This window comes from Rhinopithecus roxellana, chromosome 21 (assembly GCF_007565055.1).
Source record: "Rhinopithecus roxellana isolate Shanxi Qingling chromosome 21, ASM756505v1, whole genome shotgun sequence".
Lineage (NCBI taxonomy): Eukaryota > Metazoa > Chordata > Mammalia > Primates > Cercopithecidae > Rhinopithecus > Rhinopithecus roxellana.
In genome coordinates this window covers 62,581,405-62,869,762 of record NC_044569.1, presented here as the reverse complement: position 1 = coordinate 62,869,762, position 288,358 = coordinate 62,581,405, and the positions used below count along the sequence as shown (strand labels likewise).

At 42.9% G+C, this 288,358-nt stretch overlaps 2 protein-coding genes, 1 long non-coding RNA gene and 1 pseudogene across 10 annotated transcripts; 1 reads left to right on the top strand and 3 right to left on the bottom strand.

Moving 5' to 3' along the window:
- Nucleotides 1-10,309: 10,309 nt before the first annotated feature.
- MALT1 (MALT1 paracaspase) lies at nucleotides 10,310-98,007 on the bottom strand. 6 transcript variants are annotated; one of them, XM_030925847.1, is made up of 18 exons: nucleotides 97,547-97,985; nucleotides 87,246-87,412; nucleotides 72,123-72,244; nucleotides 67,776-67,926; nucleotides 67,390-67,458; nucleotides 59,029-59,207; nucleotides 58,516-58,612; nucleotides 57,643-57,675; nucleotides 54,169-54,195; nucleotides 51,713-51,745; nucleotides 43,605-43,808; nucleotides 32,723-32,900; nucleotides 31,923-31,997; nucleotides 30,964-31,091; nucleotides 17,282-17,431; nucleotides 14,804-14,961; nucleotides 13,512-13,637; nucleotides 10,310-11,522 (listed from the first exon to the last, which is right to left on the bottom strand). In XM_030925847.1, exons 1-18 carry the CDS (start codon nucleotides 97,753-97,755, stop codon nucleotides 11,085-11,087), a joined length of 2,544 nt encoding a protein of 847 aa, XP_030781707.1. In that variant the 5' UTR covers nucleotides 97,756-97,985; the 3' UTR covers nucleotides 10,310-11,084. The 6 variants fall into 6 exon arrangements, with proteins under 6 accessions (XP_030781707.1, XP_030781712.1, XP_030781708.1 ...); XM_030925852.1 differs by lacking the exon at nucleotides 43,605-43,808; XM_030925848.1 differs by lacking the exon at nucleotides 57,643-57,675.
- Nucleotides 75,659-78,926, bottom strand: LOC104671244 (annotated as a pseudogene).
- Nucleotides 98,008-98,251: 244 nt separating the features above from the next.
- LOC115895479 lies at nucleotides 98,252-107,118 on the bottom strand. The gene is made up of 3 exons (XR_004055666.1): nucleotides 107,000-107,118; nucleotides 99,853-99,906; nucleotides 98,252-98,403 (listed from the first exon to the last, which is right to left on the bottom strand). It is a non-coding gene; the product is annotated as an uncharacterized LOC115895479 (long non-coding RNA).
- Nucleotides 107,119-139,424: 32,306 nt separating this feature from the next.
- ALPK2 (alpha kinase 2) lies at nucleotides 139,425-284,977 on the top strand. Of its 3 annotated transcripts, XM_010374672.2 has the most exons (14): nucleotides 139,425-139,451; nucleotides 139,797-140,022; nucleotides 156,238-156,365; nucleotides 160,555-160,672; nucleotides 187,688-189,398; nucleotides 229,799-233,186; nucleotides 238,824-238,971; nucleotides 244,270-244,397; nucleotides 244,498-244,533; nucleotides 250,385-250,659; nucleotides 252,471-252,559; nucleotides 261,411-261,628; nucleotides 267,244-267,292; nucleotides 284,187-284,977. In XM_010374672.2, the coding sequence occupies exons 3-14, from the start codon at nucleotides 156,242-156,244 to the stop codon at nucleotides 284,401-284,403; spliced, it is 6,501 nt and encodes a 2,166-aa protein (XP_010372974.2). In that variant the 5' UTR covers nucleotides 139,425-139,451; nucleotides 139,797-140,022; nucleotides 156,238-156,241; the 3' UTR covers nucleotides 284,404-284,977. The 3 variants fall into 3 exon arrangements, with proteins under 3 accessions (XP_010372974.2, XP_010372976.2, XP_010372975.2); XM_010374673.2 differs by lacking the exons at nucleotides 139,425-139,451; nucleotides 156,238-156,365 and having other exon boundaries at nucleotides 139,726-140,022; XM_010374674.2 differs by lacking the exons at nucleotides 139,425-139,451; nucleotides 250,385-250,659; nucleotides 252,471-252,559; ... (1 more) ...; nucleotides 267,244-267,292; nucleotides 284,187-284,977 and adding an exon at nucleotides 250,108-250,372 and having other exon boundaries at nucleotides 139,723-140,022.
- The last annotated feature ends 3,381 nt before the right edge of the window (nucleotides 284,978-288,358 follow it).

The window sequence follows — 288,358 nt, the reverse complement described above, 5'->3', positions numbered from 1 at the left end:
AGCAGTAAGGTTTTCTGAAGGATGTGTCACTTAATTAAGGTATGATCTGAAGAAAGAAGAGGGGTGAGCCTGGCAAAACTGTTACTGGAAAGAGGTCTTGATCCAGACCCCAAGAGAGTGTTCTTGGATCTTGTGCACAAAATAATTCAGGGTGAGTCCATAAAGTTTATCAAACAAGTTTATTAAGAAAATAAAGGAATGAGAGTAGTTATTCCATAGACAGGAGTGGCGTGGGCTGCTGGATGGAGTATATTCGTGGTTACTTATTGATCCTATGCAAAACCAGGGGTGGGTTGTTCATGAGTTTTCTGAGAAAGTGATTTCCTGGAACTGAGGGTCCCTCCCCTTTTTAGACTACATAGGGTAACTTCTGGACACTGCATGGCATTTGTAAACGGTCAATTGGCAAATAAGTAGCAGTGAGGATGATCAGAGGTCACTTTCATCACCATCTTGGTCTTGGTGGGTTTTGGCTGGCGTCTTTACTGCATCCTGTTTTCCCGGCACAGTCTGTGTGACCTGTGTCCTGTGATACCAGTCCCGCCGACCTCCTGTCTCATCCTGTGACTGAGGATGCCTAACCTCCTGAATGCAGCCCCTATTCAAGATCGAGTCACTCGTTCAAATCCCTCTGACAAAGTGAGGAAGGCGTTCCAGGCAGCCAGCAGCAGGCACAATACTCCAGAGTGAGACAGCCTCAAGTGTCCTGGGGTGCGGCCATGATTAACCTTGACCAAGGAAAGGTTTGGCCCTTATCCCCGGCTCCCAGGAGGCCACCTCTAAGCCCTTGGAATTGCCTCCCTGATAAGAGTGCGTTTATTTACCTGGGGGCCTTGGGCCCCAAGAGATAGTCTCTGCTGACAATGTGACCTATGGGGGTCCCTTGAGCCAAGTGGTATCAGCTTGACCTCTGCAGGGGCTGGAAACCAGGATCAGCCAACAGGATCAGCCATGTCTGGGTGACCAGCCCCCAGTAGAAATCTTGGACACCAAGGCTCAGGTGAGCGGCCCTAGCTGGCAGCGCTTTGTGTTTCGGCACATCGTTGTTGGGAGGAGTAAGCACTGGCCGTGCAACTCCACCAGAGGAGGATGATGGAGGGGGCGTGGTCTCTCCTGGCCTCTGTCCACATGGCTCTTCCCTTGCTGATTGATTGGAATCTATACCCTTTCACTGTGATAAACCATGACCATGAGTGTTACAGCTTCTCTGAGTTCTGTGTTGTTCTCGTGAATTAATGGACCCGATCTTCCAGTGGAATGGGGTGGGCGGGAACCAGATTGGCCCGTGATGGCCTGTGATGTCCTAGAATAGCCAGGTCACAGGTGGGCCTTCCCATCCGGGGAAGGTGATGAGCCCAGCCTGGCTGGTGCAATCCGGGGTCATTGTCAGGAGTCATTCATGCCAAGACATGGTTTAGTTTCCATTCTGTGTGCGTTTTTGGGTGAAATGCACACAGAAAGCACTACTCTTTGTCTCTACATGGCTTCCTGTTGAGGGGACCAGGGAGGATGCAGTAAGAGAGATGGCCTTTGAGCTAGTCTCTGAGGTCCCCTTTAGGAATTGGTAAGTAACACAACCCCGAAAGGAGAGGGACTTGGAGAAACCCAATGCTGGCTGGGTTGGCAGATTTGCCCCTGAAGCCTTTGGGTTGGACCCAGCTCTGTGGCAGCTCCCCCGCCTATCTCCCCAGGCTTAGCTCCCATGTGCCCTCAGCCCTCTAGTCTCATCTATTGCTCTGCCCCCAGTGCTGGCCCCAGACGTCCCCGGCCTTCCTGCTGAAGTGCCTGGGCTCCTGAGGAACAGAGTCCAAGCTTCCTCACGCTCAGCCAGCAGCACTGGCCTGGGGCATGGATCACATGCCCTTTGGGGAGCAGGTGAGTCCTCCAGGAGTAGGTCCTGCACTGCCCTTCTGGCCTCTCACAGCCCCACTCGGATTATGTATTTGGAGACGGGCTCAGGGAGCCTCAGCTCTAGGCTTGCTGGTGACCCCAGGCCCTGTGGCATCTGGCCAGGAAGCTCCTGTGCAGTGTAGGCCAATAGCCAGCCTCCCTTTTAAGTGGCATTTTGAAAGCCAGCTGCTCCCATTGGCCCACCTGAAGACATCCCTTCTCCTGCCTCTCCTCAGTGGGGGCCTGCCTCCTGGTCTGCTCAGCTGAGCAGGGCATCACAGAATGGTCTTCCTTATCCTTCTTCTCGACATTATTTGGTGACATTCTTTTCAGTCTACTGGCAGAATGAATCCCACCTAATAACGGTTGTGGTTTCCACAGCCCTCAGCCCTCCGCCCTCCACACTCTGTTGGCCAGTCTAGCTTGGGCCTTGGTGGCCAGTATTGGTCACATGCTGCCAACAAGGGGCCAGGACACAAAAATGCCGGAAAAGGTAAATTTGCGAGTCACACCATGGGTCAGGCCTGAGATGTGAAGTCAGCTTACATGGCTAGAAGGGCTCCAAGGCAAGTCTGCAAGCTGAACCAATGAATTACTGTAGCTCAAGCAAACTGGTCAGAAAGCACCTCGGGCGGCAGACACTGGCAGGGTCCTGTAGGTGCTGTCCAGGACAGGGAGACTCTTAGCTTGGAAGCATTCAGCCTCACTGGCAAGGTTGGCCAACGAGAGGGACATTTGGCTCATCTTAGCCTGCTGTCATTAACTGTCAGGTTAATCTAGATGACCCCCACCCAGCCCCGTGCCATGTTCCTTTCGTGCTCATAAAGCCTTGGACTATGATGTGGCTTTCTGCACGTACACTTCCAGGAAGAGTGTGTCCCAGCATGCCATCCCCTGTGCGCCCCCTATCTGGCCTTCCCCCAACAAGCACACTTCTGCCTTGCAGGTGAGAGTGTCACAGCACACCTCGAAACTGTATCCCTCCCAAAGCTATATAACTGGACTAGCTGACGTCAAAGTGTCAAATCAGGTTTTCAGACACTTCATACCTAGTTAGCAATAACAACTGATTCCAACGGGAAGATACCAGACGGTGCTTCGCCTTGTTAGTAGTACCTGCTAGCAAGCCACATCTTGAATAACAAAGCTGATCTGGGGGCCAAGTTTGGTGTCATTTGTTTCAGGGCCCGAACTGCAGGTCAGGACCTGTTCACATGGCCTTTCCCTGTCACCAGCAGCTCACACTGGCTGACACTCACACTGGCTGACAGGACTCCCTCCAGGCCAGACGCCTCCAGCCCTCACTGTGCAGTCAGGAAGCTTTTCTTCCCCTTTTCTAAGGGCTGTGGTCTCAAAGAGGCGCCAAGCTGGTGTGGCGTATGGCTGTGTTGGGGGAGAATCTCAAAGCAAAAGCGGGGTTTAGCGCAGACCAAAGCTTACCTGGAAAGGCAATGTGAAAAACAGTGGGGAACCCCAACCCTGCCCCTCCAACAAGGGGCTACTGTGACGTTTGAAAACCACTAGACATAGACATGAGGTCAACTGTCTGACCAGGAGATTGGGAAGGAAACAAAGCCGCTTATCCAAGTTGGAGCATAACATAAAGGATGCTGAGGTCAGATGGCAATGTGACCCACATCTGGCAAGAATAGATGTATATGTTACAAACAGATGATAAAAACTGTCAGCCTTTGAGGGAGACACTGTCTTTGTAATGTAGAAATAACCAGTCTGTACAGACTTGGAAGTGGTAAAACCAAAGCTTATGAAAATATATATATATATATATTTTTTTTTTTTTTGAGACGGAGTCTTGCTCTGTCTCCCAGGCTGGAGTGCAGTGGCCGGATCTCAGCTCACTGCAAGCTCCGCCTCCCGGGTTTACGCCATTCTCTCGCCTCAGCCTCCCGAGTAGCTGGGACTACAGGCGCCCGCCACATTGCCCGGCTAAGTTTTTGTATTTCTTTAGTAGAGACGGGGTTTCACCGTGTTAGCCAGGATGGTCTCGATCTCCTGACCTCATGATCCGCCCGTCTCGGCCTCCCAAAGTGCTGGGATTACAGGCTTGAGCCACCGCGCCCGGCCGAAAATATTTTTTAAAATACTAAAAATTTCTCTAGCAGAACAGCCTATTGTGTGGAGCATAATACAGCAACATTAATTTTAGGTCAAATCCTTTGGACATAATGTGACCTCAAAGTACATCACATTTAGAGATGCACTTTTGCTTCTATAATGTTTCAATATTTTAAGTGTTTTTCATGTAAGAATGAAACATTAAGACACTGTTGTGTACTTTTCCCGTTATGGCATAAGCAGCAGCAGTACTGTGGACAAAATACCCAGCTCCGGTCTGGGTCTGAATCATCCTGGCTCTGCCCTTACTAGCTGGGTTATCCTGGAGGGCATATTAATATCTCCGGTTAGCCTAACAATCAATTCATCTATAAACTGCAAGGCTGTTGAGGGTTAAATAAGACCTCATGTAAAATATTTAAACCTAGCACAAAGAAAGGGCTTCTATCTGCTACCCTGGTGCTTAGCAACTTATTAATGTAGAAATACTCATCCAATCATTTTTAGTACTTAAAATGCTATTTATCAACTAAACTCAAGCATGATGAAAAAAAAGCTGGAATTACTTCAGATTTTGAGGTAGAATGAGCTTTACTAATTTTGTAACAGAATAATACTCTGTAATATGACATTGTACTTTTAAACTGAAGACTCCTTATGGAAAGTTAAAAATGTGTTCTTAAATTTATTGAAGCTGAGCATATTTACATTATACAATTGTGCATATCTGTATTTTAAAATTATACAATCGTTCACTGTGGAAAATCTGCAAGGTACAGGTAAGCAAGCAAAGAAAAATTATCCCACCAGAGATAAATGCTGTTAATCTTTTAGTAGAACACCTTTAGAGCTGTTTTGCAGGGTAGATACATAACACAAACAACTGGTGGCATTAAATCTGCATGATTTTTGAAAAGCGATTCTGGAGTGAATAAAACGCAATTGCAACTTTAGAAGATAAGCACTGCCAGCCGGGCGTGGTGGCTCCTGGCTGTAATCCCAGCACTTTGGGAGGCCAAGGTGGGTGGATCACTTGAGTTCATGAGACCAGCCTGGCCAACATGGTGAAACCCTGTATCTACTAAAAATACAAAAATTAGCTGGGCGTGGTGGTATACACCTGTAATGCCCGCTACTCAGGGGGCTGAGGCACGAGAATTGCTTGAACCCAGGAGGTGGAGGTTGCAGCGAACTAAGACATGCCACTGCACTACAGCCTGGGAGACAAGAGACTCAAAAAAAAAAAAAAAAAAAAAAAAAAAAAAAAGATATACACTGCCAATATATGAAAGTACTTTGTAGGAAGTACCTGAACAATGAATACACTCTATACTGCCTACAGGTATAGCTTTAAGAATGCCACATTTAAAGCACGAGGTTGATGGGTTGATGCTTTTCAAAAATGCCAGCACTTTAGAGGGATAGTCTTATTTAGTACTGCCAGCTCTGTAAAGTATTATAAGCCGTTTGATGTTACAGCATCATCCCCATTTTACAGATAAGGAAACAGAAGCACAGGCAAGTAACACACTTTGAACCATGCTATTAGTAAGGGCTGAAACCTGAGGTGTCTCAGATGACTCCTCCGTCATAAAGCTAAACTTTGATGCTCAATATTTTTAATGCTACCAAATTAGAAAAAAGAGAACATGGACACTTATACATTTTCACACTGAGTGTACTCTTCCTAATATTTTATTTTTGAGATAGTGGCTTGCTCTGTTGTCGGGGCTGGAGTGCAGTGGCACAATCTCCACTCACCGTAATCTCTGCCTTCTGGGCTTGAGTGATCTTCCCACTTCAGCCTCCTGAGTCACTGGGACTAACAGGTGTGTGCAACTATGACCAGTTAATTTTTGTTTTTTCTTTTTTTTGGTAGAGATGGGGGTTCACCACATTGCCCAGGCTAGTCTCGAACTCCTGGGTTCAAATGATCTGCTTACTGAAGCCTCCCAAAGTGCTGGGATTACAGGTGTGAAGCCACCATGCCCAGGGTTTCAGTGTCAAACTCTGAATTTGAATGTGAATGTCAAACTGAGAAACAGGATGGAATGCACAAAAGTAGTGTGTAAATTGAGTAGCTGACATCAGTTGACAGTTAAAAGTAATGACAGTATATAAGTATCAGGTGAATGTTCAAGGAATAGAAACAACTTTGTTAGGATGTCTGTTAGGAAAAAAAAAACCCTTAAAAGTAAAATTACATACATCAGATTTTATCCAGATATTAAACTGATGCTGCTAAGGCAGGAGGATCACTTGAAGGATGGGTGTTTGAGACCAGAATGGGCAACAAAATTGAGATCCCACTTCTAATAAAATTAAAAGCAAACTTAAAAAGCTTATGCCAATATACATGTCAAGGATCGAAGCTTTGGGTACATAATTGAGTTTCTTGAATTTGACAAGCCAAAAAATTGCGATTACTGAACAGGCCACCTCACTGTTACTTCATGTGCAAGTCAGAGATTTGAAAAGTAAGAGGTATTAGAGACACAGGAAGAAGGAAATGTCTAAATGGACCTTTTCTGTGGCAGGCTTCTTCTTTAAAGACTTTCTTTTCTGAAACGTGTTGACTTGCTCATCTCTGAATGAGGAAGTGTTTTATATTCAGTGTTTTATATTCAAATTATATATTTGAATTATATATTATAAATTATATATTATATTTTATATATATTATATATAATTCATAATTGTGACTTCAATTTTTAAAAATTATCTTCCAGAAAATATCCCCTGTCAGCATTAAGTACTGGCTTTGAATTTGGGTGAGCCTTGAATTGCTCAAACCTCCACTATCCTAATTTCTTTATTATGTTCTAATTGGTATTGATAGATTTGATAGATAATCTTTTCTAAATTCCACTTGTGTAAATCCTACTTTAATATTACAAAGCAATTGCCATGAGAGGTTCAAGTAAAATAAAAACATGGTTGATAAAAAAAAGACCAAAACTGTATCATTCTTTTTTAAGCCAGTTTTAAAATTACAAATACATGTTTAGAATTTTTAAAAAAATTCATGCGATTCTCCTGCCTCAGCCTCCCTAGTAGCTGGGATTACAGGCGTGTGCCACCATGCCCAGCTAATTTATTTTTGTATTTTTAGTAGAGACAGGGTTTTGCCATCTTGGCCAAGCTGGTCTCAAACTCCTGGGCTCAAGAGATCCACCTGCCTTGGCCTCCCAAAGTAGTGAGATTATAGGCATGAGCTACTGCACCTGGCCTAAAACTAAAATTTTAAATTCAGTTCCTCACACTAGCTATTATTTCAATTGCTCAACAACCCCATGCAGCTAAAAGCTATCACACTGGGAGTGCAGACACCAAGCATCCTATCATCACAGCAAGTTCACTGGACAGTGCTGCTCTGTGGTAACCACAGCTGGGCACCTGCATGTATTTTTTTTTTTTTAATTATTACATACATGATTTTTCTATTTTTTTTTTTTTGAGGCGGAGTCTCGCTCTGTTGCCCGGTCTGGAGTGCAGTGGCCAGATCTCAGCTCACTGCAAGCTCCGCCTCCCGGGTTTACGGCATTCTCCTGCCTCAGCCTCTGGAGTAGCTGGGACTACAGGCGCCCGCCACCTCGCCCGGCTAGTTTTTGTATTTTTAGTAGAGACGGGGGTTTCACCATGTTAGCCAGGATGGTCTCGATCTCCTGACCTCGTGATCCGCCCGTCTTGGCCTCCCAAAGTGCTGGGATTACAGGCTTGAGCCACCGCGCCCGGCGATTTTTCGATTTTTTTCCTCCCATTCTGAGGGTTAACTTCACTTTCTTAATGGTATCCTTTAATGTGCTAAAGTTAATTTTGATGAAGCCCCATTTATGTATTGTTTTCCTTTGTTGCTTGTGCTTTTAGTATTGTATCTAAGAAACCATTCCTAAGCCCAACACCACAAAGATTTACTTGTTTTCTTCTAGGAGTTTAAACTCTTATATTTAGGTCTATGATCCATTTTGAGTTAGAATTTGTAATGTGGTAGGAAGTAGGGATCCTCTTGCTGGGCATGTAGCTACCAGTTGTCCCAGCACCGTTTGGTGAAAAGACCACTCCTCCTCTACTGAATGGTATTAGCAACCTTGTTGAAAATAAGTTGATCAGAAATGTATGGGTTTATTTCTAGATGTTCAGTTCCATTCCTCTCATCAATATGTCTATTCATATGCCTACACTATCATAGCACATTTTGAAATTGGTAAAAGTGTCTTCCAACTTTGTTCTTTTCCAAGATTTTTTGGCTATTCTGGGTCCCCTGCATTTCCGCATCAATTTTATCATCATTTTGTCAACTTCTGCAAAAAATACAGCTAGGTTTTTGATAGGAATTGTGTTGAATATGTAGACTAATTTGGGCAACATTGCCATCTTACCAATATTAAGTCTTCTAATCCATGAACATGGATGTCTTTCCATTTATCTGGATCTTGATTTCTTTAAACAACGTGTTGTAATTTTATTCTTGATGCTACTGTATGTAGGATTTCTTTATTCTCATTTTCAGAATGTTTGTTGTTAGTACAGAAATAAAACTGATTTTTGTATAATGTTTGATCTTGTATCCTGCAACCTGTTGAACTCATTACTTTTTAGGGATTCTTTAGCATTTTCTATATACAAGTATATTATCAACTGTGAATACATATAGTTTCACTATTTTTGCAGTATAAATGGCTTTTCTTTATTAGCTTATTTGATTTTTTAGATGTTGAACAAACCTTGAATTCCTAACCTAACTGCTCTGGCTAGAACTTCAAGTACAATGCTGAATAGAAGTAGTGTGAGTGAACATCCTTGTCCTTCTTCCCAATCTTAAGGGGAAAACATTCAGCCTACAGTCTATCACCATGAAGTATAATGTCATGTGTGGGCTTTTCACAGATGTTATATTTATCATGTCTAGGAAGATTCCTTTTGTTCCTAAGTTTGTTGAGTGTTTTTATCATGAAAGGTTTTGGATTTTATCAAATGCTATTTCTGTCTCTAATAAGACAATCTATGTGGGTTTTGTGCTTTATTAAATATGGTACAGTTGATCCTCATTATTCACAATTATGTATTTGTGAATGTACCAACTTGCTAAAATTTATAACCCTCAAATTGGTATCTGTGGCACTTTTGTGGTCATTTGTGGATGTGTGTAAATGGATGAAAAATTTGAGTCACCCAATACACATGGTCCCAGCTGAGGCTGAACATGATGATGCTCTGCTTTCCTGTTTCAGCCTCATAGAGAAATGACTGGAGGATGGAAATGGCAGGGGAAATTCAGTGTAGTACAAGAAGCTCTGGCTCCAGGGCCAGGTGGATGGGGTTTGAATTTCAGCTCTGACATGTGTTAGTGGGCATGTCACTTAACACTTGATACCTCAGTTTCACTTCTGTAAAATAAAGTAGAATTTGCTAGGATGAATTAAGAATTCAAGCTCATAATGTGCATGAGATAAACATATGTATACACACATATACACAAACATTCTCCTAAAAGCAGTTGTTCCATATTTAATTCAGTGTTTGTGGGAGAATATTCTGTAGAACATAATTAGTCAATAATGAGAACTGACTGTATATTAGTTTGATTTTTAGATGTTGAACCAACCTTGAATTCCTGGGATAAATTCTACTTGGTCATGATGTAGAATCCTTTTTATACATTGCTGGATTCAGTTTGCTAATATTTTTGTTAACGATTTTTGTGTATTAATAAGGAATATTGGCTTATAGTTTTCTTGTGATATCTAGTCTAGTATCAGGATAATACCTCCTAGAATAAGTTGGGAAGTATTCTTTTCTCTCCTACTTTTAGAAACAGTTTGCAAAAAATTAGTGCTAATTTTAATGTTTGGTAGAATTCAGCAGTGAAGCCATCTAGGCCTGGGATTTTCTTTGTGAGACTTTTTAAATTATTATTATTATTATTTTTTTTTTTTTTTTTTTTTTTTGAGACGGAGTCTCGCTCTGTCGCCCAGGCTGGAGTGCAGTGGCCGGTTCTCAGCTCACTGCAAGCTCCGCCTCCCAGGTTCACGCCATTCTCCTGCCTCAGCCTCCGAGTAGCTGGGACTACAGGCGCCCGCCACCTCGCCCGGCTAGTTTTTTGTATTTTTTAGTAGAGACGGGGTTTCACCGTGTTAGCCAGGATGGTCTCGATCTCCTGACCTCGTGATCCGCCCGTCTCGGCCTCCCAAAGTGCTGGGATTACAGGCTTGAGCCACCGCGCCCGGCCTGAGACTTTTTAAATTATTAATTCAGTATTTTTCCTTGTTAGTGCCAATTGCATTTTTAACCAACTTTTAGGTAGAACCAAAGATAAGAATATTATCTCATTAGGCCAGTGAAATTCAAGAAGAAAATACATATTATCAAGGAAGATGCTAAGTATTTGGAAAATTCAGATAGGCAGCTATGAAAATTATCCATTGTATCTTGATTCTTAACCTCTATCTAGTTAATTTCAGCCTGTTCTACATCAGATTTATATACAAACCTCTTAACTAAAACTTGCAGCAAAGTCCTTATAATCAAAAACTAAAGTCTGTACATTTCTTGAGACAATACACAGCTATGTATCTCTATATATTTATACATATAAATATATTTCACTCTATCTACAAAAATAACACTTAGCTCAGAACCTGTCAGGAAGGCAGTGTGTAGTGGAAAAAATACTGGAATAGATTTCTGGAGGTCTCAGTTCTGGTGCCAGCTCTAACTTAGATGCCTTTATGTGTTTCTTCCATTGATAAAATGAGGTTATGCCTGGTGATCAGCAAGGTTCTTTCTGGTGTTAAAAATACAATGACTTATTCTGCAATAATGCCATTCCCATTGCTCTTACTTCAGAGTGGTCACCATGAAAATATTTTGTTATATACATATAAACATACACACCTCCATACTTCATTTGTACAGAACTAATCAACCAATTCACAAAATCTTAGGAAGTCTGTGATTAAATAATGTAATTCCAACATCTCAAAGTTCTGAAGTTTGTTATGAAACAGTTACTACTATTCTTTCTCTACATGTACAAATTTGCCTTTTCACTTTATGTAAGTGTAGTACTATCTCACATGAGGCATCTATAATTATGCTAACTTTCAAAAACAAGGCAGTCATTTTTCAGAAATTCTAAGCCTGTCAGAGAAACTAAACGGTATTTCATCAGTTGTCTCTACTGGCACATTACTTCGACTAAAATGACATGAAGAATGGTGAGCAAAACTTGAAATAAATGCATCTGGAGTCCGGCTGCAATGACAGCTATCTGCTGGTGTAACACTACTTGGATTACCAGGATGTGAATGGTAAACACCATGGAATGGGTCTTGCAATGAGTGATAATGCCCTGCTCCTCCTGAGGTGGCTGCAGAACTCTGGTAAGGACCATTAGACATAAGACAAGTTTGAAAGCAAGTCTTCCTTCCCAAACCTCGATGCATGTCTAATTTAGCAATGAGAGGTTTCCCAACATTCACTTCCTGCTTGTCCTCTACAGTATCTTCCAATCCTGAGTACTGATATGATAAACATACTGTGAAGACTAGATGTTCCTGGAAAGGAAAAAAATCTGGTTTATTATTGGCATCAACAGTGAATATATAGCAATCTGAAAATATTATTCACACATACACACCCACATACCCCGCCCCCTCGCCACCAAAAATCCACTAACTCTCCTTTTCCAGGTTCGAAATCCTCAAGGCATCCTTTATATCTCCCCAAAACTGAGAAATGCCAGCTATCATCATCTTACCTTTCTTTCATGCAATACTTACAACACATTTAGAATTTCTAGTTCTTACTACTGTTAGTAGTCAAAGTCAGAGATCTTATATTCTAGATGAACAGGGAAAACATTTTCCAAGCAGTGCAGCTTAGGAAACTTATCCTTCCTTATTACTAGAGATGGGGAATTATCTTTTAAAAAATGATCTGGGCCGGGCATGGTGGCTCATGCCTATAATCCCGCTTATGCCTATAATCCCAGCACTTTGGGAGGATGAGGCAGATGGATTACTTGAAGTTAGGAGTTCAAGACCAGCCTGGCCAACTTGGTGAAACCCATCTCTACTAAAAATACAAAAAATTAACTGGGCATGGTGGCGTGTGCCTGTAGTCCCAGCTACTAGGGAGGCTGAGGCACAAGAATCACTTGAGTCCAGGACGTGGAGGTTGCAGTTAGCTGAGATTGTGCCATTGCACTCCAGCCTAGGTGACAGACACCATCTCAAAAACAACAACAACAACAACAAAAAAAAACAAAAAAAAACTGGTTTTATATTAGTTTTATAAAAAAAGCTAAAGTTGTTTTTAAAATAGAGTAATCCATAATCGTAGATGGAAAACATAACTGAATCAGATAATGGGCTAACTTTTTTTTTTTTTTTTTGAGACGGAGTCTGGCTCTGTTGCCCAGGCTGGAGTGCAATGGCACCATCTTGGCTCACCGCAACCTCCGCCTCCTGGGTTCTAGCGATTCTCCTGCCTCAGCCTCCCTAGTAGCTGGGACTACAGGCGCCCGCCACCTCACCCGGCTAGTTTTTTGTATTTTTTTTAGTAGAGACGGGGTTTCACCGTGTTAGTCAGGATGGTCTCGATCTCCTGACCTTGTGATCCGCCCATCTCGGCCTCCCAAAGTGCTGGGACTACAGGCTTGAGCCACCGCGCCCGGCCAATGGGCTAACTTTTTAAGAGAAGAAAGGACTTTAAGTAGATGAGCTCCGAACAGGATGACAACAGGTTTACGTGTGTAATTCTCAATTGTGCCCATTCCATTCCCTGAGTTTTAGCTGATACATTCTATGGTCATGTACTTGTGAACAAATTAAAATCTCAATTTTTGCAAAGAAAGCTTTCATTAGAACACTCAACATGCAGAACTAGCTTCTCATTTGTAAGTCAACTAGAAATAAAAAATGGAAAAGAAATTCCAATTCTAATTTGCTATATGTTTAGTTACAGAACTAGGAAATGATTACTTGAAAATCTGAACATATTTAAAAGTAGAATATGGAGCTGGGAGTGGTAGCTCACACCTGTAATCTGACTGCTTTGGGAGGCCAAGAAGGGAGGATTCTTGAGGCCAGGAGTTCAAGATTGGCGTGGGCAATATAGTGAGATCCCTTCTCTACAAAATGTTTAAAAAAAAATTAGCTGGGTGTGGTGGCATGTGCCTGCAGACTCAGCTACTTGGGAAGCTGAGGTGGCAGGATCATTTGCACTCAGGAGTTTGAGGTTATAGTAAGCTATGTTCATACCACTGCACTGCAGCCTGGGTGACAGAGTTAAGACTCTGTCTCTACAAAAAGAAAAAATAATATGCTCTATGTTACTAATTTTTCAGCATTATGGAAGGTAAGCACACAAAGTCCTGTGGCCACCAGCGGAAACAGAATATAAGAAGGGTCACTGATAGGACCTTCTGTAGATTGGTTATCTCTAGTTTAATAATAAGGCAGCATATCTATGGTCCATGCCAAAGTAAATTTCCAGTTTCATGAAGTTTTCCATTAGTAGCTATAAACAGAAAAGGTAGTAACCTTTAATTTTTGCAGTGAACTGAGTCTGGTATAGAGGCAATGCTTGGGAAGATCCTTTGATACCAAGTAGCTGCCAGTTTCTTCAGGTGTGCCTTTATTTGCATCTTTTGGATCAATATCTAGGTCCTGTAAACAAAAAAAAAATATTAGTGACTGTTAATAATGAAATCAATGAAAGTCACAATATAATCTAGTACATAAGAGGTCTTAACTGATATTGTTCTCGTGAATTTTGGCCTTTTGTAAATTTTGATAATCCCAACATTATCCAGGGCTAAACAATGAAAACAACAATCTAATAGGAATTCTCAATTCTGTATTAAGCCATTTAAAAAGTAAAGTGAGCTCTGAAAGAGTTTCCTTTCAAATGATTCCTAGAACTGCTTTTTGAGCTACTCAAGTTTCCTCTTAAGCAGAGAGAGCCCTATTAATTAGTGTTTGACTCCTGGATTCTCTTCTCTTAATCATCACTTTTGGGAAGGTGCAGGGAAATTTATATGATTAGAATATTTAAGAAAGATAAATAAACAGCCTTTTCCTTTTTCTTCTTTTAGACCCAACCCAATGGCCAATAGTAAGAGGGTTCTGCTCCTCCAGTGAGAAGCCCACAGGCCCCTGGCTTGCTCAGCACCCCAGGAAGCCTATCTGGGCTCCACAGTGCTGAAACTGGAGGTGTGGGGTGGCCACTGAATTCTGGGGTTTGGTGCTAGACCGTTTACTCTGACATGAAGCAATATCCTCCACAAAGCCTCTATCAGTAATAAAAGTGATATTTTGGGTTTCTGCTTGTCTTACTCCTTGCTTGCTTCTCAGTTTGTCACACTCATGTAGGAAAGAGGGGTACTATTTACTGGCTTCTTTAAACCAACATAAAATGACTACCATACCTAAATGTTTGAAAAGAGCAGAACTAGATTTCTATTATTCCAGTATGTGACCATACCTTAACAAGACTTAAAAACTACTGTTTCCAATATAAGTTATAACTGTTTAAAAGGAAATTATTCTTGACATATTTATAGCACATTTTATTCCTTCACATTGGCTCTCCTGTTTAGGATACAAGAAATTAAAGGCATCCCTCCTGAGTGAACTTTAGACATTTCTAAATCTCATAAACTTAAGGTATTTTGGCAATTAGTAAATATTATGACCAGTGTTACTAAACTATAAATATATACACTTATATATAAATATATATTTCCTTTATATTTACCATCAACTTTAAGTTAAAAAATTTAGTCTTTAATACGTGAGAATATATCACTATTTTAAATAAAAGAGAAACTCACAAGTGGAAAATCGGTAACGTAGGCATCACACATTATTATCTCGGGTGGTTTGTAAACTATACTTGTATAGATTATCATGACATTGGAAAACTCAGCTGCAAATCCTAATTGAATCTGAACACCACAGTCAAACTTAAGACACATACTTTCTGGAAGTTCTGAAAAAGAACAGTAAGAACAACTTTGGTAGGTTTCCTGATAAAAGGCAAATATTTATGGAGGAGTATATAGTTAGTATTTCTTTTGCTTAAAAACATGATTTACATTGTTTAAACACATACAATTAAAAAAATAAAGCTCAATATTCTGCTGGCCAAACAAAATCTTTCATTTACCATTTGCTTATAGTTCTTATCCAACTGTATATATAATTTTTACTGTGGCAATAAAAAATATGCATACAACTGTAGATAAATTTTCGCTGTTGCCACAATTTATATGACCAGAATTTTTAATAAAGCACAGTGTCACTGAATGGTCATACTATAGTTTGTTACCTTTAACCATTCTGTTAACTCTTGAATATAATACTTCTGGGTTTTATTGCTTTTCTATCATAGTTCATAATGCTTTAAGATTGTTAGATATAGCTATGTGATTGTTCCTTTACATATGGGACAAATTATTTTCAATTTACACGGAATATAAAGTTTCAGCATAACATGTCCAAAACAGAGTATTTTTAAAACATTCGTCTACTTGATGGTATTAAAAAGTAGAAAGATACCATCATAGTTTTAACTATTCCTTAATTACTTAAATTAGCCATTAAAATTTTTTTTCTCTACACTTCCAGCAGTGTGGATTATTGAATTTGCATCATTTGCTTGTTTACTGAGGAGGGTCTAAATGTTTTTTTCTCTTACCATTTTGTATGAGCTCTTTATTATTAAAAAACTACCTACTTATTAAATTTGTTACAAATACTTTCTATACGAACTTTTAGTTTTGTTTTATTGTTTCATTGATTGTTGACCTTTACCACTGTAATTTTGTTGTTTGTTTAGATCTTTTTTAGAGAAGACATTCAATTTCAATTACTTATCCAGTTATCTGGAATGGTGAGATATTTATAGCATTTTACATTTTAATGTGCTTTAGTATGTTAATTTACTAAAAATATACATTAGAGAACACATTTTTTTTGAGACTGAGTTTTGCTCTTGTTGCCCAGGCTGGAGTACAATGGCATGACCTCGGCTCACTGCAACCTCCGACTCCCATGTTCAAGTGATTCTCCTGGCTCAGCCTCCAAAGTTACAGGCGCCTGCCACCATGACCAGCTAATGTTTTGTATTTTTAGTAGAGATGGAGTTTCACCATGTTGGCCAGGCTGGTCTTGAACTCCTGACCCCAGGTGATTCACCCATCTCGGCCTCCCAAAGTGCTGGGATTACAGGTGTGAGCCACCATACCTGGCCAAGAACAAAATTTATAGAAGTTCAATAAATACAATTATTTTTCAATTATCTGTAAGAGACTCACAGAATAGATACTTGGACTCAGAAAATCCAAAATTATTTCAATTGGTAAACTTTTCATTAAACTATACATAATTAGCAAAAGGTAATTAAGGTACCGATTGATTTTCACCTTGTCTTCTCTGCTGATCAATTTACTGATCAAGCGTCCAAGAGAGGATGCTCAGTTATATATGAATAATCGCAAGTACAGACGACTTGCTGAGTGCTCTGTACCTGCTCATTTCCACCTGCGCACTCATTCAATCCCAATAACCTATGAGGCAGGTACTGTTTTTTTTTCTTTTCAAGACAGAGTCTCGCTCTGTCGCCCAGACTGGAGTGCAGTGGGACAATCTCTGCTCACTGCACTGCGACCTCCACCTCAGGTTCAAGAGATTCTCTTGCCTCAGCTGCCCTAGTAGTTGGGATTACAGGCATGCGCCATCACACTCTGCTAACTTTTTGTATTTTTAGTAGAGATGAGGTTTTGCCATGTTGCCCAGGCTGGTCTCTAACTCCTGACCTCAGGTGATCCACCTGCCTTGGCCTCCCAAAGTGCTAGGATTACAGGTGTGAGCCACCACAACTGGCCTGAGGCAGGTACTATTTCTTATTTACATGTTATAGATAACATGTTCATATAGTGGTAGAGACTGGATCAGAACCCAATCCATGATTTTCGACAGCTGCACACTTTAACAGTTCACAATACAGGAGAATCTAAGGACTGTGTATTAGACGAATGGAAAATTAACCTATCTTAAAAATAGAAAAATTTTTAAATGGTCATTTTAATTTTACCAATAGTGACAATAATGGGCTAAATAATTTGATATCTCTAACATCAAATACACCAGTGTAATATCCATAGTTGAAATATATGTTTGGTTTGAGATTTGCCTAGAAGGCCAAAATATTTTCACTGTAAAACTGGCAGGAAAGTTATTCATTCAGAAGAAACTTTATGATTTAACATAAGTATATTATAGATCTAAAAAAAAAGGCTTTACCATACCATGAGCCTTGGCCCACTGTAGATTCCGCACAAGAGATTCTGCAGAATACTCTGTTCCCTGTATTGGATCAGTAAGTGCTCTCTTCTCAGATAAACTACTTCGAATCTCTAGAGCCTGTTTGCCTTTGGTAAGGTGACACTTACCCATATCTAAAAGATATGAAAATAAATATTATTTTTAAGACCACCAATTCTTATGTTTTAAATATTTAGGATAAGAACTATCCTACATTATCAGGTTATATTCTCAGCATCATTTATTCACTCAACAAGTATTTCCAGAGCACCTATTATGTGCCAGACATAGCAAGCATGTTTTAATTTTTACTCATGTGTAGGTATTCATAAATGGTATATGCCAATGTTTTAGGTTTTCGAATTCAACAAAAATGTTATATGTATGTCTTTGTAATGTGCCATTTTCATTCAACATGTTTTAGATACACAGACTAATGTATATGGATACACATCAATTTAAATTTAGAAGTATATTCTTTAAGTTATAGTTTATCGTACTTCTGTCTACTACGTTATAAATTAACAATAGTAAAGTTTCTTTTTTTTAAAAAAGAGACAAAAATATATGTGATCCAGAACTAAGTCTAAGTTAAATCAACATATTGGGGGTTAAAAGGAGACACCAAGTATTGTAGGAGTACATTAAAATTATTATTTGTTAGAGAAGAAAAGATATAAATACAATTTTTTTAAAAAAGGAGAAAATGAGTCAAATCAAAAAATTAGATGGTTAAAACAAGTACAAAAAATAACAAATGTAAATTAACTAAATTTTCTCATTAAAAGACCAAGATTATTAGATTGGATTTTAAACAATCTGTTATATGGTGCCTCCAAAAGCTACAGCAAAGCAGAATGACATGAAATGTTTGAAAGTAAAAGTATAGAGAAGCAGGCTAGCCTAGGGGTTAAGAGTAGGAAAGTAACAGTGTAAAAAATAGCATATTAGGTCAACAAAAAGGAAGTTGGTGTGGCTCTATTAATATGATACAGAAAGACAAAAAAGCATTTGAAATGGAGGCATCACTACATAATGATAAAGGTTCAATTCAATAAGAAAATATAAACATTTAAAACAAAAATAGTCACTATGAAGTAAAAAGTGCTAGAATTACAAGAAAATCTGGTAACCTGAGAGATTTCAACATCTCAATTATTGATCAAAGAGACTCAGCAGAAATATAGAACTGAAAAAACAATAAAAAAATAGGCCAAACCTAATGGGCACACATAGGGTTCTGCAACCAGTTACTATAAAAATACCCATTTTTTCTCAAGTACACATGCAAAATCTACAAAATTTCATCTTTTACTTGGCCATAATGAAAACCTCCACAAATTTCAAAGCATAGCAACTAGACAGACGATATTCGATCACAAAGCAATTAAGGTAGAAATAAAAAGTGAAAATTCCTGCCATATTTGAAAATTAAAGACAGTATTATATAATTTAAAGGTCAAAGAAAAAAAAACTAAAGAAGTCCCTAAACTTGTAGGATGTGATGAAAGTGAAGTTTTAAGACAAATGTAAAGCCTTAGAAACTTAAATTGGAAAAAATAGGCTAAAAGTGAATGAACTATCATGATGTTAGAAAAAGAAAGAATAAATCAAATGCAAGGCAAGACATAAATAAACAGCAGAAGTTAGTGATGTAGAAAACAATGAACAAGTAGAAGAAATCAATGGAGCCAAAGATCGGTTCTTCAAAACGAAATAGCACAACTCACAAAAGCTGGCAATAAAGAAAAGAGGAAAGTAGGTATAAGTAATACTGATTGAAAATGGATACATAATTACAGATAAAGCAGAGATCAAAGAATACTATTAGAAATATGAGCAACTAGGCCAGGCGCCGTGGCTCATGCCTGTAATCCCAGCACTTTGGGAGGCCGAGGTGGGCAGATCACAAGGTCGGGAGATCAAGACCACCCTGGCTAACATGGTGAAACCCCGTCTCTACTAAAAATACAAAAAGTTGGGCGTGGTGGCAGGCACCTGTAGTCCCAGCTACTGTGGAGGCCGAGGCAGGAGAATGGCGTGAACCCAGGAGGCGGAGGTTGCGGTGAGCTGAGATCACACCACTGCACTCCAGCCTGGGAGACAGAGCAAGACTCTGCCTCAAAAAAAAAAAAAAAAAAAAAAAAGAAATATGAACATGAGCAACTAAATGCCAACAAATATGAAAACTGCCCAAATTCCTACAAAAATATTACAATATTACTTATCAAAATGACTCAAGAAATGATAAGCCTACATGGTACAATAAATATTCAAGATATTGAAGCAGTAGTATTTCTACCAAAAAAACACCAATCCCAGGTCGGTTTATAGGCAAGTTCTACCATAAATAGATCACAATTTATATAGAATTCCCCAGTAAACAACAGGGTGTACTTCTGTATCAGAGTTCTCCAGAGAAGCAGTACAAACAAGAGGTGTGCATGCGTACGCGTACACGTGTGTATGTGTGTGTGTACCCAGAGGTAGAGTGAGAAGAAGGGATTGACTTAAGGTATTGGTTTATGAATTGTGGCGGTGCAAGTCTGAAATCTGCAGGCAGGCAGGCAGGCAGGCAGGCAGGCAGGCAGGCAGGCTGGGGATGCAGAGGAGAGCTGTAGTTTGAGCCCCAAAGGCAGGCTGCTGGCAAACTCATTGCTTGTGGGAGGTCAGTCTTTGCTCCGTTAAGGCCTTTAGCTAACTGGATGAGGACCATTCACACTATGGAGAGCAGATTGCTGCAGATGGACTGAAAGTCCATCAATTTAAACTTTAATCTCATCCAGAATAATGCTCGATCCATCACCTAGAGACATCTTGAATAATGTTGGACTAAATATCTTGGCACTGAGGCCTGGCAAAAGTTGCCGTAAAATCAACCGTCACAACCTCCATCTCATTCTACAAGGCCTATGCTACATAACACTGATACCACTAAATACTAATTTTATTTTCTCATAAAATTAAACCAAATACTAAAAGAAAGTAAAATTACAGGCCCATTTCCCATATGAATATAGATATGAAAATTCTAAGCAAAATGATAGCAAATTAAATCTAGTAGTAAATTAAAAATATAACACATCTCAATGAAAATGATTTATCTCAAGTTGGTTTAATGTTAGACTATAAATTTAACTCACCATATTAAGAAACTGAAAGAAAAGAAACATTCTATTATTTTCTTCATAGCTGCAGAAAAACCATTTAATCTTGTTCAACATTTATTCATAAAAAAATTTTCAGGGGGGCAGAGCAAGATGGCCGAATAGGAACAGCTCCAGTCTCCAACTCCCAGCGTGAGCGACACAGAACACCAGTGATTTCTGCATTTTCAACTGAGGTACTGGGGTCATCTCACTGGGGAGTGCCAGACAATCGGTGCTGGTCAGCTGCTGCAGCCCGACCAGCGAGAGCTAAAGCAGGGCAAGGCATTGCCTCACCTGGGAAGCGCAAGGGGGAAGGGAATCCCTTTTCCTAGCCAGGGGAACTGAGACACACAACACCTGGAAAATCGGGTAATTCCCACCCCAATACTATGCTTTAAGCAAACGGGCACACCAGTAGATTATACCCACACCTGGCCGGGAGGGTCCCACGGCCACGGAGCCTCCCTCATTGCTAACACAGCAGTCTACGATCTAACCGAAACGGCAGCAGCGAGGCTGGGGGAGGGCCGCCCGCCATTGCTGAGGCTTAAGTAGGTAAACAAAGCCGCTGGGAAGCTCGAACTGGGTGGAGCTCACAGCAGCTCAAGGAAACCTTCCTGTCTCTGTAGACTCCACCTCTGGGGACAGGGCACAGCTAAATACCAACAACAACAAAAAAGCAGCAGCAACCTGTGCAGACGCAAACGACTCTGTCTGACAGCTTTGAAGAGAGCAGTGGATCTCCCAACACGGAGGTTGAGATCTGAGAACGGACAGACTGCCTGCTCAGTGGGTCCCTGACCCCTGAGTAGCCTAACTGGGAGACATCCCCCACTAGGGGCAGTCTGACACCCCACACCTCACAGAGTAGAGTACACCCCTGAGAGGAAGCTTCCAAAATAAGAATCAGACAGGTAAACTCGCTGTTCAGCAATATTCTATCTTCTGCAACCTCTGCTGCTGATACCCAGGCAAACAGGATCTGGAGTGGACCTCAAGCAATCTCTAACAGACCTACAGCTGAGGGTCCTGACTATTAGAAGGAAAACTATCAAACAGGAAGAACACCTATACCAAAACCCCATCAGTACATCACCATCATCAAAGACCAGAGGCAGATAAAACCACGAAGATGGGGAAGAAGCAGGGCAGAAAAGCTGGAAATTCAAGAAATAAGAGCACATCTCCCCCTGCAAAGGAGCGCAGCTCATCACCAGCAACTGATCAAAGCTGGTCAGAGAATGACTTTGACAAAATGAGTGAAGGCTTCAGTCCATCAAACTTCTCAGAGCTAAAGGAGAAATTACGTACCCAGCACAAAGAAACTAAAAATCTTCTTTTTTTTTTTGAGACGGAGTCTCGCTCTGCCGCCCAGGCTGGAGTGCAGTGGCCGGGTCTCAGCTCACTGCAAGCTCCGCCTCCTGGGTTTACGCCATTCTCCTGCCTCAGCCTCCCAAGCAGCTGGGACTACAGGCGCCCGCCACGTCGCCCGGCTAGTTTTTTGTATTTTTTAGTAGAGACGGGGTTTCACCATGTTAGCCAGGATGGTCTCGATCTCCTGACCTCGTGATCCGCCCGTCTCGGCCTCCCAAAGTGCTGGGATTACAGGCTTGAGCCACCACGCCCGGCCTAAAAATCTTGAAAAAAGAGTGGAAGAATTGATAGCTAGAATAATTAATGCAGAGAAGGTCATAAATGAAATGACAGATGAAAACCATGACACGAGAAATAGGTGACAAATCCACAAGCTTCAGTAACCGACTCGATCAACTAGAAGAAAGAGTATCAGAGATTGAGGATCAAATGAATGAAATGAAGCAAGAAGAGAAACCAGAAGAAAAAAGAAGAAAAAGAAATGAACAAAGCCTGCAAGAAGTATGGGATTATGTAAAAAGACCAAATCTACGTCTGATTGGGGTGCCTGAAAGTGAGGGGGAAAATGGAACCAAGTTGGAAAACACTCTTCAGGATATCATCCAGGAGAACTTCCCCAACCTAGTAGGGCAGGCCAACATTCAAATTCAGGAAATACAGAGAACACCACAAAAATACTTCTCGAGAAGAGCAACTCCAAGACACATAATTGCCAGATTCACCAAAGTTGAAATGAAGGAAAAAATCTTAAGGGCAGCCAGAGAGAAAGGTCGGGTTACCCACAAAGGGAAGCCCATCAGACTAACAGCAGACCTCTCGGCAGAAACTCTACAAGCCAGAAGAGAGTGGGGGCCAATATTCAACGTTCTTAAAGAAAAGAATTTTCAACCCAGAATTTCATATCCAGCCAAACTAAGTTTCATCAGTGAAGGAGAAATAAAATCCTTTACAGATAAGCAAATGCTTAGAGATTTTGTCACCACCAGGCCTGCCTTACAAGAGACCCTGAAGGAAGCCCTAAACATAGAAAGGAACAACCGGTACCAGCCATTGCAAAAACATGCCAAAATGTAAAGACCATCCAGGCTAGGAAGAAACTGCATCAACTAACGAGCAAAATAACCAGTTAATATCATAATGGCAGGATCAAGTTCACACATAACAATATTAACCTTAAATGTACATGGACTAAATGCTCCAATTAAAAGACACAGACTGGCAAACTGGATAAAGAGTCAAGACCCATCAGTCTGCTGTATTCAGGAGATCCATCTCACATGCAGAGACATACATAGGCTCAAAATAAAGGGATGGAGGAAGATCTACCAAGCAAATGGAGAACAGAAAAAAGCAGGGGTTGCAATCCTAGTCTCTGATAAAATAGACTTTAAACCATCAAAGATCAAAAGAGACAAAGAAGGCCATTACATAATGGTAAAGGGATCAATTCAACAGGAAGAGCTAACTATCCTAAATATATATGCACCCAATACAGGAGCACCCAAATTCATAAAGCAAGTCCTTAGAGACTTACAAAGAGACTTAGACTCCCATACAATAATAATGGGAGACTTCAACACTCCACTGTCAACATTAGACAGATCAACGAGACAAAGTTAACAAGGATATCCAGGAATTGAACTCATCTCTGCACCAAGCAGACCTAATAGACATCTATAGAACTCTCCACCCCAAATCAACAGAATATACATTCTTCTCAGCACCACATCTCACTTATTCCAAAATTGACCACATAATTGGAAGTAAGGCACTCCTCAGCAAATGTAAAAGAACAGAAATTATAACAAACTGTCTCTCAGACCACAGTGCAATCAAACTAGAACTCAGGACTAAGAAACTCAATCAAAACCGCTTAACTACATGGAAACTGAACAACCTGCTCCTGAATGACTACTGGGTACATAACGAAATGAAGGCAGAAATAAAGATGTTCTTTGAAACCAATGAGAACAAAGATACAACATACCAGAATCTCTGGGACACATTAACAACAGTGTGTAGAGGGAAATTTATAGCACTAAATGCCCACAAGAGAAAGCTGGAAAGATCTAAAATTGACACTCTAACATCACAATTAAAAGAACTAGAGAAGCAAGAGCAAACACATTCAAAAGCTAGCAGAAGGCAAGAAATAACTAAGATCAGAGCAGAACTGAAGGAGATAGAGACACAAAAAACCCTCCAAAAAATCAATGAATCCAGGAGTTGGTTTTTTGAAAAAATCAACAAAATTGACAGACCGCTAGCAAGACTAATAAAGAAGAAAAGAGAGAAGAATCAAATAGACGCAATAAAAAAATGATAAAGGGGATATCACCACTGACCCCACAGAAATACAAACTACCATCAGAGAATACTATAAACACCTCTACGCAAATCAACTAGAAAATCTAGAAGAAATGGATAATTTCCTGGACACTTACACTCTTCCAAGACTAAACCAGGAAGAAGTTGAATCCCTGAATAGACCAATAGCAGGCTCTGAAATTGAGGCAATTATTAATAGCCTACCAACCAAAAAAAGTCCAGGACCAGATGGATTCACAGCTGAATTCTACCAGAGGTACAAGGAGGAGCTGGTACCATTCCTTCTGAAACTATTCCAATCAATTGAAAAAGAGGGAATCCTCCCTAACTCATTTTATGAGGCCAACATCATCCTGATACCAAAGCCTGGCAGAGACACAACAAAAAAAGAAAATTTTAGACCAATATCCCTGATGAACATCGATGCAAAAATCCTCAATAAAATACTGGCAAACCGGATTCAGCAGCACATCAAAAAGCTTATCCACCATGATCAAGTGGGCTTCATCCCTGGGATGCAAGGCTGGTTCAACATTCGCAAATCAATAAACGTAATCCAGCATATAAACAGAACCAAAGTCAAGAACCACATGATTATCTCAATAGATGCAGAAAAGGCTTTTGACAAAATTCAACAGCCCTTCATGCTAAAAACGCTCAATAAATTCGGTATTGATGGAACGTACCTCAAAATAATAAGAGCTATTTATGACAAACCCACAGCCAATATCATACTGAATGGGCAAAAACTGGAAAAATTCCCTTTGAAAACTGGCACAAGACAGGGATGTCCTCTCTCAGCACTCCTATTCAACATAGTGTTGGAAGTTCTGGCTAGGGCAATCAGGCAAGAGAAAGAAATCAAGGGTATCCAGTTAGGAAAAGAAGAAGTCAAATTGTCCCTGTTTGCAGATGACATGATTGTATATTTAGAAAACCCCATTGTCTCAGCCCAAAATCTCCTTAAGCTGATAAGCAACTTCAGCAAAGTCTCAGGATACAAAATTAATGTGCAAAAATCACAAGCATTCTTATATACCAGTAACAGACAAACAGAGAGCCAAATCATGAATGAACTTCCATTCACAATTGCTTCAAAGAGAATAAAATACCTAGGAATCCAACTTACAAGGGATGTCAAGGACCTCTTCAAGGAGAACTACAAACCATTGCTCAGTGAAATAAAAGAGGACACTAACAAATGGAAGAACATACCATGCTCATGGATAGGAAGAATCAATATCGTGAAAATGGCCATACTGCCCAAGGTCATTTATAGATTCAATGCCATCCCCATCAAGCTACCAATGAGTTTCTTCACAGAATTGGAAAAAACTGCTTTAAAGTTCATATGGAACCAAAAAAGAGCCCGCATTGCCAAGACAATCCTAAGTCAAAAGGACAAAGCTGGAGGCGTCACGCTACCTGACTTCAAACTATATACTACAAGGCTACAGTAACCAAAACAGCATGGTACTGGTACCAAAACAGAGCTATAGACCAATGGAACAGAACAGAGTCCTCAGAAATAATACCACACATCTACAGCCATCTGATCTTTGACAAACCTGAGAGAAACAAGAAATGGGGAAAGGATTCCCTATTTAATAAATGGTGCTGGGAAAATTGGCTAGCCATAAGTAGAAAGCTGAAACTGGATCCTTTCCTTACTCCTTATACGAAAATTAATTCAAGATGGATTAGAGACTTAAATGTTAGACCTAATACCATAAAAACCCTAGAAGAAAACCTAGGTAGTACCATTCAGGACATAGGCATGGGCAAAGACTTCATGTCTAAAACACCAAAAGCAACGGCAGCAAAAGCCAAAATTGACAAATGGGATTCAATTAAACTAAAGAGCTTCTGCACAGCAAAAGAAACTACCATCAGAGTGAACAGGCAACCTACAGAATGGGAGAAAATTTTTGCAACCTACTCACCTGACAAAGGATCCAGATCTACAGATTCTGGATCTGTAGATCCAGAATCTACAAAGAACTCAAACAAATTTACAAGAAAAAAACAAACAACCCCATCAAAAAGTGGGCAAAGGATATGAACAGACATTTCTCAAAAGAAGACATTCATACAGCCAACAGACACATGAAAAAATGCTCATCATCACTGGCCAACAGAGAGATGCAAATCAAAACCACAATGAGATACCATCTCACACCAGTTAGAATGGCAATCATTAAAAAGTCAGGAAACAACAGGTGCTGGAGAGGATGTGGAGAAATAGGAACACTTTTACACTGTTGGTGGGATTGTAAACTAGTTCAACCATTGTGGAAAACAGTGTGGCGATTCCTCAAGGATCTAGAACTAGATGTACCACATGACCCAGCCATCCCACTACTGGGTATATGCCCAAAGGATTATACACCATGGAATACTATGCAGCCATAAAAAAGGATGAGTTTGCATCTTTTGTAGGGACATGGATGCAGCTGGAAACCATCATTCTTAGCAAACTATCACAAGAACAGAAAACCAAACACCGCATGTTCTCACTCATAGGTGGGAACTGAACAATGACATCACTTGGACTCGGGAAGGGGAACATCACACATCAGGGCCTATCATGGGGAGGGGGGAGGGATTGCATTGGGAGTTATACCTGATATAAATGACAAATTGATGGGTGCTGACGAGTTGATGGGTGCAGCATACCAACATGGCACAAGTATACATATGTAACAAACCTGCACGTTATGCACATGTACCCTAGAACTTAAAGTATAATAATAAAAAATAAAAATAAATAAAAAAAATTTTTTCAAAAAAACAATGTAAAGAGAACTTCCTTAACTTGCTAAGGAGTGTTAATAAAAAACTTACAATATTATTCTAAATGTGAAAACATTAGCAATATTCCCTTTGAAGTCAGAAACGAGACAAGGATGCCCATAACTACCTATTCTATTCAACAGCGTCTTAGCAGTCCTTGCTAGTATTATATCAAGAACACATACAACATTTCTCTAAATCAATAAACTGAAAAAAAACCCACACACACAGTAGAAAAATGGACAAATGACATGAATAGATGTTTCACACAACATACACATATAGCTATTAAAAATAAGAACAATGTTCAATATCACTAATGGTTAGGGAAAATCAAATCAAGACCACATGAGATACTATTTAACATCTGATTGGCAAAAATAAAAAAGTCTGACTATCAAGTGATGGAGAGAGTACAGATTCACATTATCCCTTGCTGGCTGCGGGGAGCAGGGTAAGTGTAGACTCAGCAACCACTTTAGAAAACTGTCTGGCATTCTCTCGTAAAATGGAATACTGTCACACCCTATGACACAGCAATTCCAAGCCCTAGAATCACACTGCAAAGAAATTCATGCATATATATTCCAGGAGACATATACAAGACTGTTAACCACAACTAACTCAAATGCTCACCAACACAGGAGAGTAGTTGAAAAAAACTGTAGTATGTTTGCATAATAGAATATTACATAGCAGTTAAAATGAAAAACTACAGTCATGCAAAAATATGGATCAATCTTAGCAATATAATATTAGATAAAAAAATTCTAGTCCCAAAAGAGTACAGAGAGCATATCTTTTTATTAAGTTAAAAACAAAACTATGCATACTTTTTTGGGTATATACAAAATAAAACTATGTAAAAAGAAAAAGGAATAAGTTTAGAATGGTAGTTATCATGGAGCGGGGGGAAGGGAAAAGAGAGGTCCTATAATTAGGTGTAGGTTACTGTCAAGGTCCTATATTCATATCGAACATCTACTCACAATAAAAACCCTCAGTAGTATGTTCAATACTTCTAATAATAATGCTGTTCTGAATAGTACAAAAATAAAAGTCGGGTTACAGACTGATGGCTGTAGCTTTATAACAACCAATTTACCTCATATTGTATTTTCCTTGCACACAGTTGGAATTCGTAAGGTGGGCTGGGAGCGGTGGCTCACACCTGTAATCCCAGCACTTTGGGAGGCAGAGGCCGGTGGATCACTTGAGGCCAGGAGTTCAAGACGGGCCTTGCCAACATGATGAAAGCCTATCTCTACCAAAAATACAAAAATTAGCCGGACATGGTGGTGCGTGCCTATAGTCCTAAGCTACTCGGGAGGCTGCAGCAAGAGAATCACTTGAACGTGGAAGGTGGAGGTTGCAGTGAGCCAAGATCATGCCACCGCACTCCAGCCTGAGCAACAGAGACTGTCTCACACAAGGAAACCAAAAACTTAAAAAAGAAATTGGTAACATGTTTATTTTCCCCTTGAACTGCTTGGCTTATAATCTCTGAATACTTTTCCCCCTCTGGAATTTTTTTTTTTTGAGACAGGACTCGCTCTGTCACATATGCTGGAGAGTGGTGGTGTGATCACACTTACTATAGTTTCAAACTCCCAGGCTCAAGCAGTCCTCCCACCTAAGCCTTGCGAGTAGCTGGCAATAGAGGTACACACCATAATGCCTGGCTAATTTTTAAAATTTTTATAGAGATGGGGGTCTGACAATGTTGCCTAGGTTGGTCTCAAACTTCTGTGCTCAAGTGATTCTCCTGCCTCAGCCTCCCCAAATGCTGGGATTACAGGCATGAGCCACTGTACCTGGCCCCAAATATATATATATATATATTTAAATTGAGATGGAATCTTGCTGTGTTGCCCAGGCTGGTCTTGAATTCCTGGGCTCAAGCAATCCTCCTACCTCAGCCTCCCAAAATGCTAGGATTACAGGTGTGAGCCACCATGCCCAGCCATGGAATAATTTTTTTTTTTTTTTTTTTTTTTTTGAGGCAGAGTCTGCGGCCCAGGCTGGAGTGCAGTGGCCAGATCTCAGCTCACTGCAAGCTCCGCCTCCCGGGTTCACACCATTCTCCTGCCTCAGCCTCCGGAGTAGCTGGGACTACAGGCGCACGCCACGTCGCCCGGCTAGTTTTTTTTCTATTTTTAGTAGAGACGGGGTTTCACCATGTTAGCCAGGATGGTCTCGATCTCCTGACCTCGTGATCCGCCCGTCTCGGCCTCCCAAAGTGCTGGGATTACAGGCTTGAGCCACCGCGCCCAGCCATGGAATAATTTTTAATTAAGTAATCCGGAAGATCCAAAGGGAGAAGCAGCAAAGTTCTGTTTCAAAATTGGACGATTTGTGAAAAATTTCATACAACTGCTTTTGCTTTTCACTACTAAGACAGGGGTCAGACACAAAGCACCCAAAACTCAAAGTAAGTGCCAGATTTAACTGTATTATTTATCATGATACTATTAGGCCTTTACTTATTTTGTACAATGAGTGGGCCGTTACCCACGAAGGGCACAATGTACATGGCACTGAGCTGAGCGTGCTCCACGTACACTGCAGGGTCTTCCTGCCTGGGCACTTCTAGGTAAGCAGACATGGTAGGACTGAAAAAGACCAGTGAAAAGCGAAACTTTCTAAGACGTTTATAAAAAGTTCAAATATCCTCACAGCACATACTGGGATGCCATTCATTGCTATGACAATTTGGTACACATCATATGTGGGTGAGCATGGTGCTTTTTATTAAGTTTTAAAACAGTTAAAATGTACTTAAAAACGAAATTGAAATAAAACACTGTAGAGTTTCTGGAGCACTTTACTGGATCTCAGTTTGAATACAACTGACGTAATCCAAAGGTTTTCTTTTTCTTTTTTTTTTTTTTTTAAAAAGCAGAGACTTTCCTTCAAATGTGAGCTTCAGAAGAAGCCTAATGTAGAAAACAAACAAAAGTGGAATTTCTCTGGTTGAAGCGGGAGGGTGGCAGGAAGTCCAAAGCCCTGGCTGGTTACGTTAAATGGAAAAGTGGCTAAGTCAAGTGATTTAACTAAAATAGCTACACAGATAAAAACATGAAAATAAATACGGCTGACAGTTGGCCAAACACCTTATACCCAAACTGCCATCACTGGAACATCCATGAAACTCCATTTTCTAGTGGTGCTAGTTTGTAAGAATTACTTTCTTCCTTTTTGTTTGTTTATTTTTTATTTTGAAGACAGGGTCTCGCTATGTTGCCCAGGCTGGTCTTGAACTCCTGGCCTTAAGTGATCCTCCTGCCTCAGCTTCCCAAAGTGCTGGGATTACAGGTTTGAGCCACCATGCCTGACCAAGTTACCGTGTTTTTGCTATGGCTTATAAAATGTTTTTTCAAAAAACACAGTGCAATCTACCAAAATAATAGGTACTTACTCAGCATCTGACATATGCATAACATTATACCAGCAGGCAAGGAAAGAACAGATAGAAATGGAAGATGTGGCATTAGACCCCCTAGGATCACATCCTTAAATTAGGATTTTAAATCTACTAAGTTCATTAAGGAAAAAAAATGAACTCAGTTTTTCCCAGCAGTGTCTAAAAATTTCTGTAAAGTTTTCTCTCTCCCATCCTGGGAGAGACTGCTCACTGGACAACTCCCCCCCACCCCTCCACACCCCCCACCCACCCCCAAATAGGGAGATTTGCCAGCACCAAGGCACTGGGCACAGAAGCAAGGCAGAGCTCTGAGGATTCAACTTTACTTATTTAATGACTGTGCCTAGGCTTAGCCTTGTAGTCTAAGTAATGCTGCACAGATGGTGAAGAGCTATGTCAAAAAGGAAGGAAAGATGACATTAAATAGCAGAAGTGTTGCTGAATGTTATATTAATATAAAAATTGTTTTACAAAGTAGATACTAATTCCAAACCCACATAATAAGAATAAGAATAAAACAATCACTAGACAGGGAACCCTGAATAGGTGGTGTCCCCCCTGCTCTCCTTTTTCCGAGTAGTTTCTCTTTATTTTTTACCTTCTGCAACTTCATCCAGTAACACAGTGATTTTCTTATCTTCTAATAATCTATCTTTTAAAAATTTCATAAAGATTCCATTTGCCAATCCAGAATGCTGGATTTCAAAAGCTTCTGCTCCTTGACACCTTAAAAATAGAAAAAGAAGTTAAACCAGGCACAGAAAGGCAAATACTGTATGTTCTCACTTATATGTGGATGCTAATAAAAATGAACTCAGAGAAGCAGCCAGCAGAATGGTGGTTACCAGAGGCTGGGAGGTGGGCATGGCATAGGAACTGTTAGTCACAGGGTACAATGTTTCAGTTAGGAGGAAAACAATGGTAAGTATTTGAGGTGATATGTGAATTAACTTGATTCAATCATTCCACATTGAATAGCATATCTTTGTATATCATCATAGCATATCTTTGTATCCTATAAATACATATAAGTTGTCAATATCCAATAAAAATAACTTTTTAAAAAGAAAATGTTAGAAAAGCAAACACTTGCCACATGGGACTTCTGTATACACTGATGAGCCTCATTTTCTCTTCTGCCTCTCACATGACATCAATAATTAAAGAGTTAATCTTTAAGCAGAAACTACATGCCCAATTTGGGCTTAATAATAAGATACCATGATATGGAATGCTAAAGTTGACCATTTAAAATTTTCTACCAAGAACATCAAGGAGGTAAATTTATGCCTACATGTCTATAGGTATTTTCTAGGCCTCCAATCTAGAATCAAAAAGACCTCAGGAGCCAGGCACAGTGGCACATGCCTGTAATCCCAGCGACTCAGAAGGCTGAGGCAGGAGGATTGCTTGAGCCCAGGAGCAGTGAGCTATGATGTTGCCTCTGCACTCCAGCCTGGGCGACAGAGTTAAGACCCCTGCTCCTAAAAAGCAAAAGCAAGCAAAAAGACATCAAAGAATAAAGGAAATTTAAACGTAAACATAAAATTTTCTTACGTGGCATATCCAAACACAATATTGGCAGTGACTTTTAGTGCATCCAAGATTGGAATGGTATCGTCGTAGTCATTTCTATTCAATGGAGGCAGAGAAGGGCAGACAGAAATATGAAAAGTTAAAGATCATCCTTAAAAGAGTATAAATAATGAGATAATACAACAGTATTTTAGAATACATAATTTAAAATTATAGATTCAAAATTTTTCATCTAGGTAGCTACATATCTACCCAAAATAACCCACTAACTCCTTGTTAGCTTTAAAACCGGAGTTGCATTTGAACTCGGGCATTGGATTTTGATTCGTAAATGCTGAGCAAGCAAAAAATAGTAAATCTAGAGGAACTGGTTCTATTTCTTAGAAAGGCAATGGCAGATAAATGGGATCCAAACCTCCAAACATCTGCTTCGGCTACTCATTCTGTGTCTGGAAGACCAGGACTGACTACTGACCAGAAATCCCAACTCCATGGGTGTTGGTTTTGTTAATTCCTGAGGGAATAACTACAATGAGTATTAAAGTCATCTAAAGGCATTCTGGAGAGTTGAATCCCCTGTAGTATGAGTAAATGCCCATGCCCTTTAGTTCTTTGTTTGTGTTCTACAGCAAATATGAAGAGTTAAAATAATTAGATATACATGGAGTAAATATATTTTTCTCTAGTTTTGTTCTTCCAGTTTCAATGTATAAACTAAAATTCACACACGCAAATGGCTGTTGGCATTTCACAGGTTTCTCTAGTTTGTCAAGGTTGATATTTAACTCCAACAATTGTTTAATAAAGATTAGAAAATTTACCTTTTCCTACACATATCCAATAAGAATACATTAAGTCCAGTTTCTTTTTCTTGCATCAATTTCAGTATATTTTGTACACACAGACAATTTTCAGACCTATATGGATTTGGAGCATCAACAGGGACCATGAAGCTGTTCCCAAAATTTTCATAACCATGTCCTGCATAATATAATAACCCTTTGAAAAGAGGAAAAATAAGAGAGAGGTAGATGTCAATTCTAAATGCACTGTGAACATACAGACTGCATAACTTTTTGTAAAAAAAACATGACTTTGCCGGGCGCGGTGGCTCAAGCCTGTAATCCCAGCACTTTGGGAGGCCGAGGCGGGTGGATCACGAGGTCAGGAAATCAAGACCATCCTGGCTAACATGGTGAAACCTCGTCTCTACTAAAAATACAAAAAAATTAGCCGCACGTGGTGGCGGGCGCCTGTAGTCCCAGCTACTCGGAGGCTGAGGCGGGAGAATGGCGTGAACCCGGGAGGCGGAGCTTGCAGTGAGCTGAGATCCGGCCACTGCACTCCAGCCTGGGCGACACAGCGAGACTCCATCTCAAAACAAACAAACAAACAAACAAACAAACAAACAAACAAACATGACTTTAATTTTTTTCAAGGTGATGTGAGCATATGTAAGAAATACCCAATTATAAATATAGACAATGGTAATTTGCATTTAAAATTATTGGCAACAGGTCAGGCATGATGGCTCACACCTATAATCCCAGCACTTTGGGAGGCCAAGGCAGGGAGATCACTTGAGGTCAGGGGTTTGAAACCAGCCTGGCCAATGTGGTGAAACCCTGTCTCTCCTAAAAATACAGAAATTGGCTTGGCGTTGTGTTGGGCACCTATAATCCCAGCTACTTGGGAGGCTGAGGCAGGAGAATCACTTGAACCTGGGAGGTGGAGGTTGCTATGAGCCGAGATCATGCCACTGCACTCCAGCCTGGGCGACAGAGCAAAACTCCGTCTCAAAAAAATAATAAATAAAAAAATTATTACCAATAGTCTGTACTTAAAATTTGCATTTTAAGACAGTATCAAAATGCTGTCTGAAGTATATCCTAACTTATTAAAGTAATATATTTGTAACCAATAGTATAATATAAAATACAATTTTATTTTATGATATATAAAAAAGAATGCAGCTCCTGACTCATTTGTCTCCTCCATGAAGCTAGGAGTTCTGTTAGGGCAGAGATAGTCTTACATTTATTTATTTGTGTATTCCTGGCATACAGCAGGAGCTTAGTAAGTATTTAACAGATGAACAAACACAATTCAGATGAACAGCACCTGCAATATGAAGTTAAGAAACTCTGCAGGTATTACCATAAACATTAGTTAAGGTAGTTTTATAATCAGAGACGGGAAATCTGATTTCACAGATTACTATTTTTTTCTTTTTGCTATGAGATACGAGTATCAATCTTCCATCTAGAGTCTTTTGAATTAATAATCTAAAATTTGCAATAGTTTTAGGACTCAATAGATGAATCATATTTCCTTACTGAGAAATGACACTATAAAAACTAACACAACCAACTCAATGTTTTCTTGAAAAGAATTTTGTTTTGGCTGTAAAAAACAACAAAAATATCAGTCTGAACTTCTTCATAAAAATACTGGACAAAACACTTTTGAAGATATCCTCCCCTCTGCTTGCAATTTCTGGAGCCCACTAATTTTGCTCTCTCAATATTCTGGATTTAATTATTTCTTTACACGGTATTTTAAAGCAAACAGTAAAAGCCGTTTAGACAGGGAACCCAAAATAGCTAATCCATTGTAATTATGGCCCCGACTCCTAGCAGAGAATGTGGCTTTGAGAGTTAAAGACAATTTGCTGCATGTGGTCCTACAGGACAAAATCCACGTCGTCTGTTTTTTTTTGAATTTCTATTAAAATGAGAAAAATGGTTCTTTCAAATACAACATTTCAGCTAAAATGAGAAAATAGATACAGCCATTTATCAAGTGTGGGTTCCAGCTGATGTGTGCACTGGAAGTTATCACATAGGCACTGAGAGATGAAAAAGAAGGACGAAGACAAAGTTCCTAACCTCTTAAGCAGGAGACCGGGAGATTCATGCATGGAGATTCACACGTTTATGTTATCAAGCAACAATGAAAGTCATCATATAATTAAATGCCATAAATCATGTTAGTGGGACAACCACCGTGTATGTATAAAATGAATAAAGTACAGAGAGGAATATCATCAGTATGCAGTGAAACAACAGGGGATGGCCTTAAGAGAGGGAATGGCTAGAAATTTGGAAAGGCAGAGAGAGAGCAAGGATAGAAATAAACACGGATAGGACCTGGAATGAAAGCTAACAGAAAAGAGACTAGCCTGGCAAAAAACTAAATTACTGTTGTGAATGAAAATAAGAGAGCACACACATAGGGAATTTTAAAAAGGAGTGCACAGATAGGGTTTTAAAAATAATGACCAAAAGAATGGATTTAATTCAATAAACGACAAAGATCAGGTAAGTGAAAAGACAACCCACACAACAGGAGAAAATATTTGCAAATCATTTTATCTGATAAGGACAGCTTGTGTGCAGAATAAAGAACTCTTCCACTCATCAGTAAGAAGACTAATGACGGCCGGGCGCGGTGGCTCACGCCTGTAATCCCTGCACTTTGGGAGGCCAAGGCAGGTGGATCACTTGAGGTCATGAGTTCAAGACCAGCCTGGCCAACATGGTAAAACCCCATTTCTACTAAAAATACAAAAACCCAGCCAAGTGTGGTGATGGGAGCCTGTAATCCCAGCTACTCAGGAGGCTAAGGCAGGAGAATTGCTTGAACCCAGGAGGCGGAGGATGCACTGAGCCAAGATCCCGCCACTGTACTCCAGCCTGGGCAACAGAGAAAGACTCTTATCTCAAAAAAAAAAAAAAAAAAAAAAAAAAAGACTAACGACTTGATGTAAAAATAGGCAAAGATCTGATGCTTCTCCAAAGAGGATGTATGAGTGGCAAATATGCACATGAAAAGATGCTCAACATCATTAGCCACTAGTGAAATGCAAATCCAAGTCATTTCACACTCACCAGGATGGCTACAATAAAAAAGACAGACAAGAACAAGTGTTGGCAAGGATGCAGAGAAACTGGAACCGTCATTCATTTCTGGTGGCACAAATGTAAAATGGTGTAAGAACTTTGGAAACAGTTTCGCAGTTCCTCAAAAAGTTAAATATAGATTACCATATGACCCAGGAATTTCGCTCCCAGGTACATACCGAAGAGAAATGGAGACTATGTTCACATAAGAATGTGTACACAGGCCAGGCGCAGTGGCTCAAGCCTGTAATCCCAGCACTTTGGGAGGCCGAGACGGGCCTCCCACGAGGTCAGGAGATTGAGACCATCCTGGCTAACACGGCGAAACCCCGTCTCTACTAAAAAATACAAAAAAACTAGCCGGGCGAGGTGGCGAGCGCCTGTAGTCCAAGCTACTCGGGAGGCTGAGGCAGGAGAATGGCGTGAACCCGGGGGGCGGAGCTTGCAGTGAGCTGAGATCCGGCCACTGCACTCCAGCCTGGGCAACAAAGCAAGACTCCACTCCGTCTCAAAAAAAAAAAAAAAAAAAAAATGTGTACACAAATGCTCATAGCAGTATTATTCATAACGTCCAAAAATGTCCATGAGATGTTAAATGATAAACAAAATATAGTATATAATGGAATATTATCTACCCCTAAAATAATGAAGTTCTAGTACATGCTGCAATATGAATGAACTTTGAAAACATTATACGAAGTGAAAGAAGGCAGACATAAAACGCCACATATTAGGTGATTCCATTTATATGAAATGTCCAGAACAGGCAAATCCAGAGAAACAGAAAATAGATTTGTGGTTGCCAGGGGCTGGGGTAAGGAGGAATGGGAGTGACTGTTGATGGATACAGGGTTTCTTTTTGGGATGATGGAAATGTTCTGAAGTTAGGTAGTGGTGACTGATGCCCCACCTTTGTGAAGATACTGAAATCACTGAATTATACACTTTAAAAAGAGTACAACTTATACTCCTCTATCAAGTATTCAAAACATAACTCTATTTTCCATCAGTCTCGTTACAGCTTCAAGAGCAAGACAAACTTATTTTTAACCTCCACAACTTTGCTCAAGTTACTCTATCTCCTTTCTATCTACCCAAACCATAACCAGTCCTCAAGGGTTATTTCCAAAGTTCAGAATCCTTCGCAAGTTACTACCTGGTAACTACTACCTGGTAACTGGTTTGTGGCTTTCTAACACACTTCAAATTCTCCCTACCTTGAAATGCTGTAGCAGCACTTTCTGACAATCACATACAGGCTTTTCCTGACATTGTATAGTCCTATGTCTACTTAGTTTTTCTGATAAGAAATCATAATGACACTAATCTTTTACATTTGCACACTCTGAGTAGCTCTTATCTGAAATGTTTGGGACCAGGAGTGTTTTGGATTTGGGGTTTTCAGATTAGAGATACTCAACCTGTATAATATTTTCTTGGTTTTCAAAGGACTTTCATACACACAATCTAATTTTAATCCATATAACAACTTTAAATGATTTATATCCTTATTTTATAGATAAGAAAATTAAATTACAAAGATTAAATGATTTGCTTAAAATCACAGAGTTGATGTATGTTTTGACTCCGTAGATAGTGTTTTTTCTCATTGTATTAAAGGACAATAATTTTCTTTTTTTGAGATGGAGTTTCACTCTTGTTGCCCAGGCTGGAGTGCAATGGTGCGATTGCACCTCCAGGTTCAAGTGATTCTCCTGCCTCAGTCTCCCGAGTAGCTGGGATTACAGGCATACACCACCACGCCTGGCTAATTTTATATTTTTAATAGAGACAGGGTTTCTCCATGTTGGTCAGGCTGGTCTCAAATTCCAGACCTCAGGTGATCTGCCTGCCTCGGCCTCTCAAAGTGTTGGGATTACAGGCATGAGCCACTGTGCCTGGCCTGGGACTATAATTTTCTTAAGAGGACAGATCATGATCTGTATTCACTATTACTTCCCTTAGCACATAGCATACTCCTTCATCTGGACTGTGGACGTAACGAAAATAACTCAGCAAATACTTACTGAATTGCATTAAATTAACAATGCAAACCAATCAAGACAGTGTCAGATCTGGAGTTCTCTTTTCAAGGGTCTTTTAGTAGAAATGGTACCATTTCAACAACTGGTATTACTTAGAGACAACTGACAGCAGGCCTAGGTGCTGCCTCTCTCATGTCAAGTAATATGTCTGGCTCCAGCAAGACTTGACTGGGGTGAAGATACAACTCTGAGGGAAGGCTTAGCTTCACTCATACAGGGAAAAGCTGAATGTTGTTCTGTTACATTAATGCCACATGCCCAGCCCTGCAACTGCTGAATGAAATTAAGGCACTTAACACCAACATATTTTTTTTCTTTCCCAAAATGTCTTATGAAAAGTGTAACTATTCTGTATCAAAGTCTGCAACCAAATTATATTGAGGGGAACTAAGCACTTTTGTGTAAAATGAACTAGTCCAAATCATTTTTTAAAAAATTTTATTTATTTATTTATTTGAGACAGGGTCTTGCCCTGTTGCCCATACTGGAGTGCAGCAGTGCGATCATGGCTCACTGTAGCTTCGACCTCACAGGCTCCAGCTATCCTCCTACCTCAGCCTCCCAAGTAGCTGGGACCACAGGCATGTGCCATCATGCCTGGCTAATTTTTAAATTTTTTGTAGAGATGAGGTCTCACTATATTGTCCAGGCTGGTCTCGAACCCCTGGGCTCAAACAACCCTCCCACCTTCGCTTCCCAGACTGTTAGGATTATAGGTGTGAGCCACTGTGCGTGGCCCAAATCACTGTTGTTGTTGTTTTAAATTCCATCTCTAGTACTGCTTATTTATTTAATTAACTATCCTATTACTCAAGGATAGAGAAGAAAATATGTGTTTTTTTTTTTTACAAATGTCAAAAAACTTACTATACTTAGAAATATAGTTCTGTAAATTAGATCTTTAGGGAATTTTATTTCTTGGGAGGATGATTCAAGAACACAGTCATGGATATTTATTTTTGCCTACAGAGAAAATAATCATTTAAACGAAAAACTTTTCCACTCAACTGAATATGCACTCCACGTAGCACGTGAGTGGCCGACAAGCACAACAACCGCCACCCCAGCAGGCTTACACGGCACTTACTATGTGCCAGGCACGGTTCCAAGAAAGGTCACTACTTATATTGCCTCACACAGTCCTCATAACAAGGTAGGTAATATTAACATCCCTCTTTCACAGATGGGAAAACTGAGACATGAAGAGGTTTAAAAGCTCACCCAAACTGAAATGCCTAGTAAGTGGCAGAACCAAAATACGGATGCTGGCCAGCCTCGCTACTGTCCTATATAATACTGTCTATAACCTACTGCTGGCTTTTTAGTGAACTTGACTCTCAGACAATGTAAAATGTCAGTGCACTGGTTTTTCACTGTTTTACTACAATATAGCTTCAAACCCTCCGACTTCTTTTTCTCAAAAAAAACCTTAGGCAGGCCGGGGCACGGTGGCTCATGCCCGTAATCCCAGCATTTTGGGAGGCCAAGGTGGGTGGATCCTGAGGTCAGGAGATGGAGCGAGACCATCCTGGCTAACACAGTGAAAGCCCGTCTCTACTACAAATACAAAAAATTAGGCAGGTGTTGGTGGCACGTGCCTGTAATTACAGCCACTCGGGGGGCTGAGCCAGGAGAATCGCTTGAACCCAGGAGGCGGAGCTTGCAGTGAGCCGAGATCGCGCCACAGCAAGCCTGGGTGACAGAGCGAGACTCTGTACCAGAAAACTAAACAAACAAAAAAACCACAAAAAACCTTAAAAACCTAAAAAAAAGAACCCCCCAAAGACCCTTAATACACAGAAACTGATTAAAGCTGGGTTTCTCTCATTGAAGCCTGAAGTAGAATGCTACCTAGTCCAAATCACCCATCTAAAGATGAAAAAGTGCTTGAATGTCTTTAATCAATTGACAGGAAATGACAATAATAATGGGTACAATATTTTGAGCACTTTTAGTGTGCCAGGCACAGGGATAATTATTTTGTCTTATCCTGTGAACCTCATTAATTTAGTTCTATGCATTTTGTAGATTCCTTTTGGCTTAGAAAAGTTAAAGAAGCACAGTCACACAGCTAGTTAGCAGAAAGTCAAAGCTTCGAACCTAGGCTAACTAACTAAGGCCCACTGCTTAACCACTGAGCTACGTGAACTGAACAGCTGCTCTGCTGCAGGCCAAATAACACTTTTGCACCATATTCTGACTAGACTCGTTTACCGTTCTTCTACACGAAAGCACAGCTAAGCTGCAGCAAGCGATGAAAACAGAAAGGCTATGTGGGGATAGATCTCAGGCCAAGGGGTTACTTTTTATCCTGGCCATCTATACAACATAACTAGAAATCTTTCTCCTTATTTATACTTAAGGACATGTAGTGTAAGTCAGTGATTTCTGATTTGGGTTCCTGTTTTTTATGTTTATATATGTTTAAAATGGAATTATCGTCTGTTCTGTTGTAACATTTATTTCTTCTACAAACCTGCACGCAATATAATATATAATGTAAAAGGGCATGAACTTGAGTTCCTCTGTTCTCCGTATCTAGCTGTTCATGCTGAAATTCCGGTGACTCTGCCTTCCATCTTCTCCCACAGCCCTCAAGCACTGAGTCCCTGGTAATATCAACTAGCAGTAAAGGCACAGTCCACAAGAAAAACTAAAGGTTTCTTTATGACATGCCCTAAACCCTCAAGCCTCTACCACACTTACATTTAGTGTAGATGTGTCTGATGTTTGGAATATTCACAATACTTCAAAATATAATGCAGCCACCCTGTTAAGACACGAATCAGTAGGATTTAAAAGTTTTCTAGCTTTCTTAAGCTGACATTCTGCTTTAACATGCCTCTTTATTTTGTACTCCAAGATGATGTTTTCATATTGGGGCAAAGCTTCAGCCTAAACTGCAATCTTGTCACAATTTTTAATATTTCTGATTCTCTACTTCACAGGGGCAACTAAAGGATTTGTTTTTGTTATTTTGAGATGGAGTCTCGCTTTGTTGCCCAAGCTGGAGTGCAGTGGCATGATCTTGGCTCAGTGCAACCTGCCCCTACCGGGTTCAAGCGATTCTCCTGCCTCAGTTTCCCAAGTAGCTGGGATTACAGGTGCCCACCATCACGCCTGGCTAATTTTTGTACTTTTAGTAGAGATGGGATTTCACCATGTTGGTCAGGCTGGTCTCAAACTCCTGACCTCAGGTGATCTGCTGCCCGCCTTGGCCTTCCAAAGTGCTGGGATTACAGGGGTGAGCCACCATGCCCTGGCCACAGGATTTGTTTTTAAAAGTCAAAAAAAGGGCCTAAAAGCCAAAGTGAAAATATCAATAAGAAATGAGAATAAACAACCTAGGTAGTAATTCTTCATATAATTCCCTCAATCTTTAAATACTTCACCAATACAGAAACCTAAACTGGTTAATTTTTTTTCCTTACATCTCATCACTTCTAGTGAAGCTTGGGAAGCCTTTTCCTTTTTACGCCACGTAGGCACCTTAAAAGCTGAGATCAACTGTATACTATAAAAACAAACAACACCCCTGATGCCAGATTGAAAATACAGGTTAAGTATCCTTTATCTGAAAGACTTGGGACCAGAAATGTTTCAGATTTTGGAATATTTACATACACATAATGAGGTTATCTTGGGGATGCCACCCAAGTCTAAACACTAAACTCATTTATGTTTTTCTTTTCTTTTATTTTTTGAGACCAAGATTCCAAGTCTCATTCTGTCGCCTAGGCTGGAGTACAGTCGTGTGATCTTGGTTCACTGCAACCTCGGCCTCCTGGGTTCAAGCAATTCTTGTGTCTCAGCCTCTTGAGTGGCTGGGATTACAGGCATGTACCACCATGCCCAGCTAATTTTTGTGTTTTTATTTTATGTTTTTGAGACGGAGTCTCGCTCTATCACCCAGGCTGAAGTGCAGTGGTGTGATCTCGGCTTACTACAACCTCCACCTCCCGGGTTTAAACCATTCTCCTGTCTCAACCTCCCGAGTAGCTGGGATTATAGGTGATCGCCACCATACATTTTTAGTAGAGACAGGGTTTCACCATGTTGGACAGGCTGCTCTTGAACTCCTGACCTCAGGTGATCTGCCCACCTTGGCCTCCCAAAGTGCTGGGATTATGGGCGTAAGCCACTGCGTCTGGCCGAATTTTTGTTTCAATAGAGACGGGGTTTCGCCATGTTGCCCAGGCTGGTCTCCAACTCCTGGGCTCAAGTGATCCACCCACCTCAGCCTCCCAAAGTGCTGAGATTGCAGGCATAAGCCACCTCGCCCAGCCTCATTTATGTTTCATATACATCTTATACACATAGCCTGAAGGTAATTTTATACAATATTTTAAATAATTTTGTGCATGATACAATGTTTTAACTTTGACACCTCATGACGTAAGGTGTAAAATTTTCCACTTGTGGCATCATGTTGGCACTCAAAAAGTTTTAGATTTCGGATTTTCAGATGAGGAATGCTCAGCCTGTATAAGCCAATTACCAAGGTGGCATATTTGCACTGTATATTCTTTCAGATTTTCATGAGAAAAAACGGATGGATTCGCCCATTAGTCATCACTCCATAAGACTTAGAAGTAAAGCTGTATTAACACATCAGCATAATAGCTGAAATCTCACATTTGAGGTGTTTACCTTGTTAACTTCATTTGTCTTTCTCTAAATCCTCATTATTTAGAGAAAGAAACTCATTTAAGTAAGATTTTAAGACTTTCCCCATCCCTTATACAATAGTGTGGTAAATCTTGAAAAAAAAAAAAAAAAAAAAAGACAGCTTTTGTTTCATTAAAAATTCTACTTTGAGAACCATTAAAAATTCTAACCAAACTTGCCTTATCAATCTAATTACAAATAATAAGAGTAAATTCAGAAATTATTAAAATAAAATAACTGGAAAGATACAGGAGCCAAACCAGTCCTTTTTGTTTATCATTGTATGCCTAACAACAGGCCTGGAAATGTCACTTCCCTGGCAATCTGATGTTATTGCACAATGTCATAGAAGCACAATCCTGCAAAACACGGTTCAGATGAGCTCAACAGCTGGCCTTCCCATATTGAAAGAAATAAATCACCAAATAAATGATTTGCTACTGATAGCACATTCTGTCTCTTTTGAAATTCTTTACCATATATGCAGTGTTAACATATTTAGGTGAAAGAATGGGAAAAAAAAATTAAACATTTACTGTTAGAATTTTTGTAGAGGTACATTTCTAAGCATATCTGTATAGAACTTTAATTTACAAATTGCTTTTATAGGCCCCATCCACCAACATTTCCTTGTTAAAATCTAGTTCCCACTAAAAGACTAGAAAATACCATGCAATAGTTAGGAAAAGGAAACATACAAAATATACATTCTACTAGAACCTTTTATGCTATCCCCCCAAAGAAAACCCCACATACTGTAGTATTTTACACATATGAATGTGAATTTTGCTGTGTGGTCATCAAGTTTTACTATACTGTGGCTCTATCAATTAAAAAAAAAAATCACAAAAGACAGGTAAGAATTCTAATAAGAACAGTATGTTCTGACAAAACAAGAAACATGAAAGTAAAGACATGAAGCTAATTATTCAGATGGAATGAAGATCAAATGCATCATCTTAATAAGAAAAATAAAACTCTTCCATTCAACAACATGCTTACCTTATCTGATTTTCAACTCTTAACCTAACTGGTATAATGAAAAGAATAATGGATAATTGTAAAAACAAACATTATAAATACCTTACCATATACTCCCTTGTCTAAAAGGAGTAAAAACTCATCCACAGCATTACGCATCTCATATTCAGTAAGATCCAACAGTGAAACAACTTTGAAGTCCAGCTGTCTCAGTAAGTTAGTCAATTCGTACACATCCACCAAAGGAGCTTTGAGCTTGGGGTGCTCACGGTAATTCATATTTCCTATCAAAAGAGCAACCTTGTCCTTTGCTTTGAAAAAAAAATAAAGGGGGTGTTTAAAAGAAGATATAAAGATTAAAACGAAACCTATGGAAATGGTATTATAATAAAAAAGTATGCTTTAAGACTGCATTATTTCATTTCAAATAAGATTTCATTATTATTTAATTTCATTTTAGAACTATTTATATATCAGATCAACATTCTCTGAGGAACACAGATGCTAAAAACATCAAACTGAAATTAAACATGTTCACACTTTTGAGGGCCAGGCAAAGGATATTTATTAGCTGCATATGAAGCATAATAGTAATTAATATTAAAGTTTACTTTTATTAAATTATAACAAAAGGCATATAATATTCAACTAGACTTTTGGAGCAAATTTAAACAAGGAATATTTGAAATTGGGTTCCCATCAAATTACGTTCTGTTTTGCTGAGAATGGAAGAGGCTAAAATCAAGATAAATAACTAAAAAAGGGACAGGAAGAATTCACATTAGAGTGAACGAAGAGAAATACCAAAGAGAGAGAGAACTTCATGAGTACCGTATTCTCGGTTTCTGCAGTAGCCATGTGAATGTACTACTGCCTCTTTTTAGCATCTTTTAAAAATACTCCTCATTTGACTCAAATTCAGGGGTATGTGAAGATTTTGTGTATGAGTACCTTAAAAGTTCATTTTTTGAAATTAGTGCACTGAGACTTTGCTCAAAGATAATATATTCTGATAGAAACAGTTTTTTTGTTCGTAAAAGAATGTATATCTGCCTATAAGTAGCAGCTAGCTTAACCAGGTGTGCAGCCCACCTAAAACAGTATAGAAGGCTGGCCAGTGCTTATGAGGTCTTCAACACGGTACCTTTCTTTGATAGCCTGGAATGGGGTCAATGGTTAAAAACTCAAGACCCGCTGGTATCAAAGGGAGGAAAAAAATTAAAATAAAAAAAAACAACAAACCAAAACCTCAAGACCATCCCGTGACAATAAGAGCCTGTGATGGCTCTTTCTTGAGGGCTGACAGTGGGGTGTGTGCAGCACCTGTCATGGTAGCAGCAGTGATAGAAATGCCAGGGAGCAGAGAGACAAGGTGACAAGAGTACCTGCAGCACGAGCCAACTGGCTGAAGAGCCGCCTGGGCAGAACTGCAGGCCACCCGCCTCTGACAGAGGCCAGGACTTGGTAACCAACCCTGTTTATTTGTAAGTTATTATGAATACTACTCTTATGAAGTTGAAACAGGCATGAATAATCACATTGCTGACTTGATGGCTACAATATGTAATTTCAGATGTTTCAAATCATTGAGATGATTATTTCACCAAAAATCTGCTGAAATTGCTTTTCTTTCCATAGAACACTTAAACCTAGTGTTAAAACTGGCATCAACTTAAAATAATGTGACTCTCTCAAAGGATAAAAAACTCTACTTTGTGAAAAGCCTCCGTAACTTTACATCATGTCATCTTTATTCTGTATGTACATGTTCAGAGATTTCTAGCAAACTGCCCAATCTTATGAATATATGTAACAGTGAAAAATGATACTTAAGCCACACTATTAATTCAATGAAAAAGCTGAGAACACTCAGCATGGATTTCAATAGGAGGCAGCATAAAACTTAACATCACTTGTATTTCCTTTTGTTTTTGAGATGGAGTTTCGCTCCTGTTGCCCAGGCTGGAGTGCAATGGCATGATCTCGGCTCACTGCAACCTTCTGCCTCCCGGGTTCAAGCAATTCTCCTGGCTCAGCCTCCCGAGTAGCTGGGATTATAGGCATGTGCCACCGTGCCTGGCTAATTTTGTATTTTTAGTAGAGATGGGGTTTCTCCACGTTGGTCAGGGTGGTCTCAAACTCCTGACCTCAGGTGATCTGCCCACCTCGGCCTTCCAAAGTGCTGGGATGACAGGTGTGAGCCACCACACCTGGCCTTGTATTTCCTTTTCAAAATTTATTTTAAAATAAGCTAGTATTCTTACACTAAAGTACCCACTATAGCAAGACTGTTAGCTGGCTAATCCACAGCACATTTTTTGTGAGTCCATCAATGCTATTAGAATCCAGATCCAACCTCAACACAGTGACAGACTTAGATTAATCTTCTTCTAAAGTGAGGGGAAATGCGAGAATGCATTGTCTCTGGTTTACATCATTATAGCCCAAATCATAGGTTTACAGCAAGAGGTTAAAAAGTTACTGGGGTAGTAAAATGCTTGTAAATCATTCCATTTTTCCATGGAATACCATCATTTAATTATATACATCATAGATTTTTATTGGTAGAAAACAACTGTAAGTATATAATAAAAAGAAATCACTGGGTCTTTAGGGAAATACAATTAACTGTCAAACGAAGCATCACGGGATGTTTTTGCTGCTATCAAATCTTTATTCACTGGTTTTGTTATCTCTTTGGGAAAGAAACACTTGGTACAGTTTACAGAATGCACAGGCTCAACAGTGTGAGAACTACAGGTCTTAAAATGTATGTATTGATAATTGTCTATAACACTTCTAAAATTTTTCCCCAATGATAATTTTTAGTATCTAGTTTCTAAGATGTCTTAGAGCATTTCCTTGACTTTAATGGTGAAAAAGATGGTGGGTAAGTAAATCTTACCTGTCCAATCTACTTGTAAAACAGTTCCTGGGTGACAGGTGAACTGGGGTGATCGGAAGATGGAGAAGCAGTAGAAAGGGAGAGGAAAAAAGACACGACAGAGAAACGAACAATAAAACTTGAATTTGAGGAGGTAAGACTGAGGAATAAAGAAAACTTCAAGATGGCAAATATAAAGCAATTTATAATGGTCTTCAAGTGATAACATAAATGAAGGAGTTTTTCTGTAGAAAAACATTTACTGTAAGAGCTATCCACAACTTCTTGAACACAAACCATTTATTGGAAAAGTGAAACAAAAATGCCACTGGATTCAGCAAAAGAATAATGAAGCCACTTCAGAAAGACATTTTAACTCATGATTCTAAACAGCTTCCAAAGTTTAATGTAATATATTCTTCAAAAACTGGTGTTATATCGTTAGTCCCATGTCTAATAATTTTAATTATTATGTTACTTATCTAAAATGAGTTAATATTCAGAAGCACCTAGAAAAGGAGCTGGCATATAGTAAACGCTATTAAGTATTTGTCTAAAAATCTCATGTATTAAATCTTTTAGTGACTCTCCATGTCCTACAAAATAAAGTCCCAGTTTGCTCGTGTGGGTGAGGAACAGGCAGCTCAGTATTGCTGGAAGGTAGAGGACTAGGGAAGGAGTGGCTGGGGATTAGACTGGTCATGTAGTTTGGCATTCAAGGCCATTTGCATTCTAGTCCATGCCTATCTTTCCAGCTGTGGTAGCAGGTGGCCCCCAGCAAACCACAGTATCCTTGCCCTTGTGTAGTACAGTCACCCCACCTGTGAATCTGGGCTGTATGGTGACTTTCTTTGAGCAACATGATATGTGACTCTGCCAGTTCAGGGTCTAAGCCTTAAGAAGCTCTGACAGTTTCCACTTTGGAGATCCAGCCACGACATAAAGAAAACAGCTACATGGAGAGACCACTCAGGGAGGGAGAAGGAACCGAGGGAAAGAGGGAGAGGGAAAGGAAGAGAAAGAAGTTGGGGGCGGGAAGAGGAGGGGAAGACAGAGAGAGACAGACAAGGAGAGGGAGAGACAGACAAGGAGAGGGAGAGACAGAGTGAGAGGAAGAGAAAGAGAGAGAGAGAGGGAGGGAGATTTTTCAGTCTTCACAGTCTTTTAGCAACCCCCATTAAGGTGCCAGGTATGTAAGCGAAGCCATCTTGAATGTTGCAGTCCCAGCCTCATCTGACTGCAACTGCATGAGAGACCCCAAGAAAGACCAGCAGAACCACCTGCTAAACCCAGTCCAACCCAGAGAACCATGAGAGATAATAAAACTGATGCAGTTCTTAATCTAGTAAATTTTGCAATGTTATTCAGCAATAAATAACTATATTACCAGTATAGCCTCCAGTCACTCCTTCCCTGGTTTCCTACCTTCCAACAATACTGAACTACTTGTTCCTCACCCACACCATTTACTTCATGCCTCCATCCTCACCATGTCTTCACCCTTTTTTCCCTCTCCTTCATTTCTGAATGAACTCTCATCCCATATATTTTCATTTTATCCCCTTGAGAGCTCCCAATTCATCCTTGAAAATTCTCACCTTGGCTTTGCCTCTTAGGATAAAGCCTTCTCTAACTCTCCTAAACTAATCTGATCACCATCTTCTATGAACAATTTCTAGATTCTTTACATATTTCTACTAGGCATGTATCATGTACTATATTATTCATTTAATGTCTGTCTCCTATTAGTATCCCAAAGCCTTGAATTCACAAACCAAGGCTTGTTCTCTTGTTTCATTAAGCAGCAGTTCCCAACCTTTCTGGCACCAGGGACCAGTTCTGTGGAAGATAATTTTTCCATGGACGGTGTCAGCGGAGGGGTGGTTTTGAGATGAAATTGTTCCATCTCAGATCATCAGGCATTAGATTCTCCTAAGGAGTGCGCAATAGAGTTCACACTCCTATGAGAATCAAATGCCGCTGCTGATCTGACAGGAGGCAGAGCTCAGACTGTAATGCTTGCTCACTTGCCTCCTGTTGTTGTCTCAGTTCCTAACAGGCCACGGACCGGTTCTGGTCCACAGCCTGGGGGTGGGGGACGCCTGTCATAAAGCACAGATGAAACATTAGATAAATGTTTGGTGAACTTCCATGATAGAGGTTGACTTGATATTCCATTCATCTTATTTTTATTTTTTTGAGACGGAGTCTGGCTCTGTTGCCCAGGCTGGAGTGCAGTGGCTGGTTCTCAGCTCACTGCAAGCTCCGCCTCCCGGGTTTACGCCATTCTCCTGCCTCAGCCTCCCAAGTAGCTGGGACTACAGGCACCCGCCACCTCGCCCGGCTAGTTTTTTGTATTTTTTAGTAGAGACGGGGTTTTCACCGTGTTAGCCAGGATGGTCTTGATCTCCTGACCTCGTGATCCACCTGTCTCGGCCTCCCAAAGTGCTGGGATTACAGGCTTGAGCCACTGCGCCCGGCCCATCTTATTCTTTCAATTGGGACACGTTTGAGAAAGAATACCTGGCATAATGGAGCTAAGAGAGGCTATGGAATGAGAGACAGCTGGGTTTCAATCCTGTCTCAATCACTAAATTGTATAATCCTGAGCAAGTTTTACTAAACACAGTTTTAAATTTTCATCTACTAAAAATGAGGAAAAATACCTACATCTCAGGGTTAAATTATACATTTCACTAGGTGAAAACACTTAGTTTGTTAGGATTACTATTAAATGCATACTTGTGATTAAACGATCTTCAACAACTAAGCCAGTTACATTTGGATCTTGTCATTTTGTGTACCTAAGACATATGTATGCTCCTCACTATGGAATATGATGGCTATGCCTTCGTTCAGAACACTATTTTAATAGGTATTTCTTAATCCGCGAGGTCTGTCTGGAGATCTAAAGACCATGGAGCTGGAATACATGAAAACTTACCACTATGAATGAAACATAGCAGGTTTTTTTTTTTTTTTTTTTGAGACAGTCTCACTCTGTCGCCCAGGCTGGAGTGCAGTGGCATGATCTCCACTCACTGCAACCTCTGCCTCCCAAGTTCAAGCGATTCTCCTGCCTCAGCTTCCCAAGTAGCTGGAACTACGGGCATGTGCCACCACATCCGGCTAATTTTTTTTTTCTATTTTTAGTAAAGTCGGGGTTTCACCATGTTGGTCAGGCTGGTCTGGAGCTCCTGACCTCAGGTGGTCCCCCTGCCTTGGTCTCCCAAAATGCTGGGATTACAGGCGTGAGCCACTGCGACTGGCCCTCATAGCAGGTTTTCTTAAGGTGGTAATTCACAGTCCCTTATCCTTATCAACATCAAACACCTTCACCTTCACTGCCTCCTGATTCCATGATCATGGCTTGGACTTTGCGTCAACCTAAGCTGCTCCACCTCTGAAATCTAAAATAATCTATTTCCTCTCTGTAATCAAAACAACTTCCTATTCTTTTAACAGTTTTGCCATCTACTACTTATTCTACTTCTCTTCTAAGTTGGTGAACTTTAAAAATCTCCTGACTCCTTCATTTTCTCCCAGTTTAGTAACTTTTGGAAGGCTTTTTTTTTTTTGAGACAGCGTCTCACTCTGTCACCCAGGCTGGAGTGTAGTGGCGTGATTTCAGCTCATCGCAACCTCCGCCTCCTGGGTTCAAGTGATTCTCATGACTCAGCCTCCCGAGTAGCTGGGATTACAGGTATGTACCACCATGCCCAGATCACCTTCTCTATTTTAAAGCTGAGTTCTGCTACTGAAAAATCACACAACCGATATGAACCATTATAAATTCTTAATTTTTAAAAGTCTCAGTTGGACTCTCAATACACATTCACTTGTAGATCAGACTTACCAGACCTTGCTTCCATATTCTTTAGCCTCTAAGCCTCTGCCACAGTGTAAGATCTATATTCAGCCTTACTTTACTCTTTTTCCCTCAATCTTTTTTTTTTTTTTTTTTTTCTGAGACAGTTTCACTCTTGTTGCCCAGGCTGGAGTGCAATTGTGTGATCTTAGCTTACCACAACCTCTGCCTCCTAGATTCAAGAGATTCTCCTGCCTCAGCCTCCCACATAGCTGGGATTATAGGCATGTGCCACCACGCCCAGCATCTGTATTTTTAATGGAGACAGGGTTTCTCCATGTTGGTTAGGCTGATCTCGATCTCCTGACCCTCAGGTGATCCTGCTGCCTTGGCCTCCCAAAGTGCCGGGACTACAGGCGTGAGCCACCATGCCCGGCCTTTTCCTCAATCTTTTAAGCATATGACTATGCCTAACTACCTAGAAACAAAAAACTAACTAAAAATGTCCTCAACTTCCCAATAAATCTATCTGTTCACCAATCTCTCCTTCTTTTTAATCTCAAAAGAGGTTTCAACATTCTGATTAAAGCCAATTTCTCTTGTTTTCACCTGGGACCAAATCCCTATCATCTCTTCTAGGAACTTGCTCTATAAATTGTCCTCTCTTTGATGGATCACTCTAATCTACACAGTCTCAACAGATACTTCCTTTCCAAATGTAAATATCCTCACTTTTCCCCTCCTACCAAAACACTCTGAATATATGCCCTATCTAGTTAATTTCAAATCACCCTTTCTTTCCAACAAATTAATATGTACTGTCTTCATTTGTACACTTCTGAATATTTTTCCACTATTTTCTACATTGTATCCATGTTTAAATTCCCAGCATAACTCAGTAACTGACACATATTAGGCACTTTCAACATTCCACTCAAAGCCACCAATCACATCTTCAGTAGCTGAATCTAATGGACAAATTTTAGACATATTTTATCTGGCTTCTGCCAGAATCAAGATGTTACCTATTTTTATCATCTTTAAATGTTAATCTGCTAAACTTTTCTCCCTTACATTTTCTTGTCCCAGGCATTCTTTAAATGCAACTGTTCATTTACATGTTATCCTACATTATTTTCTCTTCCCATTGGAGTAGACGGGCAAACGCTAAAGCTACTGCAGCCCTTGTGATTTCTATCCCTTACCAAGAGACAGCACTAACCACTTCCTCCCCTATGCTAACTATGCAGCATGTACATGTTTCTTTTTGTACGCACGTCTGTTTGCATGTTGTGAGAAACACACAAATCACTCCACAGAAGGTGACTTGACCCTAGACACCGAATTTGTAATCATTTTTAAGCCTCCTCTTCTAAACCTTCTTTTACAGATACAAAAAATAAAACGTCGTCCCAATGTTATTCAAGTATTTCTTTAAAAAAGCAAATTAAAATGTCTTAAATTCCTTCTGGAGTTATACACAATAATTATACTTTGATCATGCATTTTAAAGCTCTACTCACCCAAAGGTTGGTCAGTTGTTTGTTCTTCATTATCTATACAAAGATAAAAAAGTAAAACATGTAAGATGCTGTTGTCCATGGTATATTTCCAGAGTTAAAGATACAGGAAAAGTATAAAACATCAGCAGCATCATTTACAGAATATAGTTTCTAATCTCCAGATTTTTAATAAAAACACTCTTGAATGGAAAAACTGATGGTGGTGTTCACAATAAGAAGTAGCAGTAGTTACCATTTCCTGATGCCACAGCTGGCACCGTTCTACATGCTTTATATATAATAGATCTAATGAAACCTCACTCTACCCTATCTATATTAAACCCATTATATAGATAACGAAATTAAGGCAGAGAGAGATTAAAGCCACTCGTCCAAAGTGATTAAGCTAGTAAGTAGCAAATCTGGATACTAACTGATGGAGTCTCCTTCTGGATTCTATGCTTTCACTCTCTACTATACGTAAACTAAATCCCTCCCTGTACCTGGAGCACCATGTAGGGAAACATGTAGTTGATCAACTGTGTGTCCACTACTGTCAAGAGATAAATTTACTGTTGGTAACATAAATGCCACTGAAGCCTATTAAAAGTTTTCCCTGTACAACATTCTTCTTTTAAACCTAAATTTTTTTTTTTTTTTTTGAGACGGAGTCTTGCTCTGCCGCCCAGGCTGGAGTGCAGTGGCCGGCTCTCAGCTCACTGCAAGCTCCGCCTCCCGGGTTGACGCCATTCTCCTGTCTCAGCCTCCCGAGTAGCTGGGACTACAGGCGCCCGCCTCGTCGCCCGGCTGGTTTTTTTGTATTTTTTAGTAGAGACGGGGTTTCACCGTATTAGCCAGGATGGTCTCGATCTCCTGACCTCGTGATCCGCCCGTCTCGGCCTCCCAAAGTGCTGGGATTACAGGCTTGAGCCACCGCGCCCGGCCTTAAACCTAAATTTTTGGTACTCCCTGAATTGTGGGAAATAAGAAAAAACCCAAAGGGTCAGGAAAATTTTAGAATCTTAGTCGTGGCTATTTACAAAAGTTTTTCTGAAATAGTTTTTCTTTTTTTTTTTTGAGACGGAGTCTGGCTCTGTCGCCCAGGCTGGAGTGCAGTGGCCGGATCTCAGCTCACTGCAAGCTCCGCCTCCCGGGTTTACGCCATTCTCCTGCCTCAGTCTCCAGAGTAGCTGGGACTACAGGCGCCTGCCACCACACCCGGCTAATTTTTTGTATTTTTCTTTTTAGTAGAGACAGGGTTTCACCGTGTTCGCCAGGATGGTCTCGATCTCCTGACATCGTGATCCGCCCGTCTCGGCCTCCCAAAGTGCTGGGATTACAGGCTTGAGCCACCGCGCCCAGCCTGAAATAGTTTTTCATAACGATCATTAAGAAAAGCAAGAACTAACAGACTAATTTAGGAAAGGGGATTCTATTCAGACCAAGAGAAACAATTACTAGGATGGTTTTTGACAGTTCAAGACCTACTTGAAGCAGGTCTCACTGAGGCTTTGTGTGAATTTGAGGTTACTACAGCAAGGAGAATGATGCACACATAATGGGGACTTTCTGCTGTGTCTAATTTGCTTATATACAGTCAGCACAGCCCAATGGCATTCACAATAATAGATGTTTGCTAATGCAATATGAATATGACACTAAGCAAACTAGTAATGATGCTAAAATAGTAAGAAATAAGTAGAGAAGTAATAGTGCTTTCTACAAATATTAAATGACATAACCACCTTCTTAATCTACTCCTGAAAGGTTTTATTTTCAGATCTATTCACAGGTTCCACCATTGTCTTTCAGAAAGCCTACACTGTGTTGATATCCTGTGTCTTCATGTAGTTCTCACTGTTGATATGCCTTTTATCTCAGTTGAAGGCTTGTTAGAAATCTGTTCTAATTAAAATTAGCCTACAGGGTTCTGCATACTCTTGACAACTGTCACTCATTAAGAAATGGTCACTGACCAACCCACCTGTACGGTGCCAATGATCCCCATAAACACACTTCTTACTCCAGATATAGGCACCCACCCAACTAGTTCAAATAAACTGTATGACTGAGGAACCGAAAAGAAGGTCCCAGGGGTCTGATCAGTTCAGAAATGTTACCCCTGTCACTCTGTCAAACACTGCTTCCTGCTTTCAGATTAAAGATCATGTACTTCCCCCATTAACTTCCTTGTTATGATATAAGGAGTAACACACAATGATAAAAAATACATTGAGGTTTTATGTTACCTCAAACACTTTTTTTCTACCCTTACAGTTTTATAACCTAAAATATTTTTAATGTATCACTTGCATAAAATTGTACTTCATGTAGTTAATTTCAACCTTAAATTATATTATTTAAATAAAGAGAAAAAAGTTACTAGTATTACTATAGCAAAAGAGTACCTATGGTATCTTTACTGCATTCAACAATTTAAAAATCTAAAACTAAAGTTTTATGTTTATATTACTCACCAGGATGACCAAGATTATTTAATTCATCTAAAACAAAATAAGAGAAAACAGACTAAGTAATCTAAATGCCAGTTTAGCATAAATAGTAAGACTAATCAAAGTAGCTTTGAGCCAGTGAATCATGCAATAGTGTTTTATCAGTTTACAACTTTTCAAATTAAATGAAGAAGCCATGCAAATACTGAATAGCAAAGAATAGTGAATATTGCTGTGCTTATCATTTAGGACTTCGAAGCTATCAATGTTTTCATTAAGTGACAAAAACTAGGCTCTTTCATAATTTATTCATAGTTTTAGATATTCTGGCCAATTAAAACCAGTAATCTCAAATGATTTTTTTTTAAGTCAACTTTTAATTTTAGAACATTTTAAGGTTTACAGTACTGTGAAGGTAGTGCAGAGAGTTCCTATATACCCCATACCTAATTTCTCTATTATTAACATCTTTTTTTTTTTTTTGAGAAGGAGTCTTGCTCTGTCGCCCAGGCTGGAGTGCAGTGGCGCGATCTCGGCTCACTGCAGGCTCCGCCTCCCAGGTTCACGCCATTCTCCTGGCTCAGCCTCCGAAGTAGCTGGGACTACAGGCGCCCGCCACCACACCCGGCTAATTTTTTGTATTTTTTTTTTTTAGTAGAGACGGGGTTTCACCGTGTTAGCCAGGATGGTCTCGATCTCCTGACCTCGTGATCTGCCCATCTCGGCCTCCCAAAGTGCTGGGATTACAGGCGTGAGCCACCGCGCCCGGCCTATTATTAACATCTTATGTTAGCATAGTGTATTTGTCACGTCTTATGCTAGAATAGTATATTTGTCACAACTAATGAATCATTAATGGTCTTTTTTGCTCAGGGACTCCATTCAGGATCTCACATTACAACTGCTTGTGTCTCCTTAGGCTTGTATCTTCTTGGTTGTGACACTTGCTCAGGTGTTCCTTGTTTGTGATTACAGTGACAGTTTTGAGGAGTAACTGTCAGGTATTTTGCAGAATGTCACTCAACTGAGATTTGATGTTTTTCTCATGGTTAGATTCATAGTTTCTCAAGGTGTACGGTGTTTTTGGGGAGAAACAGTGGTTTCAGAAGTAACCTGTACCCCCATGGGACATCTTATCATGGCCAATGGATAGGTAAAATAAGCATTGACATTACAGCCATCTATTTTTTCAAGTTTTATGAAGATAAAAATTAACATTAACAATAAATTACAAATGTTATATACTATTCATACTTTTTAAATGTAGAAACTTTATTCTTATATGTTACATAAAATCAATTGAAGAAGGTCTGAGTTAGCACATGGGTTATGTGCAATTTTTTTTGCCTTCAGTATTAGGCTCAACTCATTCCCAGTTACTTAGTTACTTAGGTAGGCAGCACAATACTCTTTCACCCCTCTTCAGTGAGGCTGTATCATACATTTGCAATACAGTTAGGTTCTTTTCTCATAGTCTCCATTCCATCTTAGGACTCCCCTCCTCTGACCTCTTAAATTATTAAAATTTGTATAAATGTATTCATCATTAATCATATAGAATAGTTGCACTGCCCTAAAAAAATCCACCTATTCAACCCGCACCCCTCATCCTGATCAAGTACCTTCTTCTCATTTAAACATAATAATTGTACATATTTATGGGATACATATGATATTTTGACACATGCATATAATGTATAATGATCAAATCAGGGTATTTAGGATATCCATCATCTCAGACACTTATTTCTTTGTGTGGGGAACATTTCACTTCTAGCTATTTTGAAAGACATGGTAAATAGTTGTTACCTATTGTCACCCTACTGTGCTATCAAACACTAGAACTTATTCCCTCTAACTGCAGGTCTGTACCTATTAACCAACCTCTCTTCATCCACCTCCAAGCCTCTTCCCAGTCTTAATCTACTCTCTACCTTCATGAGATCGACTTTTTTAGCTCCCATATATAAGTAAGAACGTATGCTATTTGTCTTTCTGTGCCTGGCTTATTTCACTCAACATAATGACTGTTTCAACCATGTGGCTGCAAATGACATAATTTCATTCCTTTTTTATGGCTGAATAGTCTGATCAAGTATCTTGAACAAAATACACAAAATGCAACAGACGACACCATGCTCTATAGGTAAAATATATATATATATATAATAAAGGACACTGTTCATATGCAATTCTCAACTTTGTGAACTTTCACTGAAAAATAATTTGGATCTAATTTTTTCATCTGAGACTTCTGGAGAAACTTCATAACTGGATTTTCATCTTTATGTGTTCTAAATAGAGTTATCTGAAAATTATTATTTAATAGTGTGCTTGCTACTGCAAAAATTATAGAGAATATTGCAGGTATAGAAGCAGCACAGCAAGGTGGTAATTCACATGCATCATCCTGGAGCCAAACAGCAGTGCTAGCTTATATTTATTCTTAGAGGTTACCAACTTTAGGAAGTCTTAAAAACCATGCAATTAGGCAAAAAGGATTGAGAGAGGAAGAGGAGTTCGATTAGGATTTCTTCACATGGCTTCCCTCAAACAGAGTTAACAGATCATCGAATTATAACTCCCTTACAAGAGAGAATTCTTGTTCGCAACTATACATTAGGATGAAAACAGTAATTATAGTATTTCAAAGTGATACTACAGAGACACAAAGGACAGGAAAATCAGAAAATGTAAATTTAACATTATTTCCTTACTTTACCCAAATAGAGCCTAAGCTTATGGACTAAAGAGGCAGAAATTGAAAAAAATACTTTGCCATCCACAAATCTCATTTTGCAAAACAATGTGACATCACACCAAGGAAAGATGATCCACGTTTTAATATTTACTCATTATAATTTACGTACAATGCTTCGGCTAATTAAAAAAAATTAGAAGTTTATGTTGAAACAGATTTTCAGTTCCCTTTACATATTATGATAAAGGTGACATGGTAGATTATCTAAAGTCTTGTAGCTTCAAAAAATCCTGATCAATTTTATATTCATACAGAATATTTAATATTTCATAAAACATATGTTAAACAAATTTCCTCTCCTAAAACTTTTATAAAAACTAAATTTCATTTGAGAGCATCTAATCATGGCTAAAGGACAGACAAAATAATCTAGAACAAATATCCATGATCATATAGCCACTTATCTTTTTAATAAATTTTATGTAGATAAAAATTAACATTAAAAATTAGTTGCAAATTTTCACTACTCAAAAGATACAAATGCAGGAACTTTGTTCTTATATGTAATATTAATAGAAAGTCAACTGAAGATTAGTTATTGTAATAGTGTGTCAATTTAATCGTGTCTGTCCATTTATAAAACTTCGAAGATTAAAATACAATATTCTTCAATCAAAATCATTTCTTACAGCTAGTATTTTTTCCATCACTGCACTCAGTAAGCTAAGAGCACTCCACCAATCCCAAGAGTAACTAGCATGCAGGAGATTTGGTTTCAAACCAAAGACTTACACTACCTTCAGTGCACTCCACTGCCTCATCTGTTCTTCCTTGTTTCAGAAAAAACAAATTTGAATATATTGTAATTCATGATCTTAAGAAGGGTGGCCGTCAAGCAAACAGAGATAAATATCATAGAGATATGTTGGCAAACCAACACATGCATCAATACCTCCTACTATGAACAATATAACTTTAAATATATTAAGCTGAAATATAACAAATTCCCAAATTATGAGGTTAATAATGGGATTGTTGATTAATACCTTTCTTTCCTTTATATGTGTATGTTTGTTTTTAAAAATGTTTTATTAAAAAATCTTTTTATTATTATTATTTTTAATTCAACCTCCCAGCCTGAAGCAATCCTCCCATCTTAGCCTCCCAAACACTGGTACCAGGTGCATGCTACCATGCCTAGCTAATTTATTTATCTATTGGTATTAGGGATGGAGTCGCACTATGTTGCCCAGGCTGGTCTCAAACTCCTGGGCTCAAATGAACCACCAACCTTTGGCCTCCAAAAGTGATGGGATTTTACAGGTGTGAGCTACTGCACCTGGCCAAAAATCTTTTTCCACTGAATCAAGTTTTTTGTAGCTAAAGCTTTAAAGAATACATATTTTATCATAAATGTTGAAAATAAACTATAACTAAGATAATCTAAATAAAATGGCCTTTTTCCCTGATTCTTTTTGCTTTCTGTGAACCTAGATTATGATTTCAGTATGCATTCTTTCAAATTTCAATATAAATAATATAACTTCTAATACTTAACACATCATTAAATAGTATGGGGTAAAAAGTATAATTTCCTTTGCTTAAACGTTGCAGTTTATATAGCTTATATTATAGTCCACTTGTCAGAACACTGGGGAAATACTTCTTACCTATGATGATTTCTGCCTTCTTGCTATCTTGACTGTCTCGATCATTATATACATGACACCAGTAGGTTCCTTGGTGTTCCAAATCCACATAAGGCACCTATATCAATATTAGAACATGTCAGTACTTCCTCTTCAATTTTAATGGCTTGGAGAAAAAGTCATTGTGTTTTAAAAATACCCTGCAAAACATAACATCTCAGAAGGCTTTAGACATTGTTACATTAGCTCCATTCATCAGGTTAAATACCAGTAAGTAAATGTTGTAATGATTCCAACAGTGCTGAGTTTCATGCAATACTATTTGACGTTTTACATATAAGCCTGAGTTGAATTCTAGCACTTTAGCAAATATAAGAGTTAGTTAATATGAAATCATAAGGGACTTTAAATAAAAATATTGAAAACATTAAAACATCTGAAAGGATATGAGTTTTAATGTTTACCTTATATTTCAATTGTACCATTTGTTTTACATGTTAACTCCCCCAAATGCCCCCAAAATCAACTTCCTACCATGTATAGCTTTTTGGTCTCATGTGTTAACGGTAATTCATTTTTGAACCACTGGTAGTGAGGAATAGGGCTTCCAACAGCAACACACTGTAAAACCAATGTGCTGCCTGGCATCAGCTTTTGGGAAGTTGGTTCAACACAGATTTGCAACTTGGATTCAGAGACGTCATCAACACTTCCTTAAATTAAAAGAAAAAAATAAAATCTCTAGGTTAAAAATAAAAATAAAATTTTCCTATAATTAAAAAAAAAAGATGTGTCAAATTCCCCCTTCATTTGTTACAATCTTTAATAACATTTCCCAAACTGTTTCAAAAAACTGTAGCACTCATAGAAATGTTAAGAGATATTCTGTGGCCAAAAGAATGCTGTGGACAAATAACTTTACAAAATTCTGGGTTAAACAAGATTAAACACATTTCTCAACTGCAGGACTTCTCAAAGTTTTCAAAGTGCTAGTATGCATTGTTAGTTAAGGAGAGGAATATAGTTCAAGTGCCTTCCAAATGTGTTTGCCTGCAGAATCTTTTTGATGGAGGCAAACAACTTATAAACATCTTGAGTGATATTGGCATTCAACATGGAAAGCTCTATGTTCCTTCCATTCTTTGACATACTGAAATAAGTTTTGTAACCCACACTGAATAAATACAGATGAGTTATCACTAACATTTCTACCCCAGGCAGATATTAGAAATCATTTATTTAACACTCATTTAACACTCTTTTTTTTTTTTTTTTTTTGAGAGAGAGTCTCGCTCTGTCACCCAGGCTGGAGTGCAGTGGCCGGATCTCAGCTCACTGCAAGCTCCACCTCCCGGGTTTACGCCATTCTCCTGCCTCAGCCTCCTGAGTAGCTGGGACTACAGGCGCCCGCCACCTCACCTGGCTAGTTTTTTGTATTTTTTAGTAGAGACGGGGTTTCACCGTGTTCGCCAGGATGGTCTCGGCCTCCCAAAGTGCTGGGATTACAGGCTTGAGCCACCGCGCCTGGCTCATTTAATACTCTTTAAGTTCCCAGAAGGCAAAGAGCTTGTCAATTTTATGCAACAAGTTTCCATTATGTAACTCAGTGTCTAACACATTACAGGTGATCAATAATATTCATTGAATGAATATGATTCCATTTATAAATATATTATTACATGCACAGAAATAGTCTAGAAAGATATACATTGCTCTCTTAATTCATCAGGATTATTTCTGGAAACTGCTCCACTCCCACACGGACACCTTACCTGGGCTTTGATATCCTGCTCTGGGTCATCCCAGTCCATCCCAGTTCCTCCCACCCCCTCCCACCCCACACAAATGTCTACCATGTTTGGCCCCACCTAATGCCTTTAGAACTGAGCTGACAAGGAAGGGTAAAACTCAATGTTTTACAAAATTTTAAAAGCAGTGTGTGAGCTGGCATTAGGGTAACCAGTGGTCTCAGTTTGCCTAGGACAGAAAGGTTTCCCAGAATGCAGCACTTAAAAGTGCGAAGAGTAGGAAAGTCCTGGGCAAACCAGATGGCTGGTCACCCCTTGCAGGCATGACCAATTAGATCCTCAAGGAACCCCACCTGCAAAGATTCTGCCTTCCTCACCAACTCCTTCTCTTGGGCCCTTCTCAAGTGCTCTTGCAGAAGGCTAAGGAGGAGAGGAGAGCTAAAAGATCACCTGTGAAGTGCAGGTCCACAGGGCCTGTTTAAGGCTGAGGGAAACCCTTGGAGGCCCATGAGGTCCTCAGTGAGTGCAATGCCTTTGCTTTCCAAGGCTGGCTGGGGGCAGGGCAGCTAGGCAGGGTGTCTCAGACCCCCCTGAGACATAGAAGAGACAAGGGTAGAGTTGGAGAACAAAAATGCTTCAGTGGTTCAATAAGCTGAGACTCTGGATGTAAAGTGAAGAGAGATCTCTTGCAGTTTGGCACTAGAGCTGTAAAACAGATTCTTGAAGTCTTCTCGATATGTCAATCTCAGTCCTGCCAAAGGGAAATCCTCATTCCACCCTCAATTCCATCAGTAGTAAATTGAATATATCTAAAGCCCAGACATAACAACTACAAATAGGATGGACTCATACCCCTATTCTAGTAGCCATTACAAGGGGTGTGCCTAGTTCCTGGGCATAAAAATATTAATTTCAATCTCTGTTATATGTTAATGTGTAATATGTTAATCTCATATGTTAATGCTATTTTTCTTTTATACTCAATGTTCACCATTGAATAATGATAAGACTTATGAAGAAGAAAGAAAATGTAACCCTGTCGGCGGGTGGGAAGCTAGGGGAGGGATAGCATTAGGAGAAATACCTAATGTAGATGGCAGGTTGATGGGTGCAGCAAACCACCATGGCATGTGTATGCCTATGTAATAAACCTGCATGTTCTGTACATGTATCCCAGAACTTAAAAGTATAATTTAAAAAATTTTCCTAATGTTGAAATAGTCTCAGATTTCTAAAATAAACCATGTTTACTTGACAAAAAAAAAAAAAAAAAAGGCCAGGCGCGGTGGCTCAAGCCTGTAATCCCAGCACTTTGGGAGGCCGAGATGGGCGGATCCCGAGGTCAGGAGATCGAGACTATCCTGGCTAACACGGTGAAACCCTGTCTCTAATAAAAAATACAAAAAAAACTAGGTGGGCGAGGTGGCGGGCGCCTGTAGTCCCAGCTACTCGGGAGGCTGAGGCAGGAGAATGGCGTCAACCTGGGAGGCGGAGCTTGCAGTGAGCTGAGATCCGGCCACTGCACTCCAGCCTGGGTGACAGTGCGAGACTCCGTCTCAAAAAAAAAAAAAAAAAGAAGAAGAAGAAGAAAAAGAAAAGAAAAAGAAAGAAAAGCACGGCTGGCCTACATTCTGGAATTATCAGATTAACTCACATTAACTCAAAGACAAACATCTTAAAGGATCTGGTGAGAAAGGCAGTTAATCAACTTGCACAGAAGATGGTGGCCAACTTACAATTTCAGCAGTGAGAAATTGAAGAAAAAAAAAGAGCCAAATGGAAATAACAGAAATTTCAAATATCAAGATTTTCACTCATCAGTGCATTTGATGGGCTTACCAGCAGACTGGTCACACCAGAGAAAAGGATCAGTAATCCTGAAAACAGGTTAAAAGAAATCCAACTGGAAATAGAGATAAAGTGAAGGAAAGAAAGAAAAAAAGACAGGGCTTACAAGACCTGTGGGACAATATCAAATAGTCTAACATACATTAATAATTAGAGTCCCATAAAGAAAGCAGAAGAAAAATATTTGGAGATTATGGCTAAAAATGATTCAAAATTGATGAAAGATAACAACTTACAGGTCCAAGAATCAGAGAACTCCAAGCAGGAAAAATTCAAGGGAGCAATTATAAAAGGAATAAATAAATTTCCATGATAAACAATGGAGGCCGAGGCCAAAAGACAATGGAATAGTCTCTTTAAAGTGGTGAAAACAAACCAACACACCTCTAAAATTCTATACACAATGAAAATATCCTTCAAAAATGAAGACAAAGAGATTAACAGAATTCAAATGCTGAGCAAATTTGCTTACAAATTATTTCACAAATAATTTTTACAAATTATTACAGAAAAACAGCAGACCTGAACCATAAGAAGTGTTAAAAGGAATTCTTCAGCCAGAAGGGAAATTTTACTTGATAGCAACCTGGGTCAGAAGGAAAGACTCAAGAGTGCCACAATAGGTAACTATGTCAGTGAATATTTTAAACAAAATCTTTAAAAATTACACACACGTGCGCTGGGCGCAGTGGCTCATGCCTGAAATCCCAGCAGCTTGGGAGGCCGAGGCCAATGGATCACGAGGTCAGGAGTTCAAGACCAGTCCAGCCAAGATGGTGAAACGCCGTTTCTACTAAAAATACAAAAATGTACCCGGGCGCGGTGGCAGGCACCTTTTATCCCAGCTACTTGGGAGGCTGAGGCAGGAGAATCAGTTGAACCTGGGCGGCAGAGGTTGCAGTGAGCCAAGATCGCGGCACTGCACTTCAGTCTGGGTGATAGAGTGAGACTCTGTCTCCACAACAACAAAAAATTATATACACATATGTATCTTTATAAGATTGGTTAAAAGTAAATGTAGAAGTAAAACATATGACAACAAATGTACAATGGGGGGCACAATGAAAGTATGCTATATAAGGTTCTTATATTTTAAGGTTGAATATGTAAAGGTTTACCACAATAAGCTAAAGAGGCATACTGTAATCTCTCAAACAGCCACTAAAAATAACACTAAGGCATAGCTAAAGTCAATAAAGGAGATACAATGGAATATTAAAAAATGCTCTTTTGGCCGGGTGCGGTGGCTCACACCTGTAATCCCAGTCCAAAAGAGGGCAGGAAAGGAGGATCAAAAGAGAACAAATGAAACTAACTGAAAACAAACACCAAAATGTCAGACTTAAACATAATCACATTATATGTAAATGGTCTAAACACCTTAAAAGCAACTTTTTTCTAGACTAGAGCAAAAAGCAACACTTATCTGTATTCTGTCATCTAAAATGAAACTTTAAAAAAAGACATTCCAAATTAAAATAATGAAAAATATATACCATACAAAAAAGCTCAAGAAAGCTACCATGGTGCTGGCCAGGCATGGTGGCTCACGCCAGTAATCCCAGCACTTTGGGAGGCCGAGGCGGGCTCAAAGGTCGAGACCAGCCTGGGCAACATGATGAAATCCCGTCTCTACCAAAAATACAAACAATTAGCCAGGTATGGTGGTACATGTGTGTGGTCCCCGTTACTCGGGAGGCTGAGATAGGAGGATCATTTGAGCCTGGGAGGCAGAGGTTGCAGTGAGCCAAGATCATGCCACTGCACTCCAACCTTGGTGACAGAGTGAGACCCCCTCTCAAAACAAAACAAAAAAGAAAGCTTCCATGGCTACATTAGTATCACACAAAGTAAACTTCAAGACAAAGAGGATTACCAGAGATAAAGGAGCATTTCATAATGACCAAAAGCTTAATTCATCAATAAGAGCTAACAACCAATGTTGGCCAATATATGGGGCGAGTAGCCTGAATTCTCATACCCTGTTGGTGGTAATGCAAAACGGTAAACTATTTTGGAAGCTTTGGCAGTTAAGAAAAATTAAACATATATCCACGCTATGATTCAGCAATTCCACTTCTATGCAACTATCCAGGAGAAATAAAATGTATGTCCAGAAAAGGCCTTGTATGAGAATGTTCATCGTAGCTTTATTCATAATATTCCAAAACTGGACACAAACTAAATGTCTATCAACAGGAGAATGAACAAACAAACCTAGTCAATTCATACAATGGAATATTACTCAGTAAAAAGACAGGACTGCCTAATGATACACTGAACAACATGAGTAAATCTTAAAAACATTATGCTGAGTGGAAGAAGCTGAATATAAAATATCTAGTCAATGACTATACATATGTTAAATAGATACATATACCAATGTTATATATACATGTTAAAACTCACTGGACTGTACACGTAGTATCTATACATTGTATTGTATATAAATTACCCCTTAATAAAAATGGGATAAAAAAGTTAAATAAAATTGAGAAATGTTGATATGGGTTGGCTGTGTCCCCAACCAAATTTCATCTAGAATTGTAATCCCCACATGTTGAGGGAGGGACGAGGTGGGAAGCGACTGGATCATGGCGGCAGTTTCTCCCATGCTGTTCTCGTGACGGTGAGTTCTCACAGATCTGGTTATTTACATGTCTGGCATTTCCCGTTTGCTCTCTCTCCCTCCTGCCACCATGTAAGACATGCCTTGCTTTCTTTTCACCTTCCACCATGATTGTAAGTTTCCTGAGGCCTCCCAGCCATGTGGAACTGTGAGTCAATTTAAACTCTTCTGTTTATAAATTACCCAGTCGCAGGTAGTATCTCTACAGCAGTGTGAGAATGGGCTAATACAGAGGTGCATGAGGTATTTTTTCTTTAAAGAAAATGGTGATATTTCCTCTTTTTGCTTTTGAGATGGAGTCTCGCTCTGTTACCCAGGCTGGAGTGCCATGACGTGATCTTGGCTCACCGCAACTTCCGCCCTCTGGGTTCAAGCAATTCTACAGCCTCAGCATCCTGAGTAGCTGGGATTATAGGCACACGCCACCATGCCCAGCTAATTTTTGTATTTTTAGTAAAGACAGGGTTTCACCATGTTGGTCAGGTTGGTCTCAAACTCCTGACCTTGTGATCCACCCACCTCAGCCTCCCAAAGTGCTGGGATTACAGGTGTGAGGCACTGCGCCCAGCTGATATTTTATTTCTCAATAACTTTATTGCTATTTGAGTTTAAGAAAGGCTAAAGTGAAAGAATGAAAGCAGCATTTTAACTCTTTTAACAAAAAGTGTGTTTCCCTCCCTACTCTTCTTTTTGTCCAGCAAATACAACAAAGAACATGGTTCTTGATTGTGCACCGAATAAAATAATACCTGACAACGACTCTTGAGTATACTGTTTTTTTTGCCTTGATCAATGCTAGTTATTGAAATAAAAAGATGAAGTAGAGGGAGTAGCAAAGCAGTCTGATGAATGTTTCCTTGCAGTGAATGATACACTACACGGCCTTTAGTGCTGACATCAATGCTAGCGTTTTTTTTTCCACAACATAATTTTTTAGGAACAATACAATAGTTTGGAGAGAAAAATATGCAGTATGGAAAAGAATTGAAAAGTGAGCAGCAAGACTACCACATGAGAGTTTTTTCTCCTACAAAACTGGAGACCACAACATTCAAATCCATAACAAACTGACCTCTTCTTGATTCACATCCGAATTATAGAACTCAAGACTGTCAGGTCTTAAATGCTATGTGTTTATCTACTGATCTACTTTTTATAACGATCACATTTAGTATTTGTGAGTAACTTCAGGAAACAGCATTTTTCCATGATGTTAGTTTCACAATGTGTTTCTTTTTCTTATTTTTTGAGACAGGGTCTTGCTATGCCACCCAGGCTAGAGTGCACTGGTGTGATCTCAGCTCACTGCAACCTCTGCCTCCTGGGCTTGAGTGATCCTCGAACCTCAGCCTCCCAAGTAGCTGGGACTACAGGTGTGCACCGTCAGGCCCGACTAATTTTTTTTGCAGAGATAGGGTTTTGCCATGTTGCCCAGCGTGGTCTTGAACCCCTGGCCTCAAGTGATTCACCCGCCCCAGAACCCCAGCCTCCCAAAGTACTGGGATTACAGGTGTGAGCTACCATGCCAGGTCCACAATCTGTTTCTTAAATAAGGAAAAGTAAGTTTTAGATATCAAGAACCCTTCAGAGATTTTTAGATAGCTTTGAATTTGTGCTTTAAATGTAAGAATATTAAATGTTATTGACGGAAATATATCTGTCTCTGCTTTGTTAAACAGAATTCACCCTGGTTCTTCATTCTGTCAATAAACACCTACCGAGTGCTATTGGTTATTAAGTGTTTGGTTTTACGAAAGATTATTAAGAACCAGACTTTCCCTTCAGGAGTTCCGTTAAATAGGGAGACAAGCCTGACAATATAAACAATCAAAATATAGAAATATGTTCAAAAGATTAATTTTTGGGAGAAAGAGGTGGTAGCAAGAAAGTCTTCCTGCTTTCTATTGCAACAGATAATCTTTTCTGATAGTTGTGTAAGTAATCTGGAGTCAGGGGCTCTCTCTTATGCTTAGTTTAAAACAGCTTTAACACCAAAGCCCAAGGCTGTGCCTCATGAGGGTGGTCACTGAACTGCATAACTGATGAGCGACTACTACCTGCCAGGCTTTGTTCTAAGAACTAGAAAGAGAAAAGAAAACTCCTTATCCCTATACTGCTCAGACAGCTAGCTAACAAATAATTTCAAAAGCAATGCAATGAGTTCTATAATAGAGGTAAAATCAGAATGCCAAGGGAGTAGAGGGAGCCAAGGCTTGAAAGAGTCATAAGAGTATGCCAGGCAGAAAAGGTATTCAAGATGGAAGGAAGAACTGATGCAAAGATGTGGAGTGTGAATATGCAAGGCATTTTCGAGACAATGGAAGCAGCAGGGAGAAACTAAGTTGAGTATAGGTGCCGTGTGTGAGAGCAGAGTAATGGACCATGAAGGAAGGCAAACTTGAAGAGGTCCATGGCAGAGACCAGACAAAGGCCTGTCTATGTCTATATCATCCTAAGGTATCTGCACACACGTATACGTGTGTGTGTGTGCGCGTACACGCACACCCGCACACACACAGAGAAAGACAAATTAGGCCGGGCATGTTGGCTCATACCTGTAATCCCAGCACTTTGGGAGGCCGAGGCAGGTGGATCACCTGAGGTCAGGAGTTTGAGACCAGCCTGGCCAACATGGTGAAACCCCACTTCTACTAAAAATACAAAAATTACCTGGGTGTGATAGCACGTGCCCGTAATCCCAGCTACTCCGGAGGCTGAGGGAGGAGGAATCACATGAACCTGGAAGGCAGAGGTTGCAGTGAGCTGAGATCAGATGGCACCACTGCACTCTAGCCTGGGCAACAAAGTAAGACTTTGTCTTAAAAAACAAACAAACAAACAAACAAACAAACAAACAAACAAAACCAATAACTAAATTAAAAAAAAAAGACAAAGCACACGGATCAAATCTTAACAATGGTTGACATTATAATGAAGTACCTATTGAAATTTTGCTATGATTTTTGATACTTTAAAATTATTTAAAAGTAAACATTTAAAATAAAATAAAATATGGGAAATCCCCATGCTAACATTCAGTTTCTTTCATTACTTACTCTGGAAGCTCTCTGGGACATCGCAAACATCCAGCTGTGACCACTGGCTGAATTCAAAGGTGAAATTGTTATTAACTCGACAGACATAAAAGCCTGCATCTTTTACATGCACTGCATTAAAAATAAGCTCTGATGTATTTCCATTTGGAATCTGTGAAAGAATCAATAAGAGGATAGAAGTGGATGACTCATCAAAAACACACCTTATAAAATATGCTGTACAAAATCTATGATTTCAGTATGGAGCTTTGAAAGTGCAACATTTTCCCCCCAAGTTCTAAAACATTTCTGAGTTAAAAACAGTAACACTTTGAGTTATTTAGGACTCAAGTATTAAAAATTCAGTCTTTCACAAATCCATTAACTAGAGAGTTAAGCTGGTCCCAAATATCTTCCAAAGGCTCACTAACTATTTGCTCTGTCATTTAAGAGATCAATCACTGAGTTCTGAAAGAATCTACAACTGCAACATTTACGAGTTTAGCAGCCATACAAACACCACGGTGGCATAGAGAAAACACAGAGAATTAGGCTTGGCTATTGTTTTCAGCTCTAACCACATTAGCTGGGAAGACATTGGCAAGTTATTTGACCTTGAGACCCCACCTTCTGATCTGCAAAATTCTGTAAGAGGATAAACTCCTCAACCAAACAATATCCAATCTCCTTCAAGGTCTAGACAAAGAAGGGCTATGGAAAGCGTATCAGTGAGACAGTGAGAGGGGGTGGCCATCCACAGGCCCCACCTCCAACAGTAACGTTTCTTTTATTAATGCTTTTTCTGCTTCCAGCAATTGATCAGCTACACCCAACTTTGGCACATTGCCAAGGGGCTAACTCAAGTGCCTCATTACAATGACTCTCTTGCAAAGAACAGGTTAATATGACGATTTAAAATCTGAAATACTCCCAAATTCAAGACTCTTTCAGCACCTCCATGATGCTCACTGGAACATTTCAGATTTGAGATGCTGAACTTTTAAGTACACAATGCAAATATTTCAGCACCTAAAAAAAATCCAAAATCTGAAATACTTCTGGTCCCAAGCATTTCAGACAAGGGATATTCAACCTGTACTTTAACAAGCTCACCTCCTCCCTCTCCAAACCCCAAGTAACTGAACTCTACTCTCTCCCCTTTCAGTACCTACACCAAAGCAAGAGTATTTTGCTGAGAATGTGACAACTGGGACAACAGGCTGCACTTTGAACTGCCTGACAATCCTACTATATGGTCCTAAGTGTGTTCTCCTTCTAGACTATTGATGTATACTCTCTCCTCAAACCTCCTGTAATCCTAGTTCTCTCAGGCACTGACTTCAGATAGAAATTATCTCCTTTTTCTGCCAACAAATCACAAACCTATCCATGTCTGTACCTATTTATAACTCCTCTGTTCCCTCCTGTTACAATGCAAGATGCATCTTCTGAACAAAGCTACTTGGGCTGAAGATCTGCGGAGACCCACTCAGAACCCCAGAGATGGTACGAAGATTATATTAAACTGAAGACATCTGGGATTCAACAGATGGAGATAGAAGTCTTCTCAGGCTTCCTTTATCTGACCCAAAGCAAAAAGTTCTGGGAAATGAGGCTGCTATAAATTCCCTATTGGGGCAACTTTTACTCCCCTTGGTAGACCAAGAGTAAAACTACCATAAATCTCTCTTTGGGGACTTTATGGTCACAATGAAGGGAGATACCATCGGTGCCTGAATGAACAAACATTACCACAAACTTTGCTATCTTCCCTTGTTCTTCTCCCCTTTGTCTTTCCTGAACAAACCCATCCATTATGCTCACAGGGCCCCTGCCTTTCCCTACTAAATTAGTTACATAACCAGTTAGCAAGCTACTCCTTCTGAAAGCTCTAGCATGCACACAAATAAGCTTTTTCTCCATTAATCTGTCTTGTGTCAGTTAATTTTCCAATCTTCAACACCTCAGTACATAACACATCTCAGAGGCTCATATGGAAAGCCTAGGGGTCATCCTTGATTTCTCTTCCTTCTCCCTATACTCTATATCTAATCTGTCAGCTTAGTTGACTGTTTCTAAAATACACACTGAATTATGCACTGTGAGCCACCTTCTCTGCTCCACACTACTGCTACTTCCAGTCAAGCACAGATATTAGACAACTGCTCATCTTGCTGTTCTCTGCTTCCTTTAAGCAGCAAGTTCATGTTTTAAAAGCATGAATCCTGGTTGGGCACAGTAGCTCACGCCTGTAATCCTAGCACTTTGGGAGGCCGAGGCAGGCGGATCAAGAGATCAGGAGATCGAGACCATCCTGGCCAACATGGTGAAACCCTGTCTCTACTAAAATACAAAAAATTAGCTGGGCGTGGTGATGCACGCCTGTAGTCCCAGCTACTCAGAAGGCTGAGGCATGGGAATCACTTGAACTGGGGAGGCAGAGGTTGCAGTGAGCCAAGATCGTGCCACTGCACTCCAGCATGGCGACAGAGCAAGCCTCCATCTCAAACAAACACACAAAAAACAAAAAACATGAATCCTACCATGTTACTTCCCTTGCTTAAAACCTTTAGTAGCTTCTCACATTATGTTGCCACTCTGTTGATTTTCCTCATAGCTCTTAACTCACAGGAATTAACAGTGCTTGCTCTGTCCCCACTGGTGTGTAAGCTCTTTGAGGGAAGAGACCTTCTGTTCACTGCTGTATCATCAAGCCTAGAACATGGTCTGGCACAAAACAGGTGCTCAACAAGCACTTGTTAAGTAAACATCTCCTACAATACACCTATGATCATAAGAGTGGTTTCACAAAACTTGACTTGTTAAGAGTTTTAAAATCCATTACAACTCTTTAACTCTAAGATGCATTTTCCATCCCCTGTATTTCTACCTTTCTCCAATCAGGACATAGTTTACAAATGATACACTTAATGTAGTAGGTTTTTTCCACTATTTCTCCTCAAAGGGCATTTATTAAAATGAAAGTAACTTTGCAATTGAGAAAATATGATTAAAAAAATACCCTTAGGTACCATCTTTCAAAAGCCTAGGCATGTAAAACATCCTGTCTACTTAATTCTCACAACCTCTGATGATAGGAATTCACATGGCTAATAATGGCAGTCAGGGTTCCAACACAGACCTATCTAGTGCCAAAGCTACATGCAATCTTTTTACTACATTCCACAGTTGCTCTGTCTTACCGCTGTGTAACAGACAGAAATAAAAGATTGTATAAAACCACAGAATTCTCTTACAGTATGAGGCAATCCAATTAAAGGAAAAGTCATTCTCAGAACAGCTTTTATTTAGTTTCAGATTTGCAAAGGGAGACATGGCATCAAGTTTGGAAGAAAGGTGAATTACTGGGACTAACAGAGTGAAAAGAATATGGACTTTCTGGGCACTGTGGAAGTGGGAGCAGAGTAGAGAGGGATGAAGGAATGGAAGAGAAAAGCCCACAGAAGTGGGACACAATGCAGGCAGCCAGACCACTGAGAAACTCCCAGTGCAGGATGGCTCAAGGAACTCTGAAGAAAAAAGAATTCTAAGATGTGATTCTAAGATCTGCAGGGATCCAATCATTTCACAAAAGGAATAAATGGCCCATTCTGCCAATCTGAATTTTACTTCAGATTTTACTAAATCTTCTCATACAGATAAAACAGTGATGTGGAATTCTTTTTTTTTTTTTTTCTTTCTTCATTTTATTTTTTATTTTTTATTTTTATTTTATTTATTTATTTTTTTAAATTATACTTTAAGTTCTAGGGTACATGTGCATAACGTGCAGGTTTGTTACATATGTATACTTATGCCATGTTGGTGTGCTGCACCCATCAACTCGTCAGCACCCATCAATTCATCATTTATATCATGTATAACTCCCCAATGTAATCCCTCCCTCCTCCCCCCTCCCCATGATAGGCCCCAGTGTGTGATTTTCCCCTTCCCGAGTCCAAGTGATCTGGAATTCTTAAAAAGAATAGCACATTAACTTTCCATATAGCCTTGAAAATCTTCTAAAGATTTTGGTTGGAACATAATCTGTTGTAAAGAGTTTTGTATATACAAGAATGTACTGGTGATGTTTTATACTTGCTAACACTGTTGCCCTAAGTAATCCCTATTTTCCACAATTTTTAGAGTAGAGAACTATTTCATTATTGTTTACAATGTTTCTATACAACAATTCTGGAACTGTCTTACCAAAATAATGATTATTGACTACTTCATAATAACCTAGCAATGTCTGTCAGACTTTTACCAAACTGTTAAAACTACATTTAGGACAATAATGTTAATTAATTCTCTATCATTCTCTCTCCTTATAACAGAAGAATTAAAAGGTATGTTTTTAAAAATTACCTCTTTATTCATTTTGAACCACTGATATTGAACAAAAGGATGTCCAGTTGCCCGGCAACACAGTTTCACAAACTGTCCAGCCAAGACTGCCTTTGATTCTGGGTTTATAGTAATCTTTATTCCTAAAGAAAAAAAAAAAAAAATAAAGTCACAAAAGAGGGATTTTCCTTGTTTATACATCTGAAACCAAAAACTGAAACATTTTAGAAATAACCTGCATATTTATCTTTCTCATAAATCACTCATTCACATCGCCTTCTCAATCAATTTACACTTTGTGAGTTGCAGGCTTTGTAAAATCAGAGGAAAGAAACTTATTTGCAGAAGACTTTGATCTATTGTACTTCCCCATGACTGGGTGGGGGAGAAAATTATTTACCATATTTCTTCAATTTTTAGAAGCTTTTCCCCCCGTATTCTAACACTTCTGAAATCAGGATGCACCTTGTAACAGATGCCTGTCAGGCAGAGCCATAGGGTAGTTCTCAGTGTCAGCTCATGGAAATGTTTGGTCACAAATGCTCATATAGCTGCCACTTCAGTTGAGTTACATGCACTGCTAGGAACTCAAGTGTTAAGCTGCAATGTCTGCTATGGTCTGAATGTATGCCTCCAAATTCATGAGCTGGAAACTGAATCCCCAGTGTAACAATGTTGGGAGATAGAGCCTAGCGGGAGGCCCTACCCTCACGAATGAATTAATGACACTGTGATAAGGGCGTTTGCAGGAGTGGGTTCTCTCTCTTTTCTGCCATGTGAGGACAAATTGTTCTTCCCTGCTTGCCCTTCTGCCTTGTGCCGTGTGAGGACACAGCAAGAAAGCCTTCATCAGAAGCTAATTCTTTGATCATGGACTTCCCGGGCTCTGTAACTGTGCAAAATAAATGTCTGTTCTTTAAAAACTACCCAGACTGTGGTACTCTACTATGGAAGCATGCAATGGACAAAGACAACACCATTGAAAATGTCTTCAAATTACTGCATTATTATTTAGCATTGAAAAGAAAACGATTTTGGAAGAGAAGGACACAGGAACAGAGCAGTGGGATATATATTTGATATACCCGTGACACAAACATTCCTCATTTGAGGAATAACTGCCAACATCGAAGCTTGGAAGACTTTTGACAGGAATTTGGAAGAAAATCCTAGTCAATAATGGAACACCCCCACTCCTTCTCTTGCCTCGCTCTCACTCACTCACCCCAGGGAAGCACATGACTATGGCAGGAGGCCATTCAGGTAGCCCTGCAGACAGGCCCAAGTGGTAAGAGTATTAGTCCATTTTCACGCTGCTGATAAAGGCATATCCACAACTGGGCAATTTACAAAAGAAAGAAGTTTAATAGACGTACAGTTCTACGTGACTAGGGAGGACTCACAATCATGGTGGAAGGTGAAAGGCATGTCTCACGCGGCGGCAGACAAGAAAACAAAGTTTGTGCAGGGAAACTCCCCCTTATAAAACCATCAGATCTCATGAGACTTATTCACTATCACAAGAACAGCAGGGAAAGACCTGCCCCCATGATTCCATTACCTCCCACTGAATCCCTCCCACAACACATGGGAATTCAAGATGAGATTTGGGTGGGAATATAGGCAAACCATATCACTGTGGAAAGAAACAGACCTCCTGCCACAGCCAGTGAGGAAATGAGGTCTCCTGACAACACCTGTGAGCGAGCCATCTGAGAAGAGGATCCTCCAACCCTGGGGAAACCTTCGGACGACTGCAGACCTGGCTCAGAGTCTGACTGCTGCCTCATGAGAGACCCTCAGCCAGGACTGCCCGGCTAAGCCACTCCTGGACTGCTATCCTCAGAAACTGTGTGAGATAATACACCGTTGTTGTTTTTCATTTCTGACTTGGGGGTAATTGATTATGCAGCAAGAGATAACTGACATAAAAGAAACCAACGTAGAAAAGTTTACATTTGCAAAAGTTTTAATAAATAAAACTGGGTTAGCTGGCTTTTAGAAAGGAAAGAAAAATTAAAACTTATAAAACTTAATTTCCTGCACCTACTTTTATTTTCTTTGCTTGTCTATACGGAATGTGACCTCATAACAGTGTCTTTTTCTTCTACCACCCACCAATGCAAAGAAACAAAACAAGACTACCAGTAAAAAGGAAACAGTGTAAATAACAGTAATCTTAATACCTCAAAGGTGCTAAACTTTCTAGGAAAAAAAAAATGTTCACGAAAGTCATAGCACAAAGATACTAAATAAAACCAAAATTAAAAACGAGTAAATATTTATTGTATACCTAGCACATTAGAGGGTCTCGAGAAACCCTAGAAAATCTTTAGTAAATATAGTAGAGCCTCTCAGAATTTTAAACTCTTGCCAAGGGAGGACATTGATTCACTAATCCTTTATGTAGAGGCCAAGTTAGTACAGGATAGAAGTTCAAAATCTTTCTGAAATCTGTGATACATGTTGGTAGGAAAGGTGGAAAATGGGATAAGCACTCTTGCTGAAGCCAGCAAATTTATAACACTGTATTTGAATGTCCCCATATTTACCATTCATCTGCCAGGAGTTTTACATCACAACTTTGAAATACAAAGATTCTAATTTCCCAAGTTTCGATGTGACAGAAAAAAAGTTGCAACAATGACAAAAGAGAATAAGTAATAAACCTAAAAAATATAGGAGTTTTGGCTACCCTACCTTTAAATTTGAATGTCCTATAGCCACTACAAATTTCATATACCCAAATCCCTTCTGACACAAAATCTACTCCTCTGCCAGTCCCCACAGTTTCCCCATCTCAAAGATGGTAAACCAGTCTTACAGTCTACCACCATCCATCCAGTTATTTAGGACAAAAACTTTGCAGTTTTTAGCATCATTCTTAAGGGCCCTAGGATTTTCAGAATAGTAAATGAGCACTGGCTTCAACTTTAAAGTTGTCAGCTGCATTAGCCCCTAACAAGAGAGTCAGCCAGGCACTGACTTCTCTCTAGCTATCAAAGTTCTAGATGGCATCTTCTTCCAACAGAAGGCAGTTTCATCTATGCTGAAAAATCTGTTTATTATAGCCATTTTCTTTAAAGAGCTGGATCTTTTTTTGCTTTTTTGTTTTGAGACAAGGTCTCACTGTCACCTAGGCTGGAGTGCAGTGGCATGATCTCGCTCACTGCAACCTCTGCCTTCCAGGTGTAAGCAATTCTCCCACCTCAGCCTCCTGAGTGGCTGGGACCACAGGGAGGTACCACCGTGCCTGGCTAATTTTTTGTATTTTTGCGAAGACGGCGTTTCACCATGTTGTCCAGGCTGGTATTGAACTCCTAAGCTCAAGCAATCCTCCTGACTTGGCCTCCCAGAGTGCTGGTACTACAGATACCATGATCAATTGTGAGCCACCATGCCTGGCATTAGCCAGGTCTTCTGGATGACTTGCTGCAGCTTCTCCACCAGTACCTGCTGCTTCACTTTGCACTTTTATGTTACGGAGACAGCTTATTTCCTTAAACCTCATGAACCAACTTTTCTTCCGCAGCTTCCTCATCTCTCTCAGCCTTCACAGAAATGAGGAGAGTTAGGGCCTCACTCTGGATTAGGCTTTGGTTTAGGGGCATGCTGTGGCTGGTTTGATCTATCCAGACTACTACAACTTTCTCCATCTCAGCAATAAGGATGTTTTGCCTTCTTATCATTCGTGTGTTCACTGAAGTAGCATTTTTAGTTACCTTCAAGAACTTTTCTTTTGCATTCGCAGCTTGGTTAACGGGCACAAGAGGCCTAGCTTTCAGCCTATCTCAGCTTTTGATATGCTTTCCTCATTAACTATAAATCAATTCTAGCTTTTGATGTGAAGTGAGAGACATGTGACTCTTCCTTTCACCTGAACACTTAAGAGATCAATGTAGGGTTATTAATCAGCCGAACTTCAATATTGTTGTGTCTCAGGGAATAGGGAGGCCCAAAGAGGGAGGGGGGAGATGGGAGAGGAAGAGGGACAGGGAGGGAGAGGGAGAGGAAGAAAGAGAGAGCACACGAGAGAGGGGAATGGCCAGTTGGCGGAGCAGTCGGAATACACGTGACATTTATCAATTAAGCTCACCTTCTTATAGGGGCATAATTTGTGGCACCCCAAAACAATTATAGTTTTTTTTTTTTTTTCTTTGCAATGCAAGGGCTCTTTATTGTCAGTGAGACCACCAGGCTAGATAAGCACTGAGGCTCCAGGGGGACTCCAGACCCTCTTCAGTGGGAGAAGGCAAAGGCGGGTTTCAGGCCTCAGAATGGTCCTTGGCTCACACAACACCATGTAAATACAGAGCTAAAAACTTCCTGGATGTCTTCTACTGGAAACCAGTCAGTCCAACACATTCCACAACCACCTTTTTTTTTTTTTTTTTTTGAGACAGAGTCTCGCTCTGTCACCCAGACTGGAGTGTAGTGGCGCGATCTTGGCTCACTGCAACCTCTGCCTCCCAGGTTCAAGCAATTCTCCTGCCTCAGTCTCCTGAGTAGCTGGGATTACAGGCACGTGTCACCACAACTGGCTAATTTTTTTTTTTTTTTTTTTTTTTTTTACTAGAGATGGGGTTTTACTGTTAGCCAGGCTGGTTTCAATCTCCTGACCTTGTGATCCACCTGCCTCAGCCTCCTAAAGTGCTGGGATTATAGGCGGGAGCCACTGGGCCCGGCCCCACCTTCTTTTTGATCACTGGGAGACACCAAAAATGCTGAGAGTAGCTGGTATGATTCCATCCAGACCAAACTCTTGCCACACTTGTTAGAGGCCAGGTCTGTGGTGTTCAACTGTAATACCAGGAAATGGAATGCACGTCTGTCTGTGCATATACTCTGCACAACCACGGACTGCTCCAAGATCTTGGTGTCGTTCCCACAGAGGAGCTGGGCCTGAGCCAGGGCAATGCCAAAAGCAAACAGGATCATCTTGGCCCACAGCTGATCTGGTTGAAGGCTATGTGGTTGTAAACTGGCTTTCTCCAGGAAGTACAGGATATGGAGATAGGGGTAAGGACAGCCCTCCCAGAATCCTGTGCCATCTTTCACATCATAAACATTGCATTCCTGAAGATCAGTGTGGGGGGGGGGGGTTGGTGATAGAAGGTCTCAAGAACATAATTTTTAGTAGCTTCAACCTCTTCTCTGGAGGAGATGAGGGGGACAGAGGATCCTTGGCACTCAGCGGGCTCCACTACAACCATGACCCTGAAGAAGAGACTCAATTCCAGGTGGTGGATAACGTGGAGTTTTGGGCACAAATTTGCCTGGCCAGAGAAGGATGCCTGAGAATCTGAGACTTACACAACTGTATCAGACTGTCTACAATGACCAGACAGCAGGCCTCTCTCCTGAGGATGTCCTCAGTACAGTGCCAGAGACAGGCATGAGAGATCAAATTCAGAAGACACTCATCTTGGTTCTCTATGTGGTTCCCTGTATCATCAACAAGGCTAAGTACTTTCTCAGGAAGGCGTTCTATTAACTTGGCCTTGGTAAGCCAGAGGGCCTGTTTGACACCCCTGAGAAGGAGGCAACGCTGGTGAAATTAGCACGCCTCGTCTTTGTATAGTGGCTGCTTGTGAATGGAGCTTGAGCAGAACTTTGGGGGCTTCGAGTCAGGGTCCCAGGGTCATGAACAGGGGGTGAGCAGAACTTTGGGTGTTTCTAGCCAGGGTCCCAGGGCAGGAAGATCAGCGGTGGCAGCCCGGGCATGAAGTACATCTTTCCCACGGACGGACGGATGGGCTCCAGTCCAGGGATCTCGTACACTCCATCCAGGGGAGAAGGCTCTGGCTTCCACATGGAGTGCATGCCCCACTTACAGGGGCCCCACTCCACGTCTCGGAGTTGAGTGTCCAAGGTTGAGCTGCCTGGAGCTAGCCAGTGCCTGCCTAGCAGTCCCCAATGCCAACACCATACTGATCTGGTCTTCTTAAGACTGCCACCTGGATGCCACCATCTTTCCACGCACCAACAATCACAGTAGTAACATCAAAGATCACCGATCACAGATCACCATGACAGATATAATGAAAAAGTTCGAAATACTGTAAGAATTACCAAAGTGTGACACAGAGATACGAAGTAAGTACATGCTGTTGGAAAAATGGCACTGACAGTTGCTAGATACAGGGTTGCCACAAGCTGTCGACTTGTAAAAAACGAAGTATCTGCAAAGTGCAATAAAGTGAAGCATAATAAAACAAAGTGTGCCTGTACTTAGAATAAAAAATCCAAATTCCTTACCAGGGCTACAAAGTCCTCCACGAATTGCTCCCTCCTTTGGCCCCTCCCGCTCTCCTCCAGGCTCACCAAGCTCCAGCCGTACTGGGCCTCCTTCCTTCCACAAGCCAAGCTCTTTTCTGCCTTCCACTTACCAGTCCTCTGCTGGGTTCCCCCCGACAAGCTCCGCTCTGCCATCCCCTACAACCGCCACCCCACTGGCTTCCACTATTCTGTTTCATGGCAGGCCCTTTCCTCATCATCCAGGTTTCTTACTAAATTATCACCAGCTTCTCTGGGAAATGTCTCTAAATTAGGTACCTTCCCACCCCCACAGTTATCTATTACATTCACCCAGTTCAGTGTCCTTCACTTTCTAAAATCCCTGTTTCTTACTGTTCGTCTTAGGTACTAAAATAGAAGCTCCATGAGAGCAAGGACCTTGATGGTCTTAGTCACCAGTTCATTCAGCAACTAGAATTGTGCCCAGCATATGGCAGTGCAGTGGGTGTTAGTGGGTGTTCAACATGTGTTTGTTGAATATACATAATAATACTAGAAATTACTACAGCACCAAGTTACTGCTTTACATGTACCAGGCATTTTTATCACTAACCTTTGAAATAACCACACAAGGTAGATACTACTTACAACTATGTTACAATAAAAATAAGGTACATAATTTGCAGAAGGTCACCCAGATTACCTGGGCTAAATTAAACTGAGACCTTTTTTTTTTTTTAACATTGTAAAATGGCAGAACCAGGACGCAAACCTAGGTTTTCCTGCCTTTTAAAGGTTTTAAACCCTTATGCTTTGCTTTCTCAGTGATTCTGATTCTTTTTTTTTGTTTTTTTGAGATAGGGTCTTGCTCTGTCACCCAGGCTGGAGTGCAGTGGCATGATCAGGGTTCATTGCAGCCTCAACCTCCTGGGCTCAAGCTATCCTCCCACCTCAGCCCCCCAGTAGCTGGGTCTAAGGGTGTGTATCACCATGCCTGGCTACTTTTTGCATTTTTTGTAGAGGCAGGGTTTGGCCATGTTGCCCAGGCTCGTCTTGAACTCCTAGGCTCAAGCAATCCACCCCATTTCAGCCTCCCAAAGCACTGGGATTATTGGAGTGAACCACCATGCCTGGCCTCTTGGTGATTCTCAATGTATCTCCCATGGTAATCCGCTTTCTGCCACAGTGAGCCTATCTTTCTGAGAAAGTGTATCACACAAAGAGCAATCCCACACCAGGACACTGCTCATGAATATATACCATGGCAAATATTCTCTGCCACTCTACAAGGAGATAAGAGACAAGAATGATGGAAAGTGTTTTTCCTCTTGAGTATTTTACAAAGAAGTAGGTGACTACTGGAAAGGGACCACATGGCCAGGTTCTAAAAGTTATCCTTCCTTTGTGTGGGACACAAGACTAAGTGATTTTTAAAATTAGTACTATTTTAATTTTTTTGTAGAAACAGGGTCTCACTGCATTGTCCAGGCTGGCCTCATACGTTGCCCAGAACTCCTGGCCTCAAGAGATCCACCTACCTTAGCCTCCCAAAGTGTTGGGATTACAGGTGTGAGCCACCATGCTGGGCCAAGACAAAGTGGCTTTTAATGTACATCTAAATTCACAGTTTATAAGCCTGTCCTGCACCAACAACTTTATGAATAAGCAAGTGTGTGTGTGTATAAAATATATATACAATTTATTGCTTCAAAGACTGAGAATTGAAAGGCAAAATGTGATTTGGAAACCACCCCTGGTGAATAGTCAAGAAAATTAGTTGCAATACCTCCCATGTTTTAACCACACAAATTTCCTTCCTCCCACAAAGCCTTGTGCGACAGGGACCCATGGTCAACCCTTAGCCACCCCAATGCAGCACCCACTAGTGAGAAGGTGCTGAACAAAGGTAAAAAAAGAATATGGTATAGTGCTATGTAGGCTGTATGAAGGCACACAAATGAAAGTTCTATTTTAAACGGTGAACACACAGCTTCCTGGCAAACAAGCATATTTTTCAGATAACATCTACAAAGAAGTCAGAGAAGTTACTTGATTTCCTGTAACCCTGGGAGAATGTGACTAGGTACGATGGAACCAAGGATCGTGCTTTCAACTACACACACATATGCTGATAAACAAGTACATGCTACTAAGCAATAAAACAAAAATTTAAAACCCTGCTGGAATAAGAAAGACAAAGTAGGGTAATTTTTGACAAAAGGACACATCATAGCTTCCCTTGAAGTTATTGTCTCTCACAACACATTTAAATGTTGATGCAGTTTATCAATAAATACTTTTTCCAGAAACAGATCTATTCCATATACTGAAGTTCATCTACTTTCAGAGGCCATGAAACAAAAAAAAAAAAAGATTTTCATCAACTTCCATCTAAAACTCATCCTCAAAGTTACTCTGCAATCTTCTATGCTATCACAGAAGAGTATCTACATGCCCCACAGGGTGCCCAGATAAATATTCCTCTTCCTCTAACAATTTCCCCCACTGTATAACCAAAGTAGGTCCATGTGTGTCCCTCCCACGGCATTATACAAAGTATGTCTACATGTTTCTCTTACATGTCAACTGAAATTTGTATAGATTGTAGCTAAACCTAGTCTCCCACATCACATGCCTTATCCTGTTACATTGCCTGAGACTCCCCTCAACACTCCACACCCAGAAAGATATTCCTTCACGCCTTGTTCACCAGCCCTTTCTCTCCCTCTACTTCTTCCTTATATTCATGCCCATCCATACCATCTTTTTCTCTCTTCACTTCTTGATATTTTTCTTTGAGGAATAATTGCCAATTTCCTGATGTTCACGAAATAAGAAAAGTCCCTTACAAACAAGATCCAGTCTCTGAGCACTTTTGAAGTTGGCAAGAAGAAAAAAATTGAAGTCCATGGGTCAAAGAGGCAACTGAGGTAATAATACAAAACTAAGTTTCTTAATTCAGAAATTTCCTAGCATAATGGAAATGGCATGGAGTTCAGGTCAGGGTCAGCAGACCTGGTTTTTAATCCCATCTTTGTTAACAACTGTGACTTTGGCCAAATGATAACTTTTGGAAATCTCATTTTCCATATAAATGTTTGTTGGTTAAAATTTAAATGTTCACAATAGTATTGTTCCGTCGCTTCACAGAACTGTCAAGATAAAATGTGAAGTAAAGGCATTTTAGAAACTAAAGAATAATGGCCGGGCGCGGTGGCTCAAGCCTGTAATCCCAGCACTTTGGGAGGCCGAGACGGGCGGATCACGAGGTCAGGAGATCGAGACCATCCTGGCTAACATGGTGAAACCCCGTCTCTACTAAAAAAAAAAATACAAAAAACTAGCCGGGCGAGGTGGCAGGCACCTGTGGTCCCAGCTGCTCGGGAGGCTGAGGCAGGAGAATGGCGTAAAACCCGGGAGGCGGAGCTTGCAGGGAGCTGAGATCCGGCCACTGCACTCCAGCCCGGGCGACAGAGCGAGACTCCGTCTCAATAAAGAAAAAAAAAAAAGAAACTAAAGAATAATATTAAACAATCTTTGCACTTATTTTAGAAATAAAAAATAAAAATTAATAGCCAAAACATAACAATGCATGTGTTACAACGGATCTAAGAAAAAATGATACGAAATAAAAAGAGTAGAGGCAAACGGAAAAGATGCTACTGAAAAGATGGCACATGACCCTGCCACAGACATCTCATAGGTACCCTCAGTGAGGCACCTTTCATATGAAGAGTGATATAAAACAGCAATATCGCAACACTTGAGCTGAAAAGCAACTTGGGATTCATCTTAATGAGACCCACATCAAGAATGTTCTCTCTGAACAGCTCCCATTGTTCAGCCTCTGGTCTGCCCATTCCAGGTTAAGGGCATCACTTCTCCAGGCAACCATTTCGTGGTGTACGTAACTAGGACTGATGAAGCCTATAATTCTACACTCACAATGTTTTCACTTAAAACAAAAGAAACAAATAGGCTGGGTGTGGTGGCTCACGCCTGCAATCCCAGCACTTTGGGAGGCCAAGGTGGACGGATTACCTGAGGTCAGGAGTTTGAGACCAGCCTGGCCAACAAGGTGAAACCTCATCGCTACTAAAAATACAAAAATTAGCCAGGTGTGGTGGCGCGCATTTGTAATCCCAGCTACTCAGGAGGCTGTGGCAGAAGAATCACTTGAACCTGGGAGACGAGGTTGCAGTGAGCCAAGATCACACCATTGCACTCCAGCCTGGGTGACAGAGTGAGACTCAAAAAGCAAGCAAGCAAACAACAACAAAAGAAACAAAAGCACCTTGAACTACACATCTAAGTCTATCTGCATTTGCCAATAACACAAATGTCAATATTGGTTGCTTTGGAATCAGTCTTTGAAACTTAAATAAGATCTAAAAAAAAAATCATTACAGACCTTTGGTTCAAAACCATTTCAACACATTCATTTAACCCCCTTCTCCAGTTCCCACTGAGATGAGCAAAGGAATAAAAGTAGGGAAACAATTTACTAGCACTGGAAAATGGGATGAACACCATCCACACATAAAAACTAGAAGCGATTTCTCTATCATATAATTCAAGTAAGAGCAGACTGAGGGGCAAGAGAGAAAGCAACAGAGAGTAAACCTCGATCCTCTGAGGCTCCTTCAGAAAATAGATAAGATTACAATTCCAGAGGGAGTTTACACTCAGACTTCATGCTGAGTGGCTGCTGAAGCTGGCTCCTCATCACAGAAACTGTTCTACTTAGAGATGCATGGATACTGCCCTAGCTATTTCTGGGCACCAAAACAAATCCAGAAAAGAAACTTGGTCAGTTTCTCAAAAGACAGAGAAACTCCACATGATAGTTACCTCTCAGAGCTACCTCTGACTGTAGTTGGAACCATCACTTGGAACAGACTATGGCAACGTAAGACTATAGTTTCTCATTTAATCAAAAGAAATCTAAAGTTTCCCCTTCTCCCTGCATTTAGACCTCAAAGGCCAGTTCACAGGACAACCCAAACCAGGCTTCTCTCTGTAAGGACCGAGAAAAATCATCAGACTTCCTGCGGAATAAGAAGTAATGTCCTTCTATGAAATAGTATTAATGCAAAAAAGAGAAAACATTAGTATATTTCTATTTTGTATTTTCACTAAGACTCAAGAATATAGCAAAGAGGGAAAACTGGAGATCATATAAACTTACCATATATGTATTTTTTACAACTGTCTTGGATATGATCTTTTACATGTTTGTCTCCCCTACTAAACTATGACCTATCAGCAGGTGGAAACTATTGCTTTATTCATCTCTGAACTCACAGTGCCTAGCATAATGCCTAGCACAGCAAAGGCACTGCAATACAGCAAACTTCACTGAATGCATGAGGCAAACCACCAATTAAGTTGATTCTATCAGAGCTTATCTTCTTAATATAATTACAGTAGCTTTTATTCTCAATATCTTCATTAAAATATTAAAATTCTTCTCTATAATTCTTATATTTCTTTATTCTACTATGTATAAATAGAATAAGTCGGCTGGGTGCAGTGGCTCACGCCTGTAATCCCAGCACTTTGGGAGGCCGAGGCGGGTGGATCACCTGAGGTCGGAAGTTCGAGACCAGCCTGATCAACATGGAGAAACCCCATCTCTACTAAGAATACAAAATTAGCCGAGCGTGGTGGCATATGCCTGTAATCCCAGCTACTCGGGAGGCTGAGGCAGGAGAACTGCTTGAACCCAGGAGGCAGAGGTTGCGGTGAGCCAAAATCACGCCACTGCACTCCAGCCTGGGCAAGAAGAGTGAAAATCCATCTCAAAAAAAAAAAAAAAAAAAAAAAAAAGAGTAAAGCTTAGATTATTCATACTAGATGCAGATAGTAAGCTAACAAATTAATTACTTCTTCCTAAAATTACTGAGCTTTATTAGATCCCAAAATATTTGCTGTTAAATCAACAACTAACATTCAAGCAACAACCAATTCCTAAGGATATTATATGGCTAACATGACAGAAAACCTCACAGAAAAAGTGCACAAGTGGTAACATAGAAACAGGGTGGTGGCTCCTGCCTGTAACCCCAGCACTCTGGGAGGCCAGGGCAGGTGGATTGCTTGAGCCCAGGAGTTCAAGACCAGCCTGGGCAACATGGCGAAACTCCATATCTACCAAAAATAAAAAAAATTAGCTGGGTGGTGTGTGCTTGTAGTCCCAGCTACTCAGGAGGCTGAGGTGGGAGGATTGCTTGAGCCTCAGGAGGTAGAGGCTGCAGTGAACCGAGATCATATCACTGCATTCCAGCCTGGGAGACAGAGCAAGACATTTCTCACAAAAAACTTAAAAAACAAAACAAATAATATTTCCTTACAGCTCATAAATGGACTGAAGAGAAAATTAAAAACAAAAAGAGAAAAAGAAACTGCTTTTCTTTTCCTATTCTCTCCTTAAATGCAAAAAAGCCCTATAAGATAATCTTGAGAAAGCCTGTAAGCCAAATATCAGGATAATCTGCACTGGGGAACATTGATAGAAAAGTGCTAATCCTATTTGGAAAAAACCACAATGAGCAAAAATGGATTTTTCAAAGGAAGATTACTAATATTTATTAGGGTGGCACTTTATTAGTTGCTGGCCTGTCAAAAATAAAAATATAGTGTTATTTTAAAAATTCAGGCAAATTATTATACCTAAATAAATATACGACTCAATTTCAGTCAAGCCTGGTTTCACATATGGGAACCTTAAAAAAATTCCAAAACCCTAGATCTCAGGCCAGTGATCACAACACAAATCAAAAGAGATACGAGGCCCCTGTCATTGTATAGATGAAATTCAACACAGCATCATCTCACGTAGCTCCTATAACTCCGCGAGGTAGAGAATACTTATGTTCATTTTATAGCCTTGGCAAACAATGGTTAGGGTAATTAAGCACAATTATTGAAAAAGAGAATGAAATACATGTTATATTTACTTCCCAGAAAGGTTTCCTAAGCTTTCAGAGGCCCTAGTATTCCATAAAGTATGAGAACTTACTAAAGTAAGTAAAAGCAGACTTTACTAAGTATGAGACTTTACTAAGTATGAGAACTCGGACTTTACCAGCATGAAACCTAGACTAGTAGATTTCAAATGTCACAACTCCTGGGTGCTGCTTCAGGTACCAGCAATATAATAATTAGTAAATACCACTTTAGGAAGTCTACTGTTTCTATCAGTAATGGGCCAGGTTTAAAAAAGAAAGTTTACTATTTGGTGCCAGTCAACGGCTGCATTTGGGAGGGTGGCATTAGCAGCTACTTATTCCCACCCCAGCCCTGTTGGTACGAAGAGGCGCTGGGAAACAGAAGGCAAGCATCCAATACAGTGTGTATCACATTCATAGGGCATTTATCAGAGGCCTATTTCGCCACCTACAGCGGGCCTTGTAAAGCAGGGATGACTGGGAGTCCAAGTCTCCTTATTTATAATCCAGGGCCCTTTCCATTTGCAGTAAACTACAAATAGAAAACTAGTTACCTCCCCAGTATCTGCTGCTTCCTTTTTCCTTCTAATAGTTCCAGTTTTGTTTGGTGATCCATGTGGTTCCAGGAAAGCTGACTCAACCCAACTCCCCTCCCGGCTTCAAGCCAGGGAGTCAGCACATTCCATCTCCTTGGCACAGTGACAGGTTTAGAGTTAGGCACGTGACCAAAGCTAGTTAACCAGATGAACTCTCTGGGTTTTGCTGGGACAAGAATGAAGAGCCCAGAAACAGCCAGCAAACATCTTGGGTTATGTGGAAAGTCAGTCATGGAAGGAAGCCAATGCCAAGAAAGGAAGAGCAAAGACAAAAACCAACCAACTCCTTGAGAACAGGATTGTTCCTTGATTCTCTTGAAGCCAAACCAGCTCTACGCTTTTCAATTAGAAGGAGAAATGTATTCTCTTTATTAGGTCTATTTGAGTTGGGGTTTCTGGTACATGTAACTGACAGCATAGCACTATACCATGTGTTCCTAATTCCCTATCCCACAACTAACAATAAAAAAGTAACTTTAACTTAAAAATACATCATAACCAAGCTGGTTATATAATGAAATGGTATATATCAAAACCACGTAAAATAGAGTGCATCAGGTCCTTTGTCCACTGCCCTTCCAAGCTCAACTAGCCTCTCTGCTTCCGGTGGGACAAATAATGGCCACTGGACCCCTGGGTAAGGAAGGAGGCCTGCAGTGCTGCCACAACCAGGCAACTTCGATGGCATGTCCCTCCTGCCTCCCACCACTGCTGCAGACCAACTCTATCTGCAGCTGAGAAGAGAGGAGCTGAATGGAGAAGATGGACTGTTTCCTAAGCCTCACCTGATGTGGGAAGTGCAAAGCCTCACCCAATATTGGTAATTCAGGAAAAACTCATAAGGTTATAAGGTTGAGTTATATGTGGTTTTGATGTATACCATTTCAACATTCAAAAGCCTCACTGCAGCAAAAAAAACTTAAACATCTGTCATACTTGCTTTACCTCATCTATACAGATATATAGGATTAAATATATGTTCATTTTTTTGGCTGCACTATTCCAATGCACATTATAGGAATCTTCTCCCTAAATACTTTAAAATGCATCTCCTTTTAAAAAAAAAAGGACATTCTCCTATAGCATCATTATCATATGATAATTACTTAATATGTCAAATATGTAGTTATATTCAGATTTTTCCAACTATCTCAAAAATGTCTCATGTAGCTGGTTTCTTCAACCACAACCCAACCAATATTCATGTGCTGCATTTGCTTTTTATGTGTTCTTTAGCTTGGGAAAGCAAACAAGGCACTACACATTTACATTTTCCAAAAATACTTAACACCATTCACCTGGTCAAAAAGAGATATTTTCTTCTAAGTTTGGCTCCATGAACTCCTAAGAACCAAACCTACCTGGGGGGCTGAGAAGCTGAAGAACTTCAGTGTGCTCCATAGCCTGCAGGAAATCACTCAATTCTGTGACTGTGCAACCTTTTTCACCCATTAACTTCAGCAGACACAGGCTGGGGCTTCCTTCAGGCTCCAGTACCTTAAGAGAACACTGCTCCAGGTCTAGGCAACTGAAAGCAACAGAAAGAATTCAAGTCAACAGCTTTCTTCCACATGCTACATCTGCTATACCTCTGGACCACGGTGGTGCTGTACAGAACAAATCACAAGTGAGTGGGTGGGTGGTGACAAACTTTCACATAATGACTGCAAGTATCCTTTCCTCCTCTTTCACCATGGCGAATCCCTCTTTATTCCCTTCTCCCACTCAGCTCCCATGATTATTAAATCAGGAGAATGAGAAACCCAGAAACAGGATGTAAGAGAAATTGAGCCTTGATACTTAAAGGTTTTTTGCCTTTAATTTAGGAATGGGGAATAGCAAGGCCAGAAAAATTTCCTTACTCCTTCTTCAAAGATGGTGAAATACAAAGTGGCCCCAAATGAAGCCCCAGTAGGCTACATTTTGCTGCCTCCTGAGTGAAAGAAATATGCACTCATTCCATTAGGGAGCCAAAACATCTTAAATCATAGAACATGCATGTATACAAACGGTGTTGGTAGTACTCTGAAAGGAAGAGAGGCTAATGTCTCGAAAATGACACTAGACAGAACAATCAATGTGACAAGGTTAGCAATGAAAAAATATTTAAAATATCCTTAATTACTAGTTTAAATACAGTAGGGCATGCATATCAAATGAAATACTGTTAGTTCAGTACAAAAAACTGAGCCTGAGGTAAAGGCATAGGTCTTCAAGACATACTGAAAAATGAATTAACATAAACAACTGTATATTTTACACTATTTGCATTAACAAGGTAGTACGTCTATGTGTATATTCATACAAAAAAAGGAAGATACAGAACAGTGTTTGCTATTACCAAGATCATTTGTGTGTGTTCTTATACATGGAGAGTAAACTTTGAAAAGGTATCTAAGAAACTCATAGCCATGGTTGCCTCAGAGAGGGTAAGACAGTAGAGCTCATGGCTGGATGATCTACTTTTCACTATAACCCCTTTTGTATGGTTGTTTTTTTATGTGCATTTATTTTTTGATAGTTTTTTTTTTTTTTTAAATAGAGATGGTGTCTTGCTATGTCGCCGAGGCTGGTTTCAAATTCCTCGGCTCCAGCGAAAATCCCGCCTCTGCCTCCCAAAGTGCTGGAGCCACCACTCCTGGCTCTTTTGATAATTTTTAAAAAGTATATTTAGAAAGAGAACCAGTACTATTGACATTCAAAGTACTTAGGCTGGGCATGGTGGCGCACACCTGTAATCCCAGCACTTTGGGAGGCCGAGGCAGGCGGATCTCATCAAGCCAGGAGTTTGAGACCAGCCTGGTCAACATGGTGAAATCCCGTCTCTACTGAAAATACAAAAGTTAGCTGGTGTGTGGTGACGCACGCCTGTAGTCCCAGCTACTCAGGAGGCACAAGAATCGCTTGAATCCAGGAGGCAGAGATTGCAGTGAGCTGAGATTGTGCCACTGCACTCCAGCTTGGGCGACAGATCAAGACTCTCTTAAAAAAAAAAAGAAAAAAGAAACCATAGTACTTCTAAGTACCTAGAAATATCCTACTGCAGGGACCATGGCCTGTGGGCCAAATGTGTTCAGCTACCTGATTTCCGTAAATAAAGTTTTATTGGAGCACAGCTACACTCATTCATTCACATATTTACAAATGTCTATGGCAGCTCTCCTGATATAACAGCAGAGCTGAATACCTGGCTGCAAAGCCAAAAATATTTACCATTGGGTCCTCTACGGAAATAGTTTGCTAACTCTTCCTTTAAAGAGTGTCTTATTGTCCTTTTGTTAAAACTATTCTTTTTAAAATGCCAGTATTTAACATACATATACAATTTCCTTTTCCATGTTATTGTGTGCAGTAGTGGTATACGAGATTAGAAAGACAGGTTAAGATCAGATCACAGAAGGCCAGGAAGAATGGAACAATGATATGAATTGTAATCATTTTATAGAAGGGGAAAATACAAGTACGAAACATTCAAGGGGAGACAAAAGAAATCAAGTAAAAACCAAGCAATCAACGACACAAAAACTTTCCCAAAGAAACATAACCAACAACAGCCAACCAAAGTGTTTAGATAATCTGCGTGATATACTGTAAAATTCATACCTCATCCATCTTTGCAGATCCTGCTCCTTTTCCTGCCAATTTCAATTACAGTCCCATATTAACTCTAGCTTCTCTATAAGGTCCTCCTAGACCACATCAGTCCATCAAACACACTTTATAGACAGTCTTCTAACTGCACTAATTTTATAGACAACTGTTTTTCTAAATGGCCAGTGAGTATATACTTTAGATATTCTGGGCCATAAAGTCTCTATCACACATTCTTCTTTGTTGTTTTTTGTTTTGTTTTACAATTCGTAAAACACAAAAACCAGTCTTAAATCATGGGTTATATGAAACAAGTAGCAGCCTGGATTTGGGCCTTAGGCAGTCATGTGCAGACTTGTTTCATGTTTTATCTCCATAATTTAACCTCAGAACTGTGAGCTTTTCTTCATGAGCATGAAGAAAAGCTTCTTTATCCAACTAGATTATAGTAAACTCCTTGAAACAGAAACCCCAGCATATTAAACAGACATGTGTGTATACACACACACACAGACATAAAATCCCTCAATACCTAAAATTCTGTCTTGTCCATATTAATTATGTATGCATAAATGAAAGATTACTGAATGAATCTCAATCATAACTGTCAAGGCTGAAAGCCTGAATAGATGCAAGGGGTGAAACATAATAGTGCCGGGGTGTGACAGAATCAAGGTTAGCAAGCTATTTTATTGCTTGAAATATTAATCTTCATTCATTTTGAGTAGTCTTATTAAGATGCTACCATACCATTTATACTGTCATCCAAGATTTATAATTCAACGATGTTGATTTCATATGGAAAAAATGTATATGATCAAATTAATTTCATTAGTAACATTACCTCATAGAGTTGTTAGAATTAAATAACTAACCCATGTAAGAAGTGTTTAACACAGTGCTTGACAGGTAACAGACATTCAGTAAAGGTTAGCTCTTACTATGCAATAAGAATATGGGGATATTAAAAGAATATTAAAGCTAATTTCTTTTTTTTTTTTTTTTTTGAGACGGAGTCTCGCTCTGTCGCCCAGGCTGGAGTGCAGTGGCCGGATCTCAGCTCACTGCAAGCTCCGCCTCCCGGGTTTACGCCATTCTCCTGCCTCAGCCTCCCGAGTAGCTGGGACTACAGGCGCCCCCCACCTCGCCCGGCTAGTTTTTTGTATTTTTTTTTTTTTTTTTTTTTTTGAGACGGAGTCTTGCTCTGCCGCCCAGGCTGGAGTGCAGTGGCCGGCTCTCAGCTCACTGCAAGCTCCGCCTCCCGGGTTCACGCCATTCTCCTGTCTCAGCCTCCCGAGTAGCTGGGACTACAGGCGCCCGCCACCTCGCCCGGCTAGTTTTTTGTATTTTTTAGTAGAGACGGGGTTTCACCGTATTAGCCAGGATGGTCTCGATCTCCTGACCTCATGCTCCGCCCGTCTCGGCCTCCCAAAGTGCTGGGATTACAGGCTTGAGCCACCGCGCCCGGCCTGTATTTTTTTTTTTTTTTAGTAGAGACGGGGTTTCACTGTGTTAGCCAGGATGGTCTCGATTTCCTGACCTCGTGATCCGCCCCTCTCGGCCTCCCAAAGTGCTGGGATTACAGGCTTGAGCCACCGTGCCCGGCCAAAGCTAATTTCTTAACTATGCTTATTTCTGAAACAATTTTAGCTTTTCCTTAAAAATTTTTTTGAGGCCGGGCGCGGTGGCTCAAGCCTGTAATCCCAGCACTTTGGGAGGCCGAGACGGGCGGATCACGAGGTCAGGAGATCGAGACCATCCTGGCTAATACTGTGAAACCCCGTCTCTACTAAAAAATACAAAAAACTAGCCGGGCGAGGTGGCGGGCGCCTGTAGTCCCAGCTACTCGGGAGGCTGAGGCAGGAGAATGGCGTGAACCCGGGAGGCGGAGCTTGCAGTGAGCTGAGATCCGGCCACTGCACTCCAGCCCCCGCGACAGAGTGAGACTCCGTCTCCAAAAAAAAAAAAAATAAATAAATAAATAAATAAATAAATAAATAAATAAATTTTGAGTAACTATTATTTTGGTAACCTGAAAATGTCCTCGAAGGCCTCCTGTGATCACTATATTTACTAGGTATTCTTTTCTAAGCATCTTCGTTCAATTTTATTATATTCAATATGCCATTCTTGTTAAATGTGAATCATCATATCACAGGTCAACCAGTCCGAAATTCTGGACTGCAGACCAGTGGCAGCACGATCTGCAGTCCAAGGTAAAATGATACAAATAAGGACAATAAAGCTGTCTTTTATTCTAAAATTATATTTTCTATTTTTAGGTGTTAAAGTGTTCTTTCTTTTAAGAAACAATGGTGACTATGATGACAGAACACATAAAAAGTTGAAGCTGCCTGTTAGTGCTCTTATTTTGTGAAACTTTATTTTACTATTTATTATTTTAGTTTCTGAAATGCCCAAGTGAAAGAACCTGTGTTAGGAACAATACAAAGATTACCAATTTTGTAAATAATTAGAATGAGATTTGTAAAAATAAGGATGCTGTATGCTAAATATAATTTTTATGATTCAGAAGTTTACCAGGATCTGACAAATGAAATTAAGAAGCCATCTTATCAAATGCAACCAAGTGATGCTTTAATTAATGTCATATTGATATAGAGAAAATTAAAAACACTTGGCTTTCCTTCCCCCCAAAAGAACAAAGCTCAAATTGAACTATAGATGATTTATCTTCCATGACAAGAGGCACAGGAGAAAAAGAAGATACTGTATCTCTTTTTGTTTTACTGATTTTCCACATGGGCACTGGCTTTCAGCTAAGATGATGCTTATACAGACCTAACTTTTCTTTCTTTCCTTTTTAAGTTACATTCCTGTAAGAGTGTGCTTTGAAGTAGTTTCTGAAAGTCCTAATTTAGAATTTTTGATTTTATTTAAAAACTGCTTTATTACTGAAACAAATGTACTTTGCTTTTTAAAAATATCTCTATTTTTATCTTTAAAAATATATAATCAAATAGAATGTATTATACATCCTTTAGGGGACAAACCATAATGCTGTTTTCAGGTTCTTCCGCTTCTCCTCTTGGTATATTTACTATTTGGAATCTTTATTCATTAATTTGATCTATTTATCAATCACCTAAAACAGGCCACCGTTTTTTCTAGGTGTTGAGGATACGGCAGGAAACAAAACAAAATTCTGTATCTTCCTGGATCTTTCATTCTAGAAAAGTACAGACATAAATTTAATATACACAGAGATATCTCTTTGTGTATGTATCCAAGCAGCCAATGGTCATAAGCGTTTTGGAGGAAACTAAGGTAACGCAAGTAGACAGGTAACACTGAGCAGATGTAGGGGGTAATTTTAAATATTATGATCAGACAAGAGCTCAGTGAGGTGAACAAGTCATGTGGTTACTTATGGAGACCATCTCAGTCTGAGTAAGCAGCAAGTACAAAGACTACTGTGTCCAAAGGAAGGCAAGAAGGCACATGTGACCAGAGTAGAGAGGGATGGAGATAAGAAGATATCAGGATGAAGACTGAACTGGTAGCTAATGGTGTTTTTACTCTGAGATGGAAAAGCAATAGGAGAGTTGGCATTTTTTTTTTTAATGGGGTCTATGTTGCTCAGACTGGTTTTGAAGTCCTAGGCTTAAGTAATCCTCTCACCCTGGCCTCCCAAAGTGCTGGGATTACAGGTGTGAGGCTACCACGCATGGCCACAATAGGAGAGTTTTGAGCAAAGGAGGAGTAAGACTTGATGTGATGTTTTTAAAGAATCATTCTTACTGTTATATTGATAACAGACTGGGGTGGGAGCAAAGCGAAAGAGGGAGAAGTTAAATGGCTACTGGAATAATCTAGTTGAGAGACAACGTGGCTTGGTCCAGTCTGCCAGCAGTGGAGGTTGGACTCTACATACATATAGTGAAGGTACAGCAGGCAGGATGTACTGACAAAAATGATTTGTGTGTGACAAGTGGAGTCAGGAATGACTTCGAAGTTTTTGGCCTCAACAACCAGAGGGTACGGAAACTGAAAGAAAGAGGTTTATAAGGAAAGACAGGTTAAATTCTGGACATGTTACATTTAAGATGTCTCTTGGTCATTCAAGAGAAGATGGCAAACAAGTGTTTACATGCATGAATCTAGGAGTTCAAAGCAGAGAAACGGGCTGGAAATAGAAATTAGGAGTAATCAACCCAAATAAATGTAAAGCCGTGGGACTGAAGGATAAGACCAAGAGGGCGGGAAGGAAACCTTTTTTAGTTTATTTGTTCTAGAGACAAGGTCTTACTCTGTCGACCACGCTGGAGGCTGACAATACCTAAATCAATACCTAAAATTCTGTCTTGTCCACATTATGCGTAAATGAATGATTACTGAATGAATTTCAGTCAAAATTGTTGAGGCTCACTGCAGCCTCGAACTCCTGGGCTCAAGCAATCCCACCTCAGCCTGCAGAGTAGCTGGGACTATAGGTGTGTGCCACTATGCCTAGCTAATTTTTTATTTTTTGTAGAAACAGGGTCTCAGTATGTTTCCTAGGCTGGGAGGAAACCTTTTGTTAGAGCCTTCTACATGTTCTCATTCCTATAATAAACTGCGTGAGAGCAGGATTTCTGCAGCTAAAAGTGCACCTTCTACTCAGCAGGTATGCAATGACTGTTTTTCCTTGGTCCAGGCTCCATAGCCTCATTTCTAAGCTCCCCACTTAACAGAATTTCAGGCAGCATGTAATGCCTCCTGTAAGGTCTGCCATCCTTAGGGCTCTGATGTTCCATGCCACCAAAGAATTTATATAGCTTGGGCAAGACCCTCAGAGTCTGTGCCTATCCACACTAACAGCAAAGGGTGTCCAGGTCAGTCTTGAATGGAATTAGGGCTGAGTTTGACTATAGTGCATTCCCAAATGTACATGGCTGTGGGGAACTAGCTATAAACAAGGATTCACTGTGAGTCATCAGCAATGAAAACATTTACAATTATTCCTAATCCCTTGTAGACAGTTTGAACGGGCTCTTTTCTTGTGGTTTACTTATTTGTATTATTAAATTTTCACCCAGTTTGAGGAAAGATGTAAAGTGTCAGAAAAAAAAAGTGAAGAGAAGAAAAAGAAACAGAATGGGCAACATTTCGAGATTTAGGGCTGCAGATCCAGAAAGCACTTCACAGCCTCGTGGGACTTGTCATCCACACGGACTAGACGCTCACACCGTAATTCCTGTCTCTGGCACCAGGGAAAAAATACCTTTAGGACCTTCTAGTATCACAGATCCTCCCCCATCAGTATGAAATCACTTTACAGTAACTTTTTTGTCTTAAATAGAGTAAGCATCCTCAGCTGACCTTGCTTCACTGTCCAGCCCCGAAGTTCTCAGTGCTGCTTTTTGAAAAAAGTCAGTTTAATTCTTCTGATCTCAATAAGGATGAGCTTAACGTTCCCAAATTCTCCAACACTTCTCACTGCAACCAACCTCCTCAAAACTAACCTTTACCACCCTGAAAGACAGGTGAAATTCATCTGCCTCTCATCAGACTTCCCACCCCAAATTCTCAAAGATTCCATAACTGCATGCCCTTTGTGCTTGCCACCTCTTGTTAGGCAACTGTCCCCTTCTCTGTGTGACTCCACAGAAAAGTGGCCGCAAATCTTTCCTTTAGTTCCCCCAAACAAAGCTAAGACCATTCTGTAGCCTTTAACAAAAACTGACCGAAGGCAGGCAAAGAAAACACAACATCCAACATCAAGTATCCACTGCTTTTGGATTCCAGCAGCCACGCTTCTGCCCTGGCAGGGCCTTGCTGACTTTCTTCTCCCTCCTTCATGGCCATGTAGGAGTCCTCCATACCCGGCTTTCTTCAGGAAGCCCAGAACCTTCCCTAACTAGAGTACTCTTAACACTGTAATACTCTGGAGATCTGCCCCCAAAGACAATTTTTTACATTATGGTAAGTCCAGAAATTCAGAAATTTATGGACCTAGCATAACAGTATTGACTTTTTTTTTTTTGCGTATCCAAAAGCCCAACGTGTTTTTCCTAGAACAGAAAAAAAATATGCCACCTCTCTGTTAGGTCTTGCTAGTTATTCCCTCCTTACATCATTACTCCTTTGCACAAGCAATAATCCCAAGTCACTATTACCCTTTGCCTCAATCCCAAACTCTGAAACTGAGAGTTGTCAGGAGGGTTTAAGAAAATAATGTGGCCAGGCAGGGTAGCTCATGCCTGTAATCCCAGAACTTTGGAAGACTAAGGCAGATGGATTACCTGAGGTCAAGACCAGCCTGGCTAACACAGCAAAATCCCGTCTCTACTAAAAATATAAAACAATTAGCGCGCTGTGGTGGCACATGCTTGTAATCCCAGCTACTCGGGAGGCTGAGGCAGAAGAACTGCTTGAACCCGGGAGGCGGAGGTTGCAGTGAGCCAAGATCACACCATTGCACTCCAGCCTGGGCAACAGAGCAAGACTCCATCTTGAGGGGAAAAAAAAAGATAATGCAAAAATAAGAAGAATAAAGAAGAATGAAACAGCAGCAGCAGCATGTAAACATTTAGTACATTTTATGGTACATACCATGTCCTCAATAAATGACAAAAATCCATTATCATTCATACCCAACACAGCATTTAATGTTATTATAAAGGTCCCCAAATAATAGTCCATTACTGGATAACCCCTTATGATTAGGAATTTAATATTTGTTAGTTTTTTATCTTCTAAAATTTCTAGCAAATAGTAAGCACTTAATACCATTTTGAATAAATGACTTCCCTTTCATCAAGTATTTACTAACTTCTACACATAACAGAATATTAAGAGACGGTTTCTGTTCTTAGGGCATTTATAAAGATGTGTACAAATAATTATACTATAAGACAAATCATAGTCATTTGAGAAGTTTAAAAAACTGCTAAGGGGTTCAAAGGCAGGCCAAAATTACAACAACGGTACAAAGTAATGGTTCTAAGTGGGGTCTGGGAACCCCTAGTGCAGTTCCTGAGACCCTCTCACGTGGTCCACAAGGTCAGAAAGATTTTTCATAATAATATTAAGATTTTATTTAGCTTTTTCATTCATTCTTTCAGGAGTGGACACTGCAGTTTCCAGTGTCTTGTGACCTGTAATAGTGCAAAATACTGAATGCAGAAGCACATAAACGAATTCAGCTCTGTGATTAAGCCCAGACATTAAAGAGATCTTCAAAATGAAAACCAATGCCACTTCTCTAATTGACTTTTTTGTTTTGGAAAATTTGTTTTTCCACGAAAGTATTATTTCTGCTACCATGTAATGGGTTCTTTTTAAATAAATTAATATTTTAAAAATGTCTTAGCTTTAATTTCAATGGCAGTAAATATCAGTATATATTACATGTATGTATTATCTCTAACCCACATAAGAGCTCTCTGGGGTCCTCAATAATTCTTAAGAGGGTAAAGGAGTCTCCAGACCAAAACTTCAGGAACCCTAATACAGTCATTCCAAACCGAATAAGGAAAAGAGTTTTACTTCGAGTTTCATGTTCATGGTGAAGTCAAGAAGGGAACGTGGTAACCTGGTTTGATGGAGGAAGATGATGAGTTCGGCGTCAGTCTTTTCCAATACCCTGCAAAATGTTCTTGAATTCCTGCACTCCACCCTCTGCATTCATCACCTCGCCTGCGCTTCTTCCCAGCCTTCCTCAGGTCTCCCAGGGCAGTGTCCACATCCCTTTCTTTTGCATTTTAAGTCCTCAGAATGACTGCCCCATCCCAGGGGCCTCCGGACAGCTTTCCTTCTCTCACTATTCTCCGGGGTCAACCTCGACTTCTCCCTCTCATCCAGGGGCGGGGGTGGGAAAAGGGAGCGAGGCAGCCGCTGGGCCACTTTTGCCTCCTCCTTCCGGAGCCCTGGGCTCCACTCTCAAATCCCAGGCGTTCCGGGGCGCTGCTGGGTTCCGCTCGTCTCAATGACCGAAGTCCTCCCCACCTCCGCTCACTCACGCCGGCCGCCCCTGCCGCGCTCAGCCCCGCCGACGGCACCCCCACTTCCCCACGGGAGCCCACTTCGCTCGGCACGCGCGCCCGGCCTGCCGCGGCCCCGAGCTCACCTGAGGCGGAGGCGCCCGCGACTCCCCGCCAGCTCCGCCAGCCTCCTCCAGCCCCGGCCCTCGGGCGCCTGGTCCAGGTGTTCGCTGAGCCTCCGCAGCAGCGGCTCCCGCAGGCGGTTGAGGGTCGCGCCGGCCGGAGGGGCGAGCAGCGGCCCCGTGAGGGCGGCCGAGGGCGGCAGGGCCTGCAGCGGGTCCCCCAACAGCGACATGGCCCTCGCCGGCGACCCCTGACTGCCGGGGCTCCCGCCGGCCCCGTCACGGGCCTCGGCCCCGGGACACCTTCCGCTCGCCTCCGAGCCGCGGAGGCAGGGGCGGAAGCACAAATCTGGCAGCGCGGCACGGCCCTCGAAGGAGGAAGCTCCGCTCCCCGCCCCAACTAGACAGGTTTGCCGGGGGGAGCCGGGCCTACCGGCCACGCCAGCCACGCAGAGGGGCGGGGCACCCGGGGGGCGAGGCACGGAGCCTCGAGGGGCGGGACCTTGGGCCTCGAGGGGCGGGGCGGGGTTGCCTACAGCGACAGTGCGTGCGGCTGTGCGCCTCCCTCGCCCACCCCTGCGGTCCCGGGCTGGCAGTGGCGCGCGCTTCAAACCCGGGAGGTGGGGAGGCCATACAGAGCAGGAAAGGACGGGTTGGGTGCAGCTGGAGGAGGAAGCGGTGGAGGAACTACGCCCCGGCAGCTCCTCTACGGCAAGGAAGCCTGCGGCGTCTGGGCTTCCCGAGACCGTGGGAGGAGGCCTGCGTACTCACGCCAGAGAGTTGGGCATGCGGTTCTCCGTCGCCGGCTCCCGCCCGCAGTCTCCGGTGGGCGCTCTCCCCTGACTCAGGAACTTGCATGTGCCCAGCGACACACCAGAATCCTGCAATGGGCAACCTCAGCGGACGCTTCCTCGTTTTAGGGTTAGATGTGTATGGCATTGCTAGAGGGAAGTAGTGCTAGAGATCCGGATACTTGAGTTGGAATTGGCCAAAATTTTTGACTATTAAAAAATTACTACTTTGCAAACTGAGCTGTGGCATATTTAAGGCTAATCAGATCTTGGAAATGATTGTATTTAGCAGGAATAATCTGATTTTCCCGGGTCAGACTGCCCCCCGCAATCTTCGTCGTCAAAGCAGACAACTCTGTAGAGGATGCCCTTCCCTGGAGTGATCCGGAATGGATGACACCTGAGCTCTCTCTGCCACTCTTAACAACATCCAAGGCCATTATCCCTTTGAAAACTATGGCTTCGTTTGGGACAAAAAAGGAAGTAACTTACGAAATCTGACCAGTCAGATAGTTCCCTACACAAGGCTTCCTGGCCCAATTTCTGTTGCCATTAGCTTTTCAACACCCAAGGCAGCAGGATTTTCTGACCAATAATTTGGATACCTATATTCTTATACATGTTGGCGAGGTAGGTGCGCCATACAGTCTCCACCTCTTTCTAGCAGAAGCAGTCCTTAAACTTCACTCTAGCATAAGTTCAGGATTCAGACTGCAGTGCGATGGCTAAGAGCATGACCTTTGGACCCGGAAAGATCTGCTGGCTTCAAGGGTTAGAAGCTTGAATGAGTTAATTTCTCTGCCTTATCTATTAACACAGGACTGAAAATAGTTTATATAGAGTTGTTGGCTATGTGAAGCACTTAACTCGGTAACTGGCACATCGTAGATAATAAATGCTATTACCCTTACACATACAAGTGCCATTTCATACTCAGTTTGACTTGGCAAGCCTTTCCCAACTACTTCAGGTGCCTTCCCGTTTTGTCCTCAATCATTGAACAAATATTTTCTGAGGATCTATTACCTGCATCTGCCAATTATGGAAATCACATCTAGTCTTTACTGGAACCTGCCTTTTAATTTAAATTCAACAAAGGTCTTCTAAATTTAGACTTAGAAAAGTCTGCCGTGTACAAAGTGTTGCTTATGCAACCTCTCATGTGTACATATGAGTTAAATGGGTGCCAGTGTTATTTACGCTTATCAAATATAGCTCAGCTGGGCACTGTTTTGACCTGGAGTTGTACCCTCCTCCCCCTGCTTCCCAAGTGACTGCCTCCCTCGTTTTACCCTACTCCCAACCTTTTTTTCCACCTAAAAATTTTATAACCTATCCAGTCACTCTACCCGCCACCCTCCATCCTCTACCCAAACTGACATTACATTTTTTGACTGGTCTTTTTCTTCCCTCAACCAAATGTTAATATTTCTATGACATAATTTCACTCCTGTGGTTCTCTTACGGGGATAATGGTGTAGTAGAATGTGACCTTTAAAGTTAGTCCTGAGTTGGGGACTTGATGCTGCTGCCACTTACTAGTGGTGGACGTTAGGTGAGCTACTTAACCTCTCTGAGCTTCAGTTTCCACACCTGTAAAAAGTGGAAAATAATATTACTTAACAGTATTACATAGTGTCAGGGAGAAGTATGTGCATTGTATATGAGTACTCAAAGTTACTACATCAGTTTTGGGAACAACATAAGTAATTCAGCTTCCTTTTCTATATTAATCATTATGTTTATATGAATATAGGAAAAAAATTGGGGGTAAAGATCTGGCTTTTAAATGTCCCTTAAAAGTTCATGCATGTCTATAGATAATAACCTTGGGAGTTCTTCCTCATTAGTTCAAAGTGAAATAGATCTTTGTAAATCCAGACAATTGGCAGGAAGCTTGTAGTTTCAGTATATGGAACTCCATTGATGTAATCTTCAAAGCACTCATAGATCTGGAAACTGACTCATAGGATTTTTTTCCTTTATACAATTTAACTATAGATGGTACTCCAACTAAAAAAAAAATGCCAGAATGATGTATTATTTCACAGTTGGACAGGGTTTAAAAGACTCAGTGCAGGAGAAAACCTGCTGGTCCTTGAATCTGTATACAATGGAGGGAAAGGAAGCAGGAGTTATGTGGCTTAAATGGCATTCATGGCCAGGCACGGTGGCTCACGCCTGTAATCCCAACACTTTGGGAGGCCGAGGCAGGCAGACAACGAGGTCAGGAGTTCAGGACCAGCGTGACCAACATGGTGAAACCCCGTCTCTACTATACACACAAAAAAATTAGCTGGGTGTGGTCACGCACGCCTGTAATCCCAGCTACTTGGGAGGCTGAGGCAGGAGAATTGCTTGAACCCAGGAGGCAGAGGTTGCAGTGAGCTGAGATTGTGCCACTGCACTCCAGCGTGGGTGACAGGGCGAGACTGTCTGAAAAAAAAAAAAAGTCGTCATTGTCTCCCATCCCTTATTCCATGCTCAGCCCACTTTGTGACCTCTCCAACTCAGTCTCTGTAGGGGCCACTCAGGTGACCCACAGACACAGGCTCAGCACATCCCTTGCAGCCCATTCTTGCCACCATCTTCTGAAGGATTAGGAAAATTTTCTCATTTCGATTTCAACTTTGTAATGGTGGCTAAGCGTCATACTAGTATTCTACACCCTTCCTTCATGATGAATCATCCAGACCTAAATATTTGATCCTGACCATGGGAAGTCTACACCTACTTGTCTAAATTTATTCATTCACTCAATCATTCCATCATGAACACATATTCATGGGGCACCAGACTCTGAATCAAATACAAACTGTTAAAGAATAGTTTTCATTTGATTAATTTATTTATTTTGAGATGGAGTTATGCTCTTGTTGCCCAGGCCGGAGTGCAATGGCGCGCGATCTCGGCTCACTGAAACCGTCCGCCTCCCAGGTTCAAGTGATACTCCTGCCTCAGCCTCCTGAGTAGCTGGGATTACAGGTGCACACCACCATGCCCAGCTAATATTTTGTATTTTTAGTAGAGAGAGCGTTTCACCATGTTGCCCAGACTGCTCTTGAACTCCTGACCTCAGGTGATTCACCCATGTCGGCCCTCCCAAAGTGCTGGGATTACAGGCATGAGCCACCGTGCCCGGCCTTAAGAATAGTTTCTAAAAGAAAGTTTAAATCATGATGCAACAAATATGCAATGAATACATATCAGAGATTTTAACTCATTAACTAACAAGGGAATCAGAAAGGTGTTACAATTACTTCAGAGGAGAACCCAAAGACCAGATAAATATGTCAGCCCGTTGAAATGAAGTTGCTTCCTAGATGCAAAACTGGCTGCTTCCACAGTGGAGGAGGGAATGCAATTGAACCTCCACCTGACAGAATTTATTTAATTGTAAACAAGATTCACTTGCATCACTATCAGTTTTCTGCAAGTTCGCTTTGACCTCAGAGTTGTAAAATAGCCTAGTCATGAGACAAAGTCGAAGACAACCCAGGCAGATGAACTAGGCGGGATTCCCACACCACAGTTCAGTCTTCACCAGTTTTCCCTTAGAGTTTGCAGAATACAATGTTGACCAAACCCGATATCTGCTTAAGATAAGGAATGGTAGGAGTGAGTGCTCTTTTGATAGCAAAGAAGTATACAAATCCAGGGGAGAGCCCTTTGGTCCATGTGGAAAGATGAGAGGGATGGCTTGGGAAACAGGGTAGAAAGAATACCATACTGTAGGCCAGCCGCAGTGGCTCACACCTGTAATACCAGCACTTTGGGAGGCCGAGGTGGGTGGATCACGAGGTTAGGAGATCAAGACCAGCCTGGCCAAGATGGTGAAACCCTATCTCTACTAAAAATACAAAAATTAGCCGGGCAAGTGGCAGGCAGCTGTGATCCCAGCTACTCGGGAGACCGAGGCAGAGAATTGCTTGAACCCGGGAGGTGGAGGTTGCAGTGAGCTGAAGTCATGCCACTGCACTCCAACCTGGGCGAAAGAGCGAGACTCTGTCTCAAAAATAAAAAAATAAAATACCATCCTATAAAAGCACAGAGCCGGAAAATATCACAGCAAGGTTGGAGAACTGCAGTTGCTCCAGGAGAGCTGGGGATACTGATAGGAAAAGGACAGAGACCAAGATATAAAAGGCAGTGAAGACTGGATTATGTCATGCCAAAATCCTGAGATTTTATTCTGTATAAATGTACCTACCGCAGAGCCATCTATGCCCCACTGGTGTTATACAAGATGCTCTTAAGTTTTACATGGATGAACATTTTTCTTGTAGTAGTTATACATTAATACAGGAAAGAAAAATAGCTGCCAATCAAAATTGCTATTTCAACTAATAGTATTGATTAGGACTATATCAAATTTACTTGTAAAAATTTGATTTTGTTTAAGGAAGTGTATTAAATGCCCAAGAGTACAGGTGGTTTGTGGATATGTCAAAACCCCTAAAGCTGCTAAATGTTTACAGTTTGAGAAACACTGCTTTAAGTGGTGGACAGTAATTGAAATATTTCCAGCGGGATAGTGATTTCACTTTTGGGTTTTTGAAACATCTCTTGGGCAGCAGTGTGGGGAGGGGAAAGAGTGGAAGTCCAAGAAGTATTCTAATAATGTAGATGGGAAACAAAGGCCTCCACCAAGAGCCACAACACTGGGCATGGAAAGGAGGGGCAAACTGAACACATATTTGGGATTATTTTTTACTAGTCTGTGGTCGTGTCTGGTTGCATGAATCACTATACTTTAAAGAATGTTTAAACTTTTTTTTTTTTTTTTTTGAGACAGAGTTTTACTCTTGTTGCCCAGGCTGGAGTGCAATGGTGCGATCTCAGCTCACTGCAGCCTCCACCTCCCGGGTTCAAGCAATTCTCCTGCCTCAGCCTCCTGAGTAGCTGGGATTACAGTCACGTGCCACCATGCCCGGCTTATTTTTGTATTTTTAGTAGAGACAGGGTTTCGCCATGTTGGTCAGGCTGGTCTTGAACTCGTGACCTCAGGTGATCCACCTGCCTCAGCCAACTTTCAAATGTGTTATTCTACATTCTACTTGGTTTAGTCAGAAGGAAATGAAACAAACATTTCTGGTATATGGAATATAGTAAATGTGTAGTAGAGAGGGCAATGGTATTAGATTTAGCCTTGTTGTTAAATGAGTAAGTGTGAAAGGTAGAGATAACAAATTATTCCCAAGAGAAGATTCATGTAACTGTATCATCAGCAGGTTCTCTGTGATATACTAGCATTAAATAAAGGATAATTTAAATAACTGAACGTTCCATGTAAGTGGACTTCTTCAGAAAAGGCTTCCTATAGTCAGAGTTTAGGGCTGGATCTTGAAGGAAGGGATGGATATGTTCCAAGTGGAGGAAATGAGAAGGGGCAAAGGTGCAGGAGGTGGATTTTAATAGGTGGCATTCAAGGGGATGGGATACCCATTGTCTTGGAAAGAAAAGTGGCTAATAAAAGGAAACGAGAGTTGTGAGAAGCTGTGGTTGAATAAGGGCTTAGAACTCTAGGAGGAATGAATAGGGTTTGAAGGGCCGGGTATGGTGGCTCATGCCTATAATCCCAGCAATTTGGGAGGCCAAGGTGGACGGATAACTTGAGGCCAGGAGTTTGAGACCAGCCTGGCCAACATGGTGAAGCCCCATCTCTACTAAAAATACAAAAAATTAGCCAGGCATGGTGGTACATGCTTGTAATCCCAGCTACTTGGGAGGCTGAGGCAGGAGAATCGCTCAACCCTGGGAGGCGGAGGTTGCAGTGACCCAGATTGTGCCATTACACTCCAGCCTGGGTGACAAGGGTGAAACTCTGTCTCAAAATAATAATAATAGGGTTTGAAGGTCCAGGGATATAAGAACAATGGTTGCAAGAGTATCCAGTTGCTCTAGAGCAAAATTCCCCAAGTTATGTCCTAGGGAACACCAGTTCCTTGAAACACATTATTAATGCATTACTTACAAAAAGAGCTCCATGGCAAAACTAATTTGGTAAACCCTGTGTTAAAGTTTTTCAGGTTTCTTTTCTGTATGTCTCAGAACCTTTAAGAAACTGCAATATGTTGTGGCTTCACCGGTATATAGAGTGTCTCCAGACTTTTTTACTTACTGGGCCTGTTTTTGCTAAGTGTGTCCCAGAACTAGTGTTCTATGGATTTTCCTATAGAAAGTGCTATCTTAGAATGTACCTAGTAAAGCTCAAAACTCACAGGTGCTACCACTTCTCCTCTCAGCTCAATCAACTGTCCAGGCGGCACTGACTCCCCTCTGCTCTTCCTATCCCCCTGACCTACCCCAGCTGATGCCCCAAACCAGTATCGTTCCTTTATATCCAGGAATGGTTGTAAAACTTCAGACACATTTTAAAAAAATGGTAAAGCAACAAAAAAAAAGGTAAGAGATTGATCAATTATTTGAGACAACAGTGGTTTTCACTATTGCTCAGACTGGTTGGCAACTTTGTCTTTTTTTTTTCTCCCAAAGTTCACTTTGGGATTTCTGTATTTGATACATGTTTATCCATGTATACATTTTTACAGATTTGTATACACTGAGGTATGGGATTGAAGAACCTTTATAGGGAGACTGCATGTATTTCTCTCTCTCTGTACCCATCCCTGTCTCTGCGTAGAGCATCCCGCCTGACTCCTACATTGAAACAGAAGTTGTAAATTCTGAAGAAACTGTCCAATTTGCAGAATGGGCAATAGTGCATTGCAAAAGGTGGTTGATATCTTACAGCAGACACTGCTCGGGTAGAAAGGATATATTATCATGTAGTAAAGCATCCTTGCAGTTGATTTTCAGGTAGAAATGCTGGGGCCTGATAGAAAAGGATAATTTGGCAATGCTTTATGAGATGGAAGACATTTATATGTGCTTGTTCCTATGGATATAGACAACTTCTCCTTTCTTTTCAAGAGAAGCTATCTGAGCATTAGTATTACAACAGGAATAACACCAGGGATTATTACAGAAATGGCACTGTGATAGGAAAAGTCTTGAATCAGGCCTAATTTATTATCTACAAAGCAAATCATTAAGAAACTCTGATACTTAAATTATCACAGGGGACATATTTCAACTATGGGTAGAAACTTCAATTGGGATTTTATTTCAAATGGAAAATGGGATTTTCAACAGGGTAATAACTACATTAATCCACAGAATAGTTTTTTGAATGTGGGATAATAACAAATGCATTGGACTATCATATAATTTATGAAGAAATTCATTCAATAATATTTACCAACTACCAATCAGTACATTCTTAGGTTTTTTGTTGTTGTTGTTTTTTGTTTTTGAGACAGAGTCTTGCTCTGTCGCTCGGGCTGGAGAGCAGTGGCGTAATCTCGGCGCACTGCAACCTCCACCTCCCGGGTTCAAGCAATTCTCCTGCCTCAGCCTCCCTAGAGTAGCTGGGACTACAGGTGTGCCCCACTACGCCCAGCTAATTTTTGTATTTTTAGTAGAGACAGGGTTTCACCACGTTGGTTGACCAGGATGGTCTCAGTTCCTTGACCTTGTGATTCCCCGCCTTGGCTTCCTGAAGTGCTGGGATTACAGGCATGAGCCACCACGCCTGGCTACTCTTAGGTTTTAAGAGGAATACTGGCCATATTAGTGCTCCTTCCTCTCCCTTGGCTGCACCTAAGAGTTACATGAGGGAAAAAGAATTCCTCAAAAAGCTAAACATAGAATTACCATTTGATCCAACAATGCCACTGCTAGGTACGTACCCCAAAAAATTGAAAATTCTTTTAAAAAAACGTAGTATATCCATACAATGGAATGATATTCAGCCATAAAAAATGACCTTCTTTTTTTTTTTTAAATAAGTGTCTGTTTGTTTGTTGTTTTTATTTTTTGTTTTGTTTTTGTTTTGAGACAGGGTCTCATTATGCCTCCCAGGCTGGAGGGCAGTGGCGCCACCTCAACTGACTGCACCCTCTGCCTCCCAGGTTCAAGCAACTCTCGTGCCTCAGCCTCTGGAGTAGCTGGAATTACAGACGTGCACCGCCACACGCAGATGATTTTTGTATGTTTTAGTAGAGATGGGGTTTCGCCATGTTGGCCAGGCTGGTCTCAAACTCATGGCCTCAAGTGATCAGCCCACCTCGGCCTCCCAAAGTGCTGGGATTATAGGCATGAACCACCGCACCCGGCCTCTTTTATTTTTGGAGATAGGGTCTCCCTATGTTGCCCAGGCTAGTCTCGAACCCCTCCTGTGCCCAAACCGTCCTCCCACGTCAGTCTCCCAACGGTGTATGATCCCTCCCACACCTGGGATGACAGGCATGAGCCACTATGTCTGGCCCATAAAAAAGGAATGATATTCTCACACATGCTCAGCATGGATAAACCTAGAAAGTATTGTGCTAAGTGAAATAAGACACAAAAGGACAAATATTATACAACTTTGCTTATAGGAGATACTTCGCATGGTCAAATTCATAGAGACAGGAAGTAGAAAAGTGATTGCCAGGGGCTAGTGGGAGAAGGGAATGGGGAGGTATTGTTTAATGTGTACAGAGTTTCTGTTTGAGACGATGAAGCAGTTCTGGGAATGGCTGTGCACTCTGCTCTGAGCCTTGGAGTAATGGTGGTTCCTTGTTAGTCCAACCCATTCCATCAACGTAGAAGTCTATTATAAAGATTTCAGCAGATGACTCACCCAATAGTAAAAAGAGCACACTTTCCAGCAATGTCTTCTGTGTACCATGGCCCTCTTTCATTTGCATATGTCCTTGGGAACCAAGCAGACATTGACAAGGAGACTTGGGCTTCCAGATCCTAACTCCATTCAGATACAGCTGTCAAGGGGCACAAAATGTAAACAGAACTCATGTTTTCTAGAAGCCTAATATGATCTAGTTGAGGAGATAAATTATACACGCAAAAAAGTGACAAGCAAGGTTTTGGACATTAGGACTTCTGTATTGTTGATGTATGTAGTTCAATAGTTTTCCAGAGACTTTTGTCAAAGGACCTATGGATGAGCAAAAAGCAAAGAGAAATAATTTTCTAGGATTAAGAATGGTGGGTGCAGAGAGTTAAAGGAATCTTTGTGAAGACTGATTATGAAGGCATGATTCTTTCTGCATAATAAATTGTGTACTTTATTATTATTAGCTTAAATGTGACAGCCATGATCATTCCTGGTTAATATCGACATTACCCTTTGCAGGTATGCACACTCAGGTAGAAAGGTGGTTAAATACTGTATTACACGCCTCCAAGGATAACCTGTTCTCAGTCTTCTGGGATTTGTGATAGAGGGAGTTTAGCAGACTCTTCACAAAGTGTTAGGTGCCAAAAATTGCTTGAAAGCTCCTGATCACTAGGCTGTTCATTCGGAGTGTGGGAGTTCCTGGGTGTGGTACACTGTAGACACATTTAATCAGAGGGCAGTGTGGCCCAGATGTTCTCTGAGGTTCCTTTACTCCTGAGGTTCTAAGTGGCAAGGGATTTCGGATAAGGGAGAAACTTAAAGTTACAGTGGCTGAAGAAAGCCTAAGAGAAAAGTAGGGACCGAAATTGTACCCTGAAGGCTGGGCAGAGTTGGAAGGACATTAGTTCCTCCAGACGGGAGAACATATGATCAAAGACTAACTGTGGACAATTATCACAGATCAAAGACTAGCTGGGGACAATGATCACAGTGACTGCAGGATGGTGGAATACTTATGAAGCAAATAATATGTAAATAAGATTTATTTGTGTCAGGGAGGGGGCAGCATTTAAATAACTGGCAGTTGAAAATTGTAACATATTAGTTATATGTCTAAAATTAGATATTGAGAATAAACAGCTATTTCAGAAGAATGGACACAGTATTAAATTAAAATACAAGATTTATTTGTTAGAGGAAGTGAGAGAGGAAGGTACATGTTCAGTTGACTCAACAGTTTAAATCATATCTAAGACATTTACATATCAGCTATATACTAATCCTTACAATTAGTAATTAAATTCATTTTGCAAAAACATCAGTGAAAGCTTTGCTGTGAAACATTTTTGTAGGAGGCTAGTTGAAATTATTGTTAAATGCCTATTTGAAAGGGCAATTAGTTAGACTATTCTATAGTTCAAGCTTTTCACTAAGTTACTTAGTTATATTTAATGAAGTTCTGTTATATATAGATCAGAGGTCTGAAGCTCCTGGGAATTCTTATATTTTAATAAAGTAAGCAGTCAAGAATTGTTTAATGATAAGAGTAGCTTGACACAGATACATATTTAGTCACCTGTTTAACAATCACAGAATGTCAGCCCTAAAGAGCACCTTAGCTGACCTAGGCCAAGACCTTCAGCATCAGACAGTCTTGTAGCCTAGAGAGATTTTTCTCTGTCTCTTCCTAAACCTCTACCATAGTGGTTCTCAAAGTGTGGTCCTGCATCAGCATCATCAGGGACTTTTTTTTTTTTTTTTTTGAGACGGAGTCTCGTTCTGTCGCCCGGGCTGGAGTGCAGTGGCCGGATCTCAGCTCACTGCAAGCTCCGCCTCCCGGGTTTACGCCATTCTCCTGCCTCAGCTTCCCGAGTAGCTGGGACTACAGGCGCCCACCACCTCGCCCGGCTAGATTTTTGCATTTTTTAGTAGAGACGGGGTTTCACCGTGTTAGCCAGGATGGTCTCGATCTGCTGACCTCATGATCCGCCCGTCTCGGCCTCCCAAAGTGCTGGGATTACAGGCTTGAGCCACCGCGCCCGGCCAGGGACCTTTTTAAAAATGCAAATTCTGGCTGGGCGTGGTGGCTCACAACTGTACTCCCAGCACTTTGGGAGGCTGAGGCGGGCGGATCACTTGAGGTCAGGAGTTTGAGACCAGCCTGGCCAACATGACAAAACCCCGTCTCTACCAAAAATATAAAAATTAGCCACATATGGTGGCACGCACCTGTAATCCCAGCTACTCAGGAGGCTGAGCCAGGAGAATTGCTTGAACCCGGGAGGCAGAGGTTGCAGTGAGCCAAGATCTTGCCACTGCACTCCGGCCTGGGCGACAGAGCGAGACTTCATCTCAAAAAAAAAAAAAAAAAAGAGTTAAAAAAATGCAAATTCTTAGGCCACGCCTCTGATCCCCTGATCGACTGAATCGAAACTCTGGGGTGGACCCAACAATATGTAGCTTAATAAGCCCTCCAGGTGATCCTGATCCACCCTGGGCTTTGAGAACTGCTTCCCCACACTACAGCTTCAAAATATCTTGAGGCAATAACTTCTCTTAGATCACTGTCAGTCACACAGAGAAATACTTCCGGTTTTATGTCTAAATTTATCTTTCTAAAGCTTTGAAGGGTGGAGCACACTGTCTTCAGAAGTGTAGATACTTTTCTCACATTCCTTTATGGGCAACAGGCTAGGGTGCATCTCAGCAGAAAGGGGGCCAAGCCTGGGAGGGGATGAAGACAGAGCTGGCGCTGAGCAGGGACATGGGGAAACAAGGGCTGATCTTAGCCATTATTTGATTATTTGATAATCCAAGATTCGCTCCAAAGAGGAGCACGGCATAGTCTGGTTCAGGACCTGGGTTTTTAAGACTAATAACACTGAGTCAGAGATTCACAAGGTTGGGGGCGGGGAATCTTTGGAGCTAGGTATAGAGATAAGATGATGGGAATCTTCTCTACTGGCCAACATTGTTCTAGAAATTGTCTGAATAAAGTATGACAGAATAGAGAAAAGTCCAACCCTCTGGGGATATAGCACTGACAAGAAAAAAATGGCCTCAGATGACTGGCTGCAACTTAGGGCAGGATTCTACTGCTCCCCTCCCCATCATTTCTGCCAACCCAGCATTAGCTGAGAAATCCAGTGATCCAGGATGCCCAAGTAGGAGCACATAGGTGGTCCAACTGTGCTGCTGAGGTCTTCCCAGCACTGTTTGGGATCTGTTCCAGAGAAGGGAAGGACTGTGCAGATGGATGGTGGCTACTGTTTTGTCTGCCTAGAGTGGGGTAGTACTCTGTTCTCAGAAATATTGCTTTCCACAGTGTGATTTAATGAGATCTCCCAGTTTCTGACTGATCTGCTTCCCTAACTCAGTGATTGGCTACAGGTAGGCATGTTCCCCAAGTTCAGTCCTGATACTTCTGACCTTCAACCAGATGGAACATCTTGGGTTTGCTCAGGTGGCAAAACTGTGAGGTATGAGTCTGAGCTGTTTGGTGGCCATGTCCCACAGGCTGTGCAGAAGAAGCCAGTCTGTGGTGGGAGAAAGTGGCTGGTACACTGAGAGAAGTAGAAACAAGAGACAGAGAAAGGGTAGGTGGTGTTCCAGTCCCAGCTGTCGTCATTCCTGAGGTCCAGCTCATACCCATCCTTCCTGCAGTTCAGTTGGGTGAGCCTACAAATCTCCCTTTTCTGCCTAAGCCAAATTGTTCCTCTGGATACAGTGTCTAACTTCTTGTCATCTTTCTGAAGATGCTTTAACTGGCAAAGCATCCATCAGGGTTTTATTTTGGTTTTAGAATTAATAATGATTATTTTATTTTCCCAGTGGATAAAAAATCATCCTTATGCTATTTTTTTATTGTGATGAAATATACAATATGTAAGATTTGTCATTTTAACATTTTTTAGTGTGCAATTTAGTGGCATTAAGAACATTCACATTGTTGTGACATCACCATTCATCTCCAGAACTTTTTCATCTTCCCCAACTGAAACTCTTATACCCATTAAACAATACCTCCCCATTTCAGGCAACCACCAGAGGATTTCTAGTCAAAAGTAGAATGGTGGTTTTATTTGCATTCTAATACTTCCCTGAGAACAATTCTTGAGGCCTTTGAGACATTGGGCAGATTAACTTCAGGACAGAGATGAGACTCCTAGGTTCCTTCACATGGCTACACTTTTCCAGTTGAAATTCACCAACTACTTTTCTATCTCACCTCAGTAGTGTGAGTAACCTTAAGTTGAACGGGCAGGACTTGGAGGGTCTAATTATAATGCAATTTTACTTTTAACTCCCACTACTGCTTTAAATGTAGTCTGTGGAATTAGTCTTTGTCCCACCCTCGATTAAATTTAGAGCAATATGACTATGCCATTTATTCATGTGTAATAAAAAAGTCTTGCAATTAGTAATTAAAATGTCCAATCTTGGGTAATCATAACACAATCAAATCCAGGAGGCTCCTCCTCTCCCGAGCTCAGATGAAAAGCCTGCAGTAAGGAAGGAATGAGGTAAGCTGTTTCCATATGATTCCATCTAATGCTTTTACTTTTTTTTTTTTTTTCTTTTTCCTTTTTGAGACGGAGTTTCACTCTTTTTGCCCAGGCTGGAGTGCAATGGCACAATCTCAGCTCACTGCAACCCCCACCTCCCAGGTTCAAGTGATTCTCCTGCCTCAGCCTCCCAAGTAGCTGGGATTACAGGCGCCTGCCACCACGCCCAGCTAATATTTTGTATTTTTAGTGGAGACAAGGTTTCACCATGTTGGCCAGGATGGTCTCAATCTCTTGACCTTGTGATCTGCCCACCTTGGCCTCCCAAAGTACTGGGATCACAGGCATGAGCCACCATGCATGGATGGCTTTTACCTTTTCTTCTGCAGTTTGTCAAGTGTGTTTTCTGACCCTGCAAGCATAAACTGAGGAAGGGAGAAGAGGTATGGGGTACAAGGAATGCTTACCTGGCTGGTACTGTTATGTTGAGCTAACAGGGGACTCTAGAAACTTGGCAGATGTTTAGAGCTCTCTGGTGGCCATGTTAATAGACTGTTCTTCAAAGACCCAACCCTCATCACTGGGTATCTCTCGTTACTAATTTCCCTAGTTGGGGCAAGTACAGCTCTATTTTGGATGGCCATTTCCTTCTTCTTCAGCCCTTAGGAACTTCAGATTATTTATGGCTTACTCTACTGAGGTTTTGCTGCCCCTCTAGGTAACCCCCAGGACAAGACCTAAATTGATCCTTTGTGCTGGCTCTCGCTTGCATGAGGCCCCCAAAGGGATTAACAGCCCACCAAAGTGGCATTAAAATTACTTTGTAATGAAAACATCTGAACAATTAGCAGCCACAGAAAAACATTAAACTTAAGCAGAACCTGTCAGCCAAGAGTTTTGTGTCCTGCCAGAAGCTTACTTCATAAATCAAGGAGAAATAAACTCCTTCCCAGACAAGCAAACACTGAGGGAATTTGTCACCACTAGATCAGCTGAACAGGAAATGCTCAAAGGGGTCTTAAACATGGAAATGAAAGATGAATTTTCGCCATTGTGAAAACACACAGAAATATAAAAGACACACAGAACTAAATGAAATAGAGATTTAAAAATACAAAGGATTGTTGAAATGAAAAGTAGTTCTTTGAAAAGGTAAATAAAAATGATAAACCACTAGCTAGACTAACAAAGAACAGAGAAGATCCAAAAAAACACAATCAGAAATGAAAAAGGAGACATTACAACTGAAACCACAGAAATACAAAAGATCATTAGAGACTGTTATGAGTAGCTGTACACTCACCAACTAGAAAATCTAAAAAATTCACAGCTCATATAAAACAGCCACACAAAGGAGGAAAAGAAAGGAATCAAATGGCAACACAACAGAATTTCATTGAAACACAAAGACAGACAAGGAAAAAAAAAGAAACAAAGATTTTATAAAAACGATTTGAAAACAATCGGCAATAAGATACGAACAAAGCCTCCTGTGTCGATATTAACCTTTAATATAAATGGATTAAATGTGCCACTTAAAACGTAGAGTTTGGCAAAAAGGATTTAAAAAACATGATCCAACTATATGCTGCCTACAAGAAGCTCATCTTACCCATAAAAACACATAGACTAAAAGTAAAGAGGTGGAAAATGAGATTCCAAGTAAATGGAAATCAAAAGTGAGCAGGAATAGCTATGCTTATATAAGATAACACAGACTTTAAACCAAAAACAGTAATATAATTTAAAAAATGAAGGCCATTATGTAATAATCAAGGGATCAATTCAGCAAGAGGATATAACAATTCTAAATATATATGCACCCAACATCAGAGCACCCAAATTCACAAAGCAAATATTACTTGACCTAAAGAAACATAGACAGCAATACAATAATAGCAGGAGGCTTTAATACCCCACTCATAGCACTAGAGAAATCATAGAGACAAAACATTAACAAAGAAACATTGGAATTATATTGGACTTTAGACCAAATAGACTTAACAGACATTTACAGAACATTCTGCCCCCAAACCACAAACAACTACAATGTACATTCTTTTCATCAGTCCATGGGATGTTCTCCAAGATAAACCACATGTTAGGCCACAAAACAAGTCTTAACACATTTTAAAAAATCAAAATTATATCAAGTATTTTCTCAGACCACAATGGAATAAAGCTAGAAATCAGTATCAAGAGGAACTCTGAAATCTATACAAATTAAACAACATGATCCTGAACAATCGCTGGATCAATGAATAAATGAAGACAGAAGTTAAAATTTTTTTTTGAAAAGAATGAAAATGAAAACACATCATAACAAAACATGTGAGATATAGTAAAAGCAGCGCTAGGTGAGAAGTTACATCAAAAAAGTAGAAAGATCACAAATTAACAATCTAATGTTACACCTCAAGGAGCTAGAAAAACCAGAACAAACCAAACCCCAAAGTTAGCAGTAGAAAAGAAATAGCAAAGATTAGAGCAGAACTAAATGAAATAGAGATTTAAAAATACAAAGGATTGTTGAAATGAAAAGTGGTTCTTTGAAAAGATAAACAAAAATGATAAACCACTAGGTAAACTAACAAAGAAAAGAGAAGATCCAAATACAATCAGAAATGAAAAAGGAGACATTACAACTGAAACCACAGAAATACAAAAGATCATTAGAGACTATTATGGGTAGCTGTACACTCACCAACTAGAAAATCTAGAGGAAATGGATAGATTCCTGGAAACACATTAACCTACCAAGATTGAACCAGGAAGAAATAGAACACCTGGATTGCTATAGTTTGGCAGTGTCCTCACCCAAAACTCATCTTGAACTGTAGCTTCCACAATTCCCATGTGTTGTGGGAAGAACCCAGTGGGAGATAATTGAGTCATGGGGGCAGGCCTTTCCCATGCTGTTCTCATGATATTGAATAAGTCTCACAAGAGCTGATGGTTTTATAAAGGGGAGTTTCCCTGCACAAGTTCTCTTCTCTTGTCTGCTGGCATGTGAGGTGTGCCTTTCACCTTGCACCATAATTGTGAGGCCTCCCCAGCCACGTAGAACTGTGACTTCATTACATCTCTTTCTTTTGTAAATTGCCTAGTATCAGGTATGTCTTTATCAGCAGCATGAAAATGGACTAATACATGGATGAACCAATCATGGGCAGTAAAATTGAATTAGTAATTTAAAAAAATCCCCCAAGGGAAAAAAAAAAAGCCTAGGACCAGACAGATTCATGGCCAAATAAAATATACAAAGAAGAACTAATACTGATCCTCTGGAAACTATTCTGAAAAATCAAGGCGGTGTATCACCCTGATACCCAAACCAGACAAGGACACAACAACAACACCACAAACCAGTATCTCTGATGAACATAGACACAAAAATCCTCAACAAAATATGAGCAAATTGAATCCAGTAGCACATCAAGAACATAATACACGGCCAGGCACGGTGACTCACTCCTGTAATCCCAGCATCTTGGGGGGCCGAGGCAGGCGGATCACGAGGTCAGGAGTTCGAGACCAGCCTGACCAACATGGTGAATGATGTCAGGAGTTCCAGACCAGCCTGACCAACATGGTGAAACCCCGTCTCTACTAAAAGTAAAAAAAAAAAAAAAAAAATTGCCGGGCATAGTGGTGCACGCCTGTACTCCCAGCTACTCAGGAGGCTGAGGCAGGAGAATCGCTTGAACCCGGGAGGCAGAGGTTACAGTGAGCCGAGATCATGCCACTGCACTCCAGTCCAGGTGACAGGGTGAGGCTCCATCTCAAAAAAAAAAAACCAAAAACAGAATACACATAATCAGATGGGATTTATCCCAGGGATGCAAGGAATGTTCAACATATGCAAATCAATAAACATGATACATCACATAAACAGAATTAAGAACAAAAGCAGATCATCTCAATAGACACAGAAAAAATGCTTAGTAACATTTGACATCCCTTCATGCATGGTAAAAATCTTCAACAAACTAGGCATAGAAGGAAAGTGCCTCAACAGAATAAAGGCCATATACAACAAACCCACAGCCAACACTATACTTCATGGGGAAAAGTTAAAAGCATCCCCTCTAAGAACTAGAACAAGAAAACTTTTACCACTCTTATTCAACATGGTACTGAAAGTTTTCACCAGAGCAATCAGGCAAGAGAAAAAAATGAAATGCATCAAAATTGGAAGAGAAGTCAAATTAGACTATTTGCTATGATACGATCTTATATCTAGAAAACCCCAAAGATTCCACCAAAAAACTATTAGATTTGATAAATGAATTCAGGAAAGTTTCAGGATACAAAATTAATGTACAGAAATTGGTAGCCTTTGTATACATCAATAATGATCTAGCTGAGGACCAAATCAAGACGGCAATCCCATTTACAATAGCTACAATTTTTTTTTTTTTTTTTTTTTTTTTGAGATGGAGTCTTGCTCTGTCACCCAGGCAGGAGTGCAGTGGCATGATCTCAGCTACCTGGGAGTATATTTAACCAGGAAGGTGAAAGATCTCTATAAGGAGAACTATAAAACATTGATGAAAGAAATCATAGATGACACAAACAAATGGAACAACATCTCATGCTCATGAATTGAAGAACCAGTATCGTTAAAATGACCATACTTCCCAGGGAAATTTATAGATTCAACACAATCCCTATTAAATTACCAATGCCATTTTTCACTCAATTAGGCAAATAATCCTTAGAAATTTAGAAACTGGAATGCAGGGGCACAATCTCGGCTCACTGCAACCTCTGCCTCCCAGGTTCAAGCTTCCTGAGAGGCTTGATTCTCCTGCCTCAGCCTTCTACATAGCTGGGATTACAGGCATGTAGCTGTAACTGTACACCTGGCTAATTTTTGTATTTTTGTAGAGACATGGTTTCATCATGTTGGCCAGGCTGGTCTCAAACTCCTGACCTCAGGTGATCTGTCCATCTCGGCCTCCCAAAGTGCTGGGATACCAGGTATAAGCCACTGCGCCTGGCCAACAGTGACTCTTGAAAGGACTGTTGCCTTCCTCTCTTGAGACGCATTTGCCTTTATTCCTACCCTTCATGTCCTATCATAAAGCCAACAGCTGAGCAGATGCACACTTTTCAATCCTATGTCGACTATGTGTTTAGAAAAATTTGTTTTTTGTGTGGAACTTGGCCAAAGAAATTCATCACTATAAGCAATTGATAGCCACCAATGAGCATGGTATTAATCAATTATGCTTTCCTTTTTTTGGATACCATGTTACTATTCATTCTATAGATTGCTCATGCATGTATGCATGTATATGTTCCCATATTTTATGACAGATCACTAAGGCTGTCCTCCGGAATATTTTTGGGGGGGTCATGGAAGTAGTATGGGCAGCTTGACAGCCTCCTAGCTCAGTGTTCATTTGTAACACCACATTGACTGATAGTAACTCAGTTTTGTCCCTAGCTGTCTTCTGATATTTTCAATGGATACTAATTCTGGTAACTTCATATTCAGGTGGTTTGAAAATTGAGTCAAACAGCTTTTGTTTAGCCAAATGCTTCAAACTTATTTGCTTCAAAAGACATTTGGGGATAAGACTATCTCTAGAATGTAGAGCAAAGACTAAAGCAAAGAGAGCTTAAATGTTCCGATCCCATCATTCCTGAATGCACATTTGCACTACATCTATCTAGTACAGAATGAAGTAACATGGACTCTAAGTTTTGACTGTAAACTTTTGGTTTCACCCTGTTATGTTTCCTCCCTTTGTGGTTAGCCACTTTGGGAGGGGATTTCCGGAGATGCAGGCTTTACAGTTTGTTTCCCAAAATATTTTGTATGATTTTGTGTGAGAGAATGCATTGCCTACTCTGTGATACCTAGGCTGCAGAGATATGGTTTATAAACATGGTCACATGATCATAATTTGTCCCAGTGATGAGAGGAGGTGCTTCTCCCAAGACCAACCAGTTCTTTCCTAGGAAAGAAAAAACTTACTTTTTAAAATTATAGTAAAATATAAATAAAATAAAATTTACCATTTTAACCATTTTCTTTCCCTTCCTTCCTTTATTCCTTCCTTCCTTCCTCCTTCCTTCCTTCCTTCCTTCCTTCCTTCCTTCCTTCCTTCCTTCCTTCCTTTCTTTTTTTCTTAGATGGAGTCTCGCTCTGTCACCTAGGCTGGAGTGCTGTGGCACAATCTTGGCTCACTACAACCTCCGACTCCCAGGTTCAAGCGATTCTCCTGCCTCAGCCTCCCAGGTAGCTGGGATTACAGGCATCCACCACCACGCCCAGCTAATTTTTGCATTTTTAGTAGACTTGAGGTTTCACCATGTTGGCCAGGCTGGTCTCAAACTCCTGACCTCAAGTGATCCGCTCTCTTTAGCCTCCCAAAGTGCTGGGATTACAAGCGTGAGCCATTGTGCCCAGCCCATTTTAACAGTTTGCAAGTGTATAATTCAATGGCATTAAGTTCACAAGGTTGTGCAACCATCACCACTATCCATTCCCATTAAACAATAACTCCCTCTTCCCCCTCCATCTAGTCCCTGGGTAGCCACCATTCTACTTTCTGTCTCTATAAATTTGACTACTCTAGGTGCTCATAGAAGTGAAGACAAATAATATTTGTCCTTTTTTGTCTGGATTGTTTCTCTTAGCATAATGTTTTCTATGATCATTTATGTTGTAGCCTGGATCAGGGTGTCATTCAGTTTTAAGGCTGAATAATCCATTGCATGTATATATCACATCTTGTTTATCTGTCATCTGTTGAGGGCCACTTGGGTTTTTTCCACCTTTTGGTTGTTGTGAATAATGCTGCCATGAACATTAGTATGCAAGGGTCTGTTTGAGTCCCAGCTTTCAGTTCTTTAGGATATATACCTAGCAGTGGAATTGTTGGATGGTATGGTAATTCTGCTTAACATTTTGAGGAACCGAAGAAAGGAAAACTGTTGCGGTATTGTACTTTTTTCTTCACCAGCCACAAGTTGTATCTCCAGGCTCCAAATGTGATGTGACAGAATGTCTCAGAATACACCATTGCTATTTAGAATGAGGCTTGGGGTCATGGGGACATCTCTTCAGCCTATCAAATGCTCTAGAGCTGGTTTGGTATCTCTCATAAAGGGCAATTCAGTTAGGGGTATCCTGTCTGAACCTGTGACATCTCTCTACAGAAGAGCTCCAGGTCCTTCTCCAAGAGGACCCTTATTTTTAGGGCAACTATAAAACTAATTCTGTATTTTTGGATTGGTGCAGACTGGGGCTTTTCTGGAATTGGACTAAAGTCTGGGACTGCTCTAAGCAAGACTAGAAAAACGCTTACATTTTCCTAACCTGCTAAATCACATTCATCACCAAGTCCTGCCAATTCTTATTCCTCCATATCACTTGATCCTGTTTTCTTTCCATCTCCACTGCCACGATCCTTGTCCAAGGTCCCCTCATCTCTGGTGAACCTCTGCATATCTTGCTGGTCTTCCTACATATACTCTTTTCTTCACACTGTAGCTAGAATGATCTTTTTGAAATTCAGATCTGATCATGTCACCAACAGGATTTTGGGAGGAACCTAACAAGATGATTATAAAGTTCATATGGAAAAGTAAACAGGTAACACTCAGAAAGTTTTTGAAAAACAAGAGTAATGAGAAGGGGTCAGCCCCATCAAAAAGCAAAGTAGATTACAGGCCACGTACAGTGGCTCATGCCTGTAATCCCAGCACTTTGGGAGGCTGAGGCAGGAGGATTGCTTGGGTCTAGGACTTTGAGACCAGCCTGGGTAACATAGTGAGACCCTGTTTCTACTAAAAAATAAAAAAATTAGCTGGGTGTGGTGGCATGCTCCTGTAGTCCCAGCTACTATGGAGGCTGAGGTGGGAGGATCACTTGTGCCCAGGAGTTCAAAGATACAGTGAGCTATGATCATGCCACTGCACTCCAGCCTGGGTGACGGAGTCTCAAACAAACAAATAAACAAATAGATTATAAAAGCCGTAAGTACTGAACCGGTTTCACATCAACACATGGATAGGCAAATCAGTGGAACAAAATGGAGAACTACAAATGAGACCCAAAATAGATGAGAATTTAAATTATAATGAAGGTGGCAATTTGAATCAGTAGGGAAAATTTGTTTTTGAATAATTGGGTGTTGAGACAATTGGGAAAAAAAGTTGTTTCCTTAACTCACACATCACACCAAAGCAAGTTCCAAGTGTTTGAAGATGTTAAAAATATATTTTAAAGTGAAACCATAAAAATTCAAAAAGAAAATTCAGGAGAATGTTTATGTTCAGAGTACAAAGGGTTTTCTAAAAATGAAATATGTCAGAATCTTTCAAAGAAATGATTGGTAAATTTGTCTACATACAGATTAAGATTTTCTTCCTGGAAAAATGGAAATAACAAGCTGGTAAATATATGAGGGACAAGGTGTACTATCTTTAATATATATAAAGTATTCTTACAAATCAATTACAAAGACCAATTATAAACAGGAAAGCAGACAAAGAACATGGACAGGCAGTTCACAGAAATAGTTCAAATCATCTGAGTGCCGTGGTTCATGCCTGCAGTGCTAGCACTTTGGGAGGCCGAGGTGGGTGGATCACTTGAGCTCAGGAGTTCAAGGCCAGTGTGGGCAACATAGCAAGACCCCATCTCTTGCACAAAAAACACAAAAATTAGCTGGGTATGGTGGCATGCACCTGTAGTTCCAGCTCTTTGGGAGGCTGAGGCCAGCGAGGATCACTTGAGCCAGTGAAGTGAAGGTTGCAGTGAGCCAAGATTGGGCAACTGCACTCCAACTTGGGCAACTGCACTCCAGCTTGGGCAACAGAGGGAGACTGACTCTGTCTTAAAAAATACAATAATAATTCAGATGGCTTTTAAATATGTATATGAAAAGACACTTCACCTCTTTTTAAATAACAGAAATGCAATTAAATAATGCAATAATGCTAATCCTATTTATCAAGTTACAAAATAAAAATTTCTGGTATTACATCGTGTTGGCAAAAGTATTTTTTCAGAGGACAATTTAAAAATTACTTTTCAAAGGACAATTTAAAAATATCTATCAAAATGAAAAACTTATTTCCTGTTTGACCTAGCAATTTCATTTCTAGGAATTTTTCTGAAAATTATGAAAGTGTCCTATACAAAGATACCCTAAGAACATTATAGAAGCAATGATTAATTCTGGTGGAGGAGGGTACACAAGAGACTTCCAGAGGAGAATCATCACCAGAAGAATAAAACATCACACACTTTCTTAGCTACAATAAGATAAATTCCTCACTGACAGCCAGTGTGTGATAAAGTTCATGTATGTTCATCTGGATGACTTAAAAAACCTAAGTGAAGCAAAAACTATTGCTTGCTGAGTTCTAAAGTTTGGAGAAGGCGCTCTTTGTCAGGCCCCTGAGCCCAAGCCTGCACATATACATCCAGATGGCCTGAAGCAACTGAAGAATCACAAAAGAAGTGAAAAGGGCTGGTTCCTGCCTTAACTGATGACATTACCTTGTGAAATTCCTTCTCCTGGCTCAGAAGCTTCCCCACTGATCACCTTGTGACCCCCGTCCCTGCCCGCCAAAGAACAACCCCTTTGACTGTAATTTTCTGCTACTCACCCGAATCCTATAAAACTGCCCCACCCCATCTCCCTTCACTGACTCCTTTTTCAAACTCCACCCACCTGTGCCCAGGTGAAATAAACAGCTTCATTGCTCAAACAAAGCCTGTTTGGTGGTCTCTTCACATGGACATGCGTGACATTTGGTGCAGAAACCTACGACAAGAAGACGCCTTCGGGAGACGTCCCCTGTCCTCACCCTCACTCCTTGAGGAGATCCACCTATGACCTCAGGTCCTCAGACCAACCAGCCCAAGGAACAGCTCACCAATTTCAAATTGGGTAAGTGGTCTTTTCACTCTCTTCTCCAGCCTTTCTTGCTACCCTTCAATCTCCCTGTCCTTCCCATTCCAGTTCTTTTTCCTTTCTGGTAGAGACAAAGGAGACACATTTTATCTGTGGACCCAAAACTCCGGTGCAGGTCACAGACTGGGGAAGACAGTCTTCCCTTGGTGTTTAATCACTGCGGGATGCCTGCCTGATTATTCACCCACACTCCATTGGTGTCTGATCACTTCAGGGATGCCTGCCTTGGTCATTCACCCACATTCCCTTGGTGGCAAGTCAATTGCAGGGATGCCTGCTTTGGCTGCTCACCCACATTGCATCCCAGGGCTGCTCACCACCCCGCTTCTCCGTATCTCTACTCTATCTTCTCTCTAGACTTGCCTCCTTCGACTATAGGTAACCTTCCACCCTCCATTCCTCCTTCTCCCTTAGTCTGTGTTCTCAAGAACTTAAAACCTCTTCAACTCACACCTGACCTAAAACCTAAATGCCTTATTTTCTTCTGCAATGCCACTTAACCCCAATACAAACTCGACAATGGTTCCAAATAGCCAGAAGACGGCACTTTCGATTTCTCCATCTTACAAGATCTAGATAATTCTTGTTGTAAAATGGGCAAATGGTCTGAGATGTCTGACGTCCAGGCATTCTTTTACACATTGGTCCCTCCCTGGTCTCTGCTCCCAATGCAACTCATCCCAAATCTTTCTTTTTTCTCTCCTGTCTGTTCCTTCAGTCTCTACCCCAAGCTCTGAGTCCTTTGAATCCTCCTTTTCTACAGACCCATCTGACCTCTCCCGTCCTCCCCAGGCTGCTCCTTGCCAGGCAGAGCCTGGTCCCAATTCTTCCTCAGCCTCTGCTCCCCCACCCTATAATCCTTCTATCACCTCCCCTTCTCACACCGGGTCTGGCTTAAAGAGGTGACTGGAGTTAAAGGCATAGTCAAGGTTAATGCTCCTTTTTCTTTATCCAACCTCTACCAAATCAGTTAGCGTTTAGGCTCTTTTTCATCAAATATAAAAACTCAACCCAGTTCATGGCCCATTTGACAACAACCTTTAGACGCTTTACTGCCCTAGATCCAGAAGGACCAGAAGGCCATCTTATTCTCAATATGCATTTTATTACCCAACCCACTACCGACATTAAAAAAAAAGCTCCAAAAATTAGATTCTGGCCCTCAAACCCTACAACAGGACTTGATTAACCCCACCTTCAAGGTGTACAATAATAGAGAAGAGGCAGCCAAGTAGCACCATTATTTCTGAGTTGCAATTCCTTGCCTCTACTGTGAGAGAAACCCCAGCCACATCTCCAGCACACAAGAACTCCAAACACCTGATCCACAGCTGGCAGGGATTCCTCGATGACCTCCTCCTCCAGGAGCTTGCTTCAAGTGCCGGAAATCTGGCCACTGGGCCAAGGAATGTCCTCAGCCCAGGATTCCTCCTAAGCCGTGTCCCATCTGTGCGGGACCACACTGGAAATCAGACTGTCCAACTCACCTGACAGCCACTCCCAGAGTGGAACTCTGGCCCAGGGTTCTCTTCCCAGATCTTCTTGGCTTAGCGGCTGAAGACTGACGCTGCCTGATTGCCTTGGAAGCCCCCTAGACCATCATGGATGCCGAGCTTCGGGTAGCTCTCACATTGGAGGGTAAGTCCGTCCCCTTCTTAATCAATATGGAGGCTACCCACTCCACATTACCTACTTTTCAAGGGCCTGCTTCCCTTGCCCCTATAACTGTTGTGGGTATTGATGGCCAGGCTTCTAAACCTCTTAAAATTCCCCAATTCTGGTGCCAACTTAGACAATGTTCTTTTGTGCACTCCTTTTTAGTTATCCCCACCTGCCCAGTTCCCTTATTACTAGCATTTTAACTAAATTATCTGCTTCCCTGACTATTCCTGGGCTACAGCCACACCGCATTGCTGCCTTTTCCCCCAGTTCAAAGCCTCCTTCACATCCTCTCCTTGTATCTCCCCACCTTAATCCACAAGTATAGGACACCTTTACTCCCTCGTTGGCAATGGATGATGCACCCCTTACCATCCCATTAAAACCTAATCACCCTTACCCTGCTCAATGCCAATATCCCATCCCATAGCACGCTTTAAAGGATTAAAGCCTGTTATCACTCGCCTGTTACAGCATGGCCTTTTAAAGCCTATAAACTCTCCTTTCAATTCCCCCATTTTACCTGTCCAAAAACCAGACAAGCCTTACAGGTTAGGTCAGGATCTGCACCTTATCAAGCAAATTGTCTTGCCTATCCACCCCGTGGTGCCAAAGCCATAGACACTCCTATCCTCAATACCTCCCTCCACAACCCATTATTCTATTCTAGATAAACCTAGCTGACCCCATAGATCCTAAATCCTTTCCACACTCCTCTTTCCATTCCTTAAAAACAGCCCTAAAAGCTGCTCCCACACTAGTTAGCTCTCCCTAACTCATCCCAATATTTTTCTTTTCTTTTCTTTTTTTTTTTTTTTTTTGAGACGGAGTCTTGCTCTGTCGCCCAGGCTGGAGTGCAGTGGCCGGATCTCAGCTCACTGCAAGCTCTGCCTCCTGGGTTCACGCTATTCTCCTGCCTCAGCCTCCAGAGTAGCTGGGACTATAGGTGCCCGCCACCTCGCCCGGCTAGTTTTTTTGTATTTTTTAGTAGAGACGGGGTTTCACCGTGTTAGCCAGGATGGTCTCGATCTCCTGACCTCGTGATCCACCCGTCTCGGCCTCCCAAAGTGCTGGGATTACAGGCTTGAGCCACTGCGCCCGGCCCCAACATTTTTCATTGCACACAGCCGAAGTACAGGGCTGTGTGGTTAGAATTCTTACACAAGAGCTGGGACTGCGCCCTGCAGCCTTTTTGTCCAAACAACTTGACCTTACTGTTTTAGGCTGGGCATCATGTCTCCGTGCAGCGGCTGCCACCACCCTAATACTTTTACAGGCCCTAAAAGTCACAAACTATGCTCAACTCACTCTCTACAGTTCTCATAACTTCCAAAATCTATTTTCTTCCTCCCACCTGATGCATATACTTTCTGCTCCCTGGGTCCTTCAGCTATACTCACTCTTTGTTCAGTCTCCCACAATTACCATTGTTCCTGACCCGGACTTCAATCCGGCCTCCCACGTTATTCCGGATATCACTCCTGACCCCCGTGACTGTATCTCTCTGATCCACTTGGCATTCACTCCATTTCCCCTTATTTCCTTCTTTCCTGTTCGTCACCCTGATCACACTTAGTTTACTGATGGCAGTTCCACCAGGCCTAATCGCCACTCACCAGCAAAGGCAGGCTATGCTATAGTATCTTCCACATTTATCATTGAGACTACTGCTCTGCCCTACTCCACTATCTCTTAGCAAGCTGAACTCTTTGCCTTAACTTGGGCCCTCACTCTTACAAAGGGACCACATGTCAATATTTATACTGACTTTAAATATGCCTTCCATATCCTGCACCACCAAGCTGTTATACAGGCTGAAAGAGGTTTCCTCACTACACAAGGATCCTCCATCATTAATGCCTCTTTAATAAAAACTCTTCTCAAGGCTGCTTTACTTCCAAAGGAAGCTGGAGTCATTCACTGCAAAGGCCATCAAAGGGCCTCAGACCCCATTGCTCAAGGCAACAATTATGCTGATAAGACAGCTAAAAAACCAGCCAGTATTCCTACTTCTGTCCCTCATGGCCAGTTTTTCTCCTCATCAGTCACTCCTATTTACTCTCCCACTGAAATTTCCACCTAGCAATACCTCCCCACTCAAGGCAGATGGTTCTTAGACCAAAAAAATATCTCCTTCCAGCCTCACAGGCCCATTCTATTCTGTCATTTCATAACCTCTTCCATGTAGGTTACAAGCTGCTAGCCCACCTCTTAGAACCTCTCATTTCTTTTCCATCGTAGAAATCTATCCTCAAGGAAATCACTTCTCAGTGTTCCATCTGCTATTCTACTACTCCTCAGGGATTTCTCAGTCCCCCTCCCTTTCCTACACATCAGGCTTGGGGATTTGCCCCTGCCCAGGACTGGCAAATTGACTTTACTCTCATGCCCAGAGTCAGGAAACTAAAATACCTGTTGGTCTGTGTAGACACTTTCACTGGATAGGTAGAGGCCTTTCCCACAGGGTCTGAGAAAGCCACCGTAGTCATTTCTTCCCTTCTGTCAGACATAATTTCTCAGATGGCCTTCCCACCTCTAAGCAGTCTGATAATGGACCCGCCTTTATTAGTCAAATCACCTAAGCAGTTTCTCAGGCTCTTGGTATTCAGTGGCTCCTGGTTTTATCTCAGACTGTCACCCTTAAGTCTCTCTTGAAGTAGATAGAAGATCTTCAGTGGCAAGGTACACTCTATTACTTTCACCCTGATGAAGTCCTATTCTTTACTTTTATACTCTTTTTTTTTTTTTTTTTTTTTTGAGATGGAGTCTTGCTCTGTTGCCCAGGTTGGAGTGCAATGGCGCAATCTCGGCTCACTGCAAGCTCCACCTCCCGGGTTCATGCCATTCTCCTGCCTCAGCCTCCTGAGTAGCTGGGATTACAGGCACCCGCCACCACGCCCGGCTAATTTTTTTGTATTTTTAGTAGAGACAGGGTTTCACCGTGTTAGCTAGGATGGTCTTGATCTCCTGACCTTGTGATCCACCTGCCTCAGCCTCCCAAAGTGTTGGGATTACAGGTGTGAGCCACTGCGCACAGCCTATACTCATTCTCATTCTCGATCCATTCTTATGCTACCCTCTACCTCTCCTCAGCTGTCTCCACCACACTATCAATCTCACTCACTATCTCCTAGCAAGTCGAGGCCTCTGAGATTTTGGAGGAAAGAGAAATGCAAAGCCAGCAATTGTTTGTTAAAGAAGGATTAGAAACAGCTAGGAGTTGTGAAATTCCTTCTCCTGGCTCAGAAGCTCCCCCACTGAGCACCTTGTGACCCCTGCCCCTGCCCGCCAGAGAACAACCCCTCTGACTGTAATTTTCCACTACCCACCCAAATCCTATAAAACTGCCCCACCCCTATCTCCCTCCACTGACTCCTTTTTTGGACTCTGCCCGCCTGCACCCAAGTGAAATAAACAGCTTTGTCGCTCACACAAAGCCTGTTTAGTGGTCTCTTCATACGGACATGCGTGACACTCAAGACTTTTTGTGGGACTGACATTAATTTTTACATGAATTCCTCTCCTATAAATACCCATATTTACCTATCTGTGAGTAACTTGCCAGTAATCCTACACTTACACATTTTCTGATGAAGCGTACTATCACATCTGCCCTCGGGCCCGGCTCCATAATTGGCAGGGCCCATGGCACAGTGAAAATGCAAGGCCTGTTGTTCAAAAATGAGTAACTTCAAGATGGTAACAACAGAACATTTAAAAAGCACAGGGTCTTTGTGAACAAGGGGCCCTGTGTGTCTGTACAGGTCATAGGCTCACGAGGTCATCCCTGCCTGCTTTCCATTAATTATATTTCATCCATACTAAACTACTTTTGCAGTTATCTTAAACAAGCCAAGCTTTTACTCATCACTTTGCACAAGCTGTTGTTTTTATCCAAATATTTTTCCATAGACCCTGCATCCTCCTCCCTGAAGCTTCTGCCCATCCATCAAAACCCCTCAGATGTCATTTCCATGAGGCGTTCTTTGTTCCAGTCCTGGTAAGTGTCCCTCCTCTAGCTCTCTTGGCTACCTGTGCATACCTCCCTAAGGGCAGGAATTTTGTCTCTGCAAATCTCCATGCCCAGCCCCATCATATTGCTGATGACTGACAATTAGTGGGTACTTCCCACATAGGAAGTAAGGTGTTAGGAATAGTGCATAAGTAACTCACTTAATCAACCCAAGGAAGGAGCTGTAATCATTCTCCTTTAACAAAGGAGACTCTGGGAGATAAAACACGTCCAGGTTCACACATCTTGTGGCAGAGGTGCTAATAAGAGTGAACTGAAGTTAATCATATTATTTATTCTCACCAGTAGCCTAAACCATGATAGATTAGTAAGCCTACATTTGAAACTGCACGGTGTAAACAAACCTGAGAAAACAGGTAACTCCTCTGATGGAATGTTTCTTTTATTTAACTAGTACAAGAGTACATTTGCATATTAAAGAGGGTGTCTTTTTACTGCCCCACACCTCAACCCATCGCCCAAATTTTTAATGATGACGGTTGAAACTCAGAATCAACCTTTGAGTTTCATTGCTTTGAGGTAAATGTTTGCTCTCTTTGGGCATTCTCTTTAAAATGCAAATGTCCTCCAATGTTAAAGCATTAAATTACTAACAGTATATTGAGTATGAATTTTTCACAGACTTTTACTCTAGCCTCAAGCAGACTGGAAAAATACTGGGCAGAAAATGATTACACAATCTGGCGAAATGTGGTTGATTGTCTATAAATGTCTTAAAGTAGTGATTCATGGTGTGCTATTCAGTGTGAGCTTAAACTGTTGATTTGTGGCCCTGTATTCAGATCCACTGAATGAGAGTCTCTGGGCCCCTAAAATCTGCATCTGAATGAGAGGCTTGGGTGATTCTGATGCATAGTAAAGTTCAAAACTAACTGCTTTTTTTTTTTTTTTTTTTTTGAGACAGAGTCTCACTCTGTCGTCCGGGCTGGAGTGCAGTGGCCAGATCTCAGCTCACTGCAAGCTCCGCCTCCCGGGTTTACGCCATTCTCCTGCCTCAGCCTCCAGAGTAGCTGGGACTACAGGTGCCCGCCACCTCGCCCGGCTAGTTTTTTTGTATTTTTTAGTAGAGACGGGGTTTCACTATGTTAGCCAGGATGGTCTCGATCTCCTGACCTCGTGATCCGCCCATCTCGGCCTCCCAAAGTGCTGGGATTACAGGCTTGCGCCACCGCGCCCGGCCCCAAAACTAACTGCTTTAAGGTCTATTAAGCTTACAATAAAATGAGATGAAAATATCATGCAGTCTATGTTTTGTTATTCTCAGTACTTTTATACTGATATGAAAATTATAGGGGAAAATAGTCCCACAATATTACATGGTCAGGGCAGAGGAAATATTGAAAATGGGGAGAAAATGGGATTGAAAGAAAAGACCTAGGAAATGACACTTCAAAAATTCAGTTTTTGGCCAGGTGCAGTGACTCATGCCTATAATCCCAGCACTTTGGGAGGCTGAGGCAGGAGGATCGCTTGAGCTCAGGAGTTTAAGACCAGCCTAGGCAACATGCCGAAACCCCATCTCTACAAAAAATACAAAAATTAGCTCAGTGTGGTGGTGTGCACCTGTAGTCCCAGATACTAGGAAGGCTGAGGTGGGAGGATGGCTTGACCCCAGGAGTTGGAGGCTGCAGTGAGCAAAAACCATGCCACTGCATTCCAGCCTGGGCAACAAAGCCAGACTCAGCCTCAAAAACAGAAGAAAAAATTTTTTTTTTAGTTTTTCCTCGGGCTGGTGCTATACCTGTTAAGGCTTCACAGGATAACTAGGATCGTTTTTACATTCCACCTTAATCAGTGCCATTTGCTAAGTTAGTCTTTCGAGAGTGAATGAGCGTATACTGCAGTGAGAAGACCATGTATCTAAGAGCCATCCATCCATTCACTCAAGGACTGTCATTTGAGCCAGTGCAAGCCAAACACTGCACGAACTGCTGGAGATAGAAGGGTGAGCAAACATCTCATAAGACTTACGGACTGGTTAGAGAGAGAGGCAACAAAATTAGACATTGAAATTGATATTTGTTTTCAAAACTTTAGTTTCGGAGTAATGGAATAAATTGCTGTGTTAATGACAAAAACAGAAAGCGAGTTTGTTATTGCATTTCAGCTTTACTATATGGGGAAAAGTTAAAATGGGGACTTACGGGTTTTGAGACTGTTTTTCTTTTCAGCCAAGCAATGGGTAAGAAAGCATTGTGGCACAAGTAATGAATTCATCAGCAATGTAAATGGTTCCCTGAACACCAGGAATTGATCTGTTTTAATGGTGCGGTTTTTCAGAATGCAGGAGAATTATCTCCACTTCCTACCCTACCACGTCTTTGAGTGTGTCTGGATCTTTGTCTGAATCTGTGAAGTGAGTAAAATGAGGAAGTTGGATGGGGTAGTTGCAAAGTGCTTTTGAAGTTATTCTTGTTCTTCTGTAACCGCGCAGTGGATTATTCTTGGCTGGTGCCCAGATAGAACCGATTTATTAAAACAAGAGAATTGCAACGTAGAAAGAGTTTTATACACATAGAGCCAGCTAAACTCAGGAATGCCAAGTGGAGATGTTTTAGCTTTATTCTATTTGTGATGGGGAATCACAGAAGATTTATAAGCAAGAGAGAGAGAGATGAAAAACAAGTGTCTGGCCAGGCACAGTGGGTCACGCCTGTAATCCCAGCACTTTGGGAGGCTGAGGCGGGTGGATCACAAGGTCAGGAGTTCGAGACCAACCCGGCCGATATGAGGAACCCTCATCTCTACTAAAACTACAAAAATCAGCCAGGCGTGGGGCAGGTGCCTGTACTCCCAGCTACTTGGGAGGCTGAGGCAGGAGAATCACTTGAACCCAGGAGGCAGAGGTTGCAACGAGCAGAGATCACACCACTGCACTCTAGCCTGGGTGATAGAGCAAAACTCGGTCTCAAAAAAAAAAAAAAAAAAGGAAAACAAATGTCTAAGAAGATTGTCCTGATGGCTGTCTGATGATAGTGGCTGTGGTGCTGGTAAGGGGTGGTGACGGTAGATTTGGAAAGAGGAGACTGGAGGGCTATTGCTGAGGTCTCATTACCGATGGGTACAGGATAACAGACAGAAAAAAATGGACTCATAAATGAACACTGATAAAGCAAATGAGGATGAGAAGTGCTTGTGTAGCACACACACTTTAATTGGTAGTTAAATTATTCCTGTCACGTGCAGCCACATTTGCAGATTGGGAAGTTTTTCACCCTGTAGTGAAGTTGTTTTTGTCCTTAGGAAGACAGGTTTGGACAGCTTACAAGAAAGGGGGCTGTAGAACACAGAGAGCAGAAAGGGCCAAGTTCTCAGGGGTGTAGTCATGGCCTATCCTGGGGGCAACAAAGATGGGAGTTTGCGAGGCTGGCATAACTGAGCCCAGAACTTAGCCTCGTGGATCTTTTACACCAAGAAAAGGACTAGTTGCATGAGGCTTGGATGAGACTTAGGAGCTCAAGAAAGGGAAAGAGGGCAACTGGGGTAGACTGTACTTCAGAAAGCTGTGGCTTGGAGTGAACTTCCTTTGTGAAATTTTGCTACAGGCAAGAAACTTAAGTTTTCTTCCTGAGTTATCAATCAGTAAGAATTGATCGAACTCTTAGTTGGCCGTGTAACCATAAAAGTAAATAGTTCAACAGGAAACATAATATTTTGCCAAAAACTCTGATTTAAGACCATGTAAGCTTCATTATGCCTTTTATATAAAAAGAATGTCATTAATACAGATCTTGGACACTGCATTCTTCAAGGCTCCCTGACCAGCCGGTAGCAGGTGGTGACAGAGTCCAGGAGCTCAATCTCCTGACCTTTGCAGAGCTCCTAGAGCACCCTGTTCTCCCTGCTGCCTTTCCATTTGTCGGAGGACAGGCTCCACACTGTCTTTGTACGTAAGGGAACAGCATAGTAACACTGTCAAATGAGCAATGGGACATGAGGCGGCTGGTGATAATTCTTGCCTTAGACTTTTGGCTCTCTGGGTATCTGTCACGAGGAATATCATGTTCAGGAGGATTTACTCACTAGGTATCTGCTTCTCTACTCATGGGGATGAAAATCTGAAGTAGTCGTTCAAGTCACAGTTTTACCAAGTAGGTCTGATGCTTTGAACATGACGTAAGAATAAAAGTCAGAAAATACTCTATTGTAGGGCAAGATAAGCAAGGGATCCATTAACTGTTTTATTCTATTGTTCTACTTTTTTAAAACAACAATTGACCTAACATTTTGGGAGGCTGAGGCACGTGGATCACTTGAAGCCAGGAGTTTGACCAGCCTGGCCAAGATAGTGAAGCCCCGTCTCTACTAAAAATACAAAAAAATTAGCTGGGGGTGGTTGTGCGTGCCTGTAGTTCCAGTTATTGGGGAGGCTGAGGCAGGAGAATTGCTTGAACACTGGAGGTGGAGATTGCAGTGAGCCGAGATCATACCACTGCACTCCAGCCTGGGTGACAAAGCGAGATTCCGTCACAAAAAAAAAAAAAAAAAAAAAAAAAAAAATTGAGACAGGCCCTCACTCTGTTGCCCAGGCTGCAGTGCAATGTGGCACAATCATGGTTCACTGCAGCCTTAACCTCTTTGGTTTGCATGATTCTTCTCCTTCAGTCTCCTGAGTAACTGGGACTACAGATGCATGCCACTATGCCTGGCTAATTTCTTTGGTAGAGACAGGATTTTGCTATGTTGCCTGGGCTGGTCTCAAACTCCCGGCCTCAAGTGGTCCTCCTGCCTTGGCTTCCCAGAGTGCTGGGATTGCAGGCTTAGGTCACTACACTCATCCATAAAACGTTTTATTGAGGGATAATTACATACAATTTTATCAATGTTAGTGTACAGTATAACAATTTCTACTATGTTTATGGGTTTGTGCAACTGTTATCACACTTCATTTTGAGAATAGTCCCATTGTCCCAAAATATTCTTTCATGTCTATTTGCAGCTAACCCTGCTTCCCCCAGCCTTAGGAAACCACGAATGTTTTGTCTCTATAACTTTGTCTCTTTTGACTTTCATAACTTTGGACTATTTCCATATGTAGTCTGCTGTGTCTGGTCTTTTTTAGTCAGCACAGTGTTTCTGAGGTTTATCCAAGTTGCAACATGAAGCAATTGTCCTTTGCTTTTTGTTCTTGAATAGTACTTGCCTTATCCATTCATTGCTTGACAGACATTTGGATTGTTTTCAGTTTTTGGCATACAGGTTGTTATTTGAACTCGTGTTGTTATTTCTCACAGGGAAGGTTCTAGGAGTGGAATTGCTGAGTCATATGGCAAGCTTGTGTTTAACGTTTTAAGAAATGACCAATTATTTTCCAAAGTGGCTGTCCTACTTTATACTCCCACCTGCAGTGTATTAGGGTTCCAGTTTCTTCTTCACATCCTCATTATACTTGGTATTGTTTGTCTCTTTTTTAATTATTATTATAGCCATCCTTGTGGGCATTGTGGGTTTTTTTCAATATTTTTTTCTATTTCTTTATTTTATTCATTGTGTTTCCATTTTAATTTGTATTTCTTTATTGATTAAAGGTGTTGAGTGTCTTTTTTTTCTTTCCAGACAAAGTCTCGCTTTGTCACCCAGGCTGGAGTGCAGTGGCACAACCATGGCTGACTGCAGCCTTGACCTTCCAGGTTCAAGTGATCCTCCCACTTCAGCTTTCTGAGTGGCTGGGTCTGCAGGTGCACACCACCATGCCCAGCTAATGTTTCGTTTTTGTGTTTTTTAGTAGAGATGGGGTATTGCTATGCTGCCAGGGCTGACCTAGAACTCCTGGACTAAAGCAATCCTCACACGTTGGCCGCTCAAAGTGCTGGGATTACAGGTATGAGCCAGTGTGCCTGGCCTAACGTGTTGAGCATCCTTTCATGTGCTTATTAGCCATCTATAGATTTTCTTTGGTGAAATGTATATTCAAAACTTTTGCCCATGTTTTAAATTGGGTTTTTGTTATTTATCTGTCAAAAGATGGGGTCTCACTCTGTTGCCCAGGCTGGAGTACAGTGGTGTAATCGTAGCTCACTGCAGTCTCAAACTCCTGGGCTCAAGCAATCTTCTTACTTCAGCCTCCCCAGTACTTGGGAGCGCAGGCATATGCCACCATCCCTGTCTATGGGTTTTTAATATTTTTATTGTTGAGTTTCACGGGTTTTTAACATATATATTCTGCTCTCTCCCCCTCAGCAAACCAATGCGGGAACAGAAAACCAAATACCACATGTTCTCACTTACAAGGGGAGCTGAATGATGAGAACACATGGACACGTGGCGGGGAACAACACATACTAGGGCCTGTTGAGGGCTGGCGGGAAGGGTGAGCATCAGAAAGAATAACTAATAGATGCTAGGCTTAATAACTAGGTGATGGGCTGATCTGCGCAGCAAATAATCATGGTGCACTTTTGCCTATGTAACAAACCTGTACATCCTGCACATGTACCCTGGAACTTAAAAGTTGTTGAAAAATAAAATAAAATAAATAAAATACATATTCTGACTGTACATCCTTTGTGATGTATATGATTTGCAAATATTTTCTCCCAGTGTGGCAGGTAATGATGGCTTTTGAAGCACAAAAGTGGCATTTAAGTTTCTTCCATTTTCAAGTCTGCCTGATAGTCACTTTTTGTTGGGCCCTTTCATGTCTCCTCTGAGCATGCTGGGAATGTGTGGATAGCCAGGTCCCCCTTGATCTGCCCTGCACACACATGCAGCCCGCATCAGCCAGATGCTTGCCCCAATCCCACTCCACTTGCCTGCTGTCAGGATCATGTCCATCAATAACACTGCTGTGCATAGACATTGTCCACTGCTTCAAATCCAGTGAACCCCTTGACCATGGGAGTGAAAATGCCAGTGCTCACAGCTGGCCCTGGTAGAGCCCCTTTGACAGCAGAACAGGGTAGGGGAATGGGAGCAGCTCCAGGCAAAAGCACTGCAGAGACTCACTGTTAGTACCCAAAGCTGAGACGTTTTCCACCATAAATGCCTCTCAAATTGTTATATGCCTTTGGTTGATGAAAATATCCAGCAGTTTTAGTAATGCGTATGTTTTGCTCTATAATCAGAAAAAAGAGCAAACAAACTGTTCCAAAGCAGTACATGTAACACACGCAAATATTTTTAAAATTTTAAATTTTCACACTAACTAATGAATTTCACTTAGCATTTGTGAAATAGGGCCTCACATTTACAAAATTGGAATTTTGCTCCTGTTCTGAGAGTTGCAATGCATTTTTGTGGCTGTTCTCAAACTGAAACTGAAGCACTAGAATGAACCATGACAAACTTTTATCATCTTGGAAACTTGGGTACTTTTTGTTCAGGTACTTAGATTCTCATACTTTGTTACACTGAATTTTGAGCTGGTTTTGCTATTTTGGTTTTAGGTAGCTCAAATACAGTCCTTCAGGAACATGATGGATAAAATACTTCTGAGTCTGTGAACCTAACTGCCATTTGTAAGTTTGCTACTCTGGGGGAAAATGAATTCCAGGTTCCAAACAACGCTCAAATGCTTGAAAGAGTCCCTCTCAGATACATCAATTCTGATAAAATTGCATTTTTACTGTTGTTTTGCAATTTTTTTTTTTTTTTGAGACAGGGTCTCACTCTGTTGTCCAGGCTGGAGTGCAATGGCACAATCATGGCACACTGTAGCTTCGAACTTCCAGGCCCAAAAGTCCTCCCACTTTGGCCTCCTGCCAAATAGGGAGGAGGACCACAGGTGTACACTACCACACCCGGCTAATTTTATGATGTTTTGTAGAGACAAGGTCTCTCTATGTTACCCAGGCTGGTCTCAAAGTCCTGAACCCAAGTGATCCTCCTGCCTCAGCCTCCCAAACTATTGGGATTGCAGGCGTGAGCCACCATGCCTGGCCTGTTTTGCAAATATTTTAAAATTCCATCTTCTCATTAAGAATATTATAGAAAGATGTTACCTGGGATGAAAAACATCATGAGAGAATAGAGTTTTATTTACATTAATATTTCTTTTGCCACTGCACTTGAGCAGGGATAATGCCTATTTAGTTCACCTACCCAAGTGACTGGCAGCTATTTTAAATAGATGAACTGGGCCGGGCACAGTGGTTCATATGTGTAATCCCAGCACTTTGGGAGGCCGAGGCAGGTGGATCACCTGAGGTCAGGAGTTTGAGACCAGCCTGACCAACATGGTGAAACCCTGTCTCTACTAAATACACAAAATTAGCTGGACGTGGTGATGCATGCCTGTAATCTCAGCTACTTGGGAGGCTAAGGCGGGAGAATCGCTTGAACCCAGGAGGCAGATGTTGCAATGAGCTAAGATTGCGCCATTGCACTCCAGCCTGGGCAACAAGAGCGAAAACTCCGTCTAAAAAATAAAATAAAATAAAATAAATAAATACATAAATGAACTGAATGAAGGTTGCAAATACATGATTCAGGTCACATCTGCTAACGGGAATCCCTGGACCCTGGATAAGGATGAATTGTTGGGGAGGGAGGCTCTCGGTGCTCCAGAGAAGCTCCCTAAACACTGACAGTTCTCTTTGCAGCAGGAGCGACCTGCTCAGTTCCAGCCTGGCCCGAGGACCCTGGCAGAGTCCCTGATCTGCCATGTGATTGGTACTAAGCCTCCGCCAAGAATGTGCTTTGCTGGGAAAGACTGTGCCATCAACCTTGCCACTAGTGTTCAAGGGCCTTCCGTGCCACGAAGAATAAAATGAGCAGATAAACCTCTCACGTACCAATCACAGTCCACGTTATAGGAGCACAGAGTAGCATAAGAGCCTAATGAATTTGCTTTAATTGTTCAGATTAGTTGGGAACTGATTCAATCCCAGTCTCCGGCAGACCTAGGGTGGTCAGTGAACCTAGGGTGGTCAGCGAACCAAGTTCATTCATTCAAGAAACCAAGAAAATAACAAAGAAAATAACTTGGGAAAGCTGAAAAGGCCTTTCAGAGAGAGAGAGAATTAATAAACATCTGATACAAAAATACATTTCCAACTCCATTCCTTAGAAGGAAAAATCTTTCTGAAAATTAAGTTTTAAGAAAATTCTCCGTATAGTTTCAGAAAAATAGAGATTAAACATAATTTCTTTACACTACTTTACTTGGAAATGCTAAACATTTTTATGTCTTTTAATCTTAAACTTACATTCTTTTTCAATTGAGGTATTTTATTGAATTATTAAACATCACACATAGTTCTGGGGAATCATCTGGCATCTTGTTTGTGCAACTGGACAACTCTTAGATCTTATTTACCAGGCTGCTGAACTGTTCCTTGTTCAGAGATATAGATACCATCCAAACATTTTCTGATTTTTTTTTTTTTGAGGTAAAATCTCACTCTTTCACCCAGGCTGGAGTGCAGTAGCATGACCGTGGCTAACTGCAGCCTCAACCTCCTGGGTTCAAGCCATCCTCCCACCTCAGCCTCTCAAGTAGCTAGGGCTACAGGCACACGTCACCACGCCTGGCTAATTTTTGTATTTTTTTTGTTGACGGGATTTCAACCATGCTGCCCACGTTGGTCTCAAACTCTTGAGCTCAAAGGATCCACCCTCCTCAGCCTCCCAAAGTGCTGGGATTACAGGCATGAGTCCTTGCTCTTTGCCAATATCCTCGTTTTTAACTGTTGTGGCTTGCTGAATCAAAACAACTGAATTTGAAACAAGTTCACTATCATTTCCTTCAAGAACTAACTCATCTTTCTGGGCTTGAGATACTGAATGAGCAACACCTGGCCTCATCCAAACCCTGCAGATTTATTTTCCACCCAAGAAATTTCAGATTTCAACAAAAGACTCCTGGCTAACAATGTTGATGGGGAAGTGAGCATGCACAGCCCTCATCTTACAACAGAAGCCCCGTGCAGCACCCTGGATCATATTCTGTTTATGACTACAAATAGTGCCAACAGTAGCCAGGTCCTTTCTATTTCCCCACACTTTGTCCACCTGGAGCCTCTTCTTTTCCTTTCTAAGGAGACTGAGTTCTCCACTGATGTAACTGAAGTCCCTCCACAGGGATCCTCTGGGGCCCTTCACAATAACTATGTCCCTTCAGAGTGATATTGACATCTTCGGGAATGTCAACAGTCTGATTCCTAAGAATGGTCTTCAGTCTCACAGTAGATGTGACAAAGAGAGTCATGTATTTTTTGATGCTATTAGCGGGGCACAGATATATGCCTTTCTTTTTCTCTTCAACATCTTATTTCTTCCATCCTTCCTTCGATATTCACAGAAAATTTAGAACTAATGTCCTGGACTAATTTGAGGTTTTTCTTTCTTTTTTTTTTAGACGGAGTCTTGCTCTGTCCCTCAGGCTGGAGTACAGTGGCGCAATATCGGCTCACTGCAATCTTCACCTCCTGGGTTCACGTAATTCTCCTGCCTCAGCCTCCTGAGCAGCTGGGATTATAGGCGTGAGCTACGACACCCAGTTAATTTTTATATTTTTAGTAGAGACGGGGGTTTCACCATGTTGGCCAGGCTGATCTTGAACTCCTGACCTCAAGTGATCCACCTCCCTCAGTCTTCCAAAGTGCAGGGATTACAGGCCTACTATGAGTTTAATTCCAAGATTTCTGTTTCTGATTTTCTTTCATGCCTCCTCCCCCAAACCTAAGATTAAAACATACATTCTGGGGCCGGGCACGGTGGCTCAAGCCTGTAATCCCAGCACTTTGGGAGGCCGAGATGGGCGGATCACGAGGTCAGGAGATCGAGACCATCCTGGCTAACATGGTGAAACCCTGTCTCTACTAAAAAATACAAAAAACTAGCCGGGCGAGGTGGTGGGCGCCTGTAGTCCCAGCTACACGGGAGGCTGAGGCAGGAGAATGGCGTAAACCCGGGAGGCGGAGCTTGCAGTGAGCTGAGATCCGGCCACTGTACTCCAGCCTGGGTGACAGAGCAAGACTCCGTCTCCAAAAAAAAAAAAAAAAAAAAAAAAAAAAAACATACATTCTGTGGCTGCAAATTCATGAGATGAATAAAACAAATACAGTTAAATCCATTATATGTATGTATGTACATGTGTATATATATGCATGTATGTGTGTATTCGTGCATGTATGTGTGTGTGTATGTGTATCTATATATACACATATATAAACCTTCTGCTCTTTACATTTATTTTGCTAGGAGATGAATGTTAGGAGTGAGGGAATTGGTTTTTCAAAGTATTTCAGAGGAACAAAATTAAGTTTCATAGTGAATTTCAACTTGTCCATTTAAGAACTCCCAGGCAACACTTCTTTCACAACTATATCACATTTATCTATTGCTTTGGGACATTCCTTCACTTTTGACTTTATCCTCTCTGTGGCATGCCATAGCATTTGTTTATTCTTTATCTTCACACCTTCCTCCTCTCTTCATTCCCAACCTGAAGTTATCTCCTCTTTCTTATCTGGAACAGACCTTACATTGTGAAGATCTCAGCTTCCCACAAAGCCAACCATTTGCAAAGAGTTGGTCATTTCTGTGTTCTGTGGCATTTCATCGGTGCGTTCCCCAGGAGATAGTCATCATTTTACAGTGTCTCAGCTTTAATATTTTTTTCCTCATATGAAGATAAAACTGAAAAACAGAACACATCACCCCTACGCTTCTTAATATTTCATCATTTTAGATGATTTTTCATCTTGTGAAAAGTTGCATTCCATCAAGGGGTAGTGATGTACATTCTGTGCTGTGTAAAACAATTTGCTTCTGAGGATTGCAGTGCTCAACACAGAGTGAGTATTTACAGCTATGTCCCTTTCAAAGTCACCCCTGGAGCTGCTAATCTGAGCCGTCTCCGTGAGTCTCGAAAGAGATTTCTGTCTAAGCTGTCAATTTCCAGGTGTCATACATTAAAATATTTTTGGGGAGAGGCTAAGTAGTTACAGAATGATGCTAAAGGATTCTCTATGTTTTTAGGCTGGGATAAAATTCAATAAAAGAAATGCCCATATTACAAAATCGACTTTCCCAATAAGAACCATTCCAGGCAATCTGAAGGAATAGAACCTGTGGTATTTCTTCTGCGAATTTCTTCTGATCTTTGTCCATTCTCTTCTTTCTATTATAGTCAAAATAGGAAGGTGTGTGTGTGTGTGAGAGAGAGAGAGAGAGACGGACAGACAGACAAAGGGGGTAAGGAGGGTAAGGAGGGTGGATCCGGCCTTCCTTCTGTGGCTTCTGCCTTTCTCAGAGAACTTCAGAGGACGGCTATAATACCTGTTCTAAATGAACAACATATAACTCGTATTTTTACCTCCCCGCCACCCCCTCCATGGGTTTCCTATGTGTACTTCAAATGCCTGATAACCTTGGTACGAGAACTGGTTGTGTTACTCCGGCCTTAATCCCTTTATCAGGCAGCAAGTTTTTCCTTTCCTAAGGGGTGAGCAACTAAGCCCAGGGTCCAGCATGGGCTTTGTAAAGAGCTGCTCGGTCTGCTGAGCAGCAGCCAGTGACAGCTCATCTGGGTTTCATCAGCTCCCTGGGGCTGCATTTCACCAGGCCCCCTTGCCAGGGCCTCCCCGGCGTGTCAACAAGTGTTGCACCTACTGCAGAAACAGCCCTCAAGTTTCATCACAGGGATGCTAAAATATATTCTCCAGCTTCAGCTATGACCTAGTTCATTGAAGGGCGGGGAAAAAATGCTTTTCTTCCAGAACTTCCCTGGGCATGGAATTTCCCCTCTTAGGAAGATATGAACTTTCTGGAAGCAGACCCATCTGTGCTTTGACCTGATCGTGGAAAAGACCCTGAACCCTGTAAACTCCTTCGAATCCCTGTCCTGGGAACAGGGACACCCAGTCAATGCCTCACACACAGCCTGGGGAATCCACAGCCGAGCCAGCCCTCCTATAACATTTCTTGGACAAAGAGTATTGAAAAGTAAGTATATAGACTTTGGTTTTTACATAAGGAATGGCTGTACTTTCAATATATAGGTGTTAACATTTTCTGCAACAAAGAATGAAGCAGATGGTTTCCTTATGAAATAGAATGAGATGAAACAAATAGGGGCTATATGGGATATTTGGGTACATAAGGTTTTAAAGTGGGCAAATTCTCATGGTCTTGTAATTTAAGTCCATTTTGGCACTTTTTGAAAATTATTGCTATTTTTAAACGTGTGCTTATTTTGGCTTGACAATAATGAATGAAAATAGTTTCTTTCACATCATGTCTATCTTAGCAGTTAGAAAAAATATACAGGATGACTTGAAGCAGTGAGATGTAAAGCTTTGCAAAGTAACATAAAACGTTAAGTTAATTATCCAGGTAACTCAGGCCCCGGAGACTTTTGTCTGAAATATTTGAGTATTTTAGTCAAGAATTATTCCTTTTACTGTGAATTACTGAATGATTGAAAATCTCTCTTATCTGGGTAGACATAGAAGTGTATTGTCTGACAACAGGTAATGCAATTTGCTGAAAAGCTATCAGGCGTTTCAAAATGACTGATGTAAGCATTTATTGTTAAAAAAATAGATTTTTAAAAAAATTTAAGGCAAAAAGTCAGCCAAAAAAAATCCATCAATTAAATGCCACCACTGTCACATTACAGTTTAATGAACACATCTAAACCTTAAAAGCCCTGATTAAGGGTGTCAGTTACAGACATTTGGCAATCATTTAAAAATAGATAAAAGCAAGAACAGCATTTAGAGCTGCTTCTGCTCTAATTATTTTCTTTCCACAACCTTTTCCTTAGGTAAAGGTGGCCTTTATTTCTAAAGATTAATTAACCAGGAATGGTAATTCCAGAGATATGTGATATGTTTTATAACTCCATATCAACTAAGGACAAATTGAAGGAGTTTTTGCTGTGTGGCTTCTGTACTGAAACCAAGGATGTTGTGGGTTGCCTTCCGAATCAACAACTTCACAAATCCTGTATTAAAAAGAATGGATGGCCAATAACCATGTTCAAATCTTGGAAATCGGACTTAAAACAAACTAAATGTACTTTCACTCCCAAATTACATTGTCCTTTGTTGTTGTTGTTTTTATTTTTTTGCTTGTTTTGTGTTTTTAGACAGAGTTTTGCTCTTGTTGCGCAGGCTGGAATGCAATGGCTCGGTCTTGGCTCACTGCAACCTCCGCCTCCTGGGTTCAAGTGATTTTCCTGCCTCAGCCTCCCGAAGTAGGTGGGAATACAGGCGCCCACCACCACGCCCAGCTAATTTTTTTGTATTTTTAGTTGAGACGGGGTTTCACCATGTTGGCCAGGCTGGTCTTGAACTCCTGACCTCAGGTGATCCACCACCTCGGCCTCCCAAAGTATTGGGATTACAGGCGTGAGCCACTGCGCCCGGCCTAAATTGTCTTTTTGATGTTTTTACCACACATTTCATCACAATTTGGAGAAGTTTTTAGGTAGGGCAGAGTTCCTGTTGTCATTACCTGCAAAGTTTTTTTCTCCTCCAGTTTCATGAGTTTTTAACAGCCTCCTGAACACTCGCATGTAGGTATCAGCCCCTGTGATGGGGATGCAGTTGAGTTAGTATCTTACTCTGAATGGAGGTGGGAGAAGCAGGGGAGGTCCTAAGAAAGGTTTTGGAGTCAGATTTGGAATTGACTCCTAACTTTAGCATAACTTTTCAACCTGTTTGAACCCCAGTTTACTCATCTGTAAAATCATAACAGTATTCACTTTAACAGAATTGATGGGGGATTAGATGAATAAATATACCTAAAGTATCTGTGGAATCATATTTTCTCAAGAAAAGTTTGTTTTTCACCTTAATTAAAAGCTTCTCTTTTTTTTGCTGAAACTTTAGAATACTACCATAAAATAAACTATATAAAGTAATAGAAACTGAACATTATAAGCATTACTGCAATAATTAAATAAACATAACAATTAGATTCCTTGAGAAAAATTCTATACTTGGAAACAATATCTTTGAAAACAAAATAAGAAAAAAAGATTATATTTTAGAATGTATCTATGATAAATAAGAAAATAAATTTTTACTGAAAATAGTTGATGGATAATTGATGCTTATTATCTAAAAGCAGAAGTAGAGATTTATCAATATCCTCTGGGAATGCTTTTTAATACACACCAGTACCATATTTCAATATAAGTGTTTGGGAATCCATAGTAATGAAAGGCCTGTGATCATGATGAAAACTCTGAAAATGAAGGTACACGCCCAGCCTTTCCTCAAAGATTGTAGTCGAGTCTTGCATTGAGAGAGGTGAGGGCAGGCGTGGAGGTGAAAAGTCTCTGAAGTGGACCAGCCATTGGGGAGCTGAGCAGGGGCAGTAGGTCTGGGCCAACTCAGAAGTGTAGTTTCCAGGGTAGGGATCGCACTGTGGGCTAGAATTGGGCGGGGTCAGTAATAAAAGTACACAATGAATAGGGAGAAAGGCCAGTCAGGGATGGGAGGGAGCAGATGAGATTCACAAGCGGGCTTGTGGGCTAGCTCCCAAGAACTTTATCAGACATCTTTCTCATTGTCCCTTGTTTTCACTGAGATACCCCACAGCTTTTTCCCGGGCACATCGCAGTACCGTGATACATTCTCCGCTTCGGTTATAGACAGGTTCACAAGGAAACCAGGATATGTTACTCTGGGTTGGATGCTGCCAAAAAGAAAAACTGAAAATGCAAACATGTAAAGCAACTTGGGAGAACGTAATCACGTCATCTTGGGGTTGGCGAAAACGAAAGAATAAACATTTGACCTACGTCAAATAAAACATTTAAACATGTTTCAAGCCCTTATTGGGATTTCCGCCTATGCATACCAACTGGGCATGGCCCAAACAGACAAAACTGATCAGGAGACTTCAGACATCAGCTCAAAGAGACAGGCAGCAAGTTGAAGAGAAGCTCAGTTCCGAGAGTTCAGGTCTGGATACACTGCACCCTCCCTCTCGAGGGCCAGCCTCCAGAACTGCTGTGTGTGTTAGATCTGTGTTAGGATAGAACTGCTATCCTCATGTCTGGGCTGCACAACTCACCTGGGTTTTCACTTGATCTTCAACCCTGCTCTTAGACAAACAGGCCCCTGCTCTTAGACAAACAGGCTCATTTGCTCCTCAACCCCTAGTTTAAGACCTTCCTCTGAGCCCAGTGGTTCTTAAACTTTCAAGTGCAACAGAATCTAAAGAGCTTGTTAAAATAAAGGTTGCTGGGCTCCACCCTCAGAGCTTCTGATTCTGAAGTTTCCAAGAATTTGCATTTCTTCCTTGTTGCCAGGTAATGCTGATGGCGTGGCCCAGGGGCCACTCTGAGAACCACTGCTGTAGCCATTTCTTCGGCCTGCAGTTCCTGAAGAAAACCTATTTGTGCTTATTATTATTATTATTATTTTTTTTGAGATGGAGTCTCGCTGTGTCGCCCAGGCTGGAGTGCAGTGGTGCATCTCAGCTCACTGTTACCTCTGCCTCCTGGGTTCAAGCAATTCTCCTGCCTCAGTCTCCCAAGTAGCTGGGACTACAGGCATGCACCACCTCGCCCAACTAGTTATTGTATTTTTAGTAGAGACGGGGTTTCACCATGTTTGCAAGGATTGTCTCGATCTCTTGACCTCATGATCCGCCTGCCTCGGCCTCCCAAAGTGCTGGGATTACAGGCGTGAGCCACCGCGCCCGGCCGTGCTTATTCTTTTCAACCACCAAACTTTCCTTACTTCTCAGGTCATACCAGAGACACAGATACAATGTGCTAGTGTTGCAAACATAAAAGGTGAACCCATCAGGTGCCCTGCAGGCAAGCAGTTTACAGTCTAGCTGCTGGGGGTGACACTGAGTGAGGGGACAATACCCTGAGGCTAATGGTCTCTAGTTTTTAGGGGCTTTTTCTTTTTTTCCAGCTGAGGATATCAGGGAAGCCTTCAAAGAGAAACCAGCATTTGAGCTAGGGGTTTGAAAATCTGGCGGGGTGTTTGAACAGGTTGGTGGTCCTTCCATGTAAAGGAAATCCAGAAAAGCAAAATAAAAACATGGAGGGCAGAAGGAGAAAGGATGAATAGGAAAATCAGAAATTAGTGTGGTTGGGTTACGCTTTTCACACTTCTCCTCCCCTGTCTTCTTGATGATGAAAGAATTGTCAAGAGTTAGATGGTTTTGATCAAGCCATTTAATCTTCAGTCCATTCCTTCTGTTGGTAACTTAGTTGTAACTTGGTGTCCAACAAAGAGATCTGGAATGGAGAGCCAAATGGTAGGAATTTCAGGCACTGCGGGCCAAGGAGGAGAGGGCGTGCCTTCTTGAAGCAACGAAGAAATCAACTTGGCCGGGCTTGGTGGCTCATGCCTGTAATCCCAGCATTTTGGGAGGCCAAGGTGGGTGGATCACTTGAGGTTGGGAGTTCGAGACCAGCTTGGTGAAACATGGTGAACCCCTGTCTCCACTGAAAATACAAAATTAGCTAGGCATGCTGGTACAGGCCTGTAATCCCAGCTACTTGGAGGCTGAGGCAGGAGAATCACTTGAACCCAGGAGGCAGAGGTTGCAGTGACCCGAAATCGTGCCATTGCACTCCAGCCTGGGCAACAAGAGTGAAACTCTGTCTCAAAAAAAAAAAAAAAAAAAAAAAAAAAAAAAAAAGAAAGAAAGAAAAGAAAAGGAAAAACAGAAAAAAAAAAAGAAAGAAAGAAATCAACTCAAACTACCTCAATCAGTAACAGGAATTTATTGCTCACACCATGGAAGAGTCCAGGAGTTTGGTCAGGATCCCCCCTGTTTCTCTGCATTTCTAAAAGCTCTGCTCATCTCTGTTTTGGTTTTATCAGCTTTAGCACAGTCTCAAGATAGCTATTGGCCTCCGCTGAGGTTCACATGCTTTCCTTTTCCCGTGGATGACAGAGTGAACAACCTAAGCTTTGCACTGACTGGGTCTCCCCTGAACTACTTTTTGGAGAGTGCCACATGCGATTGACTTTGGTTAATTACTTGGTCAGTGAGCAAGAGCAGCACAGTTTAGACCAATCAGAGCCAACAAAGCAGGAAGGCTGAGGTCTCGCCAACCAAGTCCCCAGGCTGCTGAGTGACGAGAGAGGCTTGGAATGGCCACTTTAGGAGATTTTAGATATTTTGGAGAAAGGCCTCTAAAATCATACCACCTGTTCCCTTAGTCATAAAGATAGCCATGGGGAGCATTTATACTTTAAAGATTAAGGTTATTACTGCTAAAGGTAAGCCAGGAAAATTTAAACCAAAAAATTAGGATGGGCGTGCTTTAAAGTTCAGCCCAGACAAGTCAAAATGTTCTTCCACAGAACAGTCCTGCCTCAGCAATGGAAGGAACCAGCCAGGCACAGTGGCACAAGCCACCTGTAATCCCAGAATTTTGGGATACTGAGACAGGAGGATCACTGGAGGTCAGGAGATTGAGACCAGCCTGACTAACATGGCAAAACCCTGTCTCTACTAAAAATACAAAAATTAGCCAGGCATGGTGGTGCATGCCTGTAATCCCAGCTACTCAGGAGGCTGAGGTGGGAGGATTGCTTGAACCCAGGAGGCAGGGGTTGCAGTGAGCTGAGATTGTACCACTGCACTCCAGCCGGGTGAAAGAGCGAGACCCTATCTCAAAAGAAATAAAAAGAAATGGAATGAACTGTTGGCTACAGTACTACACCCTACGGCCCTTTTTATTGAATGTGATGTTCCTTATCTCTAAGGCACACTTTATTTACTAGAACAAGATTAGATAAAGAACCATTAAAAATCTTCTGTATTGGGAGTCTGAGGTGGGTGGGGGATCGCTTGAACCCAGGATTTTGAGAACAGCCTGGGCAACATAGTGGGACCCCATCTCTATTTTTTAAAAAAATCTTCTGGAAATAAGGCAAGTGGAGGCATTATATGAAAAATGTTCCCTTAAGACACTCTGACTGGCTGGGTTGAAGGGTGAGGGTAGAAGGTGGCAGAGATCAGACTGCCACTCTCCTGAGAATCTCTTCCCTGTCCTCATACCACTGATTTTTTCTGAATGGTCTTGCTGACAGGTGGTTAGTTCAGCATAATGAATTCTGGCTCAGTTAACTACACTCAGGCTCAGTTAACTACACGCAGGGTTGGTCTTATTTTTGTCGGGGGGCGGGGAGTGAGACAGAAGAGAGCCTAAGGTTTTCCAGGTTCTTCCCTATATTGTCTGATGCCAGAAATTCCACAGCGTTTCACCTCTTGGCCACATTGAAAAGTAAACATTCTCCCAAGAGGGATTAGTTGGAGTGGCTTTGGAGTTTTCAGGAGTTACAGGGGAGTGAGGGTAGGAACATAAGGAGCCTGGGCAAATGCGGAGGATAAGAGGAAAACGAGCCAGAGAGGGGGCTTTCTTTACTACGAAGTGTTTGTGATGACATTGATGACACATTCCTAGACTGGACACAGCAGTCGGCCCATGACATTCAACTTCAAGCCAAAGTGATTTTAATCAGTTAACTCATGGAAGTGGGTCCGATTACAGCACTGTCACACTTTGTATGTTTATATCACTATAAGGTCTCCTCTCTTCCCTGTCTTTACCCCAAGATAGGCAAGAGAATGTATCCTTTCAATGCAGTACATGAAAAATCAGAATCAAGAAACCTGTACTCTGTCAATAACAAGCTGTGTGACCTTGGAAATGTCACCTAACCTGTCTGTGTTTCAGATGCGTTTTTCAGTTGTAAATTCAGGGGAGGTACTAAACTGTCACACAGGTTTTATTTATTTATGTATTTACTTACTTATTTTTTTTGAGACAGTCTCACTCTGTCAGTCAAGCTGGAGTACAATGGCGCCATCTCAGCTCACTGCAACCTCCATCTCCCGGGCTCAAGCAATTCTTCTGCCTCAGCCTCCCTAGTGGCTGGGATTACAAGTGTGTGCCACCACACCCAGCTAATTTTTTTATTTTTAGTAGAGATGGGATTTCACCATGTTGGCCAGGCTGGTCTCGAACTCTTGACCTCAGGTGATCTACCTGCCTCTGCCTCCCAAAATGCTAGGGATTACAGGAGTGAGCCACTATGCCCGGCCTCGCACAGGTTTTATTTGACCTTTTTTTTTTTTTTTTTTGCCCTCTCATAAGGATTGGAAACCACCACACATTTTAAGCAGCAGGGGAGAGGAGACAGTGGAAAGACTCATCCACCTAAAATATATTCAAAACAAATCCAGAGGGAGGTTCTGCCAGCTCAGTATTCACCACGTCTATGTGATGAATTGTGCACCCAACACACTGTCAGGCACATGGAGGTGCTCACTATTAATATTGAAAAGTTAGCTTTTACTTGTTTATTAGGTAAGATACATCAAGTCAAGGTATCCAGAAAGATATACAAAGACTATCACTGCCTCCAAATGGCGTGCCTTCTTTTCCCCCCGACACTTAGGCCCCCTCCCAGGAGCAACCAAGCTACTGCTTTCTTGTGTATTTCTAGTCAATATATGTATAAACAAGCATATTAGATTTTTTTCTCCTCCTCCTTCTCCTTCTTCTTTGCCTTTAAAAGTCATCACATGGGCTGGGCGTGGTGGCTCATGCCTGTAATCCCAGCACTTTGGGAGGCCGAGGCAGGCGGATCACGAGGTCAGGAGATCGAGACCATCCTGGTTAACATGGTGAAACCCCATCTCTACTAAATATACAAAAAATTAGCGGGGTGAAGTGGCGGGCACCTGTAGTCCCAGCTACTCGGGAGGCTGAGGCAGGAGAATGGGGTGAACCTGGGAGGCGAAGCTTGCAGTGACCCAAGATCGTGCCACTGCACTCCAGCCTGGGCAACAGAGCGAGACTCTGTCTCAAAAAAAAAAAGGGATCACATTCCCTGCACTTTTATACATTGTTTATTTCATTTAATGTATCCTGGAGATTATTCCGTATCAGTGCATTTTTTTTATTCCATTATCAGTGTCTTCTTTTTTTTTTGTTTTGAGACAGGGTCTTGCTCTGTTGCCCATACTGGAGTGCAGTGGTGCAATCACGGCTCATTGCAGCTTCAACCTCCCTGGCTCAAGCCATTCTCCTGCCTCAGCCTCCTGAGTCACTGGGACTACAGGCATGCACCACACCGGCTAATTTTTGTACTTTTTGTAGAGATGGGGTTTCACCATATTGCCCAGGTGGATCTTGAACTCCTGGGCTCAAGTGATCCACTCACCTTGGCCTCCCAAAGTGCTGGGATTACACACGGGAGCCACCATGCTTGGCCTGTCTCATTCTTCTAAATGTACATTGTTGTTAACAAGAAAAAAAGATTCCATTCTTTAGATATACAATAACCGCATTCCAATAATGGACATTTAGCTTTTGCTGTCACAGTTAACGCGGCAGTGAATTTAGTAGGGGCTCATTAAATGTTTGCCTCCTTGCTTCTATTTTTAAAATTAGCTTTAAAAGGGCGTATTTTGTATATCATATATAATTCACCATTTCTAATTGTTAAACGTAATGATTTGTTTTTAAAAGCAAATCTACTAGGTTGGGCAATCATCACCATAGATTGGTTTTAGAACATTGTCATCACCCCCAACAGATCCTTCAAGCACGTTTATTATTAGCATTCTCCCTACTGCCCTCACCTCCAGCCACTGATCTACTTTCTGTCTTTATACTTTCTATTGGACACTTAATTCCATTTATTGTATGGTCTCTTGTGTATGGCTTCTTTCACTAAGCATACTGAGAATGTTTTTGAAGTTCATCTACGTCATACCATGTATCCATAATTTTGTGTTTTTTGTTTTTTTGTTTTGAGAAGGAGCTTCGCTCTGTCACCCAAGCTGGAAAGCAATGGTGTGATCTCGGCTCTCTGCAACCTCCGCCTCCTGGGTTCAAGAAATTATCTTGCCTTGGCCTCCCAAGTGACTGAGATTCTATGCACCTGACACCATGCCCAGCTAATTTTTGTATTTTTTAGTAGAGACAGATTTCACCATGTTGGCCAGGCTGGTCTCCAACTCCCGACCTCAGGTGATCTGCCTGCCTCAGCCTCCCAAAGTGCTGGGATAACAGGTGTGAGCCACACCCCGCCGTGTCCATAGTTTGTTCTTTGCTATTGCTCAGTGGTATTCCGTTACATGGCTATGCCACATTTGTCTCCCTGTTCACTAGCTGGAGTGTTAGGTTATTTCCAATAGATACTTCGGTTGTTTCCGATTTGTGGCTATTACGAATAACCCTGCTAAGGACATGTGTGTGCAAGTCTTTGTGTGAATATACATTTTCACTTCTCTTGGGAAGATAACTCAGAGTGGAATTGCTGGGTCATTTGGTAAATTTATGTCTAACTTTGAAACCCATTTCCCATTTAGGAAAAAAAAAAAAAAAGGGCAGCTTGTTGCCAGCACTCAATTTTACATAAACAGGCTCTTTAAGGCTGAAACAAATTTGGCTGATTTTCAATGTGAAAATAAAATACAAAAACTGTTTTTGGAGTTATTTCTAAACAGAATTTATCTCTAATTCTAATGTGACAGAAATATATATAATATTACATCAGGATTAGAGACAACAGTATTCTTGGGGCAAATGGGAAATGGGTTAAGAAACTGCCAAAGTGTTTTCCAAAATGTCTGTACCACTTTTCCATTCCCACCGGCAATGAATGAGCGTTCTTGCTCTTTTCCACATCCTCACCGATATTCCACTCCAGCAAATCTGGACTCATGTTTCAGCTCTGCCACTTGCAGGCTGTGAGAAGTTACGCTACTTACACCAACCTTTAGAAGTGACTGAAGCTTCCAAGTCATTAGCTGGGAAATAGCAAAGAACACCCACCAGACAAGTTCACTGTGAAGATGAAATACGATCGTGTCTGTGAAGTGCCCAGCCTTGGGGCTGACACACAGTAGGCTCCCGAAATGTGTTAAGTGTCTCTCCCCACATGGTCTGCCATCCTCCCCACGCAATTTACAGAAATCATCTTTGAATAAGCTTCCCTAACTAACACGGCTCTGGGTATTAGGTGGTGGCAATCACCTAATTTGCGAGATGGCAGATTCAGGAAGACAATTGCCATTGGATTAGGCTGGGTAATCAGAACTAATCCCTCCTGTCCCCACTGAGTAGGCGCCCTAACTGCTGGCCTTCCTGCCAGCTCCACAAGAGCTGGTTACCCGTGGTCTGCTTGTGAGCTATGACCTCTTCCCTGATCCTTTCTGCTGACAGCAGGCTTTCTGGTGACAGCAGCTATGCGACTTGCTGGCTATTGAGGGTGAGGGAAGAGGGATGCAGACTGGTTGGGGGAAGGGGGTTGCAGATTAGTCAAAATGAAACTTGACATCACTTGAGTGTTTTAAATGTTCAAATAACGCTCCTATAGCCTTTGTTCTCCACCAATTTGAGATAAATACATTATTTTTATAATCTTGCCAATGTTAAACCCAAAGCCACTGGCAGCAGCTAACACTTACATAGTGCATACTTTATATACTATTCAGAACAGCATTACATAGACTGACTCAAATTCCATAATGGTCAAATGAATAGATGCTGCTATTACATTAGTTTTATAGAAGAAGTGACTGAGGCAGACTGATGATCAGTTAGTGAGTGGCAGAGCAGCGGTTTGAGCCTAGGGAGCAGGTGCAGGAGTCCATATCCCGCAACATGACGTTACTCTGCTACCTGTCAAGGGTCCTGCCCATTTTATAGTAGCTATTAAAATGTGATATGTGGGTCAAGTGTGGTGGCTCATGCCTGTAATCCCAGCTGCTCAGGAGGCTGAGGGAGGAATCGCGTGAACCCAGGAGGCAGAGGACGCAGTGAGCTGAGATTGTGCCATTGCTTTCTAGCCTGGGCAACATAGTGAGACTCTCTCTCAATAAATAAATAAAATAATTAATTAATTAATTCAAATACAAATAAAAAGAAAGAAACTTGCCGTGACCCACTGTTTAGGGCAAATCTCTCTCAGACCTTTTTTTCTCTGCTCTCCCACCACCACAATGACAATCATCAACACAGAGGAAGAGGAAGACTTCTGTGACCAAAGTCGTGGTGGATTTGCCCCATACGCCAAGCTGCAGACACTGGTGGCATGTTCTTGGATTCAGTTCCGATACTTTCTACCTGGAGATAGTGTCAGATCCCACAGGTTGTGGGCCCAGTCCCCAAGGCTACTCCTCACCCATCCCCCGACCCCCTGGACAACCAGCTGCCAGTCAAGGCTTCCGGAACTTCTGACTGACTGGCTTCAAGTTGGGGTTCCCATGAGCACCTCTTGGGGTTAATTTGCTAGAGTGGCTCACAGAACTCAGGGAAACACTTTTACTGGTTTATTACAAAGGTTATTTTAAGGATATAAATAAACAACCAGATGTGGAGATCCATAGGGCGATTTGCAGGAGCTTCGGTCCCCATGGAGTTGGGATGCGCCATCCTCCCAGCGTGTGGATGAGTTCTTCACCTCCTGTCAGCCTCCACGTGTTCAGCTGTCTGGAAGCTCCCCAGACCCTGTCCTTTTGGGCTTTTATGGAGGCTTCGCTACATAGGCATGATTGAGAACCATGTAGAAATGTGATCGGACAAAAAGCACCTGATCTGAAGCCAGCAAGCCTGTCTGTTCAGACTTTTCTTGGCATTCTTTTCTCTGTGTGGCTTTCTTTCCCCTAGGGTACGGGGCAGGAATGAGGGTCTTTTGGAATGAGGGCTTTTGACCACAGAGTCCTGCCTTGGACAGGTAAAAGGAGTATAGAAGGTCAGAAAGAGAGAGAGATTCTGTTTCCCGAGGCCAGAAGTGCCCCAACATTATAACAAGGACTATGGGAGTTAGGAGCCAGGAACTGTGGATGGAAACCAATAAATATACAGATAATATCCTAACACCTTAACCACACAGCAAAAAAAAAAAAAAAAGAGGCAAATCCAGCATTCTTTCCAATGAACACATTGTTTTTCCAAGGTCATCTGTGAAGCCTACCACAAACTCCTCCACTAATCCCAATAATTCAATATTGATTGTTCATCTCTAGCAGAGAATGATACATCTGTCATCAAGGGTTCTCACCTTCAGAGAAGCCACGAAACATGAGCCACAGCCTGACTTAACTGTCCTTTTCCTCTCCAGAGTACAGTCAGTGCTCTGTGGCTGAGGTATGTGGTCACTAAACTGACTGTGTGAGTCAAATAGTGTGTGTTTGTCAGTATTTTCACATGTGGGACAACACTGTCAGGAAGTCGTCACCTGGGGAGGAGTCACGGATGACACAGAAGCTCCTCAACGTCAGCCCAGCTCTTGACAGCTGGATTTATCCTTTCCTCCTTCTCCATCCATAGCAGTGATCTCCAGGAATAAGAACGGAAGGTCATGTCCTGTAAATTACTATTACAGGTGAGAATTACACCCAGAGACATTTTTACGTATTAGTTGGTATACCACTTTAAAAAAGAATTACTGTGGTAACCCACAGCAGAAAAGGAAACTGATGAAACAAGTGAACTCTTTCCTTATACTACACTGATTACCATTATGAAAACTAATTATGTAACAGATTTTCACAAGGCAATTGACATACGTATCCTCAGACTATTATCATTCCCTCCTTTTACAGATGAGAAGGTAGGCTCAATGCCTTGCCTTATAATTGGCAGAGCTGGACGTAGATTTGTTTCTGGCAGGTGGCAAAGCCTGCATTGTGTTCACAGTTCTATGGGGCCTCCTGGTCAGGAGGGTGTTTTCTTGCTATGAGAGCTGCCCTGTCCCCCACTGTCTGCCTCCATTTGAGTAACTTCCCTAGGAATATGAAGAGTGGGGTAGTCATCCCTCTGTCTCTACAGGTGCTTCTAAAAAGCATTGCTGATTTGCCACAAAAAGGAATGAAGTACTGATACAGGCGACAACATGGTCAAACCTCAAAAACATTGTGTTAAGTGAAAGCTTCTGTTTACATAAAATGTCCAGAATAGGCCAGGCTCTGTGTCTTCTGCCTATAATCCCAGCATTTTGGGAAGCCAAGTGGGAGGATTGCTTGAGCCCAGGCATTCAAGACTAGCCTGGGCAATGTAGTGAGACCCTGTCTCTAAAAAAAAAAAAATCCTTAATAGACAAATACATACAGACAGAAAGTAGATTAGTGATTGCCTCTGGCTGTATGTGTCGTGGGGGTGGGGGGTGGAAATGGGGAGATGAGGAGGTAAAAGGGGTGTAGGAATTCTTTCTAGGGTAATGAGAATGTTCTAAAATGGATTGTGGTGATGGTTGCACAATTCTGAATATAGTGAAAGCAATTGAATTGTACACCTTAAATGAGTAAATTGTGTATGGTATGGTAATTATATCTCATTAAAGCTGTAAAAGAGCTGGGCATGGAGGCTCAAGCCTCTAGTCTCAGCTACTCAGAAGGCGGAGGTGGGGGGATGGCTTGAGCCCAGGAGTTCAAGACCAGCCTCGGGCTGGAGTTAAATCTGGTTTTTAAAAAATACCAATTGATATCAATTCCTCAACCACCAAACGTACTGTAACCTCATCTGGAATGGAGGTATCTATTTGCTATCTAGCAGATGAATTTTCTTCCTGTGCTGTGCAACTAATTTGCCAACTATGCTGAGAGGGGTTTACTATGCTCTGAAACACCACACATATTAACTGGAGCCCCATGTCATCCAGTCTCTGCACAGCTAAGTTTAAGAAATTCTATAACCAAAAATAATTGGAAATGTAAGTCATTTGTTAAATAATGTCAAAAGGACCCAATCACAACCACAATGCATAGTTTCTGAAAAATCTTCAGTTCAGCCTCTCTTGCTCCGTCTTCCACACCTGTCCCAGCAGGTATGTCTCTCAAACCTCTCTCCCATCTCATGTGTTCTGTCCCACACCCAAGCAGTTTTCTCTCTTTTTGATGCTACCATATCACTTCCTCAACCTTACGGCTTTTTCTACCCATCAGGTGAATTAATTGAACTTCAGGTTTAAGCACGAAGTTGCTTCCTGCACACACTCTCCCTGAGGAAGGGAAGGCAGTGTATTCCCCTACATTAATTTATTTAACCCTGATATTTATAGAGTGTAGGTGCTTTATGGAGGGGCAGTTTGGGAACACTTTTTGGGAAATACAGTTCCCACCATATTTCTAAACAGAACATCTTGAGATTAAGGAAATACTGTGGGAACTTCTAAAGCAGCAGGAGTGATCTCAAAAGAAAGCACTAGAGGCATTTGTAAGCAGAATGCTCCAAGGGCAGCATCCACCAAGCAAGGGGGGCCTCATGGGCCAAGATCTGTTCTTCACACAAGGCCCTGAGCCCAGAAGGGTGCTGTCTTTTTATTATTTCTTTTGAGGTGGAGTCTCGCTCTGTCGCCCAGGCTGGAGTTCAGTGGCGCCATCTCAGCTCACTGCGACCTCCGCCTCCCAGGTCCCGGTTCAAGCAATTCTCGTGCCTCAGCCTCCTGAGTTGCTGGGATTACAGGAATGAGCCACCATGCCCAGCTAATTTTTGTATTTTGAGACAGGGTTTCACCGTGTTGGCCAGGATGGTCTTGAACTCCTGACCTTGTGATCTGCCCGCCTCAGACTCCCAAAGTGCTGGGATTACAGGCATGAGCCACCACGCTGGGCCGGGTGCCATCTTTGGTTTAATGCTCTGATGTCACCATCTTAAAATCCTTAATTCTGTTTGCACAAAGAACCCCTCATTTTCGTCTTGAGCCGGGCCCTGCAAATTATGTTGCTCATCCTGCTACTGCGGCAAGGGTCCTCAAACATCACTGGCCCTGCACTCCCTCCTTCTCCCTCTACTCACTTCTGCTCATCAGGAGGTTTTAGGTGTTGGTGAGACCTTGAACTGTCCTCAGGGAACTTGTCTTTGACAACTCGCCTCTCAGGGTATCTGAGACAATCTGGAAAAGTGGGAAGAAATAGGGAGGAAGTATTTCTAAATGGGTAAGAAGCTGCTACCGACACTCATATGGAAAAGGGTGTCCCCTTTGGCGATACAGCTGTGGCTGCTTTAATTTGGCCTCTCCTACCCAGAGCTTAGCTCAGGCATCTGTTTTGGGGCACTCAGCATCCCTGGATTCAGCATTTGCAGTCCCTAGCCGCCCCTTCCCTGTTCAGGCTAACCACACTGCACTGTGGTTCTTTTCTTTCTCTGAGCTCTGTGGTGTGGGAGAACAGCCGCCATTGTGAAGAAGTGGACGCTGCTGTGTAGACAGAGCTAAATGCCCTTTCGAAGCTTGGGGCTCCACAAAGGAGAGGTCTGGCCAAGTGGAGCCAGCTTGTATCTGCCGGCAGCGTGGAAAGGAAAGCGTTCTCTGGATTCAGACCAACCTGCGCCCTCAGGGCTGGCTCATATCTGTGCAAGCTGTGCCCTGCAAAGCTCCAGTGGTGTCTTACACTGTCAGGCTGTCAGCCTGCACAGCCCTGAAGGACAGCCGCAAGGCGGCTGCCGCTTGAGCTGTGTGATCTTGAGCAAGTTGTTGAACCTCTCTGAGTCTCAGGTTCTGCATCTGTAAAATGTAGGAGACATTAGTAACTATCCTTTAAGTAGCTTCAAAGAGATTAAGTGAAATAATATATCTGGTGACTAAGCAAGTGTTTAGTGCTTGCCTTCCCCTGGGGCACCCACCTGGTGCTCAGAAGGAGCAGTCGTATCCTGATTTCAAAATATCTCCTACCTGGACATCATTTCAACAGAACCAACCTGTTTTTTGGAGGCAAAGAGACACACACACTTTTTGGAGCACAGTATGAAAAGACTTTAAGAAGAGAAAGGAAGGAGAATGAGAGGAGACGGCACTAACCGTAGGCTCATGGGATGCTTCCCTCCCTATTGGAGCTCTGGCTGCCCTGGGATCTGCCTAGGACAATAGGATTCATTGTTCTCAATCAGGGTACCCCCCACCCCCCTGCAGTGTCTGCAGACTTTTTGATTGTCACGCATGGAGGGGTGGGGGTGCTATTGTCATCTGGTGGGTAGAGGCCAGGGATGCAGCTAAATGTCCTGCAATGCACAGGACATCCCCGAAACACAGAAGGATCCAGCCCACCTACCAGCAGCACCACGGCCTGGAAAGGCTGCCCAGACCTTCAGTCTGTCCACCAGCCAGCGTACAATGAGCTGCCAGGGCGGCACCCTGTGGTTTCTGGAATTCCTAAGAAGGCCAGAGAAATCCCAGAACACATGGTGATGTCGGGGATTTTTTTTTTTTTTTTCAGATTCATGTGGCTTGAAAGGATGACAGACTCCGAAGGGCCCCAGAGGTCCCCGCTGTGTTTTTTGTCTACATTGCTTTCCCAGAAGGTTCCTGAGAAGTCAGACGCTGTGCTTCGCTGCATAGTATCTGGTAACCATCACTAGACCAGCTAATCATCCTCTAAAATCTCCCTGCATACCAGGTTTCTTGGCTCACAAAGGCATTACTAAAACATCATTTGGGAAAATTACCTTGGAAATGTTTTTTTTCTGTGTAATCACTGAAGCAACTCCATCCCCTATGATTTGTTTCTAAAAGATTTCTTTGAGTGACTTCCTGGACACAATTCAGTGATCTTCACTTCACCTTGTGGTTCTGGGTTAGGCAGCTCTCACACTGGTTATTTTTTTTCAGATAATCCACTCTTAATTTTCTTTCTTTCTTGGGTGTCCTTAACCATAGCTTAAATTCATGGGGCACAGAGGAATGGCATGAATAACTTCTTTTCAGTAAATTGATGGAACTCTTCTATTATTCTTTAATTTTTTTTTGGAGGTGGAGTCTCTGTCACCCAGGCTGGAGTACAGTGGCATGACCTTCGCTCACTGCCACCCCCGCCTCCTGGGTTCAAGCGATTCTCCCACCTCAGCCTCCTGAGTAGCTGGGACTACAGGCACCCGCCTAATTTTTTATTTTTATTTTTATTGTGTTTTTTTGAGACAGAGTCTTGCTCTATTGCCAGGCTGGAGTGCAATGGCATGATCTCGGCTCACTGCAACCTCTGCCTCCTGGTTTCAAGTGATTCTCCCACCTCAGTTTCCCAAGGAGCTGAGATTATAGGTGCCCACCACTACACCCGGCTAATTTTTGTATTTTAGTAGAGATGGGGTTTCACTATGTTGGTCAGGCTGGTCTCGAACTCCTGACCTCAGGTGATCTGCCCACCTCGACCTCCCAAAGTGCTAGGATTACAGGTGTGAGCCACTGCCCCGGGCTCGTCTGGCTAATTTTTATATTTTTAATAGAGATGGGGTTTCACCATGTTGGCCAGGATGGTCTCGATCTCTTGACCTCATGATCTGTCTGCCTTGGCCTCCCAAAGTGCTGGAATTACAGGCATGAGCCACTGTGCCTGGCCCTAATTGATATCTTAAAACTGGTTAAATTAGTCTCTCCTCTGCACACCTTCTTCAGGGATGCTAAGAAGTGAAAATCTTAAAACGGAGGCAATGGGTGACCAGTGGAGAAAAAGCAGGGAACGGAGATTCCCCCTGAATTGGAGAATAAAGAACTCAGAATTGATCAAGTATGGGTACTCCCAGTGGTCAAAGGATTTATCATTCAAAGAACATAACATAAAACAATTGGGTAGGGAAGTGATATCTTGTACCTCATGAGTGGTTCTCTTTTCTTTTTTGAATTATGTCTCTACCCTTGAAAACATGAAGGTTCCAATGGTGTTTCTTGAGGGCAGACAGAAAACTCTTCTCCCCATTTTGTTTTTTTTTTTTGAGACAGGGTCTCTCTTGCTCTGTTGCCCAGGCTGGAGTGCAGTGGCACAATCTCAGCTGACTGCAACCTCCACCTCCCAGGTTCAAGTGATTCTCGTGCCTCAGCCTCCTGAGTGGCTGGGCTTCCAGATGCATACCACCATGCCCAGCTCATTTTTGTATTTTTAGTAGAGATGGGGTTTCGCTATGCTTGCCAGGTTGGTCTCTGATCCTGTTTTTCTAAGTCCAGATAGGAGAGGGGTGAGTCTCAGCAACGGCTGCCTTTCGCTAGCAGAAGTCGTCATAAAACCTTGATTTCAGCCTGGAGCTGCAGTGTAGAACTGTGCGCTCAGCCTCTCCAAGCCCAGGCTTCTGTCTCTGTGATGGTCTGTCGTCATTCAGACAGACAGAATGGTGCAGGCTGACCTTGAGTCTTCAGAGCAGAGCCTTCGTGTGTTTGGACACGCCCTGAACTTGGCTGTGGTCCCCTCGCCCAGATACTTCTGAAATGTTTAGGAGGTGTCTCTCAATATGTGACCCACAGTAGGTTCCAAAAACAAGGGGAGGACTTTCAGGTAAGATTTCCAGCAAGTGGCAGGAGAAAAGAGAACCACCCACAAGATACCAGATACCACTTCCCTATGCAAGTCTCATTTCTGGCTGATTGTTCAGATCTATACTGCACAGGGGAAAAAAACAGTCAGCCATTAGGAAACTGGGGGAAATCAATCAGCCCTCATCAGCCTGAATGAAAAACTGGAATCCAAGAGATCAGAATGAGTTCCCAGGCCCAGCTCATGAATATTTTATGTATTTTCTTCAAAACAGCCACATACCCACAAAAAGGAGGAATTAACTGCTTCCTATAAAGGAGTGTGATGAAACAGTGTTAAAGGGGGACACAGGACTGATAAGAACAGGCAGAAATGAATTATGATCAGAAATCCCTTGATAGTTTTTCAGGGAAGCCCATTTTTTGGTGTCTTTTTATAGGCAAATGCCCGTAAGAGGCTCAGCCATGCAGCTGCTGGAGGACTTATCCTTGCATGCAGGTCTATCTGTTCCAAGCCCCAGGGTCACTACTCAGGCATTTACCTGAAGGAGAAGGCAAGGAGGAAAAATCCACAGTTGCCAAAAAAAGCACATTCATGGCATGAGCACAGCGGCAGCCTAGCTGGGAGACACAGAGAGGGAGGGAGGGAGGAGGACTCAGCATTTTCAGGTCCTGCTCACGGTGCAGGTGCAGTTCTAATGGACTTTTTCTTCCCTCTGTACTTCTTTTGTCTTTCCTCTTTCTATGGAGTTCCTTTTTCTTTCTTTCTTTCTTCCTTTTTTTGAGACAGTTTTTCACTCTGTCTCCCAGGCTGGAGTGCAGTGGCACAATCATGATTACAGCTCCCTTCAGCCTCGACCACACAGGCTCAGGTCATCCTCCTGTCTTAGCCTCCCGGGTAGCTGAGACTACAGGTGCACACCACCACACCCAAATAACTTTTGTATTTTTTGTAGAGACGAGGTTTTGCCATGTTGCTCAGACTGGTCTTAAACACCTAGATTCGAGTGATCCACCCATCCGCCTCGGCCTCCCAAAGTGCTGGGATTATAGGCATGAGCCACCATGCCTGGCCAGAACATGGGGTTCTCATCTTAGTGGTCTCTGCAGTTGCTTGCCAAAAATCATGCAATAAATAAGACAAAAATACAAGAATGTTCCTAAGACAGATTAAGAATAGTGTATTGTTTCCAAATACCAGGCTTTCCTTCCTGCATATATAGCACATTTCCATATATTTTCAGTGACATGAAGGCTAATGAGAAAGCTCTTTGGAACACAATGGAAACCTTCCTGCTCTGTAACAAGAGGCAAAAATCCTAAGGGGTGGATGAAATTCCTGGAGGTTTTACCGGATTAGCCCATTAACATCATGTCCCATTACTGAACACCAGGAAAGGATGAATCTCTTCTAAGGGAGAAAGTGTAGGTCAATTTCTTTGACGATATCAGTAACATACACATAGCATCAGTCTGGGAAGCCTACATTCCAAACTCTTCATCCTCAGGAAGAAAGTGGCATTTGCAAATCTACTTTGTTCTCCTCTCTTTTGTACCATAACTAACACACTAACTTTCAGCACTATTAAAGTATAATTTTCAAAAAGGTAAAATGATTCCCATGCAGATAAGAAATACACATTTTAAAGACTTTATTCAACTCATTAATTAGAAAAGAAACTGGAAACTATTAAGGTCTGAGGAGCTAGGTATGTATAGGCAATTTAAAAAAAATGTCGGGATAAAACTACTGGGTTAGGTGTAGCACTGGTTAATATCCTACACAGCAATAAACACTAACTTACAGGGTTATGTTTTCTCCTAGATGGAAATTATTTGCATTTCTATTGGATAAAAACCTACAAATTAACATATAACTTCACTTTAAATCAGTAGTTATCATTGAGTGAAACAAAGTATATGACCGAAGACCACGCTTGGATGGGCCTTTGCCTTCATATGACATTGAAAAAAGATACTATCCATATCTTTGCCTGATTTCCAAGTATTGGACAATTTTTCCTAATAGCACGTTAGGATTAGGGGTAGCATTTTTCATTTTGTATCCCACCCATCAGCACAGCACCATCTTAGGTACATAACAAGCTCAATCGTGTCTACTGAATAATGTGTTTATTTGTATCAGCAAGAAGCCTTTTCAGTTCCTCACCTAACATAATCCATCACCCTTATCCCTGTTGCTTACTGTCCATCCTTGTTCATAGCTTTATGGGGTTTTTTTTTTCCCCTAAAAATACCTAAACTAATAAGGATATTTTTCTTTCTTTATTGTCAGGTCAGCCCAAGCCAGAGGTAACTTGGTATAAGAATGGTCAAACCATGGATGAGAGTGGCATTGTTTCCAGCTATGAATTCTTTGAGAATCAGTATATTCATGTGTTACATCTCTCTTGGTAAGTGGCTATACCCCTGTGGACTGTTTACTAATATCCCTACATTCTGTCATGTGCTGGTTACTATGAGGTAAGGCCAAAAGATGGCTCATATTTGCTTCTAGAGTCCTAATTTTAGATGCTATTAGCAGGCATCAGCCAAAGCACCCAGCAATGACGATTTCCTGAACTCTGTTCAGTAACTAATTATACTCCCCTAATTTGCTGCTGTCAATGGAGTTAAGCTTTATCTAGAATTTTATTCAAGGTGATTCAGCCACTGTCATCCATTAAATAAGCTTTTCATTTCATCTTGATCTCTCTGGAAAGTAAAGAAAGTGTGATAGGATCTCAGCATTGTTGTCCAACCTTCCATGGGTAGGAAGGAAGGAGAAGTGGCTGGCAGTGATCCCATAGCACGTTGGTGGTGGAGTTCAGGCTGGAAGCCATACCCCCGGCTTTATTTTAGGAAGTAGTATGGTCCAGTACAGTGATTTCAAATTCTTTTTTGTTCCTCCAGGAGCTCTTGTTTGGATAAAACCAGGAAACTCAATAAGTAAGGGAGAGAAAATGCGAACTGCTCAGGGTGAGGCTGGGTAGGGAGTCAGTGCTTTTGATCCTCAATGCTACTAAATTGGTCACAGTGCCCTTATGGGGGCTCTGAGGAGCCTGAGAGTTCTTCAAAGCATGGTATGAAAATGAATGGTAGGCGTGGGAGTGTGCTGATAGCCTTGAGTCTGAGATTTAAAAAAAGACTTGTTGAGTTCCAGCTCTGCCATTTTCTTGCTGTATAACCTTGGCCAGTTGCTTAACCTCTCTGAAACTCAATTTTATCATCTGTCTTCATGATGACAGAGAGAGTTAAAGAATGTAATGCTTGTAGAAGTTTCATTATAGAGGAGTTGTTCATAAACATGAAGGCTTTCTTATCTCCCATCTATTACTTTGTTTAAAGTAACAGGCTGAGCGTGGTGGTGGCTCATGCCTGCAATCTCAGCACTTTGGGAGGGTGAGGCAGGAGGATTGCTCGAGGCCAGGAGTTTGAGACAAGCCTGAGCAACAGAGTGAGACTTCATCTCTACAAAAAAATTGAAAAATCGGCTGGGCATGGTGGCTTATGCCTGTAGTCCCAGTTGCTCGAGAGGCCAGGGTGGAGGAATTGCTGGAGCCCAGGAGTTTGAGGCTGCAGTCAGCTATGATTGCACCACTGCACTCCAGCTTGGGTGACAGAGTGAAATCCTGTCACAAAAATAAGTAAATATGTAAATAAATAATAAACATCAGACATTATTTTACCATGGTTGAAATGTTTACCTGACTTAGAGCATATCTAGCCTAACATTTAAGATACTCATTACTCATCTATTCTTTCATTCTTTAGATAATATTCTTCAGGCACCTACATATGCCAGGCATTTTGCTTAATGCTAGAGATGGCGGTAAATAAATAACACAAACATCATCCACACCCTTACAAAACATCAACTCTGGTATAGACGTTCAGTGGTGAACAAAGAAAGCCATTCTTCCCCTTACCACTCCAGTGAACCTGGGAGGCAGCCAGACTGGCGTTTGCTGGCCCTTGACCATGGCCTGAACTTTCCTACTTCTTCATTCCAACCTTATCAAAGTCTCCCCTTCCTCATCTTTATCCCATTCAGCTTAGAAACCACCCGTGAGGTTCACAGGTGAGATTCCAGCTACCCATGGGTCTGTCCAGCCTCAAACATTCTCATCTCCTTTGATCTTGATGAACAGGCCTCTCTTTTGGTGGTTATTCATTGCTCAGGATTGATGACAAGTTCAGTAGACTGTGGGCCTCACAGGGGGCAGGAGCCCTCTCTGATTCACGCAAACATCCCCTAGAACCTGGCACAGTGCCTGCAACATAAATATTTGTTGAAAGATTGATGGAGATATCTATCTATCTACCTATCTATCTATCTCCCTCCCTTTCTCTATCTATTGTTTTTGTGGTTGGTTTATCTAGATCAATGTTAGCAAACATTTTTCTAAAAGGGGCAGATAGTATTTTAGCCTTTGCAGGCCAGATGCAAAAATAGGCCACAACTATTTACGTCTGTCATAGATAATATGCTTTTTTAAAAAAAGAGCATAGTTGTGTACCAATAAAACTTTATTTACAAAAACAGATGAGGGAACAGATTTGGCCTGTGGGCTATAGCTTTCCTACCCTGGTAATATCCTTGAGGATCTACACGCTGAACCTCTTTGTATGTTTCCCACCCTTGCTTATTTGCCTCTGAGCATTCAATGCATATTTCCTAATTTTACTCTCACAGTAAACCAAAATATTATACCCATATTTTAGCCAGAAGAGAAGCTTGACATGTGTTCTTTTAAGAACTGAGATTTGCTATTACTGTTTTATGTTCCATATACAGGATGAGGATATAAAGGGATGGAGGAATAAGAAGCCCATGAGGAAGCCCCAGAGGCAGGTGGGCAAATCAAAGCAGGAGGTATACAAAGCAGGAGGGGAAACTTGGGAAGGGAACTTGCCCTGTGGAAGGTTCAGGCAGTCACCATTCCCTGCTCTGAGATCCAGCACCATAAAAATTGAGGATTTGACACAACAGAATCCACTCTCCACTCTTTCCAAGCTCCTGGGCTGCCATTTTGAAAAATAACCCATCTACTAGGAAAAGTATTCAGTCGTAATGCAAGAAATGTTGGTAGAGCCCTATAATAGATGTGGTCACGTTTTGCTGCTTACTAGTAAGTGTTCTGGGCACTAATGATTGTGGAAAGTTCTGACTTTTTATACCAGTAGTTCTGAATTCTAGCTGCCCATTAGTATCACCTGGGGAGCCTTTAAAACCCACTGATGCTTGGGCTTCGCTCTTGACCAATTAAATCAGAATCCCAGGTGATTCCAGTGTTTTGCCGAAAATGAGACACGCTGTATGTCCTAAACATTCATCTGCAAAGTAATCTGACTTATACCAGTATGTTAACTGCTGGTGAGGAAAATGAATGGAATTTTGTGCAAATGCCTTTCAAAGATTAAAAGTTAGTTGTTCATTATAATATTAGTCTCAAAATTTCCTGGTATACACCGTCAACCACTGAATTAGCTCATAGCCCAAAGAAAAGTACTTTTCTTCACCTACATTTGGTCTTTGGGTCATTAAATCCGAGTTTTTAGATATTTGAAAGCTCCCGTTTCTGTGTTTCCCAAGGGCTTTTTTTGGTTTAACAAATCTAATCTGCAGTTCTGCTTGGAGGCTAAGAGCCCTGCGGTTGTATTTATGAACCTTTTGATTTTCTTTCCTCTATGTTCCTTGCATTCTCCTCCGCATGCCGTCCTCATCTCATGAACCTGGGCACTTCAGGCGAGTGAGACAGCGGGAAAGAGATTTATCATTGCTGTTGTCACCTTGACATTACCACAGGTCAAGTGTGCTTGGCAGTGAAGAGAAATGGAAAGCCAAGAAGGCATTTCCAGGGAGAGAAACATCAATAATCACATTATGGTATGCACTGTAGCTTGAAATAGAGTTTTGTTTTTTGTTTTTTGTTTTTTTCCCAAAAGATGTAGGAGTTGAAGGGTGGGGAGGAAAATGCAAATAGATGTTTTCTACCTCATAATGAAAGCAAATTGCAACGATGTGTATACAAATGGGGAATTGTGTTCTCTTATGAACACAATGTAAAGAAAGGCAGCAAAGCAACAGATAAAAATCTGTCCAGGAACCCGCACTTAGATATACCCTCTCCTCAGCGGGGAGGCCTCCTTTGATGGTTGCAATCACATGGCTGTGCTGAGAGCCAGCAGGAGGGAGGTGGAAGGAAGGGGGAGGGGGCGGAGGACACATGGGAGCAGCAAACTCCGCCCCTACCTGGGCTAAAGGGGGACAAAGCAGCCCCTCTGCTCTCTCATCAACTCTGCCCTAGCATCAGCTGGGCTGGGGACAGGTCTGTAGAGCACCGGGCAGGGACAATGACCAGGAGAACGGCACAGTCACCACAAGCCAATCAGCTCATGGAGTGTATACACAGGTTGAATAGTGTCCCCCAAATCCATGTCTGCCTGGAGCCTCAGAATGCGACCTTACTTAGAAACAGGATTTCTGCAGGTATAATCAGTGAAGGAGTTCATATTGGATTAGGTTGTTGGATTGTTACGGAAAAGGGGTTCCGATCCAGACCCCAAGAGAGGGTTCTTGAACCTCACACAGGAAAGAATTTGGGGCAAGTTCATAGAGTAAGTGAGAGCAAGTTTATTAAGAAAGTAAAAGAATGGCAGAGCAGCGGTGTGGCCTACTCGCCTGGGTATACTTATTATTGATTATATGCTACACAAGGAATGGATAATTTATGAGTTTTCTGGGAAAAGGGCAGAGATTTCCCAGTCTCTCCTACTTTTAGGTTATATAGGGTAACTTCCAAATGTTGCCATGGCATTGGCAAAGTGTCGTGGTGCTGGTGAGAGTGTCTTTTGGCACCTAACACATTATGATTAGCGTATGAGCCATGAGGACAACCAGAGGTCACTTTCGTTGCCATCTTGGTTTTCGTGGGCTTTGGCTACTTCTTCACCGCATCCTGTTTTAATCAGCAGGGTCTTTGTGACCTGTATTTTGTGCCTCCCGTCTCATCCTGTGACTAAGAATGCCTAACCTCCTGGGAATGCAGTCCAGTAGGTCGCAGAGTTAGTTTACCCAGCTGCTATTCAAGTTGGAGTCACTTTGGTTCAAACACCTCTGACAGGATGGGTCCTAATTCAATGACTGGCATCCTTTTAAAAAGGGAGAACAGAGCCACAGAGACACACAGAGAAAAAATGGCGGTGGGAAGACAGAGACAGAGATTGGGGTGATGCAATGGCAAGCAGAGACACGCCAAAAATTGCCAGCAGCCACCAAAAACTAGGAAGGGGCAAGAGAAGAGTCTTCCCTGGAACCTTCAAGGGACCATGACTTGATGACAACTTGATTTAGACTTTTTGGACATGAGAACTGTGGAAGAATAAATTTCTGTTGCTTTTTGCCACCCAGTGTGTGGTAGTTTGTTATACAGCCCGAGGAAGCTAAAACCTGGGTTTACCGAGCAGTCCCGTCAAAGGAGGCAGGGCTTTTTGCCTACCTGGACATAAGCACTGGCCAGATTTATCTGAGAATGCAGTGTTGGTTCCAGACACACCAGCTGAGTTCATCCAGACCACCCAGTGGGAGATGTCTAGGGACCAAGGGGCAAAAACATTTTTTTCAAGTCTGCCCCAAATTCACAATTGATTATTCAAGGATTTGAAGGGGAAATCAATAAGGTTTGGGTCACTTGTGTTTTTCCCCCAGGGGACATTTGCTAATGTCTGGAAACATTTGGATTATCTTGACAGGAGGGGGTGGGGTGCTACTGTATCTGGCAGGAGGAGGCCAAAGCTGCTGCTGAACATTGGACAGTAAGCAGGGCAGCCCCCACAGTCAGAACTCTCCAATCTAAGATGTCTGGAGCACCAAGGTTGAGCAACTTTAGCAAACTACCACAAAACTGGTGGGCTCTTGAAGAGCAGCAGTTTCTTAGTTCTCATGGGTCTGTGGGCTGGGGGCTGGTTCTCTGCTGGTTTTCCCTGGCTTTCTCATGCTCATTCATGCCACTCAAGTCCATTTAAGGATTGTTTGGGCTGGAAGGTCCAGTGTGGTTTCCCTGGCAGGACTGGCAGTGGATACTGCTGTTGGCTGGGCCGCCTTGCTCTCCTCCACATGGGCTCTCATCCCCCGGGAGGCCGGCACTGGTTTCCTTACAGGACAGTCTCAGGGCAGCATTCCAAGGTCATGGAGCTGCAGGGCCTCCTGCAGAAATGAGTTCCACCCAACATCATTTCTCTCACATTCTCTTGGCCAAAGCAAGTCACAGGCCAACCCACATTTAAGAGGCAGAAAAATAGACTCTACTTTTGAAGAGTAGAGTAGCAAAGTCACATTGCAACAAGGTGTGCATACTCACATGAGTGGAATTAGCAGCCAGAGTTTGTAATCTGCATCTTCTATCTGTGGAACATTTAATTGATTTTTTAAATCATCTATTTGCATGTATCTTTATCCTTCTCAAAAAAACCATCTATGAGTGCCCCTTGCCTATAATTTTTTTTATCCTTTTTTTTTGAGATGGAGTCTCGCACTGTTGCCCAGGCTGGAGTGCAGTGGCAAGATCTGGGCTCACTGCAACTCCCACCTCCCAGGTTCAAGCAATTTTCCTGCCTCAGCCATCCAAGTAGCTGGGGTTACAGGCACATGCCACCACGCCCGGCTAATTTTTATATTTTTAGTAGAGGTGGGGTTTCACCATGTTGGCCAGGCTGGTCTTGAACTCCTGACCTCAGGTGATCTGCCCACCTCAGCCTCCCAAAGTGCTGGGATTACAGGCATGAGCCACCATGCTTGGCCTATTCTTAACCATTCATTTATCCAACAAATATTAAGGGCAGTTAATATGCTCTAGAATTCAGTGCCAAGTAAGAGGAAGCAAAGTTCTCTATGATCTCACTCACAGTCCAGTGGAGGAAACAGACACTGAAATTTCAGAAATGGATATTGAACCAGAGAGTGGTCACCCAGATACAAAGTTTTAAGCTGTTTTTGTTACACATGTTTCATACTTGCAACCCTGTTTGGATGATTTTCAATTTTCTTTTCCACTAGAACTCTAACATGCTATTAACTTGCTGCACCTCACAGAGTAGAATGTTTTTAGAAGGCGGACTCTGTGACTTCAGTAATGTGTCAGCATTCTCATTTATTTCAGACCCCAGGAGCCATGGGGTACGGTGTTACCTTCCTCAGGATACTCTGGTTTGAGAGCTCTTTGTAAGTGCTTGTCATCTCTGCACTGGGGAGGGCCATCAGTCTCTTTCTATACATGCTCACCCAAGGAAACCTAAACCATTTGCCAGACATCTGAAAAACATGAGTTATTGTTCGTGAATGAGACTAGGCAAGTGAGTATAGGTGAATCACTTAAAGATACCCCCTCTGGGGCCAGACATGGTGACTCATGCCTGTAATCCCAGCACTTTGGGAGGTTGAGACAGGCAGATCTCTTGAGGTCAGGAGTTGAAGACCAGCCTGGGCAACATGGTGAAACCCTGTCTCTACTAAAAATACAAAAATTAGCTGAGCATGGTGGCGTGAGACTGTAATCACAGCTACCTGGGAGTCTGAGGCATGAGAATCAGAATCACTTGAACCCAGGAGGCGGAGCTTGCAGTGAGCAGAGATCATGCCACTGCACTCCAGCCTGGGCAACAGCGAGACTCCATCTCAAAAAAAAAAAAGAAAAAAAAAGAAAAAAAAGATATCCCCATTGCTGGAAGAAACACCTCAGAGCACACAACCTGCTGATAGAATTGTCACCATCAACTTCACAATTCTTTCCACTATTGACAGCCAGGGTTCAAAGAGCTGGGTTTAAACCCCAGATCTGTAAGTTGTATCATCCTGGGCAAATTATTTAACTTTTCTATGTCTCAGTTTTCTCATCTGTAAAATGGGGATAATAATAACACCTGCCTAATAGGATTGTTGTGGGGGATTAAACCAACACATGCAAGGAATTTCGAATACTCAATAAATAATAGCTATTTCAGGTGCTTTAAACATGCTCCCCACCCCAAACTATAATTTTGGAACTGATTAAAATAGGAGAGTTTGGAGGTAAGAAAGGCAGCATTTTTCCCCTCTGCTATTTCTCTTTTGGAGGGTCAAAAAAAAGTAGTTAACATGATTGTTCAAGGAATCATCAGGTAGAAATAAAGATGACTGAATCTTGCTATGTCTTGGCTAAGATGGAAAATGCATTTCATCCAAGGTTGGAAAGTGTTTTGTGAACTTCATGTTCCTGTGAGCTTAAGTAGGTCTAACAAGTCTTAAGGATGACTGGTAGAACTTTCCGACACCTGGAAGCCATCTGTGTTCCCAACACAGGGCTGAGGCAGCTTCCCGTGGCATTCTCCCTGAATGAATTCAGCAGGCACGCATCAGGGCCGTGATTCAGACCATGCCTGGAGCCCTGCTTGAATGAGTTCCGAGGGTCTGATGAGGAACTCCCAGTTAGTCCCTGGGTGACAGGTCCCTTCTGAGAATCCACTGCTTGTCATCACATTCTGGTGGTGACTTTAGTAGGTAAGTGTCTCAGAAGAGCGAATGGTTATAGGCCATGTTCTGGGACACTCACTCACCTTTTCCTGGGGATGGGACCTGGGTGGCTGCTCCCACCATGGTGCAGACTCCTCAGGGCAAATCATGACTAAGGTGGCAGGTGATAGGTTGATCCAAGAGCCCCTCCCAAGACTTTGGGACAGTCAGGGAAAGGTGCACCAATCACTAGAAGTTGGAAACGTTCTGAAAGTCTGTGAAACTGTCACTCCATTGACACCTTCTGAGAACTGAGCAGGCCAGGCATGTTAGGGAAGTTCTTGGAGTCAGCCCTACTTTGTAATCACAGAATTAGAGGCAGACACGTCTGGAAAGAGTGAAAAGATGGGGTGCCTCACTCATGTAGAAATCGTGATGTGTTAGTGCTAGGGAACAGCTGACTAACTTCAAGGTAAAACTCATAAAGAAATTACCTGACAAGGGGAGATGGCTAGTTATGGGCAAAGCTGAAATTAATCAGGCCCTGTGAGTCCTGGGAAGGGCTTTGCCCCCACTCTGTAGGGAGAGGGCAGGACTGAGAAAGGGGTTCAGTTTGGCAGCGTAAGTCTCAGACCAGCCTCTTTCTCCTCCTCATGCATTCAGCTGAGGGCCTCTCATGACAGACCCAAGGTCTCCCTGCCTCTGCCAGGTCCTACCTGGGAGCCTCTCCTGCCCCTGCCTCCTGAGTTCTCCATGAACCACTGTTTGACTTGGACCTCATGCCCCTCCCTGTCTGCCTCCAGGCTCCATCACCTGGAATCCCTGCTTTGTCTTCTCCCAAGCACATGTTCCCATTCATTTTTATCTGAATCCCACAATGCTGGGCCAGTCTCGGTACATTCCATGAGACACCAGGCTACACCTCAGCAGAGTACCCCTCACATGGGAGGGGAGCTGCTGCTCTGGATCCTCCAGGATTCCCTTCAGGCCACGCCCCACACCTAGGCCCCAGGTGAACCTGAGAATGGGTGAGAATGGGCATGGCCCGTGAGAGGAGTTAAGCTCTGGGATGGTCCCTCAGACCCTGCCTGTCATAGTCAGCTTGAGCTACCCTACCAAAATACCATAGTGTGGGTGGTCTAAACAACAGAATTTTTCTTTCTCACCGTCCTGGAGGCTGGAAGTCCAAGATCGAGGTGCCATCATGGTTAGGTTCTGGTAAGGGCCCTCTTCCTGGTTTGCAGAATCTGCCTTCTCACTATGTTCTCACATGGGAGAGAGAGAAAGAGAGTGCAAGCTCTCTGGTGTCTCTTCTTCTAAGGGCACTAATCCTGTCATGAGGGCCCCACCCTCGTGACCTCATCTAAACCATATCACCTCCCAAAGGTCTTGTCTCCAAATACCATCACATTAGGGGTTAGGGCTTCAACATGTGAATTGGTGGTGGTAGGGGACATAATTCAGTAGTTAGCACAGCTGCAAATATGGAAGGGCTCTGGCTATATACAGGGCCAGACTAAGACAATGCCAATGGGGGTGGACAGGGACCCACTGGTTCAGAATCAGAGATTTGCAGCACTGTGTGAGAGCGTAAGTAGACATTCTAAGTATCATAAGTAGATACTCAGCTCTCAAGCCAGATTACCCAGGTCCAATTCTTGGCCTCACCTCTTACTTGGGCAGGTTGCTTAACCTCCATCTGCCACCATTTCTGTATCTGTAAAGTGGGAATGATTACAGTATCTACCTTGCAGGGTTGGGTGAAGATTAAATGAGATAATACATGTAAGGAAACTTTTTGATCAGTGCTGGTACTTAACAAATGCTAAGTAAATGTTCATTCTTTCTGCCCTGAGATCTCCTGTGTATTGTAAGACACAGCCGTTCTTTTGGTTTTGAGTTGGAGTCTTCCTCTGTCATCCAGGCTGGAGTGCAGTGGCACAATCTCAGCTCACTGCAACCTCTGCCTCCCAGGTTCAAGCAATTCTCTTGCCTCAGCCTCCCGAGTAGTTGGGTTTACAGGTGCCCACCACCACACCTGGCTAATTTTTTTTTGTATTTTAGTAGAGATGGGGTTTCACCATGTTGCCCAGGCTGGTCTCAAACTCCTAACCTCAAGTGATCCACCCACCTTAGCCTCTCAAAGTGCTGGGATTACAGGCATGAGCCACTGCACCCGGCCAATTTTTTTTTTTTTAAATTAGCTTGGGGTGGTGGCACGTACCTGAGGTCCCAGTTTCTTGGGAGGCTGAGCTGGGAGAACTGGTTAGGCCTGGGGGTTGAGGCTGCAGTGAGCCATGATCACACCACTGCACTCCAGTCTGGGTGACAAGATGAGACCCTGTCTCAAAACCATACAAACAAAAGATTTGTGGGAGGAATGAACACAAGGCATCCAGGGGTTCTGTTCTTCACTGAGTCTTGCCTCAAGGGAAGCAGGCAGGAGAGCCATTCCACGTACAGCATCTGAACTGGAGGAAGTGATTTGAATGAACGGTGGCTTCTTGGTGGTCAGAGGCTCTGCTGCTGAATCCTTAGGGCACTAGGTGAGCAGAATAATCTAACAGGCCTCCCGCAGTTGCTGTAGGAGAAGGCCCCGTTGTCAGCAGCACTGGTCACCATATGAGCTGCAGGGTGTCAGAGAGTGGCTGCTCCCTTTCCATCCTTGTCACTTCCCATTCCCTGCGGCGGCTGCTGCGGCAGCCGGATGGAGATTCTTCTCCTGTTGGAGCTGCTCCTTGACAGCCCTAATGAGGCTGCTCCCTCGGCCCAGAGCAGGGTGCCCTGCTTGCCCATCTGCCTGCCAGTAGGCTGCCGCTGCTCACCAGTGGACATCAGGAGGTGGCAGCCAGGCAGAGGCGTCCTGAGATGGTCAGATCAAGAAGACAGAGAGGGACACAGGACACAGCCAGCACTGAGGCCCTGACAACAGAACGGCAGACGAAGGGAAACCATTGGCTTGTGACGGATTTCTTCCCTGACCACAGGTCTCTGATTTTGGGAGAGAAATTCTCGGGCCTGGTTTTGCTCATTCCCCCTTTCTGGGTCCAGCAATTCGTTTTTTAAGAAGGAAAACCAACTCTTAACATCCACAGAGTGCATGCGGGGGCAGCTTGCCAGTCATTGACTAGGAAACTCAGCTCAAATTGAGCAGCTAGTGGAGTGACAGCTGATGTTTTCCTGAGAATTTAATAAAGGGACCTTTACCCTTGATGGAAACATTGGAGTCACCAAGCTGCAAGCGACTTCAAGATGTTGCCACTCAGAGCCTGGTCTTGAACTACCAGCATCAGCATCCCCTGGGAGCTTGTTAGAATGGCAAAATCCCAGCTCCCTCTCCAGACCCAGCCAATCAGAGCCTGCATTTTAATGATTCATGTGCATTTTTAATGCAAGAGAAACCCCACTGTAAGGCTTAGGCTTAGCCCACTCCTGGCTATACATTACCTCTGGGGAACTTAAAAAATTATTTATGCTTATATCCCACCCCTAAAAAATTCTGCTTTAATTGGTCAAATCCAACTGGTCTAGTCCACTGCTTACACCCTATAGGTCACCCAAGGCCCAGAGAGATCACAGGACCCATCCAAAGTAACACAACAGGTTAGGAATTAAAGCTAGGGTTAGAATCCCCAAATTCTGTTTTCCAGGGCCCCCGAGTCCATTACGTTAATCACTGCATCTCATCCTACCAGTGCCATCCTCCCGAACAAAATCTATTAAGATGCATCCTGGAATATAATTCAAAAAGGAGTGATCATAAGGACTTCATTCAAAAATAAGGATTCATGGAGGGCCTACTATATGCTGGGAATTGTTCTCACCCTGAGGATACAGCAGTGAATACTGGACGCCCTGATCTCATGGGAAAGGGATAGCAAGAGGAACCAGACATTTAACACACCAGGAACTATGTCATGGGTCAGGTGAAAAAGGATAAAGCGGCACGAGGGAGGGAAGGCGCATGACGGTGGGAAGGTCTCTCTGGTGAGGGGCTCTGAGCACAGAGGTGAAAGGGCAGAGCAGGAGGTGATGTGGCTATTACCCGGGGAAGGCAGGTTCTCTTCACCTTCTGTGACTCTCACGTCAGCTCATTGCTTATAGGCCATGGCACATGGTCACGACTTTGGATTTGATTTGGAGTGAGATGGAGACACACAAGAAGGTTTCTGAACAGAGATGTGATGACATTTTCTGGCTTAGTATAAAAGGATGACTCTCGTCTCAGTGCTGTGAATGTATCCTCTGGAGAAGACTCAGGGCACAGATGGGCACCTGCAAGCAAGCATGGAGGTAATTCAGATGAGACGGTGGTGCATCCACCCAGGACTGGTCCTGCAGAAGGTGGGAGCAAGCGGCCAGGTTCTGAGTGTAGTCTGACAGGAGCTGCTGTTGGACTGGATGCTGGATGTGAAAGGGGAGTGAAAGATGGACTCCAGGATTTTTGGCCTGAGCAACTGGTAGAATGGAATTGCAGTTTTGTGAAGACAAGAAGTGAGTCTGGATAGGGACATCCACAGTTTGGCTTGGGGCGTGCTGGGTGTTTGATGAATTAGCAGAGCTCTGAGCCCCTGTGGCCAGGGATGTTTGTGCTGCTGAGAGCTGGGGCTGCCCACCGTGGCTTGTCTAATGGAGCATTCATCTTAGTCCTGCTCGAAGATGACGGGCCTTATAGATTTAGAGAATAGATTTACAGTTCAAACTTACAATTGTTTTGGTATATTGTCACAATGCTCCTTAAGATTTCTGGGACATTATGCTCACTTGGTGGCCTGTTAGGTGCTTTGGGTGGTAATTGTTTCCAGGATAACTTTCAGTTTTCTTTTGATAAGAAGCGTCAGTCATCTATTAACTAAGCATGGTGGTAGTAATGCCACAGGATTTTTTTCCTTTCTGAAATCAGTTTGCCTGTTTCTTGTTCAAAGAATCTCTGGTGGGTCTGTGTTGCTCCAAGAGGCTCAGAAAGCTATTGAAAGTGCAGAGCTTCTGCACCAAGTGGCAGCCAGGAAACCGCTCCCCACGCATCCCCAGGAAAAGATCCTGGCTCTACTACAAATGTGCTTGTTCCCTGATGTGTTTGCTATTGTACAAGAATCCATGTCCATTTATTTAGTTCAGTGCTTCTGAGCACTGGCTGCCCAAAGGAATAGCCTAGAAGCCTTAAAAAAAAAAAAACCTGATGGTGAAGGTTTCACCCCATTATGCTGCTTAATTGTGACTTTTTTTTTTTTTTTTTGGTGTGGGGAAGAGGTGGGGTCCTGGCACTGGTATTTTTTTCAGATTATTTTTATTTTTGAGATGGAGTTTTTGCTCTGTCACCCAGGCTGAAGTACAATGGTGCGATCTCGACTCACTGCAACCTCTGCCTCCCAGGTCCAAGCGATTCTCATGCCTCAGTCTCCCAAGTAGCTGGGATTACAGGTGTGCACCACCACACCTGGCTAATTTTTGTATTTTTAGTAGAGATGGGGTTTCACCATGTTGGCCAGGCTGGCCTCAAACTCTTGACCTCAGGTGATCCACCCACTTTGGCCTCCCAAAGTGCCAGGATTACAGGTGTGAGCCACCGCACCTGGCCTTTTTTGCCTTTTTATTTATTTATTTATTTTTGAGATGGAGTCTCTCCCTATCGCCCAGGCTGGAGTACAATGGAGCAATCTCAGCTCACTGCAACCTCCACCTCCCGGGTTCAAGCGAGTCTCCTGCCTCAGCCACCCAAGTAGCTGGGATTGCAGGCGCATGCCACGACACCCAGGTAATTTTTGTATTTTTAGTAGAGACGGGATTTCACCATGTTGGCCAGACTGGTCTTGAACTCCTGACCTCGTGATCCGTCTGCTTTGGCCTCCCAAAGTGCTGGGACTACAGGCGTGAGACTTTATTTTTTAGAGTAGTTTTGGGGTCACAGCAAAATTGAGCACAAGGCACAGAGAATTCCCACATACCTTCTGTCCGGCATAGTACATTTGTTACAATCCATGAACCCACACTGACACATCATCACCCCAAGTCCATAGTTTACATGAGGGTTCACTCTTGGTGTCCGTTCTATAGGTTTGGACAAAGGTGTCATGACATGTATCTACCTTTGTAGAATCAACAGTTATCTCCCTGCCTTAAAAATCCTCTGGCACTGATATTTTTACAAAGCGCTCCAAGTCATTTGCACATTCAGCCAGGGCTGAGAACTACTGATTTAGTCTTACTGTGTGCCAGGCTTTGCTTTCAGCACTTTATAGGAGTTAACTCCCTTAATCCTCATGTCACCGGGTTGATGTCGGTTCAGCCATTGTCCAGAGCTGTCAAGTGGTTTGTTCAACTGCTGCCCAGCAGATGGGCCGGCATGTGAACCCAGGCACACTCGCTGCTAAGTCTGTCCCTTAACCACTATGCAGTACTTACTGACTTTGCCAGCTGCCTCTGCAATCTGCTCCCAATTGCTCTTGGGTGAAGAAGAAAAGTAAACTTTCCCTTGCAGTTCACACACTCACAGTGCTCCTGGATAGAATTCTGTACCCTCCACACGGGAGCTGCTTCCCACCCACTGCCCCTGTTCTTTATGGCCCTCTCCCCCAGCCCTACCTCCTGCGAATCCCACCTCAGCTCATTGCTTTATTGTCCCTTACACATGACCTGATCATTCCAGCTCTGGTGCATCTGCCAGGAATGCCCTCCCCTCTTCCCACCCGGCCAAAATGTAATTCTTCCCTGCCGGGCTCAAGTTCTGTGCTCCTGGCTTCATTTCCTAAGGCCCAGGCCACTGTGACCTCTCCCCTCCTAACCACCAGAAGCACTGGCTGCCTCAGCTGTGCCTTTTGGAATTCAATGACACTGGAGTTTGCAAATCGCATACTGCTCCGTTTGATACCCAAAAGTCTCATCTCTGGGGAAGGAAGCAAGTCTTCTACTAATTTCTTGTTTCCCTTCTCAAGTCCCATGCAGTGTGCTAAGCATGTATGGTTGTAGGTCCAGCAGGACACATGGGAGAACAGGGTGTTCCTGCTCATTTGGGGGCCACAGGTCATATCAGATATGGAGAGCAAGAGCGTTTGCTCCTCATCCCCGGTCTGTGGTATAAAACGCGGTTAGGATCTTACAGAATTATTTTCCATCCCTTTCTATATAACTGTTTTATTTGCTTCCCAGTGAACTGGAACCTGAAGTCTAAACCCCTTAGTATGGGATGGAAAACCTTCCATGATCTGGGCTGAGCCACCTCCTGGCAGGTGACCCTATCTCTTGATTCACCTGGGCCAGCCTTAGTTTCTCCAGCATGGCCCCAGTCTCTGCCTGTTGCTTTGATGTATTAAGGGTCCTTTTCAGGCCGGGCACAGTGACTCACATCTGTAATCCCAGCACTTTGGGAGGCCGAGGCATGCGGATCACAAGGTCAGGAGATCGAGACCATCCTGGCTAACACGGTGAAACTACATCTCTACTAAAAAAATACAAAAAAATTAGCTGGGCATGGTGGTGCACACCTGTAGTCCCAGCTACTTGGGAAGCTGAGGCAGGAGAATGGCGTGAACCCGGGAGGCGGAGCTTGCAGTGAGCCGAGATCACGCCACTACACTCCAGCCTGGGCGACAGAGCCAGACTCCATCTCAAAAAAAAAAAAAAAAAAAAAAAAAAGGAGCCCCTTTTCACTCTCTGAAGTGTCCTGTTTAAACAGCGAACAATGCAGTTACCCTACCCTCCCGCCTACCACTCCCCCAAGTTCCAAATTAAAAATGGTTTATTGTTTCCTGGGAGGGCCTGAAGCTTTCTTTCCTACCTCCTTCCACATTTAGGCTATTCCTTCTGCCTGGAACGATCACCCCTCCACCAACCACAGACACACGTCATCTTTCCCGCCAAAATCCCGCCCTGTATTTCCTGGTCTGCTTCAGCTGCTGAGCTCCCCAGGAAACCTCCCTTCATGATCTTGCATGCCCCCAACACCTGAATCCTTATAACTGGTATGCTTGCTAATGGTGCCTGGCACACACTGTCCTGTATTATAGCTGTTTGTATAGACACGTCATTTCCCTTACTGGATGGGAGGCTCCCGAGAGAAGAGCCTACGAACTTCACCTCTTTATCATCCACATAGTGGCTAACACAATGCTTTATACACGGTAGACATGGTGGACTGTTTCCTATCATTTTTTTGGCCATATAACTTAAGACATGTCACATCTTCTCTGGGCCTCAGTTCCAATATCTGTAACATAGTTCCAATTCCTGTATCTGTTAGGGTCTAATCAGGAAGACAAAAACCATTTTGAAGCATTTAGTGCAGGGTTGCACAGATGACAGCCAACAGGGAACAGTGAGGTCACCCAGAGCCACTATCTCCTGGGCAGCAGAGACAAAGGGAGGAGGCAAGACTTGCAGTTCCAGGTCACAGGCCACAGGGCAGAAACTGGACCTCTGGTAGGCTGTCCCATGGGACCTGGAACTACGGAAGAGATGATTTCTTCTTTCTTCCCTTCCCACCCCCCGATGTACTGTCTCTCTTTGGTCAAACACAGCAAGAAGCCAGCAGTCATGGGAGCTGGGGTGTTGCAGCTTCAGGGGTCAGCCCTGGTGATAGAGAGCAGAACTGGGGAAGAAGGCAGGTGGCTAAGAACCGGCCTGGGAGAGACACAGCTCTGAAGTCCCTTTCAGCTCTTTAGGTGTGTGGTTCAACCAATCTGTTGAATAAATAACTGAATAAATTGGTAAATGTGTGAGGAGTCTCCTCATTGTTTTGAAAGGTATCAAGTTACTTGTAGAAAATATGATCAAGAAATTCAGAGAATTCTTCCATCTCCAGGACAAACACAGCTTTGGAGCTTGGGAAAGACCAAAGTCTTTCCTATTCCTTCAGTTATTAATATGATTATTGATAGCAGCTGTCAGGTAATAAAATACAGACACTTGGCTTAAGAAAATATGATGACCTTCACCTGGTGCTGTGGCCAAGGAAAGGACACGGATGTCATCGTGTGATTATTTATTGAGTGGAGCCCTCTTCCCCTCCCTGCTGCAGTGGGAGGAAGGCTCGAAACACTCACAGCCACAGGAGGGGAGCTTCAGAGACCTCCTTCCCCCCGCATTCCTGGCTGAAAGGGTGAAGACGCTACAGACCTCGTGTTTCCTGATCTTGTTTTCTTTCACTGGAAAGTGGAATGCATAATAAAATGGAATGTCTGTGGTGCAAAGTGGTGGTTGTATAGCATCTAAATTCCAGAGATAATTCCAAATCTTTTTTTTTTTTATTGTTTTAGATGGAGCCTCGCTCTGTCACCCAGGTTGGAGTGCAGTGGTGCAATTTCAGCTCACGGCAACCTCCACCCCCCCAGGTTCAAGTGACTCTCCTGCCTTAGCCTTCCAAGTAGCTGGGATTACAGGCATGTGCCACCACACCTGGCTAATTTTTGTATTTTTTAGTAAAGATGGGGCTTCACCATGTTGCCTAGGCTGGTCTCAAACTCCTGACCTCAAGTGATCCACGTGCCTCAGCCTCCCAAAATGCTGGGATTACAGGCATGAGCCAACACACCTGGCTGAGAATTCCAAATCTTACCTCTAGCTAATACTTCAGCTGCTTCTTCTATGAACCCTGTCTTCAGGGCACCTGCTCAAGTAGCAGTTTGAGTTTCAGCAATTTTAATATTGTTGGGAGCGGGAAAATGACCTCAGGGCAGGCAATAAAGGATTATCCACTTTTCAGGCCACATGAGATTACTGATTTTATTTTTATTTTTGCTGGTGGAATCACCCACCTTAATGGTCAATAAGTAGATGTATGAAATAATGCACATGACCCTTAGGGTAGGATGAGGATGAGAATGATGATGAACAAGATGATGACGATTGAAATGTAGAGACTAAAAAGTATATCATTTTGACGGCTATATTGTGCTGGTAGGTAGAAAAAAATTGTTTGCTTATGTCTTCCTTTTCTACTTGTTTCATTCTGTTCCCCAACCTCTTGTCTTCATATTCCTCTTTGATAGGGTTACTAGTCCTGTGGATTCTTGTCCTGCTTAGTTTTTACTCATATTTCTAATCCTTGTTCCCAAAGCACAAAATCATGCTAAGTTGGCTGAATCCTAAAGAACTTTTAGGATTAGCTCTTCCAGAATTGATGGAACCACCCTCCTCCTGCCCAAAATTAAATTAGATAGGCCCATGTATTAAGCATTGAATCAGAAATCTCTGGAAGTGGAGCCCAGACGTAGGTCTTCTTTCCCCGTCTTTCTTTATTTGCAACAAGCAAGAAAAACCACAGAGGTTATGTCATCAGCCTAAGAGGATACACAAATGAACAAACCAAGCAAAGCAGTGACCCCTCCATGCTAATGCCCATCTTCCAGGGTGCAAAAGCTAGCTGTTCTGCTGTGACAGTGTATCCAGGCTTCTCTTGGTGAATAGCTTAAATCAATGATTCTCAAAGTGTGTTCCTTGGACTTCTGGAAGTCCCTAACACCCTTTTAGGGATCCTCAGGGTCACAAATGTTATCCTAAAAATACTCAAACATATTCAGCAATCCCATTACTAGATATAAACCCAAAAGACTATAAATTATTCTATTATAAAGATATGTGCACACATATGTTCATTGTCACACCAATAACAATAGCAAAGACATGGAATCAACCCAAATGCCCATCAATGATAGACTGGATAAAGTAAATGTGGTACATATACACCACGGAATACTATGCAGCCATAAAAAGGAATGAGATCCTGTCCTCTGCAGGGACATGGATGGAGCTGGAAGTCATTTTCCTCAGCAAACTAATGCAGGAACAGAAAACCAAAAACCACATGTTCTTATAAGTGGGAGCTGAAAAATGGGAACACATGGACACAGGGAGGGGAACAACACATGCTGGGGCCTGTCAGTGGATGGGGGTTGGGGAGGAGTGGTGTGAGGGGTGGAGCATTAGGAAAAGTAGCTAATGCATGCTGGACTAAATATCTACGTGATGGGTTGATGGTGCAGAAAACCACCATGGCACACGTTACCTATGTAACAAACCTGCACATCCTGCCCATGTACCCCAGAACTTAAAAATTAAAAAAAAATTCAAACATTATTTGCCCTTTTCACTGTGTTGAAATGTACACTCATGGTAAAAAGCAATGAAGGGTATAAGTCTGTTGGTGGCTTAGCATGAATCATGGCAGTGGTCCCGAACCATATTAGTTGCCATAGAATTCTGCATTTCCATACAGCCACAGTTAAAAACAACAAACCAAAGTTTTACTTAATGTCCTGTATGCATCAGTAAAAATGGGGTAATTTTATTAAATCTTGATAACTCGGTAGCCCTTTTAATGTCCTTTATGCATCAGTAAAAATAGGGGATTTTTGTTAAATCTTGATAACTCAGTAGCCCTTTTAATACTCCATGTAATAAAATGGGAAATATATACAGAGCACCTCTGCTGGATTTTCTTAGATGATGAACATCTTGAGGACAAGCTTCTGCATGATTGCTTAAGTTGCAAGCTGAACTAGCCACTTCTTTCATGGATTATAATTTTTACTCAAAAGAATAACGGACAAATGATGGTTATTCAGCCTTGGGTATTTGGCAGACATTTTCTGAAAAAAGAACAAAACAAGCCTGCCACTTCAAGGAAAACTAAAAGTATGTGTTGCCAGTGATAAAATCCAAACTTGCAAGCTGTCATTGCAGTCCCTTCTCTGAACTAGGGACTTCCAGTTTTTTCCAATATTCCTTCTGTTTTTTCCTCTATCTTCTCTCCTATGGGGACTCTCATTATGTATATATTGTAAGCTGGTATACCATCGGGCTCCAGAACTCTTTATTTTTCTATATTCTTTTCTCTTTGTGTTACTAAAATTGGATAATCTCAACTGACCTCTTCAAGTTTGTTGATTCTTATTCCATCTGCCCAAATCTGCTGTAGAGCCCTTTTGTGAATTTTTTATTTCAGTTACTGTAATTTTAAATTTCTGAATTTCTATTTAGTTTGTATGTATAATTTATATGTCTTTATTGAAACACTATGCTCATACTTTTTTTCAGCTCTTTAGACATGGTTTTATTTCTTTGAACATATTTAAAATAGATAATTTAAAGTTTGGTCCAGCAAGTCTAGGAACAATTTCTATCGATTGCTTTTTCTTCTGTGTACAGGCCATACTTTGTTTCTTTGCATGTCACATAATTTTTATTGAAAACTGGACATTTTAAACAATGTAATGTGGCAACTCTGGAAATGAGATTCTCCCACCTTCCCAGGGCTTATTGTTTGCTTGCTTAGTGACTTTTCTGAACGAATTATTTGTTGTCTGTGGCCCCTGAAGTTTCTACTGAGTTAGCTTAGTCAGCTAATGAATGGACAGAGATTTCCTTAGGTGCCTGGAACCAATAGATCTCTCGGTTTATTGAGGGGCTGTGTGTGCATGTAGGGGTATGAAGCATGCTTTCACACTCAGCCAGGCAAATGACAACTCTGCCTTAGCCTTCACTTCCTGCTAGTAGAAAGCCTTAAGGTCAGTTAGAGGTGAGAGCTCAGAATTTTCTCAGGTCTTTCCTAAGCATGTGCACTGGACGTGCTTAGGAAGGCTGCTCACAGCCTTATGCATGTGCATGGCCTGCCTCCTAGATCCCCAGGAAAATGTCTCAGCTTTTCAATGACGCCTATGGGCATCTCATTCCCAGCTTTCCCTTTTAACCTTTTTGGTTCCCCTATTGTTTAACCCAGTTATTATCTACTGCCTCAAGCAGCCATGGTGTTAAACAATTGCCTTTTTTTTTTTTTTTTTAAATTAATACAAATGCCCCTAGTGAAAAAGTTATTTTTGCTGGGTGAACTCTAAGTCAGATCACACAAAAACAGTCTTGTGAGTGGGGTCTTCCAGGGAATTACTAGACAGGTCAAATAATGACAACTCTGCGTATGGAGATTTGAAGGAGCCCCAACTGTGTTCTGCCCCCTCAAGCTGCTGCCAGGCTGTTTTCACTGTGATTGTGGAGTCTTGGTTTTCAAGACTACTGTGGAGCTGGTTATGGGGGAATAGAACTAGGGCAGGTTAAAGCACCAGAAAACTGTTCTGAGATTCAGTCATTTTTCTTGAATAAAGGCTCCCCAGATTGCCTTTAATTTTCAGAGCCCTGAAAAAGTTGATTCAGACAAGTTTTGCCAGTATTCTTGTTGCATTTATAGCAGTGAGAATTTTCAGGGATGCTTCCTCTGACCTTCTTGCTCATATCCTCCATGCTTATACTTTCTACCATACAACTTAGCACAGACTTGATTTACACTGTTCTCTGATAAATTAACATTCATATTATTTCCCTAAGTAGAATTTTGGAAAACTTGTGCCCTTCATCAAAAGCTTAACAGTTTCTAATACTTTAAAATTATTCTGATAAGATCAGTGGTAATATTAATAAATGTGGTTTTAAAAAGTTATATTTAATAAAATGTATTAATATTTGGAAGATCTCATGAGCCAAGTTTTTCCAAATGACCAATGTATGATGTTACAAAATCTTGCATGGGTAAAAGATGCATTTAAAATGCAATATAGGGCTGGGCATGGTGGCCTCTAATCCCAGCACTTTGGGAGGCCAAAGCAGGCGGATCACCTGAGGTCAGGAGTTTGAGGCCAGCCTGGCCAACATGGTGAAATCCCATCTCTACTAAAAATACAAAAATAAGCCAGGCATGGTGGCACATGCCTGTAGTCCCAGCTACTTGGGAGGCTGAGGCAGGAGAATCACTTGAACCCTGGAGGTAGAGGTTGCAGTGAGCCAAGATTGCGCCACTGCACTCCAGCCTGGGAGACAGGGCAAGACTGTCTCAAAAATAAAAAAGCAACATAGAATGATGGATTTTATGTAACAAGTATAGAAAGTTCACTGATGTGGTTTCAGATTCCACATTGTAACTAATCTTCATGTATATCAAATCAGAATATCTTCAATCAGATGAAAAGGTTATTAAAATATTCCTTCTTTTTCCAACACATTTATGTGTCAGGCCAGCTTTTCTACGTGTATTAATCAAAACCATGTATTGTATCACACTGAATGCACAGATACAAAAATCCAACCATCTTCTGTTAAGCTTGATATTAAAGGCATATGAAGACGCTTAAAATAAAACTACTCTCATGAAATGTTGCTTTGTCTTGGAAAAATATGTTTTCTATAAAAACATGATTTATGCTAATATGCAATGAATTTATTCTTGTTATTTTAAAATTAACTGTTAAAAATTTTTGTTTTAACTGTAATATGGTAACTATTGAGAGATATAACCCATATAAATGAAAGTTCTTTGAAGTCCTCAATTATTTTTAAGAGTATTAAAGAGTCTTGATACCAAAATGTTTTCAGACTTTCTGGTTTAGACCATTTCTGGGGGTTCAAACTCAGAAGAAGCTTCATTCATTTAAGGTACCATGGACTTCTTTTTCTTTAATAAGGAAATGATTAATTTAGAAAGAACCCAGAGAATTCAAGCAAGACTTTTACAGCAGGGGAGAGGAATGTTACTGCTTCCCTCCGCCGAAAGAAAAGATATGCAAGGAGGGAATTCAATTAATTGTTCAGGGAATTTCTTCCTGGATGGTTTTGCATTCCAGTCAAATCACTGTGGGGCACGCAGCTCTCTCTGCCAGCCTCCTGCAAAGATTCTACACCCCGACCCTGCTAATACCATTTTAACTGCTACCTCTGGAGTCCCTTCTCTGAATTCCTTTTTCCCATCCAGTCTGTTCTGTGCACCTTAGCACAGACCTCATCTACAAGGTTCTCTGGAAAATTAATACTATTTCCTTCAGTCAATTTTTAGCCATTTGGAAGCTGGACATGATATTTCAGGCATCTCCTTCACTCCACTGCACCTCGCAACATAACGCTGGGCACCACGGTGCCCATCACTCTATGCAAGTCTGCCATTTGGCTGATCAAGATGAAGACTTAGGACAGAAACACTTTATTTGCAGAATGATCTCTCTATACTGTGTCATTTCCTTTCTGGTAATGTTAGTTTTCTAACAGCATCCACAGAGCCAGACAACCAGGGCGGAAGGCTCTTATCCCGGCTCTATGGCTTTCCGACTTTGTCACTTTGGGGAAATAACTCCTTTGAGCCTCAGTTGTGCACACAGGGAGGAGGAAGACATTGTTTAATGTAGGAGGCACCCAGCAGATGCTGGCTTCCTTGCCCGACTTTCTTCCCCTCTTCTTTAGGATGCTTTGAGATAATTAGCAAGGACGTGTCAGCCGCAAATCATAACTCTTTCAAAGGCATTCATTAGCCAGTGAGAAGTTAATTACACTTAATCCAGTTCCCTTTTCTCTTTATTTACTGTACTTAGGATGGATTATAAATCTCTTATCAACTAAAACACATGTTTCATAAAATTATATATCACAAAATTATGACAATCTCCCATCTGTTTATTTAGTCGTTAAGAATTTAAATAGAGTATACTTAACCCAAAGATTTTCTCTACGTTTTTCTAAAATTCTTTTTGTTTTCTCTCCTTGATTCTTGAGAATCATCTCTGCTCCCCACCTCTCCTGATTTCTTACTGCTTTACTGCCCCTTGTGCCTCTCAGCCTTCTTTTCTTCCTTTCTCTCTCTTCTACACAAATCATGGTACCTTCCAGGGAAGTGGTTTCTCTGCAGAGGGCTCGTGGACTGGATAGGTCAGGATATCAAAATTACTTGGGATTTCCCAGTAGTCCATACTGCCTACCCTACCCTGCCACAGCCCCTCTGCCTTTTTTTCTTTTTTCTGAGACAAAGTCTTGCTCTGTCACCCAGGCTGGAGTAGCTGGGACTACTGGTGTGTATCACCATGCCTGGCTAATTTTTAAATTTTTTGTAGAGATGGAGTTTTGCCATGTTGCCCAGGTGGGTCTTGAACTCATGAGTTCAACTGATCCTCCCACCTCAGCCTCCTGAATTGCTGGGATTACAGGTGTGAGCCACTGTACTCAGCTTGTAGTGCTTTTTTATGCTCTCTGTCAGTTCTTAACAGAGGCCAAATATCCAGGAATTAATTGAAAATGTTCATGAAGAAGACAGTGTTATAAAAAATCAAAAATTAAATTCTAAGCCGTACCCCCCTCACATCCCTTGGCCAAGGGAATCCCTAAGAAACCTAAAAATCTAGTTCAGGACATGACAGGAAGGGTGTTAGACGGGCCTCATTATACCCTCCTCTCTTTGGAGTTTAGGCACAACTGACCACCACTGACATTAACATAGAGATCATAAGACTCACAGCAAACTCTGTAGCAGGAAGATACTCAACTCCAAACTGATTCTGGTATAGCATCCCATAACAAAGAGCAGGTCCTAAAGAAAATCAAAGTATTTGACTCTAAAAATATATTTCTTTGACATATTTTTAAATGGCGCTGCAAAGCCATACTCTGGTGGGAGGAAATCTGCATTCTGTAGTGAATCTCCTTCCCTTTCTAGGTCTTCTCCTGATTCAGGAGAGAATCTGACACCTTCTAAGGTCCAGAGAGGACATTTACCATTTATTCTCTCTGGAACCTGCTACTTAGGGGCTGCCTCTACATACAAGAACCTTGGCTTCCACAACTCACTTATCTTAACAATTTCTTTCTGCTGGCTTCGACTCTTTAGGCAAAGCTTAACTCTTCTGACCAATTGCCAATCAGAAAATCTTGGAATCCATCTATGACCTGTAACCTTGCCTTCACCACTTCAAAATGTCCCACCTTTCTGGGCTGAATCAACATGCACCTTACATGTATTGATTTATGTCTTTGCCTGTAACTTCTGTCTCCCTAAAATGTGTAAAACCAAACTGTAAAAGCTGACTACCTCGGGCACTTGTTCTCAGGACCCCTTGAGGATGTGCCCCAGCCGTGGTCACTCATGTTTGGCTCAAAATAAACCTCTTTAAATATTTCACAGTTTTTTTTTTTTTTTTCGCCAACAATGTGGATGATGTGAAACTGTAGCAACAGGCATTTTTCTTCATCTGAGAAGAGTCTGCTTGAACTGCGGAGCCCTAAGCCTAATTGACAGTGATGAGGATGAGGATGTCTCCAAGGGTAGGCCAAGGACAATTTGCATCAGAATGGCTTTGAAATCTTTAAAAGCAGATTCTCAGGCCCTTGACCTAGTGATTCTGCTTCAAGAATTTTAAACAGAGTTCTCTGATGATTCTTCTGCATGATTCTTGAGCACCAGAGGTAACTTGGTCTTGGCACTGCCACCTTCTTGGAGAATTCCTCTGGTATAACATTTCTTCTTTGCAAAGTCCCTTAACATTGATCTTCTCATTTAAACCTCAGAATAACTTAGTGAAATACACAGGAGTGCAGGTATTGTTTTCTCCAGAAAGTTGCCTTAAATTTTATTCTATGTGTGCTGTTGGCCAAGGCAAAGCCCAGTATCAGCCATGGGTCAAGCTTGGCCAATCTCAGCCACTCCTGAATGGCTTCTACCCAGGAGCCAGGTTGCCAACTCAACAAGACATTATTGAAATTGGGATTAGATGTCTTTGACTTCTGAAAATGAGACATATGCGAGCTGGGACTACCACTTGAGGGTTTATGAGGACGTATAGGATTGTAGAGGCAAGGGTCCCTTCAGTGGGGAAGAGAAAAGATGACCATGTTATATCTGTCTGTGTCTCACACAGACCCTTCCTAGGTTAGATATTTGTGTGTATTTCACACAAAGAACAGTCAATAAAGATCTAAGCATTACCTCTCGGACCAAGCCAGACCCACAGCCCCTGCCTTCTAAAAATGATTGTTGACTTCTGGGTTGGCTGATGCATACAATGAGGTCAGCCATATTACAATTACAATGAGGTCAAATGAGATTAATAAGGGTGAAACATACAAAACACAGGTAACAAGTTTTTATTGGGATTGCAGTGTCTGGGGAAGGGTTCCAGTGGGAAAGGACCCAGTAAAGCATGTCAGGCTGCAGGCTCCTTGTGGTTCTGATCCACAATGGGAGGAGTCTCAGGAGTACCATCCATCCTGAACTGAGAAAGCAGTCCGATCCAGGATTCTATTCCTCCCCTGCTGGGCCAAAGCTGAAATCTGACTTGATCTATGCAGGTCAGAATGGCGTGTGGACCTGGGTTTCCAGCCAGTGGAGCTCACAGGCTGTGGTTTAGACTTTTAATCACATTAAATTACAAAGGAAACAGCACTGTCCTTCACATACGTAGTCCTATCATGGTATTTATCTTTATGGCCTCTGGCAAAAATGACACCCTTTTAGCAAGGTCTTCCAAAGATTTGAGGGTTCTCTGTGCTATTCCACCACATGAAGAATTGATATTTTACTTATTCATGTACAATGTCTCACTCTAGAAAAACAATGCTTTATCAAATTTCCATAATATAAAAATGATGTAAAAGGCAAAAAGAAGAAATTAGAATATAAATACTTTCCCCATTCATCTAAGTAATTCTCAGCATTTTCTTTTTTTTTAAATAAAGGAATAAAAGAATGACGCTCCATAGGCAGAGCAGCCCTGAGGGCTGCTGGTTGCTCATTTTTATGGTTATTTCTTGATGATAGGCTAAATAAGGGGTGGATTATTCATGAGTTTTCTAAGAAAGGGGTGGACCATTCTTGGAACTGAGGGTTTCTCCCCCTCTTAGACCATATAAGGTAATTTCCTGACATTGCCATGGCGTTTGTAAACTGCCATGGCGCAATCCTCAGCATTTTCCATTTGAGGCAGTGTTGAGGAAAGTTTCAAGGGAGGATGCTGTGCGCCTAGGATTCTCAGCACTAGGGGCACCGGAGGTCAGTTGCCTTTGGCCACAAACTCTTTTCCAGGGAGATCATAGATCTCCTTGAACATGCACTAAAACTATGGTCATTTTCTCTGTGTGCCATGGTTTGAAAATGTTGGCATCCATGTCCAAATGTGGCACACTTACCTGTATATTCTCTTCATCCTAGCTGTACCAAAAATGATGCTGCTGTCTATCAAATCTCGGCTAAAAACTCTTTTGGAATGATCTGTTGTTCTGCTTCCGTTGAGGTTGAGTGCTCATCAGAGAACCCACAACTGTCTCCTAACCTGGAAGATGACAGGGACACAGGTTGGAAACATGAAACAGGGACATGTGAAGAAGAAAGTGCAAATCAGATTGATGAGAAGGAACATCTTTATAAGGAAGAAGAAAGCATCTCCCCAGGCACTCCCAGGTCCAACCATTCACTCTCCCTCCAGTCACTGGGCAATCTTGACATTAGTGTGTCCAGTTCTGAAAATCCCTTGGGTGTCAAAGGAACAAGGCACCCTGGAGAGGCTTATGATCCAAGTAACACAGAAGAAATTGCAGATGCGTTGCTTTTTCTTAATTCAAGTCATGTTTATGAAAAACAAGATAGACTTTGCCACAAGACTGTGCATTCCACAGCATCCAAGTTCTCGGATGGTGGCCTGAACAATGATGGCCCTCATGATGAAGGCTTACACTCCAGTCAGCAAAGTCCCAAAGTACAGAAATACATTAGCCTCAGTCTCCCACTGTCTGAGGCAACTGCACACATTTACCCGGGTGACAATGCCGTGGCCAAGAAACAACCCAGCCCACAGGTTTCCAGTGAAGACTCTGACAGTGACTATGAACTTTGCCCAGAGATAACCCTAACCTACACCAAGGAGTTTTCAGATGATGACCTGGAGTATCTGGAATGTTCCGATGTTATGACGGATTACTCTAATGCAGTTTGGCAAAGGAACCTGCTGGGAACTGAGCATGTTTTTTTATTAGAAAGCAATGACGAAGAGATGGAATTCGGTGAGCATTGCCTGGGTGGGTGTGAGCATTTCCTCAGTGGAATGGGTTGTGGACCTCAGGTGTCAGGTGACGCTGGGCCTATGGTTGCCACTGCTGGCTTCTGTGGTCATCACTCACAACCCCAAGAAGTTGGGGTGAGGAGTGGCAGAGCCTGCAAGCACGGTCCCTCATTCCCACAAACAGGGATGACTCTCACTTTGGGACCTCACCAGGATGGGACGTCTTCAGTGACAGAACAGGGGAGATATAAACTCCCCACTGCTCCTGAGGCTGCTGAAAATGATTATCCAGGAATTCAAGGAGAAACCAGAGACAGCCACCAAGCAAGAGAGGAATTTACCAGCGACAATCTGCTCAACATGGATGAATCAGTAAAAGAGACAGAGATGAAGCCCTTGTCTGGTGAGTCGGAAAACGCAGGGATGAGCCAGTGTTGGGAGACGGCAGCTGAGAAGAGAGTTGGGGGAAAGGACTTATGGAGCGAGAGGGGTTCACAGAAACCTGCCAGGGTGAGGCAGCTGGGAATGAAGGGAAATCCCAAGAAGCCGAATGCCAACCTGAGAGAAAGTACAACAGAAGGTACCCTTCATCTCTGCTATGCCAAAGAATCTGCTAAGCACCCACTACCCCAGAATTATAAAAGAGAGACTTCTCACACCACAGCAGCAGCGACTGGTCAGAATTCCCATGCTGATGCAGGAGAATGTGCTATTTCAACCCAGGCAGAGCAAGAAGCAAAAACCCTTCAAACTTCAACAGACTCACTCTCCAAAGAAGGTAACACCAATTGCAAGGGCGAAGGCATGCAAGTTAATACTCTATTTGAAACAAGCCAGGTTCCAGCCTGGAGGGATCATCCTCAGGTAAGACTTTTCTTCTGAATAAATTACGAGATAAAAAGAACGTGTGTGTGTGCGTGTGCGTGTATGTCTTTTCCTTTACTTCACATTCACAATTGCTATACCATAATGTAAATCAAAATAAGTTTCCCAACACCATCAGGGTACTTGTGCATGACAGCTGCTGCTGCTCGGAAGGAAATCTGGTTTTGAAAAAAGGCCCAGATAAACCCTAAGCCATCCTAATTATAGCAAAAGACTGATAGAAGTTAAGAGGCACTAATGGGATTCTGGACAGCTGGAAAAAGAAATCTGATATTTTGTCTGCTGCATGTGTTTTACCAGGCAATACCACTATTCAGAAAGTTTCTCAAGCGAATGTTTTGAGTGTAGCCTTTAAAGGAAGAAGGGGGAAAAAACATTGCTTTTAGTCATTTGCAAGGGAGTGCTTTGAAAATGATAGGTTTTGGCTTTAATCAGAATTTGTGGTATGAATGAAAGACTTCAGTGTGTCTGAAAGACTTGTAGAATTCACTTTTTTTGTGATGCTAGGGAAAGCAGGCAGAGTAACTTTTGCCACACTGGTGGGATGTTTTTGAGTGGATGTTTGTCTTATTTTAAAACAGAGTATAAACGAGGCTAAGAGAAAAAAAGTTGCCAAGAAATAAATGTGTTTTCCCTCATTACCGATTTGGGAGTGTAAAGAGATGGAATTAAATTTATGGGAATAATCAATGCACAAAAGATGTTGTGCTTGATACATAACTTATGTTTTTAATGATATTTTCCATTTTAAAGGGTCCCCAGTGAGCTTTGGACTTATGCTGTAGTATGGGCAAGATTGGAGTTTTGTAAATAAATACCTAAGAAAACTGATTTGTCTATTATTTTTACTATACTCTGTATTCCCCTTTCTCCCAATTTTGTACTAGAAAACTAGTATTATTTTTATAGAAGACTAGATACACTCCAAAGATAAAATATTCCCAATGCAAAGTGACTTAACTCTGTGAAAATATTAAAAATTGACACATGAATTTCTAAAGACTCAGTCATAAAAAAGCCAATCTAAAAATCTCCAGATTTTAGGTAACTGTTGACTGAGCGAATTGTTCTGTTCTGCTAGCCAAACTAGCCAAATAAAAGCCACATTTATATTTTACCTTTCACAGGAGAACCAGATTCTCCTATCCAGTTACTTAACACACATCTCTTAGCAGCTCACACACCAATGATCACAGTTTCATGCCCAAGCTAAGCTTAGGGAGGTGCTTTGACCATATTTTAATACAAAATAAAGTGACGATGTTAATTTTTTCATGTTGAAAAACGTGGCATTTCCTTTTCTAATTATAAAATGATCTTCCTTGCTCAGCTAAGTGTTTTATTTACAGTCATTTATCCACTCAAAGTGTTTCATTGGACAAATTATTATTAAAGGTGGGGGAAGGTGATAAAGTAACTCAAAAGGAGGAAGTGGAAGGGAAGGGGGCTATTGATTGACGATATTGGTTTTAGACCCACCATTGTGGAAGGCAATTTCTGTCTCATCCATCTGCCCCAAATTTCAAAGAGCTAGAGGGAGGAGTCCCCTTTGTCATCCTCAGCTTGTGACCTAAACCGAATTCTGAGATCGAGAGCCCTGGCTCACTTGTTTACTAGCAAGACAGTTGAGTAAAATGGGCCATTTCTGGGGAGCCAGGTCATCTATTTTATGCACCCTATGGAAGGTCTTATGGAACTCTTTGGCTTACACACTCACACATATATTCATCACTACACACCTACTCTACCAGGTATCAGCTGAAGGTCCAACCTGTGCTCTGTGGTGTGACTAAGGCAATCATCTCAGAACCGTGAACACTGTTGTTCAGAAAGCAAACTGAAGGGCTTGCATTTTCTGCAAGTGGTGAGACCATTTCTCACTTTGCAGTGGTCAGTAGCAGAGCTGACCTCTCACTTGAGGGACAACCAGAAATGTGAATGGAAGCTGTACATTTAAGAGCAGTTCTGTGGAGCCTGGAGTTAAAAAAAGGATCTTTATATCTGTGGTGTTTGTTTTCCTTTGACTAAAGCAGGAAAATTTTGCCATAAGGACTGGCATATTTGAGATTCTTTTACCCATGCAAAAAGTTTCTGTTTAGTTGTAGAAGATACCTGTATTTTCTACACACGTATACAATGTAGCTAAATTTACAGCAAGTGACTAACTATCATCGCAGATGTGACACAGAAGCACTGGGGGTCATTGGTAACTAAATTCAACTTTTTAAAATAATACTGTTCACAAAAAGATAGGTGAATCTCTCCATAACAAATTCAAAAGACATTCTAAATATTTATTCTCAGACATTTGAGGTTTGTGGGGACCTCAAAATTTGAAATGGTTAAAAATGCTGCGATGGGGGCCATAGTAATAAATTTGCCCACTCTTTTTCATCTTTCTTGAGACGGAGTCTTGCTGTTGTTGCCTGGACTGGAAGGCAATAGCACGATCTCAGCTCACTGCAACCTCCGCCTCTCGGGTTCAAGTGATTCTCCTGCCTCAGCATCCTAAGTAGCTGAGATAACAGGCGCCCACCACCATGCCTGGCTAATTTTCATATTTTTAGTAGAGACAGGGTTTCACCATGTTGGCCAGGCTGGTCTCGAACTCCTGACCTCAGGTGATCCACCCACCTCGGCCTCCCAAAGTGTTGGGATTACAGGCATGATCCACCACGCTCGGCCAAATTTGCCCAATCTTGAGTCTTGCCTGATTCACTTACCTTTAGGTGCCTTTTTGCAGAAACAGTGACCAGCAGTTTACCTCCTAGTATTTTCTCTTCATCTGCATACCATTTTTAGCATGCTGAGAAAAACCCCATCTCTCTAATGTTCTAAGAACAAGGCCATATTGTAGACTATCTCCTGCCTAAACATGCATCTCCAGATGTATTCGCTTCCTGTCTCCCTTTCTCTCTTTTAGAACGCAAGGCCATCTTGCTGTTATTTGTCTTGAAATAGTACCTAGCCAGGCTAATATTGGAAAGCCCCCAGTGTCTCTATATTTATGGAAGATTATAAAGTTAATCCCAGTTTGGGAGTGGAAAACAGAGAGGGTACCCCAGGCTAACTTGAATCATCTTCAAGGGTCACACTGCCAACTCTTCACCTTGGTTTTGAGCTCACTTTCCTCGTCCAAGTCAGAGGCAAAGGCCTCACAGTCTGCCCATCTTAAGTTTCTCGGCAACCACACTGGGGTAAGATCATCCTCACTCTTAAGTCAGAAGTGCTGTGTCTGTGCTCCTGCACAGTTGCCCAGCTTCACCCCAGAGGGAGTTGCATTTCTGTTTGGGGTCATGGAATCGCAAGCGTACAGTAAGGAAATGTGTTCTTGGGCTCTGGTAATTAAGAATCTTCCTGATCAGGAATCAGCACTAAGCACAGAATTGAGCTCTGTGATGGAAGGTAATTTGTTCAGTGTATTCTGTTCGCTGATATAACCCAAGTCCCTAGAGTAGTGCCTGCCATGTAATAGGCAATCAATCATTGACTGGATAAGTAGTCATACAATATTAGAGTAAATGCCAAGTATAATTAGGTGTGATTTTTCTTTTTTTTTTTTTTTGAGACGGAGTTTCACTCTTGTCGCCCAGGCTGGAGTGCAATAGGGCGATCTCAGCCCACCACCCACCACTACCTCTGCCTCCTGGGTTCAAGTGATTCTCTTGCCTCAGCCTCCTGATTAGCTGGGATTACAGACATGGGCCGCCATGCCTGGCTAATTTTGTATTCTTAGTGGACATGGGGTTTCTCCATGTTGCTCAGGCTTGTCTCAAACTCGCGACCTCAGGTGATCCACCCACCTTGGCCTCCCAAAGTGCTGGGATTACAGGCGTGAGCCACCACGTCCAGCCAGTTAGGTGTGTTTCTAATGATCACTCGTCTCTACCACTTTATGGCCTTTATTTTCCTGAGCACGTTCTTTGGTTGGCTTCACATAAAAGATGCTGAGGCCAACTCTCTGCTAATAGGATGTGCTTCCTATTAGTTACTCTTTTGGCCTGGGAATGGGCTGTTTCAAACCAGCAGTCCCCAAACATTTTGGCATCAGGGACTGGTTTTGTGGAAGACAATTTTTCCACAGCCAGAACGGGGCGGGGATGGTTTCAGGATGAAACTGTTCCACCTCAGATCATCAGGCATTAGATTCTCATAAGGAACACACAACCTAGATCCCTTGTATGCACCATTCACAATAGGGTTCATGCTCTGCCGCTCACCTCCTGCTGTGTGGCCCAGATCCTAACAGGCCACAGAGCGGTACTGTTCCATGGCCCGGGGTTTGGGGACCCCCGTTCTAAACCATCTAAATCTTCTTCTTTTTTTTTGAGATGGAGTCTCACTCTGTTGCCCAGGCTGGAGTGCAGTGGCAAGATCTCAGCTCACTGCAAGCTCCACCTCCCAGGTTCAAGCGTTTCTTCTGCCTCAGCTTCCTGAGTAGCTGGGATTACAGGTGCCACCACGCCTGGCTGATTTTTGTATTTTTTTTTTTTAGCAGGGACAGGGTTTCACCATGTTGGTCAGGCTGGTCTCGAACTCCTGACCTTGTGATCTGCCCGCCTCAGCCTCCCAAAGTGCTGGGATCATAAGCGTGAGCTGCTGTGCCCAGCACCATCCAAATCTTGCACTTGGGTTCCCTTGTGAATGCTGGTGATTTACAACTTTGCTTTATTAGTGCTTCATTATCTCTGAAAAATTGCTAATTAGATCCAGGAAGATCTTACCATATTCACCTAGCACTCAGGACTTCCTGCCTTTTGCCTCTGTCTATCTCTGAAAGGCAAAGCAGGACTATAAGCTGGTTTCCTTACCTGGAAAACAGGTGGTGGATGGTCCATCTTTCCATCTGGAATTCCTTTGCCCACCTTGTTTCTAGCTCAGCCTACCTGCTGCTTCAAGACTGAGATCCTGTAAGGTGCTTCGAGTTGCTTTTTTCATCCCTAACTACAATTTCTCCTTTCAGAGCAACCCATAACATTCTCATCCTCATTCTTTGTAATCCTGACTTTCTTGGGACAAAAGTTTTATGGAAGACAAAAATGGCAACACGCCTCTAGATAAAAGTGTTGGCGGAGTTCCAATTAAAATACTGCATTCCTGGCTAGGTGCAGGGGCTCATGCCTGTAATCCCAGAACTTTGGGAGGCCAAGGCAATCGGACTGCTTGAGCCCAGGAGTTCAAGACCAGCTGGGGAAACAGAGCAAGACCCTGTCTCTGAAAAAAAAATCTGATATATATATATACTGCATTTCCCCTAATGCTCAATTTAAAATTAAACATAAAGCAACAGAATACACTAAGTATATCTAAGAGAATTCATTAGCAGATCTATACCATTTACGAATAGTTTTATTACATGTTTTTTAATTGAAATGTTTACTGAGATAATTGTACATTCACATGCAGTTGTAAGAAATAATACAGAGAGTTGGCAGTACACTTTGCCCAGGTTCCCTCAATGGTGACATTTTACAAAACAATGGTATAATGTCATAACCAGGATATTGACATTGATACAATCTACTGATGTAATTTGGAGTTCCCCAGTTGTACTTGTATGTGTGTATTAAGATCTACAGACATTTATCACTTACGTAGGTTCCTGCATCCACTACCAAAGTTAACATATGGAACAATTCCATTACCACAAAGATCCCTTGTGTTACCCTTAATAACCATACACACCTGCTTCCTGCACTCCCCCTTCGGTAGCCCCCGGCAACCACTACTTTGTCCTCCAATTCTAAAATTTTGCCGTTTCAAACATGTTACATAAATGGAATCAAACAGTATATAAGTTTTTGAGATTTTTTTTATCCAGCAGAATTCCCCGAGATTCATTCAACTTGTGTATATGAAAAGTTCATTCCTTCTTATTGCTGAGTAGTATTCCATGCAGTTCGCTTAGTCTTTCACCGGTTGAAGAACATTTGGGCTGATTCCAGTTTTTTGCTCTTATGGCTAAAACGTTTATGTACAGACTTTTGTGTGAACATAAGTCTTCATTTCTATGGGACCAATGTCCAGGACAGTCATTGCTTGGTCATATGGGGCTTGCATATTTAGTTTGTAATGAAACTGTCCAACTGTTTTCCAGAGATGCTGTTTCCCATCAGCATTGTATGAGGGCCCAGTTTCTCCACATCCTCACCAGCATTTGGTGTTGTCATTATTTTTTATTCTGGACTTTCTGATGTGTGTGTGGTGATATCCCATTGTTGTTTTTAATTTGCATTTCCCTAATGGTTAACAATTTTGAACATTTAAAAATGTATTTATTTAAAATGTATATTTTCTTTGGTGAAATGTCTGTTAAATCCATTTCCTAACTGGATTGTTATTTTATGGTTGAATTTTGAGACTTCTATATGCATTCTAGAGAATAGTCCTTTGTTGGTTTACACACTTTTTTTTTTTTTTTTTTTTTTGAGATGGAGTCTACCTCTGTCACCCAGACTGGAGTGCAGTGGCACGATCTTGGCTCATTGCAACCTACGCCTCCCGGGTTCAAGCGATTCTCCTGCCTCAGCCTCTGGAGTAACTGGGATTACAGACGCCTGCCACCACGCCTGGCTAATTTTTGTATTTTCAGTAGAGATGGGGTTTCACTATGTTGGCCAGGCTGGTCTCAAACTCCTGACCTTGTGATCTGCCTACCTTGGCCTCCCAAAAATTTCCAAATATTTTCTCCTAGTCTGTAGTTTGTCTTTTTATCTTCTTTACATGGGCTGTCACAAAGCAAAAGCTTTTCATATTGATGAGATCTAATGGTCAATTTTTCCTTTTATGGATTTTGCTTTTGGTGTCAGGTCTAAAACTCTGTGCCTTTCCCTAGATCCTGAAGATTTTCTTTCTGCCATGGTCTTTTTCCAGGTTCTATAGCTTTATGTTTTAGATTTGAAGCCAATCATCCATTTTGAGTTGATTTTTGTAGAAAGCATGAGGTTTAAGTTAAGGTTTTTTCTTTTTTCTTTTTTTTCTGTGGATGTTCAATTTTTCTAGCACCATTTATTGATAAGACTTTGTACCTATGTTCAAAAAGAGAACTTAGCATAGTGCCAGGCACCCAGTAAGTTCTCAAGATTTGCCAAGTGCGGTGGCTCATGCCTATAGTCCCAGCATTTTGGGAGGCTGAGGTGGGTGAATCACTTGAGCCAGGAGTTCAAGACCAGCCTGGCTAACATGGTGAAACCCCATGTCTACTAAAAATACAAAAATTAGCCGGGCATGTTGGCACTTGCCTGTAATCCCAGCTACTTGGGAAGCTGAGGCAGGAGAATTGCTTGAACCTGGGAGGTAGAGGTTGCAGTGAGCTGATATTGCACCACTGCACTCCAGCTTAGGCCACAGAGCGAGACTCTGTCTCAAAAAAAGAAAAATGTCAGGGTCTCATCTTCTCTTTGAGGTCAGAGGAAAGCTTCTGGTCACTTTCTTGCCAGGGATTTTACCAGTGGCCAGGATGACATCAGCCTCACAGTCAAGACTGGGAGTATAGCCAGGAAAGAGGTGCCCCTATGAGCCTGTGGGACTGAACAGATGATCAAAGCCAGCTGAACTAAAGGTTGAAGAAACCAAGGGTGTTTTGGTTTCTAAGAGGCATTTAGTTAATCAATAGGACTATTATGTGCCATTTGGAAAGAATGAGCAAGTCTAGATGTGCCGTCTTTCCTGGATTTGCTCACAATATGAGGATTGACTGATTTAAACAGAAAGCTGGGGGTGAGAGAGAGACCTAGAGACAGAGGCCTTGATGTGTAAGTCCAGTAGTTCCTACTAAATGATGTATGTATTCACACCTTGAAAGTTCATGCCTACAAAGGTGGCAAACTGCCACCATAGTTCACTAATTCCCAGTTGTGTTTTAAGTAACAGGAGAAAATTTACTTCTATGCTAAGCAGATTTGAGCTGATGTGGTATGAAACTTCATGTTAATCTAAGTTCAGGCTAGTTGCTAGGCAGGCGGTACAGAGTAAGCAGCAGCCTGAAAATCTGCATGGCCATCCAGTAACAGGCAGGGTACATCGCAGGGCTCTAGTAAATGTTTTTAGGGTATGGAAGAATACAAGCAGCTGATCGAAACCATCTTGTAATACAGTGCTCCATTCTATGGACAACCTGAGATCTTGAGTTCATTTGCATACTCAGTTGTGTTCTCCTAAAATAACAACTATTAAAACAATGACTCCAGATCTCAGCTGATGATGGGAAGGGCAGAGGTTTTTTTTGTTTTGTTTTTTGTTTTTCCCAGATGGAGTGTTGCTCTGTTACCCAGGCTGGAGTGCAACGGGCGTGATCTCGGCTCACTGCAACCTCCGCTTCCTAGGTTCAATTGATTCTCTTCCCTCAGCCTCCCAAGTAGCTGGGATTACAGGCACCCGCCACCACACCCAGCTAATTTTTTGTAATTTTAGTAGAGACAGGGTTTCACCATGTTAGCCAAGATGGTCTTGATCTCATCTCCTGACTTTGTGATCCGCCCACCTCGGCCTCCCAAAGTGCTGGGATTACAGCTGTGAGCCACTGCGCCCAGCTGGAAGGGCGGAGGTTTCTAATCACTCATCTCTTAGTGTGGCCAGCACACCTCTTGTCAGTACCATTCCTTAGCTGACCCAGGGAGGAAAACAAACATTTGTTTTCTCTTTAATCACAAAGCCTGCTGTGCCACTTCTGCCAAATACCATTAACTGTCCTGGACCTTCAGTTTAATGTCCTGGCTCACTGCAGTTATCTTCCTCTGTCAGGGCTAAATAATAAACGAAGAGTCATTAGTACCTGCAGTTTTGTGACTCTTGGTGTGGTCCACGGACCAGCTGGTTAGAAATGCAGGCTTGGAAGCCCTGTTCCAGTCCTTCTGCATTCTCAACCAGACTCCTAGGAGATTCGTACACACACTAAAGTTCCAGTAGCCACAGTCTACAGAGCATAGGATCCTTCGCACATGAGAAAAGACCCCAAAGCTGAGCCCTCAACCCTAGCTATGTGCGGAATCACCTGGGAGCTTTAGAACATCAGCTGCCTGGGTCTTGCCCTCTCTCAGACATTCTGGCGTGATTTGGTCTGCAGTGTGGGCCTTGGAAGCTCTAAAAGCTCCCAGGTTATTCTCTATACTTCCAAGGTTGAGAGCCTTAGCTGAGCTACACAATCATATGGAAACTGTTTTTTTCCCCCAAGACAGGGCCTCTGTCACCCAGGTTGAAGTGCAGTGGCCCACGTACTGCTTACTACAGCCTGGACCTCAGGTGATTCTCCCACCTCAGGCTCACGAGTAGCTGAGACTACAGGCACGTGCCACTATACCTGGCTAATTTTTCTATTTTTAGTAAAGATGGGGTTTTGCCATGTTGCCCAGGATGGTCTCGAACTCCTGGGCCCAATTGATTCTCTTGCCTTCACCTACCAAAATGCTGGGATTACAGGTGTGAGCCACTGTGCCTGGCCTGTAACTGCAAAATAGAGTTGTCCCTTGGTATCTGTGGGGTATTGGTTTCAGGATCCCCCTCAGATACCAAAATCTGAGGGTGCTGAAGTCCCTGATATAAAATGGCATAGTATTTGCAAATAACTTACATCCTCCTGTTCACTTCAAATCATCTCTAATTATTATCACACCTAATACAATGTAAACGGTACATGAGTAGTTGTTATACTCTATCATTGAGAATAACAATTTTAAAAGTCCGTACATGTTCAGTAAAGATGCAATTTTCCCCCAAATCTCTTGGGTCCATGATTGGTTGAATCCACAAATGTAAAACCCACGGATACAGGGGGCTGACTGTATACAGACGTACAAGCCCCATCCCGGAGGTCCTTATTTCAGCAGATCTCGGTTAGAGCTCAGGTGTGTGTGCTCTTATATGGAAGCTCCCACTGACCCTGGGTGACCGAGGCACAGCCATGGTTGAGAGTCCTGGAGCCCACATGGAGCTAACTCCTGGGGGGTTCCAAGTTCCACCTCCGCAGAGCAGGGCTGCAGAGAGCTAAAGGCTATACAGCTTGTGACGTACTTTCTTGGGGATTCTGGAGTCCTTGCCCCTGGTTTCCCACAATCTCAGCCAAGGAACACAGCATCAGGTTATTCAATATCGCTTTTCAAACAGAGGCAATGGGTATTCTTCACAGAAAGCGTTCCTGCCCTAGTGCCATATATGCATCCCAGAAACACCTCACATTCTGAAAAATCACATGCTTAAAGTGTAAGGATTTTGGGGAAAATTAGTATCCCCAAGAGGTCACTTAGGAAACAGACCATTTTGAAACCAGAGACTAACAAAATTAAAAATATGCCGGGAAGCTCACTTGGACTGCCCAGGGAGGTGGCCCAGGCTGGCAGGAGGCCACCATGGCAGATATTAGAAACACACGATAGAGTGGAGATGCTGGAGGTCTTTCAGATGGAGCCAGCTTGAGGGTTCTGAGACCTGAAAGACAGAAGTGGATCTCTGAGACAGCAAAGATGCTGCTAAGGTGGGCCTGGGGGTGCCGCTCAACCTGACCTTAGACACACAGGCCTGGAGTGTGCTTCTTAGGAGAGAGGACCGCTGAGGGCAGGCTGCATTTGAAGTCTGTTAAAATACAATAGGGCCCCTGCTGCCAACGCAAAAGCTGAGTTAAAGGCTTGTTTTCCTGCTCAATTTTCTGTAATTTATTCCAGCTATTCTGGTTCCCTTTGCTAAAGAAAAACTGCATATGAACCAATGCAGCGTGTTGGTTATACTGACATCATTCCCCTGTAGACTGATCTCACAGAGCTAAGTCATCACAAAAACATGTCACGGCAAACAACCTGCACTAAGGATTTGGATGCCTCGTGTTCAGGTGGTTCTGCTCTGCCTGGAGTCCCCAGGGCAGTGTCTTAAAGTGAGGGCCTAGATGATTCGCACTGGAATCACCTGATGAGGTGGGTCTTTTAAAAAAACAACACAGGTCCCTAAGTTTTACCCCAGACTTGCTGAACCTGCATTTTTATTAATTTTGAGGCAGAGTCTTGCCCTGTCACCTGGGCTGGAGTGTAGTGGCACAATCTCGGCTCACTGCAACCTCCACCTCCCAGGTTCAAGCGATTCTCTTGCCTCAGCCTTCCAAGCAGCTGGGACTGCAGGGGCCTGCCACCACACCCGGCTAATTTTTTTTTTTTTTTTTTTTTTTTTGTAGTAGAGACAGGGTTTCGTCATGTTGGCCAGGCTGGTCTCGAACTCTTGACCTCAGGTGATCTGCCTGCTTCGGCCTCCCAAAGTGCTGGGATTATAGGCATGAGCCACTGTGGCTGGCCTGAACCTGCATTTTTAATATGCTGTCTGAGGATTCTCTTGGGCATTAAAGTTTGAAAACCATGGGCTCAGTTAGATGGATCTAGAGTGAATACTACAACTTTTAGAAGCATTTCTGTAAAGACTCACAGGAGTTTGGAAACAACAAAAAGTGTAGGCTCCTGAAGTGTAACCTCCTTTGCCCTAAGAGGAAAAACAAAAACTCATGATTGGAATTTTCTTCTGCTTTCTAGTTGGCTTGCTATAAACGCAGCTTGTTCTTCACCTGTCTGGGGAACTGAAATAAATACAGATCCTGATTTATTGTAACTAATCCAAAACAGGTGTGCATTTTACAGCTGTGTTTTATTTTGAGGAGTAGTTCAGTGGCAGGAATTTGGGTGGCAACAGGGGAGGCTGGTGAGAGGAGGGTCACTTGGCAATAAGGTGGGTTTTAGTCTCTGTAACAAATCTACTGCCTGCTGTTGGAGCTCAGTACCAGAGACATGGCCTCTGTTGGTCTTTGTTGGTCTTCTTTGGCTATGATAGAAGATGAACTTGCATCTCTGAAAGGAGATGGAAAAAGCATTGAACTAACCAATCATATATCAAGATAAATGATAAAGCTGTGGTGATAAGATAGTGTGGGAGTGGCCGTAAATAAGTAGATAAACCAGATTGAGGAAAGAGTACAGAATCCAATACTGGAATTTGGTTTATGGATAGAAATAGTCTTTGAACTTGTAGGGAAGAGACAAGTGCTTCAATGCTGACACAATTAGCCACCATATGGAAAAGATGCCACTACCTTACGATGGATCCAAATAAACTCTGAGGTTATTTGATCTCTGAGTTAAAATTTAAAAAAACTATGAAGTACTGAAAAAAATTTTCAAAATGATTTTCTTGATCTTGAGAGATATAAGATCTTCTTGGGACAAGAAGAACAGGCCTGGTACAGTGGCTCACGCCTGTAATCCCAGCACTTTGGGAGGCCGAGGCGGGTGGATCATGAGGTCAGGAGTTCGAGACCAGCCTGGCCAATATGGTGAAACCCCATCTCTACTAAAAATACAAAAATTAGCTGGGCGTGGTGGTGCACGCCTGTGGTCCCAGCTATTCAGGAGGCTGAGGCAGAAGAATTGCTTGAATCCGTGAGCCAGAGGTTGCATCACTGCATTCCAGCCTGGGTGAGAGAGCGAGACTCCATCTCAAAAAAGAAAGAAAGAAAAAAAAGAACAGAAAAAAAGAAATATCAATAATTCTGATTACATCAAATTAAAATTTTTCTATAGAACGAAAATACCACAAAGAAAATTAAGTGATATACTTTGTATGTAGGACATTATAATAGACAAAGATTAATTTCCAGGGTATATAAAAATCAAATAGATAAAACACCCCTAACAATTATTTTTAAAAGGGAAATATATACAAAGTTTATGGAAGAGATAAATGGTCAATAAATACGCAAGAAGATGCTCAACTTTATGAGTAATTAGGAAAATACAAATTTTAAAGCTATAACATCTTTCATGAGATAAAAAATTGAAAGTACAATATCAAGCTGATATTATAAGGAAATGGTTACATTGCCAGTAAGAGTAATTTGGCAAACTCTCATAAAACATGTCTTAAAATCTCTTAAAACTGAAAAGGACATTAGCCATGATGCAGCAGTTTCACTTCTCAATATCGACTCTTGAGAGAAGCTTGCATGAAGACCCAAGGAAACATGTGACATGTGTGTTGTAGAATTGTTTCTAAGGAAATGTTCATGGGTAACTGGCTAAATAAAATGTGGCCTGCTCAAACGATGGATGCTTCAAAACAACATAGAGTTAGAAAGGTACATTGAAGAATAATACATACAATATGATACAATTTATGCCCTCCAACCATTCCATAGTAGTATATGTGGTTTGTACATACATAAACACATAAAATTATTTTTTAGGTCTGGAAGAGTACGTTCAAATGACAGGATTGACTCTGGAGAGGGAAGCAAGGAACCTAACATTTGGAGAGGTGATTAATAATGTTTTTAAATGTTTACAGAAATTATGTTTACTGATATTATTGAAAACTATTTTTAAATTTTTTTTTTTTTTTTTTTTTTTTTTTTTTTTTTTTTTTGAGACGGAGTCTTGCTCTGTCGCCCGGGCTGGAGTGCAGTGGCCGGATCTCAGCTCACTGCAAGCTCCGCCTCCCGGGTTCACGCCATTCTCCTGCCTCAGCCTCCCGAGTAGCTGGGACTACAGGCGCCCGCCAGGTCGCCCGGCTAGTTTTTTGTATTTTTAGTAGAGACGGGGTTTCACCATGTTAGCCAGGATGGTCTTGATCTCCTGACCTCGTGATCCACCCGTCTCGGCCTCCCAAAGTGCTGGGATTACAGGCTTGAGCCACCGCGCCCGGCCTAAATTTTTTTTTTTAAAGGAAGACATAAACCAGGAGCTAGAAATCCTTGAGTTTAGCTCTGGTTCTGCCATTAACCAACTGTAGATCCTTGGGTGATTTCCTTTCCTCTCTTTGGGCCTCTTTGCTCAGTGTAAACTGAAGGGGTCAAACATGGAGATCTGTAAATTTCCAAGGCCCTGAGGTCCTGTGAATCCCTAATTTTACATCAGTTGCCAAAATAAATATCAAAAAAAGTGGAAGACACTGTGGCTTTCCAGGTGAGGAATGTCTTTCTAAGCATAAAAGGAAAAAAAGAAAGAAATCTGATGATGTAAGAATTTTCCACAAAAACCCCTACCATAAACTGATATTAAAAACAAATAAAAACTTAGAAAAGCACTTGTGATGTACAAAGAAACTGATATAAGATGAATAGCTCAATAAAAAATGAACAGGGCCGGGCGTGGTGGGTCATGCCTGTAATCCCAGCACTTTGAGAGGCCAAGGTGAGTGAATCACCTGAGGTCAGGAGTTCAAGACCAACCTGACCAAGATAGAGAAACCCCGTCTCTATTAAAAATACAAAATTAGCTGGGTGTGGTGGTGCACGTCTGTAATCCCAGCTATGTGGGAGGCTGAGGCAGGAGAATCACTTGAACCAGGGAGGCAGAGGTTGCAGTGAGCTGAGATCGCACCATTACACTCCAGCCTGGGTGATAGCAAAACTCTGTCTCAAAAAAAAAAAAAAAAAAAAAAAAAAAAAAGAACAAAGACATCAAATATGCAATTCATGAAATTCATCATAAACTTATCAACTCCATTCCTTTCTCGCTTCCTCCTTTTCTTCCTTTCTCAATTTTCAAAGATTGTTCTTAAAGTGATAATACTTCATGCTAATAAGACTGTGTGGAAACAGACTTTTCTCTTACACTACTGGCAAGAGTACAAATTAGCACAACCCTTCTGGATGTCAAATTGGTGATATTTAGTAATCCTTTAACATGTTAATTTTGGCCCTGTAATTAGCCTAATAAAATTATCAGAAGTATAAATAGAGCCATCGGGACAAGAGTCTTTTCATTGTAGCATGGTTCACAATAATGAACACTGAAACAATCTAACAGTGGAGGAATGGCAAAATATATTATGGTACAATATTCTTTGGACTATGCAGGCATTAAAAATCATGCTTTGAAAATACTTAAGGATATTTTTTAAATGCTTGGAGACAATTTACAAAACAATATATATGTTGTTTCTTACCTTGAGAAACTTACAGGTTCATGAGAGGATTAATCTCTTTGCCTGTGGTCACACAATTTGTTTATTGGCAGAACCAAAGCTACAGCCCTGGTCATTTTCCCTCCGTTTTATGCCCTTATACCTCACGCCAATTCTAGCCTAAATGAGTCAGTCTCAAAGTCACTTCTTTCACTCTTACCTAAGGTAACTGACAATACATTCAATGGTTTTAAAAACAATGTCTCTGTTCCCCCTTTCTAGATGTTTCACAACATAAGCTCCACTCTGTTTTACTGGAAAAATATTATGTATATTATAATACTACAGCTTTAAAAAGTCCCTTAAGAGACAAAAAGCCAGCAAGAGAATGTTTTTCTTTGATCACTGAGGGAATAGTGTGATTATGAACAGATATTGAAAGTTAGATGCTGGATAGGAGCCCTCAAGAGTCCAAGGGCTCTAAAAATGAGTGTTGTAAAACCAAATTGATATGGATAAAATTTCCTTTCTTATATTTCTAGAACCATATATGGTAAGACTGTATTACACGAGCTGCCAAATTCCCCCAGGGGGAGCATCACTCTGTAATCCTAAGGTGCTATGGACTAATGTTTGTAACCCCTAAAAATTTTCATGTCGAAGTCCTAACCTCCAATGTGATACTATTAACAGGTGGAGTCTGTGGGAAGTAATCAGGTTTAGATGAGGTCATAAGGCTGGGGCCCCATGATGGGATTAGAACCCTTGTAAGGAGAGACACCAGAGAGCTTGCTTCCTCTCTTCCTTCTGCTATCTGAGGACACAGTGAGAAGGCAGCCACCTGCAAGTCAGGAAGAGAGCCCTCACCAAGAACTCAATCAGCAACACCTTGGACTTCCCAGCTTCCATAACTAGATCTTGGACTTCCCAACTTCCAAAACTAGAAGAAATATATGTCTCTTATTTAAACCACTCAGTATATGGCCTTTTGTGATAGCAGCCTGAGCTAAGACATAAATTCACCCTCAGAAATTACATCCACAGCTCCAGGTAATTTAGGAGTCATTTGGTATACAAATATAGTGAACTACTAAAGGGCATCCCTGTAGTCTAAAATAGCTTCCATGTGTACCTAATTTACGCCAGAGGTTAGCCTGTTCACTGGGAGGCTCTAGGTTCTTATGAATGATGATGCTGATATTGTGCTTATTGCATGACACCAACTGACACTTTAGTAAGGCATTTTTCTGAAATGGAATTGTTATTTACCCAAAGTAAGCAGTAAGCCACAAATCACATCAGTCAGTTCTGTAGTTAAAAAGACTGAAAATGAAACCATCTTGGAGGTACATTTTTAGATCACCTTAACTTCTATACCAGGTCACAAGTCTGCGCTGATGGTAGGGAGAAACAGAAGTGTTGTCATCATCCACAAATTCATAACTGTTCATTGAATATTTGCGTGTTCCAAGTACTGTATTAATGCTCAACATTTGGCATTTCTGGTAGTCCATGTAACAAAACTGTGAGCTGGCCCACAAGGCTCAAAGAGGTTAATTAACATGCCCAGGCCACCTCTATCTGTAAGTGACAAAACTGGAACTCAAGTTCCATAAGAAAATCAGATCAACACAACACAAATTGAAGCGGGTGAAGGTGAGGATGATGACTGAATGCTGACTGAGTGTAGTCAGATTAACTCAGGTGAAAGAACCCCCATGGATTGGCCCCAACATCCAGATTGTTGAAAGTACTCAATTGCTTCTAAGGCAGGTGCTGATAATGCCTGGCCCCATAGCTACTCAGTCTACCTAGGTTCCCCGCAGCTGTAGGTGAAGACAGTTTCCACCACCTGACAGCTCCCACAGTCTGAGAACTTCATGAGCTGGGAGGTTGCTTGGCCACACCAGAAAGTGGATCTAGAAGTCAGGAAAGTCCTTCACCAGTGGGGGTGGGAGTTGGTAGACTCCATAGCTTCCTGTGGAGTTAGTCTAAGGCATTCATCACACGATTCCTTAGAGGATCCCCATGTTGTCAGGTCCCTGTTGTCCATAGCAGCCCACAATCATTCATTCATGTCCCATTTCCTGGTGGTTTTTGCTTCCATCTTATATTCCCCTTTTCTCCCCATGTTTTCTGGGATCATCTCCTGAATAAACTAACTGCATCCACATTCTTGTCTCAGGGTCTGCTTTCTGGGGGGGATCTTTAAGACAATTTCCTAATGCTGACCATTAAGGTTGAACTTCCTGTCCTCCAGGACACTGAGGACATCCCCTTTTTAGGTTTAACCTTAAAGGATTCTGGCCTATTCCTGAAGGCCCAGTGTTTCAATGCAGCTTATTTCATCACCCTTTCAGTATTTCACCATCCTCACATAACCATCCAGTCCTGCCTCACGCCCTCCCCAGTAGTCCTATAGCTCTTTATTTTACTGACTTTAGAGCCTTTGCTGCACACCACACTGGGGTTAGATTGGCAGTATACTTATTTGTCTCCCCTACTAGATTTTATATTCCTTGTGGGTCAGTGCTGTGCTTTCTTGGGCACACACAGTATCTGATAGATCTCAATAAATGTTAAGTTAAACATTGTCATGTGATCTGATAGGTTTACCTGTTACAGGAGATTTAAACTCAGCGAGTGTGACAACTTCAGAAGCATTGTAATCCCAAACAGTAAAAAAAATCTGAATCACAGTAATTCATTTGAAGCTATTCAAAGATATAAAAATGGAAAAGTAAATCTCTCACTGACCCTTATGGGGCATAGGACTGCTGAGAATTACGATCTGGAAAGTCAGCATCTAACTACCTGAGAACTCAGATTGGGCAAATTCTCCAACTCCAGAAAAACAAAAATACCCTATTTCTTTTCCCTGTGGAATGAAGGCAGCAGAATGTGCCTAAGGGACCCTGCCCCCTGCAGTAGACTGCCCATGCCCATGTAACAGTATGGTATGCAGAATAATCCCCTCCAAATACATCCACATCCTGATTCTCAGAACCTGTGAATATGTTACCGAAGTGAATATGGCAAAAGGGACATTGCAGATGTGATTAAGGTTATCAGCACTGACATGGGAAGATTAGCTTTGACCCAGGTGGTCCCACTTGGTCCCAAGGGTCCTTTTAAGTGGAAGAGGGAGACAGGAGCATCGGTCAGAGAAGGATTTGAAGATGCTACTGTGCTGGCTTTGAAGATCGAGAAAGGACCATGTACTAAGGGATGCAGGCCATCTCCAGAAGCTGGACAGAGGGGATTCTCTCCCTGTATTAGTTTTCATGTGCTGATAAAGACATACCCAAGACTGGGAAGAAAAGAGGTTTAATGGACATATAGTTCCACATGGCTGAGCAGGCCTCACCATCATGGCGGAAGGCAAGGAGGAGCAAGTCATGTCTTACATGGATGGTGGCAGGCAAAGAGAGCACTTCTGCAGGGTAACTGCTGTTTTTAAAACCATTAGATCTTGTGAGACTCATTCACTATCATGAGAACGGTGCAGGAAAGAACTGCCCCCATAATTCAGTCACCTCCCACTGGGTCCCTCCCATGGCATGTGGGAATTGTGGGAGTTACAATTCAAGATGAGATTTGGGTGGGGACACAGCCAAACCATGTCACTCCCCTGGAGCCTCCAGAAGGACATGGTCCTGCTGACACCTTAATTGTAGCCCAGTGAGATTCATGTTGGACTTCTGACCTCCCAAACTGCAAAGTAATAAATCTATGTTGTCTAAGCCACTAAATTTGTGGCAATTTGTTACAGCAGCCATCAGAAACAGACACAGTAGGTAATTTGAAAATAACATGCTTGAAGGCAAGTCTGGATATCCTTGGTTGGGTTTTTACTTCAGGTGTCAGAGAAGCAGCCCATTCCTCACACAGACTGCAAATTTCAGTTGTCTTTGGCTTAGAAAATCTGATGTGGAAGAGAAAACAAGAAAAATGGCAATCTATCTGGCATGAAGCTAGCTTCACTGAGTGTAAGCATCACACCTGGGGACTCAGGAAGCCTCGGAGGGTAAGGCCTGAGTCAGAGACTCCACAGCCAGTCAACTGTAGAATCCCTAGGCCCTTTCAGGATTCTGCTCAGGAAGTTTCCAAGTCCACAGAATCGCTAGGAGCTCCTGGCCTGAGGACTGTGATGGGGTGGACTCCAGGAGAAAGCCTTCTGAGAAGGCCACAGCCTGAATTAGACCCCTGGAAAGTCAAAGCAGCAGAGATGGAGCAAAGGAGGTTGTAGCTGGGGCAGGAATCCTCTGAGCAGCCTTTAGGGCAGGGTTTCTCAGCCTCCACACTACTGATATTGTGGGCCAGATAATTCTTTGTTCTGGACAGCTGCCTGTGGGTTGTAGGATGTTTAGCAGCATCCCTGACCAGTAGCAATCTCTTCCTCTCACCCCCACCCCAGTTGTGGCTATCAAAAATATCTCCAGACATTGCCACATGTCCCATGGGGTGGGGATGGGGCTAAAATCACCCCACGTTGATTAGCTTTGGCTAGATTCTATACTATCACTAATGACAGTTGGGAAAGAAAATAGTTATCTCATTAAAATTAGTGCTGTCCAATAGAAATTTAATGCAAGCCAAATATGTAATTTTTTGTAAGTACAATCACAAATTGTACAACCATTACCACTATTTAATTTCAGAACACTTTCATTATACCCGAAAGAAACCCATACCTATTAACAGTCACTTCCTCTCCCCTCTTCCCCCAGCCCCTGGCAAATCCTAATATACTTTCTGTCTTGAATAGATTTGCCCATTCTGGATATTTTGTATAAATGTAATCATACAGTAGGTGGCCTTTGTGTGTCTGGCTTCTTTCACTTAGTGTAATGTTTCCAAGGGTCACCCATATGGGAGCATCTATCAATACTTCACTCCTTTTTATGGCCGAGTAATATTCCATTGTATGGGTATACCAGGTCTGGTTTTAGTCACGTATCAGTTAATGGACATTTGGGTGGTTTCCACTGTGTGGCCATTACGAGTAATGCTGCTATGAATATTTATGTACGAGATCTTTTTGTGGGCATATGTTTTCAATTATCTCGGGTAAATACCTAAGAGTGAAATTGCTGGGTAACTCTATGTGTAACCTTTTGAGGAATCATCATACTGGTTTTCAAAGCAGCTACGCCATTTTACATTCCTACCAGCAGTATATGATGGTAAGACACTTATGTCTTTTACTTTTTTGGAAGCCAGATTTTTAAAAACTACAAAGATACAGGTGAAGTGAACTTTAATAACATATTTTGCTAACTCAGTGTAACCAAATATTTCAATATGTAAACAATATAAAAATTAATGAGACATTTTACTTTTTTTTGTATTAAGTCTTCGAACTCTGGTGTATATTTTCCACTCATAGCATATCTCAATTTGGATGCTAATTATTCTTTGGAGATACTTAATCTGTATTTAGAGTTCATGAAATTAAGTTGGAAGGGTAGATTCACATATCCAAATTGTTCCAAACCTATTAAAATTTTTTCCTAACCATATCGCATATATCAACTTTGAAATTTAAATGCACATTAAATTAAAAATTCAGTTCCTCCTTCAAACTAGGCATATTTCAAGCCTCACTAACCACATGTGGCTCAAGGTTCCCAAGTTGGATAGTCCAGCTCGAAGTGATTTCTGTTGTCATTGTGATTTTTATATATTTTAGAGATGGGATCTCGTTTTGTCACCCAGGCTGCAGTGCAGTGGTGTGATCATAGCTCACTGCAGCCTGGAAGCTCCTGAGCTCGAGGAATCCTCCCACCTCAGCCTCCCCAGTAGCAGGGACTGCATGCACCCAGCTCTACTGTAATTTTTAAAAAACTATTGCCCTGGGCCTCAATGTTGGTTTTCTTTCCTCTTTTACAGCTGATCCAATGACAAACTATATATATATACACACACACACACGTATATATATGTGCATATAGTGTGTATATATACACACACTACATATAGTTTATATGTAATTCATGTATATATATATAATTCTTTTTCTCTTTAACAGACTATTTTTTAGAGCACTTCTAGGTTCACAGAGACATTGAGCAGGAAGTACAGAGATTTCCCATATATAGCTTGCCCCCACAAATGCACAGCCTCCCCCACTATCTACACCGCCTCAGAGACTGCATTTGTTACAGTTGGTAAACCTACATTGACACATCACCATCACCCAAAGTCCATGATTTACATGAGGGTTCCCTCTCGGTGGCACCCATTCTGTGGGTTTGGACGATGTCTAATGACATGCCTCCCCCACCATCACGTGTGATCCTGTCCTAGAGGAAGGGCAGCCTCTGTATGGCAGTGTTCTTAGCCATGGTCTGCTGGTTTAGAACAAGTGGCAAACAGCAGCACTGGCCACCCATGAGCCCCTCCAGCCTCTCGGCCCTCAACCCTTGCAGACCTTATTTCCAGTGGCCAGCCCTGCTGGGCAGCCCCCACTGCCAGGGCTTTAGTGTCCCAGTTGGCATCCTGGCAGCCATGCCACTCATTGGACAGTCTCCACTGTGTCTCTTGTATCACTTTAAAAACAACATGCCACCCTGCCTCCAGGCCATCTCTCAGGTTACCGCGGAGATACAGGACGAAAGAGGACACATTCCATTCATCTGTGAGGTCACAGGTTATTGGGCTTAGGCGATCTTATGTGGAATAGGAAGCTGGGGGGTCGGGAGTAGGTAGCATTTGTTATGAGCTTTCATCATGCAAAGTCTAAGGGCTCATGTCTGCAATGAAGAGACAGCAGCACCATCTCCCCTGGGGCAGGGATGTCACAGCCTGGCCCTCAGGGACTCCAGGTTCATACAGGACAGTGGCCCGGCCCTCAGGGGCTCCAAGTTCACACAGGACAGTGCTTCTCTTCTGGGGAGCTTTTCAAGATTCAGTGAGTCTGGGGAGGGGCCTGAGACCATGCATTTCTAACAGACTCCTAGGGATTTCTACCCTTGGGATAATGAGGGCTTAGGGCTTTCCACAGAAAGGATTAAATATGCCCCACCCTTCCCTCCTACCTTCCTCCACCAGCTCCACCACCCAGTAGCTAATAACAGCTGACATGTATTGAAGGTAGAAATGTACGGGGCCTGAGCTAAGCACTTTGCAGGGGTTGGCTCATTTCATTATCTCAACAGCCCTGTGAGATAAAGCCTGTCAGCCAGGCTCTACATCAGGAAGCGGCAAAGCCTTGCTTTGAATGGTCTGCCTGACTCCAGGCTCTGTCTCTATAGATGAGGTTAAATAGCTTCCCTAATTCCATTTTAGGTCTGAGTTCCTTAGCTCTCTTCAAGACTAAAATAACTGTCGATAACAGTGGTGGCCTCTGGTGAAGGTGACTGAGTAACTGGGTGGGAGGGACACAATTTTTACTATATACCTGTTCACTGCATACCTTATGAATTGTGTGTGTGTGTGTGATCTAGTCCAATAAATAAACGAATAGCTTTAAAAATTAGTTTTTAAGTCTGGGCGTGGTGGCTCAAGCCTGTAATCCCAGCACTTTGGGAGGCCAAGGTGGGTGGATCACTTGAGGTCAGGAGTTTGAGACCAGCCTGGCTAACATGGTGAAACCCCATCTCTACTAAAAATACAAAAATTAGCCGGGTGTGATGGTGGGTGCCTGTAATCCCAGCTACTTGGGAGGCTAAGGCAGGAGAATTGCTTGAACCTGGGAGGCAGAGGCTGCTGTAAGACGAGACTATGCTACTGCACTCCAGCCTGGGTGACAGAGCGAGACTGTCTCAAAAACAAAAGTTTTTAAAAAGCCCAGGGCCTTCACAGTTAGAACCATGTACAAGTAGTAGAGCCTGTTCTCAGGGCAGGGGGATGTTCACCACGTTAGGCCACCAGCATCTCCACTGAAATGGTTGGGGTTCTTCGGGCCTCATCCATGCCCCTCCCATTCTCCAGGAGTGTGCAAGACAAAGCTGGCCTGCAACTTCCCACCAGATGATAAAGGCTACACTTAGCACCTGGTTGGCAAGGACATTTCCAGAGTAGGTAGACTTTATAATAACAATTCAATAAATAGTAATATTGGTTAATAATGGTGCTATTCAAAGTCAGACATGAGAATTCTTTCCCTTTAGACAGATTGGCACAAGTCTGAATTGCTCAGTGCTGACCTTTGCTCTTTTGTGATATTATACATTGACAAAGAAGAGAAAATCAGGATAATAACCAAGAAATGATTAGACTTAGCCATTGTGGGTACCTAGATATGATTCGAATCTCAGTGTTATCTCACTAACCTAAGCTAGTTACTGTACTCCTGAAAATGTGAATTTTAACATATTTTAAAGAGGTGCAGGTTAATTACTTCCAAATCCATATATGGAGTGAATCTAATTGTTAAGAAGGATTTACAAGAAGAGGCTCTGGCCAAACCAGTTGTTACTCGAACAACACGAACTTGCGGTTTTCTGTGTTCCCACCCTCTTGAAGTGTTGTGTGTTAAGATTATACCAAGCAGACCCTGCCATATGCCTGTTGAGCTGTGTAGTAGTCCATTTTCATACTGCTATGAAGAAATACCCGAGACTGGGTTTAATGGACTCACAGTTACACACGGCTGAGAAGGCCTCACAATTATGGCAGAAGGCGAAGGAGGAGCAAAGGCATGTATTACATGGTGGCAGGTAAGAGAGGGTGTGCAAGAAACTCCCCCTTATAAAATCATCAGATCTTGGGAGACTTATTCACTATCATGAGAACAGCATGGGAAAACCCGCCCCCATGATTCAACTACCTTCTGTGGGGTCCCTCCCACAATACGTGGGGATTATGGGAGCTACCATTCAAGATGAGATTTGGGTGGGGACACAACCAAACCATATCAAGCTGGTTCTAGTGATGGGCATAAATAGGCTTGTTAACCCCCAGGCCAGATCCTTTGAGTCTCCAGACCTGAGAAAAGGGAGGGCAGAGAAGCCTGTTACTTCGTGGCTGGTCTAAAGGACCAACTGAAGCACAAGACATACTGATCTTGGGGACCCTAGGCAAGATCCTCAAGAGAATTAGAGGCTGGAGACACTTGGCAGGCTGCTGGGGAGGGGGCATCCCCCATGGGGTGGAAGGAGGAGCACCTGCAGGTCAGTGCCCATTTCCGCGATGCTACAGTCTGTCTTATGATCAGGGCTGGAGGATCAGGATGTGGCCTTTAGCGACAGGGAGAAATGAACTCTGAAGCCCATCACAGTAACATCATCCGTGGTGCCTAGTTTCATTCTCCAAACCCCCGCAGTCAGACACAGGAGCGGCATATTTCCTACTGTTACCATTTTGAACCAACTCTGTGCTGGGCAGACTGCCTTTGTGTTCCACATAGATCTACCCTGAGGAGCATCCACATGAATGTCCATCATTCCAGCCCCAAAGACGATAGCTGAGCTAACACGTTTTTATTAGTCCGTTTTCATACTGCCATAAAGAACTGCCCGAGGGTGGACACAGTGGCTCATGCCTGTAATCCCAGCACTTTGGGAGGCTGAGGTAGGTGGATTACTTGAGGTCAGGAGTTTGAGACCAGCCTGGCCAACATGGCGAAATCCCGCCTTTACTGAAAATACAAAATTAGCCAGACTTTGTGGCGCACACCTGTATTCCCAGCCACTCAGGAGGCTGAGGCCGGAGAATTGCTTGAACCTGGGAGGCAGAGGTTGCAGTAAGCCAAAATCATGCCACTGCACTCTCCAGCCTGGGTGACAGAGTGAGACTCTGTCTCAAAAAGTAAAAAACATAAAAACCAACTGCCCGAGACTGGGTAATTTATAAAGGAAAGGTATTTAATATGACTCACAGTTCAGCATGGCTGGGGAAGCCTCAGGAAGTTTACAATCACGGCAGAAGGCGAAGGATAAGCAAGCACCTTTTTCACAAGGCAGCAGGAAGGAGAAATGCCGAGTGAAGCAGAGAACAGGCCGTTAGAAAACCATCAGAGAACTCACTATCACGAGAACAGCATGGGAGAAACCACCCCCATTGTTCAATTACCTCCACCTGGTCTCTCCCTTGACACGTGGGGATTCTGGGGATTACAATTCAAGATGAGATTTGGGTGGGGACACAAAGCCTAACCATATAAAGAACTTACTTGGTGTATCAAGTACTGGAGCAAGCAGTCTCCATCCCTCACTGAGCCTACTTGTAGTGAAACTCCCTGAGCTGGAGTCCTGACGGTGGTTGCTGATGCGTTCTTAGCCTTCAGGCCCTGTGTCTAACCCATTCCCAAATCCTGTCTGTTCTAATTCCACAGTGTCTCCTGCATTGGAATCTTCCACTCTGTATTAGATTCCAAGGTCTGCCATAACAAAGCACCCAAAACTGGGGTGCCTTCAAACATCAGACCTTTATTTTCTCACAATTCAGGGAGCACAGTCGGAAATCAGCAGACAGTTGGCGACATAGGTTTTCCCTGGAGGTTTGAGAGAGAAGCCATCCCACACTTCCCTTCTAGCTTCGGTGGTGACCAGCAGCCCTTGGGGTTCCTTGGCTTGGAGCCAACATTAATCCAATCTCTGCCTCCATCATCACACGGCCTTCTTCCCTGTGTGTCTCTGTGTTCAAACTTTTCTCGTACTATAAAGACAACAGTCACTGGATTAGGGCCCACTGTAATCCAGTATGACCTCATTTCAATGTGATTACATTTGTGAAAACCTATTCCTAAGTAAGGTCACATTCTCAGGTACAAAGGGTTAGAACTTGAACTTATTTTTGGGGGACACAATCAACCCACTCTCCATTCTCCCAGCCACCATGGTAGCCCAGGCTTCCTAATTTCATCTGGGCCACTGCCATCACTTTCTTTCTAGATCATTAACAACCTTCTTTCCTTATAGAACACCTGCCTACCCTAAATCTTGATCACCTCCCTACACAGAACGTAAGTTTCAAGAAGACAGAGACTTTGGCTGGTGATGTTTTCCTTAGAAGCTAGGACAAGGCCAGGAACATTGACGGCTTTCAACAAGTATTTGTTGAATAAAGGAATTAATGAATGTACATGCATCAGCAGCAAATATATTGATTCTGCATCTTTCCTTGATACACTCGTCCCTTCTCTTCTCCCCAAAGTAGATTAATTTCTACTGTAGCAAGTTATTTCTGTCTCTGTGCTAGCCTTTACCTATAGTCATTTGTTTGCCCAGCTGGGGTGTTATTCTGTGAGCTGGGTGGGGACAGACACTAGGTCTGATTCATCTTGGAATGTGCAGAAGAAACACAGCGTATGTCAATATTTGTTGAAAGGAATTAGATTAGTTAATGAGGCAAGACAGAAACATGAAAAATTATATTCCCCCACCCCCTCCAATTGACTGCCTCTACCACATTTGCAGAACTGGGGTGGGGGCGGGAGGCAGGGCAGGAGGTAAAATTGCAAATTCTGTAAGTTCCCCTTTCTGCTGATGCTTGAAAAATTATCTTTCTGAGTCAGCACAGGTATTTTGATACTGCCTTGCGATTTGGGGCATTTTTTTTTTTTAAGTGATGATTTAAAAACAAGTGCTTTCACATTTACCATCAAACTGATGGGGTTGGATGGGAAAATAACCATCATGAGAACCATTTACTGCTTCCTCTTTTAAATTTCTAGTTCAGGGTCTAAATCTGACCATAAACTTAAGGAACTCTTCAGTCCCTGCCTCTCCATAAGGAGATAGCAGAACATTCCAATCAGGCATGGGTTGGTCTTCATCAGAACATTCTGAACTGGTTGGTGCTGACTGCAGGGTCTGGAAGGCTGGGCTGGTGACAACGATAGTGACAAGAAATAGACCTGGCTGCACTGAATTCCACTCTCTGGACAGACTTTGCTTAGCACAGAAGTAGGCATAACTTCCAGGAGAGGGACAACCTTCCTATCATTGCCCTGCCACTAAAACTTCATTTGAAACCTGTCTCTTCTCAAGTCTGTACCACCCAGTCAAGTGACTATGCTTCACTGCTGATTGTGGACAGCAAACAGGAGACCATGGAGTGGGGGGCCAGAAGGACAGGCTGGGAAAAGAATGGATTGCTTTAGTGGGTTGAATCGTGTTCCCTGCAATTTTGTGCACCTGGAACCTCAATATTTGGCCTTATTTAGCAATAAAGTCTTTGCAGATATAATTAGCTAAGATAAGGTCATACTGGACTAGAGTGGGCCCTAAATCCAGTGGCTGGTGTCCTTATAAGAAGAGGAGAGGACACACGAAAAGACATAGAGGGAAGATGGCCACGTGAAGATGGAGGGAGAGATTGGAGTGATGCATCTACAGGTCAAGTAATGGCGAGGATGGCCAGGAGCCACCAGAAGCTGGAAGAGGCAAGGGAGGACTCTCCTTTTGTACCTCCAGAGGAGTGCAGCCCTGGCGATACCTTGAATGCACACTTCTGACCTCCCGAACTGAGGGAGTAAAGGTGTAGTGTTTTAAGCTGCCCAGTTTGTGGTCATTTGCAGCCCTAGGAAACATGTACAGTTGCCAATAGTATAGATACAGTGAATTATTAAGAAAAAAATGTATTTTTTTTCCATTTTTGTTTCCAGTACCTTCTAAAGAAGCCAAGGAAACTAGGGTTACCTCCGTCTCGGGGGTGAGATGGTGATGAGGTGAAGAGGATTATACACAACAGAGATGGGGAAGGGGTTGTATATGATAGAGGCAGGGATGGGGTTGTAGGTGATGGAGAAGGGATGGGGTTGTATGTGATGGAGGTGGGGATGGGGTTGTATGTTTTGGAGATGAGGATGGGTTGTACATGATAGAGATAGGGATGGGGTTATATGTGATGGAAGTGGGGATGGGGTTGTACATGATGAAAGTGGGGATGGCATTGTATATGATGGAGATGGGGATGGGGCTGTACATGATGGAGATGGGGTTGTACATGATAGAGACAGGGATGGGGTTGTATGTGATGGAGATGGGGATGGGGTTGTATATGATATATATGGGGGTAGAGTCATATATGATGGAGATGGGGATGGGGTTGTATGTGATAGAGACAGGGATGGGGTTGTTCATGACGAAGGCAGGAATGGGGTTGTATGTGATGGAGATGGGGATGGGGGTTGTACGTCATAGAGACCAGAATGTGGGTTGTCCTATGAGAGAGGCATAGATAAGGGTTGTGCTGTGGAAAGCAAACAGATGAAAATAAATAGGTTTTGTATTTGTTTAAGCAGGACAATAACCTTACAGTCTGGCTTTGTCGAGAGAGTTTTCCATGTTCCTTTCTTCTTAGATCAGAGAATCTTATCTCTGCACAATCTGAAAGCAAACAGGTGTGAGGGTGTGGACAAGTGGACACAGCTTTCCCTGCTCAGAGCTACTGGGAGGTGACAGAGACAGAGTCAGGGCGAGATGGGCACGTAGGTCCTGACTTCATGTTTTGCGATGTCGGGATTGTGGTGGAGCAAGCTAAGAGAAACTGAGAGGACAGGAGAGATTTGACTGCTTCCCTTTCTGGACACAGAAACTAGCCATCCTCCCACCTACCCATGTGGGGCAGCTCAGACACCGTCTTGCAGAGGGTGGGGTCAGCAGGACTAGAAGGTGAGCATTCCCTACACGACTGCCCAAGGGATTGGACCAGAGCAGGATTAATCAGAAAGAAAATTTTGTTATTTTCCACTCATCTTCCACATCCCTGAATGGGGGCCCATGAGGAAGACAGGATAAGTTCCAGAGACAAAATAAAGGGATTGCATGTACTCAGGCACCTGAGAAGAAAGGTGTGTCAATTTTCAAGCCACCATATGCACAAATATCAGCTCAGTGTATATTTTGCCTTCCTAGCTCAAATCACAACATTGAATTCCAGATGTTTTCTTTCTCCTTGGTTCTCCAAGCATTTCCCCACCAACTTCAGCTTCCCAGGAACTTTTTTGTGAATCATTATTTTTCCTTCCATCTACAAGGGGAAAGTTTGTTTCGATGGATCCATCCAAAGGGGCCCCTGAATTTCTCGTGTAATCTGCACCATAGTCTTCCTCAGTTCACATCTTGCCTTTGATTTCCCTCATCTTTAAATGCAACCCTGCTGTTGTACATTGCAACTTTATATCTCTGTGCCCAAGGTAAACCGGACATCTCCACTTTCCATGCATGGTGCCTGGCTATAGTCGGTACAGTTATGCTGATGTCTTCTAGGTGGTACATACTTGAAACCTCAATTATTTGTGGTTAAAACAAAAGATGCTTCTCTCTCTCTACTCAAAGGAGAACATAAAGCTTCTGTTTAGATCTAAAAAAGACCCCGGCAAACCAGGCAACAAACTATTAGTGATGAATAAGAGATTTAGTTTAGTAGAAGCTACATATTAACCAAAATGCAGGAGCCTGGGGCAATTTTCAGGTAGGAGATCAATGTCTCAACAGAGAGATGGTGAGTTTTGACACAGAGAAGAGAACTAGGCTGAAGACGCAAAACCTTCCTACATATGTTGGCAAAGGGATGTTGGATGAAGATCAGATTGGATAGATGTTCACTCATTTGACATAATTTCTGAGCATTTACCATGCTTGTTGCACCAGGTTGAACAACACTAATGCTGTTGTCCCTCTCCGTGATCTCAATATCCCAGGAAATTTTGTTTCTTTTTTGGAACGAAGCTGTCTCTCCATCTTAGCAGGAAATGTTATTGCCTGCTTCATCACCTGTCATTGTACTGCCAGAGGGGTTATTTCCTGCCCATCAAGAAACAAAGCCTGGCTGGGCACGGTGGCTCACGCCTGCAATCCCAGCACTTTGGGAGGCCGAGGTGGGTGGATCACTTGAGGTCAGGAGTTTGAGACCAGCCTGGCCAATAAGGTGAAACCCCGTCTCTACTAAAAATACAAAAATTAGCCGGCCATGGTGGCACTCGCCTATAATCCTAGCTACTTGGGAGGCTGAGGCAGGAGAATCACTTGAACCCGGGTGACAGACGTTGCTGTAAGCTGAGACTGCACCACTGTACTCCAACCTGGGCAACAGAATGAGACTCCGTCTCAAACACACACACACAAACACACACACACACACACACACACACACACACACACACACACAGAAAAAACAAAAAAAAACAAAACAAGAAACCAAACCTGAGGTCCTATCACTATCCTGCTGACTTACTAGAGAAGAGATATAGGATATAAGGAATCGTCAAGCCCCAAACCTGCACTTTCTTGTCATTTTTTGGTAATGAGCATCTGAGGCAGGTGACTGGCTTAATATTTATGTTTATATTCAGATTTTCCAATAGCGAATACCATCACTGCTGTACACTTTGAAGCCCACGCTGAATAGGCAAAGTACTAGTGTAGTAATCGTGACAAGTATTTCCTGCTTCTAAAGTTTACAAGAACTTGCTTTATATAATGTATTATTGTCATTGCAGTGTGGTAATTGCTACTACCTTGGTTTTGCTTTTACTCACAAATTCTAAAAACTATAAAGAGATATAGATTTGAAAATATTCTCCTAAAACCTGACTAAGAATTAATTTTTTCCCCTTATCATTTAGTCTGAAATCTGCAGGAAAGTTTCAGTTTGTGGGACGTAAACAATACCATCCCACTCACCCCAGGCTCATGGTCTACAGCAGAGATTCATTCTGAGGCTCAATGAGCCCTTAACAGGAGATCCATAGGCCCAAGGGGGTCAGAAACTCCCCTAAAATTATGTTCAACATTGTGTGGGTAAAACAAGACTTTCTGGGAAGAAGACATAAGTTTTCTTGGCTCTTCAAAGCAGCCTGTATCTTACAAAGGGCTAAAAAGATCGGAAGCTTAGGCCACTGGTGTTGCATTCTGTGGCTGTGATGATTTTCATTGGCTTGGACTAGATCTGTGAGCCTCTAGGACTCTGCAGGATCAACCATAGGGTCTATATGCCAACACAGTGCAGTCTACCAAAGACACAAGGCACTTAATGCCTAGACGAGGGAGAAGCAAAGAGACCACGGAGGCAGAGGAACTTGGAATCCAGAGAGTGCATGTTCATGGTAAGCTGTTCTCCAGCTCACTGTCTCTTCCCGGCCCCTCTCTGGGGCCCCACTGGCTCATTCTTGGGTTGGTCTACCTATGGTGACATGGTGACATGCTTTATCCTTTTCCCTAACAACTCTTCCAGTTAATAGAGAAGATTAGATCTAGAAGCGTTAGGAGTCCAAGGAAAATCTGATTGCAAGTGAGGGGTGAAGCTTAAGCCCCATTTACTTGGCAGCAGGTCACAGAACACCAAAGCTTTTGGGAAACAAGAGGTATTATCTAACCCTTACTTTACTGTGGAAGAAAGACTCCAAGAGACCTGGTGACTTCTCTAAAGCCACTTCCTGTATAGCAGCAGACCCGGGACCAATCCCCAGTTTTCTGAGACTTAATCATCTTTCCATCACCCTACTCCATTTTCCTCTCACCTCCTCATCCAAGTCCTGGTCTTTTTAAGACACAGCAAACAAAAAAACAAAAAGACAAAACAAAAACCAAAAAACCCCCCAGAGACTATTCAGAAATGCCTAGTGGAATTCAAAAGAAATCATGGGCCTTCATAGTGCCATCTTTTCTTATGTTTGCATAGAGTTGCACTTTATGGAAATTATGGCTCACTCTCTCTCTCTCATCTCCCAGAAATCTCCCATCATCTATGCAGGAAAACACAGATGCATGCAAGAAAAGAAGACAGCTGTTTTTGTGACCCATTTCACATGAGTTTGCCATTACATGGTCCTGTCCTGTGTTGGAATAGTTGGCATATCCCATCCTTTGCAATGTACAACCCAAAATCCTCAAGTCATAAATTTCTATGCCATTTTATCAACATTAACTGCATTAATGTAAGTAAAGCAGTTAGAACAGTAGCTGCCATGTGTTAAAAAGGCTGTAGGGCTTAGCAATTATTACTATTAATAGTAGCATTACTACTTAGCTCACATCACCTGAGATGTACAACAAATTCATACGCTCATGGCTCATGCTCTACTGCCCTTCCACTCGTACCATATCACCAGGCAAAGACTGCCACTGAATGCACAGAGCTCCTAGGAAGGGTGTGAGCCATGGAAATCCAGGCCTCTCCCAGCAGAAGATCAAATCAGTATTTTACAAACTCTATGACTCCCAAGAAATGAAGACAGAATTGTAATACCAGTTGGTTGAGAATTTCTTGTCCCTTAGGAGGGAACGGAACGAAGAAGAGCTGGTCAGATATGGGGGTGTTTAGCATCTATTTCAGGACTGGAGGTTTCAGATGAATATCAAGGAAGGTACAGTCCTCCAATCTATTATGTGTTATTCTAACATTCAAAGCCTTTAAGAGAAGCTTCTTTCTGGGCAATCAGGCGACTCCTAAAAATAAACTCAAGTTCCTGAAATATTCTAGCTTGCCTTTAAGCTTTCTTTGGCTGGGGACCGGGCTATCTATTTTCAGTTTTGCAGCCCCAGGTGGTATGGATTTGATCTATCGAATGACAAACGGCCGAATGACGCTCTGCCTGTTGTGACAGCTCAGCAGATATTTAGGAAAGGTTATCCGTGGGGGAGGCTACAGCAGCCCAGAGTGGCTGGAGAGAGGGGAAGGTCTCATTTAAAGTTTCCTGGAACCACAGGGGAAAATTGATGATGTGTAGACAACTGTTGAAGGACACAGTGCTATTTCTACCTACCTCATCCAGATAAAAGGAAAGAACATTAAAAGAACACTAAAAAAGAGAAAAAGAAGCTGGAGAATGAAAATTATGCATGGTAGGGCATGTTGGCACATGGAAGACTGACCAGCTGAAGCTAGGGACCGAGTGCCTTGGCCCTCCTAGCCCCGGGAGCTTCTGATTAACTTTAGAACTGTGGCCTCTCTCCTTTGACAATCAATCTTCTCATATTTCCCATTCTCCCTACCCCACTCTACTTCAAGTTCACCTTGCCTCAGGCCCTTTGATCCCTTGGCATTTTGACCAGCACCTTGAGCTCCCTTCCAGGGACCACACCCCTTGCTCTACGGGACACTGTTCTTCCAGCTAATCCCTACCAGGAGCTGCCCAGAGCCTCCAGAGGGCTCCAGGGTGACCCTCACCTGGCTTCCCCTTCTTCCCTCAGCCATGTATTTTTCTCTCCTATCCATTAGGCTGCTGAGAAGCTGCAGTTAACAGAATATTTAGCTAGCTAATAGTGGCTTAAAACATAAGGCTCTTTGTTGTTGTTCACAAGAAGTCTGGGGCTAGTGAAAGTCTCTGTGTCATTCCAGTAGCTCGATGATGACTGCAAATCTCCGACTTCCTTCTCTCTTTCTGCTGCACCAGTCATAGTATACTGGCTTTTCATTTTCATGCCCCAGGACTGCAAGATGAGAGCTGCAGCACCAGACATTACATCCTGATTGAAGGAAGAAGGAGGGGATAGGCAAGGTAACCACCATGTCTATAACTTACACAAGGAAAGCAAACCTTCCGCAGAAATCCCTTGGTGGGATTCCTTGAACATCTCATTAGGTAGACTGGCCCCTTTGCCCCATCTAGCTATGTAAGAGGCTAGGAGAGTATGTGGTTTTCCAGCATTCTTAGTTGGAGGTAGCAAGAGACAAGGGGCTTGGGGATACTTTTAAGTTAGTCAGCCAACAATGTCTACCATATCTGCCCAGTCCAATCAGTAGAGAAGTTCCTTAGACTGCATGGAAATGTTCAAGTATCTCAGAATTGATACATATGACATAAGAGTGCAACCTCTGATTTTTGCACTGCAGGAATTTTATCCTTGAAATAGAAGAGGATGATACAGTGACGACCTTCCACACTCTGTCCTGGAGCAGTGCTGTTAGTTAAGTTTCATCCACTTGACTATTAGCACAACTTGTCAAGAATTGTTATCTATCTTTTCCATGTACATCTTGTCTCTTCAACTGGATTATAAGCTATTCGAGGAGAGGGATCTTATCTCATACAAACTTCTATTGTTAGTGGCTCAAATTAGTGTCATGCACTTGGCTGGCATGAAAGACACTCATTAACGATAGAAAGCATAACCTTGAACATCCTGGGGTGCACAAAGAGGAAACACACCTTTCCATTAAATCCATGGCAGACATTCCTAGGAGGTAGAACTTTTGGAAAGGCCAATAAATGAAAATAACATGTTTGTGGAATCAGAGGCATGTTGAATGGGATTTCAATTGAAAACTGCTATTCAAGCATTAAGTTTCCAAGCTTAATACTGCTTTCAAAAAGAGGCTTGGAAATGTTACTAAATTTGGTTTACCCTTTCCCCTCCTGTATTCATTCATCTGCTTATTCATTCAGCAAAATTATCTGAGTCCCTATGTGCTGGGTTCTGGAGACTCAGAAATGAATAACAGAGTTCCTGTTCCTGCCCTTAGACCTTGTAGGGAAGCAGAGAAATTGACAGACGGCGGTGTTGAAATTGACAGACGGCCGTGTTGCACCTAAGAAGGACCTTTGCAGTCTCATATCCAAAATGTTTTGGGAGCTCAGAAGTTCTGGATTTAAATTAGGGGGAGTTTCCAGCCCTTGGTGAGGTGGGATTTGTTCCAACTTATCCAATTGGAGATGCTGCTTTCGAAAGGGCTCTGTAGCCTCAGAAACTTGGCTTTAAATCCTGGCTCTGCCTTTGACTGTGAGACCCTGGGGAGACTTCTCGTTGCCAAACGTCATTGACCTCATGTGTTGGTTTTTAATTCATGCCTCTCAGCTCTGAATTCACCCTTCAATATGTGCCCTGTACTAACGAAATTCCATTATTCTTCTTTAAAGTAAGCACAGTGTTACACTTTCTCAGCAGAAGGCACTGGAAGGACACTGCAGGAGGAACAGAATTCCTGTCACTTCAGCATTGGTGGAGTTGGAGAGCCTGTGGTTATCCTGCCCCAGCCATGGGGCCCAGAACGTGGTCATCTGCAACCCTGTAGCCTTAGCGTAGTGATACCCTTTCTGCTGCCCTCTCTCTTTGGAAACCGGAGCCCCATGTGGACCCCAGCTCTTAAAGCCTCCTGCCTGTATCAACACACAGATTGCCTCCACCAATCTCCTGCGTGGCCTACACACAGCCGCCCGAGGCCTGGTGCACACAGCACTTATTCCCTCTGTGTCTTAGTCCATTTTCTTTGCTTATAACAAAATACTTGAAACTGAGAAATGTATAAAGAAAAGGAACGTATTTCTTACAGTTCTGGAGGCTGACAAGTCCTAGGTAGAGGGCCTGCATCTTGTGGGGGCCTTCTTGCTGTTGGGGACTCTCTGCAGAGTCCCAAGGCAGAGCAGGGCATCACATGGCAAGGGGGCTAAGCATGCTCTGTGCCACCTCAGGCCTCTCTTCCTCTTCTTATGAAGTCACCAGGTCCCCTCCCTTGATAACGTATTAATCCTTTAGCCCATTAATTCATTAATTCATGAATGGATTAATCCCTCCATGAGGGCAGAGCTCCCATGATTCAATCGCCTCTTAAAGGCCCCATCTCTCAGTGTTGCCACATGGAGGATTAAGTTTCAATGTGAGTTTTGAGTGGACATTCAACTAGCACTCTGCAAACTCCTGACCCACACCACATGTAGCCCACAAGCTCTGAAAGCCTGAGCCCCTGTGACCACCCATGCCCAGACTCCCCTCCTCACCCACGCCACTGCATGCTGACCACCTACTCCCTGCCTGCACTTGGAAGGGAGGTCTATTGCTTTTCCCAGCAATTCCAGGCCAGCTCTGGTCTGGATGCACCAGTGACTTCTGTGCTATCTGGTGGCCTAACCATACCTTCTCCAAGTAGGTCTAAACCCCTTCCAACTTTGTTCTTCCTTGGTACTTTCCCTTGCCTACAGTACTATAGACAGTTTCCTTATACCTTATAGCACTCTCCTATCACAGTCAACAATTCTTTATATTGAACTTCTCTTATATAACCTACTGTGTGGTTTCTATGATTGGACCCAGGCTATTCATTCCATCAGTAAAGAAGAGATGATAACATCTTTTTCTCAGATTTATTTTACAGATCAGATGAGAAAACCCTCATAAAGCTCATAGCTCAAGGCTCTGCCTGTCAGAGCTCCCCGACTTCCTCTTTTCCTGAGCTACTGCTGTTTTATCATAGAGAAGAAGGAAAATTAATATCAGTGAGTGAGTGCCTTCTGGGCACCAGGCAATATGCCAGGCACTTGACAAGATGGTGCTGACATGCGTGTGTTTAGTCTTAGAGGAGGAAACAGAGGGTCAGAGAAGCTAAAGAGGTTACCTGTGGTCGTGCATGGTATATCCAATTAAGCTGGGCTAGAACCCCTGGTTGCTAGTCCTCCAAGTCCACGCACCACACACAACGGTAGGCTTGCTCCTAGAGCCCCAAACACTCCTTTTTTCACTTGAATGAGTACAATTTCCCTACATAAGGAAATTGTTTCAGCACTCACTCTAAGTTTCAGCACTCACTCTGTGCTGAGAGTAGGTGCACAGCAGGAGAATCATTTGGTAGAGTTCTTTTGTAATGACTTAACTAAGAAATCTCCTCCTAAAAGAAAGATCTGACTCACTGGGAAGGTGTGAGTCTGTGGTTTCCCTTTCTCTGTGAGCTGGCCTCAGGATGAGAACTGAGGAGCCTGCTCTTGGAACCGATGCCGTAAGCAAGTACAAATATGGACTGGGCTGTTAAAGGCTTCACATTAAAAAAAAAAACAAAACCCATGAGTTAAAATCAAATGTATGGAATTGCACATCAGCAGCAGGCCAGTTGTATAGTTCATTGCTTCAACATAACTTCCATAGGCCAGCAATCTTTATTATGTTCATTGATGTTTCCCAGCTGCCTAGAACAGTGCCTGGTATAAAGTAGATGGTCACTAAATGTGTGTCAAATGTATGAATTTACATGGTCAAGGATTCAACCAATTTTTTTACACGTGGAGCTTCACTAGGGTATTTTGAAGTAGAATTTTAATTTAAAAGCAAGAGGGGAGATATGGTTTGGATCTGTGTCTCCTCCAAATCTCACACTGAGATGTAATTCCCGATGTTGGAGGTGGGGCCTGGTGGGAGGTGATTGGATGATGTGGGTGGTTCCTCATGAATGGTTTAGCACCATCTCCTGATACTGTTCTTGTGACAATGAGTGAGTTCTTGGTCTGGTTGTTTAAAAGTGTGCAGCACCCCCGCCCCCCGACCCCACTCGCTCTCCCTTGGTCCTGCTTCTGTAGGGTAAGATGCCTGTTCCGGCTCTGCTGTCTGCCATGAGTAAAAGTTCCCTGAGGCCTCTCCAGAAGCAGTTGCCACCATGCTTCCTGTACAGCCTGTGAAACTGTGAGCCAAATAAACCTCTTTTCTTTATAAATTACCCAGTCTCAGGTATTTATAGCAGTGCGAGAACTGACTAATACAAGAGGAAAGGTGGAAATAAATCTTAATGGAATATGATTATTTTGTAAATCAAGGCATGATACTATAATGATCTATTCCAGTGACCAAACTCATCCTAATCAAAACTTACTTGTCCTATGTTTAATTCTCTTCAGATGTCAATCTCTTCTAGGTACCCGCTTATTACTTTGCTGATGTAATAGTAATCAATCATGGAAGAATAAAGGTACCATCCCAGTAAATGTCATAGTAACTTTTTAACTGAAGCCCTTTGGAAAAAATTGCCCAGTGCCTGACAGAGAATTCTGTACATGACAGCTACTCCATAAATGTCTGTTAACACTGATGATACTGTGATAATACCAGGACCTTAAAATAAGGGACTGACATAGGTAGTGGAAATTCAGGCAGGATAGAAAGGCCGGAGAGAGGGGTGGTGGTGTTTTTGATTGGGCGGTCTCTCTACACATTTCACATAATGACCAGAAAGTTCTCTGTTTTCTGTGCTTAATGACTCAATCTATTTGTGCTATAGCATATTCTTTTTTTTTTTTTTTTTTTTTTTTTTGCGATGGAGTCTCGCTCTATCGCCCAGGCTGGAGTGCAGTGGCCGGATCTCAGCTCACTGCAAGCTCCGCCTCCTGGATTCACGCCATTCTCCTGCCTCAGCCTCCCAAGTAGCTGGGACTACAGGCACCCGCCACCTCGCCCGGCTAGTTTTTTGTATTTTTTAGTAGAGACGGGGTTTCACCGTGTTAGCCAGGATGGTCTCGATCTCCTGACCTCGTGATCCACCCATCTCGGCCTCCCAAAGTGCTGGGATTACAGGCTTGAGCCACCGCACCCGGCCGCTATAGCATATTCTTAAAAGTTTGAACCAAAATACCAAATGAGAAAAATACTCTATACATGTGTTATAGATATTGAGGTATAGAGAGGGAACCATATGCACAGCAAATTCTTTTTTTAAAAAAAATCTTGTCCCTTATTTCCCAGAAATTATATTTCTTCTTTTTAATAAAGAAGAAAAAGGGATATAGAAAGGGAGTAAATATATTTTTATTTCCAGGAACACCAGGATAACCAGTAGTGCTTATGGTTCAAAGTCTCCTTTAAAACAGGGTTGTTGCAAAGTCAGGAGCAGATGAAAGTTCAAACCCTTTCAAGTGTAGGGCTTTAATGGGTGAAGTTGGCTACAGCTGTCTCAACTGGTACATGGTTCATTCATTTATTCGTTCTCTCAACAACACTTTGTAAGCACCTACTGCATGCTAATCACTATAACAGGCTTTCACTAGAACATAGAATGGGAGCTTCCTGTAGAGGAGCATTTGCCTGTCTTGTATCCCCATGATCTAAAACACTCCCTAGCACCCTGGAGGCATTCACCAAATATTTGTTGAAAGGTTAAGTAGTCCTAGCACTCGGGGAGTTTATACTGAATTTCTTTCTTGTTTAGTTAGCATTTTTATGCCCATCAAATATGAGTTAAATTAACCTCAAAGTAGCTTTAAAAGAGAAAATGAGAGATGAATGACTGACAGGCTGTAAGCAGCCTGGGGGAAGTGTGGAAAGAGGTGTGGTTATGCTGTTGTCCTCTTTCCCACGGGCAGTGCTACAGGGATTGACCACAAGGTAGTAAGACTGATTCTCACGTATGATTTGTGAGAATCAGTCTCATGACATTGGAGCTATGAAATGCACATGAACATTTCAGCTCTGTTTTGTCATACGCTGGGAGACAGACTTCATCCCCACCCCTGAACCCCATGCCGCAAAGGCCAGTCATCTGTTCCCTGCACATCTGAATGGGGCTGTCCAAGGCAGGAGTCCTGGGAGCAAAGACTGAGTTGCTTCAGAAATTAGAAGCAATTTTCTTCTCCTTGGCTGGACATAAGTTTTCTTTGTTTTGAAATAATCAATGAGTTAAAAGTTTCACTGCTTCCTTGAACAATATCCAATATCATAGAACATTTATATGGTACCATGAAAGGCTCAATCCTCAGAATGTGAGAGGTTTCTTTTTCTCTACCTTCCCCTCTTCCTCCCTCCCTCCCCCTCTCCCCTTTTCTCAAAAACCTAAGCAGTCCTGAATCTTCTATTTCTTATAGAGGTGGTCTGTCTGCCATTGGGCATCTATTTTAAAGTCTGGGATACATTCTGGGATGTTTATAAGCAACTCTAGGAAAGAAATGATTGGCAGTGCTGGTGGCCAATCATAAGTCCATTTATTCATTACAGGTGGGTTCAAAGGCAGCCTTCTTTCTGTTTTTTAGTAACCTTATTATCTTAGTGCATTTCGTGTTGCTATAACATAATACCTGAGATTGGGTAGTTTATCAAGAAATGAGGCCTATTTGGCTCATGATTCTGGTGGCTGGAAAGTTCAACATTAGGCATCTGCATCTGGTGAGGGCCTCAGTCTGCTTCCAACTCACGATAGGAGGCAGAGGGGAGCTGGCATTTTCAGAGATCACATGGACAGAGAGGAAGCAGGGTGGGGGTGGGGATGGTGCCAGACTCTTTTTAACAACCAGGAAGCAATAGACTGAGAACTCGCTCATCCTCCCGCACCCCTGAGGGATGGCATAAATCTATTCATGAGAGATCCACCCCCATAACCCAAACACCTCTCATTAGGCCCCACCTTCAACCCTGAGGATCAAATTTCAACATGAGGTTTGGAGGGGGCAAATATCCAAACCATAGCAATTATTAACCAGCAAGCTGTCATATTTTGGGGACAAAAATTGCTTATTGCTGTTTTGTAAGTACTGTTTATTTCATTTATTATGATCATGTGAGATTCATCTTTCTGGAAAGATGCACACAGCTCTTGTTGTGACTTACTTGATCAAAACAGTTAACATTCGATTTATTTCCATCTCTTTCCTAAGAGAGAAAAAAAATCATTAAATAAATGACGGTTGTCAGGAGGCTTTTTGCTTATAATGATGAATTTGACAAAGGGCCCCCTGGAACATAGAGTTGCTTAAATTTGCAGTTTTCTAGGAAATCTCTAATAGCTAGGGGGAGTTGGGGGATTAATGTTTAGATTTCAATCATTCTTGTCCATTATTACAGTCACTGAGGATTAACACTCTTGGGATTGCAGTTATGCCCTATTGTGGGCTCTCCCATGAACAATGCTATTAATACCACTTTTCATCTTCCTAGGTACAAATTCAGGAAACAGTCAGAGAGAGAATCTCTTGCAGCCAGATGCCAGCTTTCTCAGAGCCTGCTGGGGAGGAGTCCCCATTCACTGGGACCACAACAATTTCCTTCTCAAACTTAGGAGGAGTCCACAAGGAAAATGCATCATTAGCTCAACACTTGGAGGTCAAACCCTGTACCTGTGACCCACAGCAGGAAGAAAAACAAGACAGAGATGGCAACACACCTGACAATTTCAGGGAAGACCTAAAACATAAGCTGAGCACCTCAGAAGCCAATGATGAGTATACGTCCCCAGGTGTGTTCTCAAGGCGTCTCCCCAAGGATGCCCATGCTGACTTCAGGGAGCCTATGGCTGTCTCCGTTGCTTCCCCTGAACCCACAGATACTGTCCTCACCCTGGAAAATGTGTATGATGGGCCAAGGGACAGAGAAGCAGTGTGTGCAATGGAGTGTTTTGAGGCTGGTGACCAAGGAACATGTTTTGATACCATAGATTCTCTTGTTGGGGCACCAGCTGATAAATATTTGCCTCAAGAAATTTGCTCTGTAGACTTGCAACTGGCAGAAGGTCAAAGCAAAGTATCTGATTTATGTTCTCCTAATGGCAAGACACTAGAAGTCCTTTTTCAGACACAAGTATCTGAGACTTCATTGTCTACATACAAAAGCAGCAAGGACGGCGAGTCAGTCATGTCCCCTCTTTTTATCAGTACTTTCACCTTGAACATTTCACACACAGCTAGTGAAGGTGCCACAGAAGAAAATCTAGCCAAGGTAGAGAATTCCACCTGCCCACTGGCCTCCACAGTACATGCTGGCCAGGAGCAGTCAAGCCCCAGCAACTCAGGAGGGCTTGAGGAAACACAGCTCCTTTCTTCTGAGAACAATCCTTTAGTGCAATTTGAAGAAGGAGGTGACAAGAGCCCCAGTCCTAGTGCTGCAGACACCACAGACACCCCAACCAGTTATAGTTCAGTCGTGAGTTTTCCTTGGGAGAAGACATCAACATTAACTGCTAATAATGAGTTTCAAGTAACCAGGGAGACTGAGGACACATCAACTGTTACCATTGCCACCAAAGTCCACCCAGCCAAGTACCTTGCTGTGTCAATTCCTGAGGACAAGCATGCAGGTGGCACTGAGGAGAGGTTCCCTCGTGCATCCCATGAAAAGGTTTCCCAATTTCCTTCCCAAGTGCAGTTGGGTCATATTTTAAGTGGTGCTACCACCAAATCTACAAAAGAGCTACTCTGCACAGCACCCAGTGTGCCAGGAGTCCCACACCATGTCCTACAGCTCCCGGAGGGAGAGGATTTCTTCAGTAATTCCCCTCTTCAGGTTGATAACCTGTCTGGAGATAAGAGCCAGACTGTGGAAAGAGCAGACTTTAGGAGCCATGAAGAGAATTTCCAAGAAAGAGGAAGTGAAACGAAGCAGGGGCTCCAGCAGCAGAGTCTGTCCCACCAGGGTTCTCTTTCTGCACCTGATTTCCAAGAAAGTTTGCCTACGACATCTGCTGCACAAGAGGAAATAAACTTGGTGCCCTCGGCCCACTCACCAGCAAGCTCTAGGGAAGGAGCAGGGCAGCGCTCAGTTTGGGGGATGAGGGTCTCCGTGGTGGCGGAAGCTGCTGGGGAAGAAGATAGTCAGGCTCTGAGCAATGTTCCGTCTCTCTCTGATATCATTTTGGAAGAGTCTAAAGAATATAGACCTGGAAATTGGGAGGCAGGCAACAAGCTGAAGATTATAACTCTAGAGGCTTCTGCTTCTGAAATCCGGCCACCAAGACAACTGACAGATTCTGAGAGCAAGCCATCAGACGGTGGTCCCATAATTCCTGACAAGGTCTGGGATGTACCTGAGAGTCTAAAGGCAGATACTGTTGTGCCTGAATTGGCCCCCTCTGAAATAGCAGCATCAGCTCACAGTCCAGAGGATGCTGACTCAGCCCTTGCTGATAGCAGAGAAAGCCATAAAGGCGAAAAGCCTGCCATCAGTGCACACTGGAGAAGTCTTTCTTCCTGGGGTTTCAGCCAACCCAGACTCCTGGAGTCATCTGTGGACCCTGTAGATGGAAAGGAGTTATGTGTCACAGATTCACTGCCAGTGGCTTCTGAAACTGGAGGGAAGGAAAATGTTAACAATGTGAGTCAAGACCAGGAGGAAAAGCAACTCAAGATGGATCACACTACCTTCTTTAAAAAGTTTCTGACCTGCTCTAAAATCCTAGAGTCCTCTGTAGATCCCATTGATGAGACAAGTGTGATAGAGTACACCAGGGCTGGAAAACCAGAGCCCTCTGAATCCACACCAGAGGGCGCCAGAGAAGGGAGTCAATCAAATGACGGAGATGTGGGCCATGGAGCGGAAATCCAGCCTGCCATTTTGCAAGTTCCATGTCTCCAGGGAATCATTCTGACTGAAAATAGAATCAGCAGAAGCCAAGAAGGCAATATGAAGCGGGAGGCTGAACAAAGTCAACCTGATGAGGCAAAAACTACCATTTGGCAAGTCCTGCAACCCAGTGAAGGGGGTGAAAGAATTCCAAGTGGATGTAGCATAGGCCAAATACAAGAAAGCAGTGATGGGAGCTTAGGGGAGGCTGAGCAAAGTAAAAAGGACAAAGCAGAATTGATTTCCCCCACTTCACCTCTTTCTAGCTGTCTTCCAATAATGACTCATGCTTCCCTTGGGGTTGATGCTCACGACTCCACAGGCCAAATTCATGACGTCCCTGAAAATGACTTAGTTGAGCCCAGAAACCATCAGTATGTGTTTCCTGTTTCACAGAAAAGGGGAACTATTGAGAATGAGCGTGGGAAACCTTTACCCTCTTCTCCTCATCTTACCAGGTTGCCTCGTACTTCATCTCCTGAAGGAAATGTCACAAACTTTTTGATAAGCCACAAAATGGAGGAACCTAAAATAGAGGTGCTTCAAACTGGGGAAACCAAACCCCCAAGCTCATCTAGCTTCTCAGCAAAGACCTTGGCATTCATTTCAGGAGAAGATGAGTTAGCGAAAGCCCCTAAGTTACTGCAGGATCCACATCAAAAGGGCACCCTACGCTGTGTGAAAAAGTCCAGGGAGAGGGAGAAGTCACTGGAAGCCCAAGCTGGCAAATCACCAGGGGCCCTCACAGCAGTGACGGGGTCAGAGGAGGTCAAAAGGAAGCCAGAAGCCCCAGGCAGTGGACATTTAGCTGAGGGAGTAAAGAAGAAAATTTTGTCCAAAGTGGCAGCCCTGAGGCTGAAACTGGAAGAAAAGGAAAATGCCAGAAAGAACTCAGCCTTTCTCAAAAAGATGCCCAAACTCGAAACATCATTATCACACACAGAAGAGAAACAAGACCCAAAAAAGCCATCTTGCAAAGGAGAAGGAAGAGGTGAGGCTCTGTTACTGTCCATCATTGTTAAAGTTTGGGCTTGTAGACCAGGTATCTAGTTCCTGTGTCCTCTAGGGTCCTTTGCAATTAAGGCCAGTGTCCCCAAGGTGGGCATTGATGCTATGATTGTGGCCAAGTGGCTTCAGCATGTGGCATCAGAATCACCTGGAGGGCTTGTTAAAACCCAGATTGCTCCCCTCCCCCAGTGTGTGAAATTTGCACTCCTAACAAGTTCCCAGGTGATCTATCGGGAGAACCACAATTGAGAACCACTGATAAAGGCTGCCTGTAGGCATGTCTGCTGGAGGGGAATGTGATGAGGGTGCTTTTCCGTTTAATTATCCTCTTTTACAAAATCTATTTAAAAATATAAACAGAAACATTAATCAGTGTAGCTAATTAGTGTAATGAAATAGACCATGCACGAAGACCATGGAAATGAATATTTTGGTACAAATTGGGATTCTCCTCTTTAATCACTGATTTTTCATTAAAAATAGCTTCCTTGAACCTTGGTTTTTCTTCCAAATTTGAGTATAACATTTCTTTTCAACTCACCCTTCCCATTTATCTAAATCTGAAGTCCTCTGAGGTCTGTGTTCAAGGTTTCAGACCACTTGAGCCTCAAAAGTTCTTGATCAATCTCTACCTATGATGCTGTTAAAAAAAAAAAAAAAAAAGTCCTGAAATTGCAGTTAATTCTACTTTGTCTAAGGAATCATTTCAGTCCCAAATTCCATTTATGGACCAAATTTTAGCGTGTTTTATTTCAGAGCTCTTCTTTCCCTCCCCGCACACCCTGGTAGAAGTCAAGAGAAAATGTTACAGCAAGCTGCAGTGGCCTGTGTGCTCTGGAGCGAAAAGCTATGGATGGCTCTGTTTGATCAGAAGGGAAGAATTTTCTCCTTTCTTATCCTGAGTCCTTAGACTTTGAGGCTGGTGTTTGTTATTCCCATCCCATCAAATGGGTCCTCACCCCTGTTGCAGAAAGGTTTAAAGACAAAACTGCCTTCTGAAGAGTTTGAAAGTATCCAATCAGGTTATTAGTATCTATATTTTAAAACATACTTAAAGAGAATGGCTGGGCATGGTGGCTCACACCTGTAATCCCAGCAATTTGGGAGGCCGAGGCAGGAGGATTGCTTAAGCCCAGGAGTTTGAGACCAGCCTGAGCAACATGGCGAAACCCCATTTCTACCAAAAAATACAAAAAAGTAGCTGGGTATGGTGGCGCATGTCTGTAGTCCCAGCTACTCTGGGGCTGAGGAGGGAGAATCACCTGACCCCAGATAGTCGAGGCTACAGTGAGCTGTGATCACACCACCACACTCCAGCTGCACTCCAGCCTGGGCGACAGAACAAGACCCTGTCTCAAATAAATAAATAAATAAATAAATAAATAAATAAATAAATAAATAAAATTAAATAGAGAGAATGAGGCAATGTTTTAAAGCTCTCAAAAGTGGTTTCAGCCCAGAGGCTGAATAGATTGCCTCTAGGGACCAGCCTCAACCCCCGTGTTTGGGGATGGGGGTTCCTTTGCAGGTAAAGGTAGACAAGCAAAACAACCTTTTTGGAATTCTTGCCCGTGACTATTCAAGTTACCCATGGGTAAGAGGACTGTCCAGATAGGCAGTGTTGAAATCAATCGCTGTCAAAGACTTTGATTTCAGCTGCGGCACAACCTCGCCATTGCACTAAAGGCTCCAAAGACCGAGCATGCAGCCTTCTGGGAGGCACTGGCCTGAGCAAAGCAAGTAGATGCAAGAGCAGCCAGCCTTGTCCTGAGAGGGCCCTGCCGGAGACCACGGGGTAGAGACAACCAAAGACTTTTCCAGGCCAGACCACTGAAGGATTGTTACTCATGCCACCCACAACACAGAGGCCATTAAGAGGCAAAGATTCAGAGTTAGAGATACTAGGCGGTGTTTGGGCCCAGCTGGGGCAAGTTGTATCTTGGTGATTTAGGGTGTAGATTAGGAGTTATATTGCTTGGGTTCAAGTCTGGCCTCTGGCAGTACTTGGGTAGCCCTGGACAAATGCCTTAGCCTCCGGGCGCCTCACTTTCCCCATCTGTAAAATGGGGGTGCTAATAAGACTCCTCTCCGGTATAAAAATGCAAAGCAATTTGAATGGCCTGTGGCCTAACACAGCTCTCATGGTTGTTAGTTACTGTTTTTTTTTATTAGTGTTTTTAAATAAAAAAATGAGGCAATGCTTATGCCCAGTATGCTCATGAAATAAATAAGGAGCTTAGTTCAGACACAAGAGCATTGTGTCTTGAGTTGATACCAACCTAGTATTAGGAGAAAGAGTGGTGCTGGCGTCCATAGCCCCTCCTCTCTGAAGAACTCAGGGCCTCGGCAAGAAGGTAGGAGTCATCTGGTGATGGAGCGGGCGAGGGGAGGTTCATCAGAGCTACCCTTGAGTCAGCAGCTAAATGGGAGTCCCAGGCAGGTTTTGCCCACGCTGGGGTAGGTTCTGATCCTGCAGTCCTTTCCCAGCTTCGGAGGAGTTGCCACTGGCCGCCATCCTCTCCCCTCTCGTGCGGGGATTTTCTTTGCAGAGAAAGTTAGAAGAACAGGTTTCTAGAACACTGGCACCCCCCTTTTATAAAGGTCACAGCTCCCCGTCCTAACTACAAACCAGTACTAGGTTATTGCACTGGAAGGGCCATCGCCCGACGGGAAATAAATGCTTGACCAACATATTCATCCGTTTATTAAGGACCTTGTTATTTTCCATGGTGACTCTGATAATGAATGCACTGAATATGTATCTAATATGAATCCACCATGGGCACTAATCCATATGAATCAACACAGATGATGATAAGAGACGGGAAAAATGATTCTCTTCCAGCATTTACCTTTTGGAATGGCAGCATTCAGAGGGCCAGCCCTTGACAACACCCTGCTTTTTTCCTGCTTTTTTTTTTTTTTTTTATTTGAAATGGAGCCTTGCTCTGTCACCAGGCTGGAGCACAGTGACGTGATCTCGGCTCACTGCAACCTCCGCCTCCCGGTTCAAGTGATTCTTCTGCCTCAGCCTCCCGAGTAGCTGGGACTATAGGCGTGCACCACTATGCCCAGCTAATTTTTGTATATTTAGCAGAGACGGGGTTTCACCATGTTGGCCAGGATGGTCTAGATCTCTTGACCTTGTGATCCGCCCGCCTCAGCCTCCCAAAATGAGCCACCATGCGGGTCCTTTTTTTTTTTTTTTTTTTTTTTTTAACTTATCACCTTCTAGTTGTTCGTTATGGGTTTCTAGCTGTGGACCAATTCCTTTAACGATCTACTCCAACATTAAGCACTCAAAGGTTTTTTATTTTGTTTTCTCAGTGTAAGCCACAGCAATATCATTGTTTAAAAATAACAAACGTTGCCACCAGGAAGACACCGGATTAGGAAGGTCTCCTTCCTTCTTGTGGTGATGGCTTTTGTAAGACCCTGAGTCCTCGTCACTGTTTTCCAGCTGGTACACTTCAGACCCCTTGGCTGACACCTTGACTGTGCCCTACCTAGCAGTCTGGTACCCACCCTGCTATCCCCAAAGGAGCACAGATTTAATGCCTTCCCACCAGTTAACTGGTGGGGCGGAGTTAGGATGAGGGGAGCAGTGACTTGGATCATTATAAAAGAAATAAACCCTAATCTTTTTTAAAAAATTATTATTATTACTTTAGAGACAGGGTCTCGCTCTGTCACTTAGGCTGGATTGCAGTGGCAAGATCACGGCTCACTGCAGCCTTGAACTCCTATGCTCAACCAATCGTCCCACCTCAGCCTCCTAAGTAGCTAGGTCCACAGGCATGCGTACCACACCTGGCTATTTTTTTTTTCTAGAGATGGGGTCTTGCTATGTGGCCCAGGCTGGTCTCCAACTCCTGGCCTCAAGTGACCCTCCTGCCTCGGCCTCCAGAAGTGCTGGGATTACAGGTGTGAACCACCATGCCAGGCCTGAGTAATCGTATTTGATGTCCAAAGCTTAGTACAGAAACTATATTCACCAGGGACTTGACTACCATTTTCCCTCAACACTAGGCCCACCTGCACACGGAAGACAAACCTAGCTGCACTCCAGGTCTCCTCTGAGCTCATTCGGCTGCATTTTCTACCTCTGTCTCACATAGACAGGGGTTCTATCCAAAGCCCAAACCCCTTGGCTAAACAAGCTTCAAATCTCCCACAGACCATCCATCATTCAGTTCTGCTGCCCATTTCATGCCCTTCCCACCATCTCCCAATTTTCTTTGTGTTCAGTACAACAGGTTCCGGCAGGCTTAGGAATATTTAGATGTCCCCAAATCACCCATTAAGCCGGCCACTGCATGGTGTTGGAAGGACCCTCTAGGAAATGGCCCAGATGAGGAGGTGGGCTTGGTCGAGACCCGGACCAAGAGTTTCAGACTGTGAACCTGAACACGGTCTCAACTTGGGCCTAAATGCACTGATGCGGGTTTGCAGTCAATACCTACTTGCTACATTTTCTCTCTCTCAGTTATCCACTTGGCTCCCAGGATACTGTTAGTAGTCTTGGTACTCACTGGTTGAAAGATTTGCTACCCAGCGGGCCCATCATCACTTCCTGGGTAGAGAATTAGCTTTTAAATATGCATTCTGTCATCCAAGCATCTGCTGGCGCCAAGGAGAAATGAGAAGCCCCTTGAATTCATGGATATTTTCACCGTAGTATAATTTGAGGCAGTGGAGCAAACAGTCTCAGTATTGGTGATCTTGGTTTGGCTACGGACTACATGTTTTGTAATGATGTACTCTTCTGTGTGACCAGCGCTGCGGAGTTATGCTACTTAATTTGTGATAGGCTCACACCACATCTGCAGTATTCTCACTTCCTACCCAACTGTTATGACCGCTTGGGACGGTGGCGGGGTGGGGGGGTGGGGAGGGGCGGGGCTCATCCTTGTCTTGTTCTAATGTCTAGGCTGCCGCCCAGTGGCTGCCCTGGCTAATTACACGTTAGCATACTAACTGTTCATCACTGATACTGAGGTGATATTCAAAGGTCTCAGCCCAACCGGTGGAATTTGTTTCCTTTGTGCTTCTGTTATCTTTTGCTAATGAGGTTGATATCAGACATCACTGCAATCTACTGGGTTATCTTCAGCAAAGACAAGTGTGATAAAGGGGAAAAGATGGATGAATATTATTCAGCCAATAACCTATTGTTGAGATATCTTTTACATTTTGGGGGCTTAGCCATAGTTTTTTGGATAATCCAGATTTTATTCTACTCCCTAATCCCCAGCTCTGATTTCGACTGGATGATCTCATAATCATTTAACAACATCTTTATTTGGCTGACATCCTATAGAATAGATTTCTCCAATCCGCCCACCTCTCATCCCCTTTAGAAAAAATCTCTCAAGTTCTATTTCACTTTCAGCATTACAGGCTGAATTTTAAGTAACAGAAGCGAGCATTTTCTATTAGGTTGATTTGTTAATTTTCCGACTATTTAGGCAAGCTACCTCTCCCCTCAGAGACTCAATTCTCACTTCCATAATTGGGGGTAATAATTAGTATTCCTGTTTCTCAGAATTGTTATGAGAATTAAACGATATGAAATGGGAAAGTCTTTTGCTACACTGACCTTCAAATCTTTTGTTTCTAGCTCCAGTATTACTGAAAAAGATCCAAGCTGAGATGTTCCCTGAACACTCTGGAAATGTAAAATTAAGCTGCCAATTTGCAGAAATTCATGAAGATTCTACTATCTGCTGGACAAAAGATTCAAAGTCCATAGCCCAAGTGCAGAGAAGGTGCGATGTTTTTCCCTGGTTACTTTTCACAATTGTTGCTTGTTTATTTCACAATGTGGTTGTAAAAGAAAAGAATAAATTCTAGGACGTGAAAAGGAAAATTGAAGCAGAGATTCCACACCCACAATATTTAAAAAGATTAAATATTGGGGCCGGGCGCGGTGGCTCAAGCCTGTAATCCCAGCACTTTGGGAGGCCGAGACGGGCGGATCACGAGGTCAGGAGATCAAAAAACCATCCTGGCTAACATGGTGAAACCCCGTCTCTACTAAAAATACAAAAAAACTAGCCGGGCGACCTGGCGGGCGCCTGTAGTGAGCAAGACTCCGTCTCAAAAAAAAAAAAAAAAAAAAAAAAAAGATTAAATATTGGAAGACAAGTGTCTGTATGGGGAAAATGATGGAGGATTCTTGCCTGGATTTTGCCACCATTGAGTTCTGGGGTTTTGGGAAGTCACACAACCTTTCACTACGTTTTTTAAATCAGGGAAAGGAACGTGTCAAATGATATTCTAGGCTGAGGTTCTGTGGTCCTAAGATTAAAGAGCTCTCGTCTGTATGTCTGTGAATTTAACTTGGGTGTGTTTTCTGTTTCATAAATTCCCAGTAATCTGATAAAGGTCAAACAAAGCTTAGAAGATGAATAAAAACAACAACAGCAATCTATGAGGTTACAGAAAAGTAACAGCTATTGAGGGTGACCAGCAGCCATCATTAATATGGGAACACCTGTTTATTTCTGGGTCCCTGTGATTTTTATTTTTATTTTTGAGACAAGGTCCTACTCCCATCTCCCAGGCTGCAGTGTAGTGGTGCAGTCATGGCTCACTGCAGCCTCCACCTCCTGGGCTTAGGTGATCCTCCCACCTCAGCCTCCTGAGTAGCTAGGATTACTGGAGCACATCACCATGCTTGGCTAATTTTCTTTTGTATTTTTAGTAGAGACAGGGTTTTGCCATGTTGCCCAGGCTGGTCTCAAACTCCTGGCCTCCAGTGATCCACCTATCTCCGCCTCCCAAAGTGCTGGGATTACAGGAGTGAGCCACCGCGTCTGGCCATGTCCTTAAGATAATGAAGGAGAGAAGAATGAGGAGAGAGATGAGAGTGAGAATCATTGCCAAGAATATCCCCTGTGGAATGAACCAGATTAATGGCTTCCTTAAGCAGCTTTTCTTGGCAATAAATGCTTCTTCAAGTGAACTGATAAATTCAAGCTTCATCTGACACAATCTAGAAACAAATCACCTGGTTCGAAAGTCAACCCTCTGCCAAAGGGGTTCCCAGTTTAGCTCCCTAAGATATGGGAGGGGTTCCAATCCCCTTATTTTTTTCACCAGTAGACTGAAAAAGTGAGAAAATCTGAGTTTTCTGTTTAATTAAACCATATATGTCTACTTGGAACGTATGTCTGGAAACTATTTCTCAAATGTAATGATGGAATACTTGAGCTATGATTTCATTTCTACTAACATCACTCCAGAGCATTTAACTGGATTGTGATTGATAGAATAACCACTTTGCCTAAAATGTCACCATTACCCTGCCCGTCTTCGGTATGGCTTAAGAAGAATTATAATGGAAAAGATATGGTTTGCTTTTTAAGTCAAGGAGTTTCCCTAGAGCTTCACTTAAAAAGGTACTAATACTAATTATTTTAAATTATTTTCTGAAGCTGTCAGCCAAGAACAATTAACGGGCATTTTCACTGTTTTTCCATTCATCAGCCTTGCTCTGAGCTCAGAATTACCACTTGAATATTTGCATGTCCCTTTTCCATTTGATATGTATTTACCATAAATCTGACTTTCCCCTGGGGAGCATATGTCATTAGGAAGCATTCTACTTACTGATGACGCGTGGCCAAGGCCTCTGACTCCTAGTGATGTTTGCTTCATTTCTCCTTGGTGACAGTGTCTGGCTTAGTTGAACCCATCTGCTTTCTCCATGCGAACACTTGAGAATATTTAGGAGTCATAACTCATTTGTTTATTGAGAGATCATTTACATTATTTCAAGTGGGTTTTCAAATGTTTGCTAATTTCTCTCATGCCTACTTCCAGTCCAGCGTTTCCCTTCACTTGTGTCTCCATGCAATGTGTCACTGTCCTTGTATCATTTTCAAAGAGTTGAAATCTCTCACATATAACATCAACCTGGAGCAAAGGTCTTCTTGAACTTACTAAATCATGAGGGAACCTGTACAATGGCAAGATTGTTCAAAGGAGCATTTGAGGAATGAAGATTTAGATAGTCAATCAGGTAAAGGAATGCGGAAATACATTTTGAAATAGATATAACACTGGTTAATGTTTGACAGGTAATAAACTTTGGGAGTTATCTTTTCTATTGCACGGGAACCTAAAAGTTAACCTGTAACTTTTAGGTTACAGGTTCTATGTAAATGGTTCTATGCTTGGGTTCTGTGTAATGGGGAAATAGCAAAGCATTCTCCTTTCAGTAGATCATCCTCAAGTGGTCCTGTTGAACAATGACTGTGATCCTCCTCCTGTCTTTGTCCGCAACTTTTGGGTACTTTCCTTAACAGGCTAAAGTGTGGAAATTAGGTGTCAGAAGACATTCTTGTGGTTAGGGCAAGACTAATATACTTCCAAGAAACCAATAAGAAGAAAGTGGTAGCTTGGTTTGAGTCTCTGTGTAGCAGTGGCATGTCTTGGCTCCATGGAGACCTCAAGGTGGCACCCTCTGGTGCTATTTGGCTATCAATACCTTCTTGGTAACCAGGAACCCATTCTCCACTCTGGGGAGAGAGGTCCTTCTGAGTTTCCTGGGCTTTTGAAAGTGCAGCTGTCCACGTGGAGTGGCTCTGCTGATAGCTGAGCAAGGTCATGGAGCACAGGTCATGTTGTTCCTGCTGGGAACCAGTGAATGAGGAGCTGGCTGCTGGGATGGCGGGATCTCCTTGGATGGCCCTGAGAGAAACAACCCCAGGGCTTCTCAGGCCAGACTGAGTGGCGGATGGGAGCGCTGCCAAGCCCTGGCTGCTTAGGGCTGGTGATGGATGATGGGGTCTCTCAGAGAAGCCCCCATGCTAACTACCCTCTCCCTGCAGCCAATTTCATTCTTTGTGTTCCTCTGATCACACTCTGGGCATGGGCTTCTTTTGCATTTGTCTGCACAGCTAATCACCACTGATGTTCTGCTGTCTGTGGCCATTTCCTAAGGTAAAAAGATTTGTCCCTTACAGGGTAAGAGGATATGAAACTGAGCTTACCCTCTTGGTAAAAAAAGGCACAAGGTCACTTGTTTTTGCTTTCTATAGCTGTATTGGTATTTTCCGTTTGTCCATTTCCTCCCAGATTAGAAGACCCTCAAGGGCAAGGACTATGCCTTTTTTTTTTTTTTTTTTTTTTCATCATTGAATCCCCCAGTACTAAGCACAGAGCAGATACTCCACAAATGTTGGATAGAACTCTTTGGGACTTCCGAGGTAGTTTTGTTTCATGGAGAAAGCACACTAATACTACTGTTCCCCACTAATACTACTGCTCACCATGAAGTAATGACTCGTGACCACTTTCAGGACTGGGCTTTTCGCCAAAGCTTCACACGCTGGTGTCACTTACTCCTTATGACACATCTGAGCTGTGATCTTGCTCGTTCTGCTTTCACAGAGGAGGAAACTGAGGGTGAGAGGCTACATAGTACACCTGAGGTCAGCCTCAGGGTTGCGGTCCAGACCTTTCTGACTCCTATATGTATTCCTTCTAGAAGAAAGCCTTGGGTGGGGACCATGGGTCAAGCCAGGAAAAACGGTCTTCATGGTTCTGGGCCAAGTATCGGAGAATTTCTAGGCTGGAAGGAAGATGTTCACGGGACAGTTCTAGCTCAGCCCCCAGCCCTTCAGGTAGCCCTTGCCTGCCCCTTTCAATGACAGAAAGGCTGTGCCGATCCTAGAGCCTTGGAGAAGGACTTTCCACAAGCCTCCTCTGTGGCCCGCTCAGTGTTTTACTGCCCTCTCTGGAAATCTCCCCCTTATAACTGGACTTGTTCACATCCAGTTTTAACCGTACAATGGGATATGTTCTGAGCCCCCAGGAATGAAGGAAGTTGAATGATTTCGTGAACTTTGTTTTAAGCCACTGGTATATTCCAGGGAAGGAATGTATATACTGGAGGCTTGAAGTCTATTGAAAAAACAACCAATAATGAACACTTTTTTTGAACATGCAACTGAGACAAACTCAAGCTCGGTGAATTTTTGTTGTTAAACTATGAAACAAACCCAAGCTAAAATGTACACTACACACATGTATACACATAAACACACAGAATCTTGGTGAATGGTTAAACAAAGTTCATTTTAAAGAACAAAACCAGAACATTTGAATATCCTTTTTTTTTTTTTTTTTTTTTTTTTTTTTTTTTTTTTTTGCTGTAAAGTAAGTTTTTTGTTTGAGACTTTGGAATAAATATGTGGCTCTACCTATATTTCAGATTATCCCAGACTTGAGGGCAGGAACCATAATTTACTTGGGAAGGCAGCTTAATGAGGTCAAAATCATTTGCTTAAATTTTTCTATGTCTCAGTTTCCTCATCTGCAAACTGAGAATAGTAAACGTAGTTCTCTCATTAGGTTGTTCTGAGGACATCATGAAATTGATCTTTATGTGATTTGGCACAATGCCTGGTACATAGCAAATGCTCAGTGCACACTGGCTCTCAGCCACATCATCACCGTTATCATCACCACCAACACGACCACCACCTCCAGTTTTAGTTTTCATAGCACAGTGACTGGAACTCAATAATATTGGGTGGGTGACTAGTTGAATGGTTGGTACCTCACTAGGGGAGTACAGGACACTATTATAAAGGGGTCCTCAGTCATGAATCCTTAGGTAGCATAAAGCTAAGAACCCCCTTTTCTCTTGTTACTTTTTGTGTAAGTTTGGGTTTGGAGTTTTCAGACTTTCCGTCAAGCACAGGACACCCGGATTAGTCACACAATTGAGCTGAATTCTGAGCAGAAATGTTAACAACAGCTCCCAGAACTCACAATTTCAATTCTTGGCTCTACTCATGGCAGTTAAACCTACTGAACATTTCTTTGTGTTCATACTGCTTATTGGAGTGAGCGTGTTAGCCAAAATGTAATGACTCTCCTCTGTGGAGGCATCAATTATTTAAACAGCGGATCGTGATTTTGCCCCTTGGACAGCTCTTTGGCTGAAAACATGTGAGCAGGGAAGCCTTCGCTTCTTTCTTCTTAAATATATTAGAAAAAAAACGCAACCGTAGAATGATGAAGTGTGTCAATGTGAATATTCCTCATTGTAGTGCAGGGGACAACTCCACTGTTTCCTTTGCCATCGTTCAAGCCAGTCTGAAGGACCAGGGCCTCTATTACTGCTGCATCAAGAACAGCTATGGAAAAGTGACTGCTGAATTTAACCTCACAGCTGAAGGTAAACCACAGCTTTTCAGTTTTCAGTGAAAACCACTGGCCCCTGCCCGTTCACAATGGACATTTGTACTGAAGCCATTCTCTGCTTTGTCTTCTTCTAGTTCTCAAACAACTGTCAAGTCGCCAGGATACTAAAGGTAAGTCAGTTGGAGTTGGCCTGCCAGAGGAAATGGGCTTGCCATAAAGCATAAAATAGCTCCCGGAGTAAAGGGTAGAAGCAGTAATCCTATGGACTCTTCCAACTGAGAAGGAGAGCTATGGCGTGACTTGAGAAAAGAATGACAATTCATGAGCCAATTCAATGTGAATGTAGGGCCATACTTCCTATTGTAAGTTCATTAGACTACAGATATCCAGAATTGGATGGTACACTATAGCAGGGGAGTTTTGGGGAACACGTAGAGGGGGAGTTTGGATTTGATTTTTCCGTTTAAGCATCGGTCTTGCATTCAGCCCTACTGCATGGGAGTTTTCAGCTGCTGGGACTTATACAGCTTGTTTTGTTTCTTCAATTTTCTTTTCAGTTTGAGTAGCTGAGCAGATTCCCAAAGACAGCCAGGTGTCTGGAGAATTATTTTATTCGTTTGTGTCTTAATGAAAAGAAAAGATGTGTTTCTCTGCTTTCTTTTGGCACCTGGTGTTAGCCACAGCCTAACACTGCTGTTCATGAATGCTCGTGCTGTCCCCGGGCCACCCACTGAATTTTCCACAGTTTGGTGGAATCTGTGTTTGCCATGTCTTCCCTGTTAAGGAGAATTACTCACCCACCTACGCCCACCCATGCCCACCCTTGCTGGTGGTGTGCTGGGGTAAATATTTAACAACATGCCGAGGGTTGGGGAAGTTCTGAGTCCTACAGTTTCCATGATGTAAATACTCTCAGTGTGGCCACTTTTAAACCACCAGTGTGACATCACACATCATGAAACTGGGAAGAGCTGCCCGTCATCTGCTCTCAGGAGCTGCAGGAGGCCAGTTCCACACACCACAGTGGTCCAACCTCACCCCATGTGACCATGACTTTCAGCACAGGGGAGGATCCACTGTCAGTTTTAGGAGAAATATGGATAAATTCTGACAGTTAATTGAACTAGCATCTTAAAGATTTACTGCATGTACTGATTTTTAAAACAAACAGAATGCCTGAAATCTCTGCAGAAGCAAGTAATAAAAGTAATCAAAATGCAGTCACATCCAGTGTATCAAAAGCAAGAAACTGAGATCTCGACTTGGAAATGGTCTAGCAATAGGCCAGGCGCAGTGGCTTACGCCTATAATCCCAGCACTTTGGGAGGCCGAGGCGGGTGGGATCATGAGGGCAAGAGATCAAGACTATCCTGGCCAACATGGTGAAACCCCATCTCTACTAAAAATACAAAATTAGCCCGGCGTAGTGGCACATGCCTGTAATCCCAGCTACTCAGGAGGCTGAGGCAAGAGAATGGCTTGAACCGGAAGGCGGAGGTTGCAGTGAGCCAGGATCATGCCACTGCCCTCCAGCCTGACAACAGAGCAAGACTCCATCTCAGAAAAAAAGAAAAAAAAAAAGAAAAAAAGAAAAAGAAATGGCCTAGCAAATATTGTGATATTAACCCAAAATAGTAAACTTAAATACAAGCTCTTCACAAACCCACTCAGATGCTAAATACCCATCTTTAGTGTGTAGCATATGTGTGTTATAATTTAAAATCCTTCCTCCATTTCTGCTCTCATCTCCCCAGAAGGCAAAATATGCAAAAGAATCCCCTTCCTCCTAATACCTTAGAAAATAAAAAGACTCTCAGAAGGGAGTCTCTGTTTCATCAGCTTCTTAGCATTGATTGGCATTCACATCGCAGACACTTGCTATGGCTTTATTGGTTTAGGTTTGCATAAGCTCATTTCTCAAGGATTACTAGTCAGGCGAGAGACCCCAGTGGGGATGAGCTACTGGCCATTTGGTGGAAATGGTACCACCGCTGTAGCCCAGTGACTTCAGCCACAGAGCTTGGGTCTGAACCCTGATGACATCACCTTCTCCCGGTTTCTGGCCCCATTGTGACTGGGGGTGTCAGTTTCACTGACTCACCCGACTGGGGAAGTAATTCCTGGCCCCTCCCTATCCTTGTACCTTCAGATAAAGAAGCCGAAAATTACTTTTATTTTATTTCTTTGAGACAGGGTCTCTCTCTTGCGTCCAGGCTGGAGTGCAGTGGCACAATCATAGCTCACTGCAGCCTCGGCCTCCTGGACTCTAATGATCCTCCCACCTCAACCTCCTGAGGAGCCTGGACTACAGGTGCTCATCACTGCACCCAGCTGATTTGGAAAATTGCTTTTAATCACATTTTTTTGTTTTAATTTAGAGGACTATCTCACTAAACAGTTTATTAATTTAATTCTCTATAGGAAGAATAAATAATCTTTTACAAGATGGTCTCTAATTTAAAAACTAATAAAGCTAAGTTCATGAGAAAGTTGGAAATGAATCATGGACAAAATGAAACCCAATTTAATGATGATGTTATGTTTTATGAATATATTTGTGGATTGCTTTTTTGTACCTCGGAGCAGTCTTTGTAACCAGCGGCTGCAGGTATCCTCATGGTTTCTCTGAGTTGATTTGGATTTCACAATGTATGGGTGTAGCAAGGAACCTCAGTAAGGCATTGGGATCTCCCAACACTCATCTGGCGAGTCTGTCTGGTGGATTCCAATAAGTCTCTCCTGATTCTTTTTTTTTTTTTTTTTTTTTTTGAGACGGAGTCTTGCTCTGTCACCCAGGCTGAAGTGCAATGGCAAGATCTTGGCTCACTGCAACCTCCGCCTCCCGAGTTCAAGCAATTCTCCTGCCTCAGTCTCCCAAGTAGTTGGATTACAGGCACCTGCCACCACACCCAGCTAATTTTTAGTATTTTTAGTAGAGATGGGGTTTCATCATGTTGGCCAGGCTGGTCTCAAACTCCTGACCTCAGGTGATTCACCTGACTTGGCCTCCCAAAGTTCCAGGATTACAGATGTGAACCACCACACCCACTCTCTCCTGATTCTTTCTCATGGAACTGCCCCCTCTCAGGGATTTTAGGCAGCGTGGAGTGTGAGTCCTGGCAACAGATGGCTCTGCAAAGCTGCAAAGAAAGTTGCACCTTCTCTACAACCCGAGACTCACACTGCTACATGCTTTTCCTGAGCCTCCCCTCAGGTGCCCAGTTCTCCTGTTACCTTCATTACTCTTACCAGGGAAGAAATTGTTCTAAAGGATGAATTCTCACCTCCATCTCTCACTTTAAAAGAGGTGCACACTCTAACCAAGCGGACGCGCTCATTTCCGCTGTCACTGCGGAAGACAGTTTTGGACAGGCTGTCCTTTCAGATTTCTGCAGAGCTGCAGAGTCTATACCTTCTGCTTTCTGTAAAGGAAGGCCCAGTAGATGAGTTTCAGCTTGGAAAGTTCCACCTAGAACTCCAGCTCTTGCCCTGCAGGATTTTCAAGAGACAAAGAATAGGTTTAAGATTTCTTTTTTTCTTTCATGGCTTTATCTTTGTCAAATAAGCATTTCTGTTGGAAATTATAGACAGGGTTATTAATTTTACCACATGTAGTAATATGCAAACAAATTTTCCTTCCAACTTTCTAAGCATATGTCCTGGACCAACTTTTATCTTCAGTTAATTAGATTTGCTGAATTTTAAAGCATAAGGTGCACAAACTTTTTACTTTTAATAATTAAATTTTAGAAATGTGAGGGTTTTGAAGGAAGACAGGATGTGACAGAGATAACTCATGTTCATTGGGCTCTGAGGTATGTACATATAACATTTCCTATACTCTGTAAGTGGTATTAGAGGCCAAATTGTTAACATTAATCATATAACTAGAATGGAACTGAGAAGGTGTGGGATACAGAAAAGCATTCTCTCTCTCTTTTCTCACCTAATTTTTAAATTTAACTGTTAAAATAAAACTGTGCTTTTCTCCATAAATTAATTTTTTTTTTCCTGGTTCTGTGACTTAGAGTAAAATCTGTGATCCAGGTATTGCCTAAAACTTTATCTGAGAAAATGTCCCATTTGCCTGTTTTCCTGCAGCTCCAACCCAGTTCTCTCCAGAAACCTAGGGCGAGTTACTCAGTAGGAGTTACAGGGGAAGAAAAATAATTTATTCTTCAATCTTCATAAGTTCTTAGTTGGAACAGATCCCTGTAACAAAAGATTAGTGAGAGAAAAACAAACAAGTTGATGAGCATGTATAATTCATATATACATGGGAGACACTCAAGAAGTGCTCATTTAAGAAGGGATTTCAATTCCAGCTTATACAGCATCTACAACAAAGAATGGTGCATTTTTAGAGAAGTGACAGGGCAGAGAGAAGGACTTTGGGTAGGTAAGGGCAGTAGCTTGTGGAAAGGCATTTCCACAGCCCTGGAAAATCTCCCAGCATCTGGATTCTCATTAATGCTTGTTAATGTCTGCTGCTCATCTCCAGGCTCATCAGGGTCTAAAGTTGTCTTCAGTCATTAACCTTTGTTCTTCCTGGTAGAAGGGGGAGTAGAATTTTTTTTGTGTTTATAAATTTATGTCCTGATTTTAGGCAAATAGAGGGAAGGCAGGGAGCTTTCTTGCCTCTGCTGCTTCTTAATTGCCTTCAGCTCAACAATCCTTTTACCAAAGAGGCAGATTTGAGGGCGACATATTCAGATGTCCCATAGTCTACTGCTGGCCTTTGTGAAAATGCTAGGAGCACCTTTAGGAATATCCTCTTTCTTCCAGAAGCTTCTAGCTCTTTACCTAGTTTTTCCGTTTGAAAATCCACGGAACCTCACTCCCTTTCTTTCTTTCTGGCAGTAACTAGGCCCTGACCTTAATCAATATCCTATCAGAATAGTTTCAGTCTCCTTACAGTTTCAATAGCTACCATCAGTCTCAAATCATACGATTTGAAATATTTTGAGAGGAGAAGAAAAATATTTCCTTAAGCATTGTATATGGAAACATGAAGTAAGATTTTTCACACAATCTATGATTTCTTTCTTCTTGTAAACATTCAGAAAGATGTCAGTTTTCATCAGTTTTGAGAAGTGGGAAGCATTTTAAAAATCCAAACAATCGTATTTCATTGAAAGCCACCTAATTTTCTTCTCTCGGTGAATGAGAAGTCTGACTGGGTCATCTCTAGTTTAAAATGGACCTTCCTGATTAAATTCACTGTCATCTCAAACATGTGTAGAATCCACTCTGGAAAAAAAAACAGCTGCTAGAAAACTCAAAATAATTCTACTTTTCTTTTTACAAATAAATCCAAAATAATTCTACCTTTTTTTCAATTTCTCTTCAAAGGCCATTCTTTTTACTATTTTTTTGTTGTTGTTGTTTTGTTTATTGCTACTTGTTTCTTAAACTTATCACATGCTTTCTCAATGGAGGCAGTATTGCTCCCAAGAGGACCAGCACTGGTTCTTGGCAGGCAAAAAAAAGTTACTATTTTTCTGTATAAAGCACAGATATACATATGGTACATAAACAGATAGTATATTTGTGGTATTAAGCTTTCATGGCAGGCAATTAAAACAAATTCCAGCAAAGATTCCGGGGGTGGCGGGGCAATAATGAAAAAAAGGGGGATCCGATACTATCAGATCTTATCATTGGTCTTTCTTGCCTCCTCTACACTTACCCATCTTTTCAACTTGCCTTTTGTTACTTTGCTTGGTTCCACTTATATTTTCCAGGTCTGTCTAGAATTCTTTTCCTGATCTTTCCAGTTTTGCTCCAACCCATCTCTCACTGATGTTCCCACATTCTCATTCAATGACCTGTCTCCTCCTCACCAACCCACTCATCTCTTCTTTTAGCTATGCCTCTTTTGAAGGGTAAGTGTGGCCGCCCCTCTTGGTTCTGCAGGTCAGCCTTGTCATTGTCCTTGTGTGGGGACCCTCCCCATGTGGAATTAGCTAAGGAGCAGGACTGGGAGGTATTCTTTCCAACCAAAGCTGTGCTGTGTTTCAGGATGCGAAGAGATTGAATTCAGCCAACTCATCTTCAAAGAAGACTTCCTCCATGACAGCTACTTTGGGGGCCGCCTGCGTGGTCAGATCGCCACGGAGGAGCTGCACTTTGGAGAAGGGGTTCACCGCAAAGCCTTCCGCAGCACAGTGATGCACGGCCTCACGCCCGTCTTCAAACCTGGCCATGCCTGTGTGCTTAAGGTGCACAATGCCGTTGCCTATGGGACCAGAAATAATGATGAGCTCATCCAAAGGAACTATAAGCTCGCTGCCCAGGTGGGTCCATCTGCCCAAAGGCTGTCGCTTCTGGTGTGAGAGCCACCCACGATAAGACGAGATGAAAATCAGACTCAGGATTGATGGGAGTGTCTTCAAAAGGGTGTTTTTCCTCTTTGGGGGTTTCAATTCAATCTAAGTTCAATCTCAGTTCTCAGGAGTAATTTCTTGGCCTCATGCCAGCTACTGGGGACTCAGCCAATGCCTAGAGACACCTCACCAGTTCTAACCTGAGATGTAACTGATTTTGTTTCTAAGAAGCCCTATGAGATCCCTGGGGGGTTCAATCTAGTTGGACCTAGGATGATATGGAAAGTGGGGGTTCTAATCTACACTAGATGCCTGGGTCCCCAGGAACAGATAACATCAGCACTAGTTGCTGGAGTGTTTTGTTTGGGTTTGTTTGTGGAGAGGGAGAGGGTGGGGTATTTCCAGAAGAGTCAGCATTGATCTTGTTTTCTGCCTTCCTGAGTTTGGTTTAATGTTAGCGCATAAAATAGGAAGAGAGACAGACACAAGTCCCTAGCTGAGTTCTCATTTCTCTGTGTTATCGAATCATAGAACTTGAGGCGAGAGGAGAGGGCAGGAGAGCCTTAGCTTCTCTCGATCCTTCCTCCTCCTTTCCACATATTTGGTCCATATATTTCACTCCCTCTTTTTTTTTTTTTTGCTTTTTGAGACAGGCTCTCACTCTGTCCCCCAGGCTGGAGTGCAGTGGCATGATCATGGCTCCACAGTAGCCTTGACCTCCTGGCCTTAAGCAACCCTCCTGCCTCAGCCTCCTAAGTAGTCCCCTAGGACTATGGGCGCATGCCATCACGCCCAGCTAACTTTTATTTATTTATTTTTTTCAGAGACAGGGTCTCCCTATGTTGCCCAGGCTGGTCTTGACCTCCTGGAGGGCTCCAAGTGATCCTCCTGCCTCTGCCTCCCAAAGTGCTGGGGTTACAGGCATGAACCACCACCACACCTGGTCCACACATTTCACTGTGAAATTGTGAAAGTTGGGTCTTTCACAAGCTATGTGCCCCTTTAAAATGTTTACTATAAACATTTTAAACAATTAAAACCATTTAAAATATTAAAATCCATAGGTTAAACTCAGATGAATCTCTCAGGTACAGCCAAGCACTAAGCATTGTGATCCTATAGCAATGTCACGTGGGACTCCGTGCTTCTGAAGGCAGCTCTGCTCTCTGAATATAGGATTCTGTCCATTGTATTCCTTTCTCCTCCCAATCCACCCCTCTTTTTTCTTTTCTCTCTGAGTAGTCCCTCTATCTCAAATATGACACAGTCTTGGAAAATCTCCCAGCATCTGGATTCTCGCTCAGAAAAGCCCCACAGCGTAGGATGCAGAATCCACTTAGCTTTTCCTAAGGCAGAAATCTTGTCATGCTGTTCATTATTGACTACTTCAATTACACCTTTGAAAAGGGATTGCAATGGCAGATCTCACAGGAAACCCAGTAGTGCCCCAAGCGCCACCCGATGATGTGATGAGGGGCCAATCCCCTTAGTTCTGGGGTGAATTTCACCCATGCTGGCTCGAGAAATTTTATAGTTCAGGGACACCTGGTCCCGGAGACCACTTGACCTCCACCGGGACAGTTTCTTCATGTCTCAGAGCTCCTCTGTAAGTGGCCAACTCTAGGTTCTAACAATTGTTGCCTCTGCGACCCCAGCCAGGGGATGGGCTAGTCAGTTCATTGGCTTGACCTTACTGGGAAATCTCCTGAATAGTCTTACTGGGCAATGCTGTCTGAATTTCCTGTGGTCACTGAGGCTCTCTATGTATTTTGGTGATACAGGAATGCTATGTTCAAAATACTGCCAGGTATTACGCCAAGATCTACGCTGCTGAAGCACAGCCTCTGGAAGGCTTTGGAGAAGTGCCTGAGTAAGTGTATTTACCCTGCCTTGTGTCACACTCCTGACTCACGGGGGACTGGGAGGGATGAGAGAGTGAGAAGGAACAGTAGGGCAAGTGTTTCAGCTGGTCTCTCAGTCTGCAGGCTCCATGAGGGCTCACATGGCTGCTATCCTACCCCTTGCTGGGTAGGATATTTAATATTATATAATATAATAATATATTTAATATTTAAGAAGATAAATATTCTTTATTTATTTATTTTTATTTTATTTTTTTTTGAGACGGAGTCTTGCTCTGTCACCCAGGCTGGAGTGCAGTGGCCAGATCTCAGCTCACTGCAAGCTCCGCCTCCCGGTTTTACGCCATTCTCCTGCTTCAGCCTCCCGAGTAGCTGGGACTACAGGCGCCCACCACCTCGCCCGGTTAGTTTTTTGTATTTTTTAGTAGAGACGGGGTTTCACGGTGTTAGCCAGGATGGTCTCGATCTCCTGACCTCGTGATCCGCCCGTCTCGGCCTCCCAAAGTGCTGGGATTACAGGCTTGAGCCACCGCACCCGGCCCAGATAAATATTCTTTAAATAAATGAATGGATGGATGGATGGATGGATGGATTAATCCATCCAATACATGAATCTACCATGTTAAATAGAAAAGAAAGCATATCTACTCTCATAGCTATTACATTGTCTAAACAATAAACAAATACAACAGAACAAGAGCTATCACAAGGCAATTAGTCCCATGATGAAAATAAAATACGGTAATGTATTACGGAAGAGTGGATTGGGTGACCTGAAACCTAGTAACATAGTACCCACTTCCTGGAATCCTCCAGAGACAAATCACACCCACTTTTATCTACTCTTTGCCTAAATATTTACTGGCCCAAGCAAATTTTGGGGAGCCTGGAGCTTGCGTTTGCGGCACTGCTTGCCTGGTTGAGATCGTATCTGCACGCTTAAACGGACAGGAAAAGGGCTTAGCTAGTGCATGTTGGAACTTTTTACCTATCAGTAAAAACTGGGAGAAGCAAGAAGGAAGAAATTCTTGCCTGCATTGCCCCTGTTAACTCACAAAATGGGAAAAATCGTTTCCCTTAGGTGGTACATTTGAAAGACCATGTGTAAAGCATAACACTTTCTGCTCTTTCTCAAGAAATGCTTAACACACTTCAGTACACACTTACAATTGCTTTTCTGTTAATGACACAGACAGCCATCTGGACTGAGTTAAGCTTTCACGATATGGAAACTGGCTCCTTTTTCCCCCAAGCCCCGCTTTTCCCAGTCTCTGTCCTCTTAAGTTTTCTTCAAAAAAGAAAAGATTTAACCCACAAGTCAACCCTACCACACACAGAACCACAGTGCCCTCCAACAGGGACAGACCCAAGTTTTGTGTGGCTTGACTCTTATGCAATTTGGGCTTCTTTCTTTCCTTTCTTTTCTTTCTTTCTTTTTTATTTTTTTTTAAGAGACAGGGTCTCCCTCTGTTGTCCAGGCTGGAGGGCAGTGGTGCAATCACGGCTCACTGCAGCCTTGACCTCCCGGGCTCAAGCGATCCAGCCTCCCAAGTAGCTGGGACTACAGGTGCCCACCACCACACCTGGCTAATTAAAAGCATTTTTCTTGTAGAGACAGGGTCTCTGTATATTGCCCAAGCTGGCCGCCTACAACTCCTGGCCTCAAGTGATCTTCCTGCCTCGGCCTCCCAGAGTGCTGGTGTTATAGGCATGAGCCACCATGCCTGGCAAATTTGGGCTCTTGTTAAAGAAAAGAACACAAAATTATAAATATCAGGATTAATCTAGAGACTTGGAAAGGGCTCATGCAAGTGAAGGATCAGGAGGCTGATTCATTTGCTGCATTAGCATCATGGTAAAGAGGCCACTGCCTTAAAGATAGGTTAGGACATTTTTCTATCTAAACCATGTTTCCATTCCTTACAAGGGGAGAGTTTGTGACCACATGAATGCTGATGGTACATGGGAGGAGTAAGGAGCCTCAGAAGGGCCTCTGGGCCAGACTCCAGGTTTATGGAACCTAAATCAGAGGACTCTACAGCCAGAAAACACCCCCCCCACACACACACACACAACATTCACCATACACACAAACACACACACACCACACAAACAACACTCACCATACACACAAACATACCCACCACAACACAAACACACTGCAAACACACCCCCCACACCACACATACACACCACACACATTACATGCAAACACACACACCACACATACAACACACATACCACACACACCACACACCAACACTCACCATACTCACAAACACACCACACACAAACCACACACCACACACACCCCCCACATAAACACAACACACACCACATACAAACAGACCACACATACAACACACACACACCATACATACAACACACACACCACACATACAACACACACATATGCATTACACACCCCCACACATACCACACATACAACATACCACACTCATACGCACACCACATACGCACATACACACACACATACACACACCCCATACATACACCACACCACACACACCCCCACTCACCACACCACACACATACACACACACAACACACATACACACAACACACACCACACACACCACATAACACAGACACCTCACACACATACAATACACACACACATATACACCACACAAACATACCACACACATACCACACACACATACACACAGTACACACATACCACACATACATACATATATCACACACACACACAACCACAAACCACACGCACAACACATACACACAACACACACACACAGAGCTGACCCTGTATATTACCAGCCTTCTCTGAAAGCCTGCACATCTAGAGAGAGGGCCAGGAGTCCCGTCCCCACCCCCATTACCACAGACCCCTAGACCGACCGCCCCGGGGGCCACCCCCATGTTTATTTCCAGGCAATGAATCGGGCCTGGAGAAGCCTGTTTTAATGGAGCATGTGAGATCTTGGAGAGAAAACACTCCACATTTGGGCAGCTTCTGTTTTTGAATTCATGAATATCAATGGAGTCACATTGTCTATGCAAATGAAATCCTGCTGGGCAGAGGCCAGGCCTAATTAAGACCCTGAATAATGCCCAGCCATTGTTTCTGTTTTGTTTTTTTTTTTTCCCCACCAGGGATGCAGAATTAATAAGAGCCCAAGCAAACCATGAACCCTTCCTTCTGTTGGCAGAAGGGTCAGTAGCCACAGGGGGTCAGTCCTTAGGAGGGCACCAGGGTGCCCTGGATCCTGCAGAAGTGACAAAGCGTGACAGAGGGTGGCTTGGCGGCTGCACTGATTTCAGGGCTATGGGGAAGGTCCACTGCCCTAATGTGCCCACTCCCATCTGGCTGAAATTGGAAATTTCTTTAACAAGACACAAAGAGGTTCTATCTTAAAATTAGAAAGAATGCCTCAAATGACTCTGGCATGCAGTAATCAGGGTACGCTGTATTAGAGGGGCTTACTGCCTTGTGTCCAGGGCTGGGGCTCCAGAAGGATGCTGTTCTGGCTCAGATTCTGCTGGTGAGCAAGCCTCTGTGTCCTCTTCGTGAAGTGAGGGGGATTCTCAGTTTCCAGGAAATGCTCCTAAATGGCAGAGGAGGATACCTGTGTGCCCGTCAAAGGGTCTGGGGGCTTCGTCCAAGCAGCTGTCCCGCAGGTGTAATTTCTTTGAAATGTAATATTTTATAGCTTTTAAATTCTATTGAATGTTATGTCCTCTTTCCTCTATGACTATATTTGTTTTAATAAAAAATAATGTTTTTCCAGCCACCTTTGGCTCAAGTTAATAGCCACGTAGAGCCTTCAGCTTACTTCCTGGGAGAAGGCACAGCCTGGGTGGAGAAACTCAGGGCATTGCTCTGGGAGAACACTCCCAGCTCACACGGAGGCAAGAGCAAGTGAGCAGGGCAGGACCTGTGCCCCAGCTGGTGTGTGCGTGTAACCGCTGGATGGGTTCATCTTGCCCACTGCCCAGACAGAGCTGACTTATCAAGATGGGGAAATTGCAAAAAAGAGTTTATTATACATATAACTGTTATCAGAAAGGGGTCCCAATGCAGACCCCAAGAGAGGATTCTTGGATCTCATGCAAGAAATAATACAGGGCAAGTCCACAGAGTATATTGAAAGCCTGTTTATTAGGAAAGTAGAAGAATAAAAGAATGGCTACTCCATAGACAGAGTAGCCCCAAGGGCTGCTGGTTGCCCATTTTTATGGTTATTTCTTGATGATATGCTAAACAAGGGGTGGATTATTCATGCCTCCCCTTTTTAGACCATATAGGGCAACTTCCTGACATTGCCATGGCATTTGTAAACTGTCATGGCGCTGGTGGGAGTGTGGCAATGAGGAAGGCCAGAAGTCATTCTCATATCCATCTTGGTTTGGGTGAGATTTAGCCAGCTTCTTTACTGCAGCCTGTTTTATCAGCAAGGTCTTTATGACCTGTATCCTGTGCCAACCTCCTATCTCATCCTATGACTTAGAATGCCTTAACCATCTGGGAATGCAGCCCAGTAGGTTTCAGCCTTATTTTACCCAGCCCCTATTCAAGATGGAGTTGGTGTGGTTTACATGCCTCTGACAGAACTGGCTAAATGGGAGACTGGAGTTTTATTATTACTCAAATCAAACTCCCTGGAAATTTGGAGGCTAGGGTTTGTTTGTTTGTTTTTTTGAGAGTTTGGAATTCTGGGGACTAGGAAATAGGGATTGGAGTTGGGTCAGGGATGGAATCAGGGATACTAAGTTGTCCTCTTGCATTGAGTCCATTCCTGGGTGAAGGCCACAAGACCAGATGAGCCAGTTGACCAATCTGGGTGGTGCCAGCTGATCCATCAGAATACAGGGTCTAAAAAATACCTCAAACACTAGTCTTAGGATTTACACTAGTAATGTTATTTATGGGAGCAACTGGGGAGGTTAGGAATATTGTGACCCCTGGCTGCATGACACCTGAGTCATAATTTCTAATCTTGTGACTAAATTGTTGGTTTTACAAAGGTGGTCTGGTCCCCAAGCAAGGAGGCGGTTTATTTTGGAGAGGGGCTGTTACCATCTTTGTTTGTTAAACTATAAACTAAATTCCTCCCAAAGTTACTTTGGCCTCTGCCCAGGAATGAACAAGGGCAGCTTGAAGTTTAAAGGGAAAATGGAGTCAGTTCAATCATTTTCACTGTCATAATTTTTTCATGGTTATAGTCTTTGCAAAGGTGGTTTCCTGAGTGGCAATCACAGAACCAGAGGTCCCAGCCCGAGCTTTCCTTCCTATTGTGAAAGGCAAGCCTTACTTGTTCATTCCACTGGGAGACGTGGGTCTAGAGGCCCACGTTCCCTCTGAGAGAGAAGTGACCAAGTCTTCACTAGTGCCGTTCAAGGGAGAAAGGAACCACACGGGCAGCAGAGGAGCTCACCCATCTCTGCTGCCCCCACAACTTTTCCTGACGTTGTATGTGGCCACTGTGTTAGATGGGATTATTCTATACATTTACATTTAAAGATCCTGATTCAAAGCCCATGCCATTTTTGAGGCATTTTCATTTAAGGGCTCTTTGTGGGGTTTTGCTCCATCCCCACCCTAGGACAGCTGGTCACATCTTTGCATGCATAGGTCTCTGTTATAGCCGCCCCGTCGCCATTTCTCTCTGATCACTTGGTCCCTCCCAAAAGTCGATTTTCTGATTTGTTAAACATATAGTTAGGGGTCTACATTAGACACTTAACGGTATATTTGTTCATTTACTCATTTGACAAACATTTTGTACTTAAAAAAAATTAATGAACATCAAAAATCAGCATCTCACGTTTTCCTCTTGCCTTTATGGCCCGCCATCAGTGTTTCTATTTTAGGCCCTTAAAAGTGGTATCTATGTTATCAACGTTAAACTAGGTGATCGCTTCTTTGGCTACTTACAAATTTGTAAGATCAGATTCTCTGTCAGTGATTCACAACCCCCAGGGGACAGTGACGGTTGTGGAGACACTTTTGATGGTCAGGATCCGGGAAGAACTACTGGCATCTGGGAAGTAGAAGCCAGGGAGGCTGCTAAACAGGCTACTTGCACAGGGCAGCCCCCTGCCACCCCCACGGAGAACTCTCTGCCCAGATGTCAATAGTGCTGAAATGGAGAAACATATATAACTATTATACATACATATATAAACATTCATTCATTCATTCATATTTTACCAAACACTTATTTTGAACCAGGAGCATTTACTATGTGCTGGGATTTGCTCCTCCATGCACCTTCCCCCCACAGCTGCCCCTGGAAGGCAGGGACTGTGTCTTAGTCAGCTCTGCCCTCCTGGTGAGTCTTTGGGATTCTGACACAGCTATTCAGTGGATGTTTATTGAATGAATTGATTGTTTCCGTTTTCACAAGCTGCCAGTCACTGAGAAGAGGCAGATATGGGGGATGGGGGCAAATGAGTTCTTCAGTTTCTGCCATGGTAAATTTTTAAATATCACTTAAATGTTTTTATTGTGGGTGCTTTTTATTTTTCTTTATTTTTCCCTTTTTTTTTTTTTTAGATTCATGGGGTCTATGTGTTTTAGATTCATGGGGTATATGTGCAGGCGTGTTACATGTCTGTATTGTGTGATGCTGAGGTTTGGGCTTTAACTAAACCCATCACCCAAATAGTGAACATAGCACCCAATAGGTAGTTTTTCAACTTTACCCTCCACCCTCTCTCCCCTCTTTTGGAATCCCCAGTTCTATTGTTGCCATCTTTATGGCCATGTGTGCCCAATGCCATGTTAAATTTGAGATGCCCATGAGACATCACGTGGAGATGGTGGGCAGGGAACTCAGGGACAGGGCTGGACTTGGGACATAAATGTGGAAGTCATCAGCATCTGAATGGTATTTAAAGCAAGGAAGTCGCTAGGGATTGTGGGCAGAGAGAAAAGAGTTGTTCCAGGGCCCTCCAGAGTCTAAAGATTGAGGAGAGGATGAGGAACTCACAAAGGAGACAGAGAAGAGGTAGCCAGTGAAGCAGAGAAAAGCCATGAGGAAGCCAGGGAAAGGCGTATCAGAAAGAAGTGAGAGATCCACTGTGCCCAGAGCTGCCGAGAGCAAAAGGGGTAGGTGCCGAGAAGAGAGCACTGGACTTAGCAGCATGATGGTCATGCTGTCCTTGACAGAGGCTTCTTTTGAGGGAAAGCCTCTTTCAGATGTTCAAGAGAGAATGGGATGGGAGGGACTGGAGACAGCGAGTCTACAGCAGATTTGAGTTTCGATGTCAAATGTGAGTCAGTAGTCGGGGTGGGGTCTGGGGTCACGATGCTGTGTAGTTATCACAGAGTGCCACTAGGCTCTTGGAAATGATTCTATAGAGGGAATATTGATGCAGGAGAGAGAGGGAAAACTGCTGGAGCAATACCTGGAGGATTTGAGAGGGATGGGGACCAGGGCACCTGTAGAGGAGATAGTTCAGGATGGAGCAGGGATGGCGCATCGTGTAGGAAGAGGGAGCAGTGCGTGGGCACAGACCAGGAGGTGAGAATATGGATGTGCTCATGGCAGCACTTAGAGGTTCTCCTAAACCTTCAGTTTTCACACTGAAACAGGAAGATGAGAGTGTGGTTAGGGGAGGAGGTGTATGTGCTTTTAAGAGAGAGGGACAGGTAGGAAATCATCATGTAGGATGATGTGACAGCAAATGGATAATGCTGGAAACTCCATCCCATATCTGATCACCTCTCCAGCTCCCTGGACATCATTACCTGGCCCCAGTCTCCCTGCCCCACCCCTGGCCTATTCTCCACAGAGAAGCAGTGATCTTTGTCATTCAGAAATCTCCTCATGTCCCTCCCTTGCCCCAAATCCTCCAGTGGCTTCTCATCCAACTCAGTACAAAGGGGAAAGTTTTCCAAATGGCCTCCGAGGTCCCCCAAGGCCTGATTTCCTGTCCCCTCTGCCTCCCCCAACTTCTGCCAATCTCCTTGGCTCCCTGCACTCCTGCCGCACACCAGGAGTGCTCCTGCCCTGAGCATTTCTCCTTGGGGTGCCTTCAACCTGGAATGTTCTACTGTCGATGTCCTCATGGCTCCCCTCACTTCCTATAGGCCTCTGCTCAAATGTTCTTTATCCATGAACAAGGGCTGCTCTGACCTCCCTACATAAGACAGCTGCCCCACTCCACTGCATGTTCCTGTCTCCTCTTCACTGCTGGATTTTCCCACTTAGCACTTAGCACCATGCATTTACTTGTTTATTGTCAGTCTCCTTCATTTAAAGGTGAGAGCCCTGAGAACACAGACTCTGTTTTCTTTACTGCTGTTTTGAGGAATAGCATCTGGAAGAGCATCTGACACATACAGGCCACTGAATAAATATTGGTTGACTGAATGAGAGGAAAGAAGGATCAATGGGTGGGTGGGTGGGTGGATGGATGGATGGATGGATGGATGGATGGATTGGATGGATGAAAGGAAGGAAGGATAGATGGAATGAAGGAACGGATGGAGGGAGGGAAAGAGGAGGGTGAGTAGAAGGAAGGATGAATGGACGGACAAATGGATGGGTGCGTGAGTAGATGAATGGATGAATTGATAGATAGATTACAGTCATTGATTGATGGGTCATTAAGATATGACTACAATGAAGACATTCATTTCTACATGAGCAATTAACCCCCCTCCCAAGAAGGAATTTATAACGACAAATAAAACACAGAAACATATCTTACCCATTAAAAAGTCATTGGATGGATTTGTAGTCTAAACCTAGCAGAGTTGGGGACAAATTCTACACTCCCTGCTGCTCCAGGTGAGGGAAGAATGCTGCAGGAGCCTCTCTTCCCAGTGGAGACCTTGATGTGTGCCTGTGTTCTCTTCCCTGCCAGGATCATTCCTATTTTTCTTATCCATCGGCCTGAGAACAATATCCCGTATGCTACAGTGGAGGAGGAGCTGATTGGAGAATTTGTGAAGTATTCCATCAGGGATGGGAAAGAAATAAACTTCTTGAGAAGAGAATCAGAAGCTGGTCAGAAGTGTTGCACCTTCCAGCACTGGGTGTACCAGAAAACAAGTGGCTGCCTCCTGGTGACAGACATGCAGGGTGAGGAGAGCAGCTTAGCCTGGGCTCCAGGGATTCTGTGGGCCAGAGACTTTCCTGTGGATGGAGAAGGAGGGGAAGGAGAGGAAGGATAGGCCTGCTGAGTACCTTTAAACACCTTTGCCTGCAGAAGGTGTTACTGATGCCTCATCAGAAATGAGATTCCATAACAGAGCCTGAAATGACCAGCCAAATGGCCATTTCATTTTATTTTTATTTAAAAAAATTTTTGGGGGGGGGGACAGGGTCTCACTCTGTCACCGAGCCTGGAGTACAGTGGCACGATCATAGCTTACTGCAGCTTTGAACTCCTGGGCTCAAGTATTCCTCCCGCCTCAGCCTCTAGAGTAGCTGAGACTGCACATGCATTCCACCACACTTGGCTAATTAAAATTTATTTTTTGCTGAGACAGGGTCCTGGACCAAGCTGGTCTCAAACTACTGGGCTCTAGCGATCCTCCCACACTGGCCTCCAAAAGTGTTGGGATTACAGGCATGAGCCACTGTGCCTGGAGTTCATTTCATTTTAACAATTAATGTCAATAATGCCTTCCCATTACAACAGGTAACCAGAGAGTGGCTTTACTGTTATATCCTCAATAGGCCTAGACTCAGCAATATATACCCAAATCCAGATCTACCATAAGATAAATTAAAATGTAGTATTCCGTTCTCAATAGACAAAGGAGTCTTTAGAATGCTTTAGATTTTAAGCTCCTCTGCTGAATGTATAGCATGTTTTCAATATATACACAACTGTTTAGGAATACCATTTCTTCTGTGGAATGGAGATGTCATCATTAGGCTTCTCCTAAGACAGACCAGAGATAGGTACTCATGTACAAATGGCTTATTTGAGAGGGGATCCCAGGAAACGCCAATAGAGGAGTAGGGAAGTGCAACTGGGGAAGGAAAGGAGGCTGGTGGAATATGTTATTATTAGCCAGTGACTGCCATGGGTGCTGGAGCTGACATCTGCAGGGAGCCCTGCAGAGCACACTTCTCAGTGAGGGAGCCGGGGTGTGTATGCACCAGCTACCAGGATCACCAGCTGGCAGCTGCTCCAGGTGGGGGCATTACTTCCCCTGCACCTGTCACCTGCCTACATGGGCAAGCTAAGCTGGATAAAAAACATGATCAGAGAAAGTTCTTAGGCAGAGAAATGCTGGTGTGGCACTGAGAAGTGGAACCAGGTGCACAGAAGTGGTTAGGGTGAGGGCAATAGGTAAGGCACCAGCAGCTTCTGCCGCAAGAGGTTCCCTATTTCCGTTTGCTATTAAGAAAATCTGAACTGTATTATTGTCTATCTACCAAATGTCAGACATTATCCCAGATGAGGATCTCAAGCTCTAGCTATTACATGGTGTTGAAGAGCAAGACCACCTTGGAGTTCTGTTCCCTGCACTGTCACTTCCAACCTGGTAGCCTGTGGGCAAATTACCTTTCTCCCTGCTTCAGTAACCTCCACACAGGGTTGTTTTGAGAATTAAATGAGATAGTAAACCACTAATTGCAGCATTGCCACATAATAAATGGTTCCTATTTTTTTAACTCATTTTTAAAAATTTGTTTGAGACAGGGTGTCACTCTGTCACCCATGCTGGAGTGCAGTGGTGCAAACACAGCTCACTGCAGCCTCAATCTCCTGGACTCAAGTGATCCTCCTGCCTCATCCTACCATGTAGCTGGGACCACAAGAGTGTGCCATCACACCTGGCTAATTCTTTCTTTCGTGTGTATGTGTGTGTGTGTGTGTGTGTGTGTGTGTGTGTATGGAGATGGGGTTTCACTTTGTTGCTCAGGCTGGTCTTGAACTCCTGGACTCAGGTGATCTTCCTGCCTCGGCCTCCCAAGGTGCTAGGATTACAGGTATGAACCACTGTGCCCTAGCCTTTATTTTGAAATAATTATAGACTCGCAAGAATTTGCAAAAATATATGGAGTGGTTCACATGTACGCTTCACCCAGCTTCACCTAATGGTGACATCTCACATAAGTGTAGTATATTATCAAAACCAAGAGATGGACACTGGCAGAATATAATCAACTACACTAAAAACTTTACTTGGATTTCATCAGTGTTTGTATCCATTCATTTTTTTCTATTATTTTTACTTAATCTTCATAATAACCCTGCAGAGAAGATATTATGATCCCCATTTTACAGATGAGAAAACTGAGGCCTGGAGACCGTGATTTAATTGTCTGCTGTCACTCAGCTAGTAAGTAGGGGGTCCGAGACTCCAACCCGCATTTTCTGACTCTGAATTCCAAGTTCTTTCCACAAATAACAATTTAGCAAATTTGCAAGCTATTTACTTCCAGACCTTTCCAAGTCTCTCCTGATGTAAGAAGGCTTTGGTATGTGTACTGTTCTTCCTCCTAAGCCCTTGGAAGGACTCCTTGCAGGCCAGCTGGGAAATGCAACATTACTGCCCTGCAGATGAAGCCAATCTGCAAATTTAAGTCAGACTTCGCTCTTTGAAGAGACTGCTGCCACACACACGCACAAAATATATGGTCTTAACAGACAGCTCTTTGCTCTATTTAGACTCTGGCTGTGCAATTGCTGCTGTCCTCCATCTTTTCTCCTTGGGAATTAATTTTGTATTAAATATAGCTCTTCTGCTGAAAAGCAGCACCCAGGGCTCCGTGCACAGTTAGTTTCACTTCCAGGTACTAGTAAACAACAGTAATGGAATATCACATCTCTCTGTAAATGATGTGCGTGGTTTAACATGGTGGTGTGGTGGTAAGTAATGGTGTTTATTTACTCTCTATTGATGGACAAAAAATATTTTTACTGTCAATGTCATTGTGGCATGAGACAGCACATCTATTCTCTAAGGAAAGTCCACTTTTTATAATTTTACAGAGACATTGGAATTAGAATTAAACTCAAATTCTATCATCACCTTTTTGGACTTTTAAAAGTTAAATTAACTCTTCCTGGCTGCATTTGCTTGTTTAGAAGATTGTGCCAGGTTTGTGGGGTAAAAGATGAGCCTGTGATTTGGACCTGAGACCTGCATATTGGTGAGACTACCAGGTTTTCTAACAAGCTGTCACCCAAAAAACTCAAGACCTCGAATTCTGGAGAATGAACTTCTAATGCTGTTCATTTCCTTTCTTCTATTAGAAGCAACCTGTAGATTACTGTTATTTCCAACTCAGCTTGATAGCTGCACACCAGGATTTAACTTTAGCCTCTAGAGGTTCTTAATAACCTTGACAGAATTGCAGGCAAATTATTAAACTGAGAGAGGGAAGTTTTCTTTTAAAAATTATATTCTGTCTTTCTAAACTGTAAGTGACAGCTGGCAATTGTGGGAAACAAGGGAAAGCAGTTCTCCAAGTTCAAGGACCTTTTGCCACATGACTTTTTCAAATTGGATTTCCATGTGGCTTAGAACTATAATTTTAAAATACGATTTTCCATGAAATAAGATGTCCAGCGAGAGCTTTTGCAATTTAGTGTTTTTTTTTTTTTCAAAGCATAGTCCCTGTAATAAAAGCTATGTGAACCATTTCTACATATGTTTATTAGCAGCTTTGAAAGAATGAGATGAATTAGTTACCAACTGCAAAAGAGACTTTTAAAACGGTTACTGGTTCTCCCAAAGCGCCATGTCTAATTTAGCTCACAGGTGCACTGCAGAAAAGCAGGCCTCGTGGCTTCTGTCTGACTAACCAGCCTGAATCCCAACGTGTCCTGTGTTTCTGCCATGCTCCCAGCGGATACCGCTCAATCAGAGCATTAACCCTTTAGCTGTCTTTTCCTGGGCCTCAGAAGCAGCACTCCACATGGGTGGAGAACCTTGGAGTAGGTGGCCAGCAGATCTGATCCTCATGGTTGGCTTTAGTGGGATGCTGAGATTTTTTTCTTTCCACAGCCCAAACTGGTTTCTAGGCTGCCAGGGCCCTCCATGGGCAAGTCACTTGCTGGAGGTGGGGAATGCCAGTGCTCACAGCCTGGCCCATGGGGACCAAGACGCAGGGACAAGAGCACGGGAGGCAGGACCCAGGCATCTAGCAGGTGCAGACGCACTGGTGGGGTGGCACTATGGGCCCTGGGATAAAATGTCATCACTAGATTGCATGGGTAAGGTCCTGGCAGAGGTCCACTGCATTGGAGCAAGTGCCCATAGCCTCACTCTAGGGAGACAGGAGTGGAATTGGTACATGGTCAGGGCATGGAGATTCTTGAAAGGCCAAGAGGGAATCCACACTCTGGGCATCAGGGAAGTGCTTTACTTTCCACTAGACCTGGGAGAGGTTCAGGACGCAGGCTGAGACTGCGGGTAGAGGGAGAGAGGTGGCTCTTTCCACTACAGACGGGGATGGCAGCCCTTGTCGTTCCTCACGGTGGAAAACAGCGGGATAGTCTATTCCCTTTGCCTCCCTGGCTCCCTAGCTACCCTCCCTACCCCTCCTGCTGGAAAGGCAGATGCGAAAAAGGCTTCCATATGCTTGCAATGGGTGCCTGTTGCTCTTTGCTGAACCAGAGTGGGAAGCTCAGGTAGCTGCTCTATTGTTTTGGTTTTGGTATCCCCCACCTACCCCCACCATGGTTTAGTGGGTAGCATTTAGGATGAGCCCAAGGGCCACATGTTCCAAATGTCTGCTTCCCCAGGCCATTGGTTCAGCGTCTACATAGAATTCAAGATTGTTTCCCGGGGCCTAACACTGACCACCCAGAAAATCTTCAGTCCTGGATTGAAAAACGATCTTTATGGAAATGAGAAATCACGTGTCTGAAGTTTGACTTTCAACTAAACACATGCCCCTTGAGTCCTGTGTTAGTTCATTTTAACACTGCTGATAAAGACATACCCAAGACTGGGTAATTTATAAAGAAAAAGAGGTTAATGGACTGATAGTTCCACGTGGCTGGGGAGGCCTCACAATCATGGTGGAAGGCAGAAGGCACATCTTACACTGCGGCAGGCCAGGGACACAATGAGAGCCAAGGGAAAAGGGGAAGCCCCTTATGAAATCATCAGATCTCCTGAGACTTTTCACTACCATGAGAACAGTATGGGGGAAACCGCCCCATGATTCATTTATCTCCCACCGGGTCCCTCTCACCACACGTAGGAATTGTGGGAGCTACATTCAAGATGAGATTTGGGTGGGGACATGGCCAAACCATGTCAAACCTTCTTGCTATTGGCATTGACCATCCCAGGCCATGCCTACTCTTCTTTCCACCATGTAAGGGTTTCCACTTTCATTGAAGAATGGGGAGCCAGACCTAAGCCGAAGTCAGAGTATTTCTGGGGAGAGAGCTTACAGGGCAAGCATTAGGCCTCAGATTTTTTCAGAGTGGCCAGCTCCCTCCTTGTCATGGGGTGGGTGGGCCAGGCAGGCAGAGGACTTCATTTCTGGAGCTGAGATGGCTTGGGTTGTCTGCTCACATGAGACTTGAGTCCCCCTAACTGCTGCCTTCCCCATGGTCCCTGCCTAAAGCTGGATGCGTATTTGAAAGAGGCCTCAGGTGTTTGTGCCGGAAGGGGAAGGAGGAGGAGCTGTCATTACCCCTTCCCTGGGCTAGAGGCCCATCTTTCTGAGGGACCCTGAGTGACATAAACTCCCATCTTTGTTTTCTCTTCCTGTAGGTGTAGGAATGAAGCTAACTGACGTTGGCATAGCGACGCTGGCTAAAGGGTGAGTAGGAAAAATTGGAGTGTGCATCATTTAACACTGGGCTTACAGGCACCTTCCAGGCAGACACTGTCAGGCTGAGGTGGGCAAAGTGAATTTCTTGACCTAACTGCGAATGACAAATGTTCTTGGGATGAATTCATTTCTCTCACTTACATAAAATATTTATGGACTTTGTCGTCACAGGGGAGCACGTTTGTTTCTTAACTTTGAAACAAATGAGAACTCTTGCAGACACATTTCAAGATTAATAACCAATAGGAGTACCATGGGGAGAAAATGCTGGCATTATTTGGATGCCTTTTAACTGGAATATTCCATTCTTTTACATTTAATATCTTCACTATTAAAAGCTTCTTTGAAAAATATTTTTTTGCAATTGAATGCAGTGAATTCAATTTGTATACTTCAAATTAATTTTCCCCATAAAGGACTTTAGGCAGCTCACAGACCCCCATGATGATAATCATAGGAGGCAATGTCTCTGGCAGAGCTGTGATTAGTTACTTGTTTTTGATGATGGCTTTATTTTTCTAATATAGAGTGGTGCTTTGCTTAGTGTGAGGCACACACAGAAGATATGCTATGATCACATTTTACTGGGGCATCTTTTTTTTTTTTTTTTTTTTTTTTTTTTTGAGGCGGAGTCTCGCTCTGTCGCCCGGACTGGAGTGCAGTGGCCAGATCTCAGCTCACTGCAAGCTCCGCCTCCCGAGTTTACGCCATTCTCCTGCCTCAGCCTCCCGAGTAGCTGGGACTACAGGCGCCCGCCACTTCGCCCGGCTAGTTTTTGTATTTTTAGTAGAGACGGGGTTTCACCGTGTTAGCCAGGATGGTCTCGATCTCCTGACCTCGTGATCCGCCCGTCTCGGCCTCCCAAAGTGCTGGGATTACAGGCTTGAGCCACCGCGCCCGGCCTGGGGCATCTTTTTAACAAACTGCCCCTTCCCACTTCTTTACCTGACTGCCACTGAGGAGAAAGCCAGCCATTTGTGGTTCTTGGTGAAGATGCAATTCCGTGTTGGAACCGCCGTCGCCTTTGCCCGCTCCTTCCTATGTACTGAGACTGTCTGTAAGGGGGAGGAAAAGAGTGCTCATGACTTTTGGAAGGGATGGCTTCCATTTCAAAATGTAGGTTTTATTAGTATGAGGTATCGTAAGGTCAACAGATCAGGAGACAGTTGCCATTGAAAAGCTAGTTTGTTACTCACAGCTCCCAAGAGGGGGCACTATGCCACCAGGGGCTATGCTGGGAAGCACCAGGGCCAGTTGGGAGGTAGAGGAAGTGAGGGGAAAACACAGGCAAAAATATTATGGTTTATTCAGGAAGGAATAGGTGAGGGAGGATAAACAGGCCTGGGATTGGCTAATTTGACATTTTCCAGCAGTCTCTAGGACACAGGACTGGCCCTAGTGTCTGGTACCTGCACTGGGGTGATTAGGGCAGGTGGATAGTGGCCCCGGTATGAGAGTCCACAGAGGAGGTATTAGGGGTGTGGCTCTGGATTGGTTGATTTGCATATATAGGAAAGGCTCTCTGGAAGGTGATCATATACTATCTCTAGGAATATGGCAGCCCTGAGAGGAGCAGAGTCTCTCCAGGGCCAGTAAGGCCCAAGATGTCAAAGCATCAGAAACACAGAAAATACAGTGGTGGGATGAATCCAGCTTACTTTCCCAAGGCTGAGAACAACTTATCCATGGGAGCTTTCTGGTTACTTCAGACCATCAGTGTCAGCCACGATCCAACAAATATGCTAATTTTCAGCTTCAATAAAGGACAGAGAGAAGTAGAGGGATCTGAAAAAGTAGGAAGGGGATCGCTCTTTCTTTTAACCTCCAGGTCAGTAAGTCTGATTCAGGAAGTTCTCGCTGATTGCACAAAGCTTCCAGTTGGGTTTTAGAACCAGGATACGGTTTGGACCTTTTCCCTGGGGTGGCTCAGTGATGATGAAGTTTTATGTTGGAATTGTCTCCAGGCTTCTCCCCCATGCTCACCGGAGACCTGGCTGGCATACACTTCCAGGAATTGGGCGTGTCCTTGGGCTTGTGAAGAGAGCACGTTAGGAGGGGTTATGATGAAGCGGGGAGGAAGGAACGAGGGATTTAGAGCGAGACCCAGTTCGTACTGTGATGCTGCTGCTTCTGTTTCTCCTGATAGTAGCCTTGCTTCTTGGCATCGTAGGAATGTGTCTAGCCTACCTGATGAGGGGGATGAACGTCTATCCCAGTTTCCCCGTGATGGTACCATTTTTTACCTGAGGTCCTCCCATCCCATACACTGTAGCATTTATCCTGAACAAGTGTACCCATTTAGAAGATAAATTATATGGTGCCCTATTTATGGAGGCTTCTGGACCCCAGAAGGATTTTCCAAATGGAGCCTTCCTTTCCAGGCTCCATGTGCTCTGCAGAACCTTGCAGATACAAGCATCAGCCAGCCCTAATTTGGATCCTGGCTTCTCGTCATACCAGCTGTGTGACTGTGGTCATGTGACTAAGTTCTTAAAGGCAGTGATGTACAGCACTGGGACACTCCAGCTTGCCCTGAGTATTCTGCCAGTTAATCTACACCTAGCCCCTGAAACTGGAAGTGAGCTAGATAAATATTAGTTTCCCTTCCCTCCTCATGTCTTAGCCTGACACTAGAGTAGGCAAATTTCATGCTGTTACTTAGAACAACTCTCTACCAAAACAACGAAGAAACCTGTCCAAGAAGTTTCAAAAATGAAGGTGGTCGTGATTATTTAAGATATCTTTTAAAAGCGTCAACAGCTTCCAGGAACCCAGACCAACTGGAAGCTTCAAATGATATATATATTTTTTCTCCTGATTGAAAAAGAAATCCAATCCTTTGGTTTTGTTCTCAGCTTTAATATGACTTATCTGGCCTGGGACAGCTGCCCAAGACCCATTAGAAGCGATGATGGCTGGAGCCCAGTGCAGAATGCTGTCTATAAAGTATTACTTACTTATTGCCTTCCCACCCAAGGAGAGGCCAGGAAGCACGAGCTGGGAGAGGAGGAGATTCTGAAGTGTTTGAGAGCTTTGGCAAGGATATTAGATCTTCTTTTCTTTTGTTTTTTAAAAACTTTTCTTTAAACTTTACCTTTTAAGCCACAGGTTTGTTTTTTTTTTTCCCCCAAAAGAAATATATCTTAGAATCACAGTTTGAAGGCCGGGCGCGGTGGCTCAAGCCTGTAATCCCAGCACTTTGGGAGGCCGAGACGGGTGGATCGCGAGGTCAGGAGATCGAGACCAACCTAGCTAACACGGCGAAACCCCGTCTCTACTAAAAAATACAAAAAACTAGCCGGGTGAGTTGGCGGGCGCCTGTAGTCCCAGCTACTTGGGAGGCTGAGGCAGGAGAATGGCGTAAACCCGGGAGGCGGAGCTTGCAGTGAGCTGAGATCCGGCCACTGCACTCCAGCCTGGGCAACAGAGCGAGACTCCGTCTCAAAAAAAAAAAAAAAAAAAAAAAAAGAATCACAATTTGAAAAACTGATGAAAAGGGAAAACTTCTCCAAACAGAGCATAAGGGGTGGTTGAGAGACCTCCTGGGAACCCCTCTGGAGTGGAAACCAGTGATCAAGTCCAACCTCCTCACTTCACAGGTGAGGAGGCATGGGGCATGGGGCAGCCTGCTTGCAGGCAGGAGTCAAGAAATCTTTCCTGCCTGAAGTCAGCACCCCAAAGTGAAGGGCAGATTCTCGACGCTGGGAGGCCGAGGCACAATTGAAAAAGTTCTCCAGTGAATGTCAAAGCTGCAAAAGGGAGCTAAATCATGAGAACAGACTTGGAAAGGGCTCAAGTTCAACGACACTTTGCAGACAGGAAAGTCCAGGTGGGAGGCAAATGAGCCAGGGGAAGAAAGGAAGGCGAGCATTGCAGACTGCAGAGAGCAGGAGAGAAGATGGAAGAAGAAGGGTTGATTGAGGAAGTTCTCTTGATTCTTAGCAAGCAACTGTGTGTGAGCTTAGTTCATTCATGATGCAACGGGACAGTCGCAAGTTCTATGGGGGAGCTGGTACCTGGCAGGGCTCAGCTGGGGGAATAGCACCATCATAAGAAGCAGTGCTCTGTGTGTCATTAAAAAAAAATATTCCCATATATCTCAATCAGGACCATATATTTGGTTGCTGACACCCCAGTCATGCAACCTGTTTTGCTCTCTTGTTCAATGAAGTCAAAGGTTATGGTCCTATTTCGGGAGTAATTAGTCTTAATCTCATCAAATAAAATAGAGAATTGTCATGACTTACTCATTTTAATTCAACTTTACTTTGTTGTATGTTCCTTACAACAGGAGTATGTCAATTTCTCTTGGGAGCCAGAGATATAAATATGTCTGGAAACACATCCCCTGTACCTCAGCCACCTCAATCTTTTGGCAAATGTTGGGTACAAAAATTTCAGATTACAAAATATGGCAGGTAAGACTGTCTTGACGTCCAGTAATCCATCTTTTAGATAGACCAAGATACTAACTGGACCATTGAACAAATTTCTGATTGGAAATTACACAAGGAAAAAATGCCTAATTTTATAACTGGAGATTTGGAAACGTAACCTAACCAACTCCAGACCGATCTAAAGCCACCCAGGCAGCGGAGCCGACCTGCAAACTCATGCTTCTCTCCAGCCAGTGGGGGAGTTCCTGGGGCAGGCGACGAGATTGCAATTCAACCACCAGAGGGCACCAGAACCAATACTTTGCCCTTTGTAGGCTCCCCCGAAAAGCCAAGTTCCAGTTGCCAGATTGAAATAAAACAAAGAAAAGTGCCATTAGCAGTTTTCTTCCCTGGCAGTAAGCATTGGACCAAAATAAGATTAATATAGACAGCCATAAAGGGCACCCCTCAGAGCGGCTGCCAGCCAGCCTTGCATCTTTCCACCCTTGGAAGAAAGAACGATGAGGCTTAAGGATGAGGGTCATGTGTCAGGCATCCCTGACATGGAAGCCAAATTCCCGAGACCCTTAACAGAAGCCTGGATGATTCGTTCATGTAGCAGGAGGAGAGTTGCCTTGAGAAAGCAGGCTCCACTGGCGTCTGCGTGCCTAGCTCTGATCCTGGCCATGAAAAGGAGAAAAGATCAAAATAGACTCCCACACTCGGTCAAGCTGAGTTCCAAAAGAAAGGCTCTGCCCTCAACGCCCACAAGCAGGCGGAGGGGACGGCAGCCACCTGGGCTACTTTGCCCAGTCACAAGGCCGAGACACCGCCGTACCTGGAGAGAAAGAGCCAAAACAAAGCTGGAGGTGGGAAGAAACAGTCTAATCCGAAGAAACACGCCCCAAGAATAGGCTTATGTGCATGAGTGGCGACTCCAGGCAGAGTATTTAAAGCAATGCGTGAGTCTGCCAGGAGCGGAAACAAAGGGACATTGGAACAGAATTCCTGAGGCCTTTTAAGTATGTCATAGCAGGGCCTTGGCACTGTAGAACACCAAACATTTCAGCCCAGTCCCCAATGCCAGGCGTCAGCAGACCAGTCTCACAGGCCTGTCGGCTTGAGAAAGGCAATTTTATGCCCCAGATAGCTCCTCTCCCCGCCTGCCCCATGGTCACCTGTCCTGGAAGGCCGCCTGCATCCCATCTTCATCGGGTCAGGCTATTCTGTAGTAGGACCAACTGGCCCGCTGGCTGATTTATGTGGCCAGTCTTTGCCATTAAGGAAGTCTGGAGGCTGAAGGGAAGTCTGAAGGGAACAGTGGTGATTTTTGCAGTTGTTGGCAAGGCAGATCCTACTATAAGCAGTGCTCTCAGTGTGTAGGGGAGTCTCTCAGGCCCAACAGAGCCAGCAAGGACACACCCCCTCCATGGAGGGACTAGCACAGCAGTCTCCTGGCCTCTGCCCAGAAGTCTTACAAAGGACAGTTCTGTTGAAGTGTCTGGAATTGGGAGCCATGGGTCCCTCCCATTCCTGACCCTATTCCCTAGTTGTCCCCCTGCCCAGTGCATTCCCAGGACCTGAGGACTCAGGGACAGGTGCCGCATTGCTTGTCATCCAGCTTCAGAGATGAGTCTGAACAGAGAGAATGTCTAGAGAAGCCTGGTAGATTCGAGATCATCCCTGCAAGACAGACTGGTGGCCAGTAGGAAGGAGACAGAGGCACGAGGCAGGTGCAGGGATGGCCGAGAGGGTCAGGGGTGACAGAGCCTGAGCGGACAGGACAGGGTGAAGACCAGAATAGACAAGAAAAAGAGTTATCACTGCCTTCAGGAAGGTCTAAGCCAATGTGGTGTCACCAGGTGGGAGCCTGGTGACAGATCAGAGAGGGAATGTGCTGCTAAGATGCCAGCAACTCAACAAGTTTGTCGACAAAAGACAAGGAAAAGTCTAGAAGGTAGCTAGAAAAGGAGGTGTGGGGAATGTGTGTGTGTGCGTATATGTGTCTGTGTGCGTGTCTTTGTGTGTCTGCCTTTGTGTGTGTGTGTGTGTGTGTACGTGTGTGTCTCTGTGTATATCTGTGTCTGTGTGTGTCTTTGTGTATCTGCCTGTGTGTGTGTGTGTGTGTGTGTGTGTGTGTGTGTGTGTGTGTCTAAAGAGACCCTGCCTGACTGAAGGCAGAGGGAAAGGAGCCTGTGGGAAAAGAGTGAGGAATGAACTGCGGAGTGATGTTCCAGAGTGGTGGGCACCCCTCATGAAGATTCAGAGCTTGTCAATATGGAAGACCCTCCAGCCCTCACTGTGCAACTTGGAGCACACTGGAAATGTGGCTTTGCCTCTATCTACCCTCACCTCCACCCAGGGCGTCAGCCCAGCTGCTTCTCCGAATGGTGAATTCTCAAACAGCCTGTACCTAGTGGGAATGCTGGCGCACTTCTCCCTCACCTCAACTGCCTGCCCTGTGGCCCTGCAGAGCCTCCTGTAACCGCCCTCCGGGTTCTCCTTGCCTGTATGCCTAGACAGGACATGGCCGATTTATCAAGATGGGAATTGCAACAGAGAAAGAGTTTAATTCACGTAGAGCCAGGTGTACGGGAGACTGGAGTTTTATTATTACTCAAATCAGTCTCCCTGAAAATTTGGGGGTTGGTGGTCGGGAAGTAGGGGTAGTGCTGATTGGTCAGGTCAAAGATGAAATCGTAGGGAGTCGAAGCTGTTGTCTTGGGCTGAGTCAGTTCCTGGGTGGAGGCCACATGACTACATGAGCCAGTTTATTGATCGGGGAGTCTCCAGTTGATCCATCAAGGGCAGGGTCTGAAAAACATCTCAAGCTCCAAGCTTAGATTTTACAATGGTGATGTCATCCTTAGGAGCAACTGGGGAGGTTTAGAACCTTGTAGCCTCCAGCGGCATGACTCTTAAACCGTAATTTCTAATCTTGTGGCTAATTTGTTAGTCCTGCAAAGGTAGTCTAGTTCCCAAGCAAGAAAGGAATTTGTTTTGGGAAAGGGCTGTTACGGTCTTTGTTTCAAAGTTGAACTATAAACTAAGTTCCTCCCAAAGTTAGTTTGGCCTCTGCCCAGGAAAGAACAAGGACAGCTTGGAGGTTAGAAGCGAGAAGGAGTTGGTTAGGTCAGATCTCTTTCACTGTCACAATTTTCTGAGTTATAATTTCTGCAAAGGTGGTTTCACTCCCATTGGCAGATAAAACCAGCACAGTCCTTTGGGAATTAGAGCTCTGGGGCTTAGGACAGTGGGTGAATCTCAGGTTGCTTATTTGGTGAATGTCTACCTACAGCGCCCCCTCCTGGGTTCTTTGTCTTCAACTCCAGTTTGCAATTCAGATACTAAGGAATGGACTGTGTGCTTCCTGCATATTCATGGAGATGGGACTCACATGACCTCAAAAACGGACGCATAGTAGATGAGTGCTTCTCCCCCTCCCCTGGGCTCCTCTCTGAGCTCTCTTCTTCGGGACTCCTGTCTCACAGAACCTTCTGGTTGAGGGTGCCATCAAAAGCAACGAGAGTAGAAACTGTGCAAATGTACAGGGATTCTAGAATATGTTGCCATCTGACACAGAGACCAGACTCATTGAAGGTGGGGCACTTCTGTCCTCCTCTCCCTCTCATTTTTCTGCAGAAGGAGGGAACTTTTTGTATTCTGCTTTTTATTTTTTTCCAGCCAGGGAGGCTATGAGGGAAGATAGGGCCAGGGCTTGGTTTCTGTTGGGGCAGCTGGGACTGTGGCTTCAACTGAGGACTGAGGGAGCAGCCATAGCACTGGGCAAGAAGGGCAGAGAGTGCCAGGAAACAAGGGGAGGGGCTAGACTTTGTTCAGAGGGAGATGGAGCCATTCAAGCAGTTGCTTGGCCATGACATGATCTGACCTGCACTTACCTGGACAAGGCGGAAAGCAGGGGCGAATTGCCTGGAGGCTCCCCTGACTGGCCCAGGGAGGGGTAGTGGTGGCTGAGATGGCATTTTGTTGAGATCAGTTGCTGAAGGTCACCTGCCCCAAGAGAAGGTCACCTTGTAGACATCCTCAGGGGACTTCTCTAGAAAACACAGATCTGGTTATGCTACTACATCCCCACCCTCAAAAATTCCATGAATTTTTAAAGTGCTTTTCAAAGTAATTATGTGAAACAAGATTTCATTGTCAAGTAATTTTGGGGAACCCTGGGTTGAATAAGTTTAGGGGGTTTCCTTTTTTTCTTTTTTTGAGACAGAGTCTCACTCTGTCGCCCAGGCTGGAGTGCAGTGGCACGATCTTGGCTCACTGCAACCTCTGCCTCCTGGGTTCAAGCCATTCTCCTGCCTCAGCCTCCTGAGTAGCTAAGACTACAGGCACACGGCACCACGCCCAGCTAATTTTTGTATTTTTAGTAGAGATGGGGCCAGGATGGTCTCAATATCCTGACCTCATGATCCACCAGCCTCGACCTCCCAAAGTGCTGGGATTACAGACATGAACCACCGCGCCTGGCCAGGGGGCTTCTTTAGTGTGAGACTTCATAGGGTCCTTAAAGAGCTGATGTGTATTTTGAATGTCCTAGGGACAAGGAAAGATATTATTATGATGATGATTATTTTGAGACGGGGTCTTTCTCTGTTGTCCAGGCTGGAGTGTAGAGTCCTGATCACGGCTCACTCCTGCCTGGAACTCCTGGGCTCATGTGATCCTCCTTCCTCATCCTCCCAAGTAGCTGGAACTACAGGCATGCACCACCACACGCAGCTATTTTAAACTTTTTTTTGTAGGGGTGAGGTCTCACTATGTTGCCCAGGCTAGTCTCGAACTGCTGAGTTCAAGCAGTCCTCTCGCCTTGGCCTCTCAAAGTGCTGGGATGACAGGCGTGAGCTACCTCCCATACCAAACCTAGGAGAGATATCATATAGCATTTCTCACAGCATTTACACCACAGAATTTCAAAAATTCCTGTGGGACTGTTGCTCATGAGAAGATATTTTGGAAATCAGCATGTCACAGGAGAAATGGCACAGCATGGCTTTGAAACCTTTTCACATATCCTCTGACAGCATCTCCCCTCAGAACGCCTGCTCTTGCTTAGAACGTGCCTCTGAACCTTACCATGCTGTTCCCTCTGCCAGATAAACCCCAAGCTGTCTTTGATCTAGGAAATCTTGTAGGAATCTGCTCAGCAGTGTGAAAATAGCACCCTCTGGGTTTCCACAGAACTTCCTCCTGCTGAGATGTGACAGCTTGCTCCAAGATGGCCGCTTTTGGGAAAGTGCCACTCTGCTTATTAATTAATCCCTTTTAGTTCCCCTACGGTGTTTGGCACACAGCTGCTGCCTGATCAATGAAGAAATCAATGAGTACACATGAAAAATGAAGGGTATGAGTGGCACTTCAGGAATCTCTTGCTGTTTCCAGGTGGAAACAGCTCCCCAGTGTCCCTCCCTTTCCACACAGGTGACAGTCTGTTCTAGCAGAGCCTAAGTCCAGCCTGGCTTTATTTTACACACACACATCACACATCAGACCAGGGCTTTGTTTCAATTCTTCAGCCCCATCCTGACCTCGAATTCCTTGTCCTTGTAGCCATCCCCTCTGCATGAAGATTTTCTCAAACTCAAGGTGTTCAACGCAGCTTCTGGTTGGCATCTAATGGGTTACCAAAGTACAGGAAAACTTCTCAGTAGATTTGCCTTGCCTGTCTTCATTTCCTTTATTAAGCCAGCCAAGAACTTTGGTTTCTCCAACTCAGCCAGGGCTGGAAGTTTCTGTGACTTTCCTCCACCCCTGCTCTCCAGGTGTTTTTGGAGCCAGTACATTGTCCAGCAGGGTTGTGAGTGGATCCCAGAGAGAGAGCAGTCACCCTGCTGCTATCAGTTGGTGATTTCTGTGTGAGTCTGAAAGGCTATGCTATTCATTATTAGGATGAGAGGAGAGAGGAATTGTTTTTAAGCAGGACATCAGCCTGGTACAGTTTCTAACACATAGCAAATCTTGAATAAATCCTTATTGAGTGAGGGCAGGACTGTGGAAACAGCCTCCATAGCTCCTCCCCAGGTGGGATGTTTCAGTGTGACTTTGTCAGGTTGTTTGACACTAACTTCATAAACATAAGATATACTTGTGTTCCAGTTTAAAGACATTTCCAAAGTCAAATAGGGATGAGTGTAGATCACTGAACACTTTGAGTAGTTTATCTTCTTGTTGCTCAAAGGAGAGGGGGTCCCTGGACCAGTGACATCAATACCCCTCAGAGCCTGGTAGAAATGCCAGAACCTTCCACCCCACTCTAGACCTACTGAATCCAAATCAGCATTTTAACAGAGTCTCGAGGTCATTCGCAGGGACCACTCTCATCCCAGGGGGTATATAGTTGAGAAAAGACTATACTGAATGCTGTTCATATTTTGTTTTTGTTTTGTAGAAATAGGGTCTCGCTATGTTGCCCAGGCTGGTCTTGCACTCCTGGGCTCCAGCGATCCTCCTGTTTCAGCCTCCCAAAGTGCTGGGATTACAATGCTGTTTAGTGGAGTAAATTTAGTGTTCCAATTCTGAAGACTGTGAGAGAGGATGGATAGATTCACATCCAAGAGATAGGCTAAAAAATTATACTAATTAAAGATTAAGGATGAAAAGACCCATTTAGTAAAATTCAATAGAGTTAAGATTTTTTTAAATGAAAATATTTGAAAAAGATCTCAAATACAAGATTCTTTATTCCATTGTGTTAGATTCCTAGGGCTGCCATAACAAATGACCACGAACCAAGAGCCTTATAATGACAGAAATTGATTGTCTCACAGTTCCGGGGGCTGGAAGACTGAAATCAAGTTGCTGGCAGGGTTGGCTCCTTCTGCAGGATCTGAGGGAGGGTCTGTTCCATGCCTCTCCCCTGGCTTCCAGGTTTGCTGGCAATCCTTGGAGTTTCTTGGCTGATAGACGCATCTCTGTAACCTCTGTCTCCAACATCACATGGTATTCCCCCTGTGTGTCTCTGTCTTTTGTCATCTTCTTATGAAATACCAGTAACAGTGGCTTGAGGGCCTCCCCTGCTCCAGTGTGACCTCATTTAAGAAATTCCATCTGTAATGATTTCCAGATGAGGTCACATTCTGAGGTTCTGGGAAGGACATGACTTTGGGGATGGGGTGGGCAAGGATGCTGCTCAACCCCCTACGTCTATCCAACATGAAAAGGATAGTGAGTTTCTGCAATGGTGATCCTGTTGGAGAGATGTCCTGCAGCTCCAGATTCAATCCTCGAGGCAGCAGGTGGCACATGTCACATGCAAGGTGGGTCACAAGCAGGGAAACCTGCATTTCCCATTGCTTGGGTAGAGGAGAGCTTGATGTCATTGAATTCATGTCCTTTGAATGAATCTGGAGTAATCAGTCTAAGAACACAAAGGGTGTTGCCCTATTTTTTTTCTTGTGCAAGGGCAATGGCCTTGGTGATGGCTGTCAGTTTGTGAGAACAATGGGTCAAAGCAGCAGCCCAACAACCTGACTGAGACAGAGACCAAATTGAGAAAGGAGGAAGATTTGTAATTTCTGTAAATGCTAGGTAGCAAAAAAAAGTCTGCACCTGAGAAAGCTAGGGAAAGGGAAGTTCAACATTGTCTGACAGGCCAAGGTGAGGGTCGAAAATTAGAGAAAGAGATGTTCAGAAATGTGATGTGGAGACAAGAGTAGGACCAGGACTAGGTAGTGCTGAGGATGGGGCTGGTCCCCATTTATTTGTTCCCTCAACATTTATTGAAAAGCCTCCCCTGGACAGGAGTTGCGGGCATAAGGCAGTGTCCTGAGAGAGATCATAATCTGTGGAGAGAAGATGGGCACACGCACTCCTAACTCTGAGAGGGGTGTCTAGTTCTCAAGAAGATGTAGGGAGGAGGTTGGAGAGATGTCTTCTCTTGGTGTGGAGAGAGCCCACTGCAGCTGGAGCTTGAAGGTAGCTAAGGGCTGAGAAAGGGTCTCCGAGACGGTGCAGAGCTCGCTGCGCTCTCTGGCCTCACCATGCCCAGGAGGAGCCATCCGAGCCTCTGCTGCCTGACTCCAGCTTTTCTGTGAGGGTCTAAAGAAAGAGGTTAAGTGGAGGTGGAGAAGGAGGCCGATTCCTGAAAGAAGTCTACCCAGGGGCTGCCTGGAAGTCATGCTCCTTTGACCCAGCTCAGCTTTTTCCATTCCAGAGGTGGAGACCATTAGACGGGGCTTTCTTTTTACCTGGCATTAACACCTGCTGGCAAGGGAGTGCTTCAGGACGAAGCGGTGATCTTTCTGGGAGGTCACAGTGTGAATTAGTTATTTTTCTCTGCAGAAACCAGATGTTGTCTGAATTTGAAAAGCCTCGAGGCAGTCCTGATGCAAATGACCGGAACTTGTTTCCAATGTGCTCAGAGAGGGAAGCTTCCCCGCCCATGCGTGACATTCCCAGGTTGAGGAGCTCAGAAGTTGGTGTGAAGCGACCCGGGTGCCCCCAGCGGCAGGTGGGATTAAGCCATCCATCCTGTCTGACAGAGCAGGCTGCGCTGGCCCCGCGTCCCACCAAGGAGAGAGTGCTCAGGCACACAGGAAACGTTGACAGGCTGACATTTCAGCCTTTCAGGGAGCTCCTGCAGAGGAAGATAGAGATGTAAAAATGATACCATTAGCAGTAGAAGATTTCCCACTCTGCCAGACTCAACTCCTTTCTTTGGTTGACCTTTTCTTCAATGAGAAAGCTTGGCTTTTAGAAACCAAGTCATTTTTCACAAGGCCATGGACCGTGGGCTCCCACGGGCAGGAGGAGGAGGGGCAGCTGGATTTGTAACAGTCACGGCAGGGTGGAGCTGCAGGCTGCTGCTTTACCCTCACAGAGGAAGGAAACCTTTCACACCCTTAAGAGCTTAAAACCCTATTTGGATTGCATAGGGAAAAAACTCTACCCATTCAGTCCAGGTGTGTTGACCTTTATAGTTTCTACCAGCCAATGAAGGAGGCCTGATTTCCTGAATCGTATCAGCTACAGAATCCACATCACGCCAGCATTACAGACTTCTTTTTGCCATTTTGCCTTTGGCCCTATTAAGCAACCATGGCCAGCACTCTCTCCCACCGGGCAGGACTAGTTTCGTGCCTATGCAATTTGTGCACAGGACCTCACACTCAGAAGGGCCCTGTGTTTGGTTTAATGCTCTGTGCTTGTTGTCTTGAAATTCTTAATACTTTTTGAACAAGGAGCCCTTGTTTTCGTTTAGTACTGGGGCCTACATGTCACTGGTCCTGAATGCCAGGCACCCTCTGCCCCTATCCTTTACCTGGAAAATCCCTCAGCTTTGACTCTCAGCTTCAAAGTTTCTTCCACAGGAAGCCCGCATCAGTTGCATAAGTTGTAATGTTGATAATTATAACAACGACATGATCAACATCATTTGACTGTTTACTGTGTTATGCCGTGAGCTACATGGTTTCTATGGATTTTCTCATTTCATCCCCTCAACAACCCTATGGGCATTATTATTAATATTATTATTATTATTTGAGACGAAGTCTCACTCTGTCGCCAGGCTGGAGTGCAGTGGCGCCATCTGGTCTCACTGCAACCTCTGCCTCCTGGGTTCAAATGATTTTCCTGCCTCAGCCTCCTGAGTAACTGGGACGACAGGTGCCCGACACTGCACTCAGCTAATTTTTGTATTTTTAGTAGGGTTGGGGTTTCACCATATTGGCCAGGATGGTTGTGATTTCTTGACCCCGTGATCCACCCGCCTCAGTGGGCATTATTATTATTCACACTTTGGACATCAGGAAACTGACAGAAACTAAGCCCACCAATTATTGTCCAGGCTCACCAGCCAGCAATGCTTCCCCTGCATCGTATTCATCATATTTCATTGTAATGATTCAATATCTATCTTCTTCACTGGACAACATGGGTCAATGTCTTGCACGTTCTCTGTTGAATCCGTAGCCTCAAGCACAGTGCTTGGCTAGGTGCGCTGTAGAGAAGGGAGGGAGGAAAGTTGCTGTCCCTTCCTCCCATGTGACTTTATTTTTAAAGTACACGGCGCTGATACAGGTCAACACAAGAATAGACAAATGAAAATGCATTCTGAACAACCACTAAAATAAAAGCATCCCACTCTTTTTTTCCATCATCCTCTATTTGTTGAGTTTCTGCGGTTTACTAAGCACTGGACTAGGTGTTGGGGTACAGTGGTGAACAAAGAGTGTTGACCTCTGTCATCACGGAATTTACAGTGAGTGGAGAGATAGAAATTAACCATCTCATCCACTCACAGATGTCAGACAGTGTGTGTGACCGTGCCACAAAGAGGAGGTGCACAGTCCAAGAGAGTCTATGACAGGGGGATGTGACTTGGTTGGAAAGGTCAAATGAGCTGAGAATTTAAAGTGAGCAAGGGCTGGGCGTGGTGGCTCACGCTTGCAATCCCAGGACTTTCGGAGGCCGAGGTGGGCGGATCACCTGAGGTGAGGAGTTCAAGACCAGCCTGGCCAACATGGTGAAACCCCAACTTTACTATAAAAAAAAATTAGCCAGGTGTGATGGTGGGTACCTGTAATCCCAGCTACTCAGGAGGCTAAGGCAGGAGAATCACTTGAACCCGGGAAGCAGAGGTTGCAATGAGTTGAGATTGCACCATTGCACTCCATCCTGGGCAACAAGAATGAGACTCCATCTCAATAAATAAAATAAATAAATAAATAAATAAATAAATAAATAAATAAATAAAGTGAGCAGGACTTATCTAGAAAAAAGAGGAAGGAACATCCCATGCAGGGGGAATAGTGCAAGCAGAAACTTTTGGGAGGAGGGAGCTTGGACACTTCTAATGGCTGAAGAGGTCAATGGGTTGGGAGATGCAGCCAGACAGCGCAGGATCACAGGCAGGTTCAGGAATTTTGTCTTCGTTTTAACAGCAATGGGATTGTAAGCAGGAGATGACATGACTTATGTTTTGTAGAGGTTACTCTGGTGGCAGTGTGGAGAATGCATTGATGGGGAGGGGCTGAGTGGATCCAACGTGGACCTTATAGGTTTATATATGTGCTGCTTCAAAGTGTTTATCCCCATGGGATTCATGCTGAAGGAAAATTCCTTTGACAAAGGAGCTCATCTGTGGTGACAAGGAGGACCCTTGGACATCTCAAGGAGATGCCACTTATTGGGGAGGGTATGTGGCTGGCACTATGTTCACCTGGCCTCCTCCACACTCTGTGAGGAGCTGTGACTGGATTGAGTGTGTGCATGGGATTTGGGGATTTTCTGGTGACTGGCAGGAAGACCTGCAGGGTCACTGTTCTAGCTACTAAACAAGCTGCAATAGCCTACTACCCTTTGACATTCTGCCCAGAACCCAGGGCACCTTCAACCAGTTTTTTGATGGATCTCTTGTTCATTTGCAGATAGTTGGGGAGACGCAGGGGCTGGGCAACTGTTCATTCAAGGAGCACACTAACCTACCATAATTGGGATGTGAAAACGTGGCCATTTATAATTTAAGCATTTAAATGTCCCAACCAAGAGGAACAACCCCTGAAACTACTCCTGGCCAAGGGGTCAGCATGGACCCTTCTAGGGTCTACTGGAGACAAAGAATCTGCCAGAGACAAAAATTCTTCTTCTCCTGGGGACAAAGTGGGCTGCCAGAGGAGTGACTCTGCTGTAGGAGAAAGACTCAGAGGGCTTCATTCTAATCTTGTCTCTTACATCAACTTGCTTTGTTTTCTTGGGGTAGTCTCATGAACTCTTAGCCTGAATTTCTTCAACTGTAAATTGAAGGGTCTAAACAAAACAATTTCTTTTAGTTCCAAAGTTCTGAAATTCTTTATTTAGAAATTCTAGGTGGGATGGGGTGGTTTTCAATCACTAAGAGATCTATGTTTTATCAAAATAGCCCAGCACTGGTCATTGTGGCTACGAGGAGCAGGGCAATAAAATGCTGGTACATTCCAACCGTGAGCAACTGGGACCTTTGGATACTCTAAGGCCTCTGAACTTCACTGTACATGCCAGCAGATCTTTGCTCTTACTTAATTCCACAGTCTTTAATTTTTTACCCTCACTAATAGTTGTGTCTATCCTGCGGCCATTTTTTTTTTTTTTTTTTGAGACCGCTTTGTCGCCCAAGCTGGAGTGCAGTGGCACGATCTCGGCTCACTGCAACCTCCGCCTCCGGGGTTCAAGGGATTCTCCTGACTCACCCTCCCGAGTAGCTGGGACTACAGGCGCATGCCACCACACCCGGCTGATTTTTTTGTTTGTTTTTTTTAGTAGAGACGAGGTTTCACCATGTTAGCCAGGATGGTCTTGATCTACTGACCTCGTGATCCACCTGCCTTGGCCTCCCAAAGTTCTGGGATTACAGGCGTGAGCCACCGCGCCCGACTCTGTGACCATTCTTACCTAAAACTGAAATTCATATATGTTCCATGCACCATTAGTTTCCCCTTTCAAGTTTTTGTTTCTAAACTGATGAAAGTGTCCTGTTATTAAAAGCTGTTTCTTTCCACCCAAACTCACAGGTACAAAGGATTTAAAGGCAACTGTTCCATGACCTTCATTGATCAGTTTAAAGCACTACACCAGTGTAACAAGTATTGCAAAATGCTGGGACTGAAATCCCTTCAAAACAACAGCCAGAAACAGAAGAAGCCAAGCACTGGGAAAAGCAGAGTTCAGGCAAACTCTATGGCAGTGAAGAAGACAGGGCCTGAGACCCCAGGCGAAAAGAAAACCTAACATCCCGGTAAACTAATGGCCACTGGCTAGCAGCACACGGTCTTGCCAGGGAAAATCTGAGGCCACACAGGAGAGAAGACACAGCCTGCAGAGAGTGTGTGGCAATCCTTATTCCCAGCTGACTGTGCGCCAAATGCCTCTAAACCCGTCACCTGCTGTCTTCACTCAAATTATTTCAGAACAGGATTTGTGACCAGGTTTATGGGGAGATTGAATCAACGATCGGTCTCAAAGACAGTCCATTCTTTGTATACACGTTTAGCGTTTTTACCAACCTCAAGTCATGTGTCTATTTGTGTATTTGCACGTGGTTGTGTTGTCAAGGACTTGGTGCTGAGAAGAGTCTGTTCACAGCCAAAATTATTCCCACCCCCATTCCTAACCTGGGATTTCTAGACACATCCTGCTGTGATGTAAACAGAAATCACGAATTCACTCACTGGGTCAAGTTGTTCCACTGGTGTCTAATATGCTATTGTTGCTGGAGGTGAGTTCTGTAACGTGAAGCCTTTTCCCATCATTCACACAGCCACTTACAATTTTCTGTTTAATTAAATTCATATTTAAACAAAAAGTGTATGATGTATGTCTCATTATAGACACTTGTTCTTTAGAATGTGTGCCATATTTTACATTGTTCCAGGATTTAGTTGTTTCCTAATATGTTTCCTAGAGCACAAAATATTTGCATCTGTGTTTTTCCCTCATTCTTACATTACAACTTAGGTTCCATCGCTTTCTACTTTGTTCCTTAAACCCGAGCCGCCTAAACCCAGGGCTGACCCATGGTGGATTGCGCCAGAAGATGCACACTAATCCTGGCGAGTGTGCACCAGTTCACAGGGATCCTGGCATCTCTAACCACTCCCAGCCCTCATTCCACTTGAGTCTCCTGACGCTCGGAGCCTCCTTCTCTACCAGTTTGGATCATGCCCAGCCATAAAGCAGGATGGTTGCATCAGTGAAATGTGAAATTGGGCAAGAGCAAACCATACAGTAGCAACTCAGGGATCGCTTTATGGACCCCAAAGTGCTTAAGAACGTCTCTACCCCAACCATTTGTAACACAAATAGTGTTGTTTCATTAATGGGAATGTTCATGGTAATGTTGTTTCATTAATAGACTTTTTCAGAATGGCTTTAAATTTACAAAAAAATGAGCAGAAAGTGTGGAGATTTCCCTTGTGTCTACTCACCCCACTCTATGATCTTCCCCTGTTGCAAACATCTTGCATTAGTGTGGTATGTTTGTTACAATTGATGAGATAATATTGATACTTTTTTTTTTTTTTTTTTTTTTTTTTGAGGCGGAGTCTCGCTCTGTCGCCCAGGCTGGAGTGCAGTGGGGCGATCTCGGCTCACTGCAGCCTCTGCCTCCCGGGTTCAAGCGATTCTCCTGCCTCAGCCTCCCGAGTAACTGGGACTACAGGCACATGCCACCACACCTGGCTAATTTTTGTATTTTTAGTAGAGACGGGGTTTCACCATGTTAGCCAGGATAGTCTCGATCTCCTGACCTCAGGTAATCCACCTGCCTTGGCCTCCCAAAGTCCTGGAATTACAGACATGAGCAACCGCGACATGTTGTTATTAATTAAAGTATATAGTTTACATTAGGGCTCCCTCCTGGTGTTGTACATGCTGTGGGTTTGGGCAAATGTATCATGACAGGCATCTACCATTATAGCAACATAGAGAATAATTTCACTGCTCTAAAATTCCCCAGTGCTTCACTGATTCATCCCTCCCTTCCCCAACCCCCAACCCCTGGCATTCACTGATCTTTTCATTATCTTCATAGTTTTGCTTTTTCCTGAATGTCATATAGCTGGAATCATAACTATGTGGCCTTTTCCATAGTTTGCTGTTTCTTAAGACAGATTTCATCTGCTGGCTAACAGCTGGGAGAATTGTAGGGCCACCTCTGAGCAGGAGGACGGATGCTTCGCAAACCTGAAGGGGCAAGGGAATCCCTGGATCTTGCGAATATGCAGGTTCGGATTGGGTAGGTGTGTAGTGGGGCCTGAATTCTGTGTTTCTGTGAAACTTTCTGGCGATCTCCTGTGGCTGCCCAGGACCACACTCAAAGAGGCAGTCTAGACTATGGGCAGGAGGGCCCCGAAATGCTGAGAGGAGTACCTTGGCTCCTGGAGTTCAGATAGTCTGGCCAAGGGAAGGCCCGGCTACTTCTGGGTTCTGACGTGTGAGGCAGCAGCTTGACAGCAGGACGGAGGTGCCATGTGAGGCGCCCACCACAAGCAATGCTGCCAACACAGAGATTTCTGTGTGCAGCCCCCTCACGGAGGGGTGGTTGGCTCTCAGTAGAAGACTCCTGGCTTCTTCTACTTTAAAATATACTATTCTTAGCCAGCCGCAGTGGCTCACGTCTGTAACCCCTGCACTCTGGGAGGCCGAGGCAGGTGGATCACTTGAGGTCAGGGGTTCGAGACCAGCCTGGCCAACATAGTGAAACCCTGTCTCTACTAAAAATACAAAAATTAGTTGGGTGTCGTGGGGGCGCCCATAATCACGGTTACTGAGGCTGAGGCAGGAGAATCACTTGAACCCAGGAAGCAGAGGTTGCAGTGAGCTGAGATCGCACCACTGCACTACAGCCTGGGCGAAGGAGTGAGACCCAGTCTCAAAAAGAAAAAAAAAATATATATATTTGTACTTTTTTGTATTTTTATGCTTAGAGAATAGTGTGTGTGTATATATATGAAAAATCCCACTTGTGTTTCCTTTATTATCAAAATCTGGTGCCTGAGAATAGTATATAGTATATATACACTATATATATATTATGTATATATGATGTATATGTATATATAAGTATATATTAGCATATATAGTATATATATATACACTATCGTGTATATATACAATAGTGTATATACTATATATACTTATATACTATATATACTTATACATATATAGTGTATATATACACACAATGGTAGGTATATATATATACACACACACAATATACTACTATACAAACTATACACACTATACTATACACTATATACTATACACACTATATACTACTCTCAGGCACCAGATTTTGATAAGAAAGGAACCACAATTGGGATTTTTCTTTTGTAAAGGGATTTGAAGGAGAAAATACTTCATTTAGTCACGTGTCATCTTTTTCAGAAAATCTGCCCTTTCTAGGTTTTCTGCTGAAGTGGTTCCCATGGCTAACAGATTATAAAATGCTCATTTTTCTACTAGGCAGCCTATAGCCTGCTTTGCCCACAGAGATCTTACAGATGTGTTTAGCGTTAAAGTTCTAGAAAGTTCCAAAATAGCAAAAGGTGCAGGGCACATTTGATGGGAGTCATTATCTGTGTGTCTAATCATCTAGCTATATCTCAGTGTGGGTGCGACCAAGGCCTTCTTGACAGACTAGGGTACTTTCTTGGGTAATGATTTGTAATTATCAAAATAATGTCAACACAAGTCTGAAAAATTAAAAACAAATTACAGAAAGGTATGAAACGAAAAGTCAAAGCCATCCTGTGAAAAGGATGAAAAAGCCACCCCACTTCCCCTCCAGCTGGCCTTGAATCTTCGTTTGGAGAGACAGTGGAGGAAAAGGATTTCCTATTCCCAGATTTCATGTTTTGCGGTCAGCCCAGGGTGCCTCTCTTGGATGGAGCCATCCCAGCCTCCTTTCACAGATGCTTAGACATTTTAGAAGTCCCTTCATTGTTTATTGTCACATGATTTCATCTGTTTAAAAACATTTGGGCCGGGCACAGTGGCTCACTCCTGTAATTCCAGCACTTTGGGAGGGCAAGGTGGGTGAATCACCTGAGGTCAGGAGTTCAAGACCAGCATGATGAAACTCTGTCTCTACTAAAAAAAACAAAAATTAGCCAGGCATGGTGGCAGGCGCCTATAATCCCAGCTACTTGGGAGGCTGAGGCAGGAAAATTGCTTGAATGTGGGA

Excerpts from the sequence above, each read along its gene's own strand:
- MALT1 (XM_030925847.1), bottom strand. The coding sequence starts at position 97,755 with ATGTCGCTGTTGGGGGACCCGCTGCAGGCCCTGCCGCCCTCGGCCGCC. Across the intron at positions 87,413-97,546 it reads CGCGGGCGCCTCCGCCTCAG|TTGCCTAGACCTGGAGCAGT; the intron begins GTGAGCTCGGGG and ends TGTTGCTTTCAG. Across the intron at positions 67,927-72,122 it reads GGTTCAAAATGAATAAAGAG|ATTCCAAATGGAAATACATC; the intron begins GTAATTTTTAAA and ends ATTCTTTCACAG.
- ALPK2 (XM_010374672.2), top strand. The coding sequence starts at position 156,242 with ATGTGGCTTGAAAGGATGACAGACTCCGAAGGGCCCCAGAGGTCCCCG. Across the intron at positions 156,366-160,554 it reads GCTTCGCTGCATAGTATCTG|GTCAGCCCAAGCCAGAGGTA; the intron begins GTAACCATCACT and ends CTTTATTGTCAG. Across the intron at positions 160,673-187,687 it reads CATGTGTTACATCTCTCTTG|CTGTACCAAAAATGATGCTG; the intron begins GTAAGTGGCTAT and ends TCTTCATCCTAG.